Source organism: Neovison vison, chromosome 5 (assembly GCF_020171115.1).
Source record: "Neovison vison isolate M4711 chromosome 5, ASM_NN_V1, whole genome shotgun sequence".
Taxonomy (NCBI): Eukaryota; Metazoa; Chordata; class Mammalia; order Carnivora; family Mustelidae; genus Neogale; species Neogale vison.
Window position 1 is genome coordinate 3301576 of NC_058095.1, and position 277056 is coordinate 3578631.

General features: G+C 59.2%; 4 protein-coding genes, 1 long non-coding RNA gene and 1 other non-coding gene across 8 annotated transcripts in view; 4 read left to right on the forward strand and 2 right to left on the reverse strand.

Moving 5' to 3' along the window:
• The first annotated feature begins 469 nt into the window (after positions 1-469).
• Positions 470-78114, forward strand: CYTH1 (cytohesin 1). 3 transcript variants are annotated; one of them, XM_044247320.1, is made up of 13 exons: positions 470-549; positions 57555-57637; positions 59223-59287; positions 61084-61150; positions 61424-61542; positions 61830-61910; positions 63001-63113; positions 64048-64196; positions 64600-64712; positions 69778-69856; positions 72714-72785; positions 73373-73527; positions 76330-78114. In XM_044247320.1, exons 1-13 carry the CDS (start codon positions 528-530, stop codon positions 76406-76408), a joined length of 1197 nt encoding a protein of 398 aa, XP_044103255.1. In that variant the 5' UTR covers positions 470-527; the 3' UTR covers positions 76409-78114. The 3 variants fall into 3 exon arrangements, with proteins under 3 accessions (XP_044103255.1, XP_044103254.1, XP_044103256.1); XM_044247319.1 differs by lacking the exon at positions 470-549 and adding an exon at positions 37174-37365 and having other exon boundaries at positions 64600-64711; positions 69780-69856; XM_044247321.1 differs by lacking the exon at positions 470-549 and adding an exon at positions 47518-47592.
• LOC122908097 lies at positions 66036-66139 on the forward strand. Its single transcript, XR_006384883.1, has one exon. It is a non-coding gene; the product is annotated as a U6 spliceosomal RNA (small nuclear RNA).
• Positions 78115-107992: 29878 nt separating the features above from the next.
• DNAH17 (dynein axonemal heavy chain 17) lies at positions 107993-198132 on the forward strand. The gene is made up of 80 exons (XM_044247322.1): positions 107993-108337; positions 109354-109547; positions 110330-110522; positions 110767-110866; positions 111042-111127; positions 111327-111452; positions 112332-112484; positions 112595-112681; positions 114242-114409; positions 114697-114813; positions 118387-118652; positions 118793-118988; positions 120941-121087; positions 125789-125897; positions 126797-126900; positions 128119-128259; positions 129732-129875; positions 132303-132485; positions 134962-135216; positions 136363-136532; positions 137082-137304; positions 138540-138656; positions 138750-138836; positions 140069-140221; positions 141610-141858; positions 143698-143820; positions 145116-145463; positions 145556-145647; positions 145946-146072; positions 147091-147243; positions 148411-148536; positions 148637-148744; positions 149256-149387; positions 149616-149776; positions 150043-150199; positions 151362-151466; positions 153440-153597; positions 154016-154154; positions 154252-154479; positions 154840-154977; positions 155985-156117; positions 156203-156330; positions 157072-157220; positions 159787-160069; positions 160160-160333; positions 160565-160772; positions 161281-161446; positions 163113-163215; positions 163912-164059; positions 164439-164530; positions 165514-165675; positions 166159-166323; positions 166508-166699; positions 169273-169539; positions 170491-170652; positions 172039-172272; positions 173167-173331; positions 174327-174422; positions 174597-174814; positions 176481-176688; positions 176826-176941; positions 178439-178631; positions 178957-179192; positions 179746-179868; positions 181605-181809; positions 182245-182409; positions 182652-182792; positions 182907-183077; positions 184601-184723; positions 185201-185394; positions 188519-188667; positions 189012-189139; positions 189768-189995; positions 190971-191162; positions 193980-194159; positions 194481-194663; positions 195586-195768; positions 196029-196172; positions 196566-196791; positions 197885-198132. Exons 1-80 carry the CDS (start codon positions 107993-107995, stop codon positions 198130-198132), a joined length of 13389 nt encoding a protein of 4462 aa, XP_044103257.1.
• On the reverse strand, positions 197399-232913 carry PGS1 (phosphatidylglycerophosphate synthase 1). The gene is made up of 10 exons (XM_044247323.1): positions 232771-232913; positions 224066-224255; positions 220996-221073; positions 219264-219363; positions 218209-218398; positions 217193-217371; positions 214589-215110; positions 205628-205776; positions 201508-201637; positions 197399-197977 (listed from the first exon to the last, which is right to left on the reverse strand). The coding sequence occupies exons 1-9, from the start codon at positions 232911-232913 to the stop codon at positions 201518-201520; spliced, it is 1671 nt and encodes a 556-aa protein (XP_044103258.1). The 3' UTR covers positions 197399-197977; positions 201508-201517.
• A 12290-nt stretch (positions 232914-245203) lies between these two features.
• SOCS3 (suppressor of cytokine signaling 3) lies at positions 245204-248309 on the forward strand. The gene is made up of 2 exons (XM_044247324.1): positions 245204-245275; positions 245892-248309. The coding sequence occupies exon 2, from the start codon at positions 245980-245982 to the stop codon at positions 246655-246657; it is 678 nt and encodes a 225-aa protein (XP_044103259.1). The 5' UTR covers positions 245204-245275; positions 245892-245979; the 3' UTR covers positions 246658-248309.
• Positions 248310-269800: 21491 nt separating this feature from the next.
• Positions 269801-277056, reverse strand: part of LOC122907519 — an 8672-nt gene continuing 1416 nt past the window's right edge. Inside the window, exons 2-3 of the long non-coding RNA XR_006384718.1 lie at positions 274215-274457; positions 269801-270041 (exon numbers count right to left, since the gene is read on the reverse strand). This is a non-coding gene — a long non-coding RNA (uncharacterized LOC122907519). The remainder of the gene's footprint in view (positions 270042-274214; positions 274458-277056) is intronic.

The following is a 277056-nucleotide window of genomic DNA, read 5'->3' on the forward strand; positions in this document are numbered from 1 at the left end:
GGGTGTGGGCAGGACCGCCCGCGCTGCCCTAGCGAAACCCGAAACGGGCGGGGCCCGCAGGGCGAGGGGGCGGGGCCTCGGCTCATCGGGGGGCGGGGCCCGGCGGGCGCACGTGCGCAGGCGCGGCCTGGAGTTGGCGGCGTGCCCGGAGGTGCGCGCGCGTGGGCGGCGGGCGGGGCCTCGGGCCCCGGGGGCGGGTCCCGCGCGGACGCGCGTGCGCAGGCGCGGGCCTGCGGTTGGCGGCGAGCCGAGAGGTGCGCGCGCGTGGGCGGCAGGCGGGGCCTCAGGTCCGGTGGGCGGGGCCCGGGCGGCCGCGCGTGCGCAGGCGCGTGCGGGCGGCGGCCGCGTGCCGGGGCGCGCGCGGACGGCGGGCGGGGCGCCCCGCGGGTGGCGAGGGGCCGGCAGCGGCGGAGGCGACGGCGCGGGCCGGGGGCGGGGCTCCGAGCCGGGCAGAGGCGCGTGGGGCCGGTGCGGCGGGGCTCGAGAGGCGAGCGGCGGGACCCGGCGCGCCGTGCGGTGCCGGCACCATGGAGGAGGACGACAGCTACGGTCAGTGCGGCCCGCGGCGCGGCGGAGCCCCTCCCGCGCTTCCTGCCGTGTCCGTCCCGGCGCCTGAGGCGGCTCCGGCGGCTGGCGCTTCGCGGGGCCGGCGGTGCGGGACGCGAGCCCGGGGCGGCCGGCCGGGGCCGGGGCGGGGGCGGCGGGGAGACCGGGGCCGGGGGCGGCGGGGACCGGGGCTCCGGTCGGGGCGGGGGGCCGGGGGTCGCGCGGTGCCGCCCGAGCGCCCCGAGGCCCCGTCCGCGGCCCCCTAGTTTCGGGCCTCGGCGGGGTCCGCAAGTTGTGTCGGGGTCCGCGTCTTTGTTCGCGGGCGGGGAGCACGCACGGCGGGCGGCCCCGGAGCGCACGGGCTTCCCCCGCGGCGGCCGAGCGGCGGGGACCGGGGCGCTGTCGGGCGGGCGCGGGCCCCGCAGCCGGCCGCCGTCTCCCCGGCGAGCGGCTCCGGTACCCCCCGGCCGCGCGCGGGGTCCCCAAGTTTGCTCCTCACGCCGCACGGCGTCCCCCTTGACAGTTCCCGAATCCCCCTGCTGCTGACCTTATCCCCAGGACTGGTGGCCGGCTCGGGACGGCAGGCGTGCCGGGGGTTCTGGGAGATGCTTTTGGTTAATTTACCAACATCGCGTTCGTGAGGGTTTGGGGATGGCAGCTCGGGCGGGGTGAGCTGCCGTGGGCTGTAGCGGCGGGGATGCCCCGCGGAGTCCAGCGGGCTCGCGTGGCTGCGGGGACCGCTGCCGGCGTGTTCACTGGGGCAGGGCTTACTTCTGCTTGGGCGCAGGTAAGTCATTGTGGAACTGCGGAGGGGGAAGAGGCGGCTTTGTGACCTGCAGCCTGACCCGGAGTGGGGTCCGGGGGAGCGTGCCGCTGCCCCCGAGACCCACTGGCAGTCCGAAGTGAGAGCGCCCCAGGGACGGTGGCCGTCAGATGTCCCCTAGACACCTTCCAAGTAAAAGCCTTAGTGCTCTCCTTTTGTGGTTGGGAAAAAACCTCACCTCCGGGCTGGTCCCAGGGGGTTTTCGTCCCCTCCGTACCTCTCTTTCTGCACAGGAGAGGCCTCTCGCGGCTGTGCCCGACGCTGTTTTGTCTGCCTCCTCTTGCCATTTAATCTCTCGGACCCCACGGTCCTGCCAGGCTTTCTTCTTGCCCTCTGCTGGCGTTTGTACCCACCGGGCGAGGCAGGAAGCTCTTGGTCTGTTCGCTTTTGATACAGTGGCTGCTTTGCCAACAGGCATGACACGAATTTGTACTTGGAGGGGGTGAATGGAAGCCGGTGCATTCCGTCCTAAGGCAGCTGTAATAGATTAGCACGAACAGAGCAGTGGCTCAGAACAGCATGTAAATATATGATCCTATAGTTTTGGGGGTCAGAAGCCCAAATGTGGTCTCACTGGGCTCAAGGTGTTTGCAGGGCTGTGTTCCTTTTTGGGGGGTTCTAGGGAAGGATCTATTTCCTTGCCCTCTTCAAGTTCTGGAGGCCACCTTCACTCTGTGGCCGGGCCACCTTCCATCGTCAGAGCCAGCCCGTAGCCCCTTCTTTTTTCTCTCTGACATCGGCTACTGCTTCTTAGGACCTTTGTAATGACGCTGGAGCCACCAGGGTGATTGATCCAGCATAGCACCTTGGCTCTGCAGGGCTAATCCTGCTTTTGCCACATAGGGTAACAGTCGTGGGTTCTGGAGATTAGGTGATGGTCGTCTCTGGAGGCCGATAGTCTGCTGACCACACACTAAAGATGAGAAAGAGGTTTATTCTTCCCCCTTATGTAATTAAGAATGTCATCTTCTGTGTATTTTGGAGGAACCAAAAGGGCTCCCCACTCATAGCGTTCCCCACACAAAAAGTACCTAATACCTTAAGTTGGTCATGCAAAGAATAAGATTCTCAGTTCCTCAGGGTTTCCCTTCGTCTCCAGAGCTGTCTGTTTCCCTTGTAGGTTTTACAGTGGATCTGCGTCCAGGGCTAAGACAGCCATGCACACAGCACTGTGCGGTGCACTGTGCAAGCACAGGGAATGCCTGCCCAGACGCTCCCTCAGAAGCTAGAACCTCTGTCGTGCCGTGAGGTAGCCTAGGACTGTTCGGAGCCATTTGGGGAGATGACTGATTTCCCAGCTGCCATTTTAGCCTAAAGGACTTTCGGAACAGAACTGTCATATAATATGCCAAAGATAGAGAACGAGTTTTGAAGTTTTCCTGTTCCATTACAGAGAGTTTCAGAAATCACCAGAGCAGTCTTTCTGGACTGCAGAGTCTGGTGTTCTGTCCATCCAGCGGCTGCACCACTGAATTCGGAAGCCCTTCCTCCCGTGACATTCCTGTAATACCGAATCGTTTACCAGAAAGGTTCTTAACTCCCTCCCCAGGCAGGTACAGCGTGCTTCGTGCTGCCCGTGTGCTGTGACACACCAGACTGCGAAGACCTGGGGGCGGGGCGCATGGGGACAGTTAAACGCAAGTCCTTTTCAAGCCTAGTTTTCTGTGAAAGATGTGGAATTAGTGATGTTCTAGAAGCTTAACTGACATTTGAAGAAAGATGTCCCTATTGCTTGTGGTTGGTGGAACTTGTCCCCGCAGTTTCTTTTTAAACACTGTGAAATAATTGGGATTTTTTTTTTTTTTTAAAGACTCCTGTAATCTTCTTAGGTCATGGTTCTTCCTGGACTTCACAGTTCTCTTTGCAGAAGGAAGAGGTATTTTTGCTTTTGTAGGGTACCCTGCCCGAGTAAAGACTCTGACCATTCCCCTCCGTGACTTCTGAACTTGAGCAGACATTCATATCCCGCAGACTGCCTCTGGGGCCCTTGTGAGGTTTGTTTGGGGAAGTTTTTTGTTTTTTTTTTTAAGATTTTATTTATTTGACACAGATCACAAGTAGGCGGGAGGGGGGCGGGGAAGCAGGCTCCCTGCTGAGCAGGGAGTCCCATGCAGGGCTCAATCCCAGGACCCTGAGACCATGACCTGAGCTGAAGGCAGAAGCTTAACTCACTGAGCCACCCAGGCACCCCAGTTTGGGGAAGTTCTTGTGAATGTGCATACTCGAAGGGTCCTTAGGTCACTTCTCTGAAGGTTCTGGCCCCGGGAACCGCTGGCGTCGTCCACCTCTCCCAGGACAGGCTGTGAGGCAGAGATGGGCAGGGCCATCGGCTGTGACCTGGAAGTCTCAATGGTGATGATTCTGCCTCACAAGTCCGACAAGATCAGCACATCTCCGAGCGTAGGTTCTTAAGGTCTTTGAACCTCCAGTGCCGTTTATGGCCTTTACTTCTTGAAAACAGTTTCTGCTCCGCTGGCGTTTTACGAGCTTCAGACTTACCCCTAGTCTGGACATGAGGGAGAACCGGCCTCTCAGAAGTAAGCTGCTCTGCCAGGGCGCGGAGATGTGGCTCTTAGCCAGGGCAAGGCTTCTGCCCTCCGAAGATGAAAGGAGGTGCGGGCAGCGGCGGGCACGGTGGTTGCTGCGGGCCGGTGAGTGGGAGCCCGCCGTCTGCAGGGGAGCTGGGCTCTTTCATCTTCGCGCCTCCAGAACCAGCATGGGGCCTGGTCCCCGATAGCAGCTTCTCAGCAGCTCTTGAGGGAATAATAGGCTGAACCAGGTTCCGTGTGGCAGAAGTTACTGTTCAGTGATTGAGCTTTTGTCTTCAGCTCTCCATCCCAAACAGAAACCAGAACACTCTTCTGTACGTGTTTGCCCGAATGCCAAACCGATTTTCCGTGTTCTTCAACAATACCGATGTCGTTCATTGTTGTCGAATTCAGTTACACTCTTGGTGATTTGCTGTTATGGAAAAGAATACCATTATGAAGTCAGGGTTTTCTTAGAAAATCTGGAACATAAAGTTACCATAATTATTCATCCTGTGGTCTTTAAGGTAGAGTTCCAGGGGTGATATTAACATGTCAGTGGGGTAAACATTTTTAGAATTCTTGGTGCGTGGTGCCAGTTTGCTTTCCAAAAGGGCAGTACCCGTGTACCTCGCTCCTAGCCATGTATGGGTTTACACGCTTGAGTGTCACTGTGGATGTGCCGCGGTGAGGATATGCATTTGAAAGCTTTTTTTTTTTTCTTTAACCCAACCTTATGGTTATAAAACGGCACCTCATTAAATGCACTGGTTGCCAGCTAGGTTGAAAAAAATTTCTTTTGCGTATTTGTGTATTATGACCTGCCTGTTCGTGTGGGATGTTTGTTTCTTTATTTACTTGACTGAGATTAACTTTTTTTTTTTTTAATGGCCTTGAACAAATCAAGTGACTGTTTTTCTCGCTCTGATGCTTTCAGCATGGGAGACATACATACTCAGTCAGACTGGGGTTGGGGTGAGATTTTGACCAATTGTGGGGGTCCCCTGTTTATCTCTCCTTAATTTTTCTCTTAATGATGGATGATCTTTAGCCTGTATTTTGTCTTCTGGGCAAGTGCAAATGTTTCCTTTAGAGGAGAAATTGTGAGTTAGGTAGCTCTTACTGGTCTTGGTTATACTGATCGGTGGGTCAGTCTGTGGGATCATAAGGCTCGTACCTGCCCCTCTCTAAACGTCCCACTTAGCAATCAGAAACCGTCTTTCCAAATAGATGATTTCGTATGTGTTTCATGCGTTGAAGATCAGGTAGTTCTATAGAAAGACCTGGGAGGAGAGTGCCTTCTGGTTTCAAGGTTGAGAGCTCACATATAGGTCACTCTGCCAGGGAGGAGGCGAGTGTGTGTGTGTGTGTGTGTGTGCGTGCGCGCGCGCGCCTCTGGACAGTGAGGCGTAGGTTGGAGCTTCAGCTTGGAGTCCCCCGCCCCCCCAGGCCTGTCCGCCCCTTTCCTGCTCACCCTCCCACATGAAAGGCTTGGACAGGAGGCTCCTGAAGACGAGCACTTTGCCCGAACCTGTCTGTTGGCTTTGTTGCCACACTGCTTCTTGATTGTCTAATTATTGTTGCTTAGTTTCAGTTGCAATAATAGAGGCATGGAGGAGGTGGAAAATTATTTAGAATGTTCAAGAAGTGAGTCCCACATCCTCTGAAACTGCTGGTGATGTTGTTTTGCTTCTCTTTCCGCATTGACTGAAGAAACGCAAGATGGGTTGTAGGGGGTTTTTGTGAGTCTTCGTTTTCCAGGATGGCGTCCGTGACAGCGTGTCTCTGTGTTTGTGGCGGGGAGGCGGTTATGAGCTGCTTTTTGTGCCGCCGGGCTCCTGTAAGGGTCAGGATGTGACCTTCCTTATCGGAGTCTTTTCCTGTTTTTCACTTTTTTTTTTCTTTTTTGAATCTTCAAGGCTTCTATTTCAGATGAGTGCTTTTCTCTGGCGTTGTTGCACTCTGTATTGTAATTATTACGTTGGGTATGAATGATGGCGTTGGTGAGATGCTATTAAAAACTCGCTCCTCCTCAGTAGCGCCGTAGTGGGCCTGCTGTCGGCCAGAGGTGTGTCCGGCACACGCCAGAACGTCCCCCGTCACTCTGCGGCACGCGGCCCCTCTTGTCGGGGATGCTTTGCTCCTGAAAGACAGATGTGGCGGCAGGCTGGGGGGGGCGAGGGTCAGAGTGGTTGTGGCAGGTGTGTGTGTGAAAACCCTGGGTAGGCAGGGGGGCAGTCCCCCCTGGAGTTGGGGCGGGACTGATCGGACAGAGGACGTTTCCCAGACCTGGAGTTTGGAAGCTGAGTTGGTGCTGACTCGGTGAATGTGGCAGAGCGGTGCAGTTCAGAGAGAGCCAGCCAGGGCCAGCGGGGAGGGGGACCTGGCTCCCCCGGGGAGCTGCCTGGCTCTCTGTACCTGGAGACTGGGAGGCCAGAGACAGGGTCTAGAGAGGAGGCCAGAGTCCTGGAGGGCTTCTCTGTGTTTCCAGACACCGGTCTCTGAGCCATGAGGAGCCTGGGGGATTGAACTGGGGTATTTCATGATGATTATTTTGCATTTTAGAAAGATCCCACTGCCTGGTGTGCTTCCTGCGGGCAGTGGGGAGACCCCTAGGGAGCTGTCGCAGCCGTCCTGGTGGGCTGGAGGGGACGGTAACTCCAAGACAAGACAAGGGAAAAGCATGGGACTGGTTACCAGGGTTTAGGGAGACACAGCAAGTGGGAGATGAGCAGGGCTCCGGGGGTGCCAGGGTGCTGTCGCAGACGACGCAGACGGCGCAGACGGCGCAGATCACTGCCTGGGGAGGGTCTCCGGTTAAACGCAGGTGCTTGACTTTGGACACACTGAGTGGAGCTCGAGGGGTTTTAGAGACTGTCCCCTGAGGGAGGTCCATTTAGACAGTCGGCTTTGTCGCTGGAACCCAAGAACTCAGCAGCACACGAGTGGGAGTGGAGCCCAGGGAAGTGGGGGGATCTCGTGCTGACCCAGAAGAGGGCCAGGGGTGTCGTCCTGGGCAGGTGTCTGGCCCCCCTGTTGAGGGCTGGGCGGAGCCAGGTCTGCAGAGGATGAGCGGACCCCCGGCGGGCAGAGGGCGGCAGCTGGAGGGTGATGGGGGTTGGAGAGACGTGCTTTAATCTGGGCTCAGAGTGGTCGTGGCAGGTGCGCGCGAAACCCTGGGTGGGCGGGGGGCGCGGTCCCGCTGCGACTCTGTGTCCTCACACAGTCTCGTGGTGTTTTTTTTTTTTTAAGTAGCGCTGCCCCCAGTGTGGGGCTTGCACTCACGACCCCACAATCAAGAGCCACGCGTTCCACCGACTGAGCCGGCCAGGCCGCCTAGAGACTTTTTTTTCAATAAACATTTTGAAAACTCTGCTGAGTCAGTCTTGAATTACAGACCCATTCACGGCGCGCTGCGAAGCTGGGGCAGGACGGGGCTCGTGTTCGTCCGTCCGTGGGGCCGCTCAAGCCAGCCGCTGCCGGACGCGTGAGCGTGGCCCCTGTTCGCTTCGGTTCCTTGAGGCTGCGCGCTGCCCCGGACCCAGCTTCCAGCAGCCCTGGTGGCGGAAACGAAGAGGGTGTTTGGAGTTGGAGCCGCCGTTCTGCATTTTCAACCCCCTGGGCGTTCCCCTTGACCTTCGTCACCATCTCAAACCCTGCCTGTGTGGAGGTGGTCTCCTGCCTCTCCGTTCAGTCCTCCCTCCAGACTTCCCTTCGCTCTCTTTTTTGTTAGGGAACTTTTATTACCATTACCTCTCACCGCGTTACCCAGGCTTGAAGAAACAGCCGATTCCGTTCTCTGCCTTTTGCCCTCTGTAACGGTGGCCCCGCCAGCCCTCTGCTGGCTCAGCCCCCTTTTCATCTTCTTCTTGGTGTCGGGGTGTCTGCGGGAATGGTGAAGTGTGCGCCTGCTTCCAGGAAGCTCGTGGTGTGGGGAGTTGACGTGTCGGAGAGTTCCAAGAACATGCGGCAGGTGCTCCCACCGATGTGAGCGGACGCCCTGGGAGCCTGCGGCGGGCCAGCTTTCACTCTGCTTTTGGGTGCAGGCTGCTTTGGGGGACACACCTGGCCCCGGGGTCGGATGCGACAGGAGGGTTCCCGCACGCAGCGGCATCCGCGGCGCTCGCCCCTCCACAGGCGAGGGACAGGGTCGGGCGTGCGACCCGCACCGGCGGCCAGGCCGCAGACTCCCAGTCGCTTCTGCTGTGCCCCCCGCTGCTTCCTATGCCCGTTGTCTCAGATCCCTTCTCCATTTTCCTGTACCCTGTCCGCTGTTTAGAAGCTTTCTAAACTTTCTGTCTTTTCTCCCGGAATTAGGGCACAGAGTTCTGTGTCCTGGTAGTTCAGCTGTTTCGTGGTTAAGAGCTGTGCTGGGGGTTATGAAGTGGATTAGATCGAAAGAGCCCTTGTTAGTTTTAGGGTGGAAGTCGAAGGAGTTGGTGGACGGCATGGGAGAGGCCGTTCCTCCTCCTCCTCTGTCGGACCGTGCTGGCTTCGAGGCCAGCCTTCCGTCCCAGGGCCTCTAGGGAACCAGGCCTGGTGGGATGGCAATGGGAGTGTCACAGCCTGACCTCTGGGGATCCCCCGGGGCCAGAGCGTGCGTGGCACCGGGGCAGGGGGACTCTCTTGAGAAAGCCGCTAAGCAGGGCAGGGTTAACCTTGGTCATCGTGCCCCTTGCGGGCCTGCACTGGAGCTGGCCTCAGCCCCTCGCAGGGACCCTGTCCTGCCACTTCCTTGCCTTTTTGCCCTTTGTGGTGACACGTAACAGGCTACTGGAAAGCCAAGTTCGGCAGTGACATGGGAGAGGACTGCTGAAGAACAGAGTTTCTTCTGGGGAACGGCACAGTAGCTCCCAGCATCTGCTGGCCGACACTGACTTTGCGGCCTCGTCTCTGGTCAGAGGAGAGGCTCGTGTTTGCACTGGGCCTCATCCGGGGTCACTGAGGATGCTGACTCAGGACTTCAGCCTGCAGCTTCTGAAACACACCCGAGGCCCAGATTCCTGCCCTCCGTGCGCTGAGAACGCCGCTGCTTGCTGTGTTCGAAGGAGTCCGAACGCCCGGTTTCGCCCAGCGGCTCCCGCGGGCCAGCTGTGGAAGCTCCTGCAAGGGGGTCCCAGGATCCCAGGCGGCTTGGGGCACGCCTCCTAGGTTCCCCCTGGGGCCCCCCACTCTCCCGTCAGGGCCATGCGCGACGGTGATGCAGTTGGTGCACAGCTCCACCATGTCCTGGGGAGATCTCCTCGGAGTTGAGCCTCTGGGTCTCTGGGTGGCCTGGTCAGGCACGCCTCCTCCAGGCGGTTCTCCTCCCTTCCCTGAGGGACTCGTCCTGTTGTGAAGGGAGGGGCTCCTTCACTCTTCCGCAACTGGACAAAGACCTTAGTGATTTCCCTCTGTGTCCAGACAAAGCATGGAGGAAATGAAATTCTGAAAAGATTCTTAGGATTATAATTGGAAGATTATTTCCTGGATTTATAATAACCCAACAGAAATAGGGTTTCCACCCTAGACTTTGTGATCTCACTCTAGAAAACACATCCTCCGGCTCTGGCCGTGCTGTGCAGGGGAGGCTCCTCCGAGTCTGCTGACCTCAGAGAGCCCCCCTTCTCCCCCTGCCCAGAGATCCAAACCCTCACACATCTACCCGCCTCCTGCACAGCCCATTCGCCCCGGGGCATCCGGCACCGGCCCCGTCTGGGCCCTTTCTCTGGCTGTTCCTGGGGCTCAGGGGGCCTTCCGCCCCGACATCCTCATGGTCGCTGCCCTTGCCCACCGGCCTTGGCTCCAGTCCCCGCTCCCCCAGGGAGACCTGCCCAGTTGCCGTGCTCGCTCATGAGACCACCTGCGCCCCCCTCCCCAGGCTCCTCCCCACCTGTAGCACGCGTCGCCTCCTGCCACTTACAGTTTGCTGCGCGCCTGGGCTCCTCCAGCTTTGTGATCGCCACGACCCAGAGGCCCAGTGCCAGGCCGGTTGTAGGCGCCCTAGGAGTTTGTTGAAGGACTTGCTCAAGCCATGCTCCCTCTCCCCGTCCGTGTTTGACAGGGAGACGAAGGCCACTGAAGTCGCTCCTGTCTGCTCCCCTCTCCCTTTTACCTCACACATTCTTTGGTGGTTCTGGGCTTTTTAAATTTTTTTTTATTTTAAAAAATTTTAAAAAAGATTTTATTTATTTATTTGGAAGGCAGAGATCACAAGTAGGCAGAGAGGCAGGCAGAGAGAGAGGAGGAAGCAGGCCTCCTGCTAAGCAGAGAGCCCCACTTGGGGGCTCGACCTGAGCCCAGGATCACGACTTGAGCCGAAGGCAGAGGCTTTAACCCACTGAGCCACCCAGGTGCCCCTGGTTGTTCTGGGCTTTATCTGGGGACTCGGTTCCTCTGCCACTGGTCATGGCAGTAACCAGGTGGGACGCCTCTCACTGCTGACCTGCTGGGGGGGTTATGCGGACGCTTCCCGAGCATTCAGAGGTTCCAGTACAAATCTTAGAAAAGGAATATTTAGATGAAATACAGGATTATTCTATTTTGGAAAGATGCATGTGGCCGAGAAATTCTTTAGGAGGGGCTGATCAGTTCCACAGTGAGGTGGTTTGTGGTGTGAGCTCACTCTTCCGGGAAGTGTTAAGGTATTTGACAGATGTTTGATAAGGATGAGACCTGGGTTGTTGATTTTCTTTTTTAATGATTAACAGATCAGAAAAGCAGCTGGACGTAGCGGTAGGAAGCGGCTGGGACTTGAGATACGCCCTCAGCACGGTGGAGAGATAGAGGGAGTGGCTGCACCCTGTTCTCTTCCTGTGCCCGCTCTAATGGCTTTAAACGATATAAATTTCTTACGTTGCTTTTCCGGGGTTGCAAGTCTGGAATGGGTCTCATTGGGGTGAAACCAAGGTGTCAGCAAAGGCGGATCTCTCTCGAGTCTCCTGGAGAGATTTCCTTGCCCTTTCCACCTTCCGGATGGGGCCCGCCAGATGACCCAGGAAAATCTCCCCACCTCCGGGCAGCTGAGTAGACTTTCATCACATCTGCCTCAGTTGCCCTTTGCCGCGTGATTGAGCAGATCCACTCGTTCCCGGGACTAGGATGTGGACATCTTTGGGGCCATTGTTCTGCCAGCCACGTCCACCCTAGTGCTCTTGTCCCTGGGATGCTTCTCGTAAGGGCAGGCAGTTCCTTCCTGGGGAAATGTTCACGTGGACAGTAAGGATTGCGGTCCGGGTACAGACGTCTAGTCTCGGTGAGCATTTCTGGTTTTCGAAGAGGATTCCTAATTCTAGGGTAGAGGAGAGTGTGTGCAAAGCAGCAGCCAGCTTCGACCCGTCCGTCCTGTTTCTGCTCCTCAGCAATCCTGTTTGTCGTCAGATGACAAATCAGAACAAAGCACGTCTTCAGTTGGAAGGCCGTGTTACGGCAGCCAGTTCTTAGGAATGTTTTTGCACTTTCTTTGAGAGTAGGGAGAATTTTTCTTGGTTTCAGGTAATGGAAACATCCCCGAATAATCGTGCTGGTTAGGAAAAAGGAGTTCATTATTCTTGATGGCCCTGTTGGCATAACACGATGTGGGGATTATTTTCCCAGACAGCTGCCTTTTCCTCGAGTCGCCTGACGGACATCTCCTCGTGTGGGGGAGGCAGGCGAGGTTTTCTTCCTCTCCCTCGCATCATGGCCGGGACTCACTTGGTTTAATTTCCACCCCCAATAGACTGCAGGGATACAAAATTGAATTTTTGGCTAAATATTACTGTTCTGACTTAAGCTCCCATTTTCTTAAACACATAAATGTATTTATAGCGTTCTACAGAGGAATTTAAACTTCTGCTTTAAAAAATTATAAAGATAACACATCTTTATATTAAAAACTCGATTGCTAGGGAAAAGTACATAATTAAAACTCACTTTTGACTTTTATTTATTTATTTGACAGAGAGATCACAAGTAGGCAGAGAGGCAGGCAGAGAGAGAGAGAGAGAGAGAGGAGGAAGCAGGCTTCCCGCTGAGCAGAGAGCCCGATGCGGGGCTCGATCCCAGGACCCTGACATCATGATCTGAGCCAAAGGCAGAGGCTTTAACCCACTGAGCCATCCAGGCGCCCTCACTTTTGACTTTTTCAAGCGGTTTTTATAGGCCCTAGGCTGTTGGCACGGTGTTGGTTCTCTGTGTTATCCCCAAGGTCACCTCACCTGTCTCAGCCTGGAGCAGCGGAACTGACGAAACAGTCCCTGTGAGACTTGGTGGCACTTGGAGTAACAGAGACTCTCAGGATGGGTGACGGGAGCGCAGACGTGAGCCACCGCCTGGCTCTGGGAGTCAGAATGTGGGAGGCGCTAACTGTCCCGTCAGGAGGGAGACGCTTCATGACACCGCGCTGTGTTGGCCTTACAGAGTAGCAGGTGCGTCTTTAAGAACAGGAGGTCTGTGCTTACGGGCGTGGAGGACGGCTGTGTGATGCTGAGTGAAAACACAGGTTGCTCCTACGTTTCCTCTTTATTAAACATGTACCAGTTCACATTTGTATGTGCAGAGAAAACCTCAGGAACCTTTATAAGGATTCAAGGCAAGCCCCGTCCCCAGACCAGAACTGTGGACTGCGCTCAGGGTGGCGGGGGAGGGGGAATGGGTGGGTGCAGCTCCCCGAGTTTCACGGGTGAGCGTGGAAGGTGAGAGGAGCAGGTCTCTGGTCTCCTTGGCATCGGGAAAATGACAGTGGCCTAATCATGCTTGCATTGGGATGAATTTGATTTTAAGAAGTGACGCCGTCAGACCTGGGTGCTGTCTGTATAACGGGAAAGGGAGGCTCGTGGTGCCTTGCGTGTAGAATTACGTTTTAGTTCTGTTGAAAAATCTTAGGGTTTGTGGAATAGTGGGATTTTTGTTTGTCTGAGGAGAAGTCATTTAAACTAGTAGAATCTCGCTACATTCTTTGTTAAACTGCAAAATTCTAACAGTTTGGACAAGAGGCTGGGGTTAAAACTACAGTGGTTTAAAAAAAAATGGAATTAAAATCTTTCCTGAATTTTTGGCTCTCAGACATCTGAACTTGTAATTACAGTTGTCTTCCAAAAACATGGACAGTTTTTTTTTAACATTTTAATTTTTTTAAGGAATCTCTGTACCTGACGTGGGTCTTGAACTTATGACTCTGAGATCAAGCGTTGCATGCTCCTATGAGCCAGTGAGGTGCCCCAGATGGAGACCCTTATGGTTGGAGTCCTACAAAGATAAACACACGAGTGCTTTGTTTAACCTCTGCAGTCTGTAATCTAGGAAATTGGGATTAGTGTGGTGGCTCCCATACCTGGCTAATCTACAGACTCTGCGTGAGGGTTGTTTTTTTTTTCTTTTAAGAAAGCAATTTTTGGGGTGCCTGGGTGACTCAGTGGGTTAAACCTCTGCCTTTGTCTTGGGTCATGATCTCGGGGTCCTGGGATCAAGCCCCACATCAGGCTCTCTGCTCGGCGGGGAGCCTGCTTCCCCCTCTCTCTCTCTGTCTGCTTCTCTGCCTACTTGTGGTCTCTGTCTGTCAAATCAATCAAGCAAGCAAGCAAGCAAGCAGTGTTTTCCTGGGGCCCCACTCTGGCCATACCTGCTGAATTGGGATCTTCCAGGGTAGGATCCAGGAAGGAACAAGTGAACGCACACGCACGTGCACACGCACACGCACGTGCACATGGTCAGAGTTCCTGAATTCGAGGAGCTCAGGTGTGGAAGAGCCCCTTGCTCAGGAGCACCAAGGCTCTCCCCACCCCCAGCCTGGGGCCACGCGGCAGGGCCCTGGCTTGGGCTGCTGTGCCAGGGGTGGATCTCGTCATTTCCCACGTTGGTTGTGTGAACCGACAGTGTGAGGAGTTGTGTGTCGTTGTGTGCCCAGGGTTGTGAGGAGTGCCGGCTGAGTGTAGTGGTCTCTGGCTGGAACCTCTAATGGACGCGGTTTTGCTCCAGGCCATTTAGAATTCCCCTTAGAGGGTTTGGAGCTTTCAAACAGAGGGTTTTGTTTTTTGTGTTTTTTTTTTAAGATTTTACCTACTTGACACAGAGAGAGCACAGGCAGGCAGAGAGAGGGGGAAGCAGGCTCCCTGCTGAGCAGAGAGCCCGATGCGGGACTCGATCCCAGGACCCTGGGATCATGACCTGAGCCAAAGTCAAGCAGAGGTTTTTAAGAAGAGGCTCCACAGATCAAAAAAGAAGAAAAAGGGGGTAAGAAAAAAAGCGCAACACAGCCGGGCTAGGGTTTGTTTACTCCTCTGTTACAGTTACTGGGCTGAGCGGCCTCCCCACCTCAGGTTCCCCAAGAGTCTGTGGTTTTCGTTCTGTTCCTTTTAGAGACACCTTCCCTTTGTGTCGCTCTGTTGCTAGGCAGCCCCTGGACTGCTGCCATCGTGGAGCGCCGGTCCGTCCAGCAGGGGAAGTGACCTAAAAAGATCCTTCCCCTGTCCCCCTTGGGACTGGCCAGCCAGGCCCAGGAACCTGCGGGGGAAGCGAGGCCCGGTCACCTCGCCGGACGGGCCCCCCGCAGCGTCGCTCCCCTCGGGGCTCTGGGGCTTGCGTCAAGCTCCCCCGCTCCAGTGGCCTGCGAGGCGGTGCAGTTGTGTCCTTCGTCCTTCACCGCTCGGGCAGACTGAGCCATGGAGAGTTTCGGCAGCGTGTGAAAGTGGAGGCAGGAGCATCCGGAGCCCGCGGGCCCGTTGCTGTGCACAGTTTGGTGCACTTTGCTTGGAGTCTTTTCTTACTCTGTGCATATTCCGGCATGTTGACCCCCCTGAGTCCTTTGGGAAAATGTAGGATTAAACAAATAAAACTAAAAATGAGTTCCCTTTCTGTAGACTGTTTTGTAGCTTCCTAGAAAGAAAGAAAACACGTGTTTTTCTCTGCCATTAAAATTTGTACATGGATAATATTTAGTGGCGTCTGTCAGGGCAGGGCCCGTGCGCGAGGCAGAGGGCCAGACCAGACCCCAGAGGAGAGGACAGCAGGTTGGCCGGCTCGCCGCAGCCTCTCACGGGAGTGGAAGCGGTAGCGAGACAGCTGGTGGCACGTAGCACAGCAGACAGCAGGACCTCAGCCTGGGAGGGCCACCTCCCCGCCCCTGTCCCACGGGGGCGATGCGCGGGGCCTCGATGGTGGCCACGCTTGAATTGGGTCAGTCTGCAGTTGAGGAGCCAAGGACCAAGCACCTTTTGTAGCAGGCAGCAGACGAGCCAGACCCCCTCCCCTGGAGCCAGCGAGCTGTGCTGTGTGGTCTCCTTGGCCAGCCAGATGTGACAGCGCGACGTGCAGGGCTGCGCGGGCCCCACGGTGGCCTCTGCCAAACCAGTGTGTGTAGGTGCGCCCCCCGCCATTCATTAACCTTTCCTGTTGGCTGTTTAGAAGTTTCCACTTTGTTCTTAAAACAGACAGCGCTGTAACATCATCGTTGGTAGAAGTTCGCCCACATTTTTGATTGATTTCTCAGGCTCGTTTCCAGCAAGTTGAATCACTGGGTCAGTGAGTTTAGCTTTTTATTTTTAGTGTCCTCGTAGGTACTGTCACATGGCTTTCCAAAAACTGCCACAGACACGTTGACATCTCACTCGTGTATGATCGTATTAGTGTATCCTTCCCAGCATTGAAGTGTGTGTGTGTGTGTGTGTGTGTGTGTGTGTGTGTTTAAGTAGGCTCAACCCCCCGGTGTGTGTGTCTGTTTAAGTAGGCTCCACCCCCGATGTGGGACTTGAGTTCATGGCCCGAGATCAGGACTCGCACGCTTCACTGGCAGGGCCAGCCCGGAGCCCCTCATGGAATTGTATTTTAATCATTGGCTTTTTGATAGAATGTTTAAATATTTTTCTCTCTCTCTCCTTTCTCTCTCTCTCCTCTTAGTGTTGGTGGCGTGAGCGTTGACTGTTCTAAGATCTTGTCTAGTGTTTGTGTAAGTCAGAATGCGGAGACTGTAGCAGCTTCTTCCCAGGTCGCTCCTCAGTAATTTATTCCATAGGCATTTCTCGAGCACCTGCTCGGAGCTGGGGTGCTGCCGGCCGTGGGGTTCAGGCATGAGCGGAGTTCGCAGGGACCTTCCGTCGTAGGTAGAAGCAGCTGATTTCTGTGGATCGTGCGTGTTTCATCCTGTTGCATTTCTCTGGGGAGTTCGGGTGCGGCCTCTCAGGAGCAGAGCGAAGGTGGGGTCCGTCTGCTTCCCGCCTTGTGGGCTCTTACTGACTGCACTTTCTCCACGTTGGCCGATGTGCGGCGGTCGTTGTACTTGGGTCCCTCACCGCTCGTGGACATCAGACGCTGCGCTCCCGTAACGCGCTGGAGACTGGAAAGTTTGGAAACCATGCTTTAGCTGTGAACAGAGAGCTTTTACAGTCCCTCCGTGTCAGGAGACAGTCCCTGTTCAGGGACCTCGTGGTCGAAAGGAGCTTGACCTTTGCTTGACGACTGTGTCTCCGAACACGCTTCCCAGGACGCGCTCTCACAGCTCCCTCGTCGTCAGCTTTCCTCTTGAAAACTCTGGCCGTCTGTGGCCCAAGCAAATGATCTGTCTTCTCCAGCGGCCGCCGCGTTGCGGTAGTGGCAGTCGTGCCTGCCTCTCGGGTCGGGTCTACTGAAGGCCCAGAGAGGACTCTTCCTGCCTGTCTGCAGCCCAGCCGCCCCCCACCCCACCCCGAGACCTGCCTCTTGTCACTACAGATGAGTCTGTGTTTCCCAGAATTTTGTATTCACGGAGTCGTGCGGTGTGTTCCCTGGCGCCTGGCTCTCGCTCAGCACAGACTGTTTGAGATCATGGTTGGGGCCGTCAGTCTTTCCTTCTTATTGCCGAGTTATTTCATTTCCACTGTCTTCACAGGCCACATCTTATGTACCCATTTACCTGTCACGAGTGTGTGGGTTATTTCCAGTTCGGGGCCACCATGGATTCAGCTGCTGTGAGCGGGCACGTCCGAGTCTGTGTAAGGCGAGCTCTTACTTCTCTTGGGTTAATACCGTGAATGGAGTGGCTGGCTTCTGTGGCAGCGTTTTTCTTTTCCCGTAGAGTTGTTTTACCTTACGTAAAATGCAGCAGACATAGCAAGGGATGATATGTACAAATGGAATGCAACTAGTTTTGAAATAGGCAAGAGAAAAGCTTCTTTTAATGTAAGCATGATATGCAAATCTGTTAAAGAATGTTTTAATATGTTATTTTGCATCAAATCTGGGTTAAAAAAAAGTGACATGAAACTTCAAACAGTCACATAGTAAATGCAGACTTTTTTTTTCTCTCCTTGGAGTTAAAAATCACAATTTTGTACTTAAAATTGGGGGAAGAGCCTCACAAAAACGTACAAGTATAAGTTGTCTGGCCGGGCAGATCCTCCTGAGAGCACTGTGCAAGTCGGGGGCTGGTGGAGAGGCTTTCCGGACGTTTCCGTCAGCAGTGTCTCCTTCTCCTCCGGGGTTCACGGTTTTTGTCCACGACATTAATGAGACAGGCAACATGCAGGCACCTCTGCGGGCCACCTAGTGTGGCTAGGGGAGAGCCTCCCACCTGGGTCATTGGCCAGGTGTTTGTCACCCCTGCGTTACACCCCTGCCACTCAGAGTGGTCAGTCCTCTTTAAACATGGGGCAGGGGTGTTAGTATTAAAAGGGATTTTTATATAGACTCGTTTTAGAGCAGTTCTGTTGTTTAGGGGTTTGGGGTGTTTGACCAGGTAGGTAGATATTCTAAGTTGGAATGCAGGTGTCCATTGAAGGTTATTCTAAAGAATCCGAGACTGATGTCCCTGAACAAGATGACAGGAGTTGGAAGTGATTTCAAGTGGGATGGCGGGTCTGTTCGTAACCGCGGATGGCAGGTCACCCGTTCCGTCTGCTCTCGCACCTCACTACATGCCGTTTTCCCTCCTAGTCATTAGTATACTTAGCTGAATGCTTGTCGTCTCCTACAAGACTCATCGAGGACAGTGCGTGAGTCCCGTGGGGCTAGCAAGGGGCTGCCAGCCGTCTTCATGCCCTTTATCAGCCGTCTGTCCGCCTTTGGGGTGGGGTGCGATGGGGTGTCACGCTCCTGGGTGCTCACTCCGCAGTCACCGGGTTCGCACGCGCCGGAAGACTTGGGAAAAGGAAGGGCAAATCTTCGGGGGCGGTTGGCTACCCTGCGAGCAGCCTTCTTTTTCTGGATGTGTCCCCGGATGCCTTGTTTCCCAACCAGAACTACGGTGGACTTGTTGGCAGGACCGCGTTGCCCTAAACAGACATGTTTCGTGTTCCGCAGCACTCCTTACAGCCTTGTGTTTAATTAGGCACTTTGCATTTTCAGTATAAAATTTAATCTGTGCAGTCACTCTGTGACGTGGGGTTGGTGGCATTAAGTACGCTGACTTGGTCAGAGTTAGAAGGGAACGTACGGGCTTGCAGAGGGCCTGGTTGTCTGAAGCGCTGGCCCCGGCATTTATCCCGATGACTCCGAAGTCCTGTAATTGGCGATAGAGACTTGACTTCAATTTGATACTTTTAGAAGGTAATTTCCATGAAAATCCCCATGTCGAGCATATGACAAAGCTCTTTGCTTTACAGAGGGAGAGAGCGCTGGGTCAGATTCCTTTCTCCTTCCAAGTTCTGAACTCCTGGGAATGGCGAAGGTGGAGACCCCACCCCCAGCTCTGTCCCCGGTGAGAGGGGCTGGAGGAGCTGCCTCGCCGGGAGCATTGGGGAAGGGGCGGCCGTTTTGTAAAGTAGGTCACGCTTCTTCCTCTTTGTGCGCTGGTGGTCGGCGCTCTCGAGCGTTTGCAGTGACCGTTGGACATGACCGGGAGCTTCAGGAACCGCCTTCCTCCGGATGCTGCTTCCGTTCCTGCGGTCCATCCTCATTGTTTGGGGGTCCGTATTGGTGAGTGTGCCCGCTCACTAGAATTTGTCAGCCAAGCCAGGACGAGAACGGTACTCTGGCCGTGGTCTGCGAGTGTGCGCAGGTCCCCGGAGAGCGCCCGGGGCCCGCGGCAGGTTCCCATGTGCATGCGACCGGGTGGCGTCCTGCCTTCCCGGCCGGCCCTGCCGCTGTGGACAAGGGCTTTACAGCCCGTCGAGCGCCATGTCCTCGCCCTGTGTGCTGGCGACGTCCCCGTCGACAGCAGCCCCGGCACCGTGCTGACGTGCTGGCTGGCATCCGCGAGCACAGGAGGGCTGTCGCGTGCCCCACCGAGAAGAGCGGGAGCGTCCGTCCGGCGTGCAGCCCACGTCAGCGCATCAGCAGTGCAGACTACGTGAGGGGTCCTCGATGACAAGCACACGCAGGGGGCGCTTACATGTGTGATGGTGAGCGGTGGGGTCAGGGGCTCACAGGAGCCCCGCCCTGGGCTTCCCCGGCATGTGGCTGGAGTGCCGGGCTGCCGAGGGTTAGCGCAGCTTTCTAGAACACACCCACAGCCGGCCGCATCTCTGGTCCCCCCCTCCCCGCTCAGAGCTTTAGGCTCTGCTGGCTTACTCATCCCCCCAGGATGCCCGAAGGGGTCTCACTCAGGGTGACCAGCTCGCCCCATCCCAGGACATAGCGCGCCGGTCACATAGGTGTGCGCAACAGGTGTCGGGAGACCAGCCCGACTCCTTCCTCCCTCTCGTGTGCCGGGGGTCCACCTCCAGGATCTGTTCTAAAGCAATCCACTTGTCTCCTCTCTCCTGCTGCCAGGTTAGAGGAGGCCATCGGCTGTGCTGTCCGGGCTGCGACCCAGGCTTCCTGGGACAGACGTCACTGTGTGCTCAGGTCACGCTCTCCCACTCCTGCACATGTGGGCCCTCCTGGCCCTCGCCTGGGCGGCCCTTCCGAGCCCAGAGGCAGCGGGCGGCGAGCACTCCCGCAGGGAGACGGGCTGTTCCTTCGGGGGATGGCAGCTGCCGCCCCCCGAGAGCGGCCTCCAGACCTGGTGGGGATGTTCTTGACACTGGAAGGGAGGTTGTTTGTTTTGTTTGTTTTGTTTTTTTAGAAAGTAAACATCGAGACAATAGTTTCTTAAGAGCTTGAAGAGAATCTTGAAGAAGCACGCCTTCGAAAATAGATTAAAAGTTTTCTGTTTCATTTCCTCCTGAAGCCACCTGCCTTCTGAAATAGGGAGACGAGATTTTAGACAAAACCGTGGTTTCTGCTCAGTTTGTTTTAAAATCGGTAGCCGGTAGCAGGAGGAAGTTTGGCCGCGCTGACTTGTGTGGTACCTTCATGGCTCTGCCCACGACACAGTGTGGGCACCGTCCCCTCTTCCTGGCCAGCTCGGCGGTCGCGTGCTCCAGCTCCTTGTGTTCTCTGTGTCAGCTGAGTAAAGGATGGGTGGGGCGTGGGTTTTGTAACATTGGTCTTGTGGTTTTACAGAGAAAGGGGTGATGTAGAATTAGCAAGGCAGAAAGGGAGCGGAGGAAGCAGGAAGGGGACGCGCAGTGCTCACACGGCAGCGTGGATGTCCGAGGCAGAAGCAGCAGACGGCGAGCTCCTGGCTCCCACCCACCGCCTCTGACTTGTCGGAGAGCTGCCGGGGTCTCACACCGTTTGTTACTTGTGCGCACGCTTCGGAAGCTCGGGCCCTTCCCCTCTAAGTCTGCGAATTGAATTTGGTTTACGTAGGAAACCCAGTGAGTGGATTTGATCATCGCTGCTCAAGTAGTAAACGTACCAGAAAGATCGCCTCTGGAAATACCAACCGGATTTGACATGAACGGTTGGTGCCTGTAATCGTTAGTTTAATCGAGTTAAAGAATGAACTTTCCAGACAGCTTGGCCGCCGCTGCCCTCCTATAGCACTGTTAGGTTTGTTTGATCTTTAAACGCTTTCCTTTTGACCCAGTACAGTGTTAACCGTCTGTTCCTTCTACGGTGGGTGGAGGAGTATTTCTGCCGAGCTGATGGGATACCGCCCGTGATTCCTCTGTGGTCACCTCAGAGCCTGCTGGCCTAGCAGAAACTTTTCAGCTTTGAGAATGGGAACCTTAGTTCATAGAATCCTAGACTGTTCAGAGGTGGAGCTTATAAATCAGGGTCAGCACCTTCCCGTGTATGGGGCATGGTAGCTGACGGAGAGAGCCGTGGGAGGAAGCTGTGGGGCTGCACTTTGAAGAACAGGCAGGATCCAGGTGGAAAACTAGGCAATATTAGAGAATTTATCTTTGTCACGGCGATGTGCACGCATGCTTTAAAAGGTCACACACCACACAGAGGTTTACATGAATGCTTATAACGGCATTACTCCTCAGCTGTAGAATGGATAAACCGAATACGGCACAGTCCTACAGCGGAATAGTATTCAGCCACAAAAAGGAAGGACGTTTCCATGCCACAGCATTGCTGAATCTTAAAAATGCGGAGGGGAAGACACCTGACACAGAAGGCCACTGTTGTACGGGGGCAAGTGCGCACGCACGGAAAGGTTACTGGCTTCCAGGGACTGGGGAGTGAGTGTCTGCTGATGGGAATGGAATTTCCCCTTTGGGGGTGCTAAAAACGCCCTAGAGTTAAATGGTGGTGGTGGTCACGTGGCTTTATGAATGCGTGAAAACCACTGACTGGTACACTTTGAAAAAAATTTTGTGGTTTATGAATTATATCTTCATTTAAAAAAATTCTACCTTAAGGAAACTCAGTGGGTTGATACGATTTTCAGTGGAAGTAATTTTTCAAGTATTTTTAAGTCTTCACAGAAAGAGTGGAACCCACCATGAACCAACACTGACACCCTTTGACCTTTAAAATTTGGAAGGTCTGGGCTGATTTCAGCCCCTGTGTGCCATCTAGGAGAAAAGAAGATTGTAGAATAGACTAACGGGTGAAAACCAGCGGTTCCCTGTCCCACTTGGAGGCCTTCCTGGGGGCAAACTGGTTTAGCTGCTTGCCACACAGGCTAGGTCCAGGCCAAAACCGCGCTCTCGGCGGCTGCTGGACCGCCCGGCTGCACGTCCGTTGACTCCCGGTCGCACACGGCGTCCGCCAAGCCACCGCATGGCCTCCCTGGCACGAGGCTGCTTTTCCAGGAGCTCTTCTCCGCCTCTGCTTGTCCTTTGCCTGGTTTGCTTGGAAATTATCGGAGGTTTTCTGAAATTGTCTGCCCCGAGCTTCTCTCTGGTGCTCTCTGTCTGCCTGAACACGTCGGTCCCTTGTGTCCGCCTGGGGAGGGTGCGTCCTTCTGTTCAAATCCGGAGTTGTTCCCCTTGCCTCACTCTGGCGTCTGGGGGGACTCGGCCACGTGTCATTCTGGGGTCCCCACTCTGCTGGAAGGGGTCCCCGTGTTTTCCGTGTTGCGTTTACCTTAAGTTTATAGAAGCCTATTTTCCAGAAGTTTCCTAAGAAAGGCCATGTGGGAGGTTTATGTCCTGGGTTTGCATATTAGAAAATGTCTTGGTGTGTCCTTAACGCTGTCTGTTCTTGCATGTGATGTAAAATTCTTCCAGTGAAGTTTTCTTGTAACTCTGGTGGCTCGTGTTGTTACTTTCGTGTGTCCCTGAGAAGTACCAATGTGTCCTGGAGCCCGTTGTTGTGCCAGTGTGTCGTATTTCCAACACACCACCACCATTTAACTCTAGGGCGTTTTTAGCACCCCCAAAGGGGAAATTCCATTCCCATCAGCAGTGTGTCGTACATCACCGTTGGGATGTAACGCGGCTCTAAAAATCCGGTTCCACTTCCAGTGGACACTCCGGGGGTTTCCAGTTTTGCGTTATTGCTGCGATCGCTGCGCTGACCGCTCCTGCTCACACTTGCTGGCGGGTGTGCGCGGCGTCCCCCAGCAGCGCTGGCAGGAGAGCGCGTCTGCGGGCTGTCCTCCCCGCCGGCGGTGTGGCCGGCCTGGCCCGCGTCCAGCGTGCGTGTCTGCGGCTCCGCGCTGCGTTCTTTTCGTGCTTCCCAAGCCGGGCCCCCGCGATCTGACAGGCCCCGCTCGACCGACTCGAGCCCACTGGGGCCGTGATTCCTTCCGCAGGCGCTGCCTCTGGGGGTCATCCGGGAAGAGAGAGCGGTCGCTCGTGGACGGGTCCGCACACGGTTTCCCTCTCCGCTCATTTAGTCGTCTTCAGGGTCTTCCAGTAACCTTGTCGGGTCTCCTTCCACTAACGCTTGCCCGTCGATCGGCCCGTTACCGGGCACCTGCTTCCTGGCGGTTGCGAGCGCACGGAGGTGCACGCGGTGGCCGCGTGGATGCTGTCGTGGCCGCGGTGCGGCGCAGCCCTGGCGATGGTCTGGCAGCTCGTCTTCGCTTCCGTTACCTCTTCTGTGTGGACAGTCGGACCAGCCGTGGAGGGGGTGGCTGCACTTCTCCCTCTCTCCGATCCTCTCGTCTTCTTTCTCGCCCTGGTTAGCGGGCTGCGGCGTTAGGACCTGAGTCTCCTGCGCTCCTTGCCTGAGAAAGCTCGGACTAGAGAACCCTCCAGCCCAGGGCCGAGCGACGTGCCCAGAGGGCCGCGCTCCGTTTCTTCTCGGTCTTCCTGGAGAAGCTTTCACCTCTCCCCCACGAAGCGTAACACCCACTGGAAATCGTCTGTAGACACCTTCGTCACGTTAAGGAAAGATTCCTCTGTTTCTCGTTTGCCGAGGGGTTCTTTCTGTGTCATGAGTGAGTGCTCAGTCCTTCTGGTTCTTTCCTTGCACGTGTGCGCGCACACACACACACACACACACACACCCGTCACACTGCTGCAGGGATATACGACCACATCAGGCGAGCAGCCCAGCCCCTGTCCCAGCCCTTTGCTGACCAGCCGTAGTTGAAAACCTGAAGCTCCTGTGTAAAACAGCACCACATCCTGAAACCCGTGTGTGAAGAAAATAATGCCAGGTGTCTCGTTGGTTATTTATTACGTTGATAATATGCTGAAAGGATGTTACAGATAGACGGATTAAATACGATTTATTTCTAGGGGCGCCTGGGTGGCTCAGTGGGTTAAAGCCTCTGCCTTTGGCTCAGGTCGTGATCCCAGGCTCCTGGGATCAAGCCCTGCATCGGGCTCTCTGCTTGGCAGGGAGCCTGCTTCCCCCTTCTCTCCCTGCCTCTTGGCCTACTGTGATCTCTGTCTGTCAAATAAATAAAGAAAATCTTAAAAAAAAAATTATTTCTAATTAATTTTACTTCTTTTAGTTTTTTGATGTGGCCACTAGAAAATTTAAAATCACATATTTGGCTGACATTATATGTTTCTTCGGATACTGCTGGCTGGGTGGACCAGCGCGTGTGTGCAAGCTTCATTCGTGACGACCGCAGCTGTCCGGCACTGAGTGTTTCCTGGGTGTCCGCGCTGCTCTGAGCACTTTCCCAATAACCCTGTGAAGCGGGAAGATCTTCATTTCCTCGATGAGCGAACTCACAGATGTGGAAAGACACACGGCTTGCTAGTGGGACACCCAGGACAGCACCCCCAGGCCGTTGGCTCCTGGGTCTGTGCCTTAGTCCCCACCTGTCAGGACAACAGTGACATCTCACGGCTGCAGGGAAGGGGTGTGCTTCTCAGCAGATGGTGAGGATATCTGACCCTCCTTCAGGAAACAGTGAGATTCCTTTGTTGTTCTGTACTTAAAAGAACAAAAAAGGAACTCCAGGTGGATTATAGGTCAAAGTACAGAGACGTTAATGTGTAGTTTATGTACGTTTGTATGTGCACATATGTACTACATGTACTGTGAAGATTTTTATTTAGTTTTCTTTATTTGAAGGAGAGAGAGAGCACGCGGGGAGGAGCAGAGGGAGAGGGAGAAGCAGACTCCCTGCTGAGCACAGAGCCCAGTGTGGGACTCGATCCCAGGACCTTGAGATCTAAGCCAAAATCAAGCAGATGCTTAACGCACTGAGTCGTCTAGGCGTGCTTCCCTCTATTCTATATACTTGGACCTGTAATCAGTTTGAAGGTGGTGTTGGTTTTTCAAAGTATAGAGTGACAAAAATGTGTAAATATATACAAAGCACATGTTATATACATACATGCATATAAAGTGAATTTTAAAGTGAGTATTTTATACATTTTCATTGGGAAGGAACACCATTTCCTAAACAGGTCCCAAAAACCCAGATCATAAAAGAAAATATAATTGACAGACTTAGCTTCATACGAATGAACTTAATGTATAAATATTTATATTGTGTTCTGTGTGACAGAAGCTCTCAGAAAAGTTAGCACACACAGGGTAGTTGGAGAAAATATCTGGAGCACTTACAAGCAAAGGATTATTATCCATAATTTAGGGAGAGTACCTACAAATTAATAAGAAGACAGTAGGAAATAGTACAAAAGATAGGAACGGTTCACAGGAGCAGCATAGAGAGCCAATAAAAAGTGGTCGGTATTCCTAGTAAATGGAGAGAGACATTACCACAGCCGTCGGGTTAGCAAGTGGAAAGGTCCCTGACGGGGCTGTGGGGACGTGGGCGTTCTTGTGGAGCGTCAGGAGGCAGTTTGGTAGTCTCGCAGGTGGTTGTACTGCCCGGCGCCCTGACCTTGGATTCTCAGTACCGCCCTGCATTCTAAGGAGCCTGGGGCCGTGTGGGAAGTGCCTGATTCTGGGGCTGGGGCAGCGGGAAATATGGGCTGAGCCCACCCGGAAAATCTCGTGATGGCAGAGTGCGGCCTCACCTCACAGCACTCACCAGTTTCCAAGGGACGTCACTGATAGACCCGCTGCTCACCTTCGCCACGTACGGTCAAGGGTAGCGTCACGGCCCTTGGCCATGATGCTCTGAGAGGAACACAGCCTCGCGCTTTGGGCCGTTCTTGCCAGAAGTGCACAGCCTCCATGAAATCAGCAGGAAACCCCCAACAAATCCAAACCAGGGAACGTTCTACAAAATAAGTGATCATTTCTCTCAGGGCGCCTGGGTGGCTCAGTGGGTTAAGCCTCTGCCTTCGGCTCAGGTCATGATCCCAGGGTCCTGGGATCAAGCCCTGCATCGGGCTCTCTGCTCAGTGGCGAGCCTGCTTCCTCTCTCCCTCTCTGCCTGCCTTTCTGTCTACTTGTGATCTCTCTATCAAATAAATAAATAAATAAATAAATAAAATCTTTAAAAAAAAAAAAAAAAGTGACCAGTTCTCTGCCAGGGGTCAAGCCCCTAACCAAGGACCAGGGATCTGTCACAGACTGGGGACTGAAGACACAGGACAGGCAGTGGGGCTCCTGGATTAGAGGCAGCGAGAGGCCTGGTGGCATCCGTGGACATGCTGGCCAGCAGTCGGCAACGCGTCCTTGTCGGCTTCTGGTCGCAGGAACTGTCCTGTGGTTACGTGAGGCAGGGTTGGTGGCGCTGTGGAAGTGGGCAAAGGAGGTCTGGGGACTCCATGTTGATGCCACTTCTCTGCAGATCTAACGCGATTCCAGTCCATGGGTAAGTGCCCGCACCAGCTGTGACTCACCTTTCCCCCGTGTCTCCCGCAGACATAGGTGCCCAGAGCAGGAAGCCCGACCTGCAAGACTGGGAATGGTAGCTCAGTGTGCGACGCCAGAGTTATCAGAAGCAACCTCAAGTTCATCCGTCCAGGCTCAAAGTCTGGCAAAAACTTTACTGTGCAGTGTACCAGCTTTTAAAAATTGAGGTAGATCCGTATGGTCCAGTATAGGAAAATTTCCAAGACCTATTAATGCAAAAAAATAACTTACAGAAAAGTACATATTAACTAACCTTTGTTGGGTGGGTCATGAACAAGGACTTGTATGTTTCGTGTGACTCTGAGAAACAAACGAGGGTTTTGGAGGGGCGGGGGTGGGGGGTTAGGTGAGCCTTATGGTGGGTATTCAGGAGGGCACGTATTGCATGGAGCCCTGGGTGTGGTGCCTAAACAATGAACTTTGGAACACACACACAAAAATTAATTTTTTTAAAAAAGGCTTAAGATTAAAAAAATTTGTTGTGATGCATAAACAATGAATTTTGGAACACTGAAAAAATAAAGTTAAAAAGAAAAAAGAATTTTAGAAAGATAATAATACTAAAATAAAAACAAAGTAAGTTTGGTATCTTCTGCCTTCCGTGAGATGATCCTTTTGTTGTGTTTAAAATACTTAGGGTGGTTGTTTCATGTGTGTGCTTTATTTCTCGAGCAGTTTGTTTTGATAAAAACACGGAGCCTGGAATTCAGCCTTTAGGGAGCTGTGCCGACTGGTTTACGGCCCGGGTTCCTACTCCTGTTTCAGGAGAGGTGCTGTCATTTGGGCAACGTGAGAGGTCAGGGAAATGTTTGTCTTCCAGGCTGCCCGTTTCTGTTTACGGTGGGCAGCGTGTGTCCCTTGGGGTGGGGGAGCTCACGCAGAGCCGCGGGAGGACCCCCATCGGGCGTGGTCTTGGCCTCTAGGTCGCTGTGGCTCCTGACGGGCTCCTGGGTCCAAGGCCTGCCTCGTCCTGAGATGCCGGTGAGGGGGTGGTGGGAGTGCCCCCCCCCTCTGCTCCAGGGTTAGTTTCATGCTGAAAAGAGATCCTGTTTTTCTGTGAAAGTTTCTGTGTTTCTTTGCAAACTGATACATGCTTTTTACAATTCCCTGGTTAATTACGAGCATTCGCCTGTGTCCCTTCAGTCCACATGGCAGACCCTCGCGGGCACCGCCGGCTCTGGGCCTGTTCCCACCTTTCTACCTTCAAACCTGCTTTGACTGCGTCTCTTTTTCATGCGAACTTCTCTTCCAGGTAGGTTTCCCGCTGGGAAGGGAACGTGCAGCCCAGCCCACACAGCTCTTTGTTCTGCAAGCTGGGTATAAAATCCGTTTCAGAAAAACGGGAACACCCGGGGAGAGGATCTGTTCAGTGGAGGGGGCTTGTTGGGGGGCCAGACCCTTGGAAGGATGAGACAGCGTGGTGTGAGCGCGGAAGTGCAGGTGGGCCTCTGCGGCCGTGCGTGCGGCCTCCCAGGGCCTCTGGCTGAGCGTGCCCTTCCGCTCCCGGAGAGCGCCCCCTCACCCCGACGGTGGCCAGTGTCTGTGTCCTTCAAGACCGTGGTCCGGGGTAGTGCCGGACCCTCCCCAGGCCTCAACACCAGAGAATGCCACGGGGATTTTCCAAAAGGTCGCCGCACTCGCGTGCCTGCCCAGTGCCCCCATTGTCCGCTCCTCTCCCACGCGCTGACTTTTGCCGTTCTCCCACTAAGAGCTTGGAGGGCCCGGTTTCCATGGGCAAGTCCTTAGCATGCCACGTGGAGGTTTACGGAACTGCTGCCGCCCCCTGCATCCTCCCGGGCCCTGTCGCGTGTCCAGGGAGGCACAGTGTCCTCCTGCGAGCCCCCGCCCACAGCTAGAGGGTGTGCTGTGCAGGCCAGTGGGCGCTGAGTGGACACCGGTAGAGCCTCGAGCCTTTTTCAAAAGAATGAGGGCACCCGGCAGATCCTTGTTTTGAGAAATAAGGAGCGATGGGTGTGAGTCGCTGGAAGACGGGCGGCTTGTCCTAGCAGGTGAGGCTGACTCAGGTTACTGGGGAGCGCAGGTTTGTCACCGAGAAGCGGCCGGCTCCTCGGTCCGGAGTGCGGTGAACCCGGCGAGTCACGGCAGTGAGGGACAGGGAGGGGGGCGTCCAGAGAAGACTGTGACTGTGCTTCGTGCGTCACTGCACCGTAGAGAAGAGAGGCCCGTCCACGGTCTTTGTTCGGGGCATGTTGTCCCTACAGCTCAGATCTGTTTTCTCAGCGATGCCCATGGCGACCACTGGATTTAGTGCTTTCACCTGCCGTGCCGGTCCCCATGCGCGCTCCTGGTTCCTTCTGGTCGCCTGCCACCCCGCTTTCCAGCATGCTAGTGCCTGTACGGTCTGTCCTGTGTGTCATGTGTCTGTGTGGTCTACCTCCGTCCCTTCACGTTCCCACCGGCTAGCACCTGTTCCCACAAAGGTGCCGCGTGTGGACAAAGGGCAAACCCATTGTAATATTAAGAAAACCATTTCAGAAAGTAAGTACTGGTGAATATCAGCAGGGCACGGGCCACCCTCCGCAGAACATGAATTTCCTCTTTTTCCCCATATAGGTTCAAAGGATAATGGAATTTACTGGCGAAAAGGGCCACTTGCAGGTTCCTCAGGGAGCCAGCAGAGGGCAGCACACACGGCACTGAGCGCGTCAGTATTTTTTACTTTATTTTAAAGGCGCCTAAGACTCTTAGGCCGGCCACTTCCGTCCGGCGGGCGGCGTCCCCCGTCCCATCCGCGAATCGCACCGCGGCTGCTCGGTCTTGGCGGAGGGTGATGACATCGTGGATGCCGTCACGTTTTTATTTTCCCGGGCATCCGTGACGCGTTTCCAGCCGTCTCGCGGGCCGGTGGGGTTGGGGACCGTGGCCGCCGCCCGCCCCCAGGAAGGGCAGGGTCATTGAGCTACGGTTCCAGGCCCGCCGCGGCGCGCGGCCCGCGTGGTGTCTCGGAACGCGGCCTCGCCTTCTCAGGGAAGGGTTCGCGGAAGGTCACGGCCCTGCGGCTTGTTTCCGGTTTATGGCATTTTGGGACACCGGTGATGGTGAAAGTAAGGTCAGACTTTGTGGAAAACGGCACTTTTCTACAAAAGTTAACTCTTCTTGGAGAAAATGGAAATTTACATTGTGCGAGATACAGAGGGCAGAGGATATGGTTAGCATCGGGCTTTTAAAATGTACACCTGATTGCTTTTTGCCCTTTCTTTCGGTAATAGAAGCACCAAAAAAAGTGCTAAAAACTCTGCCTCCCAGAGGCCCATCTGGGCGAGTACTAGGGACGCCGGGAAGGCGCAGCCCTTCCCTTCTCCGCGGGCGTCTCCGCGGCCGGACGCCCTCTCCGCGGCCGGCCTTCTCCCTTCGGCCGGGCCTGTTGCTGTCTGTGAGGAAACCCGTACGCCCCCGCCGTTTCTGCCTCCACGGCCGAGGCCACGGCCCTGCGGTCCCCGCGCCGGGGCCGCGCTCGGAGCGCGCCGCGCCCTTCAGGTGCCGCGGGCAGGAGCGGCCCGGTGAGCCGGAGCGTCGTGTCGCCGTCACTCCGCAGCCCGGCCCACGGCCGCGCGCCTGGGAGTTTGAGGACCCCCGAGACGGCGTGCCCCGAGCCGCTCTCCCACCCGTGGCCCGTCGGGACGATCCCAGCTGCGGAGCGGGAGGCCGCGGGACGCCGAACCCCTTACCCTCCCCGCCCCGAGGGGCTGCGCCTGGAGACCAGGGTGAGGCTGCACACTGGAGGCCGGGTGGCAGGTGCGGGTGCGGCCGTGGCTCCCCGGTCTCCTGTCCGTGGCTCGCAGCAAGGCCATGTCTCTTCCACTCTTGGCAGAGCACGAGGGTTCGGTTTCTGAAGAGGCTGCGGCACACGGTGAGTGAAGGTCCGCGGCGGTCCGTGGGGGCGGCCCCCCTTGCTGCCTCCACCTGGCGCCCGAGGCTGCCGGCCAGGTCTGTAGCCCACGCAGCCCAGGTAGCGATGGGACAGGGGGTTTTCAGGCTAATACGAGAAAGAACACATAGAGCCTCTCGCATGTTACTGCTTTACTGGTTTATTTAGTTATTTATATTCATTTTTTAAGATTCTTTTTATTTATCTTCGAGAAATACAGTGAGAGAGAGAGCACAAGCAGAGGGGAGAGGGAGAAGCAGACTCCCCGCCAAGCAGGGAGCCCGACTCAGGGCACTGTCCCAGGACCCCGGGGTCATGACCTGAACTGAAGGCGGACTCTTCACCAGCGGAGCCCCTAGGCGCTCCTCCGTTATATTATTTTACAGTGAGACCCAGCACCCCGCAGGCCACAACCACCACACCCCACTTCTGATCAGCTTGTTGGCATGGAGGAGCCAGCAATGTGGAGAAACAGCCTGTGTTTACCAGACATTTAAGAAATACCCTCACCATTAAACAGGAGAACAAAGCAAGCAGAAGAAAAAGTGTTTGAGGAAACACATCCTGGGAGAACACTTAAAAGCCTCGTGCTTAAGAGTCTTAGATGTGATATCGACAAAGCAGGAAAAGGATGCTATCCAAAAGGAACATTCAGAGATTAAGAGGGACTTTGTGCAAATTAAAAACAGCCCAAAGAAAACAGTACAAAGGCTAAAAGATGAAGTAGAGGGCCGTCCCAGTGCTGGCGGCCGTGACAGCATCACACATGGGGCGGCACGGCTCTCCCAGAGCCAGGAGGGGGTCCGAGCTGGGCCCTCCATCAGTGCTTTCTGCTCAGAGCTCCCTCCTGAGCTCGGGGAGCGCCATCATCCTGCCGTGTGCTATCAAGGTACAAGGACAGCCAGCTGGCCCTTTACGGCCGCCAGTCCCGCATGTGCGGCTGCTCCCTCCCAAGCTGATCTCCTCCTGTGGGCCTCGCCTCCAGACGCCATCAGCTCAGGGTTTCAGCACACGTTCAGGCCATTGCAAGAACACTTCCACGAGGAGACGAAAAGTAGGAGTGAAAGGATAAAAATGAAAAGATCCACAGTGGAGGTCCAGTTGTCCAACAGAAATCGCACAGTGAGAGCCGAGAAAAAGGATAGGACATCAAAGATTCCGAGACGTTAGACTCGGGGGCTCTGCCTATGGGCTAGCACGGTGCATGCAAATGGACCCACACCTGGACACCTTGTTATCGCACAGCGCCAAGGGTAAGGACCCGGAGAGCTGTCTGAGCAGGAAAAAGATCCCATCGAAAATTCTGGGAGTCAGAATGGCACGGTCACTAACAGCGCGCTGTGGGGACAGAAGACAGGGGACACCTTTGCCACCGTGAGGAAGTGATGTTAGGGTGCAGTTCTGTGTCCAGCCAGAGGAACAGGGGTGTTTCCGGACACACAAAATCCAGAGCAGGGATGGAAACCCACCACTGCACATGCTTTCTCTGGTAGTTACAGAGGATACGCTCCAGCAGAAGGAGAAGGGACCTGGAGACGTGGAGTCAGAGAAACGGGGGCAGCGGCGTTTGGAAAGGGCGGAAGGACTCACCAGGGGCTGGGGTGAAAGCAGCAAGGCCGGTGGGGGAGGGGCGCGGGGATTTGGGGCGGATTTTTGGCCAGCTTGCTCCTGCGGACAGTCTCATCCGTTGGTGCCGAGAGCCAAGCACACAGAAACAGAAGAGACCCTTCATGGCATCCTGCGCTAATGGTAATCGTAGTCGGTTGTACCGCTAAACTGTGAGCAGTGTTTATGGGAGTAGTAAGTACTGATTTAGCCCCAAGTTTACATGTAACCATCCCGGCGTGCGCCGTGGTGTGGGGGGGTGGGGGGTGTAGGGTCCAAGCAGAGTCTTCAGCTGGCAGGACAGGCCGTGGATGCCCCGAACTGGAGACTCGGGAACGAAGGGTGTGCATGTGTCGTAGGAAAGCAGGGAGGTGAGGCGCGGAACAGAGAGCTGACAGGGCTGCCTCTGCAGAGCAGGATACGACCGTGGCAGGGGTACCGTTGGGCAGGAAGCTGTGGGTTTCTGTTTTAAGCCATCGGTACTATTTTTCTTTTATGTGATGTGTGCATGTTATTTTGGTTAAAGAAGAAAAACCAGACACGAGGGGAAGAGAAAAACTTGGACGGGCAGCAGGGTCCCATTAAGGAGGGTCTTGACAGCGACGAGGAGCTGAGACTTCAAGGCAGCTGATGGGGCTGTGCAGACACGAGGAGAGGCTCTTGGCAGTGTGTAGTTTGCTGGGGGGGCCCCGCACCCCGGCCTCTGCCGTCTGCCCTTCTCCGTCCTGCTGGGCTGGAGGCTGCCTAGGGTGGACTGCGTCTGCAGGCTGCCGTGCCCTGTGGCCCCCGCTGGGTTTGTCCAGAGGCTTGGAGGGTCAAAGGAGGAAGAGGTCAAGGTGTTTTCTCCCTGCCAGGTAGCTGAGGGTTAGCTGAGCCCTGTCCCCAGCCATTCCCTGTCCCCAGCTGAGGGTTAGCTGAGCCCTGTCCCTCCTCTGCAGCCAGCCACCTCCTCCCACAGGCCTAGCCTTGGTCGGGAGCCCCTTGCTAACCCTGGGGAGCTCCACCACTGAGTCACCCCAGACTGCACCGTGACTTCTAGACAGTCTGTCAGTGGGCTCCCCAGGCTCCCACCTGGAGTGTACTCTGTCTCCTCGGGGTTATAACTGATGATGTGGGTATCATGCTGAGAAAAAACTTGCCCTGGAACGTTACATGAACACTCACGCACATTTTCACCTTGTGTCGTTTTAAACCATTTCATGTTTGCATGCTCTTACCTGTCACCGGAGAAGATGAGGCTGGGGTACAGGATTAAGGCTACTTTTTTTTTTTTTTTTTTTTTAAGATTTTATTTATTTGACAGAGAGAAATCACAAGTAGGCAGAGAGGGAGGCAGAGAGAGAGAGAGGGGAGGAAGCAGGCTCCCTGCAGAGCAGAGAGCCCGATGCGGGGCTCGATCCCAGGACCTGGGATCATGACCTGAGCCGAAGGCAGAGGCTTTAACCCACTGAGCCACCCAGGTGCCCCTGATTAAGGCTACTTAAGGTATTTTATTCATTGAAAATCTAAAATGCCTACGTCAGAACACCTGCAATCCAAACACCCTTCTGTGTGGTTTTGAAGATTTTATTTTTTTATTTGACACAGAGAGAGGCAGAGGGAGAAGCAGACTCCCCGCCTAGCAGAGAGCCAGATGCAGGACCCAATCCCAGGACCCTTGGATTATGACCCGAGCTGAAGGCAGATGCCCAACCGACTGAGCCCCCCGGGTGCCCCTTTTCTGTGTGACTTTAATGAGAGTAGTTACAAAGTGTTGTTTTTCACTTTGTTGGTTTAATGCTGATGGGGGCCCCGGGCCAGTAGCTCTGCCTCCTGTCTCTTCCGACGCCTCTGAGGCCTAGGTGACTGTCCTGCTTTTGTAGCCTGCCGTTGTTCTCCTACGGACTTCACAGTGTCCTTTGAACTTGGGCACAGCTTCTACTGAAAGAGCTGCGCTACAATCCTGCCCACTCTCTTTGGGATTGATGCCGTTGCTGGGCCTGGTGATGATTTTTCTCCATTAGCCAGGAAGGCCCGGGTTATGCCCGCTGGCCAACGGGATTGCAAGGGGCACCCGTCTGAGATCTGAGAAACGTCCCAAGATCTGGACGATAAGTTACGATGTCACTTTCCTTATGAGCGAGTCAAGCATATAATTTGGTGGTTTAGTAGCTAACCTTCTGTTTTAAGGAACTGGAGACGTGCCTCTTCAGTCGCAACTTCCTTTTTTAACAGTGTTCCTTGTTGCACAGGCTTTGGAAGAGGATAGCGGCGCAGGAGGCAGTGTGGCGCCCCGCCTGCTGGGCCCCGCCGTGCTTCCGGCAGCTCACAGAGCGGGACAGGCACCTGGCCCGAAGGGGGCCCACTGTCCCCACACAGGGATGATGGATACAGTGTGAGCCGTTTACAGTCCCCATCTCGGGACGTGAACTGGGCAGCGTGGCGGGGCGTGCGGCAGTGCAGAGTGGGGCAGCCTGTGAGTCGTGAGGTCCAGGGCCAGGTCCAGAGAGCCGGCCGAGGCATGCCCTGTGCTGTAGGGCAGGGACCCTGTTGGTGGCCTGCCACCTGGAAGATGGCATCCGGATTCTTCTGCCTGCCTAGACCAGGGGGGTTGGGCCATCCTTGGCTTCTTTTACCCACGATCCATTGGCAAGTTCCTGGCTCTGCCCTAGAATAGAACATGAATCCTATCACTTTCTGCATTAAGGGGCCGTCATCTCTTACCCGGAAGACTGGGGTACCGCCCCCCCGCCGGCTTCTGGCCTTGCTGCCCTGCAGTCTGTTCCTAGCTCTCATCACAAATGAAGTCAGGCCCTTCCCTCCGTTCCAGCCCCGGGAAGTGGCTTCCCATCTCCCGCACAGTGGAAACCAGTCGTTAAAATAGCCATCGAGGCCCTTGGCAAGCCCTCCTCATACCCCACCGCCCCCGCCCCGCGGCCTTGCCTTCACCTCTGGCTGCCGTTGGCTGTGCCCCAGCTGCGCTGGCCAGGAGCAGCCGGCCAGCCCTGACCATGCGCTCCGCCCCGAGCCCATGTAGCATCTCTCTTCCAACATACATGTGTTTTGCTGCTCGCTGCCCTGCCCTCCCCAGCTCCCAGTGGGGTGTAAGCATCCCGAGGGCAGGTGCCGTGGCCATGTGGTGCACCTCCGGTCCCTGACACGCCATGGGCTGCCTGACACTCTGCGTGCTCAGTAAGTGCTGAGAGAAGCCGGTGGAGGAAGAGACGACAGACCTGCTTGTAACACGGAGGCTTCCATAAGGCAGAGATTCCACACCTGCTGATAAAAAACAAGTGACAGGTTGTGAGAAAAGGTTGGAACATTTAATACAAAAGAATTTGTAATCTGCAAACCAAAAAGGAAAGATAACCAAGAGGAGAATGGGTCAAGGATATGAATAAGCAGTTCACAAAAGAGGAAATACCACAGACTCTTGAAAAAATCATCTGCACCACCGGTCATCAGGTCAGTGTAGACCCTAGCCACTGAGAAGCCATTTTTCGGCGGTCGGACTCGCAGAAATGAAGTCTGCCCTGTCAGGGAGGTGGCACACCTGGGCAGTGTCTGAAGGTGCGTGTGTCCGTGCCCAGGGCCAGGCCGGCCTGCCTCTGGCCGTCGGTTCCAGAGAGGCGCTCCGCTGCTCCACAGTCGTGGGAAGTGGAAGGGAGCTGGCCTTTTCAAAGCTGGGACTGGCATCAGAGACCGGCCCTAGCACCAGAGACAGAAATGCTGATTTGGGAGTCATTATACTTAGATTTTGAAATGGGGCTGGAGGGGACTTGGCCTGGCCCTCGTTATGGGAGAGGGCGTGGGGGGAAAAGTGTTAATTCTGATTTTGAAGTATTAAACCAAAGGCAAGGAGTTGGGTCTCTGTCACTTGCCTCCGCAGAACAGAGTGGTTTTTAAAAATGTGTTTTGTCTGTTTATTTATTATTAGGCAAGAGGGTAAGTGTGGGCTGAGGCCACTGCCCTTGAGGCACCTGTGGCCACGTCCAGAGCGTGGCGGGTGTCTCGCTGTGGACCTGCATTTCTACCTGCAGCGCGGCCCGGGCTTTAGGACGGCAGGTCCAGGCCTCACGCACGCCTGCTGTGAGGGGGGCCCCCACAACCAGGACCAGTGAGGGGAGGGGGGCTCGGGTGCTGCGGGGGAGCCAACAGAGCGGGGACCCTGTGGCCAGACTTCAGGGAAGTCATGTGATGCCTCTGGGCCTCGGTGTCCCTTCCACGGATCAGGGCCAAAGAGAAGTCCTCACAGGGTGCTCTCGGGGTTACGTGAGTCGGCCGTGGGCACAGGGTAGCATCCAGGAAACGCGGCCACAGCGGTGATGTTCTAAGCACGCGCTTGCGGGAAGTGACTGGGGCAAGGGCCCTGTGATCCCTCCCATGAACATGTAGAGGGAGTAGCAAGAGCCGGTGGCGGGCCTCCGAGCACGTGGTCTGAGACGCGCCGGACTGTGTGCACGTGGGTGGTGGGAGTGGCAGGAGAACTTGAAGCCGCTTCAGAGTCTTCCAGTCCGGCATTGGCTAAATACCCGGCCTAGACCATGGATAGTAAAAAATGTGATAAGTCTCCATTTACAGTCATGGAAAAGTGTCGTGAAAAAGGGCAGGTTATAAGATAGCACATAAAATATTCAGTTTTTGTTTCTCTTTGTATTTCTCTATCGATACATACTGAAGCTTACTTGCATACTTCTCTCTTGAGGTCCTGTAAGTACACCTTGAGAGAGAAATATGTCTCGTGTGTCATATAACCTAATTATTACACGTATCACATGTAGGATCTGTGGAGGCATAAAGGTATATTTGCAGATGTGTGTACACACAGAGCGAGGCCGAGACAGAATCAGAGTATAATACACAGAACAGAAGTCTGGAACAATACAAGTAACATCTGCCAAAATTTCATCAGGGTCATCCCTGGGTGATGGGATTAATAAGGCTTTCCCCCTCGTTACTCGTTAATCTGATTTCGACAACAAACATGCTTCGTGAATGGAAGTATGGGGAGACGAGCAGTTGGATACAACCCCGTAGGAAATAGAACGGAGGTAAAATCAAACTTGTATTGGCAATACCGCCCTTAGCTTTTTCCTGCTGTTCTTCCTCTGACATCTGCCTTCTCCTTTTAGCCTGTGACCTCACGGCACACCGTCATGATTGCGATCTCTTAGTCATTCTCGGAAGTGTGCTCTCCCGCGGAGCGAGCGCCGGGACTCGCCGTGGTTCTGCTCTAAGCGAGTGCTCGCAGAGGGACGGGAGAGGGGACAGCTGGCTGTGTCCCGTGCTCCGGCTGGATCTGAGGAGGGACGGTGGGTGCCGCTGCAGACTCCTCGGCCCGAGCTCGAGCCGGATCCAGGGAGGAGGCGGTTAACTCCTCCTCGGAAGCTCCCTGGGCCCCACTTCAGGAACTGGGCGGCGGCCGTGACGCCTCAGCCGGGGGAAGGCTCATTGGCTCCGCAGTTCAGGAAGGAGCGCTGAGCTGTCCCGGAGGCGGTGGCGGCGGTGACCGAGGCCGGCAGGTGTTCCGGGCCCCACCCAGCCCCCCTGCCCCCGCCCAGGGAAACGTCGTCGGGTGCCCCTTAGACGAACGACATCCGGCACCGTCAGGGTCCCGCTGGGCTGGGCGAAGATGGTCCTGCAAGCCACCGGGGGGTACGACGGTGAGTCCGGGTCTCGCCTGGGCGCCCGCAGTGGGGGTTGCGGCTGTCCCCATCCAGCGGGACATCTGTGATGACAGTTTTATTGCCTTGCGGGGAGGAGCGGCCCCCAGACTCGGGGTCTCCCTCACTGTTCTCGGGAGAAGGACTGGAGGGTCGTGAGTGGTTCGGGGGCGAGGCCTGCGTGGGGCTGCGTGTGACTCCGTGTGTTTCACCCAGAGCAGGGCCCCCGCCCGGCCCCCAGCCCGGCTCTGCTCTTCGGGGAAGATCCCCCAGGCGCTGCTCTGCGGGGCCTGCGTCCTAGCGCGAGTGTCCACGCTCCCCGGCTCTGAGTGACCGTGGCCCCGGGCTCTGGGGTCGCCGTGCCCCGACTGAGGGCCACGGTGAAACGGCGGGGGCAGCCACCGGTAGGGGTGCGACGAGGGGCGGGAACATGCAGAGCTCATCGGGCCTTCCTCCTTCGGTGTCGCTGGGGACTGCGGGGTCCGTGGCGTCTGTGGACGTCCTTCATCCGCACCCAGCGAGGCTCCAAGGGAGGGGGTGACACAGCTGAGGGCCCCGGAAGAGAGCTGGGAGGGGAGCCCCGCGGGGCCGGGGTTCCGACTGTGGCGTGCGGCGTGTCGCACGTGGACGCGTCTGTGTCTGGCGACGCCCGCGCTGGGCGGCAGCCGTTCCCGCGCCGGACGGCAGCGAAGTGGATGCTGCTTTGTTGTTGGTGATGAACGCGGGGAAGCTTGAGGTAAACATTGCACTCTCTTTCAAGGTAGGTTTTGGGAAAGTTGGAGCAAGTTTTGGGGCCATTTTCTGCTTTTCCTTACCTGGCTCACCACACAGTACATTTCCAGGATTCACCTCTGAGACGGCTCATGCCGGACCGGACCGGACCCGCGGTGACGCGGAAAGCTGCCGCGCGTGGGGGAGGCTGGGGGAGGGGGCACGGAGGGGCTCATGGTAATCCCTCTGCGCGGGAGGGGGCCGTGAGGAGAGGCGGTTCTGTGTGAGCGCTGCACCCCTGCAGGAGGTGATCTAGCTGCCAGGCAAGTCCATGGTCGCCAGGGTCTCTCATGGGAAAGGAAGAGGTCACTTTACTGGTGATTCGGGACAGCGGGTGTGAGCCTGGCCTAGGCACACCATGACTGCTGGTCACCGTGCTGCGTGCTCCTCCTCATGTCCTGCCGGGCCTTCCCGGGGGGGCGGGGCTGGCCTCAGACTCCCAAGGACCCCGCTGAAGAGTCCCTCGAGAGGCTGACTCGGGGTCCTGTGTCATCAATCTCCAGCTGTCCCGGAGGCCCTAATGTCCAGCATGCACGGCTCACGGTGTGGTGAGAGTGGGGCCGTTTTGGGGCTGGGGACTTAGAGCTCGGGGTTCAGAGATAGGGTTCACGGGCAGCTTTGTTTGGAATGAGTCACCTTCAGGAGCTGCCGGCTGCTCTCGTCACCTCTCTCCCCTCTCAGGAGCACTCCGTCCTGTCCTCTGTTTGGGACTCCGGAGGCCAGCGCAGTTGCCCTTTCAGCTGCCGCTAAAACAGGTCCCATAGGGATCCCGAGGGGGTGCAGCAGCAGCGGCTCTGGGCAGGCGTGAGAGTGAAGGGAGCAGACGGACTTGGCTCTGGCAGGTCCCCAAGACCCCAGGGCAGAGAGGGCAGTGTCCACGCCACGCCCCTCACAGCGCTGCTCTTCTAGGTCCGTAGGCTCCGAAGAGCACACCTGGAAAGGGTAAGTGGGGGTTGTGTCTCAAGAAGTTCTCCTGCCCCGCTAATCTCTGATCCAGAACCCGGACATTACAGATGCTTTTGGCCTCTGTCCTTGTGTGGCCCCTGTGCACCTCAGTTCCCAGCGCAGTGCCGTGCGGGCGAGGAGCGAGCGGCGGCTTCCGCGGGCGGGCTTCCCGTGATCTCGGCCCATCTCTTCAACGCGTAGTCCCCCTTGTTTCGCCCTTGATCCTTTCCTCTGGGCTGGAACCCGAGCTCCCTGGCATGTGGAACACGAGGCCCTCGCAAGCTGATGCTGGGCTCTCTTCTTGCGCCGGCCAGTCCTGATGTGTCCTGGGTCCTGACCGCAGCTGTGCCCCCAGTCCCCAGGCACCCGGCCGTCTCGCCTTCCTGGGTATGTGTGTCGGCGTTGGTCTCTGCTTCTCCATTTGGGGAATCCATTTGTCCTTCCAAGCCCCGGCTTGGAGGCTTGACCCGTCCGAGCTCCTTGGTGTCCCCGGGTGTGCTGCGAGGGCCGTGTGAGCGTGGCCCTGGCGGCCGCGGGGGCTGCAGCTCCGGGCCCGCACGCCTCCCCGCCCGGCCTTGGTGTTCTGTGCAGGGCAGGGGCCGGAGCCCTTTGAATCCGAGCTCAGGGCCGGCACAGGCAGGTGCTCTGCGATGCTGAGCTGCAGTGAGGGTCCAGGGACTCGGCCGGGGCGTGCGAACGGGGCTGTGTGTGTCATTAGAGTGTCCCGCTCAGTGAGTCCTGCCTCCTTGGCAGACCGGAGCTGGCAGCGCCACCTCCACCGTCAGGAAGCGTCGGAGTTCAGAGCTGGGCTTTGCCGTGCGCATAAGAACAGAGACGAGGGAGAAACCTGTTAAGCTGTGAGATTCTATGTGAGTGTCAAATCCTATTATTATAGGAAGAGGCGTGGGGTAGAACTAGGCAGAGTGCCTCTCCACCAGGATCCTGGGTTCTCGGGTGACCGCAGAAATCCTCCCCCTGCTGTTGACTTACGGCCCGAGCCCATCCTCTTGGCGCAGTCCGGGACGGGGCCAGCCTTGCGCTGGACAAGCCACGCAGCGTGGGGTGTGCAGGAAGAGCGAAGGTTGCGGTGCCGGGACTGGAAGTCCGTACTCCCACGGGTGCTCCTCGCTCCCTTCCGCGGGGGTTGGGTTTGCATCCTTACTGTGAGGCAGGAGCGCCTCCTGCATCCCGCGCCACCGTCTGCCGTGACAGGTGTCCAGGGGACTCGCTCTGGGCTGAATCTCCTAGGCCCTCCCGCGAGCGAAGCAGACACAAATGCTCTCGGTGTCGTCGGCAGAGGGTCAGAACCGCCCTTGCCTTTTCTTACAAAGGCGAGCAGAAACGAGGCTCGGGTCCCGCTTCTCTGAAGGAGCGGACGGTTGTCTGTGGCCTGGACGAGTTCTGTTATGGAGTCGGAAAGCACCGGCCTGGCTGCCGGCACCCGGGGCCCCAAGTCCCGCAGACGGGTGGGATGTGCATGTGGCAGCCAGCCCTGGGGGAAAGAAAAGGCAGGTACTGGGGGTCTGTCTTGGCAGGCCCCCCCAGTCTGGGCCTTGAGGGTCCTCATCAGTACACAGAGTGGCTAGTGGGGGCGAGGACATTCCAGTTCTTGTCAACAACCCTCTCTGTGGTTCTGGAAGGTTCCCCAGAGTGTGTTTGTGGTGGGGGCTGTAGAACCTGCATGCAGTTTGCTTCTGGTTGAAGGATGGAGGGCCAGACCTTCTGGAAATGTTTTAGGGTATCAGGGTTTCACTTTTACCCTGCATTTGGACAACCCCCCGAAGGCACATTGTTCTCCCCTCTGCCCCTTTTCTGTTTGTCCTCCACTTGGCTGAGATTTCCTCATTAGAAACAGACTCTTGTCGCTGCTGCTGGCCTCCTGTTGGCCCTCCGAGGAGCTGCAGCTGGGACAGTCCCTAAACACAGTGTGGTCTTGGACTCGGACGGCCTCCGAAGTGACCTGGTCTAGCCCAGTCAGCTCTGCCAGCGAACATCATCGCCGTGGCTCCCAGAGGGACATTGGGCTCAGCTGGGTGCTCATGTTCAAGAGCACAGCTAGGTCACGGCCATCTCGTGACCCCCGGCACGCGTCTCCCGAGGATGTGATGTGCCTGGCTCCGTGGAGGCGGGTGACATGCTGGGGGAAGCGGAGACGGGCAGGTCACCTCTGCTGGGGGTTCACACTCACCCCAGTACACCCCCCTTTCTTAAGAGAAGAACCTCTTCCTTAATGCACAGCGCTGTCACGAAAGAGCCAGTCCGTGTCTTTTCCTGGTTAGTGGCTTCTCTGCATCTCTGGTGTCCGAAGTCTCTGTTCTTCTGTATTTTCTGGTAAGAGTTCAGGACACTGATGCAGAGACTTCAGACGGAGTCCCACATACAAAGCCACAGCAGCGTGGCCTAGGTACAGCGGGTGCTAAAAGCCTTAGAGCAGGGGCGCCTGGGTGGCTCAGTGGGTTAAGCCTCTGCCTTCCGCTCAGGTCATGATCTCAGAGTCCTGGGATCCAGCCCCACATCGGGCTCCCTGCTCAGTGGGGAGCCTGCTCCCCCCCCCACTTTCTCTGCCTGCCTCTCTACCTGCTTGTGATCTCTGTCAAATAAATAAACAAAATCTTAAAAAAAAAAAAAAAAAAAGCAGAATCCAAGTGTGTTTTTCCCACAAAGGGCATATTTAGGCATCAATCTGAGTAAATATTTTGGGGTAAATGGCCAGTGGCATTTCCATACTTTCTCTGAATAGAAATGTCAACATAAAATGATGTTTTAGGGGCGCCTGGGTGGCTCAGTTGGTTAAGCCTCTGCCTTGGGCTCAGGACATGATCCCAGGGTCCTGCGATCGAGTCCCCCGTCAGGCTCCCTGCCTCCTCTCCCTCCGCCTCTGCCCCTGCTCTTTCTCTCTCACATAGATAAACAAAATCTTAAAAACAAAGAAACAAAAAACCATCAGAAAAAAAGGCGTGGCCTTAGTTGTGGAGCGACACAGGGAGGTAGACCTTGAGGCGACCCCGGCCCGGTCTCTGAGGAGGGTCCCCGCCCAGCTTCAGGTGCGTCCCTCCCTGCAGAGTGTGTTGGTGCCCCGCTGCTCCGTGGTTGCTGGTCACACTGAGGATGTCTTAGAGAATTTTCTAGACCGTCACTCACAGATCAGCTCCTCCTTTCTCGTGACCCCGTGGTGTTTAAGTACTTTGTAACTTTAGCAACTTGTGGAGGATGTCGGGTGGGTCAGTTTTTTGTTTCTTTAATTTTTTAATTTTTTATTTTTTATAAACATACAATATATTTTTATCCCCAGGGGTACAGGTCTGTGAATCGCCAGGTTTACACACTCCACAGCACTCACCAAAGCACATACCCTCCCCAATGTCCATAACCCCACCCCCCTTCTCCCCACCCCCCTCCCCCCAGCCACCCTCAGTTTGTTTTGTGAGATTAAGAGTCACTTAAGGTTTGTCTCCCTCCCGATCCCACCTTGTTTCATTTATTCTTCTTCTACCCCCTTTAGGGTTGGGTCAGTTCTTAAACGGAAGTGCTGAATGGAAAGGTCCGTGGCTTTTGAGCTTTGGATGGCTGAAGGACGGTGCCGGGTTACACGCCCCTGGCCGCTCGTGTGCCCCCCACGCCCTCGTCAGGGTCTCCCATGTCATCAGACGTTTAATTTCTGCCCGACTGTTGGGGAGCAGTATGGTATGCTGTTAATTGGTGTGTTTTAAATTCTCTGTTTCTAGAGAGTTCAGGCATTTTTCCGTGTCTGTCCGTCTATATTTTTCTCGAGCATCTGCCTCCGTGTCCTTTGCCGGTGGTGTCGGTCTGCCTGGGCTTCCCGCTGCTCCTTGGGGACTGAACAGTGACCCCGGGCGCCTGCTTCTGTGTTTGCTGTCCCCGGCTGTTTGCCTTTCGCCGGTCGGGCTCCGTCTCCACTCAGAAGCTTTTCGTCTTCCTGCGGGAGTCACGCTGTCCGAGACCGTGACCGGAGTCATCCGTGCTTTATGCTAGAACCGGGATGGTTTCCTTCTCTACGTTCAGGTCCGTGGTTCGGCTGGAACTCATGCCGCGTCTTCCCGGTGCCTGGCTGGCTTACTGCCCCACCGCCAGGGGTTGGCAGCGCGCTTCTCTTTACATTTGTTTCTGTTGGTCATTTCTTCCCGGGGCTGTGTGACCCGAGGCGCTGCCAGGTGGGTCAGCGTCTCTCAAATGTCCCCTGTGCTGTCCCCTGTCACCGAGCCTCACGGGTCAGCCTCCAGGAGCGACTCTCTCGTGTCACCTTTTTTCTCTCTCATGCTTTTCTGGACTATCTGTGTATAAACTTCTTCATTAGAACTTTATTATTACTTCATTTGTGCCATCTCTGTAAAAATCTCGGAGATGTTCGTAGTGCTTTTAGGACCTGTGACACAGACACCGGGGAGACACCTCTCCCTGCTGGGGTCTTCCCGCCTCCGCTCAGGTCTCCCTTTGTTTTCCTGGTGACTCTGTCCTGCCCGTGTGAGAGGCCGGCCCTGCCACATGCTGGCTCTGGGGTTTGGGGCTTGGGGGTAGAAGAGAACTGGTCCAGAGAAGCCAGTCACAACAGAATCTGCAGGGCGACCAGGAGGCGGGGATCTGTTTACTAGAGGGACAAGTGCCACCGGAAACCTTCCCAGTGTCAGGGGTTCACAGCCAAAGCCCCCACCTCCACGGATCACATCTCCTCCCAAGCTCATCCTGGAGAAGGAGAAGTGCCAGCCGGGGTCGCGAGGGCACAGACCGTGGCACCGATCTTCGTCGTGTCTCCCTGCCGCCTCATGGCTGTCCTCCCTGCCGTGCTGCTCCTGGCTCGGCCGTGCCCTCTGCCAAGGGCAGGAGGTGCAGAACCCCGAGAGCAGCCTCTCAGAATGCAAGGCCTAGGGCGCTGGGCCTGCACTGGCGCTGGGAGGGGCCCCGTCCCCGCGGCCAGGCCTCTGTGCCTGCCCCAGCTGCGGCCCGCCCGTGAGCGGCCCCCGTGACTGGTCAGGACACAGAAGGTGGGTCCCCAGCCCCGGGCCACCTCCCTTCCTCAGCTTCTCTCAGACCTCGGGAAGCCTTCTCTGGACCCCGGGCAGCTCCGATAAGGGTCGGTGTCTGGTTCTGGGAACCGGGTTCTCCCACTTGGGGCTCGGAGGAGACACTGCTGCTCTCTGAAGAGGTCTGCAGGCCCTTCTCCGTGGGACAGATGTCTGTCTTCGCCTCTCGCAAGAAGTGGTTATGCTTTAGCTTTTACTAAAGAAAAATAAAGCACGTCTCAGTGTCAGGAACAGAGTACAGCTGTTGACACTCTGCGCCCCTGTTGCCATGTGCCAGGAAGGGGGGTTGAGACCCGGGCTCTCTGTCCACTGTGCGTGCTGGGGCGTGGCACTTTGCCCAGGTCAGCTGGGGCTTGGCAGTGCCTCCCGCCGAGGATTAGCACGCTTGGGCCCTTGACGAGTTGAAGTATAGGAATTTACCTCTGATGACCGAGTGAGTGGTGCGGACTGCCCCGCATGCGTGCTGGGGGTCCCCGGTGCTGGCTCCGTGTGCCCGAGGCCGCGCCGGCGGAAAGAGGGCAGGACGTGAGCCCTGCGCAGGGGCGTCTCGTGCCAGCCTGCGGGGGGGAGCTGGGGGCCCCTGGCAGGGGCAGAATCCAGAGGTCTTGGTGTCAGAGTCAGAGGACACGGTGTGGCTCCGGTTTCCCCCCTGCCTTTCTGGAGTGTTCGCCCCTTTCCCTCACGCACCCGTCCCTCTCACCAGCCTGGAGCGCCCTCTCCCTCCTGGTTCCGGCCTTCAGAGCAGGCTGCAGCCTCAGCCCCCGTGGGCAGCCTGCTGGCACGTGGCTGCCGTGTTCACCTGTTGCCAGCATCCTCTCTCGTACCCGCCTGAGTCTTTCTCCTCCCAAGGAAATAGTGACATGTAAGCTCTTTGGGGGCTGAACCGTGTCTCGCCATCTCTGTATCTTCTCGGTAGCTTTTTTTTTTTTTTTTTAAGATTGTTGAATTAGTCTGAGAAAACCATTTTTAAAAACTCTTATTGTCTCTCTCAGTGGATTTCCTGAGATGACTAGATAGGCTGGGAACGGTCTTTGTGTTTGATCACTGTGATTTCACGAACTTGATCTGGGGCTATTTCAGCATCTGCCCTCTCCGTACACGAGGAGGACCACCCTGCGGCCATTCTGTCGGGGCTCACTGCTCTGACTTCTTGTCTGTTCACGTCCCCGATCCTGTGGTCTGTGCTGAGAATTGACTGTCCTGGGTTCTGCTCGCAGCCGCCTGTGGCCTGGGTTCAGGCTGAACCTTTGCCCCCGCTCCCAGGCCGCAGGTGAAGCCCCGCGGCAGGTCCTCCGATGGCTGGGCGGCCGTGGGCGTGGTCTCCTGGGGGCACCGTGACTGCGTCTCAGGCAGGGGGTGAGAGGTCGGCAGCCACCAGCAGGGACAGCCACCAGCAGGGACGGTCCCTGCTCTGTGTGTGTACAGAACAGTGGTGTTGCCTCAGAACCGCAGGCAGAGCCCCGGTTGGTTATTCACGTAGAGCAGGGGCTGCTGCTGGACAGAGGAGCCCGCTGGAAGGACAGCGCGTCGCCCGACGGTAGGCTGCAAGAGTGGACACGGAGGGGCGGCGTGGGTTAAGATGCTCAGGTGACGGTCACAGCACGTGTGGGATGAGAGGGGAGTCTGTCCGCTGTGGCCCCAGAGTCTTGCCTGCGAGTGGTAGCTTCTGAGGGTCGGTGAGCACGAGCCCCGAGACACAGGGAAGTGAAGGGAGACTGGGGGTGAGAGTCGGGGGACAGGAGGGCCCCCCCGGGGGCAGGCCGGAGCGGCCGGCTTTCCAGGTGGTGCGACTGTGTCAGGTGGGGACTCCGGGTGCGCCGCTGTTGAAAGCTCGTTCCTTTTGCCACCCAAAGCGGAGGGTTCGCGAGTAATTCTGAGGTTTATTGTTCATGGACTTGGTAAGATTTTACAGATGAGAACTGCCATTTTGGCACAGCAGTAAAGTAGTTCCTATTATGACTATTTCTTCAAAGACGGAGGCTGGGCTACAGAGTTGGGATATTTGGGTCAGGTCTGGCGACCCTGTGCTGGTGACAAGGAATCCCCAGGGGCATACAGCCTCTGTTAGCAGGACGAGGGGTGTGGTGGGGCCAGGCCTTGGGGGGGGGTGCCTCCTCTCAGCAGCTTCCTAAGGACCGAAGACTGGAAGTTCGGTGGGGGCCGTGGGGATGGTTTTGTCTTCTCCGTTGTTGGTCATGGGGAGCAGTGGTGGTTAGGCAGAGCAGTTCTGCCTTCTGGGGGACATGTGGCAACGCCTAGAGACACTGTGGCTTGTCCCATCTGGAGGTGAGGTAGTGGGGGTGCTCAGCTCAACCCCCTGCTTTGCCTGGACGCCCTTGTGATGGAGAGCGACCCGGCAGGAGGTCACAGAGCCCCGAGCTGGTGTCGTGGTTTCTCTTCTTTTTCCTCCAAAGTGCTTCTTTGGCACTTGATTGTAGAACCTTGTGTCTCTTCCCTCACCAGCCAAAGACAGCTGCCTCGAGTCACCTCGTGCTCCGCTCTAACGTGGAACCCACGTCCTGGGTGCTGGGGCTCCAAGTCTGTGTGTTTAAGGGTGCCCCGTGGGTTGTCCCGGGTCCTCTGAGTTTGAGAGCTATGGCTCTTGGGCTGCAGTGATGTTTCGTGTCAACGGCCACCTTACGGTACTGTCCCCGAGATCAGCTCGCCGAGCTGCTGCTAACCAGAATGTGCTGGAATGTGGTGCTGCCACCTCTGGCGTGGGCGTGGGCGGCCAGGCCTCTGCTGAAAGGCCGGAGCACACCTGTGTGGCGACGCGAGGCCTGGGCCCCGGAGCACGGGAGCCTTTGGTCAGCACGACTGTCTGCTCCCGGGGTGCAGGGCAGGAGGAGGGGTGGCCAGGTGCCGAGTCCCGCCCCGCCCCATGGGGCTGCCCCGTCGTCTGTCCGCTCAGTAAGGAGAGGGCACCTCAGGGAAGGGTTAACATCCTCCCAGTGAAGCAGCCATCAGCCTTCTGCTTCTGGGGTAGAGAAAAGCGAGCGCAGCCTGCGAGCGATGTGCACCCCTCCCCCGGGAGGCCGCGTGGGGGGTAGTAGGAGGGGCCGGCTGTAATCGCATTCATGGAAATACGCCCGCGAGGGCTGAGCTGAGCCGCACACACGCGGAGTGTCAGCCGGCGGCAGCTCCGCGGCCATCTCTGTCCCCGCCAGCCTTCCCCGCCAGGATCGGCTCCCTCTCCCTCTCCGTCCTCCGATCGGCTCCCGCTCCCTCTCCCTCTCCGTCCTCGGTTTCCACTCGGCTTTTGTTCCCGGGCTGCCTCCCCCACCCTGGCTGTGCCGGCACACATGCCGTGCTGGCTCTGTCCTTCCGTCCGCCGGGGGCTGCGGGAGCTCCCGGGAGTCTGGCGCCGTGGGGCCGCGGTGCCGGCCCACCATGGCCTCTGAAGCGGAGAGCGGCGAGCGGCCCAGACTTTGACGGGGGCTGCGGGGGCTGCCGGAGAGGGGACTCGCCTTGGGTAAGAGGCCAGGCGGTGGCGCGGGGCGTCATGCGGAGTGTGCGGTCCGCTCGCTCGGGTATGCTCTGCTGCGGCCTCCCCCCCCCAGCAGCAGAGCCCATGATGTGCTGCGCACGCGGCCGTCTCTGCATGACTGCCTTGGGGTTCTGCGTGTTCTCTCCTCCTAGGGTTTTTCCACTGGCTTCTTGGGGTAGATGTTCCAGTATTCAGTGTGGTTTTTTCTAGGCCTGAGGTTCAGGAGCAAGCTGATGGCCAATTTTGGTGGCCCCGGTTCGGCGAGATGAGGAACAGGACAGCAGGAAGAGAGGGTCGGATGCAGGGCGATCTCTCCCCTCTGGACCCAGCCCGTGAGCTTTGCGTGCCCCTGAGGACTTTGGAACCACTCCTGGGAGTGGCTAGCCCTCCTCCCAGCAGTGCGCCCAGAAAAGGAGCTGGAATTGCACATTTCATTGCATCCTACGGGTCCGTTCCAGCGATCAGACGGACACAGAATATTTCAGTGTGCCCAAAAAAATGAGGGTTTTACCAAGAGCTGGCATACAAATAGGTTTTAGGAGCAGGTGAAGTGAGACAAAACTGACCTCTTAAACCAGCCCCCCCCAGCCTCTGTTTTGGACTGGAAGGGGTGTGGCCACACAGCTGCGCCACGGGAGGGGTACCGCATCGGGCACAGGGGTGTTCCTGGAGCCCTTCCCTCCGGAGAAGAGGTGGCAAGTGCAGATGGCTTGGTCTGTTGGGTAGGGAATTCCCAGGGTTTCCCCAAGAGCTGAGCACTCTGCCTCTGTCTTAAGGGGGCCAGGCAAGAAAATGGTTGTCCCCTGCTGAGCTGGTTCCAGCTCTGCTTTCCGTTCCTGTGATCCTTTTAAAGCCAGCCTTGCAGACGGAGAGTGGAAGTCTGAAGCCTGAGAGAATCCTGCTGCAGAACTCCAGCCAGAGTGGATCTTATCGCTGTCAGGCTTGAGAAAAGGTGGAGAGGGTTTCTAGATTGTTTTCTAGTTTTTACCTTTCATTGAAAGAAGATGTTAACTTTGTTTTTCTTTTTTTTTTTTAAGATTTTATTTATTTACTTGACAGAGATCACAAGTGAGCCGAGGCGAGGGGGTGGGGCATGGGGAGAAGTAGGCTCCCTGCTCAGCAGACCCTGGGATCATGACCTGAGCTGAAAGCAGAGGCTTAACCTTAACACTGAGCCACCCAGGTGCCCCTAACTTTGTTTTTCTAAACCAAACTTTAAGGATACAATTTTATGATTTCGTCCCTTTTACTACCTTGAAATTTGACCTCATCTCCCTTTGGTTGGCTGGTTAGTGCTGGAGTTTTAGGACTTACTGGATAAAATGTGTCAGTTCCCTTCTGTGTGTAAGGTAAGAGGACAAAATACCCTTTTTCCCTCTAAGTGTATGGGGCTGTGTGGGTTTGTTTTCATTTTTTAATAAAGCTTTTTTTTTTTTTAAAGATTTTATTTATTTATTTGACAGAGAGAGATCACAAGCAGGCAGAGAGGCAGGCAGAGAGAGAGAGAAGGAAGCAGGCTCCCGGCTGAGCAGAGAGCCCGACGCGGGGCTCGATCCCAGGACCCTGGGATCATGACCGGAGCCAAAGGCAGCAGCTTAACCCACTGAGCCACCAGGCGCCCGTTTTTAATTTTGTCTTTAAGTGATCTCTACACCCACATGGGGCTCGAACTTGCAACCCTACCATCACGAGTTGCCCCAATACCTGAGCCAGCTGGGTGTCTGTGGGGCTGTTTGATCCCTGTTCTCCCGTTTGAGAAGGGCCGTGATGATGACGCCCATTCCAGTTGGGGCAGGGTGAGGGGCTTGGCCGGAGATCCCAGAATGGCCTGGCGAGGAGCGCCCCCAGCAGGTCCTCCCCTCAACCCCGGTAGCTGCTCTGGACGAATGAGCCGGCCCCAGACTGAGGCGGGAGCAGAGCTTTTCTTTTTCTTTCTTTTTAAATTGCCTTATTTAACAGACAGAGATCGCAAGTAGGCAGAGAGGCAGGCAGAGAGAGAGGAGGAAGCAGGCTCCCCACCGAGCAGAGAGCCCGATGCGGGGCTCAATCCCCGGACCCTGGGATCATAACCTGAGCCGAAGGCAGAGGCTTAACCCACTGAGCCACCCAGGCGCCCCCCGGAACAGAGTTTTTCTTAAAGTTGCAGAAAATGGCAGTAAAATCATTAATGTATCTGTCCTTCCTCCTACGTAGGAGACTTGGTGGCTTTCGTGTGCAAAGAAGTTAAACTGGACTAGTAAATGTTCGCGTGGCCGTTGGCTAGACGGACGCTGGCCCCTCTGTGCTGAGTGTCAGCTGTGGGCCGCGCGCTGATCTCACTCCTGCTCGCGTTTCGTGCGCAAGTTCCTTCAAATCTAGGCGGGCCGCCCGGGTGGCTCCGTCCGTTGAGTGTCGGACTTTGGGTTTCAGCTCAGGTCGTGATCTCCGGGTCATGAGATCAGGCGCCTGCACTCCGCAGGGAATCTGCTTGGGACTGTCTCTCCCTCTGCCGCTCCTCCCTCCCTCTCCCCACCCTGAAAATAAACAAATCAATCTTCAAAAAAAGAAAATCTCCTAGGCCATAAATTGGTGGTGAGACGTGCCGTAAGTCCGTTGGGGAGAGGAGCACAGTAGGCAGAAATCGGGGAGTCCGGATACCGCCATTAACTTTCCGTATGTTTCGTTTACTTTTCATGAGGGTGACGTACACACGAAATAAAACTGATGGTCGCAAGCAGAGGGTTTGATCGCGCTCTGGATAGTCCGTGTTGTGCAGCCAGGCTCCAGAAGTTTCCACCTTGTAAAATGGAAACTGGGTCCCCGGTCAGCACCGCCCAGCTCCCTTCCCCCCGCCCTGGCAGCCTCCGTCCTACTCTCTGTCTGTGGATTTGGCTGCTCTGGGGACCTCAGGGAGGTGGAATCCTACAGCAAGTGGCTTTTTATGGCTGGCTGCTTTCCCTGAGCCTGTTGTCCTCAGGGTTCATCTGGGTTGTAGCTGGCGTCAGGCTGTCCTTCCTTCTTGACGTGGAATGACACTGTATGCAGGTTAGAAAGAAGGCCTGGTCTTGACTTAGTAGGAAGGAAGAGTCATTGGTTTTCCAAAGTCAGCAGACTTTCTGTAAAGGTCTGATGTGATCATCGGCCCTGTTGGTTCACCGGCGCAGCCAGTTCCAGCTCTGGTCCTGTCGCTGTGCTGTGTGCGTCCTCCCTCCTTTGCTCTCTGGGTGTGCCAGCCGTCCTGAGGCCTGTCTCTGTCTCGGAACCGAGGCTTTCACTGCAGTTCCTTAGTCATCGCAGCTTTTTGTGTTCCGTGTCCCCGTGCTGCTCTTTACTGAGCTGCTCTGTGTGTCGGTCGCCACCTTATCCCTGCCGCAAAGATCTGACCCCAGGTCCTCCGGTGTCAGCTTGGGATTGAGAGGTTTGTGAAAGTTTGTTGAAATGTGAGATTACAATGTGACTTACAATGTGAAAGACTCAAGAGATTGAGACCAGTGCCCGAGTTCCTTCTAATCTCTTGAGTCTTTCACATTGTAAGTCACTGGGATTTCCTGGGAGACCAGGTGACTCAGCCCATCGGGTGCGGCAGTGTGAGGCATCGAACCGGTAGGATCTGCACAGGTCTGAGGTTGGTAGACGCAGGCCCTTCCACCTGTTAAGTCTCTGGAGGGGAGGAAACCGCCTTCTCTCCCATGGACAGCGTCCCAGATATGTCCTCTCAAACCCAGAAGCTGTTTCTAGGTGGCTGGGTTCTCTGGCAGCACTTTCGAGAGAGGGTATGAGAAAGCATGCACTTTGCCACGGCTGCTCTGTTCTAGCCGGGCTCCCAGTCGGGTGTCTGAAGCTGTGTATTTTCAGTCTCATAAAACATAGAGATCTGTGAAGGTTTGGCCCTCCTCACACCAGCGGGTACCTCTGGTGCCGGGGCGTGTCCTGACACACTGATGCCCTCCCTAGCCTGGGTGGGAACTTGGTCTAGGGTGTTCTCTCCTGCATATTTACCTTCTCCAGGCATGGGGGGGAAGAAGGACCTTTCTAGATTCTTGGCCTCCCTTCTTAAAACATTTCCCTGCTGTGCTGGTTTAAATGTGGACCCTCTTACCCACTGAAAGGCAGGGGCTCTACATAAGAAGGCGCCGGTGGATGGTCACGGTTGGAAAAACAAGGCGAGTGCTGTGTTTTCGAGTCGGGCAGAGGGATCTGGTGTCGCCGGGGGGCCTCCGTGAGTGGGGTCTCTGTCCCGAAACACACCTTTAGCACTGCCAGGGACGTAGGACAGAGTGGTCCGTGTTGGCCGGCGGCCGCCTGTGCTCCTGCTGAGCAGGAACTGTTCTCAGAAGAACTGCTTTCTTGGTCGGACTTCATGGCGGATTGCTGGGCACCTGCTCCTGCCTGCGGAGGGGGCCGTGCAGGGGGAGCCGCTGAGCCCAGCGGGATTGCCGCCATGTGCTTGTTGATGGGAGCTGTCCCTTTAAGACAGACCTCCTTTGTACGTACGTGCTGGATGGAGCCCGTTGCGGCTCTGGGGCTCTGCGACTGGTAAAATCTGCAGAGCAACATTGAAATAAAGAAATAAATGGAAGCTTCCCTTGTGTGGGTTTTCTATTCACAGCTGAGCACAATGGTCCCTTGTTGTCCACACTTTAATCCCCTGCATTGAATTGGAGCCCCGCAAGGGACTGGGGAGGGCCCATCCTGCACTGGCCCCCTTGCTGGAAGGGGGACACCTTGTAAATTAACCTTCGCAGGAGTGCCTCCCGGAGGCCTTAGACCCCCAGGCGCTCTGCCCCCATCTTTTGTGCTCGGGCTGCTGCCTCACTGGTTGCCATTCTTTTCGAGAGAAGGGGGCTTAGCCGCCTTCCTGGCACAGAAGCGTGGCCACAGCACGTGGCAGTCGGGGGAGGAGGAGTTGTTTGTTTCTCTGCCATCTGGCCCATCAGCCGATCTTTTCTGTTTAACCCTCATGGCTTTGAGGGAAAGCCATGGCACTGGTATGTGGGGCCCAGGCTGCTTTTCCAGGCACGTGGGGTGTGGGCCGTGCGCGACTGTGCCTTGCCTTCCTGCCCTGGCATGGCCTGCCCCATCCCAGGGTCGCAGACCCCCTCCCTCCCCAGCCATGGTTTGGATCCTCTCTGCTGTTAAGTGAAGGGAAGCATTTTCTCCATGGCGTTGACTTTCCTCCGGGGCAGTGTATGCGCGAGGGCTTGAAGTGAGGGGGTGACCTGCCCTTGATGAGTTTCGGTGCGGGAGGAACGTGGGTTAGGGTGCTGGGTTTTTTCCTGTCGCAGGGAGAACTGCACGAGACAGATGAGATGCAACCAGCCCTCCCGTAAAAGAAGTTCCCGGGTGATTTGCTGAACCCAAAGGCAGGGAGTGCCGCGGCCGCAGGCGGCTCAGGCTGGAACGGGGTGGGCAGGGAGATCCTGAGGCTGATGTCGGGAGGTCGGCGCACGTGTGAACACGTTTTGTTTATTCCTGCTATAGATTAGCCGGCGCTGATCCTTCTGACCTCGGGACGCAGAAGGCCTGTCTTCTCTAGGGACCACAGATGAATGTTTTCACAAAGTTTCCATTTTAAAAGTGCAGTAGTATTGGGTTACCTGGGCCACTCAGGTCATGGTCCTGGGGTCCTGGGGTGGGGGGGGGTCCCTGCTCAGTGGGGAGCCTGCTTCTCCCTCTCCCTCTGCCCGCCCCCACCTCAGCTTTCTTGTGCGCACTCTCCCTCAAAAAAGTGAATAAAATCTTTCTTAAAATGCAGTAGTGCCTGCATGTATTTTTTGAGCCAGTATTCAGGAGCTCATAGGACCCACCTCTCTCTTCGCGGACCACTCCCCAGAAGCAGCCGCTAGCCATTCACTTTTTCTGGCTCTTATCTTCTGGTAGCTGCCAAGTGTGTGTTAATGTTCTCCTCCCACTGATGGGTTTGTCAAAGTCGGAGATGGTCCCTCGACCTCTCCCACTTCACACCGTTCTCTCCACTCTCTCGCTGTCCATTCTGGGTGGTTCCTCAGTGTTTGGTTCCTTTGTTTCCACTTTTGGAACTTGCATACACATATTTACAACTTCATTTATTTACAGCCTCGTTTTCTTGTTTGTTGATCTGTTAGCTCTGTCCCTGGTTTTGTAAGCAGGTGCCGTGGGGACCCGCCTTGCCTTACCCCCGCCCGCCCCCTGGCTCTGGCCTGCGCGACTGAGAACGCGTGATTGCGGGCAGCCTTCGGGCCGCGTCTGCGGTTCGACGGCAGAGGTTGAGAGGCCGTGTGCGCTACGCAACGCGGTGTCCTTCGGCCTGGCGCTCTCTCGCAGCTGCCCCCGGCGAGGAGGCCCAGCGGACTCTGCTTCCTCGCCTCCCCTGAACGCTGCCCGCTGTGGCCGCCTCACGATCCCCTTCATTGTTGCTCTGTGTCCCGGGATCCTCTTTGTTCGTTGAGAGAAGGCCCCGTGGTGCCTCCACATCTTAGAAATGCTTCTCGGTGGTCTTTCCCGGCCCTTCTTTGCGATGGGCTGCTTGCCGGCCGCCGGTCACCTTCCTGTCCACACACGAGAGCGTGCGTGTGTGTGCGCGCGCTCCCTCGGGCTCCCGAGGCTGCTCCTGCCCCGTCCTGGTGTCCTCCTCCTCCCGAAGGAGCTCTCCTGTGTCTGAAATGATCCTGTTTTGTCCTCCACATCGACTGCGAATTAATTCTAGGGTCAAAGTCATTTTTATTTAGACCCTCGAAAGCCCCTCCTCCATCTCCCACTGTCACACCGGCCACCTCCTCCCCTTCCTGCGCATGGAGGTTTAGGATCATCTCGAATCCTCTGACTTGGGGATTTTTACAGTGAGCGTCTCCCCGAGTGAGTCTCTCTCTGCTTCTGTCTTCAGGTCTCTTTGCTCTTAGTTCTGCACGTGCCCCCCTCTATCTTTTAACCCCTTTTTGATGGGAGGAAGCTGGGGGACAAAAATAGGTTTAATTTCCAGGAGCATGTTGTTTAGCTGTCCCTTTTTCAGAGTTTTCTGTTCTTTTGAAGTTTTCTTTTGTTCGGCTCCAGGATGGGTTTTCTGTTCCCTGCCTTGCTGGTGCTCGTCTGGGGTGCAGGTTCCGCCGTCTCTGTGGGTGTAAGACGCGGTGGCAGAAGGTCGAATGGGTGCTCCGTGTGTGGGCCGGGTGCATCGAGGCTCTGCTTTCGTCTGGTTGGCGGGATCCGGCTTCGCCGGAAGGGCAGTGCACGGTCTCCCGGCTCAGCTGCTTGCTCAGGGGTTTTGTTCGGCCGGGGGTGCGCACATCGCAGCTTTTGCTCTGTCGGGCACTGTGCCGGGCTCTGCAGACCCAGCCGGGACGGGCCCCCGCGGCCCCCGGAAGGAGGAGTTGACACTCTGCTCTCTGTCCCAGAAGTTTGTTGAAACCTCTTCTGCCATAGGCCCCTCTCCATGACTTTTTGGTGTTGGAGGTTTATAGCTTTTAAGAGATTCCTTTACTGTTCCAAGATCCTGTGCTGGCAGGGGAGGATCAGCAGCAGGTTCTGAATTGGTGCCCCAGAGGCTCGAGGGTGACCTTCCCATAGAGTGGTCACGCGCGGAGGCTAACCAGGACCCGGTGAGCGTGAGGTTCTGGAAAGAAAGCAACTGCAGAGATTTTCCGCTCTGGAAGGAGAAACACTGGCTTCTCTGGGCGCACAGCAAGTCTTGAGATGCACATTTTCTCCATGCTCGCTCTGTTTTTCATCAGCCTCGTCCGAGGGCCATAGTCTTGCCTCTGCTTGGGTAGGGACGCGGTGATCTGATTACACCATCGTGTGCCTTCAGAACCGCAGCCTGGTTAGTCTCCCCCATGGAATAGCTATTACAAATAAACTTTTGCCTCAAATTTCCAAAACCATGTTACGTTAGAAGAATATTTGTCTTCTAGAACCTCAGGAAATTATTTCTTAAAGGGATCCTCCAGTCTTCATGGGCTACCAAGTCTGCTGTGACATGGAGAGAAACTAGAGTGCCTCCTTCAAGTGTGCTTTTCTCGAGAACGGGGCACGTGTCCGTAGAGTGTCCTGCTCCGGAGCGGCGGGCACCCTGCCCTGAGCTGACGCGTCCCGGTCCAGCTGCTCAGGCGGCGCTGGTGAGCGTTCCCTGGAGTTCCAGGGGTGCAGGGAGGCCGTTCTTGGAAGGTGACCTGGGCTGGATTTCCGTCATCTGCAGGAACCCTCCAGCCTCCGGCATTGGTGCCTCCTACTGTGGGACTCGGTGCGTTAGGCTGTGCGGTCCCAGCCACCGTGAAGAAAACGAAGGGTAAAAGGATAGAAAATGCCCGGGGCTGTCCCCTAAAGAAGGTCCATTTCTGGTACTGTTGTGTATGGAGATCAGGCCGTGATCGCAGATGCATGTTTTAGTGCGTCTTGGGGACGTTTAAAAGACACTTTTCTAGACAAGGGTCAGGGGAACTCTGCGTAAAGGAGAAGTTAGGGGCACCCGGTGGCTTGGTTGGTCGAGCGTCCAACTCTTGATCTCAGCTCAGGTCTTGATGTCAGGGTTGTGGGTTCAAGCCCCACATTGGGCTGCGTGCTGGGTGTGCAGCCTGCTTAAAAAAGAAAGCCAGCTTGTCTTATGGAGGTAGTCGACCTGTGCTCTAGACATCATCTTGGTCGCTTCTGCCCTCTCTTGTTGTCTTCCGTGATTTGTATAAACTGTTTGGGGAAAGTAAGTGGGCTGTGACCGCAGTAGTGTCTCAGTGTCACAGAAACACAGTTGTGGGTCCTGTGTTTTCAGGCAGAGCCGCTGTCCCTGCTCCGTGCTGTCGGTGGAAATGTAGTCTTGAGCCACAAAATGCAGTGTTATTTGCTGTATGTAGCCCACGTGAGAGCGGTTGAAATGGTGTATTTTACTCATCAAGTAATGAGTTCCGCATGCAGTCCATGTAAAATGCACCGCGGAGGCATTTGTACCCTGCACACGAGCTCTGGCGTGGATCGCACGTAGTCCTCACGCGGGCCTGTCCCGTGTCACGGGCTCAGTCGCCACGGTTCTGACTCGTGCGGGCGCCGACCCCATCTGGAAACCTCCGCCTGCTGCCCCCTCCAACCAGCTGGGTGCCGTTTGCGATCGCCAGCGCTCTCCAGCTTCCGCGGAGCGCCAGGCAGGCTCTGGGCGCTTCCTCGGGTGGCCTCCGTCCATGCGCAGCCTGACGAGCGCGGGGCCGCGACGCCTGCCCTAACGCTGAGGACGCGGGCTGGGCGGGCGGCTGGCCATGTGCGGCGGGGCGGAGGCGGGGTTTGAGCCAAGGGTGCTTGTGACCCGAGTGCTTGTGTTCCCCTCTGACCGAGGGGCTGCTGTCCCACGCCCCTGTTCCTGGAGGTGAGGAGCTGTGGCCTCGGAGGGGGACGTGTCCTGTGACAGGAATTCAGTGACTGTGTTCCCAGGATGGGCTCAGGAGAGCACGTAAGGCAGAGAGCAAAGTCTCAGAACCAAGCAGGCACTCGGCTGGGCTAGATCCTTCTGGGCATTTTTTCTCTCTGTGCGGATTGGTCTGTCCCCTCCCTGTCCCCGAACGGCACAGAAGTGTTCATGTTGTTTTGCAGGACCACCCCCTCCCCACTTCAGGGAGTCGCAGAAGTGGTTCCGGGTCGGTGGGGAGGTCCACGAGGGGGCCGAGGCCTCAAGAGGCGGGTTCACGGGGGCCCGAAGCGTCCCCGCTGACAGGGCTGAAGATGGCCAGGGCTCAGCGGACAGTCCCCTTTTATCCCCGGCCGACCTCATCTGACCTCAGGCGGCCTTTTCTCTCTCGTTTCCATGGCAGGCGCTCTCCAGCGAGCTTCTTCTCTGCGAGCAGGGTGCTGTCTTCCTTCGGGGAAGCTGAGGGAGAATGGGAGCCACAGCTGTCCCCATTTCCAAAACGGCCTCTGGTTTCTTCCGTGGTGTCCTTGTCCTTTTGTGGTCTCGGAGTCTGTTTATTTTTGGTGAGATAAAGCTTTCCTAGTAACATTTCCCTTCTTTCTTGTAGTTCCCAGTGACCTGACCGCAGAGGAGCGCCAGGAACTAGAGAACATCCGGCGGAGAAAGCAGGAGCTGCTGGCCGACATTCAGGTAGGAGGTCATGGCGGTGACGCATGTGGTGGGACAGGTGTCCTTTACAAAGGTCTCCTCGTGACATCTTCGAGTTGACACCAGCGCCCCCCCTCCCGCCCCAGCTCCGAGCGTAGTGACCGACAACCACCTTGGTTTCCCCGGTGAGAAGAGGGAGGCCTAGCTTAGGTGGTTTGTGAAGCCTCACCCGCCTGCTCGGTTGCCAGAACCAGGGGAGTCTAGGCCCCCTGACTCCCGCGCGGGCTTCTCACTGCCGAGGGGGGCTTGGATGAGGTTTCGGGTGCTTGGAACATGGACTTCGGGCTAAGCTAGACCGACGTCCCATCCTGGCGCTGCCTCTTCCTGGACGAGCGATCTCAGGTGAAGGATTCTTTGGCCTTCAGTTTCTTCCGCTGTGAGATGGGCACGAGAGCACCTGTTGGTAGGCTGCTGTCAGGGTTGAACGGGGCCCCGTGGCCCACGAGATGCTTCAGCCGTGAGCGTGGTTTCATCCATTTTTCTAAGATCCTTTGCGTAACCATGAAGCTTTGTAGGACGTAAGTCATAGAAGCCATTGGTTGGATTATTTTAGCCCTTGGGGCAGCAGGCGTTATTCTTGTAGAATTCTTCGCAAAGCCTTTGGGCTTTCGGGGGTGGGAAGGGGAGGGAGGGGACATGCCCTGGAACCCCAGAGCTGCAGAGTGTGCAAAGGAAAGACTTGCTCTGGTGTTGACTTCAGTAGAATTTGATCATTTGCATTAATTCTTTGATGTTTGTTTCACTGGTAAATGCTTGGAAGTCTTTCTTTTTTTAATTTTTAATTTTTAAAATTCTTCTTCAGTGTACCAGGATTCATTGTTTATGCACCACACGCGGTGCTCCATGCAGTCCGTGCCCTCCGTAACACCCACCACAGGCTGGCCCACCCCGCCCCTTCAAAACCCTCAGACTGTTTCTCAGAGCCCACAGTCTCTCATGGTTCGACTCCCCCTCCGGTTTCCCCCAATTCACTTCTCCTCGGAAGTCTTAGCCGTTCCTCACTTGAAGCCCCCTTCGCTGGGCCTGTCCATTCCGGGGGTCTGTGTGGTGTTACCCATGAAACGGGGAGGGGGTGGAGAGCCGCGAGCTCGGTGGACATTCCCGTGGCCCGCCGCTGGGCGGCAGTGTTAGCCCAGCCCCAGCGCCGCTGGCCCGACAGGCTGGGCCTGGGGCCCCTTCGTCCTGAGTCTGCAGACACAGGCGCGTAGTGGCCGCAGATCTGATAGACTGTATCGAGGCAGCCACCTTTCAGGGGAGAAGTACGTATTTTACGCGGCGTCTGTGATGATGAGCTTCCGTAGACAGTGAGCTCCTGGAGGTGAGGAGTGGCCTCTTCCACCTCCGTGTTCCCTGGAACGTGTACCGTCTGGTAGGAGCGCAGCACGTATTTGTCGAATAGATGGATTTCCCAAACGTTAAAGACTTTTCCCCCCTGGTTTGTCTTATTTTATTTCATTTTGGCTTATTTTGTCTTGTTTGTGTTTGGAGAGAGTTATGTGAGCTGTTAGAGAGGCTCTTCTCACCGGCATCGGCCCCTCCTGCTAATTCTGACCTGTCTGTTTTGTAGAGGCTCAAGGATGAGATAGCAGAGGTAGCTAATGAAATTGAAAACCTCGGGTCCACAGAGGAAAGGTGAGTCTGTCCAGCCGGCCACTGGGTGTCGTGGCCGCAGCCTCAGTGAGCACCGGGCCTGTGCTTGTGGCCTACGTATGGGAGGGGGGCACTTTCCGTCTTCGGTCCCTGGCAAGTGCACGGGTCCCATGTTTTCTGTCCCCCCTGTTCTGTGCAGGGGCTCCGACAGGTGACAGCCTCTCACATCATGACAGACACTGAGCCAGAGAACTCCAGAGGCCCCCAAACCCAAAACATCCCTTAAGGGACTCTGCGAACTGGCGTTCCTTCCCTCTGTTGTCCACTGTGTTTGCATTTTAGAGTTTGTGCTTTTCTTTGAGTCCAGGAAAAGCTTAATGCCACTCGCACCATTTCCAAAGGCTGGAGCACCCAGCTGTGTGTGGGTGCCCCCGGGGACTCGCTCGTGCCTCCCCGACGCTTGGGAGCAGAGTGTGGACATGGGCATCCTAGTGCAACCCGACGAGGGCTGTTTGCAGGGTGACAGCACAAAGCGTCAGCGACCTCCAGAGTTTAGTTTTGAATGGGCTTCCCAGACTGTTTTCTAAGTATTTAATGCACTAACTGGGCTGTCTCTAACTCACTACATGTCTGTATTTTTCTAAGCCTAAGTCCCCTGTCTGGCTTCCTAAGACCGTTGGAGTTTGTTATTGCAAGTATGTGCGGGTGGCCGTTACAGACGAGCGGAGCACAGGCCTCCCAAGAACCCCAGTCTTCACTTCCAGGCTCCGTGCTGTCAGTTTGGGACGATAGCTTTCTTTCTCTCTTTCTTTATTTTTTTTTTAGATTTTATTTATTTATTTGACAGACATAGATCACAGGTAGGCAGAAAGTCAGGCGGGGGAAGCAGGCTCTCTGCCGAGCAGGGAGCCCAATGCGGGGCTCGATCCCAGGACCCTGAGATCACGACCTGAGATGAAGGCAGCGGCTTAACCCACTGAGCCACCCAGGCGCCCCGGATGATTGCTTTCTTAACTTCACATTTTAAAATGTTATAGATTTAAAGCAGTGGATACATTGGAGCCTATCAAAATTTAAAACTTACGCTCTTAAAGATACCGTAGAAAGGAACAGGTGAGCTGCAGACAAGGAGAAACATTTGCCGTGGTGTGTCTGAAGGAGGTCTGGTGCCCGGAATATCTGTGCAGGGAGCAGTGCAAGTCCGTGACAGGGAGGTGCCCACAGTGAAGAGTGGGCCTGGGGTCCCTGGTGTCGGCGAGCAGCGTGGCCCCTTCTTGTCCTGTGCTGTGTGCCCTGTGCTGTGGCCGGCGGCAGTAGTGTCTAGGTGGTCACTGGCGGGAGGTGAAAGTGAACCTGGGGCACATCTCATGCAGCAGCCCTTATGACACCATCGCTTCGCCTGGCCCCAGCTGCAGCTGCAGGCGAGCCGGCCGGCAGGCACAGGGCGGGTGGACCATTCGCTCACGTGGCACAGCTTCACTGGGTGGTAGAATGTTCTACACCTGGTCTTGGTGAGGGCTGCACAGCTTTGTCAGCTTACTAGAAATCGTTCAGATGTACACATAGGATGCGTATATTGTGCGATACGTACATGATACCTTGATAAAGATTTTTTTGAAAAATCACGTTAAAAGGAAAGCCCTAGCATAGAAGGAACAAATGGACATGGGGCCGGGGTCAGGATTTCAGCTGACCTTCTGCACACAGACCTACGTACGCCCCTGCTCTCCTGATAGCGCTTTCTAGACCCCCAGCAAGTCCGTGGGTGCAGTGACATTCGTCTTTCCGAGCCTCTCAACAGCCAGAGGACTAACGTTGGCTCCGGGGTTGTTTTACAGGAAAAACATGCAGAGGAACAAACAGGTAGCCATGGGCAGGAAGAAATTTAACATGGACCCCAAAAAGGTGAGTGAGAGGGTTCTGCCGGTGTCCTCGGGCTCCACGATGGGGTCGCTGCCGCGCTCAGAGCCTGGCGCTGTCCGTCACGGCTTCTTGCCCTTCTGTAGAGCACACGACCCCTCCTCACATCCTCAGCCCCGGCTCCTCAGCTGGGGCTCCCCTGACCCCCTGTTGGTCCTTCCTTGTGTGCAGAGCACTGACACCCGATCTACCTCTGCCCTTTCCCTCTGTTCTGGAGGTTTCCAGGGCAAGTGTCATCGGCATCCTTGTCTCTTCTAGGGGATCCAGTTCTTAATAGAGAACGACCTGCTGAAGAACACTTGTGAGGACATCGCCCAGTTCTTGTACAAAGGGGAGGGGCTCAACAAGACCGCCATCGGCGACTACCTGGGGGAGAGGTGAGGCCTCGCCAGACGAGGGGGGCAGAGCGGTCTGGTCAGGAGCTCTGGCATGCTCAAGTCTCCAGGGGGAGTTCTGTCCTGAGGCAGCTGAGTCCTGGGGCACAGTGGCTGGTGTTCCGGAGGTGTGGGGACAGAGGAATGTGGGCCTCTTCCTTGCTGTGCGTGGAGCCTGCGGGACCACAGGACTCAGCGTGGAAAGTGCCTGGCGGGGCTGGACGGTGCGGGTTCTCAGGCTCAGGGTCTGACTTCCGCTCCCCGCCCCCGTCTTTTGTTTTTCCTGTTAGAGACGAGTTTAATATCCAGGTTCTTCACGCATTTGTGGAGTTGCATGAGTTCACTGACCTTAACCTCGTCCAGGCGCTACGGTGAGTGCGTTTAAGGAGGGCGCCCTGGAAGGTGGGAGAGGCAGGCCTCCAATGCCGTGTCTGTCCTGTGTGGCGTTTTGATGGAAGGATGCTTCGAGGGCTCTCTCGGGCGTCCCGAAGAACCCATGGCCGAGAGGATTGGTCGGTTAAAGAGAACAGAATGACAGCACATCCTGAAGGCAAATTCTACACAACTCCTCCTCATGTCTTTCATTTGGGAAATTTCACTGGGAAATTGGTGAATGTTTATATTTTGAAATTTTTTCCAATTTTCAGTGTAGAAAATGCTTGAATCCCCTGCCCTAGAATAGGAAGTCAGTAGCTGTTCACTTCGTCTTAGTAAATTTTCATTTTTTATTGTCTTTTTTTAAAAGATTTATTCGAGAGAGTACACACAGGTGTACACACACGCACACACACCCACACACACACGTGCAAAGGCTGGGGAGTGTTGGGGGAGCGGGGATGAGAACCCCAAGCCGACTCCAGGCTGGGTGTGCAGCCCTAGGTGGGCTCCAGATTATGAGCCAAAACCAGGATGCCGACCAAACCCTCCGGGTGCCCCCATTTTTGTACAAAATCTTCGGAGACACCGCCCTTCGGTGACCTCGCTGCCAGGGGTGTCAACAGCATCAACTTCTGTGTTGCTGTTTGGATCGACGAGAGTGACGCGTGTTGAGGCCTGTTGGTCACGGGTCTCTCTTGGACTTAAGGGGATCAGCTATGAAAGTGCTGGCAGAAGATCGCTTTCCGGTGCCTCGTCTTGTGTTCCGGAGACGGGCACTCATCAGCCTGAGTGTTATTTCTATCTCAGTCTTGTGAGTTGGTCTGAGGAGGAGAACCATTCTCTTATATAGGAAAATCTTCATTTTTCACGTTGTCTTCAACACTGTACCTTTGACTAAGAGAACCGTGGTGTAGACCTGAAAGCTCACACCGGCTCAGAGCTGCGGCAGCAGAAGCCCCGGCCCAGTGGGTCCCTTTTCATCCCTTTGTACTAAAACCCATGGGAAATGCCGCCCCCGTTCCTGGAGAAGGGAGTGGTGTCCCCGAGGCCCTGCCCAGCGACACGCCTGTCCTCCCCACTCAGGCAGTTCCTGTGGAGCTTCCGGCTACCGGGAGAGGCCCAGAAGATCGACCGGATGATGGAGGCGTTCGCGCAGCGCTACTGCCAGTGCAACCACGGCGTGTTCCAGTCCACAGGTAGGGTGGCCGCAGGCCCCGCCGATGGCCAGCGTTTCCTACGGGCGTCTTTCCTGGTCCGAGGTAGTTTCCAAAACAACAGGACCCGGGTTCATGCCGAGAACATTGATTTGAACGGTAGCTGGCGTCGCGAAGAGTCGGAAGTGATCCAGAAGGCCAGGGAGTAGGAGCGAGCGCTGGGAATGGACGTTGTCGTAGCTGAGAGGCAGGCAATGTGCACCCACTAAAGATCGTGTTCGGCATCTCTGTGGCCCGCTTACTTTGTAACTGCAAGTTTGATAAGTAGAGCGTCGAAGGGCGGGGACACTAACCGGCCGTGACCGGTGGGGAGTGCGTCTGTGGGGCTGGGCGCGGGGTGGCGTGTAATGTCCTCAAGCGAGCGTGCACTGAAGCACGGCGCTCTGCGGGTCTGCCGTCCTTCAGTTTCATGTCCGAATTAAAAACATAGAAATACGCATTTGAAAAGAGGCTTTATTGACATGGGGAAAATGCTAATAAGAGTGGCAGGAAAGCAGGATTCAAAGCTCTGTCTGTTTTGATTCCAGTTTTGTTAAGAGGGTGCATCTGTGAGCTCCATTTGTGATGCGCTGCATCGGGCCGTTTGTGTAAGAAAAGCAAAATAAGTTGTTGCCGGGCAGTGGCCCTCATAGATATTTTGTATTTTCTTTGTTATACATCGTATTGTTTTTCAGATTGCGGTGCCGGCATCTTTGGTCTCCTTTTGCAATCTGAAAAATAATCCGTTTTCAGTCTTGGATGCTTGATGCACTTCTCGGTGCCTGGCTGTTTTCGGTTCGCGGCGGATAATTTCAGTTAGCTGGAGTCCAGGCGCGGTCGTCTCCTCCTGACAGCGTGGCCGTTAGTCTTGATTGCGTTGGACATTTGTGATCCTTCCGGGGGGTGTTTCTGATCCTCTTGCTGCTTTTCTCTTTAGATACTTGTTACGTGCTCTCGTTTGCCATCATCATGTTGAACACCAGCCTGCACAACCCCAACGTCAAAGATAAGCCCACCGTGGAGAGGTTCATCGCCATGAATCGCGGCATCAACGATGGGGGAGACCTGCCCGAGGAGCTGCTCCGGGTGAGCACACTCTAAGCCCGGAGACGGTGAACTTGGGCCGGGAGAGACCTGTGCTCCGCCGAGGGTCTGCTCATAAAACTCATTTAACTGTGTGAATGCCAGCACGAAATGGGTCGTCAGACCCAGCCAGGGAATCGGGAGGGGAAGTGGTTTAGAAGTTTGAAACCGAAAGTGTGAGTGCAAGTTAGGCTGCTTTCTTTTCTTCCTTAATTATCCATCAGGCACCTTAGTTCGGCCTTCAGGCTGCTTCTGCCTGAAGGCAGAACTGGCCATGCTCTTCTGTTCGCAGTGCCCGGCAAAGGCATGGCACATAACCCACGCTCAATGAATGAACAAGAGAAAGGGGAGGGCGCACAGAGATGTTTGTAGAACCAGAGACATGCCGTGTCATCTTTTATCCCAGAATCTGTATGAGAGCATAAAAAACGAGCCTTTTAAAATCCCAGAGGATGACGGGAATGACCTCACTCACACGTTCTTCAACCCAGACCGGGAAGGCTGGCTACTGAAGCTCGGTGAGTAGCTCTGGGCCGGGGCTCCTGGCACAGGAACGGGGAGAAAGGCTGTGTGCGTTCTCGTGCACACGCACGTGCTGCAAGGAGGTGGGGGGAGGTTGCAGGAGGCGCGGCGGCCAGACGGTGGTGTGAACTCCTGGGATTCGAACGAGGCCCGCCTCCGGAAAGGAGCATGCGGTCAGCGCCCCCGCGGGACGTAGGGCTACCGCTGGGCGCGGACTCCCCTGCACAGATGTGCTCCCGCGGGTTTGCACGCCACGTGTTTACCCTGGAATTGATTGGCCGGGTTTTGTGTCAAGCCAATCCCTGGAGAACCTGGTCCTTTTCCTTTCTCTGCCCTCTTGGTCCCCGGGAGGGTGGCCGGCCGTGTCCATCTCTCTACTTCCCATCACACAGGCTCGTAGCTGGCGCTCCCGCCTCCCCCCCCACCCCAGCGCGTCATCACCACCTCTGCATCCGGCTCCCCCCGGGCAGCGTGCATGGCAAAACCCAGCCCCTGGCTGCACCGCGACCCCCAGCGCTCTCCCTCGTCCCCGGGCAGCGGTCCCCCACCCCCCGAAACCTCCCTGCCAACCCAGATCAGCCACTTCCACGATGCTGCTCATTTAGAAAAATTTTTAAAAAGTGTTCCTCTTCCCTTGGCCAAAAGTGAGCTTACTCGCTTAGACTTGCGGTCATGCCTAGAGGTGAGAGAGTGACCGAAAGGAAAAGTAGGGTTTTCATGACGTTTGTGCCCACCTGTGGTTATTTCAGTAATTGTTCCAGAGCACAGGGAGAGCCCCTGGCCATCACGGGCACTTTTTTTTGGCCCTGAGAGGATACTGTCCTCTGTTTTCTTCGGCCTTGGCCTTTTGATGCATGGGTTCCCTCATCACCCGGCTCGTGGGGATGACTGCCTGTACCGTTTCAGCCGCCAGCCCTGGGGCAGTTAGAAGTCACTTCTCTCTTGGCAATGACTGACACTTCTGGGAAGTGCTGAAATGGAGTCTTTTTAAATAAGTCCGGGTAGCAGTAGGATGTATGTCCTTTAAAAAGTGTATCCCAAGTCCTCGTGTTTCCATAGAAGGACTCCTTCATAAATTCTCCTTAAAGCACCACTTCCCAGTTGGAGGTTTGACTCCCCTCTTGAGTTGGTCAACATTTCTCATGTCTTTAAGCCAATAGAATCCTTGAAAACAGTTGCTAACCTCAGAGCCGCCATCTTGCCCTGCACCTTTCCTGCCAAGTGGATGGAGCTAAAAGGAAAACGACTAGAAATTTAAAAAGTACATCCAAGCTTGGATTTACTTCCCTCCAGTGAAATTTGTTTAAATGCTAATGCTGAGTGTTAGCTTTGACAGCCCAGATGCTAAAATTAGACCAGTGCAGAGATGATCTTGGCTCTTGTGCCAGGATGACATGTAAATTCATGAGGCATCCCATATTTTTAAAAGGAAAAAAAATTAACAAAACGTGGGACTTACTTTTAGGTCATTGCATTGCCTTTTCTAAAGTTCCCCTAAACCCCGAACTCATTCTACCGTGTTTTCATCGTAGCCACTTAGGATCACCCCTGTGTACCCACGTGCTGCAGAAGGCAGGCTTCCGGCCATCTGCAGCTGTGTGTGTGTGTCCGTGTAAGAGTGTGTATTCTTGTGTGCACACATATGTACGTACGCATTCATGGGAATATGTGTGTGCATTCCTACACACACCTTAAAAAGTGACAGCCATCTGCAGGAAGACATTAAATTCCCCCCCGTTTTCCTCCCTTAGCTCTGGATTCTGGATAGACTAATAAACCTTAGCTTTGTGAGCACGGCTCTGCAGCATCTTTGGGGCCAGGCTTCCGAGAGTGCTGCAGAGCCCGCCCTCCCTGGGCGGCGTGTGGCAGGTGAAACAGGCTTCCCCACTCACGTGCCAGCAGTGGCGTTCGCCTGCTTAGTGACTTTATGTTTGGCTCACCCGGGGTAGAGGGGAATGACTAATACATTGCACTTTAAGATTAAGGAGTTTGGTTTAATTTCTTTGTTTTAATTTTCTTTTCTCCCTCATTTGTATGTTTCCATGATTTTGGCTCTCCTTTTCCTTGCCCCAAACTCCAGGAGGTATGTAACCCCCCAGCCTGCTCGCTCGCTCTGCCAAGGCCACTGTACTTGCTACAGCGTTTCCTTATTTTGTTATTTTTGGTTATTTTGTTTTTTAATTGCTGGTGGTAGTGTTACTGCTGCTTCTAACTTACTGTACAGTCCCTAGGGAACTGGCCAGGATCAGGGGTTCATGTTTTCCCTTTTAGGACTAGGGCAGAGTGCATCAGACAGCTGGGCACCAGGCCGCGGAGTAATTTAAACTTACTGAATGCGGTAGTGCAAGAAAACATACTAAGTGGGTTTCTAAAAGCAGAGAAGTATTCGCTGAATTTTCCCTTGGAAACGTTGGCCAGGCATAGTCTGTATGTGTCGCGTTCAAATTGACCACACCTGTGCATTACAGTGCTTTCTGAAGAGGAGGAAGAGCGGGAAGGTTTGGCCCTGATAGGCCCTGATCAGAAAGCACGGCAGAACAGGAAGTAAATGAGACAGCTTGGGACATTTGCCTTTGCGTGGGACAGGGAAGTGGCATCTCCTAAACTCAAAGGATGCCAAGTTTGGGGGGGGGGTGGGAGATAAACACCAAAAGCCCACCCCAGAATCCTAGGTGTTAGGGAGGGTGTTACAACCTGAGCTCTGTATTTCACGTTCCGTTGTGTTTTTCTCCCTCCTCTCTTCCAGTGAGTATTGTTAAAACCCCCAAATTGGCCTCTTAGTTATGTTGTTGGCCTCTCCTCTCCATTTGCTGGTTTGGGCTTGTGTTCCCGGAGGACGAGCCCCTCAGCGTGTGCTCCAGCACTACCTGCCCGGAGAGCCGCACGCAGAGAGAACTGTCCTTAGCACGTTCGGGGACTCGTCAGCGCTAGGGAAGCCGACGCCTGGCCTTCGCTCGGGGGTGGGAGAGGTCCTGTGAGTTCCACAGGGACTGTCCTAGGTGCGCACATTGGTCTGTCTGCTTGTTTCATGTCTGTTTCCTTCAACATGGAAATGCCCCCCCTGGGCCACCGTGATGCCTCTCCCGGCAGAGCTCTCGGTCACGCGGCCGGTTGCCAGGGGACATCATCCAGCTTTTGTGATCAGGGAGGGCGTCTTTCCAGCTTTGCTTTTCCTCCCAGATTTCCTTCCACCTTCCTCTTTGTCGCATCTGACCCCTCCTCCACGACCTCCTAAGCCCCGAGGGCCCCCCGGGTGGTCCTGCGGGGGGTAGTGCATGGGAGTCAGCATGGGTTGAGGTGTCCAGTGTACGGAGCCCTGCTTGGGGATGAAGGTCCGAGAGGTAGAAGAGCTGATTTCTCGGGCTCTGAAGTGGGGGCGGGGTGTTCCTTTTTATAACATATCGGTTCCCGTTTTAAATAGATTCCTTGTCTTCTTTTTCTTCCTCATTTGTTTTGATCCTGCCCAGCCTTTCCCATTTTCCACATGCATGTCATATTTCCATCTGTGGTTTTTTTCTGAATTCATGCCCTAGGGCCTTAGGGACCAGAGGCACATGCTCTCATCAACTGGCAGATCGCTGCTGGTGGGAGGGCCGGCCCCCGCACCGGGCCCCGGCAGGTGGGCAGTCGTGCGGGCTAGCGGCAAAGACCTCCGTACCCTGGGTCTGTGCAGTTCACGATCGATCACGTAACCTCCCTGACACTTTGGGCCCCACACACAGCCGAGAAACGGACTGAGAAGTCCAGCAGGCTTTCTGCTCGATGCCAGGACCAGGGCTGGGTGCACCTCTCTGTGATGTTCTGTGCAGCACTCCAGCCGTCATGCCCCGCTAGGAGACCTGTTAGGTGGCAGCACCCCCGGCTCTCCGCTCAGCTGCCTGTGCTGAGGGACGGGAGACAAAGCATGACTAAGGTCATACCAGCTCCGCAGCCCGTGGGCCTGTCTTTGTGAAGATCGGAGAAGTGATGTTCTCTGGAGGTTAAGTCTTAGCAAGAAGAGCATAGTCTGTCGAGGCAGTAAGAAGTGCGCACAGTGGCGTGCGTGTCGTAACACACGAAGGCCTTTGCGTGACTTCTGTGTGGTTCACATTCAGAAAGCTGCCCCTTGCCCCGACATAAGCAGACCAAGACGAGGTCCGGCTCATGGCCGCAAGGGGAGTGGGAGGCCACTTCACTGAAATAGCCCACCACCGAGCCTCCCTCCCCAGTGTGAGCGTAGCTTCTCGGCCCCAGCGCTGCTGTTTCACGGAGATGTTAGGGAGGATGGAGAGGCCCTTTGGCACTCACGGCGCCACTGTCCGTGCTCCCTTGGCCTGCGGGCCCCTCCCCTAGCTCAGTGGTCAGCACTTCAGGTGAGAAGTTCGGGCTCAGAAAGGCTCCTGAGCACTTCTCCCACTCACTGGTGGGTTCCTCCCCGATCCGGGAACTCCGCCTTGTCTCCTCCAGGACTCTGGGGAGATGTCATTTGTAGGACACTGGCCCAGGGCCTGAAAGCCATACAGAAGTGCACTATAATCAGCAAGGTGGGGTGGAGGTTGAAACCCCAGGAGTTTGGGTTCCACATTCCAGGAAAACTCTAGATTTGATTTTGAAGGGGTTAACACATCTGACGAACCCCTGTGTACGTCTGTGCTCTGGGCTGGGCGCCCTCACAATGGAGCTGGGACCGGAGCTGACCCGCTCCCCTCTTTGTCCTCCATGGGCCCATTTCCACCACTCGACGCTCCCGCTGGCGCCGCTCCAGCCTGGTCAGACGTGCCCCGCGTGTCCTCCTCGCCCGGGGCCCCCCCTACGCCATGCTCTCATCCCACTCTCCTGAGCTCATCTCCAGGCGCCACCCGACTTGCTTGCTCTGCCTGTTCCCACAGACTTTCACTCTGTGAAAGGTGCTTCTGTTTTGGCTCTGTGTCTTGTTACTGATGTAAATCTTGCCATGGTCTCCGTGTCCTCTGGGTGCCCTGCCCCTCGCTTCCTGTTCCCTCGTGCTCTCCGGGGGCTCTGTGTTACGGAGCCTGTGCGGGCCGGTTGGCTCCTGTCCGACGTGCACCTCTGTTTGCTCTGCAGGTGGCAGGGTCAAGACTTGGAAACGACGCTGGTTTATTCTGACCGACAACTGCCTTTACTACTTTGAATACACGACGGTGAGCATCTGCTGGTCCACTGCGGACTGGGGTGGGTCAGGCCTCCGTGTTGCACGGATGGTTAGGGGAGGCCCTGGGGAGGGCTGGCAGGAGACTTGAGGTAAAGAGGAAGAGCGGGGACAGCCCCCCGAGTCGGGGGCCCTGAGGATGGTGGGGACCAACCTCTAGCTCTGGACCGGGGCAGGAGAAGGCGGCGGCCCTGCATCGCACACGGCATTCAGATGGGGCTGAGAGCCGGGCTGGAAACCGGGAACGTGGTCAGGTGCCAAGAAGGAATCTGTCGCCCCTTAAGGGGGATGAAAGTCACTGCGTGGAGAATTCAGGTTTTCCAGATTCGGGAGAAGCGGCCCAGGAGGGAAAGATGTAATAGAGGAGGAGGAAGTGAAATGAAGCGGGAGAAGTCGGGATTACCTGGAGTCTGAGGTTTCTTCGTCCGTGGAAGTTCTGTGGGTTTTCAGAGGGGACGGAATCGTGACGCAGATAGATACGTGTGAGTCTGTGCGTAGTGGGACATCGTAAGAGTGAAGCTGAGAAAGTACGCCGGTCATCAGCGCTCCCTCTGGTGCAGCGCCCAGCACGCCTGGCCCGCCGGGCTCACACTGGCCACCCCGCTGTCCCTCGATCCCTCCCGCGTGTCTGTCCTGCTCGGCTGCGTGGGGCTTGTGTCCTGACATAGGTCTTCACTGAGTAGAGGTCTTGGATCCCGTGGGATCGTGGAGATTGGGAAAAGTCGTGTCTGACACATGTAGAGCACGGTGGGACTCGTGTGCTAAGTGGATGTGAGTCTGGGAAGGAACCGGGACCCGGCGCGCGCCTGAGTGAGGCGGCCGTCCCCCACGCCGACACCGTGCGAACGGAGCTTCTCGTGCTGGGAGTGGGGATTGGCCCGTGAGGTCTCACCTGCCCCCAAGGGCTGCCTGTTGCGCCAGTCAGTGATTTTCCCACTTTTTCACCCCAGAGCACGTTCCTCTCTATACGCCCCCACTCCTGCCTGGCCTGTAGTTTGCCTTTTTTCTCAAAGACCTCTGGATAGTGGCATCCTAGCCTCTTTGGGATTTTTTTTCACTATCCTTTGGAGTAAAACGGAACAAAACAGTGGCATCTACACAGTGTGCCCTGAGTTCTGGAGCGGGCCCGGGGTGATGCGTGACAGTCCCGAATGCCGTGGTTCTTCACAGTGTGGACTGTGGGGGCATCGCCCGAGTCCCACGCCCCCTTCAGCAGCAGCCAGCGTTGTATCAGGCCACAGACAACAGAGGATGGGTCTCTGCAGATGCAGGGGCCTCCGAGTTGAGACAGTGGTTGAGCTTCCACTCAGAATCTCCTGACACAGTGCAGGAAATCTGGGGTCAGGAAGTAGAGGGTGGCAGCCGGGGAAGGCAGAGTGACCTCCGCCTAGTGCAGCGCAGCGACTAAGAGCAGGACAGAGGCCATGGCTTGGGGCCCTGAGCGGAGGGGCCCTTCCCCACAGAGCCCCGCCGCCTCCCTGTTGCTCTGAGTCCGGGAGACGCAAACGGAGTAGGATTTTCTCCCTCTTCCGATCGGCGAGCAGTAAAGCCTGCTGCTGGGTAGGAGCTGCTGAAGCGGGTGCGTGAGGAAGCAGGCCTCGCTCCCCGCAGTGGCCGCGGGGCTCTGGACTGGGCACTCAGTGGGAGCCGTCCACAGGGAGCGCACCCGCCAACAGCCCGCCCACCCCCGCGCGGACGTCTGCGGTCCCAGCAGAGAGCCAGGGCACGGCGAATGTGTGAGATGGGCCTGGCCTCCGCTCCCTGCTCTCTCCCGAGACCCTGGAAGGGGCCAGACACAGCGTGATGTGTAGATTATAACTGACGGACGGTGACATAGTGAGTAAAAACTATAAGGAGTGAACAGGGGACCCAGGACCAAAATCACCGTCACACAGGGAAGGTTCAAGACCGTCACAGAGATCGTATCTGGAAAAGACAAGTTTGCGGACAATTAGGGGAGAGGAAGCCGTTGTGCGGGACAGAGAGCGACGGTCCCAGTACTGCGGCGTCCCGGCACCTGCGTGTTCAGAGATGCCACTGATGACGGGGCTGTCCCCGAAAAGGAGGAGGGACCTGCGTCTGCGGATGGAGAGAGCACAGGGCCACGGGGACGTTTGTCGTACGGAGCTCAGTGCCGAGGCTTAGCCCAGCTACGCCATAACATTGGAATGACCTTGGGCTGTCAGGTGGTGGGATGTCCCAGAGGGGGCGTGTAAAGTGTGCCTGCGGCGACCTTCACTCACATGGGACACTCGGAGGCGGGAGAGGGCCATGTGGGAGAGGGCCTGGCAAGGCTGTTCTGTTGCGGACAGGAGTGGAGTGTCAGGAAGGCAGGTTCTCGTTGAAGAGCCTCCTGTCTGGCGAGGGGGACAGCAGGGCAGGAGGTCGTGAGGTCACACACACCACCCTCCCGGGCGCTGCTGGCACAGAGCAGGGCATCCGGCCCGAGCCCGGGGCTTTCTGGGGTTGCCGGCCCCGGACCAGAGGCTGAAGAGATGCACACGGGATCCAGGCAGAGAGGCGAGGGGGTTTCTGGGTGAGAGAGGCGGGCGCGCTCCTTGCTGGAGGGCCTCCCGCGGGCTCTTCCGGGACACGTGCCGTCTTTCGGGACACGTGCTGAGTCTGCCCTGGGCGTTCTCCTTGCAGAGGCCCCTGGTCACAGGGATTCGTGTACCCAGACGCTCCCAGGCCCTCTTCTGATTGTAGGACATAGGGTGTGGGCCCTGGCGCCGAGCTGTGGGCTCCGGGAGAAGAGTGGAAGGGCCCGGGTGACGTGTGGGGGAGGAGTGCGGTGGGCTGCGTGCCCCTGGCCTGGCAGTGACGTCGTTCTGTCTGCAACTGTTCTCCAGGACAAGGAGCCCCGCGGGATCATCCCTTTGGAGAATCTGAGTATCCGGGAGGTAGAGGACTCCAAAAAGCCAGTAAGTGTCTGGGGTGCGGGAGAGGAGAGAAGGGAGTGGGGCAGCATTTCTTTGAAAAAGACGGAAATTGCCAAGATTTACTTGAAACTAAAGTAGGGTCATCCCTCTACTCTGATCTGACTTTAAAATTATCGCTAGTTCAAGCCAGAGATGAGGCTGTACGTGACCTCTTTGTTCTGTCCACGTGCTTCAGTGTCACGTGTGGGCAGTCCCGCGGGGGATGGAACTGTCCCTCCTTACAAGGCCGCAGCAGGCGCTCCGGCTGGGCTGCTCGTGGTAGGACCTCCGGGCGCCTTGCAGATGCCTCCCGTTTGTTTGGGGTGCGCCGGGGCCGCAGGGTGGGCTCTAGAAAGTGTGTGTGTTCTCGGTGTGTGGGAGTGGAGCGGACGGGCACAAGGCTGGTGTGTTTGCTGAGGAGGCTGGTGACCCCACCTCGTGCTCCGCTCTCCCGCACGGCTCTCCCAGGAAGCGTGTGCCCGTGCTCTACGGAGGGCAGAGCGGGAGCCTTCGGCTGGAGAAGCGCGCGTTGTTCTTGGTCAGCAGCTGCCTGGCATCTCTGATCCCGTCCTCTCTCTTGCGATTCTCAGAACTGCTTCGAGCTTTACATCCCCGACAATAAGGACCAAGTGATCAAGGCCTGCAAGACGGAGGCGGACGGGCGGGTGGTGGAGGGCAACCACACTGTGTACCGCATCTCGGCCCCGGCGCCGGAGGAGAAGGAGGAGTGGATCAAGTGCATCAAGTAGGTGACCTGCGCGGCGCGGGCGTGCTCCCCCGATGGGCGCTGCCGGCTCGCACACGTCCTGCTCCGGCTGCTGCGTGCACCCCCGCCTGTTCCGGGGCCCGTGAGGGAGAGCCTCGGGGCAGTCTGACCGGACTTGCAGACTGCTTTCCAGCGGACCCTACGCGTGTGGCTGTGGCAGCACGTTTGCGAGCGCGCCTCGGGTCTGGGCTTCCGGCAATGGCCCTCGTGGGTCCCTTCTAGGCAGCGGAGCCGTCTGTTCACCGGGCGGCCTGCGTCCTAGGAGGCAGGCCTCACGGCCAGGACGGCAGCTCCGTGGAGACAGCAGTCCTAATGTTTCATCATTTCCGGGGAGTCTTGTCCCACTGACAGGTGAAGAAGCTGCCCGGAGTCCCATGGCCACGCTCTGGGGTCACGGAATAGACCCTCCCACCCTTGACCGCTGTCTGTGGGGAGGCTGAGGGTCTCTCCTGCGGGGAGGAGGGTTCTTAGGCTTCCTCGGGTGTAGACAGAGCCGCGACATGCGGGGCTCAGCTGAGCTGCACAGTGTGAGGGTGATGACGGTCCACAGCTGTCCTCTCCCTCCCTGGGACTTCCACGAAGCCTGTCCACGTGGCCGTCACACCCCGTGGGCATGGCGTGGCTGCTTGTCTTGGTGGCAGTTTGTTCTGAGAGTGTGTGACTTCCCCCGAGGCCAGGAGGCCACCCCGACTGGGTGATCCGAGGCCCTGCGGACCCCCCACTCTCCGGGACGGTCATGCTCCTGCCGCGGCCGCAGCCTGTTCCTAAGGGGGAGCGCTCGAGTTTGGGGTGTGTTTTGGTATCGCTGCTGAAGCCACTGCAGGGTCTGGCCAGGGTTAAACAGCAGGCGGGGGACTGAAGAAGGACGCGAGGGGGCTCCTGGTGGTCTGCTTGGAAGTCCTGGCCCGAAGAGAGGGGCCGGGGTCAGGCTGCCCAGTGCTGAGTTCCCTCTGATGCAGGCACCTGCCCGGCCTCCTGCCAGACCCTGGGCCTCCCCGGAGACGGGCACCCCTCCTGCCCCTTCGGTGGGATGGGGATAACTGCTGGGGCGTTTTGGGGTGGGGCAGGGTCGTGGGGTGACCCCGGCAGCTCCGCTCCTCGATGCGAGCTCTCTGACCCTCGCCCATAGACGAGGCAGCCCAGTGTCCCGGAGTCAGCACCAGCGATGAGAGTGCAGAGCCCCCCGCACGTGACGGGCCGTGGGCGATGTGTGGACTCACTGGCGCGCTCTGTCGTGCGTGGAAACCGGTACCTCATTGCGTGGTAACTAATGAATTTCAATGAAAACTTTAGGGCCGTGACCTGAGGTCTGGGCAAGGAGTGGCCATGCCCGGGGCGTCCAGCCGGCGAGTGACCCTTCGTCACGGGCCCTGCACTCCGTTCTTACGGTGCATTTTTTTAAAAACACTTAACTCTTGTGCCCTTGTCAAGTGTATCTTTAGCGTACGGCTCGAAGGAGGGAGGTAAGTTCTCGGGTCGGGTGACCAGCTGGTGTCGCGGTAGCTGGCCAGGCGGTGTGAGGCACCCGCGCGCCGGTTACTGTCTGGGCCCCGCCGGGTCCCCCCGCGGCGGCACGGGAAGGTGACGGCCGCCCCCGCGCGCTGTGTTGCGGTGTGCCTGCGGCTGTGCGTTCCGTCCGTCACGGGGTCTTACTCCCGCAGCCAGAGCCACCGAGCGTCCTGGAGAGTCGCGTGTGGGATTGTCCCGCCTTTAGTGCCGGCGCGCGCTGTCCCCTGCGGCTGGCTCAGTCCTGCCGGGGCTCGGGGCGGGGATCGCACACCATGTTTGTGCGCTCTGGGGACCAGCGCCTCGCCCGTCAGCGTGGCCCGCGCAGCATGGTGGTCCCCGTTTCACAGATGAGGCGCTGAGGCGCAGCAAGGCGGGTGACCCGTCCGGAGCAATGGAGGCGGCACCGGTCTTGAGCCTGAGCCTTGCGACCCAGCAAGACGCACCCCTGACCGCCGCGTCCTTGGCTCTCGACACTGAAACTGAGGCCTTTGAGGCAAGGTCCCCGGGACGCGTGCCAGGGACTGTCGGTTCTAGCTGCCCCGGGGAGCTATGGAGACCCTCGTTGGGGACACGTCACCCCTGGTGATAGGCCACCGTCTGTTTGCCAGGCCTGTCATTTACCTGGTGAGGCGCGGAGCCCGTGGTCAGCGGGGCTCTCACGGCACCACGTGCTGGGCGGTTGGGAAGTACAGGTGCGCGGGGGTGGCCCTGCTGTCATTGTCATGTGCTGGGGTCTCCGGGGCAGTGACAGGGCACACGCAGGCTCCCTCCCTGCCAGGCTGTGGGCGCGAGCAGGCCTGGCCAGCTGTACCCTGAGGCCCCGTGACCGTGTGGACGGCCACGTGTGGTCTTAGTTATCGGGCTGGTGCACCTGGGACTCGGAAGTTGCCTGGCTCCGACCGTGGCAGCCATCAGAGTGGCACCTGTCAGGCCGCCATGGGCCACGATTGTGTGGCGTTCGCTGTCGTTGTGGACTGAGGTCACACACTGTTCGGGCTGGCATTTGGGAAGGGCATGTAGTACCGTGTTCCGAAGCCAAAGCCCAGTTAGGTAGAAGCGGGCAGCGAACAGCCCAGAATGACCTTGTTGCCCGTACCGTGGGTCTCAGAGCTTGTCCCGGAAGTCGTGTACGGACATGGTGAAGGTTGATGCCACTGACGTGGCCTTGGCAGTCAGGGGGCAGGGGACATAAGGGCCGCTGGCAAGCGCCTGTCCGGGGTGATGTCCTGGCTCTGTCCCTCAGTCTGTTCTGTTTTCTCCCCGTGTGCCCAGGGCCGCCATCAGCAGGGACCCTTTCTACGAGATGCTGGCGGCGCGGAAGAAGAAGGTGTCCTCCACGAAGAGACACTGAGCCTGCCCAGCGAGCGGCACCGGCGTGCGAGGCGTGAGAGGCCCCAGGCTCTTCCTCCCACCACCCCCACGGACGTGGGGGGTGGGCTGCCGGACAGGGCTGTCCCCTGCTGGGCATCACCCTGCGTTCCTAGAGACTGGCTTCAGCTTTGCCATTTGTTTTTAAGTGGGAGAAGGGGAGGAGTTTGCAGGGGCAGAGGGATCTGACGCCCGTCCGGCGTGGGGTTGGGAGCCTCTCTCTCTCCAAAGAACGGGCCCGTCGGCACGTCAGTCTCCTGCTCGGCAGGTGTGACGGCAGAGCTCGAAGCCAACTGTTTACCTCTCGGTTATTTCCCTGTGAAGCGGCCTTCCGCCCTGCGCCGTGAACACACGTTGTCGGTGTATTATTCTATGTTCGGAGAAGAGTGGGATGGAAGAGAAGCCACATACTATAAAGATATATTTTTGTTTTTTAAAGAGAGAAAAAGCTAAAGTCGAGCAGTCCAGAGGCATTCTGCCTGGGCCGCTGACGGGAGCCGGCTTCTCGGCAGCCGGAGGTCAAGGGCGGTGGACGTGGGTGAGGCCGGGCCCCTGGGGCCAGCGGTGGGGCTGGTGCTTCTCCGTCCCGGGTGCTGGGGACACTGAGAGGGGAGAATCGCTGGGCTTTCCCGTTTCTGCTCTTGCCAAGCTCCTTCTCCTGGGGCTTCAGAATGCCAAGTCAGCATTTTCCCTTGAGCTAAGTACCCAGTAACCAAAACTGTGAGGAAGGCGGTCCCCGAGGCCTGTCTCCTCCTCCTCCTCCCCCAGAGCTACGGTCCTCGTTTTAGAGGAAGGAGCAGGTCTTACCTGATCACCTTAGGTCTTCAGCTTTTCTGCCTCAAGTCTGGCCCCAACCTGGACTACTGTCTCCCATATGGGGGTGGGGGGCTGGGGGGGCTTCATCTGCCCGGCGGGGGCAGGCGGAGCGCGAGGGGGACAAGGCCTGGCTCGCGTCCTTCCTTCCCCGACGGCCTAACTTACGGCGCGGAGGGAGCCACGAAACGCAGCGTCCTCCTGCCGTCCTCTCAGGGACTCTCGGGGCCGCTCCCGCCGCTCGTCCGGGCCGGCGCCGGTGCAGGCCCGGCAGGGGCCGGCTCAGGCCATCCCAGGGCCACCGCGTCCCCCGGGACTGGGCGGCACACACACCGCCTCTCGGAGGAAGGCGGAGAGCTGCCGGTCTCCTCGGGCAGCGGGACCCCGGCTCCTCCGGCTCGGGTAGGGCAGGCGGGCCTCTCTGGACATGGCCTTTGTGAAAGGGCGTGATCGGGGGTGCTGGCGGGGCTCTCGGGGCCCCCCTCCCACAGGCCCTCCCTCGAGCGGCTGCGGGCGTGCTCGTGCCAGAGCTCGTGAGGGGACAGGAGGGTGTCCAGGCCCGCCTGCCCCGCCTGCCCCGCCGCCGGCCGCGCCCTGCACTGGTTCCCGCACAGCCCGAGGGGCACCAGATCAGTGTTAGTCTATTTACCTGACTGTAAATATCCGTGTATAGTTTCTCTCCTTTTAGATTATTTTGTATTTGTTTAAAAAAAGTTTTGTTAAAATATAAAATATAAAGAAATGACTGAAAGTTGTTGACAGGGTTTTAAAAAAAATTATAATTATTATTGCAGTTGTTTTCGTTCCTCTGGTTTTTCCGCGTTGTAAACCGGCACCAAGGAGCCGCAGCAAATAAAGTCCGGATCTGCCCCCGCACCTCCGCACTCTGTGGCCTCTTTCCTCCGCGGCGGCCTGGGAGCAGGACGGTCCCGCTCGGCGGCTGGCGGCCCGGCCTGTGCTGTGGGCGCAGGACGTCCGCGGGGAGCGGCTCTGTCTTCCTCTGAGGAGATGCAGGGAACAGCAGCTGCCTCGGGCCGGTGCGAGAGGAGCAGCAAACTCCGGCGGGATTTCGGCACGTCCGTCTCCAGGGGAGCCCGCGGGGCGTCCGTGAGGAGTTGAGTGTGCTCGCCCTCGAAGGCAGGGCGCACGGCCCGGACACGGGGCGATGGACGAGGCCGGGCCCGGCCCTGTAGCAGCAGCGAGCTCCCATCCTTGCGGCTTGCCGGCGTGGGTCGCGTTGGCCGTCCGCGTTGCCTCCTGCAGGCCTCCTTGATTGGGCAGGTGTCCGGAGCACGTTGCTTTCTGAAATCTGCCCCGTGAACAGCATCTCCGAGAAACCAGCGTCCTTCACGTGCTGTGGGCCAGCATGGCCCTTTCCCATCGATTCTGGACCGCCGGCCCACAGCCCAGCCCGCCCTCCCCATCCTCACTGCGCTCCTGCAGAGCGCAAAGGGGCGGGCTGTCTCCGCCCGGCCACCCCCGCCCCCCGGCCCCCTCTGGCCCCAGGAGCCCTCCCATCTGCCTGCTCCCTGCGATCCCGGCCCCCGCATCCCACCGCCAGGAGCTTCTAGACCCACACCCCACGCTCCCTACCGGCACCCTGGGCGCCCTACACTGATTTTCTCATCTGTTTGGAAAGGAATGCTCTGTTGTACAGCTTGCTGCATTTCCCAAAATCACACTGAATTTTAATTGCACAGGGGTCTGTCTCAGCCCAGGCCGAGTCCACGGGAGCCCTTCTCCAGGCTTGTGCCCCAGTGCAGGGAAGGCGGGGTGCTTGGTCCTATACACACAGATCGAAGGTTCAGAGAGCTGGGTGAACTTTGAGCCCTGCCCCAGGACCCTGCTGGACAGGCTTCTCTGGCACTGGCTGGTCTTACCTGAGACAGTCCATCCCCTAGGCCTGTGTCTCCAAGGGCCACAGCCTCCAGGACAGCGCAAGACAGGACCCAACGCCCTTCCAGTGCAGTGAAAACATCCCAATTCCATTGTCCAGTCCAGTCCCCCATGACCCCTGTCTGAAGTCACCAGGGCTGGAGTGTCCTGCTGGCCTTTCTCTGAAAAGCCGCCGGGACCCTTCGCTGGGTTTGCTTCTGCCGGTGGGGGAGGGGCTGACTGCCACTCTGGGAGCCGTTGGGTTTTGCTCCTCATCTTGGCTGCCAGGAAGCCCAGAGTCAGAGGCACAATGGCCTGTGACTCAGTCCTGCTCTGTACTTGCCCTGCTTCGTACTGATGTTTTTATTAGATTTCGTTGTTTAGAGCAGTTTGGGGATGACAGTGCTATCGAAGGGAAGGTACAGACATTTCCCGTTTGCCTCCTGCCGCGATCTGCACGGCCTCCCCTCCCATCGGCGTCCCGGTCGGAGGGTCCGTGTGACACGAAAGCTGCATCCACACAGACACAGCAGCACCCGGAGTCCACAGGGTGTGTCTGGTTCACGTGGCGCGTTTGCTCCAGGGCTCTAGACAGACACGATCACCTGTATGCGTCATTACAGTGTCCTGCCCCAAACATCCTGTGCCGCACCTGTCCCTCCCTCCCTCCCTGCTTCCTGCTTCCTCCCGGACTTCCTGCTGGCCCCCAGCTCTGCCTCTCCCAGCACATCACGCAGCTGGAATCCTGCAGTCTGTAGCCTGTACGTTCCCTTTTAATCACACTTTGACCCTTTATCTTTTTAAAAAAATTTTTTGAGAGTGAGTAAAAGAGGACACAAGCACGGAGAGTGGGGGGAAGCCAGACGGAGAGGGAGACAGAGGACCTTAAGCAGGGTCCACGCCCTGGGCGGAGCCCAGCATGGGACTCGGTCTTACAACCCCGAGGTGACCTGAGTCGAAATCCAGAGTGAGATGCTTAACCGACAGCCACTCAGGCACCCCCCTCCCTTATTCTATTATTACTATAATATAAATCTGAATTTATCAACTTGTTTTCCTTTTTTTAAAGAGGAAATTTATGAATAAAATAAGAACAAAAACTTCAAAAAATTGCCAAGATCTTGGGTCCAGTACTGAGCCTACTACACACTAGCTTTTGTGTTTTTTGGAGTTGTGGGATCTTGGTGATTCTTCCTCTTTTTTTTTTTTTTTTTAAGATTTTATTTATTTGACACAGAGATAGACAGGGAACATAAGAAGAGGGAGCGGGTGAGGGAGAAGCAGGCTTCCCACAGAGCAGGAAGCCCGAAGCGGGGCTCCATCCTAGGACCCCAGTATCATGACTTGAGCCAAAGGCAGAGGCTTAAAGCGACTGAGCCACCCAGGGGCCTCCGTGTGATTCTTCTTAAAGGGCAGTAGAACAGGGTACCATGGAGTAGATGGTACTGGTGGGGTCCCGGGTGATGTCCTGGGGGAAGATGTGGCATTTGGTGGTCTGCAGGAACAGGTCGGCCTCTCACAGGACAAGGGGGGCAGCCTGGGAGCTTAGACCTGACCATCCAGCTCTTCCCGCTGTGGGTTCATCTTCCTGTGATGATCTGACGGGGCACAGTAGTCCTTTCCAAATTACCCTGGGAGCAGTCGTCTCAATGTCAAATCCTGTCCCGTCTGCCTTCCTAGATTTTGAAGGAAACCCTGTGGCTGGGGCCAGCACCCTCCAAAAACCACTCGGCACCTGCCAGAGAATGGCTTCTCTTGCGTGGACGATGGGGAGCTAGGATGACAGGTTCCCTAACTGCCGTGACAATGACGATGTGTTTTCACATCCGCAGACCAGGCAGTGTCGCAGGGCTGGTGACCCCGGGCTCTCCTGGGGAGCGTGTCCTTTGGTTGCCCTGCTGTCGCGGGGCCAGGCCTCTGCCCCCGGGGCTGGTCCTGGGTGCCTGCCGCCGGCAGGGCCGACCCCAGCCTTGGATTCAGGGCGCCCCTGTGCGGCTTCAGCCCCCACCTCGCTGGACGGCTGGCTGCAGGTGTGCTCGGCGCTGTACCCGGAACCCGCGTGCCTCCTCCAGGCTTCCTGGTGTCTGCAGAGGGGCCGTTGGAAACAAAGTAGGCGTCTCTGTAACGAGGCCGCCCCATGTCGACAGGGCCTCAGGAGGGCAGCCTTGCCGTCAGCAGACACACAGACCTGACAGCATCACGGGACACGTTTGGGGGTGCGGTGACACCGGCGAGGACAGCGCCCCGCTCCTGCAGGAGCACCTGACGTTCCATCATCCCTCATTGCCGCCTGAGCTCGCCGGTCCTGGAGGCTTGACCTCACCTGTCTGCAGACTTGCTCATCTCGTCGTCTGAGAATCAGGCTGAGACCTTTCGCTCTCTGAGTGGGGTAGAGCTGCCTCTCCCTGCTGAGAGCGCCGACCTGGACACATCAGCCCTCCCGCTGTCGTAACCCTCCTGTCTTCACTGGGGCAGAGGGAAACCGCGTCTGGAAAAAGTCTGTGTCTGCACCACCCGAGAACCGCCAGGAAAGCAGGTCTAATCGTTTATGAGCCACAGGCCCCCCGCAAAGCTAACCCGAGCTACAGATGATATCTGGAAAATTACACAGAAGCCCTGAGTGCCCGGTCCTGAGCCCCTGTGCAGGCTCCAGTCTCTGCCGGCGGGTGACTCCCAGGGGCCCTTCTGGGACGGGAACCAGGGAGCTCTGCATTTCAGGCCAAGTCAAGTTTGCCCGCTGTGTCTGGGTGTGGTCCCTGTGCAATATTCGGCTGCTCCGACAGTGTAGCAAAATCACAGACGGGGCGGCCGAAACCGCAGAAACGTCTTCCTCCCGGTCCCGAGGGCCGGGAAGTCCAGCGTCCGGGGAGGCCCTCCGGCTTCTCACCGTGTCCTCACAGGACAGGAGAGGCAGAGGGGCTGGAGGAAGCAAGCTCTCCGGGGCCTTCTGCCCGTTTCCCGGGAGAACCGCCCCAGCCCGGTTGGCAGAGAGACGTTGGACGTGACCTCGAGAGGAGGCATCGCCAAAGCGAGTCTCGACAAAAGTGTCAGAGACTAGCTGGGCCCGTGGCTGCTTCCATCCGCGGGATTAACCTGCAGGGCTCTTCAGAGCTCCCGAGAGGGCAGTCCCCGTCCCCAGGCCATGGTTCGATGCCACGGCCTCGTGTCAGCCAAGCCCACCACACCCGGCGGCCGTTTGCCCGTCAACTGCTGCTAAGACCACAGGGTCGTGCGGCGCCCCCAGGACACGGACGCCAAGTGTCTGAGCTCTGCGTGCCTTCTTCCGAGGGGTGTCGGCGCAGAAGGACGGGCTCCTTCGGTGAGTCCTTAGCAGGCGCCGAGCCTCCTGGGCAGTGGCGTGTCGACTCGGGCGCTGGGCGGGCCCCGCGGGGTGTCGGTGGAGACTGGGGGACGCACCCGCCTGAGATGCAGGTGCACCGTGGGCCCAGAGTCTGGAGAGCCTCTCGACACGGAAGTCGGGGTCGTGTGCGGAGGACACGGGGCACTTCCTGTTGACCCCGGGTTGAACTATCAGTGAGCAGTTAGCGCAAGTCAGCCCCGTTTCTCGGAGGCAAACAGTTCCCGGGGAGCAGAGCCCAAACAGCCTTTGTACGTTCACAGGTGAGTGCAGATTCCGGGCACACAGGATGTGCCCACGGGCAAACGTCGGTATTTGTTGGTACCTGTGTTAACCTTGTTCAACTTCCCGGTGCTTCTGACTTGACCTTCAGCTTGCGACTCAAGGCTCGGGACTGGAAATGTCCACGGACGGGAGAATATTCTTTCGAGAGTGTGTCCAAAAAATTTTCCACCTTCTACCTCCACACAGAACATTTCACTTCTGACCCTTCCGGGTCCTCCCCCTGCCCCTGCCCCAGACACACACGCACCAAGCAGTCCTCCGTGTCCTACAGTTTAGCTCTGTCCTGACCCCCTCTCCCTGGAGAGAGACCCCACCAGTCAAGGGCCCCATCCCACGAGACTGCCCTGCACGGCAGCTGCAAGTAGGGCGTCCCCGGGTAACCCCCAGCTTCTGTCTGACGGGGCTCCCTGCTGGGGGTTCCCACGATCCCTCCTCGGCTTCGGTAATCTGCTAGAGGGGCTCACGGGACTCGGGGAAGCACGCTTGCTGGTTAGAGGACAGGATGAGGCCACGGATGAGCAGCCAGAGGAGGAGATACATAGGATGAGCTCCAGGGCAGGAACTTGGGTCCCCATGGAGGTGGGGTGTGTGACCCTCCCCATATACAGGGGTGTGTTCGTTAGCCCGGAAGCTCCCCAAACCCTGTGCTCTTGGGATTTCATGGAGGCTTCCTCACGTAGGCCCGATCGATCGCTGGTCCATTTCCAGCCCCTCTCCGCTCCCTGAAGTCCCGAGCGTCTGGTCGTGGCTTGCGGTCTCTGGTGACCAGGCCCCGTCCCGGAGAAGGTTTTACTCTTACAGGCAGGTCTGAGCCCTTGCGAGTTAATTTTGTGTGTGGGAGAAGGTGAGGGCCAGAGGGAGGTCCTCTATCCCGGTCCTGATCTCGGACCAAAGCATTCTGTTCCTCGTCCTTAGCTGGGATGACTGACAGCCGCCGAGTGTTCCGAGAGGCTCTTCCTCAGATTAAAGGTGTTCCTGTATTTTCCTAGTTTCCTGAGAGTTAAATCGTGACGAGTGCTGTGTTTCGTCCATTTCTGCACAGACGCCGTAGCTCATGTGGTTTTTCTCCCTTCGTCTATCCATATGGCGGTTCCACTGAGTAACATTTCTAGTGGCCAATCGACTTTGCATCCCTGGGGTAAAACCCACTGGGTCTTGGGTTTTTAAGAATACATTACTGGCTGGGGCGCCTGGGTGGCTCAGTGGGTAAAGCCTCTGCCTTCAGCTCAGGTCATGATCCCGGGGTCCTGGGATCGAGCCCCGCATTGGGCTCTCTGCTCAGCAGGAAGCTCGTGTCCCCTTCTCTCTCTGCCTGCCTCTCTGCCTGCTTGTGATCTGTCTGTCAAGTAAATAAAATCTATTAAAAAAAAAAAAGAATGCATTACTGGATTCTTATTTTTTTATTCGAGATTTTATTCGAGATTTTATTTTTTTATTCGAGAGAGAGAGCATGAGTGGGGGGTGGGGACGGGCAGAGGCAGAGGGACAAGCAAGCTTCCCACTGAGCAGGGAGCCCGACACGGGGCTTGATCCCAGGACCCCGGGATCATGACCTGAGCCGAAGGCAGACGCTTAACGACTGAGCCCCCTGTGTGCCCCCTCAATTGCTAACATTTTGTCAAGGATTGTTTGCACCTGCATTCCTGAGGGGTGTGGTGATATGGTCCTCGGAGCCGTCACACTAGCTTATCAGCTCTGGGACAGCGGGGATCCTGTCTCTTGAGGTCATCTCTGGGTTCAGTTCCTAGACAGTGCCTGGCCCAGGAAGGGCCCTCGGGACATGTCTGATGAATAAGTGAATGCAGGACAATAAACCGCAGGTAGGTTTATGCCAGCTGGGACCGTGGGAACAGCTGTGAGCACCTGATCCCGTAAGCCAGGAGAGTGGATCGGGCCGCATGAGCGCAGCGGGAAGGCTGTGCTGAGTCCAGGTGGTTCACGCTGTCCGCGTAGAGGTGCTGCGAAGCCATGGGAGGAAGAAGCAGCACAGGAAGGAGAAAAAGGAGCCGGCTTCTGGGGTGCCACCCCTCTCTTCCTGTCCTTGGCCCGTTCCCTTCCACCTGAGAGCAGGCTACCTGCCTGCTGAACTCCCTTCCCTACGCTTGGCTCTACGCAGCTCAGATTCTCCCTCCAACACCTGCGGCTGCGTCATCTTTGTCCACTTCTAAACAAACCGAACCCGGGAAGCTTCCTCTGGTTGCAGAAGGACTGTGGAAGTCAGCTTCCGTGCTAATACCATCGTGACGCAATCCGAGCCCTCTACCTGGACGTGGACGTCACTTTGCTACGTGTGGGGCTTTTGTTTGTCCTTTCTGATAAGGAACCATGATTATTATCTACTGACTTCCCGCTATGACAACAAATACCTTATTTCTTGAGGTGAAGTAAGCCCGCGATGCTCTTTGACAGCACGCATTTGCGTAGTCAGGACATCAGAGTGAGCTAAGAGGCCGGGGGCTCCAGCCAGCACACGGTGCAGACGGGCTCTGCGTCCATTCCTCTGGTTGATGCTCGTCCGCCCTCGAGTGGCCAGACCCTGAGGCTGTCGACTGTGGTTCTGGCAGCAGCTTCTCTAACTGCCCAGAGAGAACACCACCTTCTGGGCCCCAGTCCCCCTCGTCACCCTGCACGGGGCCCTCCGACGACTTGTGTTCCGTGGCCCCCGCGCCTGCCCTTTCTCTTCAGTTCCGTCACTGCTCAGGCCACCGAGACAGCCGTGAAAGTATCCCCAGCCCTCTTGAAACTTTTTATGTCCAGATATTTTCAGACTTGCAGAAAAGTTGCAAGCACGGTATAGAGAATTCCCATACACCTTTCCCCCATCTCCCAGTTTTTAAGTATTTTTCTACATTTCCTTTGTTTTTTTCTGTTCTTAGGTTTTAGACTTCCGATTATAGCTGTTTCTTCCTCATTGTGTCTCCAAGTGTCTGAGGACATCTGTTCAGTCTGGAGGGCTAACTTATAGCCGCCTTCTGCCTCATGGCTGATTTGGGGGCGAGAACTCCCATCAACAGAAGTGCTTTGTGTCAGATTTTCTGTTTTCCCCTGAGAAACTTCGTATAGAGTTTCTCTTGGGTTTTTCTAGTCCCAGATCTTTCGGTGGACGGGCTTCCTGATTCAGGAGTTCCCTGATCTTTTAACCTTCCCGGATCCATTTCCAGTGAGGGGCAGTTCCCACACACACAACACTAAGCAATTCGTTTTAATTCAACCCAGTTCTGACCCCGTCTACCCAAAGATAGCATCAGATTCCACAGGTTAAGGGCCCGGTCCTCCAAGACTGTCCCCCATCCCCTACTTCAGATGCCAGTCGCAAGCACAGCTGAGAGCCTGCGGATTTGCTATGAGTCAGAGGTTCCAATGACCCCCCTCCTTCGGTTGGGTGAATCCCCCAGAGTGGCTCACAGAACTCAGGGGAACACTTATTCCCATTGACTGGCTTATTAAAGGCTCTGATAAGGAATGCAGGTCAAGGGCCAGATGGAGAGAAACTTGAGGTGAAATGTCCGGAAGGGCTGCCGCGCATCCACGCTCTCTCCAGGGAGGCTGCTCTCCCTGTCCCCGCACCCCCCACCAGCCTGAAGCTCTCTGAACACTGTCCTTTTGGGGTTTTACGGAGGCTTCGTTACACAGGCATGCTTGATTAAACCTCTAGCCCCTCACCCCTCCTGGCGTTCAACCCTGTGTTCCCAGTTGGTTCCTCCCGGGAACCAGCCCCCTCCCTTGGCTGTTCTTCCTAAGGAACCTCATTAATATGAACCCAGGTGCAGTAGTCGTGGGGATGGTTACGAATAACGGGACGCAGCCGTGGCTCTGACGACGCGTCACAGTAACTGAGGACAGTCATGACCAGGGATGCTCCCCTTGCCCTTCTCACTCGGGAAAGCCCAAGGGCTCCGGGCGCCGGGAGCCAGGGACTTCCCTGTCTTCCCAGAGATCTGCTGTCTCCAGGTCTGGTCATTCCCCAGCGGTTCGTCGCCGTGGTGCTCTGAACGACCGGGGCTTGGACCAGCCTCGGGCGTCTTCGGACGTCACACTGGACTTGCCTCTTTCCGGGACGAATCCGTCTGTGTTTCGTCTTCCCCCTGAATCTGCGACACGCCCCGGCCACACGCTTGGCCATCCTGGGACGCGGCAGCCGAGCGCCGCTGGAGTGTGACGGTCTCTACAGGGAGGTGATGTGAAGTTTGGTTTTCCCTGCATCTCCCAGTGATCCAGAAGGACGCACGTCCCGGTTCACGCCGCTGGTCCATCCTGCACTTTGAGGAGGCAGGCGGTTCGGAGACGGTCGGACTGTCCCCCAGACATTCGGAACTTGTGTTTCCCCTCTGGTCTTTCCCTTCTTTCCTAGCTGCCGTCTGGGAAACAGGTGAGCGGGGCCGCATGTTGGTGGGTGTGACGTGCCGGGGCAGGGCTGGGTGGAGCAAAGCTAGCTCTCCGCCTGGGCCTTGGGTCTCTAAGCCAGGGCCCTGCTTTGTGGCACATCTGAAAGGTATTCGGACAAAGAGCTCTTTTTTAAAGCCACACGTATCCAGGGCTCATGACCGGTGGGCGTCCCTTGGGCTGCCGTCGGGGAGCCCAGCCTGGCTCAGGTGTACCTGTCCAAAGCCCCCCTTTCTGTTTTGATCTTGAATGGTTTTCAAACCCCTTCCTGGGTCCCGCACACCTTTTCTCATCTCAGCAGCACCTGTTTGTTGTTGAAGGAGCTCCCGAAGGAACGTGTTTCCCATCATGTCCGTGGGACAGGCCCGGCCCTGCGCTGCCGATGCCAGCGTCCTGTGCCTCGAATCCTGAAAACACACTGAGCCGCACACTCCTGCTCTGTTCCCATATGAGAAACATCTTGGTTCTTTCTCCGTCTGAGGCGGCCGGCGCTTGCTCTCCGGCCCGACTGCCCTTGCTGGTTCTCTCTGTGCCGTGCACGCACAGGTGGCCTGTTGCCCTGGATAAGGTGGCCCGCCCCGGGCTGTGGCACGTGCTGTTGGTTCCATGCAGCCCCGGCGCACCCTGTGCGGACCAGGTCTTCTGGGGGTAGTGAAGAGTCAAAGACAAAAAGGCTCTGTGTTCTGGGGTTGATTCCCCGGGGCGCTCCGTTTCCCACCGAGCAGAAACCTTCCGTTAGCAAAGCGAATCCTTGCTCCGTACATGCCCGTTGGGGCGATGGTCTTCATGGAGGACCCAGGGCCTCCTCTCCTCCGGCGCCCGGTCTGTGGTGCCTGCTGGGCCCCGCGAGCTTTCTCTCAGGAAAGCCCCAGAACTGGAGGGGGGAGGCCTGGTGGTCCCGAGCCCTCCGGCCCAAGCCTCTTCCTTCATACCTTCCTTCTGCAGAGCGGACTCGGGACCTGCGGGGCCGGGGAGTCGGGCGCTGGACCCTCCCCTCCAGGCCGCCCCTGCTAGGACGAGGGGGCAGCCCCTGACCTGTGAGGCAGTGGCACTCGGAGGCTGGGGCGGCTGCCCACAGAGCCCAAGAAGCTCGCCCTTTCCTAAACGTGCTGAACAGAATAACCTGTGCCTGCCAGAAGCTTTCCCTGAGAGGATCTCACTCAGCCTCCTCGGGCTCTGCCAGCCTTAGGGCCGTTCTCACCCCGGGGCTTCTCCTGGCCTCCTGCCTTTTGGCGGGGCTGACCTCGGCCCTCCCTTCCCTGGACGATGACATGGCCAGCTTCGGCCCTTCCTGCCGCTACCCAGAACTCGGCCAGCCCACTCAGGGGAGCAGCGCCTTGATCTCTGACTACCTGAGTGTGGCCTCCGGGGTGGGGGGGGCAGGCAGAGGCTCTCCCAGCTCAGACGTGTACCCAGTGTCCCTTGAGAGTGGCTCCCAGGGACCTAGAGCAAGTGGCAAGTGGGCCCCCAACTCGGCCTTGCATTCCCACACCTGGATTTGGTCTCGTGTGTGGCGGCTCTGGTGGGAGGCTGCCTCGGTGACGGGCCTGCAGGGCTTTCTCTGTGTCCCCACCGGGCGCGCTCTGGGTTCTGGCACTACGGCCAGGGCCCTTGGCCTCTCCTGCCTGAGCTCGCTTGCTGGGTGTCCTGAATGAGGACGGGGTCCCTCCGTTCACCGCATCACTGTAGTGGCTCAGGATGTCCATTTTTAAAAAAGATTTTATTTATTTGAAAGCAGACGCTAACGACTGAGCCCCCCAGACGCCCCTCAAAATGTCTGTTGCACAGAACATTCGGGTCAGAAGGCGGGAAGATCCAGATACACGAAGGAAGCAAGGACTCTAGCTGGCGCACAGTGGAGCCAATACAATGTGGGCAACTCCTTCTTCGTCCTTTTTATTCTCGGAGCTCCCCCACCCCGGCACAACACACGTGTGCGCCCACACCGCAAGGCTCAGCTCCTGATTTTAATGGAATTTTTTCTAATTAAGAATCTAATTTTCAGGGGCGCCTGGGTGGCTCAGTGGGTTAAAGCCTCTGCCTTCGGCTCAGGTCATGATCTCAGGGTCTTGGGATCGAGTCCCGCATCAGGCTCTCTGCTCAGCGGGGAGCCTGCTTCCTCTCTCTCTCTCTCTGCCTGGCTCTCTGCCTACTTGTGATCTCTCTCTGTCAAATAAATAAATAAAATCTTTAAAAAAAAAAAAAAAGAATCTAATTTTCAGAATTCAGCAGAGAATCGTCTTTTCTGAGTTACGTGTTATAAAACCATCCTGTGTGAGCCGGCGTGGACCGGAAAGGAGACTGTTGTGCTGGGACGGGGGAGTGGGAAGAGCCGGCCGTGGAGCGAGCTCAGGGGCAGGTCGGAGGCAACGAGACGCGCTCACACTCAAGGGAAGTAGACGGGGAGCCTCCAGACTCCGCATCCTCGTGACCAGAGCCAGCAGGTGGGTGGGGAGGCAGAGGGCGGGGACATGCCCGTGCAGGTGACACGGGGGCCAGGCTGGGGCCACCCTGCACGGTTGGGATGCCCAGAGCCCCTCCAGCGTCAGGAGTCATGACGTGAGGACAGTGAATGGGTGTCGGGCGGACGACCGAGTGAGGAATTACGGAGGGACCAGGGTGGTAACTTGCGGGAACGAGGGAGCGCGGTGCCCCACGGAAGCACCAGGTGGGGGACGCGTGTGTCTGTGCACCACCGTGGGCCTCCTGCCCGCCGGGGGCGTTCCTTGGCCATGCGAGCGTGGCATGGTTGGGAGGCCGTGTTCGGAGAAGCGTCATCGTAGAGCTTCAGACGCTCGGCCTGGGTTGGAACCGCTGGGGCCCTGGCGTTCGGTCTTCCTGTTCGTGGTTCCAGCTCCGTGCTCGTGCCCAGCGTGGCTCCGTCGTGCGGGGCATTGGCTTGTCTCGCTGACCCTTTCCGACCGCTGGCTCTCTGCCTGGCGGTCGGGGGCGGCGGGTTTCCCTGGGGCGGGGAGAGCAGACACACTCGCCCCGTGCCGTGTCCTCTCTGTCCCTGTAGTCTGGCTCGGTGCTCGGCTCGTGCGCGGTGCGTCTTGTGTCGCGGGAGGTGTGAGCGGACGGTTCCCAGCCGCGGTGTGCAAATGTGCTCTTCTATTTCCAGCCCCGCTCCGACGCGCCTCTGACGGGCCCTTCCTGCTTGGCAACGAGAAAACTAAATTTAACGCAGCTTAACCCGGTAAACAGTTCCGCGGGGCGTTTTTCTCCGTCATCGCCGGGTTTAAAGCTTTATGTGTCTCCGGTAAACACCCGGCCCCTTCAGGTGCGAGGGCCGCAGCCTGCCTTCTGGCCCACGCTCCTTTCCAAACCGCAGCAGCCCGCGGCGGGCGGGGGTGGGAGGGGGACAGTGACAGCTCTCTGTCCCGGCACGCACCCCTGCAGCCGGCCTGGGAAGCCGGCCAGGGCGGTACCGCCCGGGGACATCTGTGTCCGTGGCTGGCTGCAGCTGGTGGGCGGTGAGGCTTCTCGTCCGATTCTGGGATTGCGTGGTGACATCTGGCCACCTCTGCTGGCCTCGGGTACCATCCCCCACCAGCCTCCCAGCTGGGGATCCACCCACGCATGTGGACGCGTGAGACGGACCCGCTGCCCAGCCCCCCTTCTCCGGGGCAACCCGTCGGCAGCAGAGTGGTGTGGCCCGTCTCCGGTCCCTTCTGCCGCCTCTGCGGGGCCACAGGAACCTGAGGAATCCCAGCCCCACCTCAGAGCACGGGGGTGGTGGGAGTTGTCTCGGCCAAGTCCTTCTTCGCCCCAGTGTGGACATACCTGCGGGTTCAGTTTCTCAACCAGTTTCCGGGGGGAGTTGCCTCTGCCGATGCCCAGGGCTCTCCAGACTTCAGGGAGGGTGATGTGATGTCACAGCAAACAGGAGGCACTTCTCAACCCCCCCCCCGACATACACAGAGTTTCCCTGGCTGCCCCTGTCACCCTTGACCACCTCTGGGGGGGGGGTCGGGGCTGGCATGGGAGGGAAAGCGAGTGGCACATGACGGGACCATGTTCCCTGTGGAGTGGGAGTGGGTTTTCTTTCCCACCGTTTCTGTCCCCCCGGAACACGGGCGCCTGACCCCTCCAGGGCACATGTTCTAAAAGCTAAGGGAAAGGCAGCCATGTCGTGCGACGGCTTCTGACCTTGGCAAAGCCTTTCTCTCCCCCTATTCCTGTTCTGTGCCATGATCCCGTGGCCCCAACGGGAAGGAGCAACGCCCCGGAACAAGGGGAATGAAGGCGAGACTTCTGTTCTCCCAAAAACCCTAGACATCGAGACTCCTGGCTCCACGCAGAAGTCCCACTGTGGTCAATAAAGAACCACCGGACAGCTTAGAATGAAGAAAAAAACTCTTGCACAGTCTGGAGGCCAGAAGTCAGAAATCAGGGTTTTGCAGGGGGCCCGCTCCCTCTGCAGGCCCTGGGGAAGGATCCTTCTGGCCTCTTCCAGCCCCTGGCAGTGCCCGCTGTCCTCGGTGTCCCAGGGCTGCAGCTGCCCCGTCCATCTCTGTCCCCGTGGCCTTCTCCCCTGTGTCCGTTTTCTTCCACGCACCTTCAAACCCACGGAGGGGCGTGGCCTTGATTCTTGGGGGTGGGGTGGGGAGGGGTTCCTCTGGGGCAGCCCTGTCTTTCCAGGCTATAAGCTACAGGAAACCCACCCATGCTTCTTCAAGCCTAAAGGACTGGGGTGTTTTCTTCACGGGACCTGACGTGCACAGGGCAGGTGGGTCTCAGGACCCCTGGAACGTTCCGGAATGCTGTCAGGACTGTCTCCATTCTCACTCCTGCTCCGGTCACCTGCTCCTGCACTCTCCTCCTCGGGCAGGCCACGCCCACTGCTGCTGGACCCCCACGTTACCATTTCATCCCCCGCCCCCCCGGAAGAGGGCTGCTCAGCTCTTTCTGAACCCTTGAGGTCAAGACTCAGGGTTGGCCAACCATGACCTTGAAGCCGTGGGGGTGGGTGGTGGAGAGATTGTCCGTCCAGAACGGGCAGGGGTGGTATGGCCAGCAGACAGGGTGGTCGCCCTGCTCCCTTCCCGCTGGACAGTGTGGTGACCGTCCCACAGTCCCCCAGGCGAGTGGGTATGGGATGGGTGGATGGGTTGCAGGCGTCGGCTCTCCGAAATCCCGGCCCTGCCCCCGGCCTCCTATGTGGCTGTGAGCTCACCCGGCACCCAGCATCCCAGGCCCCGGATGTTCCTCGACTCCAGCTCGTACATTAGAAATGGACTTTTCCTGTGTCCCAGGCTTTTAGGCCTCTTTCCTTCACTGGCCTGGTGCTTCTCAAACTACCTGTGGCAAAGGACCTGTTTTGTTTTGTTTTTAATTTCCAATCCATCGTAGGACTAATGCTTTTTAAAAGTACAAGAAAAATAAACTGTTGGAAAATTGGCCATGCCCTTTGATGCCTTGGGAAGGTCAAGGTGTTCTCAGGGTTTGGGGATGCTAGCTCCCCGCGCTGGGCTCCGTGCGGGCCCAGAACAGTCAGGTGTCGGGCCATTGCTGACCGTGGACCGTGCCTGCCAGACGATGAACTCGTGGGTCCCATGAACGTTCACAAGCGCTGCTTCAGCTGCGACCTTTACCTTTAATGTAGGAAGATGAGCAATAAAGAAACATAATAAATACGGAAATAAAGCAACGTGTTAGAATGTGGTGTGCCCTGTGGGAACGCTGAAGCAGAGCAGGGGAGGAGGGGGCTGAGTGGTTTGGGTTTTCCCCGGGGCAGCAGGGGTGGGTGGGTAGGAGGGTCGCAGTCTTAAACAGGGGAGTCCAGATGGAAGCAAAGAAGGTAAACCGTGCATAGAAGGAGGTGCATGGCTGACCTTATCAGTTCATATATTTGTGGGTTTTAGTTTTCTTTGTTTCTTTGAGAGGGAGAGAGAAGGGGCAGGGAGCGAGAGAGAGAGAGAGAATCCCAAGCAGACTCCATGCCCAGCACGGAGCCCGATGCGGGGCTCGATCTCATGACCCTGAGACCATAACCTGAGCCCAGATCATGAGGCGGACGCTTCACTGACGGAGCCACCCAGACGCCCCTAACAGGGACATTTCTTATTATCCAAGGAGCAGGTGCACAGCACGAGAGTCAAGATCTGTGCTGACACAGGCGGGGACGTGTCTGGAACAGGTGACATCAGAGGCCGGGTAGTCTCTGCGCGTGCAGAGGGAGAGTGTGGAAGGCCCGGAGCAAGAGAGCCGCAGAGGGACGGTGGGGAGAGCAAACGCCGACCGACGGTGAAGGCAGACCCACCACCCGCCATGCTCAGTAGGAGGAAGGAGACCAGTCAGCCTGCGGGGGCGGGCGCAGAAGGAGGCAGGTGCGTCCCAGCGACTTCCCGTGGCGCGGACGACCCTGGACGTTGCCCGTCTTCTTGCCGTTGGTGGTGCTTCGGCAACGGTAATGGACCCATTAGCAATACCTCCCCTGGACTGAGCGTCCACTGTGAAAGGAAAGAACAAAATGAAGGAATGTGCACAAGAAGCTCGAAATGGCATCAAAGCCGCCTTGAAATTAGAGATTTCATCGCTCGTTGTAGCTTCCAGGGTGAAAAACAAGTCCGGAGAACGTGCGGTACATATGTGGTTCGTATGATACATAAAGTGGGGCCGGTGATGGTGGGTAAGACTCGTTCCCCATCCGGGACTGTTCCAAAGCCTCACAGGTACTCACCCTTCGTCCCCACGACCTCCCTGCGACGGGGGTGCTGTTCTTAGCCCCAGTTCAAAGTGAGGTGTCGGGCGGCTTGCTTAACAAGGATGTTGCAAACCCTGGTCATGGACTCCGTGTCTGGGCTCCTACCCACTCCTGCCAAGGAGAGAAGCGTGGGCTTCTCACTTGGAGCCTGCCTCCAGGGGGGCGCCGGCCACGCGTTTGGCACAGGGACGGGAGAGCCGACGGCGGAGGAGAGGGCCGTGGGCGTGGGGAAGCCGGCCGTGAGCTAATTAGAAGCAGGACATCCTTTGTGGTGGTAGGCGGCATATTTGTGTCTCCCTGGTTGGTCCCAGTTGAAAGCAAGGGCGCGATGAGGGAAGCTGGAGGTCAAGGACCGCATCCTGGTCATTTGGTCTGGTCGCTGCAAGGGCTGTGTCAGGATTCTGCTGTCATGGGTGGCCTGGTTGTTGGCCATGTCGTAGGCTCTGCCTCTCGTGCTCAGTGGGAAAACTGGCTCCAGCGAAGTCTGTAGTGCCCTGGCGGGCAGCGTGCCCAGGGCCTGAGGGTCCACTGTGCTTCTGAGCGACTCATGGGCCTGGCCGCTGGGCGGCTTTACACCCTGGTGTGGGGCAGAGGGCCATGTCGTGGTCATTTCCCAAGTGACCACGGATGAAGCCTGTCCCAGTCCTCCCTGGGGAGACGAAGCTAACCCCCCCACCCGACTACTTTGTCCATTTCACTCAGGGAAAGGTGGGAGCTTGGGGTTGGTGGTTCAGAGGAAGGAAACCTACTTCGTTTGCTTCATTCTGGCAATCAGGTCTGTCTCCCCTGTGCTGTGCGGCAAGTGGAAGTAAGGAATGTCCCTCTGGGGTGGGCGGCTTGCATGCCCAGTGCTGCCAGTGGATCTGATATGACGGAGAAGCCTCCATATCGTCCATGACCTAGTTTCACAAGTTTGCAAGTACGTCCAAGTGTCCTGTGGTAGGCGATCTTACGCGTCTGCTTGACTGGGCGAAGGGATGCCCAGGCAGCTGGGAAGCTATTTCTGGGCTGGACTGCGAGGGTGTTTCCTAAAGAGATTAGCATTTGAATCCAGGAATGCAGATCTCTGAGCCACCACCAGCTGGTGGGCAGCAGCCCATCCACTGAGGGCCTGCAGAGAACAAAATGGCGGAGGGAAGGCTAAGTCTCTCTCTCTCTGCTTGAGCCGGGACCACCATCTTCTCCTGCCCATGGGCACGGGTGCTCCTGGTTCTCAGGTCTTTGGTTTAGACCAAACCCCATCCCCAGCTGTCCTGCGTGTGCTGGAGGGCAGAGGGCAGGCCATGGGGCTCCTCAGCCTCTGTCACTGTGGGAGCCAGTCCCTCGTTCCATGTCTCTCTGGAGATCTCTGTGCATATACCACTGGTTCTGTTTCTCTGGGTGAATGCACATTCCCTAATTCCTGCCCTAAACCTATTCCTGGCGTTATTGAAACACTTTGTGGACCCTATTTTCAGCCAGCTGAAACTCCTTTTGGAGTTAATAGGTCCTTTATGCCTATGGTCTGCTGGGTACGCAGGTGGGGCTGGGGGAGGGCTCTGCTTGCGTGCGGAACGTAGGGGTTGGGGCAAGGTCTGTATTTGGATTCTTCCTTTTGGCCCTGGTTCCACAGGACTTGGCATCGCACGCTTACTAATCCTGTCTTCACTTAAAGATTGTCATCAATTGTTCATAACGCAGTTGCATTTTCTGAAAAAACTGCATTAAAATGATGTTTATCTTGATTACTGAGTTTTGGGGCCTTCCTTAAATTTTGCACCCGAGGTGCGTGCCTTCCCTCCCTGCGTTCCAGCCTGGTGCTCCAGGCTTGCTGGGAAAGCCCGACGCGCTTGAATAGACCTTTATGTTGCCGTCATGGCTTCCTCTTCTCTTTTTGACAATTCATCATTCATTCGTTTCCCAAGTGTTTCTTGCGTCACCTCTGATCCAAGGTTGTGCCAGGTGCTGGGAATTCGAGAGCAGCAGAACACACGTGGGCTCCGTCCTCGTGAGCTCACACTGCTTGTGGCAGAACCTGTTTCTTTGCCAGGCCCCCTCCATCTGGATCCCAGGCTGGCTCACTTTCCTCTGTCCCGGTGGAGGGGTGGAGGAGAAGGGCTCTGGAAGAGGGTCCCTGGGCGGGGGCTGCACACAGGTCATGTGGAGAGAGCGGAGCCCAGACCTGGGACAGGCGTAGGCTTGGCCAGGGTGGGGCCGGTCCTCCATCCAGGGGCGTCTCCGTCACGGAAGCCCCGGAAGCCACAGAAGCAGCCCGCAGGAGGCCTGCATCGAGGGGTGCAGACAGAACAGACGGACACAGACAGGAGCAGGCATGGTCTCGCTCTTCTGTAAACACACGAGCAGGGGAGACACGTTCCTACAGCCCCCAGCACGGGACCTCACAAGACGGGGGCCACCGCGTGTGCTGGCCAGACAGCCCCGAAGGGGTGCAGTGATGAAAGCCCCGCCTTCTGCACCCCACGGGGTCGTCTGCTTTGCAGGGGCGGAGTCATAACCCACCTTCGCTTTGCTCTGCTCCTTACTGGGAATGATTCCCATCTGCCTCGGAGGGAGACCACCAGGACGCGGGCCTGAGTCCCCAGACGCCCGATCTTTCCCTCCTGGGGAATCAGAAACAGGGGAGGGTGTCTTTCTGCACCAGCTCCTAATGGGGTCGAAATCCCCGCCTGAGCCGCACCCCGTGCCTTCTCCAGGAGGCCGACCACGGAGGTGCCGGGGCTCCGTTTCAGGGTTAGAAGTGCCTCATTTGAGGGGATTAAAAGGCCTAAAGGTCTGATCTGTATCTTCGATTTCCCTCCCACTGAAGCCCTCCCCAGCCCATCCCCACCCCCGCCCGTCTCTCTGCACCCCTGCTCTCAGCCCTTGGCGAGATCCCTGCCACCGCTAGATTCAGACCTGCCGGCTCGCCGTCCGTTTTCCTCATGTCCTCATGTCCCCTCGTCCCCTCGTCCCCTCGTCCCTTTTCCTGCTTGCTTTGGGAGTAAGTACCTCTTACGACCCTTTTATCTCCACGACTGCGTCACAGCCGCCGCGGACGGTTTCCCCGTAGCCGGTAGCCCCACGGTGGTGGCCGTGCTTGGAGGTGGGCCTGGGGGGCGGCAGGCAGGGGTGGAGCCGGTCAGCGGGTTGGGCTCTGCGTCCCTGGAAGAGGAGACCCCAGAGCTTTCCCTCTCGCTCTCCCTCTGCGCGAGCGCGGGGTGAGAAGGCTCCGCTGTGGGCGTCCGGCCTCTGCAACCACGAGCCATAACTGAGTGTCAGGCGTGTTGTCTAAGTGACGTTCAAGGGGTTCACAGCCACACCCGTGCCCATGGGGTCTGCGGCTGCTTCCGAACTCCGGTTGGGGGGCCGGGGGGAGCAGTCCCCAGCCCCGCCCGGCCCTCAGACTGCAGCTGGTCTGGTCCTGCAGACAAGGCTGCCCCGTGAGGATAGGGCACTTCAGCGGCCGGTGGCCGGGGCCTTGTTGGTGACTTTGTGGGGTCAGAATCACAGCTGTACAGACTGGTACAGAGGGACCGATCTACCCCAGCAATTGTCCCCTGAGCTGGGGGGAGGGGGCAGCCTGGGACCTTCCTGAGCAGACAGTGCGGGGGTGGGGGGGGTTGGGGGGAGAGGGGCCGGTGGAGGGAGGTCTCGGTGCTCTGTGCCGAGAATGGGGGTCCTCGGGGGAGACGCCTCGTCTGGGTCACGATTGACCCCGCTGTGGGCAGGTCCCCATTCGGTGCCATGTTCCTCACACCCTCGCCACAGAGCTGGCTTTTTTTCTCTTCTTTTTTTAAATTGTGATATACATGGAACAAAATTTACCCTCTTAGACGTTGTAGAGTGAACCATTCGGAAGCATTTAGGGCACTCACAGTACTAAGCAACCCCCACCCCATGGAGCTCCAGAACTTGTCGCCAGCCCAGCAGGACCCCCCTGTTCGCGGTCCCCTCCCTCTTGCTCCTGCCCCCGCCACTGGCAACGGCCCGGCAGCTCTCCGTCTCCATGGTTTTACCCATTCTGGATGTTTCATGTAAGTGGATTCCACAGCATGTGGCTGTGGCTTTTTAAAAAATATCTCATTTTAAAAGATTTCTCTCCCCAGTTAAACGCTGGGCAAAGGACCGAAACAGACACCTTGTCTGGGGAGAAACAAAGATGGTGAGTAAGTCCAGGGCAAGGGGCTCCGGGTCCCTTCAGTCCCTGGCGAGAGAACTACACGTTCCGGCAGCACGGACAGACGCGGCGCGGCCGTCAGAGGAGCTTGGGTTCCCGACACGGAGCACACCCGGGGCTGGCGGGGACCTGGAGACGCTCACTTCTCCGCCGGGGTCGGGGGAGGCAGACTGGCCCGGCCACCTTGGAAGACAGCCGGGTGGTTTCTCACGAGACCCAGCCCCGCCCCCACGGTCGGACCCACCAGCCCCGCCCCCCGGTGTGCGCCCCCCCACGCAGCTCCCACCCAAAGGAGCCGGAGGGCGACTTCCGCGCAGAAATCCGCACGTGGGTGTTCATAGTCGCTTTGCTCACGAGCACGAGAACGGGACGCAGCCAGGATGCCCTGCAGTAGGTGGCCGGTGAGGGAACGGGTCCGTCCAGACAGCGGAATTCTGTCCAGCGGTTCGGGGAGGAGCGCCAGCACGTCACCGAAAGACACGGAGGAGTCCGGCATGCGTGTCACTGGGCCCATCCGGAAAGGCTACCGTGGGGTTCCGGCCGTCCGGCATCCGCTGGGAGACAGCGCTGCGGAGACAGCTGGGGTCGGGGAGGAGGGGCGACGGGCGGGAGCACAGAGGGCGTCAGGGTCCGGAAACCCGCGGCGGGGGCTCCTGGGATCCGCACACATTCATCTGAACCCACGCGTGCACAGCACCGAGAGGTAACCGTGGCCTTCAGCTGTCAAATAAACAACGTGTCCCGTTAACACCCACGCCCCAGGAATGCAGGGTGTCACCACTAGGGAACTGGGGGGTGCAGGGGGTGGGGAGGGAGGGCGCGAGAGGCATGGGGGGACTCGAGACTTTACACTCAGTTTTTCCGGAAACCTCAAACTGCTTTAAAAGAACAGTCCGTTTAGGGGCACCTGGGTGACCCAGTTGGTTAAGAGTCCCACTCTTCATTTCAGCTGAGGTCCCGACCGCGGGGTCCTGGCGGGGGAGGCCGGTGTCGGGCTCCACGCCCTGCGGGCAGCCTGCTTCTCCCTCCCCTTCCGCCCCTCCCCTGCTGGTGCGCTGTCTCTCTCTCTCAAATAGATAAATACAATCCTTAGAAAAATAACATAATTTAAAAAGTCTCTTTAGGGGGCCCTGGGTGTCTCAGTCAATTATCCAACCCTTGGTGTCAATTCAGGTCATGATCTCGGGGTCCTGAGATCGAGCCCCGCCTCGGGCTCTCTCTCCCTCCGCCCCTGCCCACCACATTTGACGCTGTCTCTCTCAAATAAATAAATAAATCTTTTAAAATATAGTCTATTTAAGAAACGAAAGGGTCTCTTTCTGCCATAAATCAGAAATGGATTTGTTTGCCCAGTGCTGTTCAAAGACACGTGTAACTGCCCTTCGAACTTGATCGAGCCCTGTCCGGAGCGGAAGAGCTTGCTGAAAACCGCCTTGCTGGGCGGGCTGCCCCCAGTCAATGTGCTGTGTTTCTGCGGCTTTGAGTAAGAACAGCGAACACTCCAGCGCCCGTTTCTGCCTCCTGATCTGCCTCTGGAGCAGGGCTGTCCCCTGTCTGACCGTGCAAGCGGGTTACCTGGGGATAGAACGGCAGGTTCTGACCGCACCCCGCGGGGCTGGAGAGGCTTCCTTTCCACCAGAGCTCCAGGTGGTCTGGGACCACCCAAGACTATAAAATAAAGCTTTGCAATTAAAATGGTCCCTCGAGGGGGTAAACAGCAGCATTTGGCAAATTAGAAAATCAGATTCTAAACCGGGCTCCACTCCAACGGGTGGCCCCAAGACCGTCCCGCACCTCTCCGAGAACCGCAGTGAATTCTCCTCGATTCCTGGAAGGTTCCGGAGAGATGCCGGCCCCGTCTCTTCTGCAGTCGGCGGGGCAACGGCAACCGTGTGAGGGTCACTAACCAGCCTCAGAGTCCCTGACTCTCCTAGGTCTAGTTCCGGAAGTCCCAGGTCCTGGGAGAGCCCCGGTCCCCGCGCCCAGGACGATTAGGCTCCTGTTCTAGTGATGTAGGAAAGACGCGAGGGTTCGAAGCCCACGGCCAAGGAAGAATTTGTCTTCAGGATAAAAGATTTTTTTTTTTTTTAACATTTTATTTATTTATTTGACAGACAGAGATCACAGGTAGGCAGAGAGGCAGGCAGAGAGAGGAGGAAGCAGGCTCCCCGCTGAGCAGGGAGCCCGATGCGGGACTCGATCCCGGGACCCTGAGATTATGACCTGAGCCGAAGGCAGAGGCTTAACCCACTGAGCCACCCAGGTGCCCCAAATGGTGGTTTTATTAAAGCACGGGGACGGGACCCGTGGGCAGAAAGAGCTGTGCTGGGGTCATGAGCTGTGACCCGTGATGTGCTCTCCAGTCGGGGGGTGGTGAGGGAGATTGTGAGTCTCTGAGGAAATCTGGAAGCAAGGTTTGCAGGACCTTGAGGGGCTAGCTGGTGTTGGGAAAAGGTCATTTATTACCACCTGATAAAACCTGAGTCATGAGACCCTTCAGATGTATACCAGAGGGTCATACGCCCGGGGGTGATGGCCATTGTGTGTCTCAGGAGGGTAGGGATAAAGGGAGTTTCCAAAGGAATATTTTATATTAAAGTAGACTTACAGGATCCCGGGGTTCAAGCTAGGACTACCTTTGGCCCTTAGCAAAGTACCAACATCCAGGCAGCTGCGTCCCTAGAGGAAGGTCTCACTGCCTTTTCAAGGACTTGTCAGTGGGCTGTAGGTAGTAAGGACATGTAGTAACTTCTCTTCTGCCTTTGTTCCCCACATCACCAGTGATGTAGTTTTTCGGGAATAGCGATGTTGGGGATCCGGAGCCCACGAAGGAATTCGTGAGACATCTTCAGTGCAAAAAGCTGGTTTGATTCAAGCCGGGGAGCAGGACCCGTGGGCAGAGAGAGCCGCCATCTGGGACCATGAGGACCAAGGATTACAGACCTCGGGGTTGGAAGACGTAAAGATAAGGGGAGTTCCGAAAGGTCTTTGATCCACTGAAGATGACTCCCAGGGTCCTGGAGGCCTGTCTACCGCCCAGTTAAGGTGGTTTTTCTCTCAAGTAAAGACAGTTAAGGCAGGAAGACATCTGGGAGCTTCCCGGAGGGACATCATACCCTGCCTGGCGCAAGGATTTGTCGACGGGCTGTGGGTTATTTTATCTGCATTTATCTGGCAATTTTATGTGCATTTCCTTCTGCCTTTGTTTCCCATGACGCTACCCAAGAGGGTGGAAAAGCCAAGGGAGTAGTGAGATTCATAGGTCCCTATTTCTTCAGGGACGGAGGCCAGGCTGAGGGAACCGGCCTTGGGGTTGACCAGCGGAGTCCGGAAAGGCGTCCTGGGGGAACGCAGGCTCCTCCCTAGGGCAGGCCCAGACCAGCCCTGTCACCCTGGAACAGATGTCCTTGGGGTGGATTTCGAGACAGACAGGCGTGAGTCAAACCACAGGCAGGAAATTTCATTTCCAGACCTTCCCTGACTCATTACATTCAAAGCACATTTAATTTTGCAAACAAAGCCAAGAAGCCCTTCCTGCAGGGGCCCAGTGCCCAGGGCTGCGTGTGTCTTGCTCCCCTGAAATTCAGAGTTGAACTTGAACTCTCCCGCACAGCAGAACAGGTGATTTTCAGGGGGAAAGCCCAGAGCCTTACAGCCTCTGCCTCGCTCTGACCCTCAGGGGCGACTCCCAGCACTGGATTTGCGCCTTGGAGAACTCCGTTTTCCAGTTGAGATACCATAAACCAAGTTATTGTTTAAAAATAAAATACAAACGTCCAGAGAAAAGGGGTCTTTGTCCTCTTAAGACAGCAGCCTTTGATATTTCCAAGTCTCTGGGGGATGCCGAGTTGGGGCGACCGAGGGGGCTCCAGAAGCCCAGCCTGTCCTTGAGTTCATCCACCTCCTGAGCCCAGAGTAGGCCGACGGGACCTGACAGATGAGCCGCCAGCATGGAAGGAACGGTCAGACGCTGGGCAGAGGCCTTGAGCCTGGCACCCGCCCCTCCTGGAAGAATCGCCGGGGACCTCCGAGGTCTGTCCCATTAGGGAGACGGACGGTCAGCGATGAGCCAGCTGTGAGGGCTTCGAGGGCTCCCGGATGCATGTGGCTGCAGACGGGGTAGGGGCAGCAGGACTCACCTCCCAGGGGCCCTGAGACCTCCTGGGGCAAGGACCCCCCACTCAGATCCTCCAGGCAGCTTTTAAGACCTGGACATTTGGCCTTGACCCTGGGGCAGTGGGGCCAGGCGCCGTTCGTTCCGGAAGCTTCCCAGGTGATTCCACGGTGCGGTCACTGGAGAACCACGACATGAGGTGACCGCTGCTCTTCAAGCCGCCCACCGCTGGGGCTCGTGGAAGGGAAGGCGGGCTCTGCGGGGGGCAGGGGGTCCTCCTCAGGTGCAAGTGACCAGAAAGGACGCACAGGAGGGCTCCTTCGAATGACGTGACTCTAAACAGATGCCAAAATTGTACTCTAAATCAGGGGCTTTCATGCTCTGCTGTGCGGGAGCGTCTCCTGGGGACTCGCTGCCGTAAGGACTGCTGGGTCCAGCCCCAGACTCCAGGCTCCCACCGCTCTGGGAAGGGGGGCCCTGAGAACCTGCTTCCCTAACTCGCTCCTGGGTGCCGCGGCCGCCCCAGGGACCAGACTCTGAGAACCTCTGCTCCAAACCAAGATGAAGCTCGCAGGCGCTCAGTGGGGCTGAGCCCAGGGCCGGCCCCTGGAAGGGCCGGATGGCCCTGTCCCCGGCCAGCCCCGATGGACACAGAGACGCTGGCGAGAGGACATCGCGGGGGTCCCCGTGAGGACGCAACGGTGTGCGGGACACCGAGACGTGGTGCCGAGACTCCAGGTGCTCGACTTCCGTCTTGAATAAGCCCATTGCGGTGCGGGCGACACGGCCGCCGGCAAAACCGCCAGATGGGGAACCAGGCCCCCGCCCGTGGAGGTCCCCTTTCGGACGACGCCGGGTACCTCACCAACGGGCTGCTTGAGGGACCCGCCTCCCTCTCCAGAACCCTGACTCCACTCACATGCCTCAAGGCAGCCAGCGGAGAACCACCCCACAGCCCCAGACACCCCACCTTTGGGCCCTACTACAGGGAGGCCCAGGTTCCCGCGCCCTCCATCCGCTGTGACCCTGCTGCGTGGCCCGGGCATTCCACGTTCCCTCCAGGATGAGCAAATGATGAACCTTGTCCGTCAAAGTGCCCTGATGGGGTCCAGCCAGAGCCACAGGGTTGGTGGGCGGCGCCTTCTATCTGCAGCCCCGCGGATCTCCTCCTTCTGTTCCCTCACGAGGCCGTGACTCTCTTCTTGACCACACTGAGGTTAGGTCCTGCTGAGCCTTCCCCTGCACAGGCTGCACAGGCTGCACAGGCTGAGTGTTGGGTCAGGTTCTAAGTAAGTCTGCCCAAGCCCGTCTGAGGAAGCATCGGGCTCAGCCACCCCCCTCACCCCCCTCGGTATCTGAGGACGGTCCTCGTCCCCCACCTGTGTTGTCCCAGTCCTTGGCTGTGGCTAGCTAGAACCCGTCCCCTGCAGCTGTCTTGCCTGTGTTTGGGGTTGCTCTGGTTTCTTCTGCGTCATAACAGCACCGATGAGTCGGTCTCTCTGGTCTTGGACTAGAGTCAGCTCTGCTTCTCTTGGGCCCACCCCCGTGAGGCATGTCTGCCATCCGCCTGCTTCCTCGGGGAGCACCCCACACCGCCCACATCCCCCTGGGTGGGGAGAGGGAGACAAGGCTGGGCAGCGCTCACACTGACCCGCCCTGCTCCCAGACAGGACCGCTTGCACCCCACACCCTTCCGTGCTCCGCTGGGGCCTCAGTCCCAGGACTTGCCAGGCAGAGAGCCCAAAAGCTGGAGAAGGCGCACAGGCCTCCAGCGCCGAGCTTGCTGCGACCTTTGGAAACCTCACAGGCCTGAGACATCCCTCTGGCCACACTGTCCTCCCCACGAAGGAAGCAGAGTACCCTGCAGGGCCAGCCCCGGCGAATAGGGCTCTGCCCTCCCTTTCCGCCCAGCCCCAGGGCAAGGTCGTGTCTGGGCAGCAGGACAAAGGCTGACTGTCCTCCCTGTCCCCTCTGCCAGGAACCGGGCATGACGACGTGTCAGGGACAGAGCAGAGAGAGGGAGGCTGTGGGGCGGGGAGGGCTGGCCCGGGCCTCCTGCTGTCCGCAAGTGTCCCCAGCAGGGGGAGATGGTCCTGCATTTGTGCATAGCGATGGGCGGTGCACAGGTTTTCCGAGTCAGCGGGGCAGGGAGGACGGGCTCCCAGGGGACTGTAAGGAGAGGCTGGGCTTCACACGGCGCGGCCTCTGACTGTCGGGGTGAAGAAAGTGAGGGAATGGCCTGTCTCGCTGGTGGCCCTGCGGGAGGGGAGAGGATTGCCGTTGGCCTTCCTTGCTCTGCTCCAAGGGCACTTGCCAGCCCGGAAGCTTCACTCGGTGCCCTGGCCACTCCCAAAGGGCCTGCTATTCCCGCTGCAACGTGGACAGTGTGTCCATATCGAGAGCTGGTTGAACCTCCTAGAAAATGGGTCCTCCTGTGTCTTCTGTGCACAGGCAGGACCTCAGGTGTGACCCACCAGGAGCTCCAGGTCACCCACGCGTCCCTCCTTCACAGCAGGCACAGCACCCATCCTGCAGCCCTAGGGCGGGGGTTCGAGGGCGAGGGGGGCATCTCCCTGAACCCCTTGCACATCCACGATTTCAGCAGGAGACATTTGATCTTTGTGTCTCAGGGACACAGACCCCAGGGAAGCACAATCGTATGGACACCAGACTGCCTAGACCTGGATCTAGTGCTTCACACAAGCGATGGGTCCCCAAGGGAAGAAGGGCACCGCAAATACTGGGTTGGATGAGGTTCAACAGACCTCCTTGCAGCGGGACTTCTCAGAGCCTTTGTTCCCTCAGTGATACTTACAGAAGACCTGCCGGGGCATAGACACAGTGCCACGTGCTGCAAGGGCAGGGCTCATCCAGAGGGCTGGGTGATGGGAACTCCTGTCTGGACGGCTTTGGTGGCTCTGGGCTCCGTACACGAGCTCCTTCCCTGACAGCTAATGATGTAAATACCCGTTCATGTGCTTACTGGCCATTTGTGTGTCTTGGAGAAAAGTTGATCTATGCCCTTTGCCCATTTCGCATTATATTGTTTGTATTTTTATTATTATTATTACTTTTAAAGATTTTATTTATTCAGAGAGAGAGCATGAGCGGGGGTGGGGGAAGGGCAGAGGTAGAGGGAGAAGCAGACTCCCCGCTGAGCAGGGAGTCCAATGCAGGCTCGATCCCAGGACCCTGAGACCGTGAGTCCTGACCTGAGCCAAAGGCAGACGATTAACCAACTGAGCCACCCAGGCACCCCGGTGTTCCTATATTGCGTTACAAGTTACTAGGTATTCTGAGTACCAGTCCCCTGTCAGTTAGAAGACGTGAAAACACTTGCCCCCATTCTGTGGGTGGTCTTCTCACTTTTTTTATAGTGCCCCTTGAAGCCCCCCAATTTTTAATTTCCATGATGCCCCACTGACCCATTATTTTCTTTGATCTCGTGCTTTCGGTGTCCTCTCTTAAGAAACCACTGCTTCGGGGCGCCTGGGGCGCTCCGTCACTGCGCATCTGCCTTCGGCTCGGGTCATGATCTCAGGGTCCTGGGATCGAGCCCCACATCGGGCTCCCCTGCTTGGCGGGAAGCCTGCTACTCCCTCTCCCACTCCCCCTGCTTGTGCTCCCCCCTCACTGTGTCACTCTCTGTCAAGTAATAAATACAATCTTTAAAAAAAGAAAGAAAGAAAGAAACTGTGGCTTGCTCCAGGTTGTGGAAATCTCCTCGTCGGCCTTACTGGAAGGGTTTCTGGTTGTGGTTCTCACGGGTCTTCGGTCCAGTTTTAGTTAATTTCTGTAGGTGGCGTGAGGTAGGGGTGAGTGTGGGCATCTGCTTGTCCCCGCGCCATCTCTTGGAAAGCCTGCTCCGCCCCCGCTGGACCGTCCTGGGACCCCCGTCTCACCCCAGCTGCCCATAACTGTGGTGACTCCTGGGCCCTCCGATCCGGTCCAGGGATCAGGACGCCCAGCCCCGCGCCAGCAGCTCTCCGTCCGGACTGCCGCGGTCTGATGGGAGGTGTCGCGCTCGGGAAGCGTGAGCCCTCCAACCTCGTTCTTCTTCAAGATCGTTTTGGCTCTCCTTGGTCCCTCACGTTTCCTGGCGATAGGGAGGACCGGCATTCCCATCTCCGCAGGAAAGGGGGCGGGGATTTCGGCTGGGATTTCGCTGACTCTGGATCGGTCACAGGTAAGTCTCAGGAGCCTCATCGTCTTAACCAGAGGAAGTCGTCGGAGCTGTGAACGTGGGATGCCCTTTCACGCTCCCACGTCTTTCATTTCTTTCAGCGATGTTTCGTGGTCTTCAGCTTGTAAATGCCGCGCTTCCTTTTAAAATTTAATCCTGAGTAGGTCGCCTGGGTGGCTCAGTTGGTTAAGCGACAGCCTTCGGCTCAGGTCATGATCCTGGAGTCCCAGGACCGAGTCCCACATCAGGGTCCCTGCTCGGCCGGGAGCCTGCTTCTCCCGCTGACCTCTCTCCCCTCATGCTCTCTCTCTCTCCCTCTCTCTCAAATAAATAAATAAAATACTAAAAAATAAAATAAAAATAGAAAATAAACTTAAAATTCAATCCTAAGTATTTTATTCTTTCTGATGCCCGTATAAATGAAATTGTGAGCAGAGTTGATCTGATGTTATTGTAAGTGGAAATTGTTTTCTGAATTTCGTTACCGGGTTGCAGTGAGTATTAGTGTGGGGTAAGTCGGATGCATGTTACAATGTCTCCGTGCCTGTAAAGAGAAACATAAAAGATGTATGATAACCAAGGTAATGAGAGAGGACGAAATAATAATAATTATATAAATCAGAAGCAGGGGAGAAAGGAGAACTCGGTAAGATAATAGACGTAAATCCCAGCGTGTGTAGGTCACAGGAATTGGAAGTGGACTGAATGCTCCAGTTCAAAGGCAAAAAAATGGTTCAACTGAGTTTAAAAAATATTACAGTTGGGGGCACCTGGGTGGCTCCGTCGGTGAAGCATCTGCCTTCGGCTCCGGTCGTGGTCCCAGGGTCCTGGGATAGAGCCCCGCATCGGGCTCCCAGCTCAGCAGAGAATCTGCTTCTCCCTCTGCCTCTCCCCCCACCCCGTTCATGCTTATGGGCTCTGGCTCTCTCTCAAATAAATAAATAAAATCTTTAAAAATAATAATAATAAAATTAAATTTAAAAATATTACAGTCCGAGAGCCTCCCCACTGCGGCGGGCCGTGGAGCCTTGCTTGTTTGCCGCACCCCCACAGGTCCCTCAGGTCCCGAGGGGAAGGTTCTAGAAGTCCCAGGTGCTGAGAGGACCCACGGAAGTTGACAGTTGGAGCCCCTCCAGGAAAGGGAGCCATTTTCCTTTCTGGTCTGGGAAGGAGCTGCCTGTCCGTTGGCCCTGCCGACGACTGGAACAGCGTCTACAGCGGGTGAGCCTTTCCCTGTGGGAGGGGAGCTCCTTCTGGGCTCTGCCCGTACCCCGGAGGTGTGCGCCGCCTTCCCCGGGACCCTTCAACCTGACGCTGCTCTTGTCTGGCCTCCCCCCATGCCCTACCCGGGGACCCCCTGGCTGCCACCGTCTCCTGGCCTCCCTTCTCCCCAGCGCCCCCTCTGCCTTTCCCCGCTCTTAACTTCCCGGTCACCTCTCACGCGAGCACACGCCACCACTCGCCCCAGGGCCACGACGGTCCAGCCAGGGCAGACAGCCAGGACCCCCATGTCCCTCCCTGCCCCCAGCCCACGCCCAGCGGAAGAGCAGCCATTCGAAGGGGACCCCGTCGCCTGGCTTGGTCGGGTCAGAGGCTTCGAGCGGCTCCGGAGACGGGCGGGGAGTGAGCCCCCCGGACGCGAGCTGCGTCCGCGTCTCTGGGCACCGGGCAGCTGACCGCGCTGTAAGGCCACAATGACCATCACGCCGGATGTCAGGCTGGAGTACGTAGAGGGCATCGCGTCCCTCATTCTGAAGTTCAAGCCAGACAAGTGGAGCAAGCTGATCGGGGCCGAGGAGAACATGGCCTTATTCACCGAGTTCTTTGAGAAGTCGGACGTTCTGGTTCTGGTGCTGACGCTCAGTCCCGCCGGCATGATCATCCCCTGCCTGGGCTTCCCTGCCTCCCTCAAGTCCAAGGGCGTCTACTTCATCAAGAAGGGACGGGAGAACATCAGTAAGAACACCTACAAGGACCAGCTCATCTACGGGGACATAAGCCCGGCGCCCGTGGAACAGCTGATCGCCGTCGTGGAGGAGGTGGGTGCCCCGGGGGGGGCGGCTGCGCTGGGGAACCATCTCTGTTCCTCGCCCCGTCGGTGAGTGGCCTAGAGCCCTGCAGCCCACGGGCCAGCAGCGTTGGGCTCCCTGGGAGCGGGTCAGAGGCTCTGGTGTGCAGACACCCCGCATTCGACCAGACCTGCAGGCGGTGCTGTGCCCCCGAGGGCTGAGAAGCCCCAGCCAGCACCGAGGCCAGCGCCGAGACCAAGCACGGTCTCCATAGGAGCTCAGGGTGCCCCGGGCACGGCCCCTGCCCGCAGCGCCAGAGGGTGGGGGTCGCTTGGTCCCGGTAGACGGGTTCCCCAGCTCTGAGACTTTGAGTGAGGACTCCGGCCAGTCTGCCCTCGCACTGGGAAGAGGATCCTGGCCGGCCTGGAGCGGGAGGGCTCGGGCATCCGTGTGAGTCGGCTGGGGCGGCCACGACAAGGGACCACAGTCCTGGGGGGTGGAGGTCCCAGACCCAGGCGAGGGCAGGGCCTGTTCCTTCTGTAGCCTTTCTCCTGGGCTTGTAGACGCTGTCTCCTCCCCATGTCCTCACCTGGTTGTCCCTCTGTCTGTCTGTGTCCACACCTCTCCTTATAAGGACACCGGTCACGTGGGGTTTGGGCCCACTCATGGGGCTTCATTTTCACTTAGTCCCCTCTTGAAAGGCTTATCTCCAAAGACAGCCACAGCCAGAGGGGCTGGGGTTGGGGCTTCAACATGCAAACCTGGGGGGCCCGGCTTGGCCCCTAACAGCCCTCCAAGGCAGCACGGGCCATCTGCTTTCAGCAAGCCCTGTGAGTCACTGCTCAGACACCTGAGGCTCCCTTCTCAGAGGTGGCTTTGCTGCTGGGCCATCGCCCTGCGTCTGCAGGCCCCTCCTGGCCACGCCTCCTTTTGGCGTGGACTCCGTTTCTCCGGGAGGGCTCCAGGCACCGAGGGCTCCGCGTTCCTCCTGGGAGCCACCGGGTCGGAGGAGGCCTGGGCGCGCGTAAGGAGCCGTTCCCCTCCAGGTGCTCTACTCTCTGTTAAACCAAAGCGAAAACTTGAGCGGTTGGCCCCGGGTGGCCTCGGAAGACATTGTGAAGCAAGTGCACAAGCTGAAGAACGAGATGTTTGTGATGGGGGGCAAGATCAAAGGGAAGACCCTGCTGCCCATCCCCGAGCATCTGGGGAGTCTGGACGGCACGCTGGAGTCCATGGAGAGGTAGGCGGCCCAACCCAGGCTCCTGGCCGGCTGGAAGAGTCGCTGACCCGTGACCCCCCAGGGAGGAAACATGAGAGGGCAGCCGGTACCGTGTGGTTTGGCTGAGTCTGAGGTCAAAGGCACGCAGGCAGGACAGGAAGGGCTACTGGAGCCCCTCCCCCATCGTGTGTGGTTGGTACCACAGTCTGGGTGTCCCATGCCCGGCAGCTGGTGTCACACAGCCAGGAAAGGGGGCATCCAGATTTAGGACGTGGGTGCTGAGGGGCACTAGGGGTGCAGAAGGGGTTTTCAGCAGGTAGAGACCGTGAATCTAAGTAGTAGTGCTGCCATCCCGGAGGCCCCGGGACACACAAGGACTCCACAGCCCCCGCACCTGCCCGACCTCCGTTTGCAGCTGGCTGGAGTGGGGGCTCTTGGAGCAGCTGCCGGTGGCACTGTGTTCCGTGTACACACATCGGGGGGACGGCCCCTGGGGGGCTCACTGTGCAGGCAGGTCCTCCACTGGGAGTGGTCCGCAGACCTCCCCACCCCCGCCGCTTGTGTCTGTGTGACCCCAGTGAGGACGGCCGGGAGAGCCACCGTGGACATGGGCTTCATGCCACGCTTGGCCTCCCTGAGCTGGATCTGGGCACTTCCCCAGCCTCCCCGGGGTGGCTGTGCGCAGCGTGGGACGGGGGCGAGATGGGGCCTGCTGCCCCAAGGGCCGCCGGGGAGGGCAGCGCTGGCAGGACCCATCCCTGCGGCTGGGAGAGCGTCCTGCCCCCCCCCCACCTGCCGCGCAGGATCCCCTCTGCTCTGGACAACTCGCTGCTGCACGCCATCGAGACCATCATCATCGACTGGTCGCACCAGATCCGGGACGTGCTGAGCAAGGACTCGGCCCAGCCCCTGCTGGACGGCCTCCACCCCCTGCCCCGAGTGGAGTTTGAGTTCTGGGACGCTCGGCTGATGAATCTCAAATACATCCACGAGCAGGTGACCGTCTCCCCACCCTGCAGGGGTGACCCGGTCTCTGTGGCTTTGCAGCCAAGGGCCCATGGGCCGGCCAGGCCGATTCCTAAGCCATGCAGCCCTCTGCGCGGGCCCCCAGGACGCTGGAGGGGACCCAGAGAACCCGCGCGCGGAAGTCCTGGGCTCCAGCGGCCGTGGGGTAAGGCGTCTTTTGCGTGGGGACTTCGAGTCCCTCTGGAGAGGCTCATGTTCCTGTTCTCTGTGTCAGCTGAACAGGCCCAAAGTGAACAAAATAGTTGAGATCCTGGAAAAAGCCAGGAGCTGCTACTGGCCAGCCCTGCAAAACGTGTACATGAACGTCATGGACGGTGAGCGGGGGAAGCGGCGGGAGCCTTTGGCGGTGGGGTGGGGGGGCTGCCCACCCGCGGCTTCCTCCGGGGAAGGTCCTGGGTCTTTAGGGAGCAGGTGTCCCTGCACACGGGGCCTCCCGACCCCATCTCTGACCGCCGGAGGTGTGCGAGCCCTGGTCCTCGTTCCGTGCAGGCCTGAAGGAGGCCAGCGACATTGTTCTGTACCTGAAGCCTCTGCGGGTCCTGCTGGAGGAGATGGAGCAGGCCGACTTCACAGCGGTGCGCCGGCCCGAGGACGGCCGCTCGTAGGGGCGGGTCTGGTGTCTTAGGGGCGCGGGGGCTGTGGGCTTCCTTGCCGGGAGGGGCTGCGTGGTCCTGGGGACTGCCTCCTCCTTCGCCTCTGGGGGTCCCCCCCCCCCCCACCGCCGACCCGGAGCCGCAGGGGGCGGAGAGTGCACGCCCGCCCGTCTCCCCGCAGCTCCCGACCTTCATTGTGAAGGTTCTCTACACCATCTGCTTCATCTGGGCCACGTCCGAGTACTACAACACACCCTCCAGGGTCATCGTCCTCCTGCAGGAATTCTGCAACCAGATCATCGAGATGGTAACCCGCCTGCCACGCCGCCCTCTCCTCCCGACGGGGGCCTCTCCCTTTCTGCTCCCCGCTTCCCCGCTGCCTGTGTTCCTGGGCAGTTTTTTGTTTGTTTATTTGTTTAAGATTTATTTTATTTATTTGGGGGGAGAGAGGGAGGGAGAGAGAGCGCGCATGTGCTCGTTGAGCAGGGGGAGAAGCGGAGGGACAGAAAGCCCACGTAGCCCACTGAGCCCAGAACCCGACACGGGACTCGATCCCAGGACTCTGGGATCCCAACCACGGCATGCGGGCGCCCCTCCTGGGCAGTTTAAAAACAGGCCAAGACTGGGCCCCCCGGGGCTACAGACGGGGCAGTGTCAGCCCAATCGGCCCCGCCCTGGGAGGGAGGACGAAAGGACGCGGCCAGGGTCGTGGGGTTTCTCTGCGGCGACACGGAGCTGCCTCCTGTCTCCCGCAGCACAGACTCCCTGGCTCCCTCCCTTTTCACAAGCGCCTGCCTTCGCCGGCCGCCAGTGTCTGCGTGTGCGCTGCCTGCGTGTGTGGAAATGGTGCCTGCTGCCCGGGAGGGCACGGTGGGCGAGATCCTGGCGCCCCGGGCAGGACTGGATTTCCCGGGCTGGGGGGGCTCCCAGTCATCTGGGACCAGAACCTGTCTCTGCTGCAGCCGTATCAGGGGGCTGCGGGGCCAGGCAGGGAGGCAGCCCAGCCTCCTGGGAACAGCCCGGCAGCCGCGGACCGGTTGGGACGGGGACCTCAGGGACAGCTGATGTGTCCGAAGGAGCGGACCGTGGGCCCTGGGTCGGGCTGTTTGTAGTCTGCCGAGCGGCCGGCCTGGACGTCACCGCAGAGGGCTTGTGTAGACCACGCGATGTCTTCTCCTCTGCCCAGACGCGCACTTTCCTGAGCCCAGAAGAGGTTCTGAAAGGCTTGCAGGGAGAGACGGAGGAGGTTCTGGGCAGCATCTCTCTGTCCGTGAGCATTCTGAAGGAGCTCTACCGCACCTACGATTTCTGCTGCACAAACATGAAGCTTTTCTTTAAGGTCAGGCCTGGTTTCCGAGCAAGATCAAGGACATGTGGGCGCCGGTCCCGTGGGCAAAGGCGGGGAAGTTTGAGGCCCACACGGCCTCCTCCTTTCGGTCTCTCTTGTAGGACAAGAAGCCGGTGCCCTGGGAATTTCCTTCTTCTCTGGCCTTTTCCAGGATGAATGACTTCTTCCGTCGCATCCAGACCATTGAGGTAAAGGCAAGCTGCGGTTCAGGCCGACCTCAGCAGAGCTGTGTCTCCCGTCCGCGTCCCAGGCAGGAGAACAAAAGCCACACCCAAGCGTCCGCGCTGTGGGGAAACCGAGTCAGGGGCCGGCCTCCTCCCTGCCCGGTCGTCGGCAAAGAACAAAAGTGGCCCATCTGGGGAAGCTTCTCCCCCGGCCCATGCCTTGTTGATGGCGAATTACACGGGCATCGCCAGGAAGCTGGGTGGCCGTGGGCGCGGGTTGGCGGGCTCGGTGAGGGCAAGTGGGGGGAGGTGGCAGGACCCTGCGGAAGGACTGTCAGACACACGGACGGACACAGAGCAAATGAGCATCTTTAACTGGTCCAAGACGGCGGCTGAGGAGCCGGGCAGGCGAGCGGCGTCAACGCGTGGGCAGGACGAGAGAGTTTTGCTTTTTGTTTGTGATCTTCCGTGTGGTTGTTTGACCTTTGCACACAGACTACTCACACCGTTAGAAGGGGAAAATCACCCTGGGATCCTGGAGCACGGGTTTTTCCCGTGGTCTCTGCCCTCTGCAGTGGCTTTGGCCCGGCCTGGCTGGTCTGCACAGCCGGGGGCAGGTGGACCGGGCCCACTTAGGACGGCAAATTCGCATCACAGCGTTCCTCGTGCCCAGAGCTCCCAGGTCCTGCGTCGGGGAGAGCTGGCTGGGAAAGGAGGTCGCCCGGCTGTCCCCTCCCCGCTCCGGCCGCACGAGCCCCGAGCTCAGGGCGTGCGACCCTGCGGATCCTTCTCGTTGGGTCTGCTCTGGTGACGGCACTCGGGGACGAGGGCCCCTGGCCCGGCGCTGGCTGGGGGGCGTGGCGTGAGACCACGCGAGCGTCCCACGTGGGGTCCCCCAAGGAGCCTTGGGGATCCAGATTGGGAAACGGGAGCCTCACACAGACGCAGGGGGTAATGCGTGAGGGCACCGGATGTGATGAAACGCCAGAGGAGGAGCGCGGAGAGTTCCGGAAAGGAAAGCACCGCCGGGGGCCCAGATAGCAGGAGACGCTTCCAGGAGGAGACAAGGCAAAAGCCCCAAGTCGGAGGAAGTAGGACTTGGAGGTGCCTCCGTCGGGCGTCCCCTGCAGGAGGGGGGACCCTTTCCGATGGCCGTTGGGGCCGGGTCTGAGTGCCGAGGGCCTTCCAGGAAGCAGAGGATTTGGCGCGGAGTCCGGCATGAGGAACCTCCCGCGGTTCCGACGGCTTCGCACCACAGCTGAGGACTGGGGGGCCCCAGGAGAGCGGGTCTGTGTAGAGGGGCTTTCGGCCAGAGTGGGGTCCGGACAAGAGCCCTGCCTCGTTTCCACCTTCTCCGTGTTCACAGCTTAGCAAGGACTCGCGGGGCCCCCGCTTCTGTCTCCTTGTTGTCCCAGAAAGGTCTTCAGAGGACAGAAATAAACAGGGTGTCCCCCCCCCACCTTGCTGCCGGGTGGCCCGGCTCGGTGGCCTGTTCTCGCTCCCTGGCTCCTCCCCGCTGGGGGGCAGTGACTGACCTGCTGGGTTGAGTTAAGAAGATTCCTGGGTTCCTTTTTCCTCCACCAGGATCTTTATAAAACAGCTATTGAGTTTCTGAAGCTGGAGAAGATCGAGCTCGGGGGCGTGAGGGGGAACATCCTCGGCAGCATGGTCACGCAGATTTACGACGAGGTCTTCGAGCTGGTCAAGGTGTTTGCCGAATGCAAATATGACCCCTTGGACCCTGGAGATTCGGTACGTCGGGGGTGGGGAGGAGGCTTGGCTGGACCTATGTCAGATGCCCCAGGAATGGGGAGACACGTGGAGGGAGTGTGGGTCATGTTCTGAAGATGTCTCCGAAACCAGCTGCCCGTGGGGGGGTCCCCATGACCCTGAACACCCTCAGGCGGAGCCCCGAAACCTGCCGTCATGGTGGGGGGGAAGGTCCGAGAGAGCACCCCACCCCCGGCTTTGCGTGCTGACCACCAGGCAAAACAAACAAACAAACAAAAAACTGGTTACCGGTTTTAATTCACTTTCAGGGTTTCGACGAAGATTACGCAGATTTTGAGACCAAAATTCAAGACCTGGACAGGCGGCTGGCCACGATCTTCTGCCAAGCATTCGACGACTGTAGCTCTATCGAGTCCGGTGCGAAGGTCGGTGTGGGCCGGGGCCTGCAGGCTGCGAGCCGTCATCCGGGGGCCCCCCAGGGCGGACCAGGTGGTGCGGCCATCGTGGGGGGCTCCGCTGGGTTCGGTGGCCGCACGTAGAGTCAGGAAAGGGAATGAGGGTGAGGGACAGTGGCTTCACTGCTTCTCACTTGTATGGGTGTCCCCTCCTTCTCACCCGCCGCTCCCCTGCTGGAAGGGACCAAAGGTCAGAGGCACAGTTGCCATGAAAACACAGCCCGGACCCTCTTTGACCCGCTGAGTCGCATTTGCACCCTCTTTGACATGTGAGACCCCGCAAGCCGCCCGACACCCTTACTGGGGAGCCGCCTCTGGGTGGCGGCAGGCTGGCCGGGACTTGTCGCCCTTCGTGGGTGCTTTTCTATACTGACCCAAGTTGCGAGCGTAAAGCATGCAGCACTTTTACCGAGAAAAAGGAAACGATGTTATAGAAGAGATGGTTAAAAAGAGATGGTCAGAAAGCACTAGAACTCCTGGACACCATCAGCTCAAGAGAGACACACAAATGCCGATTCCCGAGTATGTGGGAGTTTGACCTTGTGAGCCCCTGGGAAAGCCGCTGGGAAAGCAGCAGCAAGGCGGCAACTGCCTCCTGCCGAGCTGGTTAGATGGTGAGGAGCTGGGCAGGCCGGTGTGCCGCAGTCCCCACCGCTCCCTATTGTCCCAGCCCCGCCCTTCTTCCTGCATTTCTCTGGCCTGCTTTGCCCAGGACAAACCACCAAGGGGGGATCCCTGGAGACGGATCTACAGTTCATGTCAAGAACAGGGACTGAGCATTCAAATGAGTGAATATGTGTGCGTACGTGAGTGGCTTTTGTCTATCTGCCTAGTGTTACACGTGTTTTCCAACCAGGTCGCTCAGTAGGTCTGAGCTGCCTCGTCCCTTCGCTTGGCAAAGCCTCGGTTGCTGCGGGCAGTTTGGTGCCCACAGGAGACGCCCCATGGTTATTATTGGACCTTAGGTCCCAGGCCGTGTGCTAAGCTCGTTACCTGCATTATCCATCCCATTTTTGCTTGGACAAGTCAAGACGCCTGCCCAGGGCCACACAGTCCACCGGTTCGTAGGAGAGCAAGGACCCAAGACCATTCCTGAGGTGGCCAGGCGGGAAGGCAGTGGGCATGGCCTGGGCAGCTCAGGGTACTGGCCGTCTTTCTGGATCCCCCCAACACAGATGCCAGGACATTCCTTTGTGTTTTAGACATCGTTTTTTAAAAAATGCAAATACAAGGGAACTTGAGAGTCTGCCTTGGAAGGAGCAGTTGGGTTTGAGATAGTGTTGGTCCTCCCTGCGGAGCACCAGTGAGTGAAAACCCACACAGCACCTCAACGCTGTTCCCTCCTCTGGAACGCCCCTCCCCCCAAGCAGCTGCCCCGGCCACCTCACAGGCAGGCGAGGCCTTCCCCATCCATAGCTACCTGCCGCACCCCCCCCCAGGTGTGTATTGATCTCTCCGCGTCTGTTGTCTTCCCGACTAGATTATCAACTCTCTGGGGGCAGGCACTTGATTTGGACACACAGTTGGTGCTTCCGAGCTTTCCCCGTGGAGGGAACTGGCTCCAGCTGCGGGAGGGGAGGTGTCCTGGGGTCACAGGGCTCCAAGGCTGCCCGTGTGGAAGGTCCCCGAGCACAGGTTTCTAGCCAGGCCTGTAACCTGGAAAGACCCCCCACCTCCCCGCTGTGATGGGGTCTCGAAACTCAAAGATGGCGTGGGAGCTCGCCGAGGGCGGGCGAGGGGGGCGGGTAGCCTGCTTCATGTCCTGCGCTGTTGTCTAGTCCAGGGCAAGGATCTGGGCTGTGGGGGCCAAACCAGCAAGCCCGTTGCCTTCGTGATCAGGGGTCGGGGCAGCACTCCGAGGGGCGAGGTGGCTGGGAGGAAGCTCCCCCCGACCCCCAGGCGCCCGCAGGACCACACCCCACACCCCATCCACCAGGAGCTAAGCCTGCACTTCGGCCTTCCCAGGGAGCTCATCCCCCCTCCTATTACTGGCCTCAATCCGGCATCCAAGTGTGCGACTCTTCCTCCTGGACCCGGGCTTGTTTCCTCTCTCACTTGACACAACCCTGTGCCCTAATGAGGACGGGCCCTGGGGCTCCCTCCGTCCCAGCGCCACCTCCTTCCCTGCAAGTTCCCCAGCTGCCCCCATGCACTTCTCGGTGTCAGGAATTCACACGCAGCCAGGAAAGTTCTAGAGCAATTTTCCAGCAGGGTCTCCTGGCGGAAAATAAAATGAGCTTTCGTCCCAGGAGCCAGGAGCCAGAAACCATGTAGACGTGAAAAAGAGAGGGGAGGGGAGCAGGCGACAAAACGTCAGGAGGGTCGCGAACCCGCAAGATGCACCTTTTTCTCACAAGAGCACAGGTCGCTTTTGCAGGAAGCGGCACCAGCGACCCCGAGCGTCCCCAGACCCCTGAGGGGAGCTGAGAGCATCTGGGTTCGGTTTCTCCCAGCATCTAGCTGCCCTGCCTGGCTTTTGGGGCCCCGCAGATCTCTCGTCTTTTTTCTGCAGCCCCATCTCCCTCTTGCCCGAAAAGGCCATTTTGGGGACCCGTCCTAGTCTTCACACCAAAAACTGGGCCAAATCCAAGACAGGGTCCAGTGCCCTTAGGCACTCAGGGCTGGGCGACTGTGTGGTCTGAGCGCCATTGGCTCCCGTTTGCCTCGAGGGCGGCTCTCCTGGCCTAGGTCTGGCTGACCTCGGGCTGGCCGTGGAGCTTCCAGAAATCTCTTTCTCCAGGTTCTAGGAAGACCCCGTCCCCACCCCGTCAGGCCCAGCCCAGGGCCTACACTGCCCCTTGGCTCTTCCACGCCCTGGCCTGGGGTGCTGATCTTTTAGGAAATTCCCAATCTGATTCCAGCCGCCACCGAAAACACCCAGATAAAGTAGCTTCCTTCTTCTACTCAGCTTCTCAATTTGCAAACAACTGCTCCCGTCTAGCAAACCTAGACGGTTGACGAACCCGCTACCTGGAGAGGTTCTCTGCGGCTACTGCTTTCTGAACTGTGCCGGGAGGCCTCCCGGACTAACCCGGGTCAGCGGCAACCAGCTGGCAGGTCTGCAGGCCCAGCCTTTCCTCTCCCGGAAAGGACACGTGACCGGGCACGCGGGCTGTCCCTGTTCCTCAGGGACTCAGGGAACCTGGGCTCAAATCCCCAGGGTCATGGCCTCTCCACGTCCCCAGGCTCCGTCTGGGACTGCCTCCGGTCCTCAGGGGCGGCTTCCCACCCTCGGCCTCCGAGCTCACTTCCTGGGTCCAGACCCCGACGCCCCCCTCCACCCGGGCAGCCTGGCCTCTCCTGGGCCTGCAGTGTCTCCAGACCTCAGACCTACTTGGTGGTGTTGGTGGGCAGCCACGTACCTGGGGCCTCAGCAGAGGCCAACGTGAAAATCACAGAGGCCGAGATGCTCTCTGTCCCAGTGGGGCAGGTGTTCTCGCCCCTGAAGTCTGGCCTCGTGCCTCGTGCCGGCCGCCGCGAGGTGGGGGTGACGTTGGGGCCGGGGGCGGGGGCCCGGGCGATGCGTGTCTCTCGTTCCCCCAGCTCCTGCACGTGTGCGGCGGCCTCCTGGAGCGGCCTCTGATCCTCGCGGAGGTCGTGCTCAGGTACTCGGTCATGCTGGAGCTGTTTGACGCCGAGCTGGACAACACCAAGACCTTGTACGACGCGCAGCTCGTGGCCTCTGCGGACGGGCACGTCCCCCCGATCCACAAGAACATGCCCCCCGTGGCCGGGCAGCTCAAGTGGAGCCTGGAGCTGCAGGAGAGGCTGGAGGCGCCCAGGCGGGACCTGAAGCACATAGAGCACCCGTGAGCCGGGGCGCCGGCCGCGGGGGCCCCCGTGGGCTCGCGCCTCCGCGGCTGTGGGGGAGGGGTGGGGCTCTCCCGGGGCCCCGAGAGCCGGCAGGACGCTCGAGGGGCCCCTCACCGCCGCATCTGGCCGACGGCAGGGTCATGTCCAGCTCGGAGGCCAAGCTCATCTACGAGAAGTACGACGAGATGATAGGGCTGCTGCGGGCCTACCGTGAGAAGACCTACCAGCAGTGGGTGGCCGGCGTGGACCAGGACTGCCACTTCAACCTGGGCCAGCCCCTGATACAGCGGGACCCCGTCACCAGCCTCATCCGGGTCAACTTCAGCAAAGAGGTGGGTGCCGTCCCGCCGCGGGGCGCAGAAGGCGTCCGTGTCAGAGGCCCCGCGGGGACCAGGGCCCCTCGGCAGGTGGGGGTGGGAGGAGCCCCACGCCCGTGGGTGCCGCCGAGCCCAGGCCCCTTCTCCGGAAGCACAGACTTGTGGCGGCTGAGGCCGGGGACCTACTTAGCTGAAGTTTTATTCCTTAAGGATCAGAGTGTGTCTGGGACGCATTTAAGATATGAGACAGGATAGCAGCGTTGCATAGAGCGGCTTCCGTGACGACACTGCCTCAAAGCTTGTCCCAAGCCTTTCGTGGGCTCCCAAGGGGAAACGTCAGTTTGAGGACGGACAGAAACACACAGAGGGAGGTCTTGGCAGGATCTGAACAATGGGCCTTCCGGTGGAGAGAATTCGCCAGGCCAAGTGGAGAGAACTCACGCGTGAGCCGCGCGACCTGTGTCCCAGGGCTGAAACCTGGGTACTGAACCGAGCCCCAGAGACCGCGGTAGGGTGGCCCGGATTCCTGCAAGGAGGCCCCTGCCCTGCTCCAATCCCCCGCAGTGACGTCAGGGAGGCTGATGTGAGGTTCCTTTGAAACCTCCTCTTCCACACAAATTCATTCTTTTTATTTTTTTTAATTTATTTTTTTTAAAGATTTTTATTTTGTTTGTTTGACTGAGATCACAAGTAGGCAGAGAGACAGGCAGAGAGAGAGGGGGAAGCAGGCTCCCTGCCGAGCAGAGATCCCGATGCGGGGCTCGATCCCAGGACCCTGAGATCATGACCTGAGCCGAAGGCAGAGGCTTAACCCACTGAGCCACCCAGGCGCCCCAAATTTCATTCTTTTTAAAGATCAACAAATATTTACTGACCACCTACGTCAGCTATGCGCTTAGGATAAATTAGTGAACCAGACAGACAAAGGTCTCTGTCCTCCTGGAGCTAACCTCTTACTGCGGGAGGAGGGTGGGGAGAAAGAGAGAGAGAAGAAGGGAGGGAGAGAGGGAGAGGGAGCAGGGGAGGGGAGGGAGGGGGTATACATTTGTGTGGAAGCAGCGGGAGGCAATGCTGGGGAGGTGGTGGCGCGTGGGTCGGGTAGAAGGGGCTTCAGCAGAGCTGGAGGACGGGGCACAGGCTGGAGTTCCGGATGTTGGCAGGAGAAGAGGTGAAGGAGGGGTGAGGGGAGGAGGGCGGAGGGCGGGGCACTGAGAGCGCCCAGGGCCATGGAGGAGACTCGCATTTCCGTTCTTAGTTCTGGCCAGAACTGGCAAGTTTGGGAGCAGAGGGGAGCCCTGATGTGGTCTGTGTCTGTCCAGGTCCCCTCCAGGTGCTGGGGCAGGGGTTGGGCAGGCGTCGGCGCGGGAAGACCAGTTAGGAGGCTTTTGCCATAACCCACGAGACAGACCCTGAGAAGGTGGCGGCCCGGGCCAGCGTGGCCGCGACCAGGGTGTGAGCGGCGACTGGGTGTTGTTCACAGAGCCCGTGAGACTGTGAGACTCCGGCCGGGCTGGAAACAGGGTCGTTGAGGAGGACAGGACCAGCCCCAGCCTTTCCGGGCTGGACTGCTGGGGGGACAGAACGGCCACCAGCCAGAGGAGACAAGCAGAGCCGGCCCGTCCCGGAGACGGGGCCACGGCGGGCTGAGCCGTCAGCCGGACATCCGAAGGGAGGCACTGAGTGGGCAGGTGGATACCGGAGCCCGAGGGCGGGAGCGAGGTCTGGGCTGGGGGAGGTCCCTGAGCTGGGAACAGACGCAGACGGACGACACCCTGGGACCCGCCGGCGTGCACATCTCCGGAGCGTCCGGCGAGCCCGGCGGGGGTGACCGGGAGAGTCTGGTGTCCTGAATGCCAGCAGGAGAGCACGCGCCCGGGTCCTGGGGAGTGACCTTCCCTTGTGTTGCTGAGTGCCACACCCCTGGGGCGACGCCCTGACCTCTTCCGCGACTTTCCTTGGCCTGACAGCTGGTGGCAGTCCTGAGAGAGGTCAAGTACTTGGGCTTCCAGCAGCAGAAGGAGATCCCCCGCAGCGCCGAGAGTCTGTTCTCGCAGCGTGAGACCTTCCGGAAGTTTGTGGGCAACTTGGAGCTCATCGTTGGCTGGTACAATGAGGTGAGCCGAGGCCGTTTCATTTCGTTTTATTTGCCCATTTCGGGGTTTTGTTTAGCACAAACGAGGGCGGAGGGTCCCCCAAGGGCAACAGAGAAAGTGAGCACGTTTTCTGTGTCGGGAGGAGGTTCGAGCCCCCCGGGGGCAGCGGTGATGGTAACAGACGCTTCCGCCGAGCTTCGGCTCCTGTTCTGTCTCGGCGACTGCTCCGAGGGGCTTCACTGTCCAAGCTTGTGTCTGCTCTGGGTCACATCAGAGTCGTCCCATTAAGTGCAGTAATGTGTGGCGGGTGGGCATCTCCCGGGATCGGCCGGGGTGACAGGTTTGCCAGCGGCACGCTGCGGGGAGGTGGCGCGGGAGAGCTGCCCACCGCGGTACGCTACATCGGGGCCCGGGGAGGGGGCGGGCGCACATCGGCTCCGTGGATCGAGAATTCCTTTCGGGGGGGGGGGCCTGGGGGGCTCAGCCGGTTGGGCATCCGACTCTTGATCTCGGCTCAGGTCTTGCTCTCGGGGTGGTGAGTTCAAGCCCCCGCTGGGCTCCACCCATTTCGATCGGAGCTGGGGACCTGGTACAAGGAGTTGTGAAAAGGCTGGTTCTGAATAAAGTAACTGAATGGCCTTGGGGTACACGCCCTTCGGGAACCAGGGCTGTTTGCTCAGAGCACCTCCTCTGGGCAAGATATCCCTGGGGGCTGGGTCGGTAATTAGAAGGGGGCCCGGAGAGGCGTGGATTCGGGCCACCGCCCACCACCACCACCCCACCCCGGCCCGCAGATCCCTCCTCTGCCGTCGGGGCCCTGGGACCTTCATTCCTGCCCAAGCCACAGCGGCTTAGGATAGATGTGGCTCTGCATGACTTTCCTGGGGCCGCTGCCACCATTGACCACAGACCAGGTGGCTTCCGACGGCCCACGTTTGCCGTCTCCCGGTTCTGGAGGTCAGAAGTCCGAGATCTGTTTCCCTCTGCCAAAATCAAAGTGTCGGCTGAGTCCCTTCCTCACGGAGGCTCCAGGGGGCTCCTCTGCGTCCTTGCCCTTCCCACCTCCTCAAGGTCACTGCCTTCCCCACTCCACCTTCACAGGACACCCCCCTCCCTTCTACCTTCTCCCCTCCCTCTTCTAAGGACCTTGTGATTGCACTGTCCACCCCCCACCGCCGTAACCCCTGGGTAACCCAGGACGACCTCCGAGTGCCAAGGTCTTTAACTGAATCACACCCGAAAATTCTCTTTTGCACGGCCGCAGATCCCGGAGATTAGGATGTGGATGTCTCTCAGGAGCCAAGGGACCCCCCTGCAGACCCACCCCAATCCGGGAAGGGACCCGCAGGATTCCCTCTCCTTGGATCCCTGGGAACTTGGAGGAGGTGCCAGCCTCCTTCACATGGGCGTCCTGGGGAAGCAGGACGTGACTCTGTTTCTGCTTGTGCTCCGTGTCTCAGTCTGTCCTAAAGATGCTTCTGCTCACAGGTTCCTGGCGCGACGGCCCCTTTCCCAGAGCGGCAGGGCCACGCCTCTGTTGCCTTCCCTGGCCTGTCTTGCAGGGGCCCCGTCCGACACACCCGGGTCCGTCCCGCACGTGGAGGGGGAGCTCCTCCCTCTGCGGTCCTGGAAGGTTCCACCGGAGCTCGCATTTCCCGAGCCCAGCAGGCCCCGTACCTTCCCCTACGACAGCAAGAAACCGCAGCAGTGACTCTGTGAGTCCAAGGGCGTTTCTGGGATCTGGGACTTGCTTACCAAACGTGTGTGGGACGGCGGCCGGAGAATGCCGTGTGTTTGACCGAGCCGGGAAGCTAGTGCCGACCAAGAGATGTCACGAGGGGATCATGAAGGAGGCTGGGGAGGCCAAGGGAGCCCCCCACCCCCGGCAGAAGCGACCTCCTTGAAGAACACGCTGGGACAGCCGAAGGCCAAGTGAAGCGGGCCAGGTGAGGCCGTCACACCGACTCGTCACGGGTCCTCACCGCCTGGACCCACACGACCAGCCCAGAACCAGCCACGGTGCGTGCCGCACTCCAGCCCACGAATCAGGGCCTGGCAGTGACCCCACAAGAGTGTGTCCAATAGAAAGTAAAAGAAGCTCGATTTCATTCATTTCTTGAGATAAAATGTTAACGGTCTCACATGTTTGCGCCGCCAACGACAAAGCACACCAGCGTCTGTCGCACGCGCGCTTCCCTGCCGTGGCTTTCCCCGGAAGCAGCCGTCTCCACACTCAGAGACGGTCACCCTCACCGGCCCCGGAGCCCCTCCCAGCCGCGGCGGGGCCAGAAGTGTCTGTGGGCCCTTTTCAGAGCAGAAGACCTCCCTTCGCCTCCCACCGCGACGAACCAGAAGAAAAAAGCCCAACCAAGTTTATTTTGAATTGAAAACATTGGATCTTGGGACGCCTGGCTGGCTCCGTCGGAGGAGCCAGCAACTCTGGACCTCGGGGCCGTGAGTTCGAGCCCCGCGTTGGGTGCAGACGTGACGTGAATGAATACATATTTTTTAGGTAAAAAAATTTAAGAAGTTTGATCTCCTACGTCTGTATTTCCAAACAAAGCCCAGCCACACCCATCTCTGTCCAACCCGGGAAGCGCGCTCCTCAGCTACGAATGGGAACGTCGGACTAAGTGGGGAGGCGGGAAGTCAGGCCCGGCCGGGGCTGGGTGCCTGCGGCGACGCTGGCTGCTGACGCCCGTGCCCCTCTCTGGAGCCCTTCTCCCCAGGCCCTCGCATCCTTCGCGTGGTTTCTGTTGCCAAGAGACCCCCCCGGCCTGTGGACGGCTCGCCTCTGTTGAGTGTCCGAGCTGGGGTGCGGTGGGGGGTGGCATAGTGCCTCGAGAGATCATGGGAGTGTGGGGTGTGTCCACCTGACGCTTCGGGGACAGCGTCCGAACGCTGTGCATTTATAGCACAGGCTGCTAGAAAAACACCCAGGACGTACCGAGCCGTGCGTGGTTCCTCTCCCCGTGACCTTGGTTTACGACGGCAATTACAACAGCTCGGGGACGTTCAGCTACGTCTCTGGGCTGTTGCTGGGGGGACCGGCGATAAATGAACAGGCTTCCCGAGTCCCCGAGCATCCGCGGGAGTCGTGGGCAGGACGCGGCGCCCCGGCTGGGCTGGTCCCGGGTGCTGAGCCCGGGCCGCACCCGCCGTCTCTGCCCTGTCTTCCGGGACGCGGCGCCTTGTCCCAGCTGGTTCCGTCCCTCAGAAGGGGCTCCCCTGGCTGTCCCCAGGACGTAGTTCCCAAACCTACCCAAGAGGCGCGTCGTGAAAAGGTCTCGCGTGGGACGTAGACGCAAAGCGAGGGCGCCCGTCAAGGGGAGGAGGCCACAGCCCGTGGTAGTTACTCGGCATCTGACCTCGGACGACTGGAACCAAGACTTCCCGTCCACTCGCTTTGTGAGTTACAGACGCGATCTCTCGCCGCTGTCCAGTGTCGACTCACGGCGGGTTCTAAGCTTTATTTCTCTGCCCTCTCGACCCCTGAAAACACTTGAGGGAGAAAGTCGGGCACCGTAGGAACGTACCAGATGTGCGGAAAGTGTTGTTCTGAAGGGCAGGCGGTCAGCCTCTGACGTCGAGTTTTAATTCCATGTGTGTCCCTCGTGTTATAAAGTAGGAGTGTCCTTGAAAAGTCAGGAAAAATAAAAAATGTTGCTAGATAGAAGGACATCCCAAAACTCACATGGTGCTTGTGATTGAAAGGAGTAATTTAGGGGTGCCTGGGGGGCTCAGTTAAGCACCTGCCTTTGGCTCAGGTCATGATCTTTTGGGGTCCTGGGATCAAGCCCCGCATCGGGCTCCCTGCTCAGCGGGAAGCCTGCTTCTCCCTCTCCCTCTGCCCCTTCCCCTGCTCATGCTCTCTCCCAAAGGAATAAATAAAATCTTAAAAAAAAAAAGGAATAATTTATAAAACCTGGATACGCCCTTCTTCTCTTTTTCTTCCTGGTTTGTGAACTGATTTTTTTTTCAGGCATTAAATTAATTTCTTGGAGCAGGTAGAGCATAGCAAGAACATGTCTTGTCTTTCCGTCCACTCGGATCCACAGCTAGCGTGGTTTCCCTGCCGATCCTGGGTCTCCTTCACGTAACCAGATTTCATGTTTGGGATTTCTTTCTTTTCTTTTCTTTTTTTTTTTAAAGATTTTTATTTATGTATTTGACAGAGAGAGAGAGATCATAAGCAGGCAGAGAGGCAGGCAGAGAGAGAGAGGAGGAAGCAGGCTCCCCGCCAAGCAAAGAGCCCGATGCGGAACTCGATCCCAGGACCCTGAGATCATGACCTGAGCCGAAGGCACAGGCTTAACCCACTGAGCCACCCAGGCCCCCTCGCGTTTGGAATTTCTGACCAAGGAGAGGTTCTGAGCCCAGGCATGCTCCAGCTTCCCGTGTCTGTTTCTCTGAGTTTCTTTTTATGATTCTGAGCCAAGTGAAAACAGGTTTGCATTACATCCCCCCCACCGTCCCATGATCCCCTTCCGTTTCTACCCCACACGATGGGGAACCAAGAGTGAAGTGTACGTCTACATCCGCGGTAATAAAAATAGTTTGACACGTTGAGATCTCCCAGAATTTGACTTATACATAATTCCCAATGAAATGACTGTAACTGGTTTGGTTGCTACTGTGTGGTAAGAACCTTCCTGTGAGACCATTTGAAAATCTGGTTGGATTTGGATCGGAGGCCCTGAAACCCCAGTCTTCGTGCTTCAGATAAAGACCACGGTGATGGACGTGGAGTTTCCACTCATAGAGTCGGAGCTGGAAGCCATTGACGTCAAGCTGTCGCGTGCCGAAACCACGCTCTTCTGGAACAGCGAAGGTACCAAGGCCTCGTTCGTCTCACCCTGGGTTCAGCGCGGGCGAGGGGGGGGGCGGTGTCCAAGCGGCCCAGCCTCTGTCCTAGGACACCGGCAAGGGGCTAGGTGGTCCTCTTTGCCTCCAAAAGGGTTATGTTTAAGGCCAAAAGATGGGTCCCCCTGCTTGTCCTGTCCCAAAGAGACCATTTGCTGTCCCTTACAAAGGAATCAGGCCAAGACCTGCTGGGGACCTCCAAGGGTCACGAAGTTTCCACAGGGGGCTTGTGGGGCCTGGGGCTTCATGGTGGGTTCCCCCACAGGGGCAGCAGGTGGGCCAAGGGTAGGGATCAGGGAGGCAGAAAGAAGCGTGCCCGTGAGACAGAAGACGGCCTCCCTGACCTCCCCCGCCGCCTCTGGTGGGCATCTCCCCTCCCCACCCGGCTCTCCCAGCACCTGCCACTAGCCTGGTACCAGCTTCTCAGCCCTCTTTGGCCGTATCCTGCCTCCACCGTGTCAGTGAGAGAGTGGACGGTCCACCTGCCTGAAACCAGGGTCGGCCCGGACTTCCTGTGCAAAGAAGCCTGTGTTTTTTCTTGTCACTGCTGCCCGGGGGCACACTTCTTTCCAGCCACCGCGGCCCAAGACGGCACGACGAGTCACGTGTCTCCAGCACTCTGCTGGTGGCTGGAGGGGCAGGGGCACGTGGGACGCGAGGTCCCCCGGCGGAACGAACGACCCACCTATTTGGGGATGGGGAAGTTCTGCTCCCAGAGAGAAGCCGTGGCATTCCAGGAACTCTGGAGGCGCAGCGGACGTATTTCCAACAACCGTCTCAGAACGATGCGCCGTCAGCCGGCCCCAGAGAAGCTCTCCTTCTACTGAACTGTTCGTTTTGTAAGATACCTTTCCGTTTCTCTTTCAGGCGTGTTAGAATACATTCAAGAGATGCGAGAGATTCTCCATAACTTGCAGAACAGGATACAGAAAGCAAAGCAGAACATAGAAGGGATTTCTCAGGCCATGAAGGTGATTAAGCGGCAAGGCACGGAGCTGGACTGCGTTGGAGGCCCAGGAGAGGGTCCTGGGGAAAAGGGGCCACGCAGAGATGCTCACAGAAAGTGCCAAAGGCAGTAGGAACTTGCTGGTGGAGGCTCTGGGCCACACGATGATGTCAAGGTGGCCCCAAGGCTGGGAAGTCCGGGGCCTGCAGAATTCAGCTCTGATCTGTTCCGCTGAGCTCTGCAAGGGTGTCTGCGGGGTCCCCTCCACACCAGGCTAGCCCCGGGGACAAGGGGCAGGAAGGTGCTGGGAGACTCAGCCCCACTCAGTGAAGCTCTGAAGTGACTTTCACTGTAGCCCAATCCAGAAAACGGGGGGCAGGGGTTCCTTCACTAGCCTCCCCACGGTCTCCCCTCGAGGCCCTGATCTGCAGGGGCATCTACGAGCACAGCCCAAGGGAAAACTGGATCGCCCCCCATTAATGGACAATGTCTACTGTGCAACTGCGTCTCCCCTTTACAACAGTCGTGTTTAAGCTGTGTTTCTCCATCGAGGTGTCAAAATTAAATAATGCCTGTGCCCCACCAGCTACCGCCCACTGCAGATCCCCCAGGGGACATCAGGTCACACGGACGTCCCCACCTCCCTCTCCAGCCCGCCAGTCTCTGAGCTGGGAGATCTTCACGGGTCGGACTCGGGCAGTCACTGGGTTCGGATCTTCCTCCGTTTCATTGTCATCTGTGTGTCACTGTTGAAAATTTAAAAACAAACAAACAAAAGATCTAATTATCGGGTAATAGAGTAAAAACGAAAATCCTAATTACAGATGACAAGTGTACTTGCGGCAGAACTCCCAACTGGAGGAGGCCAGAGGCCCCCACTCCCCTCCCTTCCCTGCCCCCACAGCAGGTCAGGTGCCCCCACAAAAGGGGCGAGTCCCCCTGGGCCTGCTCTTGGGAGCTGTGGACGTGCTGCCCAGCTCTGACCGTCCACCCCTCGCCCCGGAAGCCGGCCCCGGGTTGGCTCCTCTGGGCCTGTTTGGGTGAAGCCTCCCAGGGGTCTCCTGGCCGCCCCACGCCCCTGACTGGTTTTGAGGCCAACAAGGTTCTCTGCTCAACGGTCCCTCCGGGGTCCCCAGGCGTCTCCGAGGGACAAGAACATTGGCACCAAGGAGCGTGTGGGGACACCACGAGACCACAGGCATAGTCCCCAGATGCTTTCGTCACGCCCACCTTTCCCCTGCAGGACTGGTCGGCCAACCCGCTGTTTGAGAGAAAGGACAACAAGAAGGAGGCCCTGCTGGACTTGGACGGAAGGGTGGTCAGCCTCAACAAGCGCTACGCGATGATCAAGGAGGCCGGCCTGAAGATCCAAGCCATGGTCGCGGTAAGGACTCGCCCAGAAGGGGCCTCAAGAGGCCGCCCACGTCGAGTAGAAGAGGGAGAGCCAGAAACGCCCTAAAAATGACTTTAGGGTCACGGACGCCCCCTGTCTCTAATCCGGGAGTCTCACTTTCAAGCAGCAACTGCCCTAAATGGACGCCCGTTAGCCAGCTTCCTCGTGCGATGGGTCTGCGCTCCTCTGCGCTAAGGGGTCAGCACCCCCCCCTCCCCGCACAAAATCGGCATAGACAAGTGACATCTTTGCGCAAGGTCAACACATCTCGTTTCCCTGAGCTGCACGGGGTGAGGGCGGGCGCTGGGTGCATCCCCACTGTCCTTCACGGCTCCCCCTCGGGAGTGTGGGCAGGGAGCAGAGCAGGTAAATGCATGAGGAACGTGAAACGCGCGTGTGCGGTGTAGACCAGGACGGTGCGATGGCCCCCGTGTCCGGTGCTGCCGAGAGCATAGGTCGTCCCTTTCCTGCAATAGCCTCGACAGCCGTGGGCGTCTGTCCCCGCTGGCATGAGCCGAGGGAGCCGGACGCTCGCCGGGCGCCCCGGAAGCCGTGGGCCTGGGTGTCTGTCAGCGGGGGTCGCGCGCCGTCCTCACTTGGCAGCCGTTGTTGTCCGGCTCGCGCGTTAGCTCATCTCTGAGGCGATGTGCCAGGCGGGGCTCTGGTCGGCCCGAGAAGGAGAAAGTTCTCCCTTGAGCTCCAGATATTTCCAGGGCAGTTTTCTGGGGGCTTCCCCGTGCCCGGGTGCAAATCATGGATAAGGATTTCGATGATGACCGTCACCCCAGAGAGCCCCCGGGTCCTGCTGGGGAGGGGGTCTGTCGCTGTTCACAGGGTCCAGCCTTTGCCAGGCAGGTGACTGCTCCAGCAGAGTGACGTGATTGGACCAAAAAATATTTTGTCTCGTTTTCAGATCCTCTTCCTTCCCCCTTTGGCACGGTGCCAGCAGGTCCCGTCAAATGAAAACGTTAAACGACAAACATAAGACTTGGAAGAATTAACCAATTAATTCTGTTAACTCTCTCGGGGGTGCCGGAAATAGGGCCTGGGCGAGATAAGTTCGGCTGGGGTAAGGGACAGGTTCGCGGCCCAGCAGTCCAGCGCGAGGACAGGAGAGGAGGCGGGGTGGGGAACAGGAGCCTAGAGAAGCAGAGGCCAGCAAGCCGCCAAGACAAGGCTTCGTTGTCATATTTGCCAGAGCTTCCTCTGCACATGACCGTCACTTGAACCCTTTCTTTCCACCTTCCACTGAAGTCATTTAAGCCTGTGTCTGCCTAAGGGGACAGACGGGGCCATATTCATCTTTGAATATGCCTGGCGCGTTCGAGAAGCAAAAGAGCAGCCGTGTGTCTGAAGCAGGTGGGCAGGGACAAGGGCAGCCCAGAGAGTCGCCGAGCAGGTTGGTTAAAGAGAGAGCGGGCGAACCCGTGCCCCGGCAGCCAACTGTGTGGTCCTGTTTGCAGGAAAATGCTGAACTGTTCAGAGCAGAGACGGCGGGCCAGTCCTGGAAGGACTACATCAACTATGTGGACACCATGGTCCTGGACGAGTTTGAGAATTTCATCCGCAAATCTCTGAATTACTTCATAGACAACATGGCCATGGATGTGAGTCATAAACACAATTCACGCATGGATTTGTGGCTATAAATAAGTCGTTACCCATGTAAGGTCTATCTTGGGTTCTGTGGTTGGCTGCTTCCTGACGAATGTCCAGGCTCGTTACAAACAAACAGACACTGGAGCCTGCAGAGGGTAGACTACGTGCTCTGGTTTTAAAACGGAACGTCCCGTACCCAGGACCCTCTCTAGTCCCCAGCGCTCGGACCCTCTGGTCACCTTCCACCGGCCGCAGCATCGGTCGGCTACAGAATACCCAAACGGTCCTGCCTGGTCGCCGGGTGAGGGGAAGCAGCCGCCACTGTCCCCGACTCAAGTGGGCTGGGCAGGGGGCACGCCCCGGTCATCGACATCAGCTGCTCACCTGCCCAACCCTCCGCAGGGCCCGCAGGGTCCGTGGGGTCCGAGAAAGTGCAAAACAGGTCGGCACAAAGGCTGTGCTGCTAATTTCATCCTGGCGTCCTCCGGCATCTTCCACGGGGCTGAGCCCTCTCCCTCTCCTGTATTTTTCAGTACAATAATTCCCAAATGATTTTGAATTCCGCCAGCAAGAGATCAAGGTCCCCGTACCAGGCGTAGGCACAGGAAGGGTGGTGGGACAGCGCGACGCCCTTGTGCTGACCGCGGAGGCTGGGCGAGTCACGCTGGAGCCCAGCACGTGTGTCTCGCAGGCCAGACCGGACACAGACCCCAAATCCTGTTGGTGAAAGGCACCGTCACTACCAGCCACAAGGCTCCCCCAGCAACCCACAACGGTGCAAAGGGTCCACAAGTCACAGTCAAAACCATCAGGACAGAAGGTCCTTCTCCCCAAATCCCAGGGAGTGCCCCTATTTGCAAGAGGGCAGGCAGCAGGAGCAGACCCCCGGGGGGAGGCTGTACAGCCTGGTCATCCGAGTTCGTGACAGCTGACTTTTTGCACCAGTTAGCAGTTCACCTGGACACCCGCAAACACCGTCCCTTGGTCAGAGAGAAGACCAGTGGGTTCTCGAGTCAACCGCCCATGGGCCCGCCTGGGACTGTGTTCGGAAAATTAGCAGCCGTGGAGTGGGTCTCATGGCCGCCTGTGGTCCTTGACCTGTACTCCCGGAATCCCTGGTGTGTTGGGCTAACCCCCCTGAGGTCGCCTGACCAGCGAGGCCGGCCCCTCCGCCTCACAGCCTCGCGAGGGGCCTCCGGGAACACAGCGGGCTGCGGTGCCCACCGGCTTTACGGATAGCATCCTCCTGGGCTTTGTCCTTTCTGGAGCACTGCGCGAGCCGGCCTGCCCCCGGCCAGATCCAGAGTCTTTTAGGAGCTCGACCAACGGGTGGCGACCCAATTTTGCCACGGAAATAAAAAATAAAAGAGAGACACTAAAAAGATCACAATGAAACGTGGGAAAAAAATGACTAATAATAATGAGTGCCCTCCTTCACGAAGAGAGGCGTCCGTTTCCCAAACCCTGGGGCGCAGACGGGCGCCGAGCGGGACCTGCGCTCCTCCCTGGCATGTCGTGTCACGGAGGTCGACGGGGGCCCGGCGTCCCGCAGGAAACAGCGGGAGACGACGCCGTCCTGCTTTGGTCGCTGAGCTTTGCGGCACCGTGACTGCCGCGTTCTCAGTTTCTGGGACGGTCTAGCGTGCGACCTGGCCGCACCCCGTCGTGTTTCACGCTCCCGGGGCTCTCCGTGGTGGCTTCGCTCAGCCCGAGATACACCTGGTTGGGATCCGCTGTCGACCACTCTGCGGCTCGCGGGGGTTCCTGTCACATGATAGAAACGCCGGTGCCTCCTAGTACTTGGCCCATGGAGACCCGAAACCCAGCCGTCGACCGGTTAGTTTATCTTTCGCGGCAGAATTCTTTCACTGTCAATTAGTTATGCAGCGAGGACACTCACACCGGGACTCCCCAGAACCACGGATGTGAGCCTTGTGCCTTCTGGAGCACGGCAAGGCCCGTCCTGCACAGCCGTGACCCCCCCGCCCCCGGTGCCTGGAAGGGAGCCGGCCACCTCTCCCTCGCCTCCGACGTTATGACTTACTTTGTCCTCACGATAACCCCAAGAGATGGGGACAGTTGGTGTCTCTGCTCTATAAAACAATCACCCTCATTTTGTGTATCTGGGGAAACTGGGAGGTCAAGCGTGTTGTCCAAGGCCACGGGGCTGGGAAGTAGCGGACGCAAGCTTGGCACCGAGGCCATGGGCTCTCCCCGGCACTTCTGCGGGTGCGCTGACCCCCTCCAGCCTGTGCTGGGCCCCCTGGCCATATGTGTGTTTTCCTCTGGTTCCCTCGAGGAGCCCCAGGAAAGCGTGCTCTCCCAGGTGACCCCAGCCTGCCTCTGTCGGCCCTGGGATGCCTTGAGAGAACATTAGGACCTTGGGAGTGTCTCCACTGGGCTCAAGGCCTTGACCCTGAGCGGGCCTGTTGCAGGAGAGCATGGCACCCCTGTTCGAGGTCCGCATGGAGCTGGATGAGGTCGGGCTGGTCTTTCATCCATCCCTGGAGATGGGCACAGACAACAGCCTCCTGACGCTGATCGAGAGCCTGGTCAACGACATCTACAACACGGCCAAGCTCATCCCCAGGCTGGCCAAGGGCCAAATGAGCTACAAGGTCAGTCTGGGCCCACAAGTCCCAGGCAGTGGCCTCCCCCGTCCCGCTGCCTGCCTCACCCTGGGGTGTCCCGTCACTCACAGTTTGAACCCCCATGGCTCTGAGTGTGGGAAGCAGCCCGGAGGTGTCTCTCGGGTCCCCAGGGGGACGAACTGCTTCCCTCCCCACTCTGAAAATCCCGTCCTCCTTCCTGGAGTGGCTTCTCCTCGGTCGGCCGGTTTGCACCCCCGTGTCCTGGTGTCTCCCTCGCTTCTGCAAGTCCAGCGCCGTGGGCCCCTCTGCACGCAGGCGTTTTGACGACCGTGTGCGTCTGGGTTCCGGCAACGCATTAAACCCCTTTAAGGAAAGCAGGTCTGTCTGGACACAGTCTGGACACTGTCTGGACACCAAAGCCACGGGAAATTTCGCTTCCCCGAGGGGAGGTCTGAGGGGGTGTGTGCGTCGGGGCAGTGTTTGTGTGTGAGTCAGATGAAAACTGGAAAAGCCTACGTGCCGCCAAACGGGGGAGCTGCTTCAACAGAAGCTGGTCCGTCCGGACAAAGGCCCCTGCGTGAGCCACCGGCACCTGCGGGGCCGGGAAGGTGCCGGCGGCCGGTCGCTGCTCAGCGAGTTGCGGGGCAGCGTTTAGGATCTGATTGCACTCGTTGAGCAAGACAACGATGTGTCTTCCTCTGGATACGCTCCAAACTGTTAGGGTGCTCAGTTCTGGAAATAGCGTGAAAGTAAGGAGGGAGAAGGGGGCAGACCCGGGGAGGCAAAGAGGCTTTCATGTCGAGTACGTCCGCGTTGCTTGACGTTTTTGATAACAAGAGGCGTGAATTACTTGCAGTGAACATTTCCAAGACGCGCCGTAGTGTCAGGGAAGAAGGTACCTGTGCGCTTGTGTGTGTGTGGGCGTGTGTGTGGGCGTGTGTGCGCGCGGGGAGGCGGGGGTCCGGAGGAAACAGCTCGCAGAGCAAGGACAGCGGCCCAGAGCCGCGGAGGGCACGTCGAGTCTGAAAGGGCGGGCAGGGTCTCCAGGCCGACGGCGTCAGGCAAAGCGGAGGTGCCCGGGCCAAGCGCTCCAGGGTCCAGAATAGAGTATGCACCGGAGGTCAGCTCAGGTGTGGACGTGGGACCCAGTGTGCTCCGGAGTCTGGCGGGGGACGCCCGTGTGGAGCTCCTGCTCCCCGCTGTGGGGCTCTGGGGGGGACCCACCTGCTCATGAAGACTCACGAGGAGCAGGACAGCGCAAGGCAGGGGTCCTGCCGATGGTGCAGCCGCCCAGTCTGCGTTCCCCGTGCGCGGGCCCCACTTGTGCCCCTGGAATCGTACTTTGCAGAGGTGGCAGAGTGGCCGTAGGGAGAGGTCAGCGCCATGGAGAGAAAAGTTAATGCTGTTCAGGGTTCCCACAGAAACGAGAGGCCTGGCCAGCGGCGCAGGGCTGCGCGGTCACAGCCCGTGCCGAGGTGGGAGTGAGGGGCAGGCCTGGGCCAGAGCCTTTCCAGAGGTTTCTGCAGGAAAAAGCAAGGCAGCTGGGGGAAACTGCTGAGCCAGTTGGCGTGAGTTAGTGGCTCTGGGCTCCGGGGGTCACCTGCAGTGGGCGGGTACTGACCCTGGGCTGCGCAGGGTAGGAGGAGTGTTGGACAAAGCAGGTGGGGGGTGTAGTTCTGGACTCGGGGCTGGTCGGTTTGCGTACGAAGGGTATGCTCCCTTCTGAGTCTTGGTCTCTCAGCATTGGCTAGTCCCCAGATAGGGCAGCGTCTCCCAGCCAGCGAGAGTTTTTGAGATGTCAAGGCATCTTGAGATACAGAAAATAAAAACCACAATTAATACACGCCGCCCCACCTCAAGAGTCTGCCGCTCCATGAGTCAATGAGTTGTCTCGTTGCTTAAACCAACTTGGGTTAGGTTTTCTGTTGCTCGAAACTCAAAAGATTCTGTCCCTAACAGGCCCCCCAGTTCCCCGCTCTAGCCATCCATGCGCGACTTCCTTTAGCTCCTCAGACATCTGCTTCCTCCCAGCACAGGGCCTTTGCATGTGCTTGGCCGCCACTCTTGCTCTTGGCCTAGCCATCCACCGGTTCTCGAAACAATGGTCACTTCCTCGGGGAACATTCCCTGATGTCCTCCCGCTGCACATTAAAGCAAGGCTCAGAGTCTGTAATTCTCTGAGCGGTGTCTGACCCCATGCGGGGACCACACCCCCAGGTGCCCAGCGCCCCCCCCTCGTGTGGCACACACAGCAGGTGCCACGTTACTCTTGCGTGAATGAATCGGGGCGTGCGAGCCGTCCTGGGGTCTGCTGGACAAGAGTACCTTTCACTAGTCTCTCAGGAGGACATGGCCCTGTTGGCAAATGGCTCTGTTTTCCATCTCGGGAGGTTAGCATCACCTCCACGGACAGAAAGACGCCCTTCCGGGCCGAGAGATCCCATCAAAGCCGTGACCTCCGGCCAAATGCACACCGGTCTGCTGCCCTCCTGCCCCCTTGCAGGCAGACCTGGAAGACATGACGGACCTCATAGAGATGAGGGAGGAGATGTCCAACCTGGTCATCGGCGCCATGAAGGAGGCCGAGGAGTACCAGGACTCCTTCGAGAGGTACGCCTACCTCTGGACGGACGACCCCCAGGAGTTCATGAAGAACTTCCTGATCTACGGGCGCGCAGTCACCCCGGAGGACTTGGACACCCAGGCGGAGGAGACCCTCTCCAAGATGCCACCCAGCCTCACCCAGTTCCAGCAGCAGGTGTGCGCCCGCGGCCTCACCCCTGCGATTCCCGCCCCCTCCCCAGGGGGCAGCGCTGCTCACTGGGCTTGCGTCAAACCTTGGGTGAAAGGTTTTTATTTTTTTAAGACTTATTTTAAAGATGTTATCTATTTATTTGAGAGAGAGAGGGAGGGAGGGGAAGAGAGGGCATGAGCATAGGGGAGAGGGGGGAAGCAGGCTCCCCACTGAGCAGGGAGCCCGACGTGGGGCTCCATCCCAGGACCCCGGGATCATGACCTGAGCCGAAGGCAGACGTGTCACTGACGGAGCCCCCCCAGGCACCCCAGGTGAACGGTTTTTTAAATGTGGGTTTTATTATTATTCTGGTTTGGTGTCTCCCAACGGAGCAGGTGACTGACATGGAAAAGTCTGTGACTCTCAGGTTCCAGAAGGAGGGGCACACCCCGCCCCGCAGGGCCACGGGGGAAGCACCAGGGTCCGCCTGAGGCAGAGGGACAGAGGGGAAGGCGGATCCGCAGCCTGTGTTGCGGTTTTCACGGGAAAGAACGGGCTTGGGATGGGTGCGTGGGAGTCCGGCCGGTGGACTCCTGGCTGTACCCCGGAGCGGGGTGTCGTCTGGTCCCTGGCCCGGGGGTGATTAGGACAGGGGACTATTGGCCCCAGCGGGTGGGGTGTGGGCTCTGGGTTGTTCGTATAGGCAAGATGGGCTCCCTGGGGAGTGGTCAGCTCTCGGGGCCGTCAGCCCTGGGAGGGGGCAGTGCCCTCAGGGTCTTTCCCTCCCAGGAGAGACAGAACAGAACCACAGTGACTACGCGCACCTCCGCTCTTCCCCAGGCACGGGGGGCAGAGAGACGCCCGTGAGCAGTAGGGACGCGCCCGCAGGGGAGATGGGCGGGTGGGGGTCGCTGGGGGCCCGAGAGCCCCAAGAGCGCATAGTGGCGCGGCGAGGGCTGTGGTTCCGTGACCACATTCACCCCCGAGCTCCCGGCTTGTTCTTCAGAAACCCGGCTGGCCTCGCCCGAGGCCGTTCCCTTCCGACGGGCCCGGGGGCTGTGGGGGACCCGGGGGGAGGCTGGGAGAAGGAGGAGGAGGAGAAGTGACCCGCGGGAAGGGCCGCCCGCCTCCCTGGGTGACCCGAGGGTGAGCCGCGGCCGCCTTCCCCAGATCGACTCCTACGAGAAGCTGTACGAGGAGGTGTCCAGGCGCGAGAACACCAGGGTGTTCAGCGGTTGGCTGCAGTGTGACTGCCGCCCCTTCAAGCAGGCCCTGCTGAACACCATCCGGCGCTGGGGCCTCATGTTCAAGCAGCACCTGACCGGCCACGTCATCAGCAGGTGGGCGCCCGTCCTGCCGCGTCCCCACCCTGACCGCGCCCGGGGACAGCCGGACAGACGCCTTCGTGGTGCTGGGGGCAGAGGGGGCGCTCCTGCCGGGCAGGCGTCGGGGGAAGGCCAGCGTCGAGCCGGCAGCCCCCCTCCCCCCGCTGCCGTCCGGCCGTCCGGGGTGGACCCGGTGGGCAGGCGCCGCCCGGCGGTGTGTGGGCGCCCTGGGCTTCGTGGGGCCCGACTCACGGAGCGCCTCTGTGTCGGGTGGCCGGGGGACCGGTGACTGTGCCATCATGGTGACGGTCGGGGCCCTGGGGGTCCAGGAGGCCGTGCAGGCAGGCTGAGCTCCGTCTGCGAGGCCCGTTGGAGCAGAGCCGGGGGCGCAGAGGTAGAGGTCAAGAGCGGGTGTCCTGAGGTGGACAGGAGCCCCCCTCACTCAGCGGGGCCCGCACTGCGTGACCGGGAGGCCCCCGCTGCTGACCCCCCCCACCCCCCGATAGGCCTCACCTGCCGCCCCATAGAGGGTGGCGCCCCTCACGGAGGCCTCTCGTTGCACAGCCTGGCTGACCTGGAAACCTTCATGAAAGTCGTCAGGACGGGCTTGACCAAGAGCCTCAAGGAGGGGGACTATGACGGTCTCGTGGAGGTGATGGGTCACCTGATGAAGGTCAAGGAGAGGCAGGCGGCCACCGACACCATGTTTGAGCCCCTGAAGCAAACCATTGAGCTGCTCAGGTCCTACGGGGAGGAGATCCCGGAGGAGACACACGTGAAGCTGCAGGTGGACGGGCCGGGGGGGGCGTCGTGCGGGGCTGGGGGGGGAGAGGGGGCGGGGTGGAACCAGCGCAGGGAAGCTGGGGGGAGCAGCCCCGTGCTGGGGCCTTGCAACTGGAGCACAGGCTGTTGTGACTGGGGACAAAGCCCCTCACGTGGGGCCAGCAGGATGGACCCCCTCCTCTGGGTTCAGGAATTCGGAATGTGGAGGCAGGAGAGGGCTCCGCGCAGAGGAAGGGATGGTGTGGTCTCCAGGGTGGGCCCGGGGGTTCCTCGTTGATTGTTGAATTAAAAATGACTTCCTATCCCACCCCTGCCCCCAAGGACAGGTCAGCCCTGGATGCAGGGCCCAGGGGACAGACAGCAGGGTCCGCGGAGGCCCTGTGGAGGTTAGGGACACGGCTGTGAGGCCGAGGGAGGGCCGGCTGTGGCGGGAGCTCCCTGACCCGGAAGGCCCGTGTGGCACGGGGCCGGCCAAGGCACAGTGGGAGGAGGAGGGCTCCAGGCTGCCCGGGACTGCACTTTGCAGCTAATTTGGAAATGGTCAGAGCAGTTTTGTGTGCCAGCTGGGCTGGAGCAGGAAGGACGAGGGGAAGGGTCCTGAAGCCATTGCCCAGCCCTCCCCTGGAGGGTCCCCCCATCCCTTTCTGCACTCCCTGTCCTGCTCTGGATCCGTGCCGAAACCCCGTGGCAGAGGGGATGGCAGAAGTGCAGGGCAGGGGTGCGGGAGCCGGGGGGCACTGCCCGGGTTCCTGCTACGGGGCCAGGGCCGCCCCTGCCACCCTGTCCACAGTCCAGTGGGGCCGGATGTGCAGCGCGTGCGGCCAGGCCTGGGGGCGACTGGTGTGAAACAGGCTTTGAGCTGTACCGCCGCCCACGGAATGTTAGCTCTTCGCACAGGCAAGGGAAACCCGTCTCTTTTCCTTGTGGGCGAAGATTTTGTGGGCTGGGATGCTCTTCAAAATATTTTGTGATCCGAAGTCCAATGTTTGTGCAAGTGTGGGGGACTTTGAAAGTGCCAAAACCCCTCAGATGGTTAAAGCTGTTCTGGCAAAGTTCTCGAAGCGGGGGACGGACTGGCCGTTGCACCTGCCGAAGGTGCGGCCTCGGGGGCGCCAGCAGAGGGAGGCGCACGGGACTCTCTAAGCCTCATCGGCAAGTCCCCGGGGGTGCAGGCGATCTCACGGTGGAGGGCGTTTAGGAGAGCAGGAACGGAAGGGGCCCCGGCCCTCGTGTGCGCAGGAGCTGCCAGAGCAGTGGACAAACACCAAGAAGCTGGCCGTCCAGGTGAAGCAGAACGTGGCGCCCCTGCAGGCCAACGAGGTCAACATCCTGAGGCGAAAGTGCCAGCAGTTCGAGGTAGAGACACCCGGGGCCGGGACGCCCTCTGTGAGGCCGGGCTGCCTCCGGGGACGGTCACCGGGGATGGTCACACGGGCGTTTCTCCCGCAGCGCAAGCAGCAGGAGTTCCGAGAGAAGTTCCGGCGAGAAGCCCCGTTCAGCTTCACCGACCCTGACCCCTACAAGTCCCTGAATAAGGTTCGTGGGTCAAGGGCCCCGGCGCCCTCCCAGCCTCTCTCCTCGAGCACCCATGTCCCACTGCGGGGGGCCTGGCCTCGGGGCCACGTGCTCACAGGTGTCCATGCACAGCCGGCGTCCGGCCCGTGTGGCCTCCCTGATGGGGCTGCTGCTCCAAGCCGCGGGAACATCCCCGAGCCCCGCAGTGCAGCCCAGGCGCTCAGCCCCCCTGTACCTCCTTCGTCCCCGGCTCCTTCTCACCTAGTGGCTCCCTGTCACCCGGCCTGGAACCCACCTCTTGTGGCTGCTGTCTTCCCCCCGCCCTCCCTCCCTCCTGGCCACCGTGTGCCACCCACGGCCGAGCCTCACCACGTCCCCTTCTGCTCCCGATGTTAAGTCCACAACCAGCATCCAATGTGCAAGAGGCATAGCGCTGGGCCTGGCAGTCCTCTGGGCGGAGGGCGCGGATTGGGGAGGGAGTGAGTATGCCCTGAAGGGTCCCCTGCACGTGCCCTCCCCCAGCCTCCGCTCTTCTCGCACAGCTTCAAGGCCGCCATTCCCGGAGATATCCCCATTCGTCAGGGTCATGTGCTCACGTCCCGATCCACGAGCCGGGCAGGGAGGCACACGGTCCCTCCCGGAGCCCCCAGGGCCGGGGCTGGGGTCCGCAGAGATCCAGTGTGACCTTGTTTAGGAATCGGGCCCGTGTGTGCAAAAGGCCTCTTGGAGCCACCGCACACACGGGGAGCCCTCCTTCACATCTGTATGCGCGTGCACTCACACGCGCATTTGCACACTCGACCCCCAACCCTCCCTCACCTGGTTTGGTGTGACCCTTGCGTCCCTCGTCTTATCTAGCGTGTCCTCGTTTTCCAAGCCGTCAAGCATTACCTCCCTCACGTTCACTAGGGTAAAACACGGCGTGAGAACAGAGCCGTCCTGAGCCTCTCTGGGGGAAAGCGGGCGTTCGCGCCTTAAAGTCACTTCTCCCGCCTGAGCTCCCCGTGCTGGGGCCCTGGCCAGGCAGCCAGAATCACGGGGCGTTGGAAGGCGGGAGGGGGTGGGCGCAGCTCTCGCCGGCCAGGTGCACCGCTCCCCCCCACCCCCGGTTGGTGTGTGGGGTCGGAACACAGTACACGGCCGGCGACCGGCAAGGACGCAGAAAAGGTCCCCCCGGGATGCATCAGAGGGCAAGAGGGAGGCCGGCGCCGAGCGTGAGCAGCGCCGCTTACCCCTCCCTCGCCCGCCCCCAGCAACAAAAGAGCATCGCGTCCATGGAGAGCACCATGGAGGCCCTGTGCAAGTCGGGGAGCCTGTTCGAGGTCCCTGTCCCAGACTACAAGCAGCTCAAAGCTTGTCACAAGGAGGTCCGCCTGCTGAAGGAGCTCTGGGACATGATCGTCATGGTGAGGGCAATGGCAGGTCCCTGCACGGGGGAGGGCAACGCCGCGGGGACCCAGGGCGGGGGTGGGCGGCGAGGGGAGGCACTGGGATGTGGGGGCGGCCCTGACGGCACCCGCTCTGGGAAAGGAGAGTAACGCAGGAGCACCTGTGCGCTTCCCGGCCTCTCCCTCCCGCTGCCCCGTTTCCAGAAAGATGTTAGCTCTTCCCTCTTATTCTCTCCACCGAACTGCAAGTCTCCGTCAAATCCTCCTCTCCCCGGAGAGCAGCCCTTCTGACTTTCCGCAGAACCAGACCTTCTCCGTGAGCGGCTCCGGGGAGCACCGCCCTCCCGGCCTCGTCCGGGGCTCCCCCCTCCCCCCCCCCCCCCCCCCCCCGCACAGGACAGGTGCAGGAGGGATATTCTGGGACAGAGTCGGTAAAGCCGGGGAGGGCGGGGGTGGGGACGGCCCGTCCCCGGGGAATGCAGCAGTCCGCACGGACTGGAGAAGGGCGCCCACGTCTCCCGGGGGCCAGCAGGAGGCATTTACAGCCAGAACAGGCAAAGGAAAACCTTTCAAGACAGGCTGCCCAGGACACTCTTAGGATAACAGGATACGGAAGAAGCTGAAACGTAAAAGAGCTGTCCAGTGACTCAGTGCCTGTGGGGGATTAAGGTTCCATGTCTTAGCATCTCCAGGCAGGCGTCCTGTAAACCGCCGGGGCCCCTCGTCTTTTTGCCACAAGCAGGCCGTCCAGCCCGGGCCCCCGGGGCCCCAAGCCCCTGCGCCGACAAACTCATCCCGTCCAGCCTGGCTCCACAGCCGTCTCCAGCCCACACCGAACTGAAGACCACAGGCCTCACGGCCTTCTGTCTCCCCTGCGGGTGGGGTCCTTCCCCGGGGAGACTCTGTGTCCCCCAGCTTCTAGTACACGGTCAAGCGTCAGAGTTAAGCTAGGTCACTGAGCTCACAGCCCCAAGAGGACCTCTCTGTCATTCGGAAGTACGTCTCTCTTCCCTGCAAAGGCCACACACGGGCTCCATTCAGCCCTCGGGGGCCCTCGTTCCGGGCTGTGTAGCTGCGTGCGTGTCCGTGGCGGCCAAGGGCCCCAGAGCTCCGTGTCGAGCCCTGGGAATTCAGCGCGCTCTGCCCCAGAGGGCCAGGCATTGCTGTCACATTTCCCTGGTCAGGGCAGGTCACAGGGCCCCACCAAGGAGCAGGGGCCGGGGGGCTGGTGAGCAGCGGTGGCCCGTCCCCAGGGTTCTGCTGAAGGAGAGTCCGGCTGCGGACTTTAGAGCCGCGTCTTTGCACGCGGGCTCTCCCTGCTGGCGTCCGTCCGCCGTCCCACCCTCGGCCGGCAGACCCCCACGCCCTGCGTCCCCAGCCCTCGCTGACCGCCCCCCCCCCCGCAGGTCAACACCAGCATCGACAGCTGGAAGACCACCAAGTGGAAAGACATCAACGTGGAGCAGATGGACATAGACTGTAAGAAGTTTGCCAAGGACGTGCGGTCTCTGGACAAGGAGATGAGGAGCTGGGACGCCTTCGTGGGGCTGGACAACACCGTCAAGAACATGATCACGTCCCTGCGCGCTGTCAGCGAGCTGCAGAACCCCGCCATCCGCGACCGCCACTGGCAGCAGCTCATGCAGGCCACCCAGGTACTGCCCCCTGGCGGGCGGCCGCCCTCACTGCGGGACGGGCGCGCCCCCCGCGGACGGAGCTGGGCTTGCGCAGGGCTGGGGCCGGGGCCGGTCCCGCCGGGCGTGGCGCTCCGAGGGCACCCATGCTGGCTGGAGGGTTCTGCGGCGGCCATCTGGACAGCCTTAACAATTTTCTTTAAGATTTTATATATTTATTTGCGTGCAAGAGAATGACAGAGAGAGAGAGAGAGAGCAGGGGGACACCAGGCAGAGAGAGGGGAAGCAGACTCCCCACTGAGCAGGGAGCCTGATGCGGGGCTCGATCCCAGAACCCCGAGATCATGACCTGAGCCGAAGGCAGACGCTTCACCGACGGAGCCCTCCTGGCGCCCTGATTCCTAACGATTTTTAATGAAGGGCCCCGTCATTTTCGTTTTGCACTGGACCTCGCTAATTATGCAGCCACTTTGGGTGTAGGTGGACTGTCCACAGGGGTCAGGAATTTTGGCTTCCCCCATGTACCCCAGGAGCACAGAGCCCTAGTGCCCAGATGTTCCTGTGGCCCCCCCCCAGTTGGAGGGTGTGGTTACCGGCATCGGCAACCCCGGGAGGCAGACAGTCCCCACCGTCAGCAAACGGAGCCAAGCTGTCCTGAAGGCCTGCTCGGCAGAGCGGCCCCACAGAGGCCGATACCGGGGCAGGAAGGGAGCCTCTGCTCTCAGGGAAGCGCGTCTAGAGGAGGCGACGCCTCCAGGGGAGGGAAGAACAGAAAAGGCTGTGGGAGCCTGTGGAGTGTGGCTGGAGGCTCGGGGGAGCTACACGGCACAGGCGGGAGGGCTGGGCTGTCGGGAGGGCTCGAACACAGACCACAGCTTTGCCCTGTCCAGGCGGCCCGGGAGAGACCCCCGGCTGGTGGTCAACAAACAGCTAAAACGTCCCAGCCAAGGACCTCGCAGACCCCGGGCAGACAGATGTCCTCCCGGACGTGACGGGGAGACACTGTGTTCTCCCGGTTAGTTAAGCCAGTCTCCACGGGGGCTCAGGACCGGTGCTCGGAAATGGTGTGACAGCGAGGCCGGAGGACGGGACCTGGAAGGGGGGCGTGAGGGCTGGGAGGCACTGTGCCGGCACCTGCTGCTTTACCGGGGCAACAGCGCCCGAGACTCGGCCGTGCCTGCTGTTAACAGAGGTCGGTAGCATCCATCCCTGGGCAGGGGCGCCGGCGTCCTGGGGCTACCGCAGCAAAGAGCCACACGCAGGGGGCTTCAGACCACGGACGTGTAATCCTTCACGGCTCTGGGGCGGCAAGTCCGCCGTCGAGGTGTGGGCAGGGCGCCTCCCTCTGAAGGCTCCTGGGGACAGTCCTTCCCCGTCTCCAGCTGGCGGAGGCCCCGGGCACCCCTTGGCTTGTGGCTGCGCCCATCCAATCTCGGTGCCCACCACCACGTGGCTTCGTGGCTTCCTTCCGCCTTCCGAATCCCCCGTCCTCTCTCCTCTAAGGACGGCTGTCACTTAGGTCCTACATGGATAATCCAGGACGATCTCCTCTGAGGATTCCTAGCATCAGCCAAGACCCTATTCCCAAATAAGATCATATTCTGAGGTCTGGGCAGACAGGAACTTGGGAGAAACACTTCAAAATGCTACAGGGGGCTCGGCCAATACACAATGTTACGGGGAGGAACGGCGAGTCTTGGAGCAGAAGCTCCCCCAAGTCACAGAGCCAGGAAACGGTGCCGCAGAGCTTCCAACCCTCCCTCTTACCCGGATTACTCACCGACCTGCGTCTCCACGAGGGACAATGACGTCTGTCCGGGACAGATGACCTTAGCCGGAACGTGCCTCTCTCTCCCCCAGGTGAAATTTGAAATGTCAGACGAGACCACGCTGGCGGATTTGCTGCAGCTAGACCTCCACAAGTACGAGGATGAGGTTCGGAACATCGTGGACAAGGCTGTGAAGGAGTCGGGGATGGAGAAGGTATTTTTCTTTTGTCGACGGCAGAACGCGTGCTGTGCAGGACCACGTCGGGACGGGACGGCCCGGCGCCTACGAACATCTCGCTTCTCGTGGGGTCTCTGGGTCGCTGGACTCAGACACAAAGTCTGGTGGGCTCTCCCGTCACCAGCCCACGATGGAAATCTTGTAAAAAAAATTTCCAGGATGTATCCCTGGAGACGGGATCCCTTGGGTCTAGCTCCGCGCCCTGCGTGCACTAGTACGCGCACGGAACAACGGCCTGGGCGCTCTCCTCTTGTGCAGCAGCCTTGCTCGCGACTTTGGAGAAGAGGCTGGAGGAGGGAAGGCGGGAGGCCTGGCCATCGGGGTGGGTGACGAGCCACCAGCTGGTGGGTGACGAGCCACCAGCTGGCACAGTCCCCAGACACGGACACGGGGACGCTCGACGGGGGGCTCCTTCTGCGACGCGCATCTCCCTCCTCACCTGCTGTGTGTGAGCCTTCTCACTTGGGCTTTCTTCCCGTTTGCTTGTTTTTTAAGATTTTAATTGTTTAGTTGTCAGAGAGAGAGAGAGCATGAGCGGGAGGAAAGGGCAGAGGGAGAGAGAGAAGCCGGCTCTTCCCGCTGAGCAGGGAGCCCGATGCGGGGTTCCATCCCAGGACCCTGGGATCATGACCCAAGCCAAAGGCAGAAGCTTCACCCAGAGAGCCATTCAGGCATCCATCTCCCTTTTTTTTTAAGAAAACAGCTTTACTGAGCTATCACTGGCCTGCCGTACTGTTCACCCACTTAACGTGCACAGTTCAGTGGCTTTTCAGTGGCTTTTAGCGTAGTCACGGAAGTGGGCGACCGTCACGAGGTAGAATTATCGAATGTTAGAATGTTTTCACCAACTCGGAAAGAAAGCCGCTCCCTCCGGGAACCCCCGTCTTCCCGCACATCCTCGTCCCGCCCCCACTGACCCGCTTCCTGTCCCCATGGACTCGCCTGTTCTGGACATGTCACGAGGATGGAATCACGCAGGACTGGGCCTCGCCTGGCCGGCCTCGTCGACTTGGCGTGATGGCGTCAGGGTCCAGCCGTGCGGGAGCCCGAGGCAGACCCTCGTTGCTCCTTAGGGCCGCGGCGTTCTGACGCTCTGTCCCCCCCACACCCGTTCGTCTGCGGACGGACGTTTGCGTCGTTGCTCCCTTTTGGCGACGGTCAATGATGTCGGTAGGAAGGTTCCGGATTTCCAGAAGCAGGGCTTCCCCCTGGGTCCTTCTCGGCCCCTCTGGCCAGCCCCCGAGTGACGTGTCTCCCGTGTCCCCCGAAAGGTGCTGAAAGCCCTGGACGCCACGTGGTCCAGCATGGAGTTCGAGCACGAGCCGCACCCCCGCACTGGCACCCTGATGCTCAAGTCGGACGAGGTGCTGGTGGAGACCTTGGAAGACAACCAGGTGCAGCTGCAGAACCTGATGACCTCCAAGTACCTGTCGCACTTCCTGAAGGAGGTGACGAGCTGGCAGCAGAAGCTGTCCACGGCGGACGCGGTCCTCTCCATCTGGTTCGAGGTGCAGCGGACCTGGAGCCACCTGGAGAGCATCTTCATCGGCTCCGAGGACATCCGCGCGCAGCTGCCGGAGGACTCCAGGCGCTTCGACGACATCGACGTGGAGTTCAAGGTGAGCCCGGCCCTCGCCTCCGGGCGCGCGGTCAGAAATGGCGACCCCGGAGAGCCCGCGCCGCTCACGCCCCGGGGCACCATCTCCGCCAGGCCCTGATGGAGGAGGCCGTGAAAACGCCCAACGTGATCGAGGCCACCAACAAGCCCGGGCTCCACGACAAACTGGAGAATCTGAAGAAGAAGTAGGTCCCCGCGCCTGGGCGGGGGAGGGGCGTCCCGGCGGCAGGGACCCGAGGCAGCAGCCCCCGCCGCCAGGACAGGGCCAACTCCTCCCTGGGAGCTGGTGCCCCCGGCCTCGTTGCCACGCCGGCCACACGGCGTGTCCCCAGTCTCAGAGGGACGCCCACACGGCGGGTGGGGTTCCAGGGTCTGAGTCTGACCAGGACTGCGAACAGACCAGGCGTCGCCAGGGCGGTCGTGCGGCGCGGACGGGCTGGGCCTCAGAAGCCCTCCACAGCCCCGTGGCCTCCCTCCTCCCAGCTTGGCTGTGTGCGAAAAGGCCCTGGCAGAATACTTAGAGACGAAAAGACTGGCTTTCCCGAGGTTCTACTTTGTCTCCTCAGCCGACCTCCTGGACATCCTCTCCAACGGAAACGACCCCGTGGAGGTAGGCGGCCCCGTGCTCACCCCCACGACTGGGGACCCTGGGCGCACGGAGGTCCCTGGACCACCTCCACGAAGTCACCCCCGCCCGAAACCGCCGGGGGCCTGGCCGGGACAGAGAGCCCCTTGCCTCATGTTCCTCGTCTGGAAAGTGGGTGAGACGCCAGGGGCTTGGCGAGATGGTGTTTCTGGGAGACCTGCCGGCTCAGTAGGTGGCCACTGGCTCATCCCAACAGATCCAGGCCCCCAGGAGCCAGGAAGATGTTTCCTCGAGGCTCCTGTGAAAAGAGAGGAGGGGCCTTAACTAACTAGGTGAAGGGAAACCCCAATCTTTTATTTGAATCCTAAAATTGCAGGATGCGCCAGAAGGGAGGCCCGGGGTGGCCCAAGGAAATGGGCCCAGGGCCTGGGGACAGGCTTGTCAAGGAAAAGCGTCCTGTCACCTCCAGGAACAGACCTTGGTCCCTGAAGCCTGGATCCCGCGGCTGGTCTCTGAGTCGCCCCTCAGAGCTGCTGGGCGAGGCCCTTGGTTGGCTAAGCGCGTCTCGTTAACACCGAGCAGACGCGGGGCGCCGGGGGGGGGGGGGGGGGGGGGGCATTCCAAAACAGAAAAGGCCTTAAAACGCCCCAAGGAGAACCCGGCTGCGCCTGCACCCCTCCGAGGCCCTGGGCTCCGTGACCCCGTGTCTGCGCCCCGACCCCCGGCTGCGCCTGCGCCCCTCCGAGGCCCTGGGCTCCGTGACCCCGTGTCTGCGCCCCGACCCCCGGCTGCGCCTGCGCCCCTCCGAGGCCCTGGGCTCCGTGACCCCGTGTCTGCGCCCCGACCCCCGGCTGCGCCTGCGCCCCTCCGAGGCCCTGGGCTCCGTGACCCCGTGTCTGCGCCCCGACCCCCGGCTGCGCCTGCGCCCCTCCGAGGCCCTGGGCTCCGTGACCCCGTGTCTGCGCCCCGACCCCCGGCTGCGCCTGCGCCCCTCCGAGGCCCTGGGCTCCGTGACCCCGTGTCTGCGCCCCGACCCCCGCAGGTGAGCCGCCACCTGGCCAAGCTCTTCGACAGCCTGTGTAAGCTCAAGTTCCGCCTCGACTCCGACGAGAAGCCTCTCAAATTCGGCCTGGGCATGTTCAGCAAGGAGGACGAGTACGTGGACTTCGACCAAGAGTGTGACCTCTCGGGGCAGGTGAGGGCCGGCCCCGCACGTCAGGACGGAGCGGCCGCGGGGCCATCCAGCCGGGGACTGTCCCTCGCCCGGACAAGCGCTCCGGCAGCTTCCGTGGACAGTCTCCAGCACCGCCCGACCTGCGCAGTCTGGGGAGCATCTCGAGAAAAAACAGAGGGCGGCGGGGAGGGGAGAGGTGTGTGGACGCCGGCGAGCTGTCCTCCCTGAGGCCCCGCACGCCTGAGCCGCCGCGTTCTGACCCCGGAGCAGAACCATCGGCTTCAGGGCTTTGGCGCGCCGGAGCAGGTCTCCCCACCGCGGGGTGGTGGAGGGGGGCAGGGTCCGATCCCGTCCCAGCCGCCCGCGAGGCGGCCCCCTCCGGCCGACGCCCCACGTCCCCGTATCTCGCCGCCCAACTCGGCCACCATATGGACGCGACATTTTCCCGAGTGAAAGGTAATTTGGAGAGAAATCAGCCTGGGGGCAGAAGAAGAAAATCTCACGCAAGAAACAAGAAAACTGCAGCTTCAGAAACGCGGGCCCGGAGCTCTGGCGGGTGTGCTCTGCCCAGACAGGCTTGTGGGGGGCCCGGCGAGACCCCGCCCTCGCCGCGGGCTCGGACCCACTCCCCGCGCTCGGCTCCTTGCGGACTCAGCCGCGCCACCGTGTGGACAGCCGAGGAGGCACATGAAGCCGACGACCCTGTGCGGGTCTTGCCTCCGACGGGTGGAGGCCGGTGGAGGGTTTGTAGTTTAAAATACAAAGAAGGCTTGTCTGCAAATAAAATAGTCTTGTCCTATGTGACCGTCTTGGCCCCTGAGACCAGGCCCCCGAGGAGCAGCTAGAGCCCACCAGGGACTTGTGAGGACAGACGTCGTGTCTCCCAACATCAGCAGCGCCGCAGGGGCGCGGACATAGCCTGCCTTCTAGAATTTTCTCTGGATCCCCTCCCTGGTCCACCTAGCAATAGCGTGTGCACGTGAGCGGCCAGTGCAACCCGTCCTACAGGGGACGGGTGCCCCCGGGCTTCCCACCCGCATCTGTTAAGTGGGCGGCTTTCGCTGCTCCCTGCTCACCCCTGGGGTGACAGTTGTGGCGAACGGCCCCGTTCCTTTCTGAATGACAAAGCAAGTGTTTGGAAGCCACAGCCCGCAGGGCCTGCCCGGTCAGCGTGTCCCCCGTCCCCAGGTGGAAGTGTGGCTGAACCGGGTTCTGGACCGCATGTGTGCCACTCTGCGGCACGAGATCCCCGAGGCCGTGGTGACCTACGAGGAAAAGCCGAGAGAGCAGTGGATCTTCGATTACCCGGCCCAGGTCCTGGGGAGGGGCTCGGGTGGGGGCGCGGCCGCGGGCGTTGGCCTCCGCGCGGGCGGGGGCCGCCGGACCGGGGGTGTCACTCACCGTCCACTTGCAGATCGCGCTCACGTGCACGCAGATCTGGTGGACCACCGAGGTGGGCCTGGCCTTCGCGCGGCTGGAGGAAGGCTACGAGAACGCCATCAAGGATTACAACAAGAAGCAGGTGCGGTCGGTCGAAGCCCCGCCCTCGCTGCCGGCCGGTCAAAAGCGGCCAAACCTTGGCCCTCCGCGCCCCGCTCCCCCCAGCAGTGGTTCTGCCCAAGGGTAGAAAATGGAAATACACAATTGGAAATTCACTGTTTTCTTTTCTTTTTGGTCTGGAAATCAGCAAGTCCTCAATTGGTGACATATCCTGGGCTTATATGGCAATACCGTAGAGACTGTCTGCGCAGCTCTAGAAGCCCCGTTTGTACCTAGTACCCACCATCTCCCCGCGGTGCTGGACTTGCCACCGCGACGTCCTTCTCAGGGGCTCCGTGGCATCCCAACGCGGCTCACTCCCACCCCCCAGCTGGGGGACATCGAGAGCTTTTTCTATGCTTCATTTTTGTCACTAAGAGGACGGTGGCCTTCCCTCCCCAGCCGTGAGCCCCCAGGGGACCCACGGGGGCCGGGGCGAGCACGATGGGCAGGCCACACGCAGTGTCCCAGCCCAGGGGCCTTTGTCGCTGCAGATCAGCCAGCTGAACGCACTCATCACCCTGCTCATCGGAAACCTCAGCGCAGGCGACAGGACGAAGGTCATGACCATCTGTACCATCGACGTGCACGCGCGGGACGTGGTCGCCAAAATGATCACGGCCAAGGCACGGGAGCCGGGGAAGGGCCGGGGCTGGGTCGGGGTCTGGTGTTGGGGGGCTCCAGCCCCCGCTAGCGCCTCTTCAGTGGGGAGCCGTCAGAGGAGCCGTCGGTAGGAGGGGGCGCTCCTCCGCGGGTCTCGGCTGGGGGCGGCCCTGGGGTGGACGAGCGTCCTGGGGGAGGGGCGGGGGCCTCCCCGGGCGGGCCGGGCCCCCACGTCCCCGCTCCTCCCGCAGGTGGAGAGCTCCCAGGCCTTCACCTGGCAGTCGCAGCTGCGGCACCGCTGGGACGAGGAGAAGCAGCACTGCTTCGCCAACATCTGCGACGCCCAGATCCAGTACTCCTACGAGTACCTTGGCAACACGCCGCGGCTGGTCATCACCCCGCTCACGGACAGGTGGGCGCGCCCGCCGCCGCAGCAGGGCTGGGGGCGCCGTGCCCGGACGCAGCCCCGCCGCCCGCCGGCCGGCCGGCCAGCCAGCCCGCCTCGGGGGCCGCCCGTGCGAGCTGTGCGGTTCCGGGGGAGTTGCGCGACCCCTCCGAGGGCCTGCAACGTGGGGGCGCCCCCCTGGAGCCGAGCGGGTGTCACCTGGACGCGGGGAGCTGTTACGACCGTGAAAGGGGAAGGGGCGGCCGGGGGTCAACGCGCGTGCTCCGTTGCAGATGCTACATAACCTTGACCCAGTCCCTCCACCTGATCATGGGCGGGGCCCCCGCGGGCCCTGCCGGGACCGGCAAGACCGAGACGACCAAGGATCTGGGCAGGGCCCTGGGCACCATGGTGTACGTCTTCAACTGCTCGGAGCAGATGGACTACAAGGTGGGCTCCAAGCCTGGAGGGGCCAGGGGCCCCTTGGGGACCGCACACCGCATTTCCTGGGCCCCTTGGGGACCACACACCGCATCTCCTGGGCCCCACACGCATTCTAGGTGCCTGGACACTGTGGGCGGAACCGGGGGAGGCGGCACCGGGCTCTCGGTCTGCTGGCGGTCCCTGCCCTGAGGTCCAGCTGAGCAGCCCCGTCCCTGCCAGTGGAGCCCTGTGGGGGTGGCAGACATGTCCAGAGGAGGCTCCTAGGGTCAACAAACCCAGGCCCCAAGTCCCACCCTGGGATATCACCTCCTCCCTGCCTCCCTTCCAAGCTCTCTCCAGGCAGCTGGGGCCTCCCAACAGAGGGAGTGCTTCTGTTGTGGTTCAGCATGGGGCTTTGGGGTAAAAGTGAGTCCGGCAGGCTGAGGAGGGGAGCCAGGGGACAGCCAGGGGACAGCAGTCTCTGGAGACTGTGCAGCATGCTGTCAGATCTCCACGGGCCCCACAGGAGAGCAGAGCCTCCTGGAGGCCCAGCAGGGTCGCCTCTGTGGGAGGGATGGGGTGCGCCTGGCGTCAGGAGCCTGGGCCCACAGGAGTCCTCTCCCCTCCCCACCCACATTTGAGCCCCAAGGCCAACCCTCCTGAGCTTGAGGCTACCCTCTCCCAGTCAAGGCCACAGACCACTCCGGTCTCTGGATTTCAGAAAAGCATTCTAGGAGCATTTAACACTCACCTAGAATCCCATATGGAGAACCTGAAGAATCCTCATCACCCAGTGAGGCCTGGAGAGACACAAACATCTAGAAGGAAATCTGACATGCACGCCCACCTCCCATCTGAGAGAGAAGCCCCCTCCCTTGGGTGCAAGAAAAAAACTGCAAGGGCTACATTTTACACAATTGCACTTATCTGAGCCGTCCAGGTGGGGGCTAGGGAAGCGCCCACCCCAGGGAGGTTACAGGGCAAGGCTGGGCTCTTGCTGGCAGCCAGCCCTCCACACCTGACCCCTCCTGAGGAGTGGCTGCTGGCCTGCTGGCCTCCCCCAGGCCCCGGAGCTCCCCGGCCTGACCCTCGGTCAGGACTGTGACCCAGAGGAAGGGGCAGGTGGGGGGCTCCTGGCAGGATTGGGCGGCCCTGAGTCTCTACCTCTCCCCCATCTCCCTCTTCCTAGTCCTGTGGAAACATCTACAAGGGCCTGGCTCAGACCGGAGCGTGGGGCTGCTTCGATGAGTTTAACCGGATCTCAGTGGAGGTCTTGTCCGTGATCGCTGTGCAGGTACGTCCTGCCCGCGGTCTGCGGGTCATGGCGGAGCTGGGGCTTGTCAGCTCACCTGCCAACCCTCGCACCAGACACTCCGCTCGGGCCTATGAGCCTCCTTGCCCGTCCCCAGTGCGCCGTGCCATGCAGGGGGGTGTGGCCTGGAGGCGGGAGACCCCAGCCCGGTCCTTCAGGGGCCTGAAGTCCCGGTGGGCACACAGAAGAATCAGATGGGGCCGCCTAGGGGTAACCGGAGACACATGAAGGTATAATTAATTGTGCTCGGAGGATAAGGACAGAGGTTACAGGTGTCCGCGAAGGATGTCTTAGACAGCGGCGCCCGGAGAAGGACAGGGAGGAGGAGGGGGGAGAAGGAAGGGAGGGCGGAAATCCACCCAAGAGCTTCGGGGACGAGGGGCGGGGAGGCTGGGAGGCAGTGGGAGCCGGGTTCTCAGACGGGGGACAGCTCTGCGCCGGCACGGCCCACGCGTCTGGAGGAACGTTCCCAGGTTGTACACGAACCCTCGGATCCTATGTGCACTGGAGGTGAGAGCCACAGGGCCCGCTCAGGGGGGCCGAGACCAAGCGCGAGGTCCAGAATCCACGTGAATATTCCACAAGGGCCCGGGGGTGCGGCCAGTGCAGGGGCTGGGACCCTTTGTCCCCCCGGCGCAGTAGACGGAGAAGCAGAGACCAGCTCCCCACAGCTGGCACCCCCAACCCACCCGGGAGGCTGCAGACCAGGGCAGGAGGGGCCAAGCTGAAACCAGCCCCCGCCACGCAGGACCCACAACTGGTGACTCACTGGACTCCCAGCTCTGAGCTTGGCCGTGATTTCGGCCCCTCCCGACCTGTACGGCGGTTTCGCGGACACAGGCTCACGGGCAGGATTGGACGCGTTGTGGGAGGCCAGCGACCGCCAGACCGTTAGCTTCCCACCACAGAGCTGTCCCCGAGCCCTGGGCTGGAGGCCAGGGAGGCAGAGAGGGAACCAAGGCCGTGGCCTCGGGGTCCCCCGGCCCCCACGGGTACAGCCCCACGGGACCCCACCATGTGACCACCAAGAACCGGGCCAGGATGCTAGGAGAGGCTTTGCACAGAGAGGAGGCAGTGAAGAAGCCAAGGGGTACCCCCCCACTCCAGCCACCAAGCCCTGCCCCAGGGGAGCCTGGCACCCCGAGGACCCCCGGGGAAAGAGGCCAGGCCCCAGGGCAGGAGCTTGGCTGAGAAGGTGGAGACACTGAATTCAAAGCCAGCGGTTGGAGGGTTTTTTAACCTCGATCATCGGGCGCCCTCCAGTGGTGGCGCGCAGGTTTGCAGGGGTCCAGCAGGAGCAGAGGGTCCCCCTCCACCACCAACCCCCCCCCCACACCCTCGGCTAGTGAGCCCGGAGATTTAGGATTCCACCAGTGCCAGGTTCTCAGACAGTGTGGCACGCGGCTGGCTGCTGAGGGGTGCTCCCAAGGAGTCCGCCGGCGACACCACCCCCCAGGGAGGCCATCCTGCCACGGGGCTGGGGGAGGGGCTGCGTTCTGCTGGGGGACACAGAAGCCCAGCCCCCATGACGTGCTGCACACTCCTCTCACCAACCAGCAGAGTCAGGAATTTGGAGCAGACCAGTGGTTGGGGGGGGGGGCGGTCACGGGGAGGGCGGGGGCAGGGGGAGGTGGGTGTGACTGCAGAAGGGGACGTGAGGGGTCCTTGCGGGGCCGGCAGAGCCCAGCTCTCAGCTGTGACCCTGCCCCGTGGTCATGCAAGGTGCTCCTGGCAGGGGAACGCCGGGGAGGGGCACACGGGGGCCCAGGAGCGTGTCCCCCTGCCTTAGTTCTTGAAACTGTGTGGGAGTCTACATTGTCTCAAAATTTACCTAAAAAGGAAGCGAGACCAGGAGTGTCCTTTGCAAACATGTGGCCACAGGCTTCAACGCCCGTGAAGATGGGGCCCGTGGAAGCCGGTCACCCCCACACCGACACTCTGTGCCAACTGTTTAGGTAAAATGTGTCCAAGATGCAATTCGGGCCAAGAAGAAAACGTTCAATTTCCTGGGAGAGATGATCAGCCTCATCCCCACTGTGGGTATTTTCATCACCATGAACCCGGGGTACGCAGGACGCACTGAGCTGCCCGAGAACCTAAAGGCCTTATTCAGGTGTGTGCGCAGAGGAGAGCAGAGGGGGCCCTAAGCTAGAGCGAGCGGGGAGCGAGGCGGGGAGGCCGGGGGGCCGAGGTTCCCGAGTTCAGGGGGTCTAGTGAATGGGGCCTCCCTAGAGCGTGTCCAGCGACCTTCGCGCTCGGCCTTCCTGGGGACGGAGGGCCGGTGCCCGTGGGAAGCCGGGTTCAGAGAGGAGTTGGTAGAGCAGCTGTAGGGCCCGGCATCAGCCCAGGCAGAGGGGAGAGGGCACAGGAGAGCAGGGGAAGGGGACAAGGGGCAGGGGTGCTGGACGCCCGGCCCCAGGCCCTCGGAATCCTGACGCTGTGGGCTTCCTGGCCCCAGAGGTGAGCGCCCAGCTGATGGGAGGCTGGACGGTGGGGAGAAGCCTGAGGCAGGCCCCGCTGATCTCCCCCAGACCCTGCGCCATGGTCGTCCCCGACTTTGAACTGATCTGTGAGATCATGCTGGTGGCCGAGGGCTTCCTGGACGCACGCCTGCTGGCCAGGAAGTTCATCACGCTCTATACCTTGTGCAAAGAGCTCCTGTCGAAGCAGGTGTGTGTCCGGGGCTGCAGGGCAGTGGGGGAGGGGCCTTCGGGGCGCACCCCGTGGCAGGCGGGCTCCGACGTTCCTAACCCAGCCCCCTCCCCAGGATCATTACGACTGGGGCTTGCGAGCCATCAAGTCGGTGCTGGTGGTGGCCGGCTCCCTGAAGAGGGGCGACCCCAGCCGGGCCGAGGACCAGGTGCTCATGAGGGCGCTGAGGGACTTCAACATCCCCAAGATCGTGACCGACGACCTGCCCGTGTTCATGGGGCTCATCGGGGACCTTTTCCCTGCCCTGGACGTGCCTCGGAAGCGGGACCTGAATTTTGAAAAGGTAGATGCTGCTGGGCCCTTGGGTCAGATGGGCGCCTCGGTGGCTGGGGCAGGCCCGGGCGGGCAGCCACGTCGGGGAGCTGGGGGTAGTCACACGGCGCGGCTCCCCTGCCGGGAGAAACACCGGGAAGCCACGGACCTCCTTCCAGCCCTGGCCGGCACCTCTGTGGATGCTGGGGGGGGTGGGAGGAGCGTTGGGGACGGGGGGCGCTTCGGGCAAACCCATCCCCCGCGCAGACGCGACACAGCCACGCCGCGGGCCCTTCCCCACAGAGTCTCCCACAAGCACCGCCCCCGCCCCCAGCAGGACCACCGGGTCCTTGCGCCCGTGCCCAGCGCCCCTCCCGCGTGCCCCTCCCAGATCATCAAGCAGAGCGTCGTGGAGCTCAAGCTGCAGGCAGAGGACAGCTTCGTGCTGAAGGTGGTGCAGCTCGAGGAGCTGCTCCAAGTGCGCCACTCGGTGTTCGTCATCGGGAACGCGGGCAGCGGCAAATCTCAGGTATGGCCACGCCCGTCCGCACCCCCACCCTCCCCGGAGGCCCTGTAGCTGCTGGAGGCTTAGCCTCTGTCACCTGCCGGCACCCCGGGAACAGGGGTGGTGAGGAGAAGGCCCCGGTCCCAGGAATGAGGCCCTCCTCCTGGGCTCTCCCCTCTTCCTGCTCCTTCCCCCTGGACTGCAGCGACCTGGCCCTCTACGACCAGCCCCCCACCTCGCCCTCCTGTCCCCCGTGTCAGCCCCCCAGCCTCCTGTCCCCACCTGTCCCCCTGCACCAGATCCCCTGCTCTCCTGTCCCCACCTGTCCCCCCTACGCCAGCCCCCCCCACCTCCTGTCCCCAGTCCCCTGCCATTACCTGGGCGTGAGGAGAAGCAGGGTGGGGGGCCACTACTCCTGTGAGCTGTGGCATCGGCAGATTCTAAGGCAGCCAGGGTTGAGCTGGGAGCCCACAGGACGGACACGGTGTCTCATTCAAGATCATTTCCGAAGACTAATAACACGGGGGTGCTCATAGCATGTCATTTTTTAAAAGGCAGAAACTATATGAACCCAATCTTCTAAAAGGAATATGTCCGTGTGTCTGTATTCTCAGGTCTGTACACACACGTGTGCGCATGAAACCGTCTCCAGTGTCCTTAGAAACCCGTTCCTCCGACTCGAGGAATCATGGGTCGCTTCCTTCCCCTCAGGTTTTCTCAGTGGGCACAGATCGCCCTTATCATCCGGGAACTACGGTGAATTTTTCCTGATCTTAGCCTGGTCTCAGGGCACGCAGGGCTCCCCCGTCCACAGACGGCCGGTTGCCGCGCACTCCCCTCCCCCGGGCACCTGCCTCCGTCCGTCGGGGGCTCCAAACTCACCTGAGTGTCGGCGATGCAGAGAGACCCAGAGCAGGGCTTCTGCTCAGGCCGCGTACCGTCCTCGGGAGCCGGGGATGCGGCCTCCCCGGGTGCGGGCGTGGGAGCTGTGGCCTCCGAGCCCCGGGTGACCAACACACCCCCACACCCAGGTCCTCAAGTCTCTTAACAAGACCTATCAGAACATGAAGAGGAGGCCGGTGGCCGTGGACCTGGACCCCAAGGCTGTCACCTGCGACGAGCTGTTCGGCATCATCAACCCGGCCACCAGGGAGTGGAAAGACGGTGACAGGGCTGTGGCCGGGTGGGCTGAGTGAGGGAGGATCCCCAGCAGGTGTCCCAGACTCACACCAGCCCTGCTCACCCACAGGCCTTTTCTCCACCATAATGCGGGACCTGGCCAACATCAGCCACGACGGCCCCAAGTGGATTGTCCTGGACGGGGACATAGACCCCATGTGGATTGAGTCTCTCAACACCGTCATGGACGACAACAAGGTTGGAGGGGCTCCTGGACTCCAGAGCTGAGCCCCAAAGCCGCAGCGATGGTCTGGGGGTCCGGGATAGGACAGGGGGCTCATGGGAAGGGTCGCACGTCCCACCCACTACACGCAAGGGACAGAACCTGCCCGAGACTGGAATCAGAAGGGTCAGGGTTTGCCTGGAACCCCGCATAGGTCATCGACGAGGGAAAGTTCCCAGTCACCGGACGTGTTCCTCGTGGGACACAGCTCCCCGTGCATCCCGTCTGAGACGTGTTGGGGAGCGGCGTGGGGGAGGGGCGCAGGTACGGAGAACACTCTTGCTTAACTGGCCTGTGACAGGACGCGGCAGGACATCTCATACCTTGGAAGGCAGAAACGGTCTTCAGAAGGATCTAGAAGCGCTTGAGGAAGTGATTCTCAGTTGGCAGGAAGAGGGAGCTCAGGATTCCCCACGAGGGGCGGGACGGTGGTTGCAGAAAGCAAACGAGATCCCAGTGACGTCCGACACGGCGCCCATGTCCTGCACAGCACCACCCCCAGGAGTGGTGTCCTGGGGTGGGCGGGGGTGGCCGAGGGACTGGGGTCAGGGATGCCTGGGGAAGGCCAGGCCGGGGTGGGGTGGGTGCTGGTTGGTGGCAGGCACAGGGGCACGGGTCCCAGCCTTCCTCCTCATCGTTCGGAGATGTCCATGTGACGACCCATCCGGACGACGCACGTCCGCCCCTGGGAACCCACGGGCTGCCTCCCTTCCCAGGTCCTCACGCTGGCCAGCAACGAGCGGATCCCCCTGAACCGCACCATGAGGCTGGTGTTCGAGATCAGCCACCTGAGGACGGCCACCCCCGCCACTGTCTCCAGAGCCGGCATTCTTTACATCAACCCCGCAGATCTGGGCTGGAACCCGTGAGTGGGGTTGTCGTCTTCCCGTTCCGAGCTGGCGGAGGAGGACGGGGCTGGGGGCATTGCGGAGTCACCCGTGCGGGCTTGCGCTGTGGCCCCGGGGAACACCGCACGGCGGTCCCCGCGCATCGGGTCCCGGCAGCCAGAGGGTGTGAGACAGCCAGGGGACTGTGCGGCGGGAGGCACGGTGGCAACCGCGTGGGACCACACGCCGGGAGCCTGGGGCGGGCAGGGGCGGTCCGGGTCCAAGAGGAGGCGGAGTTCGGGCGGACACCTGGCGGGAAAGGGGGTTTTCCAGGAGGACGAAGACTACGGGGAGCCTGCCAGGCGAGAACCAGCCTGAACGGGGTGGGGGGCACGGGGCAGCGGGTGCAGGGGGGCGAGAGCGGGAGGTCGCGGGGTCTGGGCAGCCGTGAGGGGTTCGTGGATGGAGCGCGAAGCCTGAAGATGCTGTGGGTGGGAAGGGGCCGGCGCGGACCGGCCTGCGGGGCTGTACAGAGACCCTTTCTGGTGTGACGAGGACAGTGGCCTGTGCAGGACCATGGGCGGCCCCTGGGGGCAGAGGAGAAGGGCAGGTGTGAGAAGTGTTTGAAATCTTAAGAAACTGAAGATGTGGCATTGATTCTGGGGACCCGAAGTCGACAGTCTGTGGGCAGGGCTGGTTCCTCCCAGAGGCCCCGAGGGAGAGCATGTCCCGGGCTACCCCTGGCTTCTGGGGGCTCCCCCGATTCTTGCTTCCTTCTCTGCTTGGCCACTTTCCCGTCTCTCGAGGTTTTCCCTCTTCTTTTCCCTCTTCCCGTCTTCTTGAAGGGACAGTCGTCAGACTGGGGCCACCCTAATGCGGGACAGTCTCCTTTCGAGATCCTTACCTTGACTACGTCTGTCTGCAAAGACCCTTTTCCAAACAAGGTTACGTCTCCCGGTCTCGGTGGGCCTGTCCTTTGGGAGCCGCCGTTCTGCCCACGACCCCACACGGGAGGGTTCTCGGGGTGCGCAGGCGAGGCAGGAGCTGCGGACACAGGGAGGGAGGAGGGATCGTGGGGTTCTTGGAGGGTCCCCGTGGGGCCCGAAGGAGAGAGCACGGAGGGAAGCCTTGCACCAGGAGCAGCTCTTGGGGACCCCAGGGGAAGAAGCGAGCAGGCCTTTGGGGACGAGGAGGAGAGAAGTGGAGAGGGTAGGGGATCGGCCCGGGGCCCCCGGGAGAAAGGCAGCACCCCCAGGGGCGGCAGTGACTGGAGGCCTGGAGACTGTGGGGCACATCCCGGAGCGGGAAGTGAAGCGAGGCTGCCTCTGGGGGCCGCGCAGGAGCCAGGCCGGCTGGGCCTCTGCGCGCCTCCCTGGGCCTGCACTTCCCGTCCGAGCCGGCGTGCCCATCTGCGCGCAGATGACTCAAACCAAGGTCACGTCTCTCACTCGACATGAACACCTTCAGGCAGGGGGGCACATACAGGGGCGGCGTGCGCACAGGCTCGCAGCCAGGCTCTGTTCTGGAGACCCGCCCTCTCCGGAGTCGGGTCCTAACTGTCCGGGCATGGGGTCACCGCGCTTTGCCTGTGGACGCGACGTGCTGGGTGCAACATGGCAGAGGTTTTAGCCCCGGTTCCCGGTTCTGATCGAGCACGGTCAGGATGGGCCGTCCGAGGCGGGAGCTCGCTCACGGAGAGGCTTGTCCTCGGGGCCGCGGGTGCCGACCCCAGCTTCCTGCTTCTGCTCGGGCCGTCCTGGAAAAGACACGCTCGCTGGCCCATGAGGCAGCCAGACCCTATTTATGCTTTCAGCAGGCACTTGTGCAGCCCTCACGGTGGGCCAGGCTCCCTTCTACGGGCTTTTAAAATATCAGCCCAGGTGGTCCTTCGAAATGGGGGTCACTGTTGTCTTTCGCACTTATAAATGGCGTGTTGAGTAACTCACCCAAGCCACTGCTGGCCGCAGTGGAGTGACTCAGGCCCAGGCAGCAGGCCCCAGAGTCTGTGATCTCACCCTTATGGTGGGCCCCTTCTGGGGAGCCCACTCCAGAGGCAGGTGGGCACTAGACAGTACGACGTGGTTGCTCACGGACTGCCTGTTGCATTAGTTTGGGCTCTCCCAATGTGGCAAATTCAACTCAAACTAGCTAAAGAGAAAAAAAAAAAAAAAAAAAAAGAACTGGCTCAGTTCACCAAGACAGTTTCAGGCATGGCTGGATCCAGGAATTCAGATGATGTAATGAAGTCCCTGTTCCTCTCCCTTTCTCTCCCTTCCTTCCCCTTCCCACCCAGATGATGTCATGAGACCTTTCTCTTCCCCCATGCCCAGCTCTGCTCTCAGTATTGACTTCACTTGGGGTAGCAAAGGTGGTTCCCAGTTGTTCTAAGCTTACAGCACCCCCATAGCTAGAATGTCAGAAAAAGAGCCCATCCTCCCCAGCCCCACACACTTGTCAGGCTCTCATAAGCTCTACATTGGGCGCCATCACCAGGCAGGCGCACCAGAACCCCACAGAGACACCAGGGGTGTTCGGCCAGGGGAGGGAGGCTGGGCAGACCCAACAGGGTGGTCCCAGCACCCAGCGCCTCCCCGTCTGCCCCAGGGTGGTGAGCAGCTGGATTGAGAGGCGCAAGGTGCAGTCGGAGAAGGCCAACCTGATGATCCTCTTCGACAAGTACCTGCCCACGTGCCTGGACAAGCTGCGGCTCGGGTTCAAGAAGATCACGCCCATTCCCGAGATCACGGTCACCCAGATGATCCTGTACCTGCTCGAGTGCCTCCTCACGGAGAAGAACGCGCCGCCCGACTCCCCCAAGGAGCTGTACGAGCTCTACTTCGTGTTTGCCTGCTTCTGGGCGTTCGGGGGGGCCATGTTCCAGGACCAGGTGAGCAGCCGGCCGCGCGGGAGCCCACCGCCCGCGAGAGGTTCCCGGCCGCCCCGAGCTGGGCCCCGTTTGGTTCTCGTTCTTCGACAGCTTGTGGATTATCGGGTCGAGTTCAGCAAATGGTGGGTCAACGAATTCAAAACGATCAAGCTCCCCTCGCAGGGGACGATCTTCGACTACTACATTGATCCGGACACGAAAAAGTTCCTGCCGTGGACAGACAAGGTGCCTGCCTTTGAGCTGGACCCGGACGTCCCACTGCAGGTAACTTGTCCCGGACAGGTGACAGTTGACGGTCGACGTCGGGGCAGGACTCCTGCTTCGTGACGGGCGACCCGACGCAAACGCTTCCACAGCGGGACCTCCTGCGTAAACCGGAGACGCAACGAACCGGTCGGGTCCCTCAGTGAGTTGGAAGGGGGACATCGGAGGCACCGTGTGTCTGAGGCTCACGGCTCCTCCTTCCCCTGCGGTCCTCCCGCCCCCCACCCCCAGGCCTCTCTGGTGCACACCACAGAGACCATCCGAATCCGCTACTTCATGGACCTGCTCATGGAGAAGTCGTGGCCGTTGATGCTGGTGGGGAACGCGGGCACCGGCAAGTCCGTGCTGATGGGGGACAAGCTGGACAGCCTCAACACCGACGACTACCTGGTGCAGGCCGTGCCCTTCAACTTCTACACCACCTCCGCCATGCTGCAGGGTGGGTGCGCGGCCGGAGCAGGGGTGCAGGGCGGGGGGCAAGGCCCACGGTGGGTCCCTACAGCCCAGCCTGGTCACCCCCAATCACGCTCTGCCCACGTGGCTTGACCCCTGGCCTCCACATTCCCCATGACTCCTTCTCACCAAAGACACAGGGACTGGCCGGGGTCCTCTTCCCTCGCCACAGCCCCTCCGCTGGCCACAAGCCACAGAGTAGGGGGGAGTAGGAGCTCCAGGGAAGATCCCACAGGAGCCTCTGGCACAACTGGTCTGGTGTGGCCCCGAGGCTGTCCAGCTGGAAGGTTCCTGCCGCCTGGGCCTTGGCCCCTCCACGCCCACAGCTCCTTTGCTCCTGGGGGTGATGGAAGTCGAGGGTTCGCCCCCCTGGTCCCCCCTCCAGGGCCACTCCCTCGGCCATGGCCTCCAGTGCTGGGGACCCTGGGCCCAACAGGACCTCCCAACAGGATGTAGCAGGGAGACAGTGATAGCCAATCGGATCCTTTCTCTAGGGGTTCTTGAGAAGCCCCTGGAGAAGAAATCCGGGAGGAACTATGGCCCCCCAGGCACCAAGAAGCTGATCTACTTCATCGATGACATGAACATGCCCGAGGTTGACAAGTACGGGACGGTGGCCCCCCACACACTCATTCGGCAGCACATGGACCACGGGCACTGGTGAGTGGGTGGGGAGGGGGCCCGGGCAGAGAGCAGGACCACGACACAGACGACGGGGGCGGGGGGCACTCAGGGCTGGAGGGCGTATCAGGTCTCCGCTTCACCCATCAGCTAGGCCCCGGGCTGGCAGCCATGGCCGAGGGCACCCACAGAGGGAGGACAGACGGGTCCCTCCCCATCAAGGGTCCATCTGGCAGAGGAGACAAAGAGGTGCAGTCAGACAGGCAGGGCGAGCTCTGAGGGAGCCCCCCAGCACGGGCCCAGAGCAGTCCCCCAGCGGGGACAGAGACTGGCCTGGGGAGGCTGCCCTGCTCCCAAGAGCTCAAGGCAACGTCAGGACTGGCCGTGGGAGGGACTTTGGAGGGACAGCATCCCGGGCAGAGCAGATGCCACACACAGAGGCCCAGAGGAGGAAGCATGGCCCGAGGAGGACCCAGCGTGGCTGGAGTGTGGAGCCAGAGAGAGAGGACGCTCGGGACACCTGCAGCCAGACCTCAAGACTCGTGCTGGCCCAGAAGCCTTCTCCCACGGGCAGTAGAGAGCCACGCATGGCCTGTTCACAGCTGCAGTTGGAAAGACCAGGACAACGTTCAGTTTGGTTAACCTACATGTGTCTTGACGCAACGGTCCCCTAATGACCTGGCCAGTGACCCAAGTCAAACCTGGGGGTTTGGGGACTGAAGGAACCCAAGAACGCCCATTGGAAATGAGACCACAGAGGCCTGAATCCCACCCCTTTGCTTCCAAGAACTAGAGGCAGAGAGCGGTTCACAGGGTCAAGGCCACCTGCACCCGTCACTTGCCTTGTCCTATTCCACCACACAGAGCTCAGGGACAGTAGGACGCTGGGAAGGTCAGCAGTGAGGCAGGGGCAGGGATGTGGGGGACTCACTCCCTAGGGGATGTGACCGAGCCAGACGAAGGGGTCCCGCCCCAGGCAGGCACTGAACGTGGTGTGGGATGGTCCCGCTCGAAGACAATGTCCCCTGAGGCTCGGGACAGCCCAGCCACCTGAGGCCCCTCACTCACACACGCTCACAGGTCCCCCCACGCACAAACGTAACGGGGGTCAGAGGAACGGGGAAGAGGACTTGCCGTGTCTGAGACGGACGGTAGGCCGGCGTCCAGAGTGCGCAAGGAATTCCTAGGAGCGGACGAGAACAGGCAACAGCTCCCAACGGAAGAAAACACACAATGCGGGGAACCCCCATGGGTCAGAAGTGCAGGGAAAATGCTTTATGATCTTGAAATGCCTCTGAGTCCCTGCACGTGCCATCAAGGAACTACCCGGCCTGTGTGAAGATCCCGGCCACCCAGGACGTAAGGACAATGGGGCAGACATCTGCTGAGCACCGGCCCTATTCAGGGGTCCTAAGTATGTCTCGGTGCATTAGCTCGGTCGCTCCTTGCCGTGACCCAGAAGCCTGGGGTGTGGCCGCCTTGCCCAGGGTCCCCCCGCACAGCTGCGGAGCTGGGATCCGACCTCACACCTGCACCCTGAGCCACTACGATGCCTCCCATTTCAAACTTTTCTTGAGACCGTGAAGCAAAATTGGCCGTTGCACCTCTAAGCGATGTGCCAGAAATGACCGGGGGCGGGCGGGGGTGCTCGGGGAGGGCTCCCCCAGGCCGGCGGCTCGACGCGGCTCCCGCCTCCCCCGCGCAGGTACGACAGGCAGAAGCTGACGCTGAAGGACATCCACAACTGCCAGTACGTGGCCTGCATGAACCCCACCTCCGGCTCCTTCACCATCGACCCCAGGCTCCAGGTAGGCGGGGGTCACGCTGGTTAGCCAGCCGCTCCGGGGCTGGAGGTACACTTTGGGACAAGAAAATAGAAGCACTGATTCGGGGCGCTGTCAGGGCTGCGGGCCGACGCTCTCTGGAGAACCCCTTCCCCTTGCGGCAGGCGTGCGGCAGGGGGCTCCCGGGGCAGCGAGACAGGAGCCAGCCCGCCCCCCGCCGGACCCCACAAGGCTGCCCGAGTTAGCAAGTGCAAGACCGGGCGTCTTGGCAACTGTGAATTTCAGGCCAACAACAAGCACTCGGCCGGGGTAAGCCGTCTGGTGCGGTGTCCGGGGCACCCCGGTCCTGAAAACAATGACTTGTTGTGCTTCTGAAACTCAGAATTCACAGGATATCCTGGATCACCTCTGCGGGCCCCCCCCCCCCGGCAGGACCTCCCCGCTAACGTATCAAGCAGACGGGGCAGACGGGGACCGAGAACAGAACACCAGGCCTGGGCCCTGAGAGGCCCTCGCCTCCGCCAGAACGTGGCCGAAGAGCGTGCTGCGTGGATCTGGCGGTTTGGGACACAATCGATATTTGATGGGGTTTTAGCACAAGGAGGGCACCTGTCCGTTCTGACCACACCCACACGCCCCTCGGGGGCCCCCGAGAAGGCAGCCCCAGCCACAGGCTAGACCCCGCAGGCAGCCTGATGGGGCTTGTCTTGTTCCGGGCAGCGCCACTTCTGCGTGTTTGCCGTGAGCTTCCCGGGCCAGGAGGCCCTCACCACCATCTACAGCACGATCCTGGCCCAGCACCTGGCCTTCCGCTCGGTCCCCATGGCCGTTCAGAGGATGAGCAGCCAGCTGGTGGCCTCGGCCCTGGGTAAGCTGGCCAGCCGCAGCCCCCTGTCTGCGGACACAGCCGGCGGCTCTGTGGGCCCCGTGGCTTCTTCCCACACTCCCCCGGCCGATATTTTATTCATACTTTCAAATCAATACTTTTAAACGAGGCTGTGTCTCAGCAGGAGATCTTGTGAACTCCGAGTGCTTGAGGGGAAGGCGGGGGGTAGGAAATTCAGCACTCCAAAAGGAGGTACACGTCAGCAGAGCAGCAAACCTCCCCCCGAGTCAGCTGCGCAGATCCCTTCCTCGACTTGTCGCTACTCCATCGTACATTTGCTCTTGGGACCGCACCCCGAGCTCTGTACTTCCTGAGGCCATTCAGAGCCCCTAAGGATCGACGTATCTCTCTCCTGTAACAGCCCTGCACCAGAAAGTCGCGGCAACATTCCTTCCCACGGCCATCAAGTTTCACTACGTCTTCAACCTCCGGGACCTCTCCAATATTTTCCAGGTACGGCTCTCAGAGCCCTGTTAGGGCCACATCCCTGATCCACAGGGGCTCTCCTCCTCCGCCGCTCTGGGCAGGGAAAGCAAAGTGATGTGTGCGCTGATGACATCACCGCAGCAGTGACGGCGGTGATGGCCATGGTGATGACGACGGTGATGGTGACGATGGGGACGGTGGTGGCCGCGATGATGGTGACGGTGGTGGTGGCTTTGATGGTGACAGTGATGGTGGCGGTGACAGTCATGATGTTTTCTCTTACTTACAGACTGTTTAGTCTGAGCCAGGCACCAGGTTTGGCCACTTATTCACCCATATTCTCCTCCAAAATACATGTCACATGCTCCTACACCCCCATGTTACAGAAGGGGGGTCTAAGACTCCAGGAGGTTAGGGCATGCTCACCTCAAATGTCATGCCCGCTAGAGGCCCCTCCTCATCCCTCTGCTGTCTCACTGCCCCGGGTTATGTCACCCACAGCCCACGTCCCAGTGCATAACTACCCTTGCCTACTTGCATCTCCCACTAGAATCTGGGATCCATGAAGGCAGGGCCTCCCTTGTTGCTGTGAGCCCAGAGCCCCAGAGAGGGCCTGGAAAATGGCAGAGCCTCCATAAGAACGCACTGAATGTGTCCGGGGCACTTGCTCAGTAAAGGCTGCGCCAGGACTGGACATGGGCAGGCTTGCTGCAGAGCCCCAGCTTGGAACCCATTGAGTCTGGCTTCCTGCTGTGGTCACACTCCCTTGTCCCTTCTCCACTATCCTCCCCTTTAGAGAAGGAATCCCTTGGTTCTCTCTCATGAGAACCCCCGCCCCCACGCCCCTCCCCACAACACACCCTCCAGCCTCCAGGATGTGCATGGGCTTGGCCAGCGGTGGCTTCCTTGGCTTGACAGATCGCTGTCTGGGCAAGCGGCCACCTCTTGAACAGCCCTTGGCTGGCCTTCGTAGCGCAGCTAAAGTCGCTGACCACCCGTGTCTGGGGCAGGGAATCTTGTTCTCTACCCTGGAGATCCTGAGAACACCGCTCGACCTGGTCCGCCTCTGGCTGCATGAAGCTGAGAGAGTGTACGGAGACAAAATGGTTGACGAGAAAGACCAGGAAACACTGCGCAGGGTCACCATCGCATCCACCAAGAAGTTCTTTGATGTGAGTCAAGCCACCAAGTCCCTCTGATGAGCCCAGAGAGGCTCCCAGAGGACAGAGGACCTGGGGTCAACGATAAGGCCAGGCCTCTTGGAAGGGCTCCCACGTGAGGATGGGAAGGTCCACACTGGGTCCCAAGAAATGACTGTCACGTGAGTGTAGGTCTGAGGGAGCAAGGACTGACTCCTCAGGAGGTGAGGATGTGATGGCCTCCATCTGTCCATCTGGGGTAGAGAAAGGGCTGGGTGGGTCCGTGTGCTCTGCGGGTGTGTCCCGGGCTCTCTTGGCAGATTCCTATCTTCCTCCTGATGCGATGGGCACAGGACCATCCCACCTGGGACTGCTGGTAGCAGAGCCCGACCTCCAGTGGCTTGGGGCCATGAAGACTTGCCCCAGCATCCTGGGCCCAAAGTGCGCCGGGGCTGCCACTAAGAAGCTGCGTGCCCGTGGCGGCCAGCAACAGGTGCGCCTCCCGCTTATCTCTAGGATCTTGGCGACGAGCTCCTTTTTGCCAAACCAAATCTCTTCTGCCACTTTTCTCACGGGATCGGTGAGCCCAAATACCTCCCGGTAACCAACGTGGCTCATCTGAACAAGCTCCTGGTAGAGGTCCTGGACAGTTACAACGAAGTCAACGCAGCCATGAACTTGGTGAGCAGTGCTGAGCGGACAGCCCCGGCGACGGGCCGGGCGGGACCCGGGTCTCCCGTCCTGTCTCATTAGGCGCACCTTCCTGGCGCTCTGGGGCTGCGTGACTCGCCGCCAGCCTGGCCCGGGCTGGGAGGAGGGTCTGTGCCGCAGGAGGGCAGCCAAGGCTTCTCTCTGGCCCCCGCAGGTGCTGTTCGAAGACGCAGTGGCTCACATCTGCCGGATCAGCCGGATCCTGGAGCTGCCCCGCGGGAACGCCCTGCTGGTGGGCGTGGGCGGCAGCGGCAAGCAGAGCCTCTCGCGCCTGGCCGCCTACATCAGCGCGCTGGAGGTCTTCCAGATCACGCTCAAGAAGGGCTACGGGATCCCAGACCTCAAGGTGAGCCGCGGCTTTCGACAAGCTGTCCCTGGCTGGGGGGCGGGGAGGGGCGCAGAAATCTCACCACTCCTGCATCCCGCGCACAGAAAGTGCACATCACCGCGGGGTCCTCGTACAAAAGAAGGGCCAGGACACACGTTGGCCGGTGCCCACGCCCAGGTGGCAAAGGTGAGGGCACGCGTGGCGTCCGTTCCTGCTGGGTGCAAGTCTGCAGAGGCAGCCCAGACGAAAGCGAAGGCCCCGGTTCCTGCCCCCGGTCCCGGGGCGGTTCCGTGCCATGCCCCGTTGGCCAGATTAAGTAATTCAGGGCTGTTACTGCATCTCTAACGACAAACTTGGATTCGGGAAGGCTGCTTTTTGAATTAATTAAATAAACATTAGCGTAAACAGGTCTCCCGTCCCCAAGGTATGCTGCCAAAGCTTTTTATTGATTTTCTTTCCCGAAAATTTGCTCTGTCAGGGAACTGTGTGCTCGTCAAACATGATTAGCCCAGAACAAATCACCGTAGCTTTTCAGATTGGAACGGGGATTGATTCGACCACATTCCACGGGCCCGTCTCTCTGCATCAGGGCCCGGGCCACTGCTGCGGGCCAGGACGGTGCCAGAGTCGGCGGGACCGTCCCCATCGTGGGCGGGCAGGTTCGGCGGGGGGATCTGGAGCCCCACCAGAGCACAGCGTCCCGGGTCCTCTGCAGAGGAGGTGGTCTGCTGGCGGAGGTCCCGGGAAGGACAGGGGGGATGACAGCCTGCCGGCAACCCCGGTGGGCTGGGCCGGGGACCACAGCCTCCAGACTGGCATCTGTCTCCGGGTGTCATCGTGCCCAGAGGATTCTGCTCTTCCTAACACAGGACTAGCCAATGCGTTTTTTAAGTCCCTGCCTTAAGGGAAAGGTCTCGCTACGTGGGGGTTCTCCTGGCCGGGATCGGCCCGCTTGGCCGACCAGCATCATTCTCGCTGGTATCCCGAGGGCACTCAAGGCCAACCAGGATCCTTACACCTGGGCTGTGTCGTCTCACGGGGTTTTCTCGGCTGGGAAGTTTCTCGTCTACTAACCAGATGGTGTTGGGCTACTGTTACCACTGCGTCCGGCCCTATGCTCTGTCCCTGCGCAGATGCTGTTCCCGGCTCGTCACTCTAGGGCCGGTGGTGAGCATTGTTGAGTCTGAGCGGTATTATTCTGCTCATAGAATAGCCACGCCGAGGCCTGACCTCAGTACCCCACGGAGCCGTTTTGTGCTAACGGTTCCCTGTCCTTGATGGAGCAGCGGGTGTGGGCTCAGAAGGAAGGAGGCAGGCAGGGTGGGCCGGCGGGCCTTGCATGGCGCTGTCAGGGGCGTGACCTTGGTATCCAGTCCACCGCACACACCGTGGGCGCCCGCTGGAGGTTAGGGATGCAGCAGGAAGGGGTCAGGAACCGCCCTCGAGGGACCCTGCGAGCGGCGGGGAACATCGGGGACTTGGTCCCCAGGAAACGAGGGGCCGTCACGTGGTTGAGCAGAGAGGACCAGGACCTGGGAGATCCCAGAACCAAGTGGAGGGCGGTTTGAGGACCAGTAGGGAGAAGTGGAAAAACCCAGTGAGCCCATGAAGGCTGGGACGGGAGAGTATAGTGAGGGCTGGGAGAGGCTGGAGTCTAGGGGTGGCCTGAGGGCTCTGCCTGCGCAGGAGGGAGTGGGAGGCAGGCTTGGCTGGGGGCCCTGCACCCTGCACTTGCCCCCTTCTAATAAGCAGCTCTGGGGACCTCCTGGCCAGAAACAGGAGCTCGTGCCCCACCCCATCACTGCCAACCCCAGACTCGCCCAGATGCCGGTGACCCCTGACCTCTTCCTTCTCAAGCAGGTGCTGTGGGGAGTGGGGAAGGGACCCGGCCGCTGCAGCCGAGCTGACGGTGACCGGCAGGGTGGCGTCCCCTCCAGCCCCGCCCGGCAGGAAACGAGGATGGGACAGGACCGCGCTGGGAGCCGAGGGCCGCCGGGTCACAAGCGCCAGGAGGAATGAGGGTCACGAACGCGGCTCCGCATACGGGGGTGTCTAAGGAGTCGGGGGGAAAGGAAGGACATGTTGTGGGGTTGGGAGGCGCTGGGAGGGGGTAGGTAGAGACACCGGACGGCCCACAGCCTAGGAAGGTGGGACTACGGGGCTGGGCAAGGGGAAAACAAACATGGCCCACGGGGCTTACGGAAAACCAGACTTCCCGGAGAGCACGTCGTCAGGCCCCGCACAGGTTCTGCGTGCAAACCTGAGAGCGGCGCGTGTGCGCGGGTGCGTCCTGCGTGCGCGGGTGTGTCCTGGAGAACAGCCACTCTCCGAGCCGCTGTGTGCGTGCTTCTCTTCTTCCCTTCCTGCTGCTCTCCTTCATGTACCCCGTATCCTCCCGCACGACCGCGCAACCGTCCATGAGCTGCTGCTTTCAATCCTACTAGGGACAGGACAGGCCTCTCGTAGGGACTGCTCGGAGCAGAGACCTCCTTTAGGGTCTCCGAGGTTTTGTGTGTCTTTCCTTCTTTCTTGGTGGTGAAACGGACCTGACGCACGACTTACCGCTGTGACCGTGTCCTGTTTGGGTCCAGGTCGACCTGAGCGGGCAGTACGTGAAGGCGGCGGTGAAGAACGTCCCCTCCGTGTTCCTGATGACAGACTCACAGGTGGCCGAGGAGCAGTTCCTGGTGCTGATCAATGACCTGCTGGCCTCGGGGGAGATCCCGGGGCTGTTCGCGGAGGACGAGGTGGAGAACATCATCTCCTCCATGCGGCCGCAGGTGAAGGCCCTCGGCATGACCGACACGCGGGAGACGTGCTGGAAATTCTTCATCGAGAAAGTGCGCAAGCAGCTTAAGGTAGGAGTCCCCGTCCTCACGGCGTCCGGGGACCGTCCCCGGGCCCAGTGTGGGGCTCGCGTCCGTCCTCCGGGCCGTGGGCTGTCAGAAGTGTTTGTACACGCACGCCCCGCACACAGGAGGTTGAGTAGATGAGCAGGCCCACCTTCTCAGGGGAACTGGGTCCACCTACCCCTTCAGGCACCCCACCGGTACCCCCATCAGACTGAGGGCACTCTGGGTCCTTTTCTCCCTTCTCATCAGGGTCCGGTAGGCGCAGCTGCCCCCGACCGATGGTGCTGCCCCTGGGAGGGTCCACCCCCCATAGCTCTTCTAGAACCTGCTGGCTACCATCACCCCGGCTCGATGCAAACAAAGCAGGTTTCCTCTCCAGCTCCCCTGTCTGGGTTACACAGTCCTGCTGGTGGCTACGGTTCAGGGGCTGAAGGAGACCCTGATGGGTACGCCCTGTGCCCGGCTCCTCCTCCGGGGCCTGGCCCTTCGTCCGTGGAAAGGCCGCCTCCAGCGAGCCGGCTTTGCCACCCGGGATAAAGGGGCTGCAGGACACGGAGGGGCCCGTGTGGCCGAGGCTATGACCTGGCCGGCACAAAGGGACGCCGGGGCCCCAGGGATGAGTCCCCATCTTGGGGGCCTGGAGGAGGCTCTGTGTCCCTGGGAACCGGCCCTGCTGAGGGGACGGTACCCCTCCCTGTCCTCGGGCCTCGTCTGCCCACTCCGTCCTTCCCCTGCCTCTCTCTCCGCCCGCTGCGGGGCCCGTGTCAGAAGGCTTGGCGCCCCCTGCACTCCCCCGTGCCTCGCGAGGGCCATGGAGTCAGTGGAACATTCACCGGTTGCCACGGAAACCCAGAGCCGGGGCGCACTCCCGAGGGAGCTCCGTGCCCAAGGGAGCCTGGCCCCCAGCACCACGGTCCTCGCGTCCTCAGGAGCAGCTCCTCTGTGTCCCGCCTCCAGGTGATCCTGTGTTTCTCCCCCGTGGGCTCCGTCCTGCGCGTGCGGGCAAGGAAATTCCCTGCCGTCGTCAACTGCACGGCCATCGACTGGTTCCACGAGTGGCCGGAAGACGCCCTGGTGTCCGTGAGCGCGCGCTTCCTCAAGGAAACCGAGGGCATTCAGGTGAGTCACTCTGCTGGCCTCCGTGCTCAGTGCTGGGGTTCCCCAGGGGAGAGGAGGGATGGGGACCGGAGGGTCTGCCGGACCCCACCCCCTCTGCCTCCAGGGCCCAGGGGAAGGTGAGCCGGACCAGTGCAAAACGTAGGAGGGGGAGGGGCAGCTGTGACCTCGGGAACCAAGACCAGTGATGCCTGAATGCAATACTGAAAAATCACAGCTAATGCTGAATAACACACAGTGAACAAAACTGTAAACAAAGACAAGCTGCTTGGTGTGGCCAGGCGGGTGCCCCGCCCCCGCGGCCACTGCCCAGCCCCATCCCAGCCGTGTCAGGAAGGCCGACACCGTGTCCCAACAGACGGAGCACGGCAGGCTTCAAACACAGCCCCTGACTAGGGCTGCTGGGAGCACCAACATCCTCCTGCCGCGGGCTCCAACCCGGCTCCGCTCGGGCACCCCCATCCCCTGCGTCCTGCCCCCGTTACAGGGGGGACAAGGATGATGGGTACCAGGGATTTCTTCCGTCGGAAGGTGGTGCCCCCGTTCGCTGCTGGAGCTCTTCGCCGGCCTGCAGATGGTCGGTAAACTCTGAGCCAGCCCAAGGGACGGACGAGCAGTCCCGCGATACCTCAGACTTGGTTATCGCGTTTTACTGACTGTGAACACGTATCGGTTATGAAGTAGGATAAAATAAACCCGAAATGAATGTTTCCCCCTAGTTGTAGAGGAGGGTAAAACCCCATGCTTGCCATGGCTGGAGTGCCCACGTTCGGGATGGGCCGTTCCTGGGAACACTGCCATTCCCACGTTTCACCGGGGGCGGGGCGTGGGCACGGACGTGGGTGTCCAGCTCCCAAGACAGCGGCCTTCTAAGATCAGGGCATGGCCTCACCGCTGGCACCAGGCAGGGCCACAGGGTCGATGCCCAAGAAGAGGCAGGCGCTGGAAGAACACGTCCCCAACGCAACTCCAGTTACGGTTGGTGTCACTTGGACAGTTCCTGGGACACAGCCCGCAGGCAGGTGGGGCAGCCCAGATGACCCCGCGCATAAACGCTTGCTGGGGGCTGGGTGGCTCGAATGTGCTGTCTGGCCCTGCGCTTCCCCAGGGTCGCAAGCGGGTGAGTCAGGGAGAGACGATCACAGGAATAACGCCGTGTCTTGTCCCTGGCGCTTAGCCAGGCACGGGCTGGAGCACGGTCACCAGCGCCCCGGGCTGCCTCTGCGGGCACTGCTGTCTTGGTTTAGCGAGGTCCCGGCGAGGGAGGGAAACCCCGCCTTACTGAATCGCGGTGCCCAGCAGCCTCCTCCCCCACACCCCCCCTACCAGCAGGAGTGGGGTCGCTCCCACCAGGCAACAGGGAACGAACGGCCCGTCTCTCCTTTGCAGCCAGAAGTCAAGGCCTCCATCAGCCTCTTCATGGCCTACGTGCACACGACGGTCAACGAGATGTCCAAGGCGTACCTGGCCACGGAGAGGCGCTACAACTACACCACACCCAAAACCTTCCTGGAGCAGATCAAACTGTACCAGAACCTGCTGGCCAAGAAGAGAACGGAGCTGGTGGCCAGGATCGAGAGGCTGGAGAACGGCCTGATGAAGCTGCAGAGCACCGCGTCCCAGGTAGGGACAGCAGGGGCACCGCCGGCAGGTCCCAGAACCTCCCCCCAAGGGAGAGAAACCGGACTCCCGCCTTGGAGAAAGTGCCATTCCCAAACCACAGAGAACACGTGGGCTTCACTATAGAAAACGGGTTCACCGCGCTTTGGCAATGCTGACGTCATCGTGCTGGGTATTTTTACGTAGGGGCCCAAGTCCAGGGGGATCTGTGTATCGGGTCAAGAGTGTCCGTGACCACGCACTCACTCCCAGACGCCTTGCACGCTGTGGTGCCCTGGTGGAAAGGCTTTTGCCACCCAGTTTCTTCCTGGCTTTAGGAGCTCTCCCTCGTGCAGCCCCGGCCCCATCACCATCCCTGCCCACTGTTGGTGTCCCCAAGGGAGCCTGCAAAACAGCCCCCCCACCCCATGCCCCTGCCCAGGTGTGACCCCACATAGCTGGGCCTGCCCCGGCTCTGCCCCCAGAGAGACTGAGCCCATGAACCACAGCCAGGCCAGCGTGCCCCTGCCGCAGGCAGCGTGGCAAGGGTCAAGGCCACCCCTGGGGGCGTGCAGTGGGGAGGACGGTAGGGGGTGTCCCAGGAAGACGGAGCTTGGAGGGGCCCAGCAGGAGCACTCCTGCCCAGATAGCTCTCGCGGAAAGGACCAGGGAGAAGCCCAGCCAAGCAGGCTGCTGCTTGCCCCCAGATGAACCTTCCAGACACAGTCCTGTTATGGCGACTGAGGGGCGTCCTTGCGGGAAAAACCATCAAGAATGGGGCGGCATAGCCCACGCTGTCCCTCCTTACCTGCACTCCCTCCGACCTGGCATGGCCATGCAAGCTTTCGGTGCCGCCCCATCGGCCTGTGCGTGGCTGCCGGGGCCCACGCCCGCCGTCTCTTGGTGTCCCTCCCCCAGGTGGATGATTTAAAAGCCACGCTGGCGATCCAGGAGGCCGAACTCAAGCAGAAGAACGAGAACGCCGACAAGCTGATCCACGTGGTGGGCGTGGAAACCGAGAAAGTGAGCAAAGAGAAAGCCATCGCCGACGAGGAGGAGGCCAAGGTGGAGGTCATCAACAAGGTGCGCCCACAAGCCCGGCCGCCAGCGCAGCGGCACGGCTCTGCCGGCCCGGCCTCCCCCACTGGGCGCCCGGCACCGCCTCCGGGCCCAGGGCGGTCGGCAGCCGGCCAGCAGCAGGCAGAGGCGGGATCTGAGCCGGGACCCACGTCCACGCCCAGACTGTGACCTCTGCGGCCTCTGAGGCCGCACGCAGCTGTTCACATCTGGGTGCCCGTCTCTCTCCAACCCCTGCTTCCAGAAGTGCCTCCCCTCGGGGGCTAGGGGGGACTCCAGGGAAGAAGCTGGCCTGAGTCCCACACCTTCTGGGCCCGTTCCTGCAGTCGTGCCCCAAACTGTCCTTAGAGTCGGGGGCTGGACGGACCATTCACACGGTGCTTTGCAGAGACCCTGTCCCTTCTGTCCTCCCTCCTCCGAGCCCAGCAAGGCCGCCATCACTGAAGCTCTTCTTCCTGACAGAACCAACGGCTCTGTGCATGGGGCTCAGAGGCTCAGAGGGTCCTTTGGGACCCAAGGAGGGCACACACAAAGATGCCCTCACTTCCTACCAGGGAGAGGGAGCTCTACCTCCGAAATGGTCCATTTTCGGACAGATTGCACAATGAAGGCCTCAGAGCCGATGGCCCGGGGCCCACGTGGCCCCGGGTCTTCCCTCCAATCCCAGAAGCTGGGGCCCGTAAGCACCAGTTCCCGTTCCAGAATCCCAAGGCTGCGGCCCCGGCACAGCTTCTTCCAGCCTGAGTGCAGGGGGCAGGGAGCAGGAAGGCAGGGGGCAGGCCCCGTGCAGGCAGGAAGGGGAGCACAGAGCCCAGCCCTGCTCCGTCACGGGGGTCACGCCTCCATGCCCGGGCTTCTGGGGGGGGGGCAGGGGGAGGCCACCCTCCTCTCTCCCACCGATGCTCCATCGCCGCCGCCGAGGGTTCCAGTACACGCACACGCACACGTGCACACACACTTGCCCACCCCGCGCTGATCTTTCCCGCATGGCTTCCTTCCAGAACGTCACAGAGAAACAAAAGGCTTGTGAAACAGACCTGGCCAAGGCGGAGCCAGCCCTGCTGGCCGCGCAGGAAGCTCTCGACACTCTGAATAAGGTGAGGACCAGAAAAGAAAGAAATGGGACGGGCCCACGACGGGGGGGTGGCGGGGGGCGAGGGAGAACACTGTGGAGTCTGGGCACGTGGCTGTAGCTTCCCGCAGTCACCAGGGGGCCCGGGGCCCAGCATGCAGGGCTACATCCCCTCTCAGCGGCCGCCTGTTGTTTCCAGAACAACCTGACAGAGCTGAAGTCCTTCGGGTCCCCGCCGGACGCCGTGGTCAACGTCACAGCCGCCGTCATGATCCTGACGGCGCCCGGGGGCAAGATCCCCAAGGACAAGAGCTGGAAAGCCGCGAAAATCATGATGGGCAAAGTGGACACCTTCCTGGACTCCCTGAAGAAGTTCGACAAAGAGCACATCCCCGAGGCCTGCCTGAAGGCATTTAAGTGAGTCTGGGCCAGGCCGCAGCGCTGGCTTCAGCTGGCTGCTGGCTCTGCCAGGAGCGCGGGGCATCCAGGTTCTGCGCGGTCCCCACCCACACCAGCCGGCGGCCTGTTCCCAAGGGCAGCCGGTGCTCACCGGCGCAGGCAGGGGAGCAAGGTGGGACCCCAGAGATGGCAGGTGGCGGCAGCCTGGGGAGCTCTGGCTGCCCCAGAGTCCGGGTGTCCAGGTGAAGCGTGGCCCCAGTTCCCCGGGCACCTCTTTGCCCCCCGCATCCCCCACCCGAAGGATCAGGGCAGGCAGCCCCTTCCCCGTAGGGCACAGGGGAGCATCCAGCAACCCCACACGCAGCCATTAGGACGCCAGGAGGTGCGGGCCCACGGGCGCACAGGACAGGCCACCAGGGCCCCCCGAGGGAAGGGCAGTTGTGCACAGGGGCTCACATGACGCACACACACGCCGGCACTCACACAGTGCTGTGGACACACACGCATGCACACACACGGGCCGTGAGCGCCTGCTGGCCCAGGCTCCGTCGGGCGTGGTTTCTTCCTTCCGTTGCTGTCACCGTGAGCGCACCATGTCCGGAGGGACTCGGGCAGCCGGTGGGCGGGGCTGCTGCGGGTGGACATGGGACAAGACTAGACAAAGGTCCCGAGGCCTCCCGCCGAGGGGCCTCCTGGCTGGGTGGGTCTCTACACAGCTGAAACGGCACCGCGTGTACACCGTGACTGTCGGGCCAGCGTCTGGCTCACCTGGGGGACGAGAACAATGTTGCCTGCACGGTGGACCCTGCCGGCTCCTGGACAGCCACCCCCACGGGTCTGACACGTGTTGAAAGAGGCAAACCCGTTCTGACATCCACCTAAAGCAAGTGTGACGCAAAGCAGAGGGAGGAGGTGATGGGCCGCGCTCCCGACCCGACCTCAGAGCCCTGCAAGTCCCTGTCTCGTTACAAGAATCACTCATTACAAGTTCTTTCTGCAGACAGCACGGTTTGCTGGGCTTCACGACACTGCTGTCATTTTTTAAAATACTGGTTTCCAGAGGATCGAAAGCACGTCTCTAGGCTTATTTCCTCGGCACACCGGGGCCGTGGCACCCGGGGGAGCAGAGGCAGCACCATGGTGGGGGCAGGGATCTCTGGGGCACGGACCCCGGGTGCAGGCCAGCCTCTCCAGCTGGATCATGCTGGGAGACACGCTCGGCTTCTCTGGGTCTGTCACGCCAGAGTGACCTGGGGCGGCGAGGCGTGCCGCGGCGGAGTGGGCTCCAGGGCTCCCGTTTGGGAAGCTCTGGGGACAGCACCTGACCCGCGGCCCCGCACAGGAGAACTACCACGTCCTGTCCATGGGACTCGGGGCAAGTTGCCGAGCCCCTCCGAACCCTGGGTTCCTTGCTTATGGGTGGAATTTCTGGAGAATGGAAACCGGGCCAGCTAGAGAAACCTCCGGAACAGAGAGGACAAGGAAAGCAGATTTCTCTCCTTGGGCCTCATCCCTCTGTACCTCAAATTCTGCTTCTGGGACCAGATCTGTGCTTCATTCTTTTCTCCATCTTGAAGACAGCACCCCCCCCAAAAAAAAAAAATCCGATTCGCGGTGCTGCCCTGGGAACTCCCGGTGACCAGCAGTCAGCACCGTGGACCAGCGCCCGCCGTTCCCTCCGCAGGCCCTACCAAGGCAACCCGACCTTCGACCCCGAGTTCATCCGCTCCAAGTCCACAGCGGCCGCGGGGCTGTGCTCCTGGTGCATCAACATCGTCCGCTTCTATGAGGTGTACTGCGACGTGGCCCCCAAGCGGCAGGCCCTGGAGGAGGCCAACGCGGAACTGGCCGAGGCGCAGGAGAAGCTCTCGCGCATCAAGAACAAGATCGCGGTGAGTGTCCACCCGCCCGCACGGGGACGGCCGGCGCCGCGGGCTACTGGGCAGCCGTGGGCCCTGCTGCGCTTGCTCCCACGGGAGCTGGGACGCCCCATGCTGCCCCACGCCTGGGCCTCTCCGTGTTTTCCCAGGAACTCAACGCCAACCTGAGCAACCTCACGTCGGCCTTTGAGAAGGCCACAGCGGAGAAGATCAAGTGCCAGCAGGAGGCCGACGCCACCAACAGGGTGATCTCGCTGGCCAACAGGTAGCTCACTCCGTCCCGCGGCACCCTCCTGTCTCCTGGGTCCCTTGGAAGGGTCGGGCCTGCAGAACAGCCTCTGGAGGAGGAGGAATGGCCCCGGGGCAGGGGGACAGCAGCACCCCTGCCTGCACAAAGTCCTAAGGACAGACCCGCTATCGGCCAGGGTCTCCGCCTCTGGGAGCAGGAAGCCCCCCGTGGTGGGCTCTGTGCATCCCAGACTCCTGGCTGCACAGAACCCCCCAACCCAGACCTGCCCAGACCTGCCTGGGAGGCAGCGTCCACAGGGGCCCGCTCGGGCAGATTCCCCTTGGGCCCGCGTTCACCACGCCGTGCTGGTGGTGCGGCCTCTCGGGCCTCTGCTCTCGTGGCCCTCGTGTCCGCCGACGCCCGCGGACTCCGGAGCAGTGCTGGCCCCGCGGGAATGCAGCTCGAGCCGCCCCCATCGGTCTGCATCTTCCCGTTGCTCCCGTAGCACCGCCCAAAGAGGAAACCGGTCCGGATGATGTATCTTGCTAAACCCCACGCGCGACCCTTTCAACGTGTGATCACTAGAACCACCGCTGGGGGGGGCTCGTGCGCGTGTCCCCTCTGAGTCCTGCAAATCCCGGTGCCCGTGTCGGGCCACACCTCCCAGGCCTCGGGTGTGGACCAGCCTCGTGTGGACAGCACAGCAGGCTTCACAGCTTCTTTTCATGTGTTTGAAAGTGGCACAGAGCCGCGGGGGGAGGCGGTCACGGGGTGGCAGGTCTTCTGGTCAAACGTTCTCCCACCCGATGGGCCGGCAACTGCCGACGGGTTGTCGTCCGTGCACACGGGGACCCTGGGAGGTCGCCAGGCCGCAGGAGAACGGCCTCCAGCAGGGTGCGGACGTCATCCTGGGTTTGAGGGACTTGACCGTAGCCAAGAAAAGCAGAGCAGTCTTTGGTCTTTGGGAAGCAAGGGCTCCTTGGGTGACGCCAAGGACAGACCTCCGTGGGCCCAATCAGGCAACCTGCGTTTTCTACAAACGTCGCAGACATGATGTCACGTCTGGGGCCAGCGGCCAGTTTTCAGGCTGGTGGCCCAACCCACATGAAGCCCACGCTGCAGCCCCCACTCCACATGGGGCCAGGGCCCCTCTGGATGCCACGCTGTCCCGTGTGCACTGTGGCCAGACTCCACCTCCACCGAGACCTCCCACTAGCTGAAGCCTGAGCTCAGTGCCATCCGGGCAGCAGCTATAGTGCTCGGGAAAAACGTTCAGATAAGATCAGCACAGAGGTGACACCAGCGCAGGGGGCCGGGGCAGGGGAGCTCAGGTCCCAGGTGCCCCCAGAAAGCACTTGCTCTGCTTCCCCAAAGCAGTGATTCCCAAAATCTCCCCCAGAGCATTTCCACTGTTGAGGCACGGAGCGAAGGCAGGACATGCAATGGCAGATGCCCTGCACTGAGGGGTGGAGGTCGGTGGCTGTGCCCCCCGCGTTCCTGTGACCCCCCCACCGACCACGTGCTCACATTTAGGCTGGTAGGCGGGTTAGCGTCGGAGAACGTGCGCTGGGCCGAATCGGTGAAGAACTTCAAAAGCCAGGGGGTCACCCTGTGCGGGGACGTGCTGCTGATTTCTGCCTTCGTCTCCTACGTGGGCTACTTCACCAAGAAATACCGAAACGAGCTGATGGAGAAGTTCTGGGTCCCTTATATACATCAGCTAAAGGTAAGCGGTTCGGTTACATTCATCAGTCGGGAATTCTGGGGAGGTCCCTGGGCGGGGAGGGGGTCCCCCAGACGGACGCTCTGGTCACTGCGGGTTTAAGCTGTGACCCAGCTTGGCTGAGGCGGACGCCCTTCCTGGCGGGTCCCAAGGAGCTCCGTCAGGGCAGTGGGAGAGCCGGTGTTCCCACAGCTTCCTGTCTCTCTGGGGACCAGTGGGTCTAACTCACCACGGTCCCGCCGTGTCGCCTGGAGAGCCGTTTCCTGTGGAGACGTAAGCGAGGCCACATCAGCCACCCGGCCTGAGACCGAGCGCTTCCGCCGGGCAGGTCCCCATCCCCATCACGGAAGGTCTGGACCCCCTGAGCCTGCTGACGGATGACGCAGACGTGGCCACTTGGAACAACCAGGGCCTCCCCAGCGACCGCATGTCCACGGAGAATGCCACGATTCTGTGCAACACGGAGCGCTGGCCCCTCGTCGTGGACGCGCAGCTGCAGGGCGTCAAGTGGATCAGGAACAAGTACGGCGGCGAGCTGAGGGCCATCCGCCTGGGCCAGAAGAGGTGCGGGCCGGCGGCCGGCGCAGGCGGGCTGGGGGCTCTGGGCCTGCACACACCGGAGGGGTTGGTTGGCGGGGGGTCGCTACCCACAGATCCTGGCCCGTGCGCAGGTTCTCCACTATCTGGTCGTGGGGAACAGAGCCAGCAGGAAAGAAGGAGCCTTGGGCTCCTCTCTGCCCCTCCCCCACCACCTGCTGCCGCTCCGGGAAGGGGACGGGGGACGCTCACCCAGGCTCGAGGCCCACCTGGCCACCTGCCGGCCACAAGGCTTCAGGCAGGCTGTTTTCTCATTTCTCGTCTCCAGTGGGACGCATTTCCTCATCACAGGTGGTCACTAAGGTCACACCATGTGCCTTTCTGGCGGATGGGGGACCTGGGACCAGACACAGGTGTGAAAACAGCTGGGGCTTCGCTCCCGCGGGCCTCCAGGGGAGAGCGGCTGGCCCCTCGGCCACTTGCCTTCCAGTGTCTTCTCGCTCCAAGGGCTGCCTCCTGGGGCGCCCGGCGGGGCCGTCTCTGGGCCCATGTCCTCACCCAGTCCCACGTCTGCCCACAGCTACCTGGACATCATCGAGCAGGCCATTTCTGAAGGGGACATCTTGCTCATCGAGAACATTGGGGAAACCGTGGACCCTGTGTTGGACCCGCTGCTCGGCAGGAACACCATTAAAAAGGGAAAGTGAGTTTCCGGTTCCACCTTCACAGTTCAGCCTGCGTGAACCACGTGACCACGCTCCGTGGCGGCTGTGGCCTCTGCGCAGGGAGGAGGTTCGGGGAACTGCCCCGCCGTCCTGGTAGGCAGCAGGGTCTATGACAAAACACTGGTCCCCAGAGAGACAGGAAGCTGCGGGACCGCATCCCGGTCAGGAACGGCGATGCCAGCATCTCCTCGCGAGAGCCTGTGACGGCCGTCCTTGATGGTCATGCTTCTCCTTCCTGAGATCTTGTTTATTTGTTTGAGAGAGAGAAAGAGATACTGACACAGAGAGACAAAGAGACACAGAGAGAGAGAGAGCACGCACCAGCAGGGAGGAAAGGGAGAAGCAGGCTCCCCACTGAACGGGGAGCCCAAAGCGGGACCCGATCACAAGACCCCAGGATCATGGCCTGAGCCGAAGGCGCCATCCAGGTGCCCCACTGGTCAAGCTGTTCTTCTTTTTCACGCGTTTTACAAACCCTGCGCCTGTAGTACTATGTTTTTTTTATTCAGGTGAAATCTTCCTTCCATAAAAATTAGCCGTTTCACAGTGACCGGCACAGTGGCCCTTGGGGTCCTCGCAGGGCTGTGCAGGTCCCGCCCCACGTGGGAGCCCCCTGGTCCCCACGCACCCGCTCCCCGCGCCCTCCCCGAGCTGCGGGACCCTGGCGCCCACCCACGTGCTCTCACCTCCGCAGACCTCCCTGCTCTGGACGCGTCCTAGAAGGGAGTCACGTGGTCTGTGCCCTCTCCTGTCTGGCCGCCTTCCCCGGGCGCCGCGGGCTCCGGGCTCACCTGTGCGGCCCGTGGCGGGACCGCGCTGCTCTTACAGCGGAGTCCGCCGGGTGGGTGTGCCTCGTCCCGCTTCTCCGTCCACTGCTAGATGCGTTCAGCCTGCATTACTTTTCTAATATAAAGAAAAATTCAATCAACTTTTTAAAAAAGGGAAACATCAGAGCAGGTCTGAGCCACCGGTAAAAACAGGGCTTTGTGGGACGCCTGGACGGCTCAGCGGGTTAAGCAGCTGCCTTCAGCTCAGGTCATGATCCCAGCGTCCTGGGATCGAGTCCCACATCGGGCTCCTTGCTCAGCAGGAAGCCTGCTTCTCCCTCTGCCTCTGCCTGCCATTCTGTCTGCCTGTGCTCGCTCTCTCTCTCTCTCTCTCTCTGACAAATAAATAAATAAAATCTTAAAAAAAAAAAACAAAAAAAAACCAGGGCTTTGTGCTGAAGCCCAGAGCAGAGGTAGCCGATAAATGTGCTCATGTCCCAGCCTCTGAGAAGAGGCTGAGTGGGGATCCCCAAGGGGGGACATCACAGAGGCCCCCACAATGGGCTTGACCAGAAAGAGCAGGAGCAGAGAGAAGGGTCCCCCCCAGTGGACCGGCAGACCCAGCTTCCGGCCCTGGCTACTTTCCGACTCCCCCGGGGAGCTTCCAGAGTGGGGTCCGGGCGGCGTGTTTCCGCACCGGCTCCCGGGGGAGTTGCGATGGGCCGCGGGCGCGGAGAGCACCCCCGGGAAGATCCGGACGAACCCGCCAGAGACCGAGCACGTGCAGCCGCTGGAGGGTCCTGGCCACAGGCTAGAGGAAGACTAGAGCAAGAAGGGACCAGAGGAGTGTTCGTGCTGGCGCGAGGCTGGGGGCACCAGGAGGCTGCTGCTGCTGCTGCTGCTGCTGCTGCCGGCGCCCCCTGACCCTTCCCTCCCCCAACGGCCAGGTTCATCAAGATCGGCGACAAGGAGGTGGAGTACCACCCCAAGTTCCGTCTCATCCTGCACACCAAGTACTTCAACCCCCACTACAAGCCCGAGATGCAAGCCCAGTGCACCCTGATCAACTTCCTGGTCACCAGGGACGGGCTCGAGGACCAGCTCTTGGCCGCGGTGGTGGCCAAAGAGCGCCCGGATCTAGAGCTGCTGAAGGTACGGGCGGGGCCTGACGTCACTCGGCACAGGGCACAGGGCGGGCCACCGGGGTCACCGCGAGGTTCCCCTGACCGGGCAGCGGCCACCCCGATGCGGCTCCCTGAACGTGCTCCAGCCCATCCCACCGCGGGACGGAAGGAGCCGCTCTTCCCCCGCGACCTCCCAGACCTAACTCCAAACCCAGCAGCCGCTTCTCAGACAGAAGAGGCGCCTCTGCGGAGCCCGGACGGCCGTGCCCCGAAGAGCCGTCCCGCGGGCATGGTCTCAGCTGTGGGACCCTGCGGCCGCCGGCGCACACGGACTCGGACCGTCCCTGCGCCCCGGCCACGTGGCTGCCGGTGGCCGGCTCCCACCTGTCGGCCTCGCGGTGCTCCTCCCGTCTCGCGGCTGCCTCCGCTGAGCCGCGCTCCTGGCGCACTGTCCCTCCCGCAGGCGAACCTCACCAAGTCCCAGAACGAATTCAAGATTGTTCTGAAGGAGCTGGAGGACTCCCTGCTGGCCCGGCTGTCGGCCGCGTCGGGGAACTTCCTGGGGGACACAGCCTTGGTGGAGAACCTGGAGACCACCAAGCACACGGCCAATGAGATCGAGGAGAAGGTGAGAGGCCGCCTCCCGGGCCGGCCCTGTGCTCCCCCAGAACACACGGAGGGGCCGCCACCGCACGGCCGGTCGGGCCACTGGGAGGATAAGCCACGCGGCCACCCGTCCCCTCGACCCCGGGAGCCAGGGCCGGGAACAGGGGCTCAGGCCCCGCCCAGCACGAGTCCCTCACAGGGGGAGGCCACTGCACACGGGCGCTGTCCGCCCACTCGTCCCACTCAAGCCCCATTTGTTTTAAGGTGAAAGAGGCAAAAACCACAGAGGTTAAAATCAACGAGGCCAGAGAGAACTACCGGCCGGCCGCAGCGAGGGCGTCCCTGCTGTACTTCATCCTGAACGACCTCAACAAGATCAACCCCATCTATCAGTTCTCGCTCAAGGTGTGGCCGCGGCCGGGCTCCGGGGCCAGGGCCCTGGCGTCCACAGAGCCCCGGCGGGCAGCGTGGGGCGGCCTCGGGGTCCAGCTGCGCAAGCCTCCGTGCTCCCCTCCCCAGGCTTTCAACGTGGTGTTCGAGAAGGCCATCCAGAGGACGGCCCCTGCCGAGGAGGTCAGGCAGCGAGTGGTCAATCTGACGGACGAGATCACCTACTCCGTCTACATGTACACGGCCCGCGGGCTCTTCGAACGGGACAAGCTCATCTTCCTGGCCCAGGTGACCTTTCAGGTGCGTCTGGCCTCCCCGCTCCAAGGGGTTCTGCAGCCCGCGGCAGCGGCAGCGCCCAAGGGTTGGTCCCCAGGGCAGTGTTGGCTGCCCTTCCTGCCCCCGCTGCGGGATGTGCTTGGGACTCTGTCTTGTCGATATGAGGCATTGTTTTAAGGGGAGCCCCCCTGAGGGGGAGGTCTGTTAAGGAGAATTTTACGAGGAAACATCATTCTACCACATTCACATGCTGCCCGCGGAGCAGTGCGCGTCGGAGGTTACCCTCCGTGGATGCCAAATGCCGTTTCTTAAGGAAACAGAGACACAAAGGAATAAATATTCCTCCTGTTCATACGGAACTGCTGGGATGTTTCAGATTTTCGTTCCACCGAATCGATGAAACAGCCCGACGGTCATTTTGTTGACGGCATCTGGCAGGTACCGTGAGAAACACTAGTCTCCTGAGAGCTTCTAGAAGGCTGCTTTCCATCCGAACCCAAACTGTCCGTCGGGGTCCAGCTCGAGGAGGGTTTCTTTTATCTGCGAGTCCCTGAATGGCAACCCCTCCGTGAGGTTTCTCCCTGCTGAGTGGAGGGCATGAGGCTCTTTCCTTGGTGCTTTCCCTAATTTTCCAAAGAGATTTTTCTTTCCAAAAAAAAAAAAAAAAAAACAGACAGAGAGAGAGAGAGCACGCGCGTGCATCAGTCTGACGCAGGCGAAAGTCTTTGTTCTGCAGCATCCGCGGGAAGCTGCGCGGGGCCCTGTGTGTGCAGCGGCCCCGGGTCCCCTGCCGTCCATCTGGGACCTGAGACCCAGCCAACTGGAGGCCCCGAGAGCTGGTGGACATGGGCGACGAGGAGACCTAGAACATGACCCAGAAGACCCCCCCGAGAGTGTGTGCGCCCCCCAAACTGACCTGTGTAGGTTCCCTCCTAGCGGCTCTGCTCACACCCGCCACAGGGTGGACGGAGGCCCGGTCTCCATCAGAGGATGAGCGGAGAAGCCAGACGCGCCTTCTCCGCACCCCCGAGCTTGACTGACCCCCGCGACGGTGTGCACAAACCTCGGCAGAAGCCAGAGGGGAAGGCACGTTGGCAGGATCCCCGAGACACGGACTGTGCGGAACAGGCAGACCCAGGCAGACGGTGCCCAGAGCCGGGGCACCAGCGGCTGGTGGCGGGTCAGGGGGCACTGCTCAGGGGTTCCCCTCGGGAAGATGGAAAATCTCTGGTTCTAAGTAGCGGTGGTGACTGTACACACGAACTTACTAAAATGTCTTACTTCACTTGGGTTAAGATAGTAAACGTCACGTGTATTTTGCCATAATTTAAAATCACGCCAACAAACCAAGGTGGATGCGAAGTTTCGTCCGGACCCAGGGGCAGGACAGGGCTTCCTCCAGGGGTGAGGACGCCGTGGGTGTGTCCTGCGTCCGCACCCATGACCATGACTGTCACCAAGGAGGTCTGCTGCACGCCTGCAGGGGCCGCTGGCCACCCCTCCACCCGGTGGGGAGCCGACGCTGAGCGGCCCCCACGTCCCCTCAGGTCTTGTCCATGAAGAAAGAGCTGAACCCAGCGGAGCTGGATTTCCTCCTGCGGTTCCCTTTCAAGGCCGGGGTCGTGTCGCCGGTGGACTTCCTGCAGCACCAGGGCTGGGGCGGCATCAAGGTTGGTGTCGGGACGCTCCCTGCTGCGGCGGGTCCCGCTGCTCGCGCTGGGACGGACATCCAGGGACCCGGGGAGGCCCCAGAGTTGGGGCCGAGGTGCAGAGGGCTCCTGCCGGCTGTGAGCTGAGCCACGACAGGCCCCAGGTGGACCCAGGGCTGCCCCGACACCGCTGTCGCCCCCCAATCCCAGTGGTGCCAGTGTCCGGGCAGTTCCTCTGACCTAGGCCCAAGCACTCAGGGGCCCCGTGTCTCAGGTCAGAAGGCCTGAAGGCGGCGGCCCCCGTGATGGGCCCAGCCCCTGTCCCTCAGCCCCTGGGAGGGGCAGCGGAGGTCGGGTGCCTACGCCAGACCCTCCGTCCGCGTTCCTGGCCCTCGGGGGTGCCGGCCACTCACTTTCGGGCCCGGCCAGGCGGCCCACCCTCTCCCGGCGCCGGGGCAGGGGGGCACGGGGGGGAGCTGAGAGGCCACCCCCCCCCAGGCCCTGTCGGAGATGGAGGAGTTCAAGAACCTGGACAGCGACATCGAAGGGTCGGCCAAGCGGTGGAAGAAGCTGGTGGAGTCGGAAGCCCCCGAGAAGGAGATCTTCCCCAAGGAGTGGAAGAACAAAACGGCCCTGCAGAAGCTGTGCATGGTCAGGTGCATGCGGCCGGACCGCATGACCTACGCCGTCAAGTGAGTGCAGCGCCCCGGGGGCCGGGCGGGGGAGGGGGTGCACCAGGACACACGTGCACACACGCACACATGCTCACACACACACACACACACACACACAGGCACTCCCCGCCCCTCCCCCTCCCACCAGCCTGAGGGATGAGTGAGGGGAAACAGGACGACGCCCCAACCCTGAGCCAACACTGTCTTCCAAGTGTGGGCGTCACCGACCGTGAGGCCACACGGGGCCCCTCAGGACGCAGCGGGGAGCAGAGGAGGGTTGAGTCGCCGTCATCCGGGGACCCGCATGCCCTCAGCGGCTACATTTCAAGTTAACTCTCGGGCCAGCTTAGGCTCATTTGCAGAGAGAATTGTTCTGATTTTATGAATAATTTCTCCACCCCTGGAGCCCCCGCACCATTGGAAAATGAATCACTGTGGCCTTTCGTCCTGTTTGGGCCTGTCATGTCCACAGAAGGACTCCAGGAGCAGCGACCTCACACAACATCGCTCCGGTCCCCACGGTGACATCTGAGATGTCCCATCTACCCTCTCCTGGAGTGGGGAGACTGTCCCTCCTCCTGACGCAGGGCTGACTGGGAGCATGGAGATGCCACAGGAAGGGGGGACGGAGATGCCACAGGAAGCAGGACGGAGATGCCACAGGAAGCGGGGACGGAGATGCCACAGGAAGCAGGACGGAGATGCCACAGGAAGCAGGACGGAGATGCCACAGGAGGGAGGGAGGAAGGAGACACTGCAGGGAGAACAAAGCCGACAAGGAGTCAAGCCCAGGACCCGTTCTCGGACACAATACAGCGTCTTTGCCTTTCCGTGGTCTTCGCTGCCCCAAAGCAGATGCCCCGAGAGACACCTGTGTCCTGAACAAACTCCCTGCTGACAAAGCAGAGGCCCAACCTGCGCCCAGCTGTTCGCAAATCACGTCTGTTTGGCTCCATCTGGGGGGCGGGGCGGGCACGGGCAGGACGGCAGGAAGTGGAGGGAGACGAGAAGCCCCGCTGCGGAGGCCAGCCGTGCAGGAAGGAGTTTGGACTAAGTTCGGGAAAGGTCGAGGGGAAGGACCCCTGGCCGTCACAGCAGGGACATCGGCCAAGGAGCGGAGCGCGGCCAGGTGTCCAGGCCCACAGCCCCCGGTGCGTGGTGGCGCGTCACCCGGGTTCACACCTGTGACGGCCCGAGGACTCCTGGATGGAGGAAGTACCTCAGGCCTTTGTGCGCTTCGCTGGGGCCGGGGCAACCCCAAGCCCCGCTCAGTGACATGTCTGTAGTATCTGGGAAACCACATTCCATGTGGGCCGTGGAGCTTCAGAGCAAGGACATTCAAGTCCACGGTGAGTAACATAGTGGCCCCGGACACTAGAGGCGGAGTGTGTGCCCGGCACCAAAGCCTCAGCTGGCCCACGCCCCCGGCGCCAGGAGGCTCACGGGCCCAGAGATGGCAGCGATTGGCCTGGGGCAGGGAGGCAGGGGCCGGCAAACTGCCTTTCCCCCCAAAAGTGCAGCTTCTGTGGTACAGACGGCCTGGGGCTCCTGGGGAGCGGCTGGGAGCTGGCCCAGGACTGCCAAGGACTCAGTGCCCAGAGTGGAAGAGCCCATGGGAACCAGGAGCACGCTGGACGGCATCAGTCCCCCCGCAGAAAAGGACCCCCTGGCCTGGCATCAGCAGCAACGGGGAATTGGCGGCATTCCCGTCTAGAGCAGGACTTGGGACACTGCAGAATTCCTTCCTGGATGCTAGCCTCCACGTTCCGGGTGGATCCCCAAGGCCGGAACCGAGCATGGCTGGGCAGGGCCTCGGGAGGAGCCCGCGTCAGCTCGGGGAGCTGCATAGAAGCCAGTGGAGGCCAGAGCGGGGAGTGAATCCTGATAAGCTCCCCAGGAAGTCCTGCTGGCCCCACGGTCCCCACAGAGTCGGAGGATGTGGGGCGGCCCCTCCGGGAGCCCTTCCCTCCCACTGTTCTGTCAAAGACTGACTTGCTGCTTTTAAAGACATTGACTCTTAGTATTTCGGCACCGGGAATGACTCAGAATGTGGGAAGCCGGCCCTCTGTGACGGGGAGGCGGAGAGGGCTCTGCCGGTCACACCACACATACTTCCCCTGAGAGAGGCCCCAACTGACCCCGGACTTGTAAGGGTCAAGAAAGTAAGTCTGGGGCTTGGAACACAGCTGCTTCTGTAAAGACAGATTTTTCATCTAAATTCCTGTGATTTTTCTGATGAACCATGTTTTGCAGTCCTTGAACTCACCAAGAACCTCCCTCCTCCTCAAAACCCCCAGTCGGGGGAGAGCGCCAGGGTGGGCGAGAACCATCTGTGTTCGGCTCCTTCCCGCGGCCCTTCCTAGACAGCAGAACGGAGCGTGTGGGACACGAAATCGCCAAACCCGTCCCCTTCCCCCAAGTACAGCGGGCTCGGAGGCCCCGGGGCCACCTGCTGCTGGGGCGCGCTCACCTGAGATGCCCTGGGCTGTGGCCGCACTGAGGAGTGTGGTCCTGGGAGCCTCTGAACACGGGGCCACAGGAGACCACCTCTCACTCGCCAGCACGTGGGCCACTCCAGGGAACCGCGCATTGCAAAGCCCGCCAGGGACAGAGGTGGGGAAGCACCTGTTCTCCCGCCACAACCCCCCCCCAAAGAGGAAATCCCCTGAAAAGGCTGCCTGCAGGCCCGAGACCTTGCTCTGCTTAAGAAAGTCCACCAAAGGGCGCCCGGCTGGCTCAGTTGGAGGAGCAGGGACTCTTAATCTCCGGGTCGTGAGTTCAAGCCCCACACCGGGTGCAGAGATTGCCAAAAATAAAATCTTTAAGGGGCGCAGCTGGTTAATCGTCCAGCTCCTGATTTCAGCTCAGGTCATGGTCTCAGGGTCACGAGATTGAGGCCCGTGTTGGGCTCCACACTCGGTGCGGAGTCTGCTTGAGGTTCTCTCTCTCTCCCCAACTGTGCCTCCCCCACTCGCGCGCACTCTCTCTCTCTCTAAAGAAATCTTTTTAAAAATAGTAAAAAAATAAACTCCTTAAAGAGATAAAAGAAAAGAAAGCCCACCAAGGAAAGGGCCCCTCCGCCAGGGGTCCCAGCCCACCCCCGCCCCTCGCCTGCGGCTCTGACCCGGCGCGTCTCCCTCAGGAACTTCGTGGAGGAGAAGATGGGCAGCAAGTTCGTGGAGGGCCGGAGCGTCGAGTTCTCCAAGTCCTACGAGGAGAGCAGCCCCTCTACGGCGATCTTCTTCATCCTTTCCCCGGGCGTCGACCCCCTCAAAGACGTGGAAGCCCTGGGTAAGCGTAGCCGGCCAGGGGGGCCTCAGAGCGGGGCGGCCCCATCGGCCGTCACCCGGGATGCACGTCCGAGCCACCGTGAGGCGCCCCTGCACCCCCGTGAGGAAACATAGAAACGGACGAGCCTGGGAGGGAGAGGTGGCCGTGCGGAGAGCAGTGCCGGAACCTGCCGCAGGGCCGCACAACACGGCGAAGGCATTAAATGCCACTGAACCGTGCGCTTGACCGTGGGTCTGCAATGGGCCAGTCTGAAGTTCTGTGTGTTTTACCACAACGCGGGGAGGGCTGGGATTCCGGCCGCCTCCGGCCGCGGCCCCACATGCTTCCTGTTCGCCCTCCTTCAGGGAAGAAGCTGGGATTTACCATAGACAACGGGAAACTGCACAACGTGTCCCTGGGGCAGGGACAGGAGGTGGTGGCCGAGGACGCTCTGGACATGGCTGCAGAGATGGGACACTGGGTCATCCTGCAGGTACGGGGCCCCCGGCGGCTCCTGCACCACGTCCCCTGTGCCCGGTCCGCGGGGCGGCGGGCCGTGGTGGTGTGAGGACGCGGGCTTTAGGCCAGAGCTTCCCTACAGAGGCGTCCCTTATAACGACCAAACTCCAGAGGGGACGAAAGCGCCCCCATCCTCCTCCTCATGTGGGGCAAGTGCTAGGGACCCAGGACGTGTTCTGTCCACATTTTGGGTAACCCCTAGCCTGACCCCCAGCGCGGCCCTTTCCTGGACCCCAGCAAGCACCTGCGGGCCTCCCCAGCCTGCACAGGTGAGCCGACCTCGGTCCGCATGGTCCAGCCTGCTCCTGCGTGGGGACCCCCAGCTTCATGCCATCCCTTCTACCCAAACCTCAGAGCAGGGGTGGGGGCCATGTCACGTCAGCCTGACTCCAGGGATGCTGGGGACACTGGGGAGGCCGGGGAGGACCCACCAGGAGGTGGGAGGTCTTGAATTCACCGAGTACGAGCACAGACGCCCCAGCCTCCGCAGCTCAGCTGAAGTTGGCGGGCGCGCCTGGGGCCCGGGGGAGGGTGGGCCGCGGCCACCGCTCGAGGGAGGGTGGGAGGGCCGCGAGGGCGCTAAGACCCGGTCCTGGTCACAGAACATCCACCTCGTGGCGCGGTGGCTGAGCGCGCTGGACAAGAAGCTAGAGCGCTACAGCGCCGGCAGCCACGAGGACTACCGCGTGTTCATCAGCGCCGAGCCCGCCCCCAGCCCCGAGTCCCACATCATCCCCCAGGGCATCCTGGAAAACGCCATCAAGATCACCAACGAGCCGCCCACGGGCATGTACGCCAACCTGCACAAGGCTTTGGACCTCTTCACCCAGGTGAGGCGGCTTCCCCTCCGGGGCGCGCGCCCCGCAGACAGAGAGGCGGCGGGGGCCTGGAGCCCCGGGGACACCCTACGCTGGTTCTCGCCGTGCCGGGCCACCCCCAGCACGGGCACGCCCACCCCCACGCCCCCCGCGACACGTCAGTACAGGCCTGGATGACTGAGTCCGATGCACACAGTGCAAAAGGCAGTCAAGTTACAGCTTTAGAAAGAAACAGAAACGCGGATTGTAACCCGTTTCATCGCCGGCGAGTCAGCACGGCTCAACGCAGAGCAGGGGCTGGGTTGGCCGGAGCCCCTCAGAAGGGGCCGGAAGGCGGTGTGCCGGGCTCGGGTGCTTCCCAGGAGACGATCCCCAGCGGGCCCCCCGCCCTGCTTCAGTGGGACAGCTCCCGTGACCCCTCCCTCCGCGTCCAAACCTCCCTCCGCCCTCCCCCGACAGCGCTGCCCCCTTCTGCAAGCCCCTAGCATTTTCCTTCACCTCTTGGCACCTGATCTCCCGTCCTGCACCAAAACCTTCTGGGGACGCACACTTAGCTCTTAGCTCCCAAATGGAGTCTAAAGCTTTTCCAAGGCCGCCACCCCTGCCGCCTGGGAGCTCCTACACATACGCAGTCACAGAGCGCGCCGTGCGGAGCGCGCGCAGCTCACCGCGGTTCCCAATACCGTTGGTGCGCGCCGCGAGGAGGGCTGACCGGGGCCAACGGACGGTACTTCTCGCTAAAGAAGTCCTGACATGTCCTGCGCCTGCGAGTATCTTGTTAGAAAGCGAGTATCTTGTTAGAAAGCGAGTATCTTGTTAGAAAGACGCGTAGTCAATACTTAAGTAAGGAAGTAAAGACGAGAAAGCGTACTCTCTCCTCCAGCCCCGTGGACCCGGGCCTCGCACGGCTGGTCCCCCCGCCCCCACCGGCCCTCACACCCCCAGTGAGGCAGCCGGCAGAAGCAGGACTTGATTCCTCTCCTGCAGGACACCCTGGAGATGTGCTCCAAGGAGATCGAGTTCAAGTGCATCCTCTTTGCCCTGTGCTACTTCCATGCCGTGGTGGCCGAGAGGCGCAAGTTTGGGGCCCAGGGCTGGAACCGGTCATACCCCTTCAACAACGGGGACCTCACCATCTCCATCAACGTGCTCTACAACTACCTGGAGGCCAACACCAAGGTGAGGGTGTGCCTGGTGCCCCAGGGGCTCTCCGAACCCCGTCCGCCCCCGTCCAGGGCTCAGGTGTAGGGCGCATCCCACAGCGTCCTAAGCCGAACAAAACCTGAAAACCAGAAGTCCCAAGGCTCCACCCGGAAATGAGCCAGGACGACTGTCGCCCTGTCCCTGGCCTCCAGCCCTGCGACCCTTGTCAACCGTCTGGCAATTCTTTGCCTTGCTGGCACACTCCAGGGGGGCAGGCATCTCTGGGGGGGCAGGGATGAGGAGGGGCCTCCCTGGTGCGCGGTCAGTGTCCGCGACAGAACCCAGGTCCAGACAGAAAACCAAACAGTTTCCCTGGAGCACGCGGGCACCGCTCTGATCTTCCTGACGATGGAGACACGTGCTAAGTGCTCTGCGGATGGCCTCGGAGGACGAAGAAGCGCGGACGGAGAGGGGCCTTGCCCAGTCCCCTCGAAGACTCTACAGCACAGCCTGGGGCCCCCAGGGGAGGCAGGCGCCTATGCAGCCCAGGAGCCTTGGCTCCTGCTCACTCGGTCCCCAGTCGGCAGTGACGGAACAGTGGCACAGCAGCGGTGACACCTGGCGGGGCAGGCAGGGGCAGGAGGACCAGGCCGCGCCCCTCCCGACGGCCAGCGGCACGGTGGCGAACGGCGCTGGGTTCCAGGGCCCCAGGCTTGAAGCCCAGCTCTGCTTCTCACTCGCTGAGACCTCCCGGGCACCGGGGCTCAAGCTCTGGGGGCTGGGTGAGGAAAGTTGCCCCGCCGGGTGCAGGGGTGCTGGCCTCGGGACACCTGCCTGTTTCCCACTCTGCTGTGAAAAACTTAAGATGTGAGCGGAGGGGAGGGAGACCAGGGCCAGGGCAAGACAGCAAGCACACCCGTGCCCGTCCCTCCCTGCGGGCGGCCCGGAAGTTCTGACGACCGACGACCACCACCACCACCGCTCCCCCGGCCCTGACGGCGCAGGAGGTGGGCCTCCCTGCCCTGCCATCCCCGAAGTCTGAGCCCAGCATGCGGTGCACCGGCTTGGTTCCTGGCGAAACCGACGCCTGGAGAAGACAGGAGGGCAGAAGGGGCCAGCAGACAGCTCTCCCGGGGATGGAGGGCTGGGTCCACTTCGCATAGAGCTGAGCTGAACACTGGCAGCTGCCTCCCAGGTCTTGGCAAGAAGTAGATGCCGGGAGGCAGCCATGAGGGAGCGGTTTGGCTAGACGTTTCCTGGGGAGATTCATGTGGGAGGAGCAGTGCTCGAGTTTTTTGAAGACGCTGATTCAGACACTTGCCCCGTTATACACACACACACACACACACACACACACACACAGCCGAGGTGGGGAGGAGGTAGCACACGGTCCGCTTCAGTCACCTCCAGACAGGAGGAAATGACAGGAACGCGTGTCCTGCCAAGCAGGGACCTGGGTGCACCAGGCCTATGGTGGCGTGACCCCTCCTGTCTGCGCCACAGCCGCAACGACATTAAGTGACAAAAGGACACGGTCCCGAGCATTGGTCAAGAGCAGAAACCGACCGACACGGGCTCTCGGGGGGACGCCGGGTGCCCGGTCTCTGACGAGCGCTCCGGGGCTCCCCCGGCAAGAGTGGGAACACGGGCGGTGTCCACCCCCGCTCGTTAGAGCCACAGTCCCGCTCCGCAGGGAACGGCGTCCCTGGGAGGCAGCCCCAGGGCCGGAGGGGCCTGAGGAAGCAACAAGTGAAACGCAGACACGCAGACACGCAGCTCCGCACGCCCCGAGGAGCCAGGCGGAAGACCACCTTGAAGCCGCAAAAGGACAACTCAGAGAACACTAACATTCCGAGTGAAATTCATGACTCCGAATCAGGCCACTGAGTCCACAAGTGCTTCGCTCCATCCGCCGGGTCAGGAGGCCGTCCGCCTGCGCCAAAACGCGCGACGCCCGCAGCCGCCGGCAACAGCGCGGAGGAGCAGACGAGCGCACAGGACCGCTTAGTGTTCGTCGTTCCCACGCTGACCGTCTGCCGGAACAATCTCGCTTCCGTGGCCGTTCGCAAACCTGGAATCACATGCGTGCCCGCCGTCTGCAGCTCCGGAGGCGCTCCGGCCGGCTGTGCCGTGCTGGCACCTGGCAGCCAGAGCCCACCCCCAGGGCTTCGTGGAGGCGGCGGCGGGGAGCAGCGGTCCGGGCTGAGCGGGAGGCCAGGCGGCCGCGCTCTGGGCGCCGTGTCCTCCGTCTAGAGCGCACGGCGGGGCCCGCAGCTGTATGGAGCTGCTGGGAACTCCAGCGAGCTCCGCGGGACCGGAAGGGAGGCCCACCGATGGAGACATCGTGAAGGTGTGACCGATGGGCCCTATGGCCGAAAGAAAAGCTGCCCAAGCGTCGACACCCCGTCACCGCAGAGTGGAACTGCTCTGGGCAGGTGGTCAGTGCACGCAGTCACGAGTGCCCACGTGCTTCTGAGCTCGGGAGACACCAGAGGCCCATGCGAGGGAGGGAATGGGGGCTGCAGGGTTGGTCTGTGGAGCTGGAGGTCCTGGCACACGGCCGGTGATCATGGTCAGGGCAGAGGCCAGGCCACAGGCAGAGGGGAGCAGCAGGGCAGCCCTCACCAAAGGAGCCAAAGGCAGGAGACGGCCAAGTAGGGGCTGGCCGCCGAGTCAGACATCGGACAACGGGGGGATGGAAGGCAAGCCTTGGACCCGGTGACGCTGCAGAGCAGCGGGCCAGGCGGGAGCTGGGGTGACGGGAGAAGCTGGGCCATGCCCTAACGGCTAACGGCCAAATCTCACAGACCCCGAAGGGGCGGGGCGCTTCTAACCGCTTCCGTCCTTCCTAAGGTGCCCTGGGATGACCTCCGCTATCTGTTTGGAGAAATCATGTACGGCGGCCACATCACGGACGACTGGGACCGGCGGCTATGCAGGACGTACCTGGCAGAGTACGTGCGGGCGGAGATGCTGGAGGGCGAGGTCCTGCTGGCACCAGGCTTTCAGATCCCCCCCAACCTGGATTACAAGGTGAGGGAGTGGTGTTGCCGTCCCGGCCGGCTCCGGGGCCGGCCTGACGTCACAAACGGGGTATCCGCGGTTGAGCTCCGAGAAGCCAGGCAATGAAAGTGAGAGCCAGCTCGAAACAGCCTCGGGGGTGGGGGGCACATGGAGATGGTTCACGTGACTGGGGTGCCGGGGGGCAGCCAGAAAGGGGGTTTGAGAACCAGGTGGGTTTGTGCAGAGGGCAAGGCACGGGCAGAACCCTGGGTCAGAAATGCTTGACGGGCGGCGGACAAGGGTTCTGGCTAGCACAGCCTCAGAAGCCTGCCCACGCCCACCCCTTCTCAGGGTTACCACGAGTACATCGATGAGAACCTGCCCCCCGAGAGTCCCTACCTGTACGGCCTGCACCCCAACGCAGAGATCGGCTTCTTGACAGTCACGTCAGAGAAGCTGTTCCGCACCGTCCTGGAAATGCAGCCTAAAGAGACCGACTCCGGGGCAGGCACTGGAGTGTCTCGCGAGGAAAAGGCAGGAGGCTTAACGGGCAGGGCCCGGAACCTGGGGTCGAGACGTGCACCCCCAGAAACCGGGGTGGAGCTGCGAGCTGGCTAACAGGCCCAGGGGTGCTGTCCAGGGGCCGTCCCCCCAACCCCAGGCCTGACTCCCTGCAGCCTCTAACTTGGCGCACCTGGTGTGCAAGCAGGAAGCGGGGGGCTCCTACCCAGATGAAACGGAACAGCCCCTCCCCGTGAGCTCGGAAGACCCCAGGGGTCATCCCATTAACACTCAAAGAAACAGAAAAACTTCAGGCAGCTTAAGAGCTTTTAACCTGCTCTCGCTTGTCTGCATCGCCTCTGCCGCCCCGTGAGCAGTTACCACCTTCATGCTGCTCAGTAACTTCTGGGCAAGCTCCGTCAGCAGCCAGCAGCATATCGGGCTTCACCAGTAACAGCCCGTTCTGGGCCGCAAGACCCTCAGTGCTATGAGGCCTCATGGACCTTTCTCGGCCTTACGACTTCTGGCGGCCAAGCTGTACACAGCCCCGTGTGCGTCCCCGCCTGGAGAGGGTGTGACCAGCAAGCTCCCACAGAAGCCCCCTGGGAGACCTGCAGGTCACAGTCGTATGGGTGGCAGCTGATCTGACCCAGGGTTGGGTTTGGAGGGGGGAGCCTGTGCACTGGGGAACGTCTGCAGGAACCAGGCTAGGACGCCCTGCAGCTCCCAGGGGTACGGTCCCAAGGCCTTGACGACAGGACCAGGATATTCAAAGCCTATTGGCGGAGATTCCTTCCTCTGGTCAGACGAGCAGCTGCCCCTCCGTGACCCTGACCTCCGCCCTAGGCTCCGGGAACCCTCCCTGTGAGCCTCCCGGGCAGGCTCTCTGACGCGGACGCCGGGCGGGGGCTGTTGGGCACACGCAGTGACGGGCTTGTCGGGGACTGACTTCCAGGTGAAGGCCATCCTGGAGGAGATCCTGGAGAGGGTCCCGGAGACGTTCAACATGGCTGAGATCATGGCGAAGGCGACCGAGAGGACGCCCTACGTGGTGGTGGCCTTCCAGGAATGTGAGAGAATGAACATCCTCACCAACGAGATGCGCCGCTCGCTGAAGGAGCTGAGCCTGGGGCTGAAGGTGACACGGGACAGCCAGGACCCAGGCACTGGACGCAGGAGGCGGGCGGGCCACCGCCGGGCACTGCGGGGCACAGGGTCCCGGGCCCTGGGTGTTGGCGTGGCATTGCTCCCTCTGGGTTCCCGGGTCTGGAGCCGCGGGCCCGCCGGGCTGGGGACGCACATCTTCCCGGGACTTGTGGCACGGACAGGGTGAGAGAAACAAGGTGTGGGACCTGCCAGGACCATGTGCCCCCAGCGCCGCACCTATGTGTTTCTCAGGGGGAACTGACCATCACGACCGACATGGAAGACCTGTCCACGGCGCTGTTCTATGACACCGTGCCCGATCCGTGGGTGGCCCGGGCCTACCCCTCCATGATGGGCCTGGCGGCCTGGTATGCTGACCTACTGCTCCGCATCAGGGTGAGGCCACTCTCTCCAGGTGTCCCAGCAGACCCCCACCCCCGGGGCCAGCAGAACATGGGCTATGAAGGGAGAGCGTGTCCCCGCCAAAGGCCTAGAGGCCCCCACCGGCCTGGCCTTTGTCGGAGCAGGGCCGGAAGGGCCCGGCCCACGCCACACAGACACCCAGGATGCAGGCGCCCCCACAGAAGGGAGGGGACAGCAACCCGACAGCCCTCTCCGCCAGAGCCCACGGCCCCTGCAGCACCCATGAGGGGAGCCGCCTCGTCAACACCCCCTTTGGGACCCCACACGTCCTCGAACGTGAAGCCCCTCTCCAGACCCTCCTCTTCCCGTCCCTCATGTGAAAGGGAGCCGCGGGCACCGGGCTCGGCTGAAACACGTTTCCGCCAGGAGCTCGAGGCCTGGACGACGGACTTCGCCCTGCCCACCACCGTGTGGCTGGCCGGCTTCTTCAACCCCCAGTCCTTCCTCACGGCCATCATGCAGTCCATGGCCAGGAAGAATGAGTGGCCGCTGGACAAGATGTGTCTGTCTGTGGAAGTGACCAAGAGGAACCGGGAGGACATGACGGCCCCGCCCCGAGAGGGCTCCTACGTGTACGGGCTGTTCATGGAAGGTAACGAGAGTGCCGGTCGAGGAAGCCTCCAGAGCCAGTCCTGCGGGGCTGGAGGACAGAGACTAGCAGGGAGGGGCAGGTGGCGGAGGCAGGCACAAGGGGCGCGTCAGCTCGAGGCCGGACGCTGGTGGAGACCGCACGACTCCGAGCGTGCTCAGACAGCATCCGGGGACCAAACCTGCCGCAGAGGGCAGCCGGCCTGGCTCTGTTGGGCCAGAAACGGCAGGCGCGTCCTCAGGAGCGAGCACCTATTTCAGAGTGATGAGGAGCAACGGCCCTCCAAGGAGGGCCCGGGGGCAGGGAGCCCGGGGCAGATGGACTTCTGGGGGTGCCAGCGTTTCCACCGCAGTCCCAGCTCCGCGGGGCCCGGCCAAGCAGCGGCACGGAGGGCACTGGCCGCCCCCACCAGCCCGTCCTGAGTTGGCGGAGGCCACGGGGCTGCCAGGCAGTCTGGTCCCTTAGACCTGTCGGGCTGAGTGCCAGCCTTTCCACCACAAACTGTCCCACACAGCGACTGATGCCACCCCCTTACCTGTGGGCCATCAGGGCTTAGTCAGCAAGGGCTCAGGGCTCCCCGGTCCCCACATCAGAGACAAGCATGACAGAGGCCGCTCTCCATGTTTATTTTGGAATGACAGACAGGAAACACACACACCATTAACAGGCTCAGTAGAAATGATAGCAGTTTGGTTAAAGGCAAGTCAAAGTCGCGCGTGCACTAGATCGGTGTCTGCGCGTGCACACGCAGACAAAGCGATGTGCATGTGGCCTCCGGGGACTTCCAGCTGGAGCCACCACTTCCGGCCTCTGAGGCTGACAAGGCTGACCGGCAGGTTCCGAAAACACCACATACGTGAACGGGTGGCCCCGAGAGCTTGAGGCGGTGCCATCCCTCAGAGGCACGTGGTGGGGTCCCCGCAGTCCCCAAGGGCCCAACACTCTGCCGGGTTCTGTGCTCACAGCCACACGTCCGGCCGTGCCCGCGCTGGCCCAGCCCCCAGCGTCCCCAGCACCCCAGCTCGCGGCCGGCATGCCACGCAGCACCCAGGCACGGCCTCACGGGCCACCCTGAGCTCACGGTGCTGTCCTGCAGGAGCTCGCTGGGACACCCAGACCGGAGTCATCGCCGAGGCCAGGCTGAAGGAGCTGACGCCGGCCATGCCCGTCATCTTCATCAAGGCCATTCCTGTGGACCGCATGGACACCAAGAACATCTATGAGTGTCCCGTGTACAAAACACGCATCCGCGGCCCCACCTACGTCTGGACCTTTAACCTCAAGACCAAAGAGAAGGCCGCCAAGTGGATCCTGGCGGCCGTGGCCCTGCTCTTACAGGTCTAGTGTAGCTGGTACCCTGGGTCCCCAGGCCGGGTCCGAGCCCCAACTTCAAGCTGACAATTAGAAACTCAGCCCTGTAACTGTTACTTATTTTTACAGGAATTAATAGTTGCTATTTGTTCTAAGTGACCCTGGCACCTTGGAAGCATGTCAAGATGGGCGGGCCAGAAACGGGGGGGGGCACAGAAGAGAGGGGCCGGGCCAGATTAAAATAGTGACATCACTAAGTTGTGCTCGTCTGATTCACTGGCGCTGGGAGCCCCCCGTTCCCTCCACTGAGGCAAGCCCCCCAGGAGCCCTGCAGCCCGGAGGTCAGGCCCGCGTCCCCGTGCCCACGAGCCACTCAGAGGTGCAGGCCCTGGCCTGATGGGCCACGCAAGCGCCCTGCCAGCATGGGGCCAGAGCGTTCCACACCAACGGGAACCACCACCTCCACAGTCCCCAGAGGTGCCGTTCCCTTCTCCCGAGGACAGAGAACCTTTCTTGACTCAGACAAAGTCTCCTCCCTCCCGGGTCCCAGGCGCTGAGACAGGCCAGTCCAGACGTGACTTGGCCCCATCCACCGCCCACTTCCTGAGCATGCATGCGCACAGAACACCATGAACTCGGTTCCCGGGACCACCTTAAAGTGCGTCCTCAGAGGTGACAGGCTCGTCATATCCGCAGTAACTCCCAGAGGCCGGGAGTCCCCTTCCAGGAGGCACGGTGCCTTCCTTTCCTCCCACCCCCGCAGTGCCCCCATTCCGGGGAGTCCCCACCACACCCCGACTGCGGCCGGGATTGCTGAGGCACAGACAGCGGCAGCAGCAGAGAGCCACTGTTTGGCAGCCGGGGGTCCTGAATTCCCCGGGGGGACACGTGCTGCAGCGGATGCAGGAACACCGAGAACCCCACCCTCTGCTCCATCCCCCAGCCAATCAGTTCCAGGTCCCAGAACCTGTCCAGGGAGACAGGACTACGGAAAACCACCAGCCCGAGGAGAAGCGCCCCAAGCGTGCCGGTCCCGGGGCTGCCTTGGGATGACCTGGCTGACGCCTCGGGCCCTGACTCTTCCTGGCCATTCCAGCCAAGCGAGCAGGCTGCCATTCGGGGCCGGCCGGGCTGGCGGCTTACAGACGAGCGGGGGAGTGGCGAGCCGGCACGGCAGGGACGCGAGAAAGGCAGCTGGCAGCCTGCTGACTCTAGGGGAAGCCCGACCTCCCTGATGTTCTCGGGCTCTCATGCAGGGCAAAGGGGGTCCTCCAGGAACACCCGGCCTCAGGCTAAGTTCAATCTGATCCTGAAGTTCTGTGACTACTGTTTCCCAAGCAGTGTCACTGGAACCACAAGAGAGGAGACCCGGAGACCTAACTCTCAGGGTAACAATCACAACAGCCCTGGGGCCTGGCGGGGCTCTAAAAAGAGAAGGAAAAACGCCCCTCAAATCCTGGTCAGGGAGCAGGAGGTTGAGGGTCCAACCCCTCCGGGGCAGCACGGCAGGAAGGCGGAGCCCCAGCAGTGGCTGCTGGGCGGCCCCTCCGCTGGCCAGGAGGGGTCACTGCTGCCCTTCGCGGCAGAGCTGCAAAGCCAGTGGCCACCACTCCCGGGACTAGAGAAAAACCTACCAGTGGCCGTGGAGCAACTCATTTTTAATCCCTGGTAATAACCACAAAATGGGAAGGTTTTGCAATTTTGCCTGCAGAGTCTGAAATAACACAGGCATTCTTGCGCACACACCGCCGTGAGCAGACAAAATGACTTCCCAGCCCAGCTTTCCAAGAGATGATTCACCTTTGGGATGCAATCCAGTGACAGGGACCCAGGGACTGTGCCTCTATAGGTGCTATGGGCCCCGGAGCCCCTGCCTCCGAGGGGTCCGGAGACGGTCCGCAGAGACAAAGGGAGCAGCCGAGCACGGAGGGCAGAGGCCCCGATTGCTCAAGCCGGGCTGGGGCACGATGTTGACTCCGGTCCCACAGAATCTGCAGGATGTGAATGCTGTTTACCGAAAGCCTCTCTCCAAACAGAAACCCAGTGCCCCTGGCTCATTCTTTTGGCTTCTCTAGTCTAACTGTCCCACAGGACAATTTAATAACTAGCTCGAAAGCAAACATGGTAAGTGACGTACCGCTGCCCCCGAAGAGCAGAGCCGCAGCCACCACCACCCCGCTGCTCCCGGTTCCCAGCCCCGAGAGCCTGCAGATGCGCCGGCCCGCTGGGGGCGAGGGGGGGGCTGCAGATGCACTGACAAGGTGCTCCTAACACTGGAGCACCCCAGGCACAGCCAGGCTGTGCGGACAGGCCAACCCCCACTTCCAGAGCCCCCCAAGGGGACCACCAGCAGCCGCCAGCCCTCACCAGCCCTCGGGCAGGGTGGAAAGCTACTGCCCCCTCCCAAGGAAGAGCTGCCACAGCCGGGGACCCCAAAGGCCTTCTCTCAGGAAGGTCTTTCTCTGTGCAAGGTTCAAGCACCTGGAGATGCAGAGATTAGGCAACAAGGTTTTGAAATCTGCTCCTGGAGACACAGGGCAGTTGGGGCCGGCGGACAGCCAGGCCTGGGACGAATCTACACGCTACGTGTTCTGAAGATGCTGGGCTGTGAGATGATGACCCACACCGTGTTTTAGGCAGATGCAGTAAAAATAAGGTTCACTCTCCCACAAAAAAATTGCAAAGAAAAAAGAAAAATGAGGGGAGCCCACAGACAAAAAGAGACTTAGGTGACACATCACCATACCACACAAGTCTGGACCTTACCCGGAACCTCAAGTCCAACACATGGAAAAATCGTAATAAAAAATATCAGGCGACTGACACCGTGAAGGTGGTCGGGGTTTCTGCTGGCTCACACTTCAGCCGGAACGCTGGTACAGCGTTTGGGCTGGGGCGTCTGTGAGACTTCAGATCTGGGGGGCGGCCAGACACGCACACTGTCCAGAAATACAGAGCGGCACGTAAACGTCAGCAGAAACAGGGGAGAGTCAAAGCGGCTGCTCGGGAGGCAAGCGAGGCGGGAAACCGCTGCACCGTGTCGGACGGCTAGTGGTACATTCCTCTCTAAATTTGCACAATTGATGGGAACCTTGCTCACGTCCCCCTGTGGGCCACAGCCAGTGGCTCCGGGCGCCAAGCAGCAGCCTCCATCCCTAGGGGTAGAGCGTGACCTGTCACCGAGCGTCCCTCCTGCTCCCACTGCCCTGGGCCCCACTTCATGATGCCGGCCCGGGCCGTGGTGCCGGTGTGAGGGGAAAGGACCACCCAATCTAGCTTCGGGCCTGGAAAACTTCGATGATACCCATGGTGACCCGCGGGACAGAGCCCTTGGGCCCTAGCGAGATATCCCGGCAACCACCCTGGGACAGAACGCCCCGACCCACATGCAGCCCCGCAAGACAACACCTGTCTGTCCTCAGAAGAAGTTCTTAATCAGCGGAGTCACCATCTTCACCCACAGCTTCACCTGCCGACTGGGCTGCTCAAAGGTGGCAGAGGACACCACACCTGAGCGCAGGTAGAGCTGCTCCTGCTCCTGAGGGGGAAGAACAAACAGGCGTCAGGGTCTCCTGCAGCTCTGGGTGCCGCGGCCCCACGGCCCCGACGTCCCGCATGGAGCCGGCTCAGGCGCTGGGGGGCAGGGGGGCTGCTGCGTCAGGCAGGGGAGGCCGCCTGGGAGCCGCTGGAAAAAAGCCTAAATTCACCCTCACTCTGGCTGCGCAACTTAAAGACACGTTCTTGAAATGGGAGGGTTTCTTCTCTCTCAAGCTGGCACAGAGTTGTTCCGTGAACGTGGTGCCTGGAGCCGACAGAGGCCGACAGAGTGCACTCTGCCACCGCAGACGGGGTCCCCGCATCTTCCCAGGGAGCAACTTGGCAACAGGTGTCAAAGCCTTAAGAAGCCCCAGCTGCAGGATTTATCCCAAGGGAGAGCTGCGCACCCGAGATCTCTGCGATCTTGTCGTCTACCCCAGCGCCGTTCATGACCGGGAAAAACTGGGAAGCACCTAAATGTCCACCACAACTAATTAAAGATAATAAACCCATATGACAAATCAGCACGCGCCACAAGACAATCACGTTCTAGAAGACAACCACGAATATAATCCTAGCTCTGTTAAAAAGACAAGTCCTGCCTTTCCACACGCACAAAACGAGAGGGAATCCTCGGAGTGACTTCTGTGACGTTTCTGAAAGGAGGGGCAGGCACCTTCCAATCTTTCTGAATTTTTACAATGAATGTTTATTTTATATTTAAAAACAAGTTTAAAGACACTCATATAAACCTTCTCTTAAACCGTGCTTACAATCTTTGAGAGGAAACACTTTCCTAAACGACACACACCTTAAGTCCCGTGTTTCCATCAACAAGGTATCGGACAAAAGGGTCAGGAAGTTATCCCACTGGTTCCCACCACTAGGCGGGGAGAGAGCCATCACTCTCTGGATCTTGGATCCCTTTGTCCAGAAAATCCCGACGACGCCACACCACCATGAGGACCGGAGAGAATGGCCCTGAAAACGGTCCACTACAGGCCCAGGGGCGCCAGAGGGAGCGCTGGGATGCTGCTGCTCCGACCGCCCAGGGAACCGAATACGCTCTTCCCTGGGGGCAGGGACGACCCAGCAAGAACGGGGGGGACAGAGGACACGAAGGGAAGTGTCCACAGCTTTCCTGTCCAGGGCTGGGCAGCCTCAGGAGCCCGACTTCATTTCTCCTGCATGGTTTTCAGGCTCACACCCTCGCCTCTCTCTCGAAGTCAGGGTCCACGCACTTCCAAGCTGAGCGGGCTCCTGGGTGCCGGCAGCGAGGGCCCAGTCCCTGGCTGGACGTCCCTGATGGAGGAGCCGCCTGCGGGCCGGGGCAGGCCTGCAGAAGTGTCCACAGACCCGGCTCCAGCTTCATGCTTTCAAACGAATACTCAGCCAAGATTTCAATTAAATCACCAGAGACACTTACAGTTCCTCAGAGACCCCACAACAGGGCCGGAGAAGGAAGTCAGCTGGTCAGTTACAATGCTGGCCAGGGGAGTCTTTCTCGGGTCACAAGTGGTAAACCGTGTTCTCTGAACAAAACCTGGAAGTTTTCAGTTTTGATTGTGTGTACTAAGTGAAGGGAGGGGCTTCGGACTCTGATAAAAATACCTTTCCATTCCCAGCGCCCAGTGCGATAGGAGTAGGGCCCTTCCCTCTATCTCCCCAAGGAGAACAGGAGAGCAAGGACATGGGCAACCGGGATTCTAGGGACTTTCTGGGCCGTGGGGAGGTTGTGTGGCAGGGCAGTCCCAGGATCAGGCACTGTAGGGCCACCTGGCAGGAGCAGGGGGGTTACAGGCCCAGCATCCAAGTATACAGGTGGAATGATCTAGAAATGCATTTCTGCATTTCACAAGCACAGAAATCAGCGTGCCTCTGGAGAAGGAAGGGCCGCAGCAGCGTGAACTGCCACCCTCCCACAGCCTGAAGCCCATGGGACTCAGGTTTGGGAAGAAAAGGAAAATATCCCAAATATGCCATTTGGGAAAACAGCTCCTGACCACAACCCGTCCAGCTTCCCTCCAGATCCAGGATGTGGGTTCAATCCCCTTACTCAGGAGGTCGGGGAGAGGGACCAGGACCAGGCCTGGGGGACTTGCCTCCACAAATCAATCCAGATCCACGGGGAACTGGTCCTGGCCCGAGGCCCGGTTCACACCCACAAGTGTACTGACCCAGGGCAGGGGCTCCCAGGCCGAGGCCTCTCTGCCATCCATCCAGAAGTCCAGCGGACCCCACCAGGTTGCAGCCCTGCCCCTCTCGCACCAACTCTAACTGGAGGAGCCTCAGCTGTGAGGCTTCCTCATTTTCTGGAAACCTCACGGTAGCAAGAAACCTGCTGAGCGGCTGGATTCTGCACTGGCCACCCAGAACACAGCCGCTACCACTTCCTCTGGCCCCCAGTCGTGAAGGCCTTCCCGGCACCCCGGCCCACTGGGCCGCTGACAGGATTCCCACATGGCAAAAGGCAGGTCCCAGAGACAAGGCAGTTACCGTGTCCTCATCCAGCAACAAAGGCTCCCACAGTTTCGCAACAGTCATTCCCAAACACTGGAGAATAAAAGCTTCACAAAGTCAACAGCCGAGGCTTCTGAGGTCTGGCCCACAGCAGCGTTATCTGTGTTCCGGTGACTCACGAGGGAAGCAGGCCCCCTCCATGGAAAGGGTTCGCTGGAAAGGTCACAGACCCAGGAGAGCACAGCGCCGCCCCGCTCGCACACGCACGGCATGGGGCTCCCAAGTCAGGCCACCAAACACACAGCCCCACAAAAGCACTAACGAATTCTCAGCAACTTTCTATTTTTCTCTGGACGCACCCCACAGAAGGAGGGCGGAGACAGCTGCTGACCCTCTGGGAGCCACCCTGCATCCCTGCCCCGGTGAGGAAAGGGGGCTCTCCCCCCGCTTCTCCAGGCCTTGACCCAGTCAGCAGCACAGGGTTCGGAGTCTCTAACCCCAGCTCGCGAAAGGGCTGCTCTCCCCACTTCCACGTGGCTGAGAACACGGACCCGACCTGGGTCTTCCAAGGGCAGCAGGTGGGTCCGGGATCGGCCACCTGTGCCCCAGGCCAGTGCACACCACAGGCTGAGCCAGCTCCCACTCTCGGGAGAGCACTCGCTTCTTCCCCTTACGGACAGAAACACAGAAGCCTATGACAACCGTGAGCGTGAGGGTAAGAAACTCCAAGACACTGCAACTCCCCAAGGAAAAGGGACCTGCCTTGTCAGCACTGTTGCCTGGCCAGAGATAAAGGGCCGACTGGCCACAAACTCCGGCCCATCCACGCATCACCCACCTCCAGTCTCCGCAAACACCCCCGGAGAGACCCCTGCTGCTGGCGGGCACCCCCGCGGGCCCCCCACGCCACCCCGCGTGCGCCAGAGAGCTACCCCAGGGAGACGTGGAGTGCGACAGAATCCAGGGGACAGGGCACACGGATCCTACAGCTCAGAGACGGAGGCACGGAGCTGCCCGCGCCCTTCAAACGGCTCCGTTCTCCACGAAGGCCCTCTGCATGGGGCTTGGGCTGCTTCCTGAGGTCCACCTCCTCTGTCTCGACAAGCAGGGACACTGGCACCCTGAGTGCCCGTTCTGCCTTCAGGGCTGGGGGCTCTGGGGCCTGCGTGAGCCTGGCTTCTCCCCCACACTCCCCCTCCGGCTGACCTGCACTGTGACAAGGGGCTGGGGTGTCCGGGTGAGAGAAGAGTGCCCTCGCCCGCACGGAGGGAGCACTCAGGGAGGGAGCCCTCGGGGCCGTGGAGCCGGAGCAGCTGCAGCGGGGTGGGGGTGGTTGGGGTTAGAGGGCACGCCGCTTCTCGGGGCGGCCCCGCAGCGGGCTTCTCTCAGGGCTGGGCTCCTGAGGACTAGGGTTCTTTCTCACAGTGGAGACGGTGGCAGGAGCCGCTCTCAGGGGACGCGGCGACACGGGCAGGGCTGAGCCCCCAGCCACCCTCCACTCAGCCCGGGAAACCCCGTCGTCCCGACCAACCTGGTGAAGCTGCTGCTGCAGGGCCCGGCTCTCCGTCACTATGGCGATCTGGGCCTCCAGGTCCCGGTGAACCGACCTGTACCCAAAATTAGGAGAGCCAATCAACGTGAGACAGGGCAGGCTGCTCCCTGCCAGGTACAGCCAGAGGCCTGCAGGGAAAAGGAAACGTGCAGACAGGAAATGAGCACAGCATCTGCCGAGCGCCTCTCCACGCGTCATTCAACCTAAGAGAAAAGCAGCCCTACTGGGAACGCGCAGTCAGGGAGGCCGCTCCGTCCACCGGGTGCCACGCAGACAGGGACCTGGGGCCATCCGCGGCCCCGAGAGGACGTGGCCTCGTCTCCGGCGCAAGCACGCGAGAGGTGGGTCCTTCAGGGAGCCCCGGAGGCCCGTGCTCACGGCCCGCTCTCACCACCCTGTGCTAACCACAGCCCCCCACCCCCACACCGAGACCTCAGGGCCTCTGATCCCGCTCTCTGAACCTCCTCGGCCACATCCTGGCCACCGGAATGGAGCCCACCCTGGCCAGAGGCTCCATGGTCCTGCCACGAGCACCAAGGGGACAAAGTCTGTAGCTGCTTCTCGGGAAAGACCCCTACCATGCTAAGAAGGTGGCCTAGGGAAGACCAAACCTCCTACCAAGTCCACGGGCGTGGGGCTGCTCCATGGGGGCGGGGGACAGGAGGTACACAGCTCTCGGTAAGCCCAGGTCACTCCACTCTGCATCCCTTCCCACCCTGGGACACGCGATTCTCCACCTCAGGCTGCTGACCTACCACACCCAAGGGTACCAGACAGGAGTCCCTGCCAGGGCTCAGGGACATCCAAGCCAGACACGTGAAGTTCACTAGAGGCCAGTGGCAGAGAGCACCGAAGAGGCCCTCTAAGTTTCCTCTAAGTTTTCCTGCCCCAAAGAGCACCATTTCCCCTTTTCTGCTAGGAAATGAGCCGCCTGACAGCACAGCCAGACAAAAAGCAGCCAAGGGGTGCACGGGGTCCTGCCCTGTCCCCCAGCATGCTGACAGGTGCATCATAAAGGTTGTGGGTTGTCTCAGAATCCTAATCTGTCCCCTCAGACAACAAGCAGGTGGGTCTGCTGTGCCCCCAGTCCCCTACACTCCATCCCCTCCCCCGAGTCCCAAGGCCTGCTTGCCTGGTCCGGTGCCCGTCAGTTACTTCTCCTGAACAGACCACCCCGAAAACCCGACCTCTGCAGGACATCGGCTACCCTGGACCCCTCCTCTCAGGGGAGCACAGACTTGGGTCTGGCCACTGTATTTCCCACACCCTCGCTAGCACCAAAAACGCTCAGCCCAGAAAACGCAGCCCGGGAGTCGGCCCGGCGCCCCTGCTCACGGCCAGCCTCACGCCCTCCCACCACGGCTGGTCTCTCCTCTGCCAACATGACCCTCTCAAAGGGCCCACGGGTGCGCATGACCATCACGAGCCAATCAACAACGTATAATACACACCAAGGAGCCGAAAATAGAATGCCATTTCCTAATTCTCTCTCAGAGCAAGAGCGTTTCCAAGAATACCTTGGGTAAGAGATGACGACGCTCCGAGGCCTGTTCCTGTAATGCGCTCGACCCCCCCCACCCGGGGGCCACATCAAAGCCGCCTGCCTGCCTGCGTGCGTCGCTCACTTAACTGTACCGCCCCACGGGGCCACGGCCGTGTAGGCGACCGTGCGGCTCACCTTATCTCTTGTCACCGCGGGGGCTGCGGGCTAGCCCCTGGCACTGCTCCAGATGCCCAGGGAGGTCTGGGCAGAACGGCTGAGCCTGGACCACGGCAGTGCCGGCTCTCCTCCTGCGCTGGCCTCAGCCCCTCCCGCCCCACCTCTGCCCGGAGCCTGAGGCTTGGGGGCCAGGGCCAGGGGCAGGCTCCCCCAGCCTCAGAGCTTTCCACCTGCCATGGCCAATCGAACTCTCGCGATGTCACCATCGGAAAGACTCAAAAGCAGTGGGGACACCTGGGCTCGTGGCGCAGCCAGCTCTCCAGCGTCCACTCAGTCGGGGACAGAGTGGTAGCAGGGGGGCCTGACACACACGTGGCTGACACGGGCTAAAGCTGAGGTGAATCATGTGACCTGCGGGGTGTCCATCCAAGGCTCCTGGACCACAGGGCCTCTGGGCAAGACTGAAAGGACCTGGTCTTGTGGGTATTTTTTATTTCTGAAATCTACCTGAACATACATCTCTTCCTCCCAAGGCAACCGAGGGGCCGGCCATGAGAGGCAGGCGGCCCACGCCAACAGCTCCTCGGCCACGCCACCCCTCCCCGCCTGCCCTCACCAGCGACCACTGAAGGGCTGCTTCGGACCTGCTTTAGGTCCTGATCGCCGGCCCCGATGAAGGGTGCCCGTGTCCGTGTACTGCACGTGTGTGTACCTGGGCTCTCCATGCAGTGAGACGAGGGCTTCTCCGCACCCGCCCGCCACGACCACCCACTGGGAAGGCACAGCAGACACCGTCTTCCTCCGGCTTTCGTCCCCGGCCCAGGCTGGCCTCTGGAGGGTATATGGGCGTGATGGGCAGCTCGCATGTGGAACATACTGGACGCCTTCGTCCTGCAGACCCACGTGGACCACATGATCTTTCTCCATCCAAAAGGACACAAAGCTCACAGATACTGAGGCCATGTGGTACCCGTGCCCCAGGAGCTCAAGACGCCACCTCGGGGACCGCCAGCCTTTCCGAGTGCAAGCTCCTAATGTGGGACGCGTGTGCTGCTGGGCTAGACCCGGAGGACTACCAGGAAACTTCAGAAATTCAGGGAGGGCCTCGAGAGGGTGCACACGGGGAGGGGGAGGGGCAGGGCGGGGGCTCTTGCACTTGCCGGCAGGGCTGCAAGTCTGTCATCAAGCCCAGGGCCTGACCTTTGCGCCCAACGCCTTCACCAGTCTAGGACCCGCCAGACTGGGAAGGACTCGCAGAAGAGCAAAGGCACAGCAGTGGACTGGCCGCAGGCAGTCCGCAGCCCCAGAGGGAGCTGCGCTGAGGATACAGAGATGACTGGACCGAGTCCCAAGACTTCTGCAGGCTCCCAGCTCTGCAACGAGCGCCCCCCCTGCCTGCCCTGGGCAGCCTCTTGTGCTCCACTCCCGTAGGCACAGCCCCTCCTCCACGCGGTGCCGGCTGGCTGGCTGCAGGGTAAACCAGGTGGCTCAAGGGCTCCCACAGGGCTCCCTCACCAGTCCTCCGAGCTCTTCCCACGGCCAGGCCCCCTTCCAGCCTCCCTCCCTCCCTCCCTCCCGACCTGCCCCCCTCACTCCTCTTCATGCCTAGCATGGTCTTGGGACCTCACGATCTTGGGTCCCCGTCCTGGACCCTCCAGCCAGGGTCTGTGCTCAGTGAGTGTCCCCTTCAAAGAGAGGCCTTCCCAACCCCCCAGTCGAACAGACCCCCATCAGCCCAGACACCTCCTCCTCCTGCTCTGGTCTTCCACACGCCGTTCCCCTACCTGACGTTCCATGTGAACAGATTCATCTGTCTGTACCTGCTTCCTGTTTGAGGAAACCGACATCTAGAGAGGGCAAGAGCTTTGGTCCCCAGCAACTGGTTCCCAACACCCTGAATGCTGCCTGGCGCATGAAAGACACATATGTGACATAAGTACTTGTTTGAACAAAATAAATGAAATAAACGGTGCATCTTCTAACAAGTGATGAAAAAATTAAGTACAAAAAACTCTGCCTTCTAAAGCAGGAGCTCATGACTATTTCTGGAGAGAGGACTTCCCTGAGGCTCTCTTCAAGAAAGATGTCAAATTACACTCCCTCCTTCCTTCACCTCCGCCACAATATTCTGCAACTGACTCCAGAGGATTCTCAGACCCCTAGAGAAATACAAGGGGACAGGAGACCCCACAGTCCTGAACTCAGAGAGCAAAGCACTTGCCTGACACTCCAGGCTGTCGTGCCCACGTCTCTTCTCCCCTCCCTGCCCTCACCCCTGCCCGGCAGAGCCCTGGGTGCAGCCCTGCCCCAGCGCACACCTGCTGGTGCCCAGGGGAGGCGCATGGGCCGAACACCCAGGGTGAAGCTGCCCCGGCTCGCACCACAAGCTCACCTTTGGGCACCGTGCCAAGCTGCCTGTCGGGAAAGCAGTAAAAATAGTGACAATTCTCACAATCATTAACAGATTCCTCTGTCAGCGGGAGCCAGAAATCTCTTACTCCAATGGCCTGCCCCACCCCTGCCACACAGCATGCTGTTAGCCTAGGGGACAGCACCTGGATGGAGTCCAAGCTCATTTTCTGATCCTTCCCTGAGAAGTCCCCCAGCGTGGAGATGCCTCTGCCTGAAGGGACTGTGGGCCTGTTGCTCCCAGCCAGAAGTCCCGCGGTGGCACCGGGCATGACACAGGCCCACTCTTCTCCCGAGAGCAGGAGACGTGAGAACCAGGCCCAACAGACACATCCCTCATCCCCACTCAGGCTCCCCTGGGGCTGCTGCCTTCCCAAGACCTAGAGAGGGTAGTTTGTTGGCACAGGACAGATGCAGGGCTTACAACGTCTGATAGCCACTGTGCACTGGCCCCCAGACCCCGCTGACCCCCAGGACCAGGCTTGACAGGGGAGTCCCTGCAGCAACCGAGAAGCCCTTCAGTGGACGGACAGATGAATAAACTGTGGGCCGTCCAGACGAGGAAATGCTCTTCTGCACTGAAAGGAAAGAGCTCTCGCCACGAAAAGCAGTAAGGTTTAAGGACCTAGCTGGCTCAGCAGGTTAAGCCGTGGACTTCTGCTTTCAGCTCAGGCCATGCTTTGGGATCATGAAACTGAGCTCTGTGTCAGGTTTCACGCTCAGCGCAGAATCTGCGTGTCCCTCTCTCTCCCCCTCTGCTCTTCTCTCTCCCTCAGATAAATAGAATCTTTAAAAGAGGGGAAAAAAAAAAAAAAAAAGAACCTTAAATGCCCATTACTAGCATAAGCAGCCGGTCTGAAAAAGGCTACAGACGGTGTGAGTACGACCATATGACATTCTGGGAAAGGTGAAAATCTGGAGACAGTGAAGGGTCAGGGTCAAGGTCGGGGGAGGCGGGAGGGACGGACATGAGGCAAGGAGGATGTTCAGGGCAGTGAAAGGCTCTCTCTGTGACACCGTGATGACAGATCCACGTCCTCACCCGCCTGAACCCATGAACGCACACCACCGGGATGTCCCAGATATAAAGTGTGGCCTTGGGGTGACAGTGTGTCAACGTCGGTTCACCGGTTACCAGTGCGCTCTTCCCTGCCGGCTGCTGACAGAGGGGCAGAACGTGACCAGGGCAGGGGGTAGGGAAAATCACACTAGCTGCCCCTCGATTCTCTGAACCCAAACCGCTCTAAAGAAATTAAGTCTCTTAAAAATAAATACATAAGGGGCGCCTGGGTGGCTCAGTCATTAAGCGTCTGCCTTTGGCTCAGGTCATGATTCCGGGGTCCTGGGATCGGGCCCCACTTCAGGCTCACTGGTTGGCGGGAAGCTGGCTTTTCCGTCTCCCACTCCCCCTGCTTGTGCTCCCTCTCTTGTTGTCTCTGTCAAATAAATAAATAAAATCTTTAAAAAAATAAATACATAAAATAAATAGACTTTCACTTAAAAGGCTAAACGTGACTACACGAGCTGTGTTCCAGCGCCCTCCCCACGGCCCCGGAACACTTCTCGCCTCTCGGCCACTTCACAGAAACCCCAACAGAATGCACGCCAGGTCATACTCTCCCGATGGCGAATCAGTGCCGTCGCTCCACGTCACACAAAGGTTGGACTGGGTCCCCCCATGATTGCCAAAGGGGAATTTGGGCTGAAAACTAGACTTCAAGAATTCAAGTCTGAGGGGCCCCTGGGTGGTTCACTGGGTTAAGCCTCTGCCTTCAGCTCAGGTCATGATCTCAGGGTCCTGGGATCAAGCCCCGCATGGGGCTCTCTGCTCAGCAGGGAGCCTGCTTCCTCCTCTCTCTCTGCCTGCTTGTGATCTCTCTGTCAAATAAATAAAATCTTAATAAAAAAAAAAAAGTCCAAGTCTGGTGGCCTCTCCAGCACATCGCTCGCACACTGGGTCTCCTCCGGTGGCCTCTCCAAAAACCCGAAGAAAACCGAACAGACCACGTTGCGGAAGTCTCTAGAGCGAGCGCCCGTAAACAGTGGGTGGCTCCTCTGGCGCTGTGAAGCAGCATGGAAATGACAAAGACTCCAGTCCGCCGAGGCATCCGCGACACAGGCCGGGGAGACGTGCCTCGACTCCGCAGCCCGCCGAGCGGAGGTGCCCACGGCCTCCTCACGGGTCACCTCCCACGGTTGTTCCGCAAGGCATGCGGACTGCCGCCGGGCGCCCCCGCCGCTCATGAGCCGGACAGGACTGGCCCGTGGACCCCCACCCTCGACGAGCAGCCAGCCACTGGCGCTTGCTGACTGCTGTGGTCACATCCACGCGATGCCCCCCGCCCAGCCTGGCAGCTTCCCGCAGGCAGGGCCCATGTAGCGTGTTCCTGCATCACCTCCTTCCACGGGCCAAGAGCAGGTCCAACACTGAGTCCCTCCCTGACTGGGGGGACTGGAGGCACCACGTCCAGTGCTGCTGGAGCCACAGGGATGTAGACACCTCAAACACGGGATCTCAGTTCACTCTCCTCACCGGGGGCGTCCAGGAGCACTGGGGGCCAAGATGAGCCAGACCTGTCCCGCGGGAGCGTGGGTAATGCCGTCACGGTGTACCAGCTGCTCAGCCACCGGCAGGAACAGACACACCACCAGTACCGCACGGGCCCTGCAGGGAGTCGGCAGTAAACCCCAACCACCCCAGCCGCCACTGGGCTGCCTGCTCCTCTCCCAGACTGCCTCGGGGAGAACGGGCATCCAGAATAAACCAGGAAAGGGGGCCGCTGAAGGACACCCCCATAACTATTAATCACAATCACAGGAAAGGACCCTGGCCTCTGACTTCACCACTGACTGACCTCTGACCTCTGACTCATGGCCGCTCTGCTCAGGTACCCCAGCCCCCACTCCCTCTCCCTCACATACTCTGACACACACACAGGCACACGTGCCCTGGGATTCCTGGCCATCCCCACTAATCCAGTGCTCCCGGAGTGCAAGGCCCCACCCGGGGTGGGGCAGAAGCCTGCCCATCCGGGAATGGGCGAGCCACACTGGAAGAGCCGGTTGGGTGTTTCTCTTTCAACGGTAACTTGGGGGGTGGGGTGGGGGGCACTGCTCCCTTATCAGTACTGCCTGCTTCAGGGAAATAACCCACAGCCCAGTCAGAACCATCAGGCCAGGCTGAGTAGGCCAGGGGGCAGGGGCGGGGGGAAGTGCCACAGGCTGGACGAGGAGGGAGCACTTTCTGGACGGCCCCGGCACAGCTCCCGGGCACACGCATCCCCTCCAAAGAACAAAGCCTCGCCCAGCTTCCAGCGTGGTCTTCAACACCCCACGCCTAGGCACCTTCACTATTCTCGTAAGGAACAAAACCAATCCTAACATACTTTCGCCGCCTCCTCACTGGCTAGCCCGACCCGCCCAGAGGCATCGGACCCCCACCTACCTCAGCACAGGGCACAGGGAGGCAGCTCACTTTCCACACCCAACAGTGCCACCTGCCCAGGCAGTGGGTCTCCCAGCAGGAAGCGGGAGCCACCCAAAAGGCCAGAAGCCGTGACAGTTCTAAGACCTCAGAAAGTCCTAGGGAGTTTTTTTTTTTTTTTTTAAAGATTTTACTTATTTTATTTGACAGAGACAGAGATCACAAGTAGGCAGAGAGGCAGGCAGAGACAGAGGGGGAAGCAGGCTCCCTGCTGAGCAGAAAGCCCGACGCGGGGCTCGATCCCAGGACACTGAGATCATGACCTGAGCCGAAGGCAGTGGCTTAATCCACTGAGCCACCCAGGCGCCCCAGTCCTAGGGAGTTTTTAAAACACACACACACTGCATTGGAATTCTCCTCAGAGAACTGGATTCAAGAGATGGACGGCAGTCTGGGCTTTAAAACTTCTTTTAACATATCCCCAGGTAAAAACCAGCGTGTAAGACAAAAAAAAGAGTTCCACCCACGCAGTAATCCCCAAATGACCTCAAATCTAAGCAACACAGAGAAGGGGCCGGAGCAGCCTACGACCAGGGCTCCCAGGGCCACAGACCAGAGACCAAGACAACATCACCCTCTCCCCCATCAGCCCCTCCGCAAGACTCCAGCCCCAGCACAGGAGCACAGCAGGCCTCAACCACCACCACGAAGCCAGAAAAACCACGTCCGCCACTCGTGGCCAGGGGCTCTCCGCGTCGGTACCCTTCTTCTGACACAGGACTAGGCAGCTCAGTTGTGTGGCCCCTGGAGCACCGGAAGGAGGGACGGCACTCGAGGCAGGTGCCCCGAAACAGCGAGTGGCAGTGGGCAGAAGCCCTCTGCTCAGCATGAGGTTTTAACGCCGCTCACCCCCGTCTCAGCCCATGGGCCTGGGATAACGCACACGTGGGCCACCCCAGGAACGCACACCAGTGCCTGCGGGGATCGGATCCGCAGGCGGGTCAGACCAGGCCCCACATACGGGCGGCGCCATGTGGCTCAGAAGGAAAGGACACGGCCTCGTGTCCCAGCTAAAAAAAGTGGAGGATTCACAGAGAGGAAAAAGAACCACAGAAGGGAGAGAGAAACTGAAGAACCGGGCTGTTTAACAGCAAATAAATCACCCCTAACGCACCCTCTGTCCCTGAGAAGGGCACCGCCGAGGTGGGAAGAATCCACAGCGTGACCGGTACAGTGACCACAGTCGCTATCGGAGACGACGGCCTGTGCCTCTCCGCCCCCGGAAGTCCCGCACGCCTTCTGCAACAGCCACCCCAGCCACCGGCATCAAGTTCTGGGAGCACAAGGGGGAGAACCCTGCACAGCGGGGACACTCTCAGACGGGAAGGGCGGGCGCGCACAGCTGCCGGGAGAACGGGAGCCAAGGGAGCCGGCCGACCCTGCGTACCTTTGGCGTGGAACGTCCAGCCCCTCCGCCAGTACTCCTGCAGCCGGACGCGCTCCTGCTGGCCCAGGCTGCACAGCTCACGGAAGAACTGCCGCTCGATGTGCACGTACGCGGCCGGGATGGCCCCCGCCACCCCCTTGGCCCCGAAGAAGCCGTTCACCTCCGGAGAGGCCAGCAGGATCTGGTACTCAGCCCGCGTGCCCAAGACCAGGTCCATGTAGGCCTGGGTCAGGTTGAAGTAGCCGGTGGTGAGGTAGACCCTGGCACCTCGCTCAGCCTCTGTCAGCAAGGTCTCGGTGACGATCTCGTCGATCTGGATCTCAAAGGGCTTCATCTGGATCAGTGGGTAAATCCAGGTGTCGGGGGCTGGCCTCCGGTCCCCAGCGGCGGCTGCATCCTCCTGAGTCAAGAGGGAGTCGCCGTGGAAGGTCTGGGCGTGCAGCACTTGCTGGCGGACCCTGGCGGAGTTGATCACATCCATCACCCTCTTGTTGGCCGCCCTGCAGTACGCAGCCCGGTCACCTGCAGGGACACACGGGAGGGGAGGGTGAGGGCAGGAAGCGGAGGCTCCGAACCCTTGCCTGCATGGGGACACGGCACCAGACAGCCAAGCGCAGATGCCCCGACCGACCACCTGCGGACACGCTCCGATGGAGCCCAGGCCCAGGCGAGGCTCCTCCGTGGATACCAACGTCCGAGGCAAGGCCACGAAGAGCCTGCGCGAGGGAACGTGGCACGGCCTCTACCAGTCACACTTATAAAAAGAAAAAGCTTTGTTTTTTTTTTTTTAAAGATTTGATTTTTAAGTCATCTCTACACCCAACGTGTGTCACAACCCCGAGATCAAGAGCCGCATGCTCTACGAACTGAGCCACCAGGCGCCCTCTCAAGTTCAAAAACAGCCCGTACTACTTGAGGGAGACCCATCGAGGGAATGGAGCCTGGGGACGCAGCGCCCCACGGGCCCCGGAGGGGCTTCCAGGAGCCGGCCACGACGCACATGCGTGTGAACTGCACGTCCGTGGCTGGGGCTCGGTGTGCTCTTCAGTGAGAGGGTTTAACAATAAAGGCACATGTGAGCGTGAGCCACAACACGCGGGCACGACTGCGGGCCGAGCGGGCGCCACACGGCGGGACGGTGGGAGCGGGGCCCCCGAGGCACAGCCCGAGGACAGGCAGGCTGGCACCCTGAGCGTCTACACAAGACACTGGAGACGGGCGGCCGACCAGACACGCTGGACGGACGAGAAGTGACCATAAATGCTATCAGCCGACGACGCGACTGAACACTAACGAGTCAGCATCCAGCCCGAGAAGCGAAGATCAAACCAAAAGCTCAGTGGGAGCAGGGCCGGGGGACGCGCAGAAGTTCACGGAACGCCGACGACGGGAGAGCGGAGAGTGTCCATGCTGCCCAGGGCCGGCCCTCCGGGACACTGAGGTAACAGCAAGCCTCGGGGAAGCCTGAGCCAGAATCAAAGAGGAACAGGACAGCATGCACTCACAGGCCAGGACAGGGCCACACGGGAGGGCCTCTGGGGGTGGGCTCTGGGACAAGGAGAAGGGATGGCTTGGGCCAACCCTCCCTTCCTGACAGCAGCACCCACGGGGGAGGAGGCAGCCGCCAGCCTCACTGTGTCTCAAGCTGTCCTTCGGAGTGTGATGAGTGACCTCTGCATCCGTTCACTCCTTCCGAGCTGCTCAGGTCCCCCGGGCACAAGTGCACAGGCCCAGACACCCCTACCTGCCCCCTGAGCACGCTGACTCACCCTTCCCAGAACATGGGGCCTACTTCTTTGCACATTCGTGCCTGGCCTGTAGAGTCAGACCAGGGATTGGCCAGTGCTTCCCGTACGGACCAGGTATTAAGTATATCAGGCTTTGCAAGCTGAAGGCACCCATATAACGAGAAAAAGCAAATTTCCACACATTTTTTATTGATAAGAATTTAAAATATCACGGTAATAACTGAGAGTCCAGGCTGGCAGCAGGCAGAGCAGGCACCCAGATCACAGACTGGCTCCAGGGCTAGGCTTCCTCTGGTACCCGGGACAGAGGCTCTTCTCCTCATCCGGTCAGGGTCTACCCCCCCCCCCACTGCTGACACTGCTGCAAATTCAGTAGCAGGCCTTCCCAAAGGCCACCAGGAAGCCACAGGAATCACAGGAATGCAAATGCCCCCAGGATTGCTAGCTGCCAGGGTTTGCCTGTTTCCAGGGAACAGAGCAAGGGCTCTCCCGTTTCACTTTCCAGGCAGGAGGCCACAGACCTCAGCAGAGCTGAGAGCCACAGGGCGCCCGAGCACCCCGAACTCCATGGCCCTGGGGAGGGCAGGCCGTTAGCAGGCTGCTTCCTGTAAGTGCAGGGCAGGCCCCTGGCACCCTCCCCCAGGCCCAGGCCAAATCCCACACTCCCACCTTCCCTGGACCCACAGAGCACGACTGGTGGCCAGTGAGTCACCTCGGTCTGGCCCCAGAGACAAAAGCAAAATGAGCCTCTGTCACCCAAGTCCTGCCAGCACATGGCAAGGCTCCAAGAGGTGCACCCCCGGGGCCCCCAGCCGCCCCCTGCAAGCTCGGGAGGCCGGCCGAGCCCGCACCCTACCTTTGTAAGGATGCACCATCCCCTCCAACACCTGCACCGTGTTGTCGGCCTGCAGCTGCAGGGACACGTCCCCCACCGCGCCCACCAGCTCCGTGAAGAAGTCCGCGACCTCGGGGCAGTCCTGCAAGAGCACGTAGCGGTCCTGGCGGTTGGTGAAGTACGAGTCGCTCAGGTTTGCGCTGCAGGGAGGAAAGAGGCAGATAAGGGCTGGGGCCAGAGAGGGCGCAGCAGCGGGGCCAGAGGAACTGGTGGGGGCAGGGCAGCGACCGGCTCAGGACCCCACAGTGGCAGCCGACCCCGAGCCTGGCCACTCACACAAGACAGGGCTTGAGTGGCATGAGGTGCCACAAAGGAAGGAGCCAGAGGGGTGCCCGGGTGGCTCAGTGGGTTAAGCCTCTGCCTTCGGTTCAGGTCATGGTCTCAGGGTCCTGGGATTGAGCCCCACATCGGGCTCTCTGCTCAGCGGGGAGCCTGCTTCCCCCTCTCTCTGCCTGCCTCTCTGCCTACTTGTGATCTCTCTCTCTGTGTCAAATAAATAAATAAATAATCTTTTTTCGCTCTCCAAGCTAACTAACCACCAGGGCTCATCCCCAGGGCCCGGGGTTCAGAATCAGAAGGCCCCAGGTGGCCATGGTGGCTCCGTGGTTTGTTTCTTCGGTGTTCCTGGCTCTGCCTGAGGAAGTCGTTGGCCCTCTCTAGTCTCTCACGCACGAGGTGAGATAAACACTACCCGGATCCCCGCGAGGATGACACGCGACAGCACACCCAGGCTCAGGAGAGTGGCTAGCGCCCGGGAAGTGCTCAAGAAGCCGGCGCTCCCTTCTGAGCACCCTGTGGGCTCCCAGTAGCCACAGCAGATGTGGTGTCGTGGAAGACACGGAGGCAGTATGACGACTAGAGACATATGACCACATTCTTGAAGGCCTGAGGAGACGGACGTTCCTTCTCTGTGTTCCGCTAACTTCCACCCCGGACAGTATCCAGGGGAGGCCCCAGAGGCACGGCAGCCTACCCACCCGCTCAGGATGACATTGTTGTCAAAGAGGTACACTTTAATGTGCTGCAGGCCGATCGTCTCGTTGAAGCGCTCAGGGATCAGGAGCCGGAGAAGCCCACGCAGGTTAGGCGTGTGGAAGAGAGAGACGCGAACCTGTTCTGGAAACCTCTGCAGCAGCGGGAGCAGCATGGTGCGGGAGTTCTTTCTACCTGAACACAGGGGTGAGCGGAATTTGAAAAACAGGCAATTCACTCCAGAAAAGACAGCGAGCCTGGAGGGGAGGAGCCGCCTCCCGTAGGCCCACATCTCCCTGCGCTACCCATCCGAATCGGCCAGAACCCCAGGCACCGTTGCGAGCCGGAGGGCCTCAGACCAAATTCTGCTCTGGACATGCATGTCTCAGAACAAGACTGGGGTGTTCGGGGCCACAGGCAGTTGCCGTTTTAACACCAGCACCATTCGCCCTCCTCCTGGAAACCACACCCCCCGTCCTCCTAGGGGTACCACCCGATTCTACTCTTGGTGTTCCTACTCTGGGTAATAATGGCTCTACCCACCCTGAACCCTTGCCCCAACTCCACAGGAAGACATCCCGGCTGGACTGGGCCCGTTGGCACACGCAGAGCCCCAGTGCACGGCCCATGGCAGGCCACTCAGGCAGCAGAACGTCTTTCAATGGATAAAATGTCATGGCCGATGGGCCTGGGGCTCCCAGAGGTCACCACATGGAGCCTGAGAATGAAGCCAGCCCAAAAGAAGGAGGGCCAGCAGATGGGTCTTAGTGACCAGCCAAACCCCCAGATCATGACCCACCCAAAGCAGGTCAGTCACAGGAGTCAAAAACAGCCCTTTTTGTCAAAGTTGCTTTTCTTTGGGCTTCCAGTCACTTGCTACAGAAGGAATGCTGACGGACAGCCAGGCAGTCTAGGCAGTCTTCGAACATCCTGGCTTTTGTAGGGGGCGGAGGGAGAGGACAGACACGGACGGACGGGGATGGGACAGGACAAGGGAGTAACTCCGAACAAGGGTCTGAAAGAAGAAATGTCAGAGCAGGCGGGAGTGCACCAGACCTACCTCTTGAGCCGCGCGTGAAGTCCAAGAGGATGGACACCTTGAGGTCTGAAGGAAACTTGGCTTGGAGTGACTTTTCCAGAGTGTGTTCCAGACAATCTACCTGCCAAGAAGAGAACCCCGAAAGAACAGAAGTGTAAGATCCAAAAAGATGATTATGTATTAAAAGAACAGATAGAGGGACGCCTGGGTGGCCCAGTCAGTGAAGCATCTGACTGCTGGCTGTCAGCTCAGGTCTCGATCTCAGGATTGTGAAGTTCACGTTCAAGCCCCACATTGGGCTCCACAGCAGGTGTGGAGCTTACTTAAAAAAAAAAAAAAAAAAAAAAGGATCAACTTGCCAGGTAACACCCCCCACACACACACGCATCCTCTTGGAACACACATCTATCTGTACCATGAGACTTCTGAGACCAGTAACAGTAACCAGAAGGTGCCACCCAGCTCCCTCGTCCAGCCAGGCCTCTCAGGGAGAGCGCGTCTGTCGGTCAGACACGTTGCCCAAGTAGTCCCGACCTTGCCACTCTGGGAAAGGCTAAGACATGAGCTCTCACACATTTCAACAGACATCCCCACAGACACACACAGCAAACAGTGCCTACACATGGATAGCACTCGGTAAATATTTGCTGAACCAGTGAATCCAAGACAAAACCTGCCCCCTGGCCATTCTCCATGGCTCAACACGATATTCTTCTCCCAGAAGAACAAACAGGCTTCCCAAGCTTGCAGTAAAAGTGTGTCCTGAAGACAGAAGGAGAACTCCCTGCAGGGGGGCGGAGGGGGGACAGGAAAGGACAGAAGTGCTTCTGCTGACCCACCATCCCATTCCTGCCCCCCATCCCTGGTATTTCCCAGCTCCTCCCTGTGGGTTTCCAGACAAGGAGGAGCCCAGAGAAAACACTGTGGCACCAGGCCCGTTTCAGAGCCCGAGTGGAAAGCCATCTGAAGATGAGGACAACAGAACGGTCTCACTCCCACTCGCGTGAAGTCAGCCCACAGACGGCGCCTGCACACCAACCGCAGGACTTCCGCCGCAGGAAGCACGCCCTGAGCTAACCTGTGGCTGCTGCTCCTTCCCATCCTGCCCATCTCCCCGCAGGCGACAAGTGTGGTATAACGCCAAGTCCAGGTGGACCAAGGCAGGCCACAGACCTGGCACCTGACCCCAGCCCGACCTGCGCTTTGGTCCATTTGTCTAGTACAGGGTCAGAAAAGCTGCTCTGCGAAGGGCCAGGCAGTAAACACCCTGGGCACTGGGAACCAGACGGTCTCTGTCACAACTACGGAGCTCCGCGCCGCGGCCAGAGAGCGGCTACAGACGGCGCGGCTGTGAGCCGGCACAGCTGTGTCCCAGTAAAGCTTCACCTACAGACACAGAAATCTGACTGCACAGGCTTCTCTTGTGTCACAATTAATCTCTCCTTCCAACTTTTTCCCAGTCATCTGAAAATGCAAAGACCATTGTCACCCACAGGCCATACAGAAACGGGAAGCGGCCCGTCATACACCGAGTCCAAGAGCAGCACACGGAGCATTCTCGGAACCGTGGTGCAGGGCGCAGAGGACCTGTGGCCGAGGACGAGCCCCCGCCCCACACCCCTCACCGGCCCTCCTGACTGGGCCGACCCCCAGCAGGACAGGGCGGCTCAACCCCGATCCCAGGGCACCATGCAGCCAGGGGGAACGGGGCGATGCACTGCTGCCGTGGGGACCACCCCACCTCAAACCTTACCAGTTCCTGTTCCAGAGGACCTGTCCCCAGGTAGAGGGACGCCATCACCACGCGTCTCTTGGCCACGCTGATCTGACTCTGAACGAGAAACAAGTCACAGTCAGTTCCACAGCTCACGGAGGACACCAAACAAGTAACGCTCCAGGCCCGGCTCTGCATCTGAAGCAAGCCCCACGCTAACAGTAACGGCCCACGATCCTCATTTAAAATACTCCCCCTGAGGCCCCCGGGGGATTCATTCCATTCAGCGTCTGCCTTCGGCTCAGGTCATGATCTCATGGGTCCTGGATCGAGCCCTGCATCGGGCTCCCTGCTCAGGGGGGAGCCCACTTCTCCCCCTCCCTCTGCTGCTCCCCCTGCTTGTGCTCTCTCTGTGTCAAGTAAATCAAATTTTTTCAAATCTTAAAAAAAAAAAAATACTCCCCCTGAGAGACACGACCTAACTCTACGAACCATGACACACCATGGAAAGAACGAAGGCGGCGAGTGACAGCGACCTGACACAACGTCCAGCGTTCTGCGGGGACGAAGCCGTAGCTGCCCTGGGCGCAAACCACGGCCCATTCACGACCCCCCCTGGGGGGTGCAGCACACGTGGGGCACGTGCAGGGCACAAGAGCACGTCCCTAAGGGGCAGAGGAGGGGAGAGTGGGAGCCAAGGCACGTGCTGCTCTGCACCCGTCTGCACCTGCACGGCTGGCCTTCACGAGGAGCGGGCACGCATTTCCTCTGAAGCGCAGACGGGTCCCCAGCACAAGGACAGAACAGAGCAGCACTCGAAGATGACTATGTCACCTCAGTCCAAACAGGCCGAGTGCTCTCTCTAGACCTGCTCCAATGTGGGGAACCACGACGCCCTCCGGAGCTCGAAGCACCCTGCCCCGGTGGCGGGGCGGGGGTGGGGGTTTCGCAGAACCATGGGTGGTGCGCCAAAGGTCAGGCTCCGGAAGGAGGCGGGAGGGCCAGGCCTTGCAGGAGGAGGGAGGCAGGAAGAAGGCACACGCCGGCTTTCCGACCCAGGAGGGATGCGGCACGCACAGCCTGCACAGCCCGCACGGCCGGCACGGGAGGGGCACCGGCCACAGAACCACACGAACACACCGGTACGAGGCCTGCAGGCCAGGAAAGCACAAGATAATGTCCCACGTTCGCCGTCTCCTCTGCTCGGTTGTTTGGGAGGCGGATGCCGGCAGGGAACACGGTTACACGGACCGAACAGTGACTCCAGCGGAGGCACCTCGGCTCAGGTGCTGGGACGAGCGCTCGCAGGCCAGGCAGCCCGCAGGCTGCACTCGCCTCTCAGGGAGCAAGGCCGCTCTGTGGGCCCAGGAAAGACACATCCCACGCAATCCTGCACCAGATCTGCCCAGGACCCGTCCAAAGGGCAAGATCAGGGCTTCCTCCCAGCAGGGCCAAGCCCTGGGGCCCTTCCTGTCCCCCACGGCCCCACCCAGGCAGGTGCTCAGCCAGGGGATGGCCACACCGAGACTCAGGCAGTCCTTCGACCCCAAGTTGACTAGAACATGAAGAACAGCCTCTGCAAAACCTGTTTCTTCCAGCCGAACAGAACCAAGCAGGAGCAAAGAGCAAAGCACCTTAACATCCCTCTCCACAAAGACGCCAGGACGGATGAGCAGCGCAGGGAAGCGGCGTGAACACGTACACACACACACGTACACACACACAGAATGCTCTCTGGAAGGAGCCAGTCAGAAATTAAGCTGAGTGTGGATCTACGGAACAAGAGGCCAAAAGGAAAAAGTACAAGTATCCAAATCAAGCACAGTTTAGTCTGTAGGAAAATTAATTTCTACATGTATTTCCTATTATCTACCACCGTTCCGCCTGTCTGACCTCATCATACCTTAATTCTAACATCACTGCTAATTTGAACCCAGAGGATTCATGTTAATAAAAATTAATCAGGGGGGCACCTCGGTGGCTCAGTGGGTTAAGCCTCTACTTTCAGCTCAGGACATGATCTCAGGGTCCTGGGATCGAGCCCCAATTGGGCTCTCTGCTCAGCAGGGGACCTACTTCCTCCTCTCTCTCTGCCTGCCTCTCTGCCTACTTGTGATCTCTCTCTGTCAAATAAATAAATAAAATCTTAAAAAAAAAATTAATCAGGGGCACCTGGGTGGCTCAGTGGGTTAAAGCCTCTGCCTTCGGCTCAGGTCATGGTCTCAGGGTCCTGGTATCGAGCCCCGCACTGGGCTCTCCGCTCAGCAGGGAGCCTGCTTCCTCCTCTCTCTCTGACTACTTGTGATCTCTGTCAAATAAATAAATAAAATCTTTAAAAATAAATAAATAAATAAATGATTTTTAAAAAATAAAAATTACTCAGTTTCAAATGACTTATTCCAATCTGCAGCGTCACCCTGGAGTAACAAGATGGGCCACGAACAGCTGAGCACTGCAAGCTCAAGTCCCCAAAAGCAAAAGCATCTCTGCCCAGACAGAGAGGCCCAGACTTCAGACACAGTCCCAGGAAAGAACAGGGATCATAAGGCCTAAAATCAGGTGTCCACATTCTCCAGTGACCGGGAAGTCCAGCCACTTCCTATACATCAAGTCTCACCCAAGAGTCACAGCTGAGTTTTCCCCCCGGCACACCCTGCCTACCAAGAAGACACCACTGTGTCCTGGGGATGTATCCAGGGGAAGGGTCTATCGTGCTATGACATCGTTAGCCAGGCTCTCTGCTCAGCAGGGAGCCTGCTTCCTCCTCTCTCTCTCTCTCTCTCTCTGCCTGCCTCAATGCCTACTTGTGATCTCTCTCTGTCAAATAACAAAATAAGATCTTTAAAAAAAAAAGAATCAAGATCACTGCCCACCCACCTTGAGCTACTCTACCTGAGACGTTAGCCACGCACGGGAGCCTCTGATAATGGCACAACTCAAGCATTTGTGAGCCTGAAAACCTAACAGGGAGAAGAACCCACAGCAAAAAGCCGAGCAGGCGTCAGAAACTTCCAGAACGGAAGGCACTTCTGCTCAGGACTCACTCGTCCTCACGCCTGCAAGCCTCTATCTCAAGCGTCCGTCCCTCTCTCCCGTGAACACAACTTACCTTCATGAGCTCGAAAAACTCGGCCGGGGATGAAAGCACCCTGACGTGGGAACTGGAGACCCCAAACTCTGGGACCAGGTTTCGGATCCACTGGAACCTGTGCACACCCTCGGGACACAGGCAGCAAGGTGGGGAGGTGACCTGGGGGACAGCTGGAGACAGCAAAGGAGCCAAGAGCAGCCATGGCGACCTGGTTAAAGAGACACGGAAAGGGTCACACTTCTCAAACGCTTCCTCGGGAGTCTCTCTCAGCTACGGGGACCCCGCACGTAAGGCAGACGGGAATGTTTCCTTAACCAATTCCAGATTCTCTAGACCATTTTAAGTGAGCCCAAGTCAAACTCTGCAAAGGTGCTTTTTCCTTCAGCCCCGACTAGCTGAGCAACCTGAGAAGTGCCAATGCCCACAGAGAAAGCCCAACTGGCAGTTGGTTCCACACAGCTCCCAGTCTAGAGTGGCCGCGAGAAACCACCCAGAAACCACCGCAGGGCTGACACCGGGGGGGCCCTACCAACCTGGCCTGCAGAAGGCTGCTGGTGACGGCCTGGAGCCTGAGCAAGTCTGGGTGAGGGAGCCCCCTGCAACGCAGGGCTACGGAGAGGAACGAGGCTTTTATTTAGGGAAGGACCCAGAAAACTAAATTTTCTCTTGAATCCTCGACTGTGGAGTGAGGGGCAGAGCAGGAGGAGCCTGGGGGGCTGTCTTGGCAGCGGATGACGTCTTCCTCGGGGCTCAAAGCACAAGCTGCGCCCCCGCCACCCGCCAGCCGGCCCCCCTCCACTGCGGCAGAGAGCAGCAATTGAGGGCCTGCCCACGGAAGCACACGTCTGCCGCCTGCCACCTGCTGCCTGCCGCCTGTCCCCCCAGGGGGGGCCCGGGGAGGGGCCACACACCCAGAGCCCCACGCAAGCCGGGCCCTATTCTCAAGTCCAGCAAACAGCAGCAGGAAAATCCTCTGCGGTGCGTGTCCTTCTACTGCCGCTCCAAGGGGGGCTTTGGGGAAAGGGCGCCGGAACACCCCAAGGCCTGAAGGGTCACAGATTCCAGGAAGATGACTTCATTCACTTGCTTCATGATAAAGCACTGAATCTTCCCAGGGCGCGCAAACGGCCCTACACAGACGCCAGATGGCCCACAGCTGTGCTTCCCAGAAAGCCCACTGGTCTGTCCCGCCGACTCGCTGCCAAGAAAACTTTAGTCAACAGGGGGAAGGTAGCAGCTCTGTAGATCCCGGGAAGTCGGGGGCTGGCCTGGGACTCTCGGTGCAGAGTGGGGAGAGCGGCTAAGCTTTCTCTCTGTCTCAGAGAGAGAGTGACGGCACTGGGGGTACCAGCTTGCTAAGGTCCTCCGGCTTCCAGCTGACGAGCAGCAGCGGGCCTGCGAAAGGCTTAGACGTGAAATCTAGGGATTACTGCCTCAGTTTCCCCAACCGCAGGCCTTACTCCCGCCGCGCTCAAAGCTAACTTCCAGGAGGAGAGGGAAAGATCCTTCAGTCCAGTAGAAAACCACGAGACAGTGGGAAAGTCTGCACACACTCTAGCCATCTGAAGCCCCAGAGGGGGCCTCAAGTCTAATTTTCATTACTTAAACATGGTCTGTTTGAGGTGGGAAACCCCCCAGCAGCGCACACCAACGGATCTCCCAGCCTCACGGCACTTGCCCTCCCTCAGCCCACACCGACCAAGAACGAGGGCGACCAGTAGCACCTCCACCCCGCCCCGCCGTCCATCCACACAGCCTTCCCTGGGCCAGGAGACTCCCATCGCCTCCCCGAAAGGAAGCTGCGGAGACACATTCCGGCACACGGCGACCCAGAGAGGGCAAATGGGGCTCGCGCTGCGACCCCAGGCACTGTGAGCACTGCTCCGGCCTATGTGGGGGCACAAGGGGCGAGCAGCCCCGCCGCCGCCCCCACGAACCTGGCGGCCTCACAGGCTTACTGCACATCTGAAACCATCTGAGAAGGACACCGGGGGAAAAGGCCACCGTGAACTGAAGGTGGAACTGGGCAGCACGCGTGTCTGGAGTGACGGCAAAGGGGAGCAGGTGGTGCTGAGCGCCCGGGGAGGCCGGAGGACACCCTCCCCGAGGAAGGTCAGGCAGGGCGCTCGGAGGGGCTGCTCCAGGCAAGGAGGGGGCTGGGCCAACGTGAGCCGCGGGTGCTGGCAAGCGCCACCACCCGCGGGAAAGCCCGGGAGGGTGTCCGCAGCCAGTCCAGAGGACGCAGGTGCCCGGGGCCCACCGTCGGCCCGGTCCTGGCCCGGAGAGACAGCGGGCAGGCTCGGGCAGGCCGGGCTCAGGGCCCCGGGCTGCCGCGGGCAGGCCTCGTCCCTGCCAGGCAGCTCTCCCCGGGAAGGCTCCACCAGGGCCATCGTCCAAGACGTGTTGAGGGCTTTTTCATGCTGGCTTCCTGTTTAATCTGCGTGCTGGCAGGTTTATTTTTGCTAGAGAGGAGAAGGGGCTGAAAGCCAATTAGGTGCAGGGAGTCGGGGAGGGGAAGACCCAACCCTCAAGCGGCAGTTCCAGACACCCGAAGAGGACGGCGCTCTGAGAAGGTCCCCCCGGTGACTGTACGGGGCCCCTGTGGCGGCTCGGGCATGGGGGAGACCACACCTGACGCGGGACACCCGAATCTAACCGGAGTGCCTCCGCCGGGGCAGAAGCAGCCAAGCCCAGGTCCACGCGGGGGCTCATTTTTTCTTTCGCCTCAGCCATAAACCCACGGGGGGGGGTGCGTACCCGCTTTCCACAGCCCGGCTCCTGGGAATCTTCCCAGAAAAGGTTGCTCCCGGGGCTAGGAGCACCCCCACCGCGCAGTCACCCCAGTCTCCAGGGGCGACCACCTGCACAGGCAAGTCCCCTCACCCCAGGGAGGCTTACTAAGAAACCACAGGTCCCAGGTCAGGAGCCCAAGCCCCGAGAGATCTGAAGAGCTGCGGTTCCTTCACCAAAAGAGCAGAGCCGTGTCACACGCGCCATTCAGAGAACTAACCCGGCACACACACAATTTCCACATCTAGACCTGGACTCCCCTGAATCATCGTTCCAAGACCATCCAGCTCCAGTTTCTAGTTACAAAGAAGAGGCGGGGGGCGGGACCAGATAGAAGAGGAAGGGGGGGCGCCAGCTTCTGCTGACTCAGGAATACCACGAAGTCTGGAAAACAGGGCTGGGGCCAGCACCTAGGGACACTCCGGCAGGTGGGCGGCACAGGCAGCACCAGCAGACAACGCAAACGGGTCCCTAGCTGACAGTTCCAACGGTGAAAGGAGCCAGCGGGCTCTGGGAAGGGCACACTCCAGCCACCCACGGGACACCTGACTTTGGGTACGGATTCAGCCTCAGGATTTAAGGCTTCCCGTGGAATCTGCAAAGTGCCTGCCCTGGGCAGCAGGCTGGGTCTAAGTGCTGAAGACCCTTGACCTGCGCCCTCCCCACCCAGAGAGACCTGTGTGGGTAGGGTGAGGGGAAGGCTTCAGGGCAACTCTAAAAGGGCACAGGGAGCATGAAGCGAGGGAGGGGCAGAGAGGAGGGAAGCTTCTTCCCACCATCTCTAAGAGAGATCCACATCTGAACTGCCAGACTAAGGTGCTCTTATCCCTGAGCCCCCAGACTGGGGGGGCAGAGCAGGGTGGCCAGCCACTACATGAAGACCGCAGAAGCCTACCTGGCCTAGAGGGCAGTCCTGGGTGCGACAGGGCAGCCCATCCCTCCTGCTGGGCAAGGGATGGCAGTGGGACTTGAGTTCAGAATAATTAGTCACTCAGAAACTGAGCAGAAGAGCCCCGAGACACAACCAAACGCAGCTACTGACACGGGGCCTCAGGGGAGAGAGAGGCGTTTCTCCTTCTTGTGGGGAGATAGTTTTCCATTTCACCAAACACCTTTTTTTTTTTTTTTTAAAGATTTTATTTATTTGACAGAGACAGAGAAATCACAAGTAGGCAGAGAGGCAGGCAGTGGAGGGGGAAGCAGGCTCCCTGCAGAGCAGAGAACCCGATGCGGGACTCGATCCCAGGACCCTGGAATCATGATCTGAGCCGAAGGCAGAGGCTTTAACCCACTGAGCCACCCAGGCGCCCCCCATTTCACCAAACACCTTAAAGTTGCGTGTGCTCCATGGAAAAAGACTGGCACACCTTGTATTTTTCCTGTCTGGATGTGCAACAATGTGCCTGGAGGTGCAACCAAGTTCCGTGGCCAGTGGCGAGATGCCAGTAGAGCACGGCGGGGCGCCCGGGGGGCTCCATCCGTGAAGCATCTGACCCTTGACTTCAGCTCAGGTCATGATCTCAGGCTGGTGAGCTCAAGCCCCCTGTCAGGCTCTGTGCTGCGTGTGAAGCCTGCTTCAGATTCTCTCTCTCTCTCTCTCTGTCTGCCCACTTCCTACCTCCCTCTCCCCTCTCTCAATAAAAAACAAAAAAAAAAAGGAAGAAGAACTAGGCAAATATTGAGAATTACACCCAGGTCTACACTTGACCTTTACATGTCCCCTCCAAGGCCTCTCTGGCTCAGATCTGATCCCCAGGGGCTGCAGACTGTCGCCCACCACCCAGTGGGGGAAAAAAAGTAAAAGTAAATCAAGTAAGCTGACCAACCTCTCAGGGTCTTTCCTAGAGGCGGCACCGGGGGCTCTGAACAAGAACGGGATGCGGGAGAACGGAGCACAAATCCCCGACAGTCCAGAAGCTCTACCCTCTGTCCTGTACCATACTCAGGACATTAGCTAAGTGGCCCCCACTACGGGCTCCGATATGCTCTGAGTCCACGAGCTCTTCTGGAACTCTAAGATAAGATTCGTGGTACAAGCTCTGTGGCTTGGGTCTCATCCAAATCTGTACAAAATGATGAAAAAAGAAGTTCTTAAAAGAAACTAAGTTCTGTGGACTGCAGTATTTTCAGAAACTACTTTTTAAGAAAAACCCACCCTCCCCCCTCACTCATGCACACTTAAACGTCAGAAAGTGAGCTGAGGAGAAAATCGCAACAGTCACACACTTCCTGAGAAGCACACAAACTACGCGAAGGAGCCGTGCACTTCCTGCGCCCCCGGCGGCAGGCGGCCCTTCCCGACTAACGCAACCCCCAAGTCCAAGAAAGGGAAGTGAGTGTGAATTCCCGTAGGTTACAGAAGACCAGCGGCCACTGCTCTCCCACAAGCCCAGCATGGGAGGCCAGGCTGCCGGCATCTGACTACATGCTGACCAGATGACTGTCCTCTCGACTTGCCCAAAAGGAAGTCGATCACATCCAGGGGCCAGCAAAGGAACATAACCCACAGTACACCTCGGGGTGGCCCAAGCCGCGGGCAAAGCAAAGTGCCTGACGAGAACCAATCACATATTCTACTAACCCAAAGGCTTTGACCAGCCGGACTTCCCAGCAGCCTTGAGAAGAACTCGTTTACATGAATCAGATGACATGTTTACAAGTGGATTATCTACCAGAACACTTGAATCCCAGGCTAGCTGCTCTCCCTCTAGGAGCACACAACCGACAGACCAAGCCTAATTCATCACCAGCTGCAAATTGTTAATATGAACTCAACAAAGCTACAATTTGGGGCGCCTGGGTGCCTCAGTCGGCTAAGCATATGCCTTCGGCTCAAGTCATGACCAGGACCCTGGGATCCAGTCCCACTTCAGGCTCCTTGCTCGACAGGGAGTCTGCTTCTCCCTCTCCCTCTGCCTGCCACTCTCCCTGCGTGTGTGCACGCACACTCTCCCGCTGTCAAATAAATAAATAAAATCTTTAAAAAGGAAAAAAAAAGCTACAATTTAAAACTCCATTGTAAATCTTTTTCCAGTTCCCTGTGAGATGAGAATCTGAATTATCTGGGGAAATTTATGCTTTGATTTTAAATATCCCCCTCCAACCCACTCTACTACTACAAATAAGCCAGGAGACAGTTCTACTAAACTCTAACGAAGTGTCATGAAGTTCAAAGAAATGGCTTCTGGAAATCTGGTGGTCCCCCAGAGTGGAAACTACTAGCAAGCTGAACCAGGGTACAATGACCTGCCACTATGAGGTCAGATGCAACAGTGTTTCTAGACCACTAATTGGAAGTAACTTTAAGTAGCATTCTCTGTCACAGTGGCTATCTCTGTAACTAACAAAGAAACCACCCTCCTCAAGCCCTCTTGTTAGCCAGGAAGTTTTAACAGGCACTCCAACAGGTGAGTCAGACTGGCAGGCTAAAATCTGACAAAGTCTAAGCTCATGACTACACAGACTATTATCAATGAATCAACAATCAGAGTTACAAGAAACCACACCATTCGGGGAACGAGGAGTTGTGAGATATTTTGGAGGAGAAACGAAAGTCAGCAGCCAATATAGGATGAGTGGCCATACAGACCAGAGAAACCCCAAACACCAAGGCCACAGAGTTGGGAAAATCTGCAAACTGAATAAGGCCAAGAGAAAAAAAAAAATAGATCAGAAAGCTACAGCATTGTAACACTGGTCAAAGCACTTATCTTCAGTCCTAGCAAAGCATTCTAAGGATTATAAAACACAAATTTATTTATTTTTATAAAAGATTTTATTTGTTTTTGAGAGAAAGAGAGACAGAGACAGAGACAGAGCGTGCACAAGCGGGGGAGAGGGGTAAAGGGAGAAGCAGACTCCCCGCTGAGCAGGGAGCCCGATGTGGGACTCGATCCCAGGACCCTGGGATCATGACCTGAGCTGAAGACAGACATTTAACTGACTGAGCCACCCAGGCGCCCCCACAAATTTCTTTAGAAAACATAAAACCTGGGGTGCCTGGGTGGCTCAGTGGGTTAAGCCTCTGCCTTCGGCTCAGGTCATGATCTCAGGGTCCTGGGATGGAGCCCCACATTGGACTCTCTGCTCAGCGAGAAGCCTGCTTCTCCCTCTCCTTCTGCCTGCCTCTCTGCCTGCTTGTGATCTCTGTCTGTCAAATAAATAAATAAAATCTTAAAAAAAATTAAAAAAAAAAAACATAAAACTTGGTGGGGGGGTGAGGGCACTGGATGATGGGAATTAAGGAGGGCACGAGATGTGATGGGCACTGGGTGTTACACGTGACTATCAATGAACACTACATCAAAAACTAATGATGTACTGTATGTCGGCTAATAAAATTTAAATTAAAAATAACTAAAAAACCCACAAAAATTATGTTTCTTTAAGTGAGTTTCTGGTTTAATTGTTAGACAACACTCTCTCAGCTTCATCAAAAGGAAATATGGTGCCACACCTACAACATCCATTTACAAAAAGGACTTTGGGGGGTCAGTCTGGACTACACCCACTGCCACACTGCTCCTCTCCCCGCCAGCACCAGAAAAAGACACTCAAGAGAAACGTCTTTTTCAAAAGAATTCGTGGAGACTGCCTCCAACATCTCTTAGCAGTCAATTTCAACGTTCAACAATGAACAATGAATTGTTTTTCCAAACCGTTTAAACGCATACGGGGAAATGACAAACTTGCCTGAACACCTCATCTTTGAGGAGAGAACATTTCTTGAAACCTTAAACCAAATTTCCCGGTGGTTTGATGCCAAGACATAGAAGTCACCTGATCTCACCACCCACTGCTATGGCCAGGTCTTGGCTAAGCACCAACCACAGAAAACGCAGAGGCCACCTCGCCCCCGGCCCCGCCCCCACCGGGGTTCGGCGATGGGAAACTTAAAGCCATTCTGATCAGCAAGCCTCCGAAGGGCTCCATACGGATGCTATCACGGAAAAGTCACCCTGAACCAAAGCTGAAGTTTGGCTGAAAATCATACACTGTTACTCGGTGTAACGCAAGCTCCTTCCCATAAGCAGAAGCAGCACGCACGACTGGACCACAGACCTGCGCGCGGGAGCCCGGACATCCCACCGCACCCAAGCAGCACAGATAAAATCTGAGATAATGCAAACTCTTCTAAAGGACGCACCTCTAATTTTTCCCCCCTTTAAAGGGTCAAGTGTAGAGGCGCCTGGGTGGCTCAGTGGGTTAAAGCCTCTGCCTTTGGCTCAGGTCGTGATCCCGGGGTCCTGGGATCGAGCCCCGCATGGGACTCTCTGCTTAGCGGGAGGCCTGCCTCCTCCCCACCCTCTCTGCCTGCCTCTCTACCTACTTGTGATCTCTGTCTGCCAAATAAATAAAATCTTTTAAAAAATAAATAAATAAAGGGTCAAGTGTAAGGCTTGAGTCTCTCTGATAAGAGAACCATTTGCACACAAGAGATCTTTTTTTCCCTGTAACGTTAGCAATGCCAACAGGCCTCTTAGGTCAGCACGCTCTCGGCCAATGTTGACTCTGAAAGACCACTGCCTGAATAAGCGGCTTCAGAGCCTCCTCCCCCACTTACATAACTCACTTCAGTACTTTTCCAGAGCACGGGCCCTTTGGGAAGTGTGAAGGGGGTTCCGAGTGGCTCCTCCGCCCCGGCCCGAGAGCCCCTGACTCGGATTGCTTCACAGCCCTCTCCCGCACGATGCGCGAAGCGCCGCACGCACAGACCCCGGCCGGGCCAAGCCGCAGCCGCCACCGCGCAGGGCACAGACCCCCTCAGATCGCGAGCGGCGTCTCCCGCGACCAGACTCTCCAACGCCCGCCGCCGGGGGCCCCGGGGAGCTCGCGCTCGGTTCCCGCCCCCCTCCCCGGCCCCTGCGTGAGCGCACTCCTGGCGCGGAAGGGAGGCAGGGCTGCCCGCCGCGGCAGACCCGGCCGCCTCTCACCTCCTGCGCCGGCGGTCCCGGTTCCTGCCCAGGCGGTCGGACAGGCGCCCCAGGAGCGCGGCCAGCCCGGGGCGGCCAGGCAGCAGGCCCAGCAGCCGCCTCCAGAGCACCGGCCCCGTCGCCGCCGCCGTCGCCGCCGCCATGGAGACTCGGCGCTTCCGCTTCCGGCGCGCAAGAACTTTATTGACAGCGGCGCTCGCGGACACGGGGAGGGGGCGGGGCGGACGCAGGTGAGCGGGCGGCGCGCAGGGCGCAGGCGCAGCGGGCTGAGCCGCTTCTCTCCCTCCCGCCCCGCCCCACCCCGCGCTCCTGAGCTTGCTGGCCTAGCGTCCGCCAGGTCACGCCCAGCACCCAGGCTCGGGGACAGGTGCGCTGGGCCGGCCCCCGAGCGTACGGTTCTGCGCCCCGAGGGCCGCGCGTCCGTGGAGCCGAGAGCATCTCCTGTAGCTGACCTTCAAAAGGGACACCTTGCAGGATCCTGAAGGGGGAGAGGCGGTGGGGGGGGGGGGGAGATGGGGTCCGAAACATGGGGTTCCTGGGACGACCCACTGGGACTGAGGCTTGGGAACAGGGAGAGCGGTGAGAGATCGTCGCATCCTACTTCTCTAGGCCCAGAGAGTGTTGTGAGGGCTCAAGTGTTTGGATACACGGGATGCAGAATCTTCCGCATCCCCTGTCCACCCAGGTATCCCAAGGAAGTCGGTTACGTGCTCCCTGCAAGGATGTTCCTGGCCCTATTCGTGGTATCAGCAGTACGCAAGCCGGGGCGCCCGGGGGGGACTCAGTCGAGGAAGCGTCTGCCTTCCTCTCGGGTCAGGATCCCAGGGTCCCGGATCCGGTCCCACATGGGGCTCCCTGCTCAGGGGGGAGCCTGCTTCTCCAGAACTCTGCCCGCAGCTCCCCATCTCTGCGCACTCTCTCTCTCTCTCTGACAAATAAATAAAATTCTTTAAAATAAAATTACATCTCAGAGGAATGTTTAATGACATGAAGTGTAAAATCCAAATTTCCAAGGAGTATAATATAGAGCTTATCTCATCGGGGATATTAAAAATTGGAGGGAGTACTGTGTACAGACAGACTGAAAGTAAGTACACCAAAATGCTAACATGGGCTGTTTGGTGCTATTCAAGAGTTTCCAAGCTGTTTACAAGTAACGGGCATTTCCGATTGTTTTGATTTTTCCCTTATGTTTAGAGAACGTTATGAGCACAAGGTGGTATTTGATTCAACTCTTCCGAGTTAGAAGTGGTGAATCATCAAATTTCCTAATTTCCAGTAACTAGAATGAGACCAACCATTGCGTGATTCCATTTTTGCCCAGCTCCCGGGACACGGGGTGGTTGCAGAGTCAACTTGCTGAATGCCAGAACCAAGGAGCTAGCAGTTTCTTTTTGTATGTGGTGCTTGCCAGGGGAGGTATTAAGTGAGACCAACAACCACAGAACTGTCCCATTGAGAATTTCTGATCTACAATAAATTGTACTAGGGCGCCTGGGTGGCTCAGTCGGTTAAGCGTCTGCCTTCTGCTCGGGTCATAATCCTGGAGTCCCTGGATGGAGCCCCCAGTCTTCTGTTGGTCTGTCGGTCAGGCTTCCTGCTCAGCAAAGGGTCTGCTTCTCCCTCCCTCTCTGCTCCTCCCCCTGCTCATGTCTCTCTTACTCACTCACTCTCTAATAAATAAATAAAATATTTTTAAAAATAAAATAAACTGTACTAACACACAGTGATAATACAGCATTGTAAGTCAAACTAGTATTTACATTATATATAAACAGCCTGCGATGACCCAGTCGCTTCTGAAGCCACACAGCTAGAGCTTTTGGCCCTTATGGCTAGTTTGAAATTGTCAGAGCTACAACCGGAATGAGGCAACCACAACTTTGCCCCAGGACGTGCACATTGGGAAGTTGCAAAAATTTTAGATGATGGTTTTCAGAAATTGAGCAATCTTTTTTCTTTCTTTCTTTCTTTTTTTTATTTTTTACACAATGACAGTATAAACACTTTCCACCAGGAGATCTCATCTGGACAGGCTTGTGGGAACAAGCAGAGGAGATAAGACACTCAGGTGACACAGGTGGCCCAGGGAGGAGGCGTGGGAGGGCCTCAAACTGCTTGGGGGGCCAGCGGTCTAGGGCAGACACCACCACTGCTGCTGGGTTCTCTCTCACACCTTGATGACCCTGGACCAGAAGGCACTTGCCCTCTGAGACCCCATGGTGGCTTGAAAGCCCAGTCGCTGAGGCTCCCCTCACCCTCCTACCCTCACCCACTGCCTTCTGGTTAATCTCACTGGCCCCTTCCCGAACAGGAGCTGCCCCAGTTAGAATGGCAGAGTTGATGGGACTAATGACAGATATCTGGTCTTCCCAAACGGAAAAGGAAACGCATTCATTGGAAGGAGAGTTGACGTCAGGGAGTGGTGGGCTGGTGCCCCTGATAGCAAGGCTAATGTCCCGGGCAGGAAACACCAGGAAATCCTGAGCCAAGGGCCCGGGCCTCACTGTCTGTGATTCACACCCGACCGAAAATCATGTCAATGAGAGCGGAAGGCCCCTCCTCCCTGAGCCTACTTTGTGCGCAAGGGTCTCTCTCAGCCACAAGGCTGCTAGCAAATTCAAGGAAGGGGAGGTGGGTCAACCCATCTTCTTCCGGAGGTGATGAGAAACTCTGTCAGTTTGTTGGGGGGCCTGATTTGCTGCTTTGGAGGGGCTCAGTCTGGTTTAATAAGCTACGCTCTAGGGATGAGGACAGGATGAAGCCAGCCTTGGGGGCTCTGCCTCCATTCCTCGAGTGAGTCACTGCCCAGCCTCACCAGCCTGCCTTTTCTCAATCCTTCAAGCTCCCCCACGACCCCCACCAACACACACACACACACACACACACACACACGTTGCCTCCTGGTGATCTCGGCTTAATTGTTCTGTCTGCTCACAACTATATCCCCCCAACTCCTCTCCTGCATTTGAGTTCGGTGCTCCCCCTACAAACATCTCGTGGCCCCATTTATTCTGCCTATTACCTACTGTGATCTAATCTTATTGATTGGTTTACTGGTTTGTGCCTTTATCAAAGAACAGTTGACACACAAGGTTACATTAGTTGCAAATGTACAACACAATGATTCGACCTCTCCATTATACTTTATGCCCTGCTCCCCACAAGTCTAGATACAACACTATTAAAATACCATCCCCTGTACTCCCTATGCTACACCCTTCAGCCCCATGACTTACCCCTTCCATAACGCGGAGTCTATATCTCCCACTCCCCTTCACCCATTTTGCCCATCTCCCCACAACCTACCGCGCATCTCGTGCCATAGCCCCCAGCACCTTGTGTGCTCTGAACATCCCAAACAGGAGGACCTGCCAACAGAAGCAGGTTCGGCCCACCCCGGCTGAATGAATGCACATGACAAGGTGGTGAGCGTGGCTCTATTTCCAATAAACCTTGATCAACAAAACCAGTCTGCAGGCCCATGTGTCACGGTTTGCCAATCTCTGCTTCAGAAGACATCTTTTCCCGTGGCCAGAGCTGGGGAGCAGGCGGGAGGCCTGCCAGGCCCAAAAGGCCCCAAGCATGGATGAGATGAGGTCTTCCTGCACCGGGGACCTCAGGTGGCTGGGGCTGGGGGCGGGGCAGGGGGCTGGGGAGGGAGGCCCAGAGAAGCTGAAAGTTGTGGAAAACAAATGTGCCAAGCACAGAAGCTCGAACCAGTCACTTCTAGGGTAGGGTGGGGAGCTGGTCAAGGTTCTCGTATTTATCATTTCAACTTCTCAGTGTCGAAAATCTTGTCATCTGCAAAACAAAACCCCTCTTGCTCAACATGCTCCTGGCCTCGTGCCCCAGAGAGAGGCCCAGGATCATCTGGCATTTCACGAACAAGAAGCCAGGGCCCAAATTTCTGGAAATGCCTCCTGGGCAGAGCGTGCGGGTTTGTTTCTCTGTCGCTAGCAAGAGATCAACGTAGCCCTCAGTTTCAGGGGAATCTCAGCCTCTTGTGGCGTGGCAAGCAGCCAACGTCACCCCAGTGTGGAGCTGCCCATCTCCTCCTAATGCAGCAGTCCCTCGCGGCAGGAACCACAGAGGCCCGTGGCCAGTTCTGCCCTAGGGAATCCCGGGCTGTCTGGGTCCGGCCTGGGTAGCCAAGGCGAGCTGCAGGGGGCTCCCCGGAAGAACCCCACTCTGCCCAGTCAGTCCCTGCCTGGCCCCCGGGGATAAATTGAAACAAGAGGCTAAGTGTGCCCTGGGCCTGGCATGGGAAGCCGGCTCAGGACAGGTCTGGCTTGATGGGAAGCAGGCTTGGGACAGGTCTGGCTTGATGGGAAGCAGGCTTGGGACAGGTCTGGCTTGACGAGATGAGGCTAAAGCAGACTAGGCCCAAGCAGATGAGACTCTCAGGACCAGGCGTGATTTATTTCCAGTGACATGGAATTTAGGAAAGATACTCAAAGTGAACCCTCCAATGGCCATTGCTCTCCTTGCCTTTGAACCTAGAGAGGGGAGGTGGGAAGACTGAGGCCCAGTGGGGTTGCTGCCATAGTGCCTGGAGCTCCTGGCAGGGAGGGGAGGCCAGTCCTGGGGGTGGCCCTGTGCTGAGCTGGAGAGGCCAGGTCCCATCTAAAAGACCAGGGGAGACCGGCCAGAATGTAGACCCAATGATGCCAGATCATCCAATTTTTCCAAAGAAAGCCCCAAATTCAGATGTAAATGTGAAATTTCCAGATTTTTAAACGGCTCAGTGGGTTAAGCGCCTACCTTCAGCTCAGGTCATGATCTCAGGGTCCTGGGATCAAGACCCATCTCGGGATCTCTGCTCAGTGGGGAATCTGCTTCTCCCTCTGCTTTTGCCCCTGCTTGTGTGCGTGTTCCTCTCTCTCTCTCTCAAATAAATTAGTAAATAAATAATCTTTTAAAAAATTGTTTTTAATTCTGTGCAATCCAACCAATGCATGCAGTCGTGTTCAGCCTATAATTTACTACCTCATGCGTGTCTTTGGTTTATAAAAAAATGTCCCAGGCACCGTGGGAGGACAAGGTAATAGTAGAAGATCACAGTTCATCTGTCTGTACCTTTTGATTGTATTACCTCTTTGCAAATGATTTTTAAGTTATGAAGTTCCAAAATTCAGAGAAGGTCCCTGACCCACTTCTCAGAGGTTCAGGGGAGTGTGATATGCTCATGTTGTCTGCTTGGCCTCAGATGGAGCTCGGAAGTAGGGAGCCAAAACCTGTAGTAGGTGGGGAGGAGAGAGGCAGAAGGCAGCCGCAGAGAAGATGCTCGGCATCAGAAGCCGGCACCGGTGGTGTATAGGGTCCCGGGCTCCGCTCACACCTGGCACCCACAAGCTGGGAAACTTGGGCAGGTCAGGTGACCCCTCCAGTCCTCAGCTTCCCATCAGCCTGCGTGTGTCACTTCCTCAGGGAATCCCCTCGCCTGTCCCCCCGATAGATTCAGTCTCCCCATCATATGCTCACACAGAACTGCCCACCCTCCCCGGGACTTCCTTTATAGCACTCATGCAGTCAAAATTAATTAATCATGACATCAGTTGTGGCCAAATCTTGTCCTTCTGGAAAGAATCTAAGCTTCATGAGGACCCAGACTGATAAATTCCGGGCACCCTGCTCAACCTCTGACACGTAGTAGGTGCTCAATAAATTATCCCTTAAAGGAACGAGTGAATGAACGAGTGAGTGGTTTCGTAGAAATAAGTCTTTCCAGAGCAAGAAGTGACTCTGGGTAGGCTCATCTACCCAGAAATCTCGACTGCCACTAGTATTTTGTTTACAAATATAGGGGGCGGATGAAATCCTGGGAAGGGGGCAGTATGTGTACCTAGGTTGAGAACTCTGAGCTATGCAGTGTGAAATCACCTGAGTGCAGCAAGAGCAAAGGGAGAAGTGGGAAGGAATGACATCATGCTTTCAACCTCACCCCGTCCCTGATAGGTACCCCACCTCCCACTCCTTCCGACACACTTCTCTGCCCCTGTGGCTGGTTCCAGACCTTGGGAGCCAGAGGGAGGGTGTATCATTTCCCCTTTGAACTGGTCCAAGACTCCGTGCCTGACAAAGTGCCTTCCAGTGCATGCTTCACAATGTGGGGGAGCCAAGGACCTTTCTAATGCTGTCCCACCCCTGGATGGGGCATTCTGGAGGTCCCCGTAGAGATCTGGCTACTGCAGGGAGCCTAGGACAGCCCGTGGGCTCTCAATTCAGATGCTCCACACATATGCAAGTGAGTTGGTGAGCAACGCTTGACCCCAGAACCCCATGGGTCAGGGGCTCCCAACTGCCTTGCTCCAGGTAGGGGGAGTGGGGGCGGGGAGGGGGGGGCAGGCACCTGGTTTACTGTAGGCCTTGCACCCAGGGGTCCTCCACCAGCCCTTGGGCATCTGGGGCCCAGGGACAGCTCCCCGGAGCCAGCCTCACTCCTCACCCCCCTCGCCAGGCTCTCCTTCTCCTGGGCACTGCCACTTTAGCTCTGGGCGCTGGGCCAGGCCTCACTTGCATCGCAGCCCAGATGGTTCGCCACGGCCTCTTCCCAGAACTGCCCGCTGCCTGGGTGTCTGTTCCTGAGTGCGGGCGCGGGCACAGCGGCTGCTGCAGGGCCAATGGAGGCGAGTCCCATCCCAGCCCCAGACGGAGCAGGGTTTGTTGGTTTGGGGTCAAGAGAGATGGTCGGCTGGAAGCTAACTGCCCCGCTCTCTGCCCCCAACTCAGAACTTGGAACAGCTGTGGATTCCTCGCAGAGCTGTGGGAAGAAACTTCCCTCCCCGCAAGAGGCACCCCACACCCTTCAGACCCTCAGCGCCCTCCTAAAGTCTCCCCCACTGACCCACCACCCTCCCACGGACCCTCTGTAGGGGGGCAAGAATGCCCCGCCCCCCCCCCCCCGGGGCAGGGGTTGGAGCTCTGGCCCAGCCCAAGCCCCGGAGGGAATAAGGAATCTGAAAAGGCAGGGTGGGTGAGTGGGCGGGTGGGTTTGCGAAGTGTTTTCTTTCCCCTCCCTCGGCACTTTTTCTGGGAAATGCCAGAGGCCAGCTGGGCCTGGAATGTCAGGCTTGAAAGAACTCCTCCAGCCCTGAGAGCCGCAAACCTTTTCATTAGCGCTGTTGCCCCTCCCAGCAGGAACAAATGCCACAGGCCATTGTCTTGGGTTCCCTGGCCTGCCTCTGGGGATTGTCACAAGCTGCGGAGAGAGAGAGCAGCGTCCACCTGTGGTGAGATTCCCTCGACCTTTCCCCCTTACACCAGAAGGCCACGTCTGCCCTAACCCTCCTCCAGCAAGGACCACAGGGGCTGCGCTGGGGAGGGAACAAGATGCATCAGGCCACAGCAGGGGACATGGCTTCCAAGAGGTCTGATGAGACAGGCCCCCCACATCCTCTTCAAATTAGGTGAAAAAGTGGCGGTGCGGGGGCGGGGGGCAAGAAGAGGAGAAGCCTTACTGCCTTGTGCCCCTCTTAAGTACCAGCACTAGACTAGAAGCTGCAGAGGGAAGGAACCAGATTCTTTCCCATCCCCAGGCCTAGTCAACTAACCTGTGCACCGTCAATGCGGAATAAGCAAGACAAAGCCACGGGGTAGGCCAACCCAGGCTGCCCTCTTGTGCCATAGGAAACCCACCAGTCAAAGACAGAGAGAGGCCGAGGGCCTGGTGTTGAGCAAGCCTGTGGTCTGAGGCCAGTCTCCTAACCCATGCCTCTGAACAATGGCAACCCTTACAGCCCGCCCCCAGGCTGGCCAGAAGACAAGAAGAGCGTCTAGGCCAGTATGGGACCTCGTGTTCACCAGGCCCGGCCATCGCTTCCCACGACCACCCCACAGGCGCCAGAGTTCCCATTTACGAGGTTTGGGGAAGAGCTCATCATCTGTCACTCACCATGAGTAAGTGGGGCCCTACAGGCAGCTGAAACCACTGTGTACTTCCCCTCCCTCTTGAGTGAATCTGTATTATCTTTATGACCAAGCACCTTTGCCTGGAAATGGGATCCTGACTTCATAGAAATTCTGCAAAGGAAGAGATTAGAAGGCAGGAGTCTCCTAAATCCCAAAGCCAGGAAGACAGCGGGTGGGGCAGAGGGGCCAGACTGTGGATGAGCTCTTCTCCAGGGAGCCCCCAGCAGGCTGGGGGCAGGGGGAAGGGGGACAACAAGGCCCTGGGATGGCTCTGCTTCGGGTATCTCTCTTGCCTGGAAGAGGGTCTCCTGGGGTGTGCCCTTGTACTGACCCAGTGCCTCCTTTCCCACTTTTCCAGCAAAGTTGGAGTCCTCACTCTATCTTTAAATTAATGGGTTTCTTAGTCCTCACCGAAGGCACGTGAGACTTCCAGATGCTTCCAGAAGCTTCCAGATGCTCCCAAGTCCTGCAGGAAGAAACCAAAAGCGACTCTAGAAATAAGCAGTCAGTGGCAACTGAAAATGATGGAAAACAGGAATCAAAACAATCTCTTAAAGATTCATGGAGGGGGTGGAGCACCTGGGTGGCTCAGTGGGTTAAGTCTCTGCCTTCGGCTTGGGTCATGGTCTCAGGGTCCTGGGATGGAGCCCCCCATTGGGCTCTCTGCTCGGCAGTGAACCTGCTTCCTCCTCTCTCTCTGCCTGCCTCTCTGCCTAATTGTGATCTCTCTCTCTCTCTCTGTGTCAAATAAATAAATAAAATCTTAAAAAAAAAAAAAATTCATGGAGGGGTGCCTGGGTTGCCTGGTTGGTTAAGCATCCAACTCTTGGTTTTGGCTCAGGTCATATTAGAGAGCCCTGCATAGGGCCCTGTGCTCAGTGGGGAGTCTGATTGAGATTCTCTCTCCCTCTGCTCTTCCGTCCTCTAAAATAATAAATAAATAAATCTTTAAAAAAAAAAAAAAAAAGATTCATCGAGCACTTTCAATGTACCAAGTTTGAGAAAACCGACCACAGTCTGGTTCTTCAGGGTTCTCACTCACAGGGCATGTTGGTCAATGTGAAAAGGACTCCCCTGGAAGTTTGGAGTGAGTCTCTGCCAAGTCTTAAAGGAAAAGTAGAAACCAGCCAAAGTGTAGAAGGCAGTTCCACCCGGAAGGAAATGAACATGCAAAGATCCAGGCCTGGGGAACATTCTGGAGGCAGCCTAGGGATCCATGAGAGGTCAGTGGGGTGGTGGCCACTGATGGTGGCCTTAGACACACACTGGCTGAGTCTGGATCATCCCAAGGCATTGGAAACCTGGAGATATTAGAAAGCTGAAGGGAAACTTGGTAGTTGGCTAATCCGTTTGAAGACAAGTGGCTTCATGGAATGTGTCTTACACAGGAGATAACACAGCTCTCCAAAACAGAAAGACATTCCTGGCCACACCCATCCCCCAGCAGCCCGGGCTGCCGCCATGCCTCCTCTGTCCAGACACCCCAGTGCTTTAAAAAAAAGTAGCCAACGTGCACTGAGCATTTAATATGTTCAAGGTACCATTCTAAGCATTTGCACACATTAGCTCATTTAATCCTTACAACAACCAGGTGAGGTAGCTACTATTATCAGCCCATTTTACAAATCAGGAAACTGAGGCATGCCTGGGGAAGTAAATTACCAGATGTCATACAGCTACTGGCTAGTGGAGTCTAGACAGGAGTTCAGTCTCCAGAATCACTATGTAAGGAGGGCATAGCCCCCACAACCGCGGCTTGCCCTCCCCACCGCAAGTCGCCCTCACAGCCCCTTTCAGCCCTTCCCCCACTCCCAGCTTTCTGGCAGACATGCAGCCTTTGCTGTGGGTCCTACGCAGAGCACAGGCTCATTTGGGGATCATGTTCTTGCTTCAGAGGCATGAGTGCCTCCAACTAGACTGGAATTCCCAGAGTTCCTGAGCTGTTTCCTCCTCCTTATCTTTCCCCCTTCAACATCCCCTCCCTACAAATGAACTCTTACAGTATCCTAGGGTCATCGTCACAATCACCCCTTTTTCCCGGTGTCCTCACTGCAGGGGCAGGGCGGGGGCCGGGGTGGGGGGAGTGTCTCTTGCCTCGCCTGTCTCCTTGCAGGATTCACCCAGTGCTTCTGTCTGCCCAGCACTTTGCTCCGTGCCTGGCAACAGCAGGCACTCAATGAAGGTTTGTGGACTGGATGAATGAACCTGACTTGTGTCAGAGCATTATAATTTACAAAGCACTTTCTCATCCATTAACTCGAGGGCTCTTTCTTGTGAGTCTTCTTGTCCTCCACGGGCTCAGGACAGAAGTGTATGGTCATGGCGCAGCCTCCTCTTGTCCTTCTCCTGGACAAGAGAAAGAACAGACTCCTGATTCGGGAGAGGGGGATCCATTTCATTAGCCCACAAGCATCTTGAGGGCAAAGACCTGGTCTTATTCATCATTATATATCAATACGTAGCATAATGCCTGGTACACAGAGCCCAGTATTTGAGAAATGCTTGAACAAATCCATTTCCCCCTCTGTGGAAGTGACTAAAAATAACAAGAAGAGTTCCTCCTTACTCCCCTCTCCTAACAGAAGCTGAGGAAGAAGGAGACCCTATCCCTCCCTCCCGCTTCTAGCACACTTTGGCCTGCAGAATCTCTTCTAGCTCTGTGATCTCAGCTCTCCGATGGGAAAAGATTACAGTGATTATTTTACACATGGCAAACCGAGTCCCAGAGAGAGAGCTAAGTGTCCTGCCCAAATCTCACAGAGTCCGGACAGGCCCCCTCCCAGAGAACCAAAGGAGCCAGGCCTCCGTGGGCTAGACTCCCACGATGACTGTTGTCAGCCTCTCTCCCTTCCTTTCCATCTCATTTTCTTCATCAGGGTGGCATCTGGCAAGAGGGCACAGCCCAAAGCCTACGGCATCCTGTGTACCGAGAGGTGACGATTTCAGTGGAATTTAATCTGGTCCTCAGGGGTCTGTCCCCACTGCCTGCTTGGGGACAGATTGCAAAACTTCCCAGCCTTCATCAGGCTGGCCGTGGTTAACCCAAGCCACCCACATCCATGCCGGCCGGACCAAGAGCAAATCCATCATTCACGCCGCGCACCTCCTCACCGCCCCCCAACCCCCGGCCCAGACCCCCACACTCGAGATAGGGAAGGCGGGACACATTCTTGGCGGCTCTGGGCCATCCGGAAGCGGGCTGAACTGAAAAGCTGTTTTCTGGAAATCCTCGGCTGCTGGACCCTTAAGCCCAGGTCTAATTCCAGCTGCGAGGAGAACTCTCCTGGGTCCCCCGGGAGGTCCCCGCGCCCAAGCTCGGGAGTCAGCCTCCCCACCGCCCCCCTCCAGTTTCCATTCCCCCGCCTGGGAGGAGCAGCTCCGAACTCCGCTCCCCAGGAGACCCCGGGGCGCCCTCTAGCGGACGCGGGGCGCGGGGTGGGGCCAGTCCCGCCCGGAGGGAGCACCTGGCCGGACCCACACCCGAGCCCCGAAAGTTTGGAGACCCAGACGTGTGATAGCGGTTCTTGCCTGCGGGTCTCTGGTTTTCCGGCGGCGGGAGGCGGCACTCCTGTCCGCGTCGCCAAAGAACCTGGCAGCGGGCCGAGGGGCTGAGGCCGGACAGCCGCCACGCAGGCTGCGTCCCCTCCATCCCCGGGACTCCCGGCTGCGTTTCGGGGACATGACCCCGGGTCCCCACCCCCAGCCCCGCTCCAGCTCCCGGGTCCGGCCCCAGTGTCGCCGACCGGCTTCGGAGTGTCCCCACTTCCCTCGCGGCAGGCCCGGGCCTCCTGGGGCCGCGATCGGGACCTCGCGCGGGCTCGGGTGGGGGCGAGGGGGTGTCCCCGCGAGGTCTGAGAAAAAGGGAAGGGGAGCCGGGAGCCTCTCCCGCTCGGCCTCCTGGAACTGCCCGCGCGCTCCCGGAGCGGGGGCCCCCGCCTCTGCCAGAAACCGGCCTTCTTAGAAGGGAGGGGGAAAGTGTGAATGAGAAGTTGGGGGCGGAGCGCGCGGGGGGGAGGGGCCGCTGCCAGGAACGCGCCGCCGGGGCTGGCGCCGCGCCCGCCGGCCGCCGGGGCCGCCTCGCGCCGCGCTTTGTCTGTGCGCGCGTCTCGGCCGGTCCTGGTCCCGCTCGCGGCCCGCCCTCGGCCGCCCGCGGCCCCTCCTTCGCCCTCCGCGCAGCCTTTCATTGCTGCGAGTAGTGACTAAACATTACAAGAAGGCCGGCCGCGCAGTTCCAGGAATCGGGGGGGCGGGGCGCGGCGGCCGCGTATATACCCGCGAGCGCGGCCTCGGCGGCGGCTCCGACTCGCACTCCCGCGCCGCCGCCGCCGCCGCCAGCGCCGCCGCTCCGGCCCAGCTCCCGCCGCGGCCCCTCGCCTCGTCCCCGCCGGCCGGCCCGGGGACGCGCAGGGGGCAGGGCGGGCGCCCCAGCGAAGCCCGAAGGACGCGCGCGCTAGGCCCTTTGTGGACTTCACGGCCGCCAACATCTGGGCGCAGCGCGGGCCACCGCTGGCCGCCGCGCCGCCGCCGCCGCCGCCTCGCCTTGGGGACCGTAGGAGGCGCAGCCCCGAGGCCGGAGACTTCGTTTTGGGACGAGGTAGGAAGGAGGGGCGCGGCGTGGAGCGGGGCGGGAGCGGGGGTTCGGGGTGGGGGGGGACCAGCTAGTCTCGGGAGCTTTTCCCGGTTTCCCCTCCCCTTCCCTGGTCATTCCCGGCAGGGAGGGGACGAGGTAGGGGCCAGAGCGGATGGAAGCCGGAGATCCCAGGTTCCCGGAAGACCCAGGCTGGGCCCTCGGGCTTCTCCTGTCCCCTCCCCACCCTACCCCCCCAATGCCTCAGATTTCTCTCTCCGTCCCCGCCGCCCGGGGCCACCGGACTGAGCGGCGCCCAGAGCGTCCCGGGGGCCCTTCTCCCGCTCCCCTCCACGGCCATGCTCCCGGAGACCCAACTTCCGCGCCCGAGTTTCCCACTCGGCGTTCTCCCAGTGCGCGCCGGGGAGGGGGCTGCGTGGGGCCACCCCGCCGGCGGGGGCGGGGGCGGGGGGCTGGGGCTGGGCGGGTTCCGCGGGGTGCCCGGGTGGGAGGAAGGGCTCAGGAGGGAGGCCCTCCGGGCCGGGGGTGCCCCGGCCGCTCGGCGAAGGCTGGGGAGCCGGGGGACACAGGGCGCGCTGGAGGGTTCCGGGCACTCACGCGGCGCGCCCCTTCCTCCCCACAGCCCCCGGGGATGCGGTAGCGGCCGCTGTGCGGAGGCCGCCGAGCAGCTGCAGCCGCCGCCGCGCAGATCCACGCTGGCTCCGTGCGCCATGGTCACCCACAGCAAGTTTCCCGCCGCCGGGATGAGCCGCCCGCTGGACACCAGCCTGCGCCTCAAGACCTTCAGCTCCAAGAGCGAGTACCAGCTGGTGGTGAACGCAGTCCGCAAGCTGCAGGAGAGCGGCTTCTACTGGAGCGCCGTGACGGGCGGCGAGGCGAACCTGCTGCTCAGCGCCGAGCCCGCCGGCACCTTCCTCATCCGCGACAGCTCGGACCAGCGCCACTTCTTCACGCTCAGCGTCAAGACCCAGTCGGGGACCAAGAACCTGCGCATCCAGTGCGAGGGGGGCAGCTTCTCGCTGCAGAGCGACCCCCGGAGCACGCAGCCAGTGCCCCGCTTCGACTGCGTGCTCAAGCTGGTGCATCACTACATGCCGCCCCCCGGCGCCCCCTCCTTCCCCTCGCCACCGACCGAGCCCTCCTCCGAGGTGCCAGAGCAGCCGCCATCGCAGCCGCTCCCTGGGAATCCCCCCAGGAGAGCCTATTACATCTACTCGGGGGGCGAGAAGATCCCCCTGGTGTTGAGCCGGCCCCTCTCCTCCAACGTGGCCACTCTCCAGCATCTCTGTCGGAAGACCGTCAATGGCCACCTGGACTCCTATGAGAAAGTCACCCAGCTGCCTGGGCCCATTCGGGAATTCCTAGACCAGTACGATGCCCCGCTTTAAAGAGCAAAGGACAGGGGTCGGGGCGAGGAGCCTGGGTCCCTTCTCCTCCGTGGCACATGGCACAAGCACAAGAATCCGGCCAGGAGAGCCCCGCAGCTCTGGGCGAGCCAGCGGAGGGGCGGACTGGCCCCTCCCTTCGGCCCTCCCCCCTGCAGAATGGGGCAGGCGGGACCTGGAATGTGTTTGAGGGAAGGGGGAGTGCCACCTGAGCGCCCCGCCCCCACTCCAGCTACTCCGGAGGAGCCCGCAGGCCCGATGGGGACAGCGACGACAGCCGTGGATTCTCTTCTCAGCTCTTCGCTTCCTCGACTCCCCCTGCATTTCCAAACAGGGGACACTGCGGGAGTGTTGAACTAGTGAGAACTGCCGGGGAGTCTTCAAACTTTCCAACGGAACTTGTTTGCTCTTTGATTTGGTTTAAAAGGTAGCTTTAAACCCGAGCAGGTGTCTGGCCTGGCAAAGGGTGCGGGAGAGGGCGCCCAGGGCCCCAGGGCTGCAGGCTGGCCATGGCGTTGGCCGCTCCCACTGCCCATCCCCAGGTGAGGAGGGCGACTGCGTGCCCCTCCCATGGCTCTGGGGGATAAGGGCAAGCGGTGACCTGAAGGGGTCCGTTCTGTCTCCGTCTCTGGGACAGCCACCAGAAACAGGTCGCAGAGTCCATCTAGTTAGTGCCCGGGACCCCAGGGCCCTTCCCCCGTTTTAAGGGGGAAGTGGCACTGGGAGGGGAAGGAGTGGGCAGGTCAATTACTCTTTTCCCCACCCCTGCTCTATCTTCTGGCACCTGGGGCGGGTGGGAGATGGAGGAGATGAGCCATCTTTGACCCCAGATTCCGGACAGAGAAGATGAGGGATTCTAGTTTGTGCCTCCTGACTGTCTGGCTAGGAGATTTGCCTTAAATGCTCCCTGTCCCATGGATAGGGACTGGCACACAAGAAGCCACACACTCAGCCAATCCCGACAGAGGCCAAGGGATCCTAGGAGGGCCGGCTGCTGGGCGTGGGGGGAGTGGTGGGGAGGTGGAAAGGGGGGGGTGAGGAATCCACGCCTTCCAGCCCCGCACTGGAAGAATGCGAGCCCATTCGGTAGTGGCCAGTCACAGGTGCCTCCCGGTGCCCAGGCTCTAGCAGGGCAGAGCCACCAGGTCCCACGGCCCTCCTCCCCTGGGGGAAGGGCACAGGCAGGAAGTCACGGAGAGACTGGGGCCCCGACACCCCCACCACTCCAGCTCTGTAATAGCACTGATCAGTGAAAATTTTAACAGGAATGTAGCAGCGATGGAATTAACCTGGAACTGTTCTTTTTGGAGAAAAATGAAACAAACACAAAGTTTTCTGTGTCAGGTGTTGGGCTGGCTGGGGCAGCTGTGTGTTGGGGTGTTTGGTTTAGGCTTTTTTTTTTTTTTCTTTTTCCTGGTCTTTTTGTTTGTTTGTTTTAATAATGTTTACAATCTGCCTCAATCACTCTGTCTTTTATAAAGATCCCACCTCCAGCCCTCTCCCCTCCCCCACCCAGGCCTTCGAGGCTGTTAGGAGATGCTTGAAGAACCCAACAAGATACCAGTGGAAGTCAAACTTTGCACATATTTATATTTATACTCAAAAAAGAAACATTTCAGTAATTTATAATAAAGAGCACTATTTTTTAATGAAAACCGACTGAAGCCTTTTCCTCCAGGCCCCTTTCCTGCCTTGCTTTCTCTCCCCGCCTCCCAGGGGTGGGGCGGGGGGGAGCCGCAGAGGTGCAGGCTCTGCCCCCTGGCTGTCCGGGGCGCCCCTTGCCGTGGAGACAGGCTTGGCTTCACCACGTCACTGACAAGCCGAAGCAGCCACCCCGGCTTTACCGAGAGGGGTAATTCCTGCCAGTCTGATTCAGATCTGACCAGAATATGCAAAGCAAGTTCGAAGGAAGCCCTTCAAAGGGTTTGCAGGGAGTAAGCTGAGCTGTGGTCAAAGCTTTTAGAGATTCCAGGCTATTAGAGGCGCTCTGCTGCTTGGCAAGGAGGTGTTCCGAGAAAGCCCAGACTCCCAGGGTCCTGGCGGTGACCCGTGACCTCAGCACAGCCGGGTTCATGGGAGGTGGGGGGAAGGGTGATCCCCAGGGGCACTGCCTCCCAGCGCCTCCAGCTTCCCTCCATTCCTGGGACACCCTCCTGAGCGGTGGCCAGTCACAGGCCTCCTGTTGACAGCACCTATCTATTTGCCTACTTTTAGTCGCTCCTACCCTCTGGGCGCTTAGAAGCTATCCCGCTAACCTTCCCAGCCCCACAAGGCAGGTGTGAGCACCACCGTATTCTTAGACACGACGGAGCATGGGAGCTGGGGGCTTACGCTGGTCAATTCTGATGCCTTAGAACAGTGCTCAGTAAATATTTGTCCCCCGGGGAGGGAGGCAGCCACTTAGGTTCAGGGAGGTTAAGCAACCTGCCCACAGACACACCACTTGGGAATGTGGGAAAAGACACAGAACTAGAACCTGGGAGCATCTGGTTTCCAAAGCCCATGAACTCTCTCTACCTCCCTAAGCACTAAGTATGTGCCCAGGGCTGCCCCTCTCCACATCTCCCCACAAAGTCAATGGGTGAGGACCCCCACTCTGGGGTTCCAGCATTACAGTTGTGCTCAAAAATAAAAAAAAAATACTTTTTCTGTGACATTTTTCTTCCCTGCTTCCTACCCCCCAAACCCCAAACCTGAAAGCTGAAGAGATGAGTCTTATCCCCAAGTCAGGGGCCCCCAGGACTTCCCCCAAACCTCAGATGCCTGAAACAAACACAGGAGGCCTCACCCCCCACCCCCCACTTCCCCACCGCCACCCCTCTCCCATAAGCTGCTCCAGGAATCTGTGTCCAAAAGGCAACCAAGAGCAAATAAAGTCATGTTTCTTTCCCATTTCCTAGACTTTGCGGGGAGATAATGGAAAGTGACAAGGGCCAGGCTAGGCATGAGACTACTGAGTAGACAGAGCACGTAGGAACCACTTCAGAGAGACCACTGCTTCTGGAAATGGGAATGCAGACCCAGGTAAGCTCACCTTCCCAGAGCACAAAGTCAGATGAGAGGACCCAGTGGGGCCTGGGAAGCTCCAGGCAGCCTCTTCCCTGAGCAGGGGTCTGCCAGCCAGCCAGCCACCATCGGCCTTCAGCAGAGAGCTGCACAGCTGCTGGAAGGACAGACTCCCTGGAACCTTGGAACCTAGAGCACACTAAGTCCCAGTCCTTGGCCCAGAAGGCTGTTGAGTAAGGATGCCCAGCATTCACAGGGCACTGATGGAAAGGGCTTGATCTTCTCTGCCACAGGAGAGAGCCCTTGTCCTGGCCACCCCCGAGGTTAAACTCAGAGGCAGGAAGACCCCAGATTCCTTTCCCTTGATGCCTGCCTCCCATCCTTCTTCCCACACTTTTATTCGTCTCTCCGTTTTCAGACCACAAACTAGACCAGCCTTCTACTTCTGCAGACAAAGAAGCAGAGTCCCAGAGAAGGAAAGCAATTTGCTTACATTCACACAGCAAGATAGTGGCAACACCAAGGCAAGAATCTCTCCCTTACATCCCTCTGCCCCCCAGTGTTCCTTCCCGTGTTTCCTCCTCATCCTGCCCTCCTGTTGCAAAAATCTTTCTGTACTTCTCAGTCCTCTTGGGAACAGAGCCCACCCTCTCCGAGGGACCTAAGAGCAGGGGGCTCTCACCTGGCTGCCAGAGGAGTGTGCCTGGTTTCCAGATTTGCTAAGAAGTCTGAGCAGGCACCCATGCCTCAGTGGGGTTAAGAAGAGCATAGCTGGGGGTCCCTGGCCGACCCCCAGAAAGGGGGGTTTGCTGCTTCCAGGCCCTGCAACCCAACCCTATCATGCTGCTTCTGGCTTCTGAATCCGCCCCCAAGAGGCCCTATCCTTTCTCCGGTGGTGCTGTTTTGGGGCAGGCCTCCGGATGAGCTAGAGCCAGGAACGGGAAACCTAAGGCCTGCTCTGCGGGGGGAGGGAGAGAAGGAGGCCACAGCCAGGGGAGCTGGAGATAGAAAATTAGCCTGCACGTTGGGTCCTAGTCTAAGGAACGAGGAAGGAGGTTCGGGAGGGGGCACCGCCAGGGTACCAGGCGCAGAGACGGGAAGAAGAGAGTCAGAGGGAGTCCGAGCACCGACAGAAGTCCGCGGGGGTGGGGGACCACGTGCAGGGGGCGGATCCGGGAGACCCAAGTCGAGGGTGGGAAGAGCCCTCCCGGGACGCACCTTCCCGCGCCGCGTCCCGCCCCCTCCCGTGCGGGCTGCCGCCGAGCGGGCGGGCGCGTCGCTCCCAAGCCGGCCTCTGCCAGGAAGAGCCACTTCCCGGACGCCGCGGGAGCCCTGGCGGAGCTATGCGAAGAATGTCCGCGCTGAGCCCGGCGGGCGGCACCTCCCGGGCCCGCGCCGCCGCCGCCGCGGCCGCCGCCGCCGCCGCCCAGCGGAGCGTGAGTGCCCAGGGCAGGCCACACCCCCGCCACGCCCCCGCCACGCCCCCGCCCCGCGGAGCGCGGTCGCCGTGACAACGGGATTACAGGCGCGGAGCGCTGTTTATTCTCAGCCGAGTGCCAGGAAATTCGACGGGGTGGCTGCCAGGCGCGCCTCCCTGGGGTGGGGGGGGGGCGGGAGAGGGAGGAGAGAGGGTGGACCAGCGCGCCCGGGGCTCCTGGGGGAGGGAGGCGGCCCTCCGTCACCCGGGGTCCCTGACCCCTCCGAGGGGAGCTGCTCAGAGAGCACCGACTCTTTGCCGGCCAGAAGTGAATCAAGTTTTCTCCCCCCAGGGGAGCCAAATCTCCCTCCAGGCTGGCTCCGGTGGCCCACCCGCCCCCCGTCCCCCAGTGCACACCCTTCTCTGTTCGGGGATCTCGTCCTGGGAGCCCCCCAGCCCCCAGCCCCTCAGTCCCTCATTCGCTCATTCAACAGCTATTGAACACGTCCAGTGTGTCAGGGGATTGAATGTGGGACAAGACAAGGCCCTGGCTGCCCTGCTCTCCTGAGGTTGACCGGGAGTGACAATGAACTAGTAAATCCATAAATACAATAATTACAGATTGCTATCAGGACCCCAAAGATGCATCTTCAAGTTACATTTCCAGTATGCCCCACATCCACGATCCTGCCCCACCCTCGGGTAGGCTGACCAGCTTGTCCTGGTTTGCCCCGCCCTGTCCCAGTTCACCCTGAAAGTCCAGCAAACCAGGCTAGTTGATCACCCCACCCTCAGGACAGAATGCACTTATTTCAGAGATGGGGAAACTGAGGCCCAGAATACCAGGGCAGTTCTTCCAAGGTCATGGGGCCCGTTAGAAAGAGAACGGGAGCTGGACGCCCTCCGGCTGAGAAACCAGGGCTCCTTCAGCCAAATACCCTTCACACACACCCTCCTCAGGCCCCATGAAGCACGAAACACCTACAGCCAGCCCCCAGGGACAGGATGAAATGCTGACTTTCAGACTGCAAGCTGGGCTCCTTCTGAATCAGAAGCCCTGGGGATCGTCCGGGAATCTGCATACTCAACGTCACTCCAGGTGACTCTCAGACCACTGCCGTGCTGCCTTCGGGGAAGACAAGCCTGGATCCTCCCCTCTTCCTGGGATGGGGAATTTCCTTCTTGAACCTTGACTAAGCCCATCTGGGAAGTCAGCAGGGAGGGAAAGCCTGGGTTCACTGCCCGCACCCCGCCAGGCAAGCGGCAAGCGCAGGCAAGTGAAGCCCTTCCCTCTCCTCCTGGGCTCCAGCCCCTGGGCCCTGGGCCTGAGACCAGGGGGCCCCATGCGGGAGGAGTACCGTACTCCTTCTCCCCCCAGCCCCTGGTGTTGAGCCCTCACAGCTGCGCTGTGCTGGGAACAGGCCAGGCATTTGTGAAATCCTCGGGTGAGCCTGACCCACTATCATGAGGACTGCCTGTGGAAGCTGGTGCAGGGAGGGGGATGGGGGGCTGTTCCCAGAAGCGGGGAGAACTCTGGACTTCCCACTCCTGAGTGCTCTGCATTGCAGCACGGCCTTAAGCAACAGCAGTGGTCTGGAAGGCTGCACTGCAGAGAACCAGAGGCCCCAGGCTGTCTTCTGAAAAGAAACTAGGGCTCTGAATGCTAAAACTTCCACGCACTCCTCCTTACCCATCGCTGCTGCCATTCACAGTGAAGACCCGGCCCAGCCTTAGAGAAAGGCTGACTCAAGGCTAGACTTACAAAAAGAAGAAGAAGGGGAAGAAGATAACCAGAATGCTAGTTTGTTATGTACATTATACAAGAAAATGTATTTCCTTTTTTTTTTTTTTAATGATTTTATTTACTCATTTGAGACAGCGGGAGCACGAGCTAGTGCAGGGGAGCAGAGGGAGAGGGAGAAGGGAAGCCCAACACAGGGCTTGATCCCAGGACCCCAGGATCAGGACCAGTGCCGAAGGCAGATGCTTAACCCACTGAGCCACCCAGGCGCCCAAGAAAATGTTTTTCCTTTCACTCCCTGCTCCCCAAATCTCCACTCTTCCTTTGGAACAGAAAACCTTACGTAGTACCTATATCATACAGCATGTTAAAGACACGAAATAGAAAACCTGGTCGTTCAGGAGGCCGCCGTACTGCCCAACCATGGGGGATGCTGTTCACAATACACTCTTTGTTGTTGGGGTCCCAGAAAGTCGCGTGGTGGGGGGCTGCTGGGTTTGGGAATTTTAGGGTACATTAGCAGCGCCAGACCCTTGCCTTAACGATGCTCCAGGGCAAACCCAAGGCTGGTAGGAACTGTGTTCTGGGTGCTGTGGCCAGGGCTGGAGATCCATGCCAACCAAGAAGCATTTAGCCTTCGGGATGCTTACAGTCTGAAAGGGGAACCCGACGTGAAAACCAAGAAGTATCCTAAAAAGGAATGGGTGTAAAAATAAAATGTTATACAGCCTACAGCGGGGGGCCCCCAGGAGGAAATGACCGACAGTGGTTTCCCAGAAGAGGGGCCACTGGTGAGCCAAGGCAAAAACAGCGGTTGTCCCCCCCCGCAGGCAGGCGGTGTGGGACACGGGGGCATCCTAATGATCTGAAACAGGGAAATGGCCCGGAAAAGGGAAAAAACCTTAGGGAACTGCCCATCGGGCACATCCACGCCAGACTCATCGTCTAAAAATACTGCTTTTGTGACATCACATGCAACACCCACTCCCGTAGGGGCCACACTGGCCCCTTCTCAGCCGGATTCCAGTGCTTGTCATGCTCTCACCTGAGTGCAAACCCGGCCTCGCCAGCTCCCTACCCCATGCACCCCACGCTGGCAGATACCCTTCCTTCCACCAGGGTGCTCTCCTCATCTGCCCACCACAGGCACTCCCCACCCCCGTGCTCCCTTGTGAGCCCATGTCCTGGCCTGTTGGGGTTATTCCACCCAAAGGCTCAGCCTTCCTGCCCTCACCCCCCATCCCTCTCTGAGTTCTGTCCCTCCTTTCAGGCTGCCTCCTTTCCCGCCTCCTCCCTGAAGCTCTCCTTGGACTCAGGTAGTTTTGAGACCTCTCTTCTCTTGTAAGGCGTCTGCGGGACCATTGCTACTTGTTTACCACCTGGTCACATGGTGTTATGGTTCCTTGACTTCTTCCCACCTGGACTGTGGACACTTAGAAGGAAGAAACTCACTCTGGGAATGCCTGGGGGGGCTCAGTCAGTTGGGCATCTGGTTTCGCCTCAGGTCGTGATCCTGGGGTCCTGGGATGGAATTCTGTGTAGGGTTCCCTGCTCAATGGGCGGCCTGCTTCTCCTTCTCCTTCTGCCTGCCTCTCTCTCTGTCAAATAAATAAATGAAATCTTAAAAAAAAAAGAAAGAAAGAAAGAATGAAACTCACTCTTGCTCATTCCCTCGATGATTATTTACTGAATGCCCACTCTGTACCAGGCTCTGTATCTGCTCTTTTATGTTCTTCACAAAACCCACCAGATTAGGAGGCGCTAGTGGAAGCCCACGAGGCACTTGACCTGAAGCTGTACAAAACGAGATTGTCTTTAAATGATGGGGTTTCGGAAGTCATTAGAGTATTAAATCATCTACGGTTTTTTACTTTGGGACGCAAACAGGCTTCTTTTATTTTTAGTACCTTATGTTCGCATAGATGGCATTTCTGTGTTTCTCAAAATGCATCCTGTTACGTGGTATCATTTCATGCTCCCTATTCACCTCTGATGCAAGGGAAATGAAATGGATTGCATTTTCCCGGAGAGCAAATCAAGGTGTGGAGGGGGTTTAGACCCACCGCAAAGCACACGGGTAATTAGTGGTAGAAGCAGACTTGGACCTTCATCACCGGGCTTCAAGCCTAGCCCCCTCTCCACTACTGCTCACATCTGCACGTGAGAGCACCCACCATCTAGCAGTGGCTGTGAAGGCTCTCCAGGCAGCTGGGGCCACACTGGCCACTCATTAATAAGGCCAGCTCGGCCCGTGAGATGGTCCTAGGGCTCTCGTTCCACCTGTCATCTGTGGAGAGCTTGGGCGGTTGCGGGGGAGGGGGGGGACGCCAGGATCATCCCACCTCTCAGCAGGAGGGAGCCTTGGATGTTCAGGGCTGGTGATCCCAACGGGCACAGACTTGCCGAGGAAACTCCAGCAAGACCTCTGGCCAACCCCAATGTGCAGGATTTTGCTTGAAGTCTCAGAGAACCCCGATGTTGCCCTAAACTATTCTTTCTGGAAGCCAAGGGGACAGATGAGATGACCTCCACGTAACTTTTCTGCTACAGAATCCCTGTGAAAAGGAGGCTGGAGGGAAAGCAGGCAGCGCTGGGAAAGCCAGCAGAAGATATGGCAGGAAAGCCACCCAGAAGATATTCAGAGACGGACTGGCATTGCCCCATGGGGGGGAGGGCAGTCAATGGCTGTGGACTCCTGCCCTACATTGGGGCTTCCCCGGTGGCCTCCTCGGGCCATCACTCCAGGGTTTGGCTGAGAAGTCGGCAAGGACCCTGACCAGACTATGGCCAGAGCCCTGGAGTGGAGGGGAGGAGCCCAGGAGAATAGCCCAGCCCGCCGGCAGGCTCACTGCCAGACCTCTCCAGTCTAAGAGAAGGAACTGAGAAGGTCAGCCAAGGGGCCCAGCTGCAGCGAGAGACCTTGTGCCCCACGCCAGGCTAAGGACTGAGCTGCTCATTCTTGAGTGCAGGAGGAGAGAAGCCTGGATGCAGGCAGAGTCGACAGGCCCCCGGCGCGGGGTGGGGGGGTGTTCCCCGGCTGGGCTCTGTGGCTGGTAAGGCAGACATCTGGAGAGGGTTAGATGCCCAGTAGAGGCTGCAGACCCCAGGAGACAGGTTGGGGAAGTGGTCGCAGAGGACGGGAGGGTCTCCTGGTCGTGGGCAGGATGGACACACTGCTGTGCGCATGTGCTGCTCAGCCCATTCTGCGCTCCATCTGTAAATGCAACACGCGGTACCGTGGGCGGGGTGGGCGGTGTGCGTTATCTTTCCAGGGCTTGATGCGTGACGGTGAGTCACCCCAGTCTAGGTCCCCCACTGTGACCAACACTGCTAACGAGGTGTTCTCAGCCTTGGAGTCAGGACTCAAACAACTGAATCAGCCTGCCCCGGGTGTAGGCAGACCTCTGCTGCCGGGTCTCAAGGGCCCTTCTTGCTGGTCTCCGGAGGGCTCCCGGGAAACAGACAAGGACTGCATGAGAATGGTGTTGGCCTTGGTCTCCGCCCGCCTGTGGAGGAAGAACAAGACAGGTTCACCGTCCCACAGTCCTCTCCTTGGCCCCAAGCCCAGAGGAAAATTGTCCCGCACCAGCGTGTTTTATTCATTTTAGACTTTTGTGGCTGTGCTTCTAGTGTGCCAAGCTCTAGTCTAAGCATTTGAAACATATGAGCAGCGGTGCCTTGCGTGGCTTTGTGGGTTAATTGTCTGCTTTCCGCTCAGGTCATGATCTCAGGGTCCTGGGATTGAGCCTAGCATCAGGCTTTCTGCTCAGCAAGGGGTCTGCTTCTCTCTCTCCCTCTCCCGCTCCCTCTCTCAAATAAATAAATAAAAATAAATGAAACATACGAACTTATTTAATTCTCTAGCAACCCTATGAATTAGGTCCTATTATCATCCCCAGTTTTTCAGTGGAGATTGCTGCCGAACAGGATGTATTGTGACTAGCCCCAAATCCCACAATCAACCAGGAACAGAGCTGGGGTCCGAACCCAGGCAGCTGGGCTGCAGTGACCCTGCCCGCGGCCAGCCCCTGCTAACCCCACTGAGGCACTGCATACTGGCTTTGCCGTCATAGAGGGCAGAGTGCCAGCTGTGATCCCAGTGATCGCAGATCGCTGCTTCTTGGCAAATGACCTTGGGCGGGCATGTAACAGCCTTGCCTTGCTTTCTAATCTCTGCAAGGGGGATCCCGAAGCCAGCTTCATGTGTTATAAGGCAGGTACAAGACCGTGTCACAGGATTATTATTCTTTTTTTTTTTTTTAAAGATTTTATTTATTTATTTGACAGAGAGAGATCACAAGTAGGCAGAGAGGCAGGCAGAGAGAGAGAGAGGAGGAAGCAGGCCCCCTGCCGAGCAGAGAGCCCGATGCGGGACTCGATCCCAGGACCCTGAGATCATGACCTGAGCCGAAGGCAGCGGCTTAACCCACTGAGCCACCCAGGCGCCCAGGATTATTATTCTTATTAGCGGCAGCTCCCTGGGACCAGCAAGACTTGAACACTTCCCATTCACCCACCATTCAGCCCCACATGCTCCTGCTTGGAGGAGAGCTGCAAGGCTCGTCCACTGGTTCCCTGGTTTCCTGCCCCCACGGGTGAGGAAGACGCTGAGGGAGCACTTCTTCCCGTCTCCTCCTTGGTCCCTTCCAGTTTTTGCTTGGTGTGCATGCTACGTTTCCTTCTTGTTTTCCTCAACTGCCCTCAGCATGACGTTTGGTGGTTGGACAAGTGTCCTGGGTCTGCCATGGCAGATGACCACACAAACGGGGGGGTTTAAAACAATAGAAACGGACCTTCTCAAAATTCTGGAAGCCAGAAGTCCAAAATCAAGGTGTCAGTGCAGTTGCACCCCCTCCGAAGCCTCGGGGGCTGGGGGGGAATCTTTCCTTGCTCGTCTCAGCTTTGGTGGCTGCCACCGGTCCTGGGCAATTCCGGCGGGTAGAAGCATCAGTCCCATCTCTGCTTCTGTCTTCACACGGCCTTCTTCTGTGAGTGTCTGTGTCCAAATCTCCTCTTCTTATAAGGACACCAGTTATTGGATTAGGGCCCAAACTAATCCAGTATGACCTCATCTCAACTAATTCTATCTGCAAAGACCCTATTTCCAAATTAGGTCACAGGCACACATGCCATATGCACATGAATTTTGGGGACGCTCTTCAACCCAGTACCGTCGGCTGGTTCTGCAGGCTCTCAGATTAAGAACATTTTCTTTCTTTCCTTGCATCTTTCAGGAAGAGCCTGAGAAATGTGTCCTTCTTTGCTCTTGAGCAGAGAGACAAATGGAATGTCCCTTTACGGCCTGTTAAGGACACTTTGAGCAAAGGACAGGCTGAAAAGCACCCAGTGATGGAAGGTAGCCATTGGCCTAGACAAGGGATGCATGGCCAAGGTCAATGTCTCTTGAGGAGGGAGCATACAGAGGGCAGTAGCCTGCCTGGCATGGTCTGGTCCTTCACAGACATTGCTTCATTTAGCTGCAAGGATGTTTCCTGCATTTCTCTGGGGAAGAGCTCAGCCTTAGCCACCCCCAGACAGCTCCTCACACAAGAAGGAGTGTCCCCCAGAAAGCTAATGCTGAGCTGTCATGGGTGAAAGAGAGAGGGGGAGGTAGAGCCACAGGGCCAGGCGTGGGAAACCTGGCCAGTGCCACAGTTCCTTGGCAATGTTACTCAGGGAAAAGTCCAGGGGAAGTCCAACAGCCAGCTCTTTGCAAAGCCCTGGGTGTCTGGCAGGGAGGTGGACATGGGCACACGGCGGATGTTCCCATTGAATCCAAACCACCAGGCTGGGGAGAGCTGGAGATGTGGTGCTTAGAGGCCTTCCTCTGCCTCTTCACCATCATCAGAGAGGAGGCGGGACGGAGAAACCCACCAGAAGCCTGCTCATCTTGTGGTCGGGCTGGTCCCCCCGAGAGGGGCCCTGGTGTGGGGAGAGCTCCCAGTGTGAGAAGTGGGGGCTCCAGAGGCGAAGGCCCAGTGTTCAGGTGAAGCCCTCCTCAGGTGGGGCCTGCAGCCCCTTCCCTCTACCTGTTCACCGTCAGTTGGGGACTCTGGGCAGATCCCAGGCTCAGAGAGGCTCTCTGGAGCAGCCCGGTCTGACTTCTAGAACCAGGGAAAGGGCACAGGGAGGATGCCAAGAAGGCACAAGGCTGTGATCTCCCTGAACCACAGGAAGGGGACCGCCCTACCTCAGCAGCCCTGCAGGTGCCAGGAAGTCAGCTTGTACCAAGCAAGCGGTTGGGGGGGAGGGGCTCAGGCACCTATGCGGGGGAGGGGCTCAGGCACCTGGGCGGTCAGCCAGGCCATCTGCTCTTCCCACACTCCTGGAGTGGGGATCAGGAGCCTAAATTTTCATCCTGGTTCAGTTTGCCTCCTCACAGCTGGGACACCTGGGTAGGTCTCTAAACCCGCTTCCCATCTTCCCAGGGTTGTGGTGGCTGGTTCAGTAAGTGAGCAGGTGCTCTGTCAACACTGGCTTCTGGACGCTCCTGGAAAGGGCTGAACCCCTCGACAGACTTGCCTTTTTTTTTTTTTTAAGATTTTATTTATTTATTTGACAGAGACAGAGAAGAGACAGAGATCACAAGCAGGCAGAGAGGCAGGTGGGGGTGGGCTCCCTGCTGAGCAGAAAGCAATGCAATGTGATGCGATGTGGGGCTTGATCCCAGGATCCTGAGACCATGAGCTGAGGCAGAGGCTTAACCCGCTGAACCACCCCGGCACCCCCAGACTTGATTTCTTACAAATAAGTGGCCTGGCCTGCCGAGGGGAGAAGGGGTGAATTTCTAGGCAGCCCCTCCTGGTCGACTAATCTCCCGGGGGTGTGGGGGACAGTGACACCCTGCCCCCACTTCTCACACTGGGAGCTCTCCCCACACCAGGGCCCCTCTCCGGCAGGCCAGCCCAACCGCAGGACAATCAGGCTTCTGGCCAGGCAATAACAGTAAGTCAGGCCCGCCCTTCCTTACATGGGGCACTACCGAGCCTCCGTCCAGAGCCTGGCTTCCCATAGAGGAGGAGAAGGGGGATAGAGAGGCCCTTCCTTGCCAGGTGCGCTGGGCTGGCTCTTAACCCCACCCCCAGATGGTGCTGGGCTTCCCCGTGATTTTCAGGAGCCGTCTGTCCTGGCAGCCACCACCAGGCCCAAGCTGCAAAGGGCAGCTGAAGCACCAGCTGATGTTCCGAAGGAGAAGCTGACTCACTCCGGCCAGGCTGTGCCCTCCGTGAGCCTTTCTGGACCTCAGCCTGGGATTCCTGCAGGTTCCGACGACAAGTTGGACCATCTTCTTTTTTTTAAATTTTATTTATTCGACACAGAGAGACACATTGAGGGAGGGAACACAAGCAGGGGGAGTGGGAGAGGGGGAAGCAGGCTTCCCACTAAGCAGAGAGCCCATGCGGGGCTAGATCCCACATGACCTGAGCAGAGGCAGAGGCTTAACCAGTTGAGCCACCCAGTGCCCCTGGACCATCTTCTTGTATGAGGTGGGTTCCAAGGTAACCCAGACGGGAAGGGAGGAGAGGGAAGGGCTCTGGCCGGCCCCTGTGTTGATGCTCTCCGGCAGGTCCAGGCTGGGGGTGGGGACAGGGACATAGGACAGTGACATGGGAAGGCCTAAAGGATCCCCAGGCCTGACTGAGGAGGAAGGGGGCGGGGAGGAAGCGAGGACCCCATTTATAGAGCACAGGGCGCACATGACATAATTATTCTATTTTAATCAGCGCTACCCTGTATGGTACATAATGACTTATCACTGGTTACTGGCCCAGGAGACTGAGCCTGGGAGCCCCTGAGTGGAGGCTGGGCGAGGGTTGGAGGCTGCCCGAGCGGAGAGGGAGGTCAGGCACCTAGAGCCTCCCCAGGACCCCTTGGCCCGCGGACTGCAGCTGACCGCGACGCCGCACTTCAGGGGCCCCGCAGGAGCGCGGTGCAGACCCGGGAGGGGATTGGGACAGAGTCCCTGGAGGCCCGCCCTGCGCCCCTCCTTCCCCACCAACCCCGCCGCGTGTGCCCCCGCCCCCCGCCGCCAGGTCCGTGCCCATGGCAACCACTCCTCGGGGCGACGTGTACAGGGGGAGGGACCGCACCGCCCTCCTCTGACCGCACAGCCGCCCGCCGTGCATTCCTCAGCCCTTCCATCAGCGCGGCGGCCCCCGACGGGCTTCCCCGCAGGCTGTGAGGTCAGCGCCCCACCCCGCCGCCTCCGGGGCCGCCACCTCCCCGGACCCGGGTCCCCGCGGTCGACCCCGTGCCTCCTGCCCCGCCTTCCCAGCCCCACCTCCCCGGGCCCCGCAGTTGGGATCCTGGTCCCCGCACCCCCTCCCCGGCCCCCGCCCCGGGGATCCCGGCCTGCGCCCCTTCTCGGGTCCCCGCTGTCCCGGAGCTGGGCGGCCCCTCGCGCCCTCCAGCCGCTGCGCGCGGGCCTCGGGGCCGAGCCCTATTTCGGGCGCTGGCGCTGCGGGCCCGGCCCGGGCAGCCCTGCCCGGAAGGGAGGCTATTCTGGGCCGGGCCAGCGGAGCAGCTGTGGCCCCAGGGCTTCCCGGCAGGGTGCGCCCCGGGGACAGAGGGCACGCTAGGGCAGGGCTCCCTTCCCTCCCCACCTTCCTCCCGGGCCGTGCCCAGCTCCCTCCCCTTTTTGGCCAGACCCAGGTCCTTCCCTAGGCCAGGAACATTCTCTGGTGCCAGGTCACCGGCAGAGTGACCACAGCACACCCTCTTCCAGTGCTCCCCGACGGCGCTTCGCCGGAGCCTCTCCACCTCTCTGTGGGGATGGTTTTCCTCGCACCCTGTGCTTGCCCGGGCCTGACCTTTGTCCCCTTGTGTCCCATTTGCCCGCCCTCTTGACCGTAACCCTTAACCCACGTGTCCGGATGGTTCAATGCCAGATAAACTGCCAGCCTCCCGTACAGGATGGAGCCCCCAAAATGGTCACTAAATGAAAGTTGTTGAACTGTCGCATTTAGGACACCAAACTCCAGTCCCCTGGGGTCTTAAAAAGAATGTACAACATTCTGTTCTGCAAACCTTTTTGATGATCATAGTAGGTCCTTGCTGCCTCCTGGGCCCCTTCCCCCACCAGAGGGAGTGACCACTTCCATGGGGGACTTTGGCGGAAACCTCAGGCGTGGCCTGGGTCCCTTTGGGCTTACTCTGACCTTAGGAGCAATTGCCTCGGGGCCACATTCTTCCATCTGTGGGCCAGGAGAAGAATCTCTGTGGTCTGTCCCACGTCATGTTCATAAGGAGACAGAGGACAGGCAACGTCATCAGAATCCAAGCCACTGCATTATCTAACCCAAACCCCTCTCTCCCAAGCAGGTTTCCCAAAGGGAATGTGGGAGGACGCTCCGGAAAGGGAAGGGGGGGGAACTGAGATCTGTCCTGCCCATGCTCTCAGCCCATGAGGTGTTGTAACTACTCCCTACGTTTCTTATTTATTTATTTATTTATTTATTCATTCATTTATTTGACAGACAGAGATCACAAGTAGGCAGAGAGGCAGGCAGAGAGAGAGGGGGAAGCAGGCTCCCTGCTGAGCAGAGAGCCCGATGCAGGGCCCGATCCCTGGACCCTGAGCTCATGACCTGAGCCGAAGGCAGAGGCTTTAACCCACTGAGTCACCCAGGTGCCCCCAGCCCTGTGTTTCTTAAACTTGAATGTCAGCGTAAACCCCTTGGATCTTGTTAAAATGCAGACTCTGGTGCTTCAGGCCGCTGGTGGGGACCGGATGCTGCATTTCTAACCAGCCCCAGGTGGTCTCTGTCCTGCCAGCCCCTCTCCTCCGCCACTGGCCTCAGCAGGAGGAGGAGAAGAAGGAGGAGGAGGAGGAGGAAGGAGAGCCCTCCATCTACCACCCAGGGTTCTGAGGACAAGGCTGAGCTGTAGGGAGAGTAAGTGGGCTTGCTTGACACACGTAGGCCCCGCTGGCCACAGAGTGTCCCCCTCCCCGCCAGCCTCTGCAGCTGAGGTCCTCCAGATGCTCCAGCTTTGGACCCAGACCCCCATCCCCCTTTCTTTTTCTCTCTGGCACAATACCTGTGAGTTGCAAAACAAGTACTCGATGTATACTTATCCTCAATAAACACAAATACAAAGTAAGTTATACATGAGTAAAGAACGAAACTTGTCCCCCATACCCAAGGCCAAATACCATCTAGAACTTACTACTGGTTCTTTAACTGATGCCATCTCGTTTTGTTTACACTTTGGGTTAGCCATGTTTAACCCTGGAGGATATGGGTAAAAGGTCAGGTAAAAAGCCACCAAACCAGGGACGGCAATCTGGTGAAAGAGAGAGAGGGAGAGGGAGAGGGGGAGAGAGAGAGAGAAAGAGAGAGGAGAAAGTGTGCTTCAAATGGGGCCCAGGAAGAGGTAGGAACCACTATCTCCCCCCGCCCCCCAGCCCTTTGTGTCCATCTTTCAGGGCAAGCTGCAACAGGGGAGGGGGAGCCCAGGCTCGCCAACACCCTTTCTCATGAATAACTCGGCCACCCAGAGCTCGTCAACAGGTAGTTCACTTCCAGACCCAAGGCCAGAGCCTTCACACTCATGTGCAAATGGAAGGGTGATCAGTTGGCGGTTAACTCAAAGTGGAACTCGCTGGGACTGCTGAATTGCTCCATCCGAACCCAGCGGGGAAGGCAGCCGTTTCTCAGGGGTGCCTCTGTGTGGAGGCCAGAGCTCACAGAAGTCAGGTTTTGGTTTCCTGAATAGTATCTGCCCGGTCTTGGGGGGTGCTTGAAGTCCAGGGGGGCCGGGGTGCTGGGGCCAGAAGACCTGGGAACCTGGCCGACTAGGTCAAGTCCTGGCCCCGCCACTCACCGACGGAGCTGTTAAGAGAGAGGGTAACAGCCTACGGAGGGCTCCGGCTTGGGTTTTCCCGCCTGACTTGTGCTGCTCTGGGGGGCAGGGGGGCAGGGGGTCTGTGGCTGTTCCTTTCCTCCTGTCTCCTGTTCACCAGCCCCACCAGGTGCCCCAAGTCTATTCCTCAATTCTGGGGCTGAAATGAGATGGACAAGTTAATTTCCTTTAAACATGGACATTTTCTCAGACTTGGGTAATTGGGGAAAAACCACCGGCCTCCTTTCTCAGAGGGAAGGACCCGGGCCCACGCGGGGCGTGGGGGAGGGGCACGCAGGAGGGACTGGGAAATCTCACCGTTCTCACTTCTGCTTTGCGGGATCCCTCTCACCTCATAACTTCCCCTGAAGTGGCCCTCTGGCGATTTGCATGCGTCTCGTTGAAATTCCGGATAGGAGGGCCACCCTGTCCCCACACCCCGGCCCCCAGAGGGTAGCTGGAGCATCACTGACAAACGAACGGAGGGTGGGGACACGTCGCTGTGGCAGGGCAGAGACTGCCCCAAACCTTCCCCTGGCTGATTCACCCTTCTTCAATACATGGGCCATTTTCCTAGAATGTTGCAACAGTGTTATTAGGGTTTTTCCAGAGATTTCCACTCAGTGACCCAACCCTAAGCCCCTCAAATGGAACCCAAGCTGACGCCCACTCCGGGGGCTGGACGTCTGCCCTCTGACCTTGGTGTCCCCGCTGTTTCATGCTTTCTCAAGGCACAGAGCTTGGTCTCCCAAGAAGGACCCGCTGTAGGGCCAGCTCTGCCCAGAGCAGCCTCTTGATGTGTTTTTCTTCCTTAATACATATTTATTTTATGGATGGGGTGACTGGAAATTACTTATCCCTGATGAAGAAACAGGAAGGCAACAGAGTTTTAAAATCCTTAAAAAAAAAAAAAATCCATCCTGAGCCTTACCCCCTTCCTCTTTTCATCCCTTGACTTTCTGTCACAAAGGCTCCCATTCTAAACCTTAAAGGCTTCCTCCTGAGAGTCGAATGGGGAGACTGAGTCTCACTCCCCTTTCTCTCGCTGCTCCCTGGGTTTATGTCACAGGGTATGTCTCAGAGTCAAAGCTGCATGGATTTTTGTGAGTTGGGATTCCGTGGCCTCTCTCGACCCCTTAAAGGGGCAGACGTGGCACCATGCATTGGTCTTGGGCTGGGATCAGGGACCACCTTTGAGGGGGTGTGTGGTGGTCTTCCGTGCAGTGAGGAGGCTGGTATTTGAACCCTAGGAAAGGAATGTCGCCGTGGGCTCAAGGTCCACACAGGGTGATTCCCTGTGGGCTCATGATAGCAAAGGACAGAGATATGGGGAATTGTCAGGTGGGTACCCTATTTAGGGGATATTTTTTCAGAAAGTTCAGGGAATTCTGGCCAACAAAAGCTATCCGTTCTAAGAGTGAAAATGGGCCAAGGAAAAATGAGAAACCAGGGGGGAAAAATCTAGAGTTTGGACAATCCAGGCACAGAAGGTCTCCCCGAAAAAGGTTAGTGGGTGGGCACAGGGAAGACAGCACTGGGGGCCTTGTAGGGAGGAGCAGAGGTCATATTTCAAAAGGAGCAGACAAGAAGGAGGGAAGGGGGAGGACTCTTAACCAGAAGTGAGTGCAAAAGGACAGACCCAGCGCCTAGGTGAGAAGACTGGATTGTGTCAAAGAGGAAAGAGAACCGACTGCTTTTATTAAACATCTACTATATACGGGGCCACCCTCAACGTCTGTCAGTTCTGTCCAAGCCCTTCCTACAGGAGGGCAACTCCAGGTTACCACATCCTTGCCCCTTCTCCAGAAACCTCCCCGGCCACGAAGACCACGCTCAGATTTCCTTGCTTCTCCGTCATACTCAGAGAGAAAGCAAGACAGGGCAAGGTTGAGGGGGAACTGAAATCCCGTGGGGCAGGAGTCAGTAAGAAAGGGCTGGACCCTCTGAGTCAACTCAAGGGCCCGCCCACGGCTGTCATCCCCCGGAGAGGACCCAGCTTGCCCCCTGAGCTGGGGTGCCGTGCCTCTTCTGTCACCCCCCAGATTGGGAGGGGGTGGGAAGATGGGCAAACCAGGCCCCTGGGGAGAAACTGGAAAGCAGGGAATGGGACAGTAATCGCCTCTGAACCATTAAACAAATTCGTTCCTTCATGCCCTTTGTCAACAGGCGTTATGGAATGTCCCTAAGGGCGAGCTACCGTGTTAGGCACAGGGGGTGAACTCTTAAATTGGGGTAGACTGTTCACTAAAGGCCTTAGCGGCTACAAGAAGATGATGGTGTGTAATTATTGCAACGGGAAACACTTTTACCAGGGACGTATAGATAAAACACTATTGGGACTCCAAAGGCACTTAGAAGAGGCAGACTGGAGTATCCGGACTGATTTCAGGGAAGGAACCAGAAGTGGTCACGATAGGTATAGATATACCAGTGTTTATAAAGGTTAAAAAAAAAAATCGGAATTCACTCACATGGGATCTGTTGAATAGGCAACGTCCTTATGACGGAATACTACACAGCCAATAAAAAATTGGTATGTAGCTGTACGTCTATCCATAGGTGAAGATGTTCACAAAATATTAATGAGGACAGATCACAAAAGACTATTGAGGTCTGATAGCCTTCTTATGTTTTTTTTTTAATATTTTATTTATTTGACAGAAAGAGATCATAAGCAGGCAGAGAGGCAGGCAGAGAGAGAGGGGGAAGCAGGCTCCCCGCTGAGCAGAGAGCCCAATATGGGACTCGATCCCAGGACCCTGAGATCATGACCTGAGCTGAAGGCAGAGGCTTAACCCACTGAGCCACCCAGGTACCCTGTTTTGTTTTTTTTTTTTTTTGACATATGCATTTCTAGATGTTTTAAGAAACTTGTCAAAGTACATGCCAAAGTGTCTGAAGTGCTTACTTATCTCTGCAGATGGGGGTTTAGAAGGTCATCAGATTCTTTCTCATTCATCTCTATTTTGGAATTTTAACAAAATGAATACTATTCTTTTTCAAGGACAAGGAGAAAAGTTAACAATTCACTATCAGCAACTCAGGCCAATGTGAGTCCTTTCTTCTTTGGTAGGATGCTTAGATGGTAGAGGTGTTATGGAGAGGGAATGTCTTTTTTTTTTTTTTTTTTAAAGATTTCATTTAGTCATTTGACAGAGAGAGAGAGAGAGAGATCACAAGCAGGCAGAGAGGCAGGCTCCCCACTGATCAGAGAGCCCAATGCGGGGCTTGATCCCAGGACCCTGAGATCATGATCTGAGTTGAAGGCAGAGGCTTAACCCACTGAGCCACCCAGGCGCCCCAAGAGAGAATGTCTAGATCCCATCAGAACATCTGACTGTCTACGATGATGTTATGGAAGACACGGGAACGTAGCCTAGAAAATAACACAATGGTAGCAGTTCCTCAAAACAAACCCAAAGGCAACTGATCAATGAGCAATGCCATTGGGAGACAAGTCTCGAGAGATGTGTAAGGCTCTGGCCCAGACCAAGACCCATTCAATATTTTCATCAATGACATGAATAAGGAGCATGAAGGCCTGTGATCAGATTTTCAGATAAAACTGGGGGTAACCCAGCTCATCTGGATGCAAACCTAAGAGAGGCTAGAACAGGAGGTGGAAAGACACAGGGTTAGGGCATAGAGTCCTGAATGAGCTGCCCCGGGGGCCGCAGGACCGGAGAGCCTAGGAGTAAAGACAGAGAGGCAGAGGCTGATGGCATGTGAGTTCACACTCGGGTGCCCCGGGACACCAGAAAGCCCCCACACCCCGGGTCGTCATCGGGATGGAGTGGTCTCCGGTCCTTTGTGGGCTGCCGTGGGCACCGTGCAGTGCAAACATGTTTAAAGAGCAATGTCACCGGGGTGTCAGGGGGACAGAAATCTCTGAACACTCACATCCCTGAAGGGCAGGAAATCTCCCTGATAGAAGTCAGGATCTGTCCCCCCGGCCCCCCGCGTCCCCCGAGAGAAGAAAGCAGGACAGTTCTCGTCAGCTGGTGGATGATGACAGGGACATGCCTTCCCAAGATCAAAGAACAAGGGAAGTTTCTAGGAGGCCGATTTCTTTTTTTTTTTTTCTTTTTAAGATTTTATTTATTTATTTGTCAGAGAGAGAGGGAGAGAGAGCGAGCACAGGCAGACAGAGAGGCAGGCAGAGGCAGAGGGAGAAGCAGGCTCCCTGCCGAGCAAGGAGCCCGATGTGGGACTCGATCCCAGGACGCTGAGATCATGACCTGAGCCGAAGGCAGCTGCTTAACCAACTGAGCCACCCAGGCGTCCCTAGGAGGCCGATTTCAACTCAACCCAATGAAAGGGGAAAATGCCAGATCCTCAGAGCATTGTCTTGTGCAGGTCTCCCAAGAGCCCATGATGTTGTCCAGGGACAGGGAGGGAGGCGGTGAGTCTGCCCTGGCCGAAGAACTCCAGCACAGGTGAGCTGACCGCCCAGGAGGCTAGACCAGACGACCCCAGGGTCCCCTTCCAAAACATTGGCCGTGCCCGCCCCAGGGATGTGTGTGCACCCAGGAAGTGGAAAGTGACCCAGATAGACCTGGCCCTCGAGTGGGGGTGGCTCTGGGGGGAAGCCAGCCCTGGCAGACTGGCATTGGAGGGATGACAGCAGCATGGTGATAACACAGAGGAGGAGGGGGGTCAAGGGAAGGAGAGGAAGAGAGAACAGAAAGCAAACTCAGAGAGAGAGAGAGAGAAACAAAGAGAAGCACCGAGAGGGAAAGCAGAGAGGGGAGGGTGGGAGCAGACGGGAAGTGAGAGGCTTGCTAGCCCTGGTGGGAGCCCAGAGCAGGCAGCCTGGGAAGGGAGGGGCGGGGCGGGCAGAGACCCACTGGGGGTGGCTGGGAGGGGACAGGGTTTGCAGCAGAGAGTCCTCCCAGTCCATCCAACACTTGGTCCACCTGTGAGTCATGCCTGAGTGCCTCAAGCTGTCGGGAACTGCAGGTACGAGGAGCCTTCAGAAAACTCAGAGCTATAACCCCGACCAGCCCTCCCAGATTCACCCGCGAGCTGGGGAGACCAAGCAGGGATCCACGACCAACGAAGGAGCAGCACAGCCCGTCACAAGGCGGGAGAGGGCAGGGTGGACGTTGGAGTCCGGAAGACCCAAGTTCCAATCCAGACGTGGTGCTGTGCAACCTCAGGCAAGTTTCTTAACCTCTCTGAGCCTCCGTTTCCTTCTCTGCTATGAAGGTAAATGAGATCATGGATACATAAGCACGGGGTCCCTTCCCCCAGAGCAGGCCTTAACTTTGAAGTGAGGAATCTCAGCCCTCAGCGAGAAGAAAAGCTGGAGAGGTCGGGGAGTCCCGGAGGGGACGGCTCAAGGTTCATTCAGTAACTAGGTGCTGGGTTTGAACCTACCGATGAGGGAGTAGATAGGTCCCCAGGACTGATAGGGCAAGAGGGGGGGATGCTGTGTAGCTTGAGTTAAACAGGCTGGAAGTGGCCTGGGCCCCAGGGAACGGGGCTCCCGGGCGTCTGCCCGGCCGCTGAGTGCTAACACGGCCCTGCACATGCGAGCTGCTGGGGACAGCCAGCCAGGTCAGGGGCCTTGGCAGCGGCTGCTGCCTTTGCAGACGGTGGGGAATTCTTAAGGAGTGTCCAGCATCGTTCCTGTGCCCGCAAGCGGTGGGAACATGCCCCAGGCCGTGGGCAGAGCTGGCAGAGGGCACATCCAGCCACCCTCCAGAGGGCGAGGAAGGGTCCACCCCAGCCCGGTGCTCCAAGCCCACGTCCTCTAGTGCAGCCCTCCCTGGAATTATGACTGTGGGGTGCAGATCCCCCTCTTTGGGGGGCGTCTCTGGCCAGGGACCTCAGCTGCTATCCCCGCCTCCAGGAGGGAGGGTGCAGAGCCACCCCTGAGTCACCATGCCCACTTCCTGCCACACAGAGCCCTCGGCTGAGTCACCGGCCCCCCAAAGGGAAAGACTGGCCACAAGGCCGGAAAGCTGGAGACCCACGGTGGCAGGAGTGGGGGTGCTGGCCACGGCTGCGGGGCCGCGGGGCTATTCTCTCCCATGGCCAAGGTGCGTCCGCAGGAGCGGGAGTCCTCCCAGCGGCACTAGCCCGCCGCCAGCAGGACTGGCTCTTTGCTGGTCACCCCCCCCATACCCTTCAAAACAAAGCAAAACAAGAAACCCCCACTTTTTATTTTGAAATAACTTCAGGCTGACAGAAGACTTGCAAAAGTACTACAAACCACTTCGCGTACTCGTCGCCGGGACACCCCCAAAGGCAACTTGTTGCCAGTTTGCTCGTGGGACTGTTTCTCTTTCTGCTGTTTCCTTCCTGGGCCATTTGAGGGTAAGTGGCAGACATGAGGTCCCTTTCATCCTGAAATGCTTCCGGGTTGTACGTCCCTCCCTGAAAAAAAAAAGGGTTTTTCTTGGAGAATCACAGCTCACTCAGCAACCTTAAGGAAAGACCTTCATGGGGGCACCTGGGGGGCTCAGCGGTTAAGCCTCTGCTTTCGGCTCAGGTCATGATCCCAGTGTCCTGGGATCAAGCGCCACGTCAGGCTCTCTGCTTGATAGGAAGCCCGCTTTCCTGGTCCTAGTTCCCCTGCTTGTGTTCCCTCTCTCGCTGCGTCTCTCTCTGTCAAATACATAAATAAAATCTTAAAAAAAAAAAAAGAAAAAGGAAAGACCTTCATGTCCGATGATATCCCATCTCAGATGCTTCAGGTCTGTATGGAGAACCGGACTGCGCGGAGGCCAGCCTGCGTGGGGAGGGGTGATTCACCCCCCCTGCAAACCTAGCCAGGGGCCAGCACCCCCAAGTTCTCCCCGCCGGGCCTGGGGTGCTGAAGGACCACTCAGCGTCCTTGTAATCAGGGATAGTCATTCGCTGGGGAATGAACCTTTGACCAAAGTGGGATGGGAACGTGTACGACTTCTTCCTTCTTCCCGGCACCGGGGCTCCGGGGGCTTGTAATCAGTTTCCTGAAAGATACCACAGGAGACAGGAGACGCCCCACGTCCTAAGGGACAGTTGGTCACACAGGAGTCCTCTGCTTGGGGTCTAGTGCCCGGCGGTCACCTTGAAACTCTTGATTATTTCGTCTTTCCGTTTGGGTCTTCTTTTTTTTTTTTTTTTTTTTTAAAGATTTTATTTATTTATTTGACAGAGAGAAATCACAAGTAGATGGAGAGGCAGGCAGAGAGAGAGAGAGGGAAGCAGGCTCCCCGCCGAGCAGAGAGCCCGATGCGGGACTTGATCCCAGGACCCCGAGATCATGACCTGAGCCGAAGGCAGCGGCTTAACCCACTGAGCCACCCAGGCGCCCCCGTTTGGGTCTTCTAAGTAAAGTCCTGCAGTCCTTTACTTCAAAGTAAACTCCCCAGGCTAAACCCTGAGTCCCTTGTCAGCTTCCCTCCAGTGGGCATCATTCTGCTCCTCATTCTACAGACGAGATAACTGAGTCTCAGGGAGCTTAACTCACCCGAGGTCGACCAGTAAGTAGTGAAGCTGGACTCAAACCCAATTCTTCCTGCTCCGAAGCCCAACCTGTCCCTCTTGGCTGCTGACGTGGTTGTTTCTGGGGTCTCTCCTTTGATTCCCGAGAAACAGGGTCAATTGATCTCATTCTGGGCCCCACACTAGAGTGGTGGACACAGAAAAAAAATCAGACCTGGAGCTGGGATTGAGGTTGGCGACCCTGAGGGAGTGACGCCAGCGCTTGGGCCACGTGGGCCCAGGACACGCTCTCCAAGGTGGCCGAGCCAGGGGCTGGGCCTGGGCCGCGGCCAGTCCTGCCTTCTGGCCTGTGGTCCAGTTTTCGTTTCCACCAGCCAGGGAAAGCGGGGCTGAGTCACCGGAGTCCCTGTCCGTGACTCCTCGCCCATACATCATGCATTCCAGTCCCTGGCTCTTGGCAAAACCCCACTAACTTCTTAGCTCGCCCCACCCTCTTCCCTGAAATAAATCAAAATTTCAAGCTGGGGAGGAGGTCCCTTGACCCAAGCCCTTCAGTCTGCAAGCAGAGGCTGTGGGGTTTGGGCAGAGGTCCTATTGGGTGGAGGGTGTCAAGGTTTGTGTCCTGGGGTGTCCCTGCTGCTGAGTTCCCTTAGAGGTTGGGCCAATTAGCCTCTCTGCGTCTCAGCTTCTCCTGAATGGGGCTGGTGATGGTACGGATTCGGTGAAAAGGTCTCTTGGAGCAGGAAATATAAGAGCCTTCTAGAGGGAACTCCCCTGAATGCGCCCCACACCTTGTAAAGATGATCTCATCTTCAAGAAGAAACGGGCTCAGAGAGGGTAAGTCACCTGTCTACAGCAACCCAGCCAGCAAAGCCAAGCCCAGGTCTGCAGATGATGGTGCAGAGCAGCCACCCTTCCCACCCGGCACTGGCCCCAGGGAGCAGCGAGCACTGGCTGCCTGCCCACCGGCTGCCTGCCCACCAGCCCAGGGCTCGCAGAGTCCAGGGTGCAGCCAACCGGAGAGGAGCAAGGAAGCCGACCCCCTCCAGATAAACAAAGCACTTCCTCCCCGCGGCCCAGGCCCAGAAGGAAGAGGTGCTGTGTGCACAACTGTTTATAGAGACAGATGTTTGGGACGGAAAAAGAGAGACAGCCCTCCTCCATCCCCATGGAGACAGAGGAAGTTTGCAGCTTGGGCAGAGGCAACTGGAATTGAAAAAGGAGAAGGGGAAAGGAGGGAACCAGATCTGACCCGCTGAAAACGGTTTGACATTTTCAGATGCTGGTGCCTAACAAAGGATGTCACCCAGGCAACCAGGCCTGCGGGCACGGAGGCTGCCCATCCCGCTGGACCAGGGGCCGGAACCCATAGGAGGCTCCCGGGGGAGGGCCACAAATGTCACCGCAGAGCAAATCAGTAAGCACAGATACACCTAGGGGCCTCTCAGCCCAAGGCCCTCCCAAGGATCCCTGCACAGTGGGGAGGTTATTCATGGCCCCACCTCCTCCCTTCTCTCCTCTCCCCTCCCCTCCCCTTCCCTTCCCTTCCCTTCCCTTCCCTTCCCATCTCTTTATTTTCTTCCTTCTCCCAACCCCATCTTCCCCTCCCTCGTCTCTCCCTGTTTCCCAGGTGTTCAATCTTGCCCTCCCCCCAGCCCAGGAACCATGTCCCCACCTTCTTGGTGGCAGGTGGCCTTGGCATGACTGAGACCAGAGGGCTGCTTTTGCATGGAGTGAGCTCCGCTGGGGCCCAGCATAGCCATATCCTCTCACTCTCTGGCTGGAGACCCTGGGTCATTTTAGGCAGTAGTTCTACGGAAGGAGAGGGGGAGATCTGGGGCCCCTTCTAATGGACCACATCTGCTTCCTTGGAATTTCTCTGCCGGTTCGCCAGCCCCTTTGTCTGCACATGGTCCCGGGCAGGGAGAGCTGGTGTCCTGGGGCTGGGCATGGCTTCCCTGAACCTCTGGGCTCTGGTGGTGGGTTGTGTTAGCACCACCCCCACGGCCGCCACGATGTCCAGCGCAGGATGGACACAGTGGCCACCTGCTCGGACCTGCCCCAAGCCATGGCCGGCCAGTGGAGCCTAGCTTTCTTCTCGTCCAGCTCAGCTGCATGACCCTCTCTCCCCTTGCTTCCCTCCTGGGGATGGGAGAGGGGGTGGATGGGGGAACTTCCGATGAACTCTGGCCTGGATGATGAGAACTCCTGAAGCCAGGATGTTCTATGGGAAAGAGCTAGAAGGGAGAGGCACGCTGCAGCGGGCATGCTGGCTCTGGGGTCACGACTACGGACAGAAGCAGGGGGCTGGCGCCTTCCCACCTCCGACCTCGGAAAGGCCCTGGGATGCCCCATGGAGGGAAGGCAGACCACAGCCAGACCATGCATTTATCCAGACTGGCCCGCCCCGCAGTGCACCCCAATTCCCAGCCTGACACCGGGAGTGCCAAAGTGTCAGGGTAATTGTCCTCCTCCGACATACAGGAAGATCAACACTCGGCCCCTCAAGTCCCCCCAAGGGGAACTGGGTTGGAGGCCGAGGGCAGACCTAGGCCGGGGGCAGGAGGGGATGGGGTGTCCACAGCCAGGGGTCTGGGAGCACAGCTGCCACTGGCCCGTGTTGAGTGAAGTGTCAGCTCACATGGATGGCTGGGAAGGGGCAGAACGTGACCACAGAATTGGGAGATCCAGCATCACTGGGTCTAGTCCTGAGAAGGCAGAATTCGAGCCCAGAATTGAGGCCCAAAGAATGTCACCCACCACCCCCTTCCCGGGGAAAAGCAGGAAACTTTGGGAGAACAGAGGATGAGGAGAGCTTTATCAGCGCCCACGATACCAGGGATGAAGGTCGGGGGTAGGGGTGCTCCCCGAGCCCCGGAGCAGCCTGGCCACGTCCCCTGAGGCTTGCAACTGGGCCCTTGTCCCCCCCCTGCCCAGGGAACGGTGTACAGGCTCGACTCCTGCCTCTGCCCCAGCCAGCTGGGTGACCCTGGGCAAGTTACTTAACTTTTCTGGGCCTTGAAACCTCCTCTAGAAAATGGGCATAATAGCTGTGCTTCACTCAGAGGTCGTAAGCACGCAAGGAGACAATAAGGGGAACCACGTTTAATTGACACTTACTGAACTCTTCGTGTGTGTAGGGCTCTGTGCCAGGCTGGGTATTAGCAGAGAGGTAGACCGGGGAATCGTGGGCGTGTCCAACAGGAAGCGCTCACCTGGTCCAGGGAGGGGTGCGTCAGCCGCCCTGCTAGTAGAAGTGACCCAAGGGGGCATTGTAGAGCGGGGCGGCCTGTAGTGCGGGCCCCGTGGAACAGAAACCACAGCCCCGAGGCCAAATCCAGCCTGTGTCTATTCTGGTTCAGCCTGTGAACAAAGAACGGGTTTTACATTTTCAGATGGTCGCAGAACAAAAATTGAGAGAATACTAGTCCCTGGTACATGCGAATGACATGAAGTTCAAGTTCTAATACCCATAAGGTTTCATTAGGACATAGCCAGAGGCATTTGTTTGCAAATTGCGAGTGTCTGGGGCTGCAAAGGCTTATTACGCAGCCCATTGCAGGGGGAAAAAAAACAAAAAACAAAAAATGTTGCTGACTCCTGGCCTAGGAGAAGCATGTTCAAAGACCAAGAGGTTAAGAGAGAGAATGGAAGGTAGGTAGGGGGAGAAGCCCACTGTGGCTGGACCGGAGAGATGAGAGCTGACGGGGGAAGGTGAGGGGGACGGAAGCCGCAGAGGTGACCCGTTCGCCACAGTCCAACGACCCTGTGGGTCCCACCCAGGAGAGGACAGGAGTCGAGGGTGAGTGGGTCCTCCTCAGCTGCTGCCAGCCAGACGCCATCTTGCATGAGCCTCCTGGGGCCCCAAGAGGGCTTGGAAATCAGAACATTTCCGATCTTTTCCAAGGAAACCTCCCTTCTGTGGGGCTCAGCGATGCTTCATTTTCCCCAAGGAACCAAGCTGGGGAGGTTACCCGGGGCTGCTGTCCTGATTCCAGAGGAGCCCAGGAAAGGCCTGTGGGGTGCTCCCTCCTCTCTCCAGCTCCTGCTCAGCCAAAGCCTGAGGAATGCTAATGGAGCAGACTGAGGCCACCCCAGGGGGCCTAGGGCCGCAAACATCTGGCCAGGGGTGCTGGGGTCACAGCTGGGCCCCAAGGCCTTCTGGGAGGGAGAAGGAGGGGGAGGAGGAGTCAGAGGAGGGCAGGGGAGCCTCCTCAAGGCTGCCTCAGGGCTGGGACCACCCTTCGGGGGAACCCCTGGACAATTCATGGGGCAAACCGTTCCATCTTGTTGGAGGAAGGCGGTGCCCACTGTGGTCCCAGTGTGCTTGTGGGCTGACCCTCAGCAGGAAAGCTACAGGGGCCCACCCCACAGCAGGCTGGGACGGTTCTCCACTGGATGGTGCTGGGGCCAGGGCCTTGGCTGGGCCACTGAGGAGAGATGGATCCCTGAGGGACCCTTGCCAATGCACAGGCCCTGGATGGGGTGGTCCTACCCCCCACCCAAGAAACCACCTTTGCACATTTGTCTCTGTGCTGCTCCCTTCCTTGGACCAGCCCCTGATGGTCCCAGTCTGGCATGCGTGGGACCAGTTAGTGACCTGGGCCTCTCTGGACCCCCCGAAGTTGGAGGGTATGGTGACAGCATTGTGGGGGAAGAGGAAAAGAGGAAGGGTCTTCACCTGCCCCCTGCCACCCCCCCGTCCATTGTGCTGGGTGTCCCAGGACAGACAGGCAGGCACAGAGATCCCTTGCGGCAGCTTGTCCAGGTCCCAAGTGAATCAGGCGTAGGCTGCGGGGAGGTGGGCGTGGACAGGGGTGCCTCAGGGGGACACGCCGTCTGTCCCTGCAACAGGAGGGTGGGCTGGAGGAGGAGGCCCAGGCCTGACTTCACAGGCTCCCGTCTTCCCGCTTTGTCCTTCACCACACAGCTGCAGGGCCGGCGGGGCGGGGGGTGGGGGGCGGGGGGTGTGTGTGCACCTGTGACCTCAGACCCCCTTCCCTCCCCCACGCTTGGCACCACGGTCCCCGCCAGGCACCGGCAGTCCTCCAGCAGCGGGGGCTCCGGGCCTGGTCTCTGCAGCCGGACTCCTCCGGGCCCACAGCCTCGGGCTCCATCACCTCGGGGCTCCACCTCCCGCTCCTTGGCTCTGGAGCCAGGACGTCCAGGGCCTCTGGATGTTGCCTCACTCGTCATTGGATCTTCCAGCCAAGGTCCCCACCCTTGCCCTTTCCCAGTCCCGCCCCCCCCCCACTGCCGCCCCAACTTCCTAAAGCGCCTTCCCTGCCTGCCTGCAAGTCACCCGACTGGGCACCGAGCGCAGCCCGACCCAGACCCCTCACCCAGCTCTCCCAGTCCCGAAAACGTCTGAGGACCTGGGGCACCTGGGCAGCTCCAACAGCAGCCTCGGGGCTGCAAACCCCCGCCCGGTCCCGGCCACACACTCCAGCCACCACTCTGGCACATGGAAACATGCACACGCATGTGCACACACACACACGCACGTGTATATGCATAAGCATGTGCACATCTGTGCGCAATCATGCATGTGTGTACACACCCACGTGTGCACTCTCCCACCGTTCAGCTGGCTTTGCGCCCCATGCACCTTCCTCCTGGGCTCCGCCTGCCTCTCCCACACCCACAGGGACCCATTCCCCGGACTGGGGACTCGCTAGTTCCCCAAAGCTCTTTCCAGTGGGGCCACCCAACCCCCTCCACACCCGTCGGGACGGCGGCACCTGCCTGCTCCCAAGACTTGGCATCTGATGCTTGGGTATTATTTACGGTCAAGATTAAAACCAAACCAAACCAATCCCCTGCTCCTGTCTGAAATTGGTGAATGATTGGCGGGGAGGGGGGATCCCCACCGATGAGGCTCAGCCTCGCTGGGAAAGGGACTTTCCTTAGAATGAACTAAGGCGTCTTGTATCAGCTCTTAACGATTTGGGAAGGGAAGCAG

Bases quoted from the DNA above. Each gene is read 5' to 3' on its own strand.
- SOCS3 (XM_044247324.1), top strand. From the start codon at position 245,980: ATGGTCACCCACAGCAAGTTTCCCGCCGCCGGGATGAGCCGCCCGCTG.
- DNAH17 (XM_044247322.1), top strand. From the start codon at position 107,993: ATGACCATCACGCCGGATGTCAGGCTGGAGTACGTAGAGGGCATCGCG. The intron at 146,073-147,090 runs GTAGGCGGCCCC...CGACCCCCGCAG, and splicing joins ACGGAAACGACCCCGTGGAG to GTGAGCCGCCACCTGGCCAA. The intron at 176,689-176,825 runs GTGAGTGTCCAC...GTGTTTTCCCAG, and splicing joins GCATCAAGAACAAGATCGCG to GAACTCAACGCCAACCTGAG.
- CYTH1 (XM_044247319.1), top strand. From the start codon at position 37,335: ATGGTCCTGCAAGCCACCGGGGGGTACGACG. The intron at 61,543-61,829 runs GTGAGGCCTCGC...TTTTCCTGTTAG, and splicing joins GGCGACTACCTGGGGGAGAG to AGACGAGTTTAATATCCAGG. The intron at 63,114-64,047 runs GTAGGGTGGCCG...TTTTCTCTTTAG, and splicing joins CGGCGTGTTCCAGTCCACAG to ATACTTGTTACGTGCTCTCG.
- PGS1 (XM_044247323.1), bottom strand. From the start codon at position 232,913: ATGGCGGCGGCGACGGCGGCGGCGACGGGGCCGGTGCTCTGGAGGCGG. The intron at 224,256-232,770 runs GTGAGAGGCGGC...CTCTTTAACCAG, and splicing joins CGGGACCGCCGGCGCAGGAG to GTCGCCATGGCTGCTCTTGG. The intron at 221,074-224,065 runs GTAAGTTGTGTT...TTTCTCGTTCAG, and splicing joins AGTTTTTCGAGCTCATGAAG to AGTCAGATCAGCGTGGCCAA.